At 35.8% G+C, this 288358-nt stretch overlaps 1 protein-coding gene across 1 annotated transcript in view; it reads left to right on the top strand.

Moving 5' to 3' along the window:
• The window catches only part of LOC150108811 (uncharacterized), a 227120-nt gene extending 220426 nt beyond the window's left edge, over positions 1 to 6694 (top strand). The window contains exon 3 of the mRNA XM_090403431.1: positions 5248 to 6694. Coding sequence (XP_090259557.1) covers positions 5248 to 5856 — 609 coding nt within the window. The 3' untranslated portion in view covers positions 5857 to 6694. The remainder of the gene's footprint in view (positions 1 to 5247) is intronic.
• The last annotated feature ends 281664 nt before the right edge of the window (positions 6695 to 288358 follow it).

Here is a 288358-nt window from a genome sequence, read left to right as displayed (position 1 = left end):
ATACTCGTAGCAACTCTTCTAACGCTAGGTAAGAATGACTGGACACTGATACAACGATATATTGAGTTCGAATCCCATCGAGAGAGAGAGAGAGAGAGGGAGAGGGAGAGAGGACTTATAAATTGCATTCTAGTTAATTAATTTTAGGCCTTTTTTTTCCAGCTGATTCCAAGTTAGTGTCAGTAAGTAGATTTTTTCCCACAAGAAAAACTATTCCCAAAATGTTTGTGGTAAAATGCTGTCATTATCCCTTCGAAAAATGAACGCAATTGAAAATTTATTTATTTTATAATCCACACCGTGAATTTATTTTTATAAAACGTTGCTATTTCTGAATAGACTTGAATACTTCCCCTTTAGTTTAATAGCCTTAAGTCGCAATGGCATTCGAACAGTGATATTCCGACGAAAAGACGTGTGATTTACACTACAGAAGCGCGTCATTGTCCTCGTGTTTTTGATGTCTCTATTTTTATTTCACATAAATAAGTATATTGGTTGTGCTGTTATTGGTATTGGTTGTGTCTAAATAGAAGTCATCGTTGAATCTCTTAAGAGGACGTCCTGGTTTTCTTTTTCCTAATGGCTTTACTTTAAGGCTTGTTTTGGTAATCTTTCTGTTTTCATTCTTTCAACTTGTTCCATCCATTTATGTTTATATTTTTTAATTTTTCTATTACTGATTCCTGGTTTAATCCTTTCATTATTTCTTCATTTCTTTGGTGATCAAACAGAGTATACTTTGCAGTTTTTCTCATAAACTTCATTTCTGCTGTTGTTAATCTTTGTTTGTCTTTTTGTTTTATTATCCAGATTTCACTTCCATACAATAAGACTGGTAGGGCTAATGTATTGTATACTTTTATTCTGGTTTGTTTTTGAACTAGGTTGGTTCAAATATAGAGTTAATTACACCTGTTGTTTTTAAATATTTTGAAATTTTTAGGTTTATATATTTTTTCGTTTTCATGTGAAATCATACAACCTAGGTAGTTAAATGAATTCACCTGTTCTAAAATCTTGTTGTCTATTAGTATTTTGGTTCTTACTGGATCTCGTCGTTTAAAGGCCATCATTTTTGATTTTTCTGTTGATAGTTTCATTCCATAATCTTTGGCTATCATATTTAAATTTAAAATATCTTTCTGTTAGTTATCTTCAGAATTTGTAATTATTATTTGGTTATCGGCAAAAAGGAGAGTGTTTATGTTCACAGCAGGAGAAATTTTTTACCTTGATGGAAATTCTTCTTCCATTTTATTATTATTTCATTTAGATAAATATTAAAAAGAATTACTGAAAGGGGACATCCCTGTCGAACTTCTTGGTTTATCTCTCTCGTACATGATATTTCATAATTTAATCTTATTTGTATTTGATTGTTGTCATATATATACTTATCATAGCTTTTAGAATATTATTTGGTATTTGTCTTTCTTTTAATATGTTAAATAAAATGCTTCTTTTAACTTTGTTAAATGGGTTTTCAGCCAATAAATGTAATATGTGTTTCTAAAATTGTATTCTCTTCTTTTCTCTATTATTGATTTTAGGCAAAAAGGCCAGGTCTATACATGATCGTTATTTTCTAAATCCATTCTCTTCTTCTAAAATAAAGTTTTCGAAACATTTTATTAGTTTTCTATTTAAATTTCTGCTATATATTTTGTAGTAGGAATTTAGAATACTTATACCTCTATCATTCTAAGGTCATCTCTACCACCCTTTTTTAAACAGAGAGAGATCACAATTGCTTTTTTCCATTCTATTGGGGGGTTACTTGTTGAATAGATTTTATTTAAAAATAACAGGAGTCTTTCTTTGAACCTTATCCCTGCATATTTACATAATTCGGAACCTAACTTATCTTCTCCAGGTGGTTTTCCATTTCTTGTTTCTTTCAGGCTGATTTCTGATTCTTCTTTATTTATTTCCTTTTCATTTTCATTAAATCTTTGCTAGTTATCTTTTTAAAAAATTTTATCTGTTCACAATTCGGTATAAAAATTTAGGAATTCTTGTAATTTCAATTTGGTGTTTAATTTTACATTTTCTTTGATATCTGTGCTTAAATGTTTCAAAATCTTATATGCATTGGGTCTTATTTTATACAAACCATGTTCTAAATTACAAACAAATTTATTCAAGATTCTCTATGTCTTTTTCTGACTTCTCTTTTAGCTATGGCTTTTAATATTTTGTATTCTTTTTCAACTTCTAAACTTTTACTGCGTAACCAGTACTAGTTGTACTATTGATAAAAAAACAAATAGTCCATTATAATCAATCTATTTACATAAATCTGTATAAATTGATGTAAATCTGTATATTCTTACTTTTGCTCCTTTATTAGAAATTTTTATTTTTCTGTTATCATTTTTCATAGCTGAATTCTTCAGGCTGATTGTTATTTCTTATTTATGTGTTATATTTTCACTGCTGATATACTGCTTCTTCCAATATTTTTACATTTATTTCCAATTTAAATCTTCTTGGTTTGTTTGTAATTACCACTTTTTATGGTAGTGATTCCATTGTATAAGGCTCTGATCAGGCCGTGTCTGGGCTATTGTGCCCAAATCTGGTCACCGGGGTTTAGATACTTTGGACTGGATACAGAGGTGATTGACAAAAATGATTTCAGTAGTGTGGAATGCTAGTCATGAGGAATGATTGAAGTCATATAATCTGCAGAGTTTGGTTGATAGAGGGCGAAGTGGTGTTATTACTGAAGAGTTTAAGCTCTTGAGAGGTATTTACCGTATGGATACGTGAGACATTTTTAGATTGTAAAAAATGAGGAATGCGCTAGAAGTAGTCGTCATCCCTGGAAATTGTACAAGAAACTGGTGAATAAGAGGGTGGAAAGTTTCTTTTTTTTAATTTATTATTATATGGAGAGGTGGTGGGTGAGTGAAATGCACTGCCTATGTATGTATTGAATGCTAAGAGAGTGAATGAGTATAAGCTTCAGTATGATAGATATGTTACAGGCAGGAGAAAATTTCCGTCAGTCTGGGGACATTTCTAATATATGTATACTTATTCACAGTGTATTGCAATATAATGTATGTTGCTTATATATTTCATGTAACTGTTAATGGTATAAATCTCTCTCTCTCTCTCTCTCTCTCTCTCTCTCGATGAGACTTTGAATCCAGGAGAGTCGATGTAATAATAATAATAATAGTTTCCATGTAAATTACTGCTTATCTTTTGGAATATAAATAATTGCATTTGGAGATAATCTTCATTTCCATTTCCTGCAAGTAATATTACATTATCTGCATATTCAACCAAATTTAAAATGTTTTTTTTTTTTTTTATTCCATTTATTGCCTATTTATTACATTTTGTTATGATTTCATCCATAATTATATCAAATGACTTAAAAAGAATGGCCTTGTCTGATTTCTACTGGAATTTTGAGCATTTCATATATATACAGGGTGGTTCAAAATTCCACGTACAAACTTTGAGGGGAGGTAGAGAACATATAAATCAACCATATTCACACAGGAAAGCATGACCGGAAACGCCACCGGAAGGTACTAACAGGGACACAAAGATACAGAAATAACACAATGCAGTAAGTAGTGTAAAATACTTTATTAGCAGTACAATTGCAGTTTGATACATAATATGGTTTCACATCAGTTGCTCAAAGTTACGACCATTAGCAGCGATACATGCCTGACACCGACGACGCATTGATTGCCGTACATTTTTCGAAAATACCTGGAGTTTCCCGGATATTAGCAGCGGCGATGGCGATCCTTGCCACGAGGTCCATGTCAGAGGCAACAAGCGTTTCGTGCACCATGGCTTTAAGGGTCCCCCACAGAAAGAAATCAATGCTCGATAAATCAGGTGAGCGTGGGGGGCATGCGACGGGTCCACCACATCCAATCCATCGAGCCCCAAAGGACCTGTCCAAATACTGATGCACAGAAATGCCAAAATGGGCTGGAGCCCCGTCGTGTTGGTACCACATCTACCGACGCAAAGTCATTGGAACATTGTTCAGTAAATCCGGCAGAACTTCTTCCAGGAAGGTCCGATACTTCTGGGAGTCCAGTCGGGGTGGAAACAGTTATGGGCCGACTAAACAGTCAGCGACGATAACTGCTCATACATTAATGGCGAAGCGTTGTTGTGCAGCATGTGATCGCACAGCGTGTGGGTCCTCATTGGCCTACACATGAGCATTGTGGTGATTGAAGACCCCTTCGCGGATAAATGAAGCTCCATCCGTGAACAACACACAAGTTGGAAAATCCGGGTCTACGGCCCTTTTCTGCAGAAACCACTGCGCGAATTCCACACGTCGGGTATAATCTTCGGCCATTAGTAACTGGGCCCATTGCAAATGAAATGGATGTAAGGACTAAAAGTGCAAAACGCGCACTGGATCGAGATATTCCTATTGCAGAGGCCACAGCACGTGTCCTTGTCTCTGGATTATTGGCCATCGCATGCAACACCTCCTGTTCCGTGGCGGGATTTCGCGTCGGTCGTGGCCGCCCATATCATGCCTGAGACCATAGTCACACAAATTCTGATGCAAATACGCAAACATTTGGTAATTCGGTACCTTTCGTGATATTCGTACAGGGTCCATTTCCGTCAGCTAACCCGTAAACGAGGTGCATGTCTGTCATCTCAGCGTTCCTAAAACGACGCATGTTCTTCGTACGACGTCGAAATCTTGAATGAGAAATCCCCAATTGCTCACCTGGAGCCGGCGAACAGTGCCACGCCACATATCACTTTCTGGTGGCGTTTCCAGTCAGGTTTTCCTATGTGAACATGGTTGATTTTGATGTTCTCTACCTCCCCTCAAAGTTTGTACGTGGAATTTTGAACCACCTATATATATACAACCAAATATAAATATGATATCGCATTGTAGGAAATTTCGTGCAGAAATTTAGATAACAGTTGGTTTATTAGGGTATCAATTATATGCTTTCCAATTTACTAAGAGTTTGTCAATGTTATAACTTCCGAAACGTTTAAAATGTTTATAGATTATCTCAAAATTATTGCATATAATATCTGATTTCACATGCCACATTTGCCTTGTAAGTTATCAATTTTTTAGGATTTTTTTTATTATTAGATTGGTCCCTCAGAATTACAATTTCTTAAGTTCTCATTGTTTTCTTACTAAGCAAACTGATTTAGTACAGTATATATAAAACAGTCATAAAATCAATGAATTAAGGAAGCATTTTTCCCTTTCAGGTGAAAATATGGTTTCAGAACAGAAGAACGAAGTGGAAAAAACAAGATGGCATCACGAATGCAGAAGCTGCAGGACACAAGCATAACAATGAGAAACCTCCCTCCACGGGAAAAAGCAAGAGCAGTAAAAACATCAAAAATAGCAATGCCAATAACAGTAACGGAAGCGCTGGAGTTTCCGTGACATCAAAACCCGTTCAGAATGGCAAAGCGAACATTAGCAATGGCAACGAGGAAGCAACCCAGGGAGACGAGAGTTCGAGCAGTACAGCTTTGCAGGCATCGATGGAGCAGGTAAGCGTCTCTTCTCAACTCTCGCCTGCCGATCTAGGCATGGCTTCTCAGGACAGCCACGGGGCTAATTCCGTGCCTTCGGTAAGATCTTCAACACCATCTTCGGCGGTGCACAGTCCATGCCTTGATTCTCCCAAAGAACCACGACCAGACCTTTCGATCCACTTGGACCTCATCAGTCAACAGGAAAACGGACCGAGTAATCTATCGGCTTTTGACCATCAAGCCTTTAATCCAACGCTGGACAGCAGCAGTCGGTCTCAGCGAGGACTTTCAGAAGGTGAAGAAATGGATAGCACGTCTAGTGATCAGTGATGTGGGAACACTCGTTGTTATTGTTGTTATTGTACAGAGGACTATAGAACTCTTCGTCTTGTTGAATTCGATCGCTGTTTTTTTTTCTTTTTTTTCGTATTTAGTGTGGTGGGTAAATACCTCATTCCGTGCAGGTACAGGGACGCGTAGACTGTTAACAGAGGAAGAAAGTGAATATTTTAAAGTCCTTGGCAGGTAACCAGGATAACCACACAGGGTAATTACAGTTCACCATACTCGGTGAAAAGAGCTTGTTCTGTCTGATGAACTCGTAAAGAAGTATGTGCAGATGTCATCCAGTCTATATATAAGTCACAGCATCATAGAAATCATATATATATATATATATATATATATATATATATATATATATATTTCTATGGATAAATAGCACGTTTTGCACCCAGAAGAAGAACTGATTTGATGGACTCTAAGGAATAGTTTTCGAAACAGGACCTCAGCTACAAGCTAATCAGGACTTGGTGAACATAGTAGCTTTATGGTTCTCACATTCTAGGCCTGTATACATTGTGTTTAGTGTTAGGCCTCGATGTGGAAGTGTATCAACTGGAAGTGTATCTGTTATTAGCCTCTGTAAGATTATTGTAGAGATAACCCTCCCGTAACAATACATAGCCTATATTTCTACCTTTCCGCCTGGCCAGTGTTTGCGATATCTGTGCCACTATGTCTGGGAATAGTCCTGTCAGAGAATTTTGCCTTATGACGACACAGTCTGTGCACTGATCTCTGGGTGATCGCCTCGTTTCTATGTTAAATGTCTCTGGCTTCAAATCACAACCGATACGCATTATAAACAGTAATAAAATTTGCTGTAGAGAAAAATTCGTTTTGTATCTGTTTTTTCCTTCTTACTTCAAAATCATTACTTATTTACACCTTATTTTGAAACTGCATGAAAAAAAATTTATATGGGGAAACATATTTCAGAATTAAATCGTCATTTAACTTCAGCTTTAAAGAATGAGATTAAGCTCACACAAAACATTTCTGTGCAATATCATACATATCAACACCCATGTAGTGCTGGGTTATTGAAATTTCAATTAATATTCTGACGAGATCCGCTTTCCATAGTGCAATTCCAAAAGAGAATTGGAATTCTCTTTACAAGCATCTTCTACAAAGTCTCAGGTTGGAAACATGAAAACCATACACGACATCTACGGTCTGACACAGTGTTTACTTTATCCCACGCTTCTTATGTCCTTATAAACAGGAATACTGGACTAATTGGTTTGAAAAATGATAATATTACACGAAGTTTATTACATACAAGTATACTAATAAAATTTACCAATATATGAAAGATTAAACAGTGACCTTAAGAATTTAATTGTTATGTATTTATTTAGGACATTTTCTCAGTAAATATATAAAATAAATAAAACATAAGCAGACAACTATTACTTGGGGAAGAAATCATTTGTTTCAGACAATAACACAAAGCGAGTAAAATGCCTTTATTATTGATAAGCATTTGATATAGATCTATGATGGTTTTCTTCATACATTGCTGAAACAATAAAATTATTTCGTATAAGGAACAGATCTGTTAATTATTCTAAGGCTGAATATACACTGCATTACATTATTTTTAAAATTTTACTGTATATATACGAGGGTGGTCTGAAAACTTATCGGCTAACAATGAAAAAAACGAATTTATAATTTCAAAATTATTTTTATTTTTCAACATAATCTCCCTTAAGACTAATACATTTATTCCAGAGATGCTCCAGCGCAGTTATCCCGTTCCTGTAGTGGTTCTCAGTAAGATCTGTAAAATACCCCTCTACAGCTGCAATCAGCTCTTGATTCGAAGGAAAAACGCTGACCAGCGAAGAAGAGTTTTAGTTTTGGGAAGAGACAGAAGTCAGAGGAAGCCAAATCTGGGGAATAGAGTGGATGTTCCAACAACTCATACTGCAGATCCCTTAATTTTCCCATTGCCAAAAGAACTTTGTGGGCAGGTGCATTGTCGTTTTCTCACGAATTTTTTCGTCTAGTCTGATTAAAAGATCGGAATATTCCCCTATTGTTGTTTTACCATTTTTAATATAATTAATAAACAAAATGTCTTTAGCATCCCAAAACACCTTTCCTACTGATGAAACCGACTTTATCTTCTTTGGCGTTGAATAACTGGCTTCTGTCCACTGTTTTGACTGTTATTTGGATTCTGGTATGTAATGATGAATCCAAGTCTCATCCATAGTAATAAATCGACGCACAAAATCAGTTTTATTCTTGACCACGCTACCAGCCAGGACGTATATATACGTCCAAGTTGCCATGGATGCAAAGTGCATATTAAAATTGTAATACCATTGATATTACACTGAAATATATGATGGATACGAAGCTTTTGAGGATGCGTATTTGATTCATAATGGCCGGTAAGGTGGTTAAAACGCTCCAAATACTGTTCATAGATTTTTATGCGAGTGCGTTTTTGATCTGCTGTGAGCAAGTGCGGCACCTGTCTTGCGCAAAGCTTTTTCATTTTCAATTCTTAATATAAAATATATCCCACACGTTTTTTTGAAATGCCTATAGTCTCAGCAATTTCATGCATTTTGACTAATCGGTCATCCAATACCATATCGTGCACTTCATCAATGATTTCTAGTGTTGTTACACTTTTTGACTTCCTTCACGTGGATTATATTCAAGGCTGGTACGGCCACGTTTAAACTCGGCAGCCCATTTCTTAATTGTCGAAAACGAAGGAGAAGAGTGCCCATAAACTTCTATGAACTTCGAATGAATTGTTTTGGCGTTAAAACTTCTTTTACAAAGAATTTTATAAATGCACGAACTCATTTTATCCATTTCAAGGGATACAGACAACATTTTTGCTTCAGACAGCTCTATAAAACAAACTACTTGATAGAATGACTTGCAATTTCACACGGATGCTTATGACAGATGTACCAACTTAAAAAAAAATCTTGCCTTGCCGATTGTGTTGCCATCTATGATCGAGACCTAAACCTTTTCAGACCACCCTCGTATATATATATATATTTCATTTAAATTTCATTTAAAACGTGAAATTCAAAATTTTCATTTAGTAATGTTTTAAATGAAATTTAAAACATTAATAAATGAGACTGAATGATATTCAGTCTCATTTATTATGAGCTACGATACCGTACATTTTAAACACCAGCGTTTGGTTTGGGTATCCCTTAATCCAGGAATCTCTACGATCAAAATACATTTCGTTGAATTTTAATCCGACCAACTATTAATTGATCAACAGATTTCAAACTTATGAGATGCATTGCCAGCTGCCGAATTCTGTTCTTTGTTTAAATTCTCAATCCTATATCAATCCAATATATGAAAATAAATTTCATGTTTAATTGAAATGAATATTGGTGTGTAGTCGCTGCAGTCACTATTTAATATTGGGATCACAAACCTAATTAGAAGAATAACTTCCGAATTATTTAATACCGAATAGTTATTGTATAGTTAAACTTTGACACTTTTAATAGAAAACTAATACAATTCAAGATAATGTATTTTTTATTTATATTTTGAATTCCTGTTTCGCTGCTTTCTTCGAGTCCCAATTCTGAAATCGGATAACTCCTGTCATTGTAAAATTTTGAAGTTTCTTTCTATTGATATTTAGATATAAAAAAACAACAACTGATGGACGGATCTTTCGGATTAGAGTGCAGTTAGCGTTATTTTCACTTTATTAAACGGAATCTACACAGAATAGTATGACTTTCCAAAAGATCTATTTGGTGAATTTAATATAGGATGCAACATGAGATACAGGCAAGTACAAAATTCTGAACAAAATTAAATATAAAATTTTGGAATTCATTCAGTGGGGGGCTTCTGTGATTGCTGGTGCTCCTATTAACAGTTCACACGGTATGTCACGAAATAAACGGTATATGTTACGAGTCTGCTTTTACTAGTATGCTATGACCAGTTTCTGCAGGAACAAGAGCGAAATTATCCCATTAATTTAGTAGAATGACTTAAATGAAACGACAATAAAAATACACAAATAATATTAGGGATTAACTCAGTTAAGTAAATAACTAATACAATTTTCTCTCAACCTTCATTTGGTTACTAAACGGAAGGAAGAACAAAAAGGTGGAATAAAGATAGTACAGTGAGAAAAATGACGTTGTGTACACCATTTTCTCATCATGCGAGAAACCTTTGTGAGAAATTTGAACTGAGGATTGATTGTTCAGTGACATTTCGTCAATATGGAAGTTCTCTCCCTCCCTCCAGGGAACTCCAATTTTTCCTGCTGAAAAACCAATTTGAGAATACTCAATTAAATGGAGCAAAAATAAGCTCAGTGTGAAAGGTGGTTTTTCTGCGATGACTTCTAAGACACAATGAAAGTGAAAGCAAAACATTTTATTTTTTCCATTTTTTTTAGTATTATCGACTGCACCAAATTTCAGACAAGAACAAACACCTCAATATCGAAACATGGTTATTTGGATGATGAGGCAATAAATTATCCCCCCCCCACCCCACCCCCTCGTTATTTATGTTGTGCATTGTTTTCTTATGATTTTCTGTTTTTTTTTCTTGATTTATAATGCACTCTTCGTCCTTCTCTCCTTTCTGATCCACCTATTCACTTCTTATTCCTTCATTTTATCTCCAAATATTATTTATACTTCATCATCATCATCTTCTTCTTCCTCTCCATCAGTCACTTCATGGTTGTTGTTTTGAGAGTGATTATCTGTTCTATCTTTCTTTTTATAGGACACATTAAATGTCTTTGAATACTGGAAATGCAGTATTTTATCTTTTAGTGAGATGTATGGTAATGTAGAACATGCACACACATTCTTAAAGTGAATGACATTGAGGCAATGAACTGTTTTAAAAAGTAATTTGACCTCTTACTATGTCATTACCAATTACCATCTGCTCATACTTATTCTTCTCATTGAAGCAGTTAATATCATATTACGAATCTGCATTCAAAAGAGTAGAAGCCCAACGGTGATTACTTTCCATTTTGACTTCATACATCTTCAATGTCTGCGATGGTTGAACAATGTAGCATTATTTACTAGTGGGAGCTATGCTTTATTTTTTTTTTTTGTATTTTCTTATTAATTGAAAGAGTGTGCCAAAGTGAATCATAATGTTATTTTAGGCACAACATTGTATTACTTTGCCTTTGTTAGCCTGTATCATTGCGATGGTATTTGAGTTTTGTAGACAAAAGGTTACATTGTTATTGTAGAAACTTCACTCGACTCTATATTTGGCTATCCACAATATGTGTAGAAGAGGTACTGAAACATTCATTTTGAAGGCATCAGCCTAGTGCATTTCAGCCATATTGCAAATATGGCTGCCGCCATCACGAATTGATCAAAAATCATCAACAGGGTTTTCATATTCAATATGGCAACTCTCCAGTTTTTTCACGTATAACTCTCTACGCTAAGTAAGGGCTCGCATATCAACCGCAATGCTTTGTAAAGAAAAAGATTAAATTTTTGTTACACGATGCCAAGTATCCAAATATATTATATCTCGCATGCGCTGAGCATATTTCTCTTGCCATAACCATACACTTCTAACACGTAAAAGGATGCAAATAATAAAAAATGAAATTTAAATGAAAAATGGAAAAAACAAATGTGTGGATGTGTGGGAGTGCGCGCGCTGTGATTTCACTATGTAAACAACACAGTGTATACATAGAGCAACTCAGACTAATTCAGACTAGCAATGCACAACACCGCTAATTTGAGTCTGCTTGTGATTTGATATTGTTATTAATCAATTTTAATTCCTTTCATATTTTGTTTTGAATTTAGGTTATAAATAAAAAAAGTATGCCTTGCTAAGCATTCTTTGTTTAGTTCTGGAGGATGAAATTCATTATTTCTTACTTGATCCTTTTTTTACCCTCAGAAACGCTAAGAGAGCATTGTTGTGGTGTGTGTGTGTGTGTGTGTGTGTGTGTGTGTGTGTGTGTGTGTGTGTGTGTGTGTGTGTGTGTGTGTGTGTGTGTGTGTGTGTGTGTGTGTGTGTGTGTGTGTGTGTGTGTGTGTGTGTGTGGTATGTTACGTTAGAAGCTTTCAGTTGATTGCTTTATGTTCATTACAAGAATTAGTTTCCGCACTCTATGGAGGAGTTAGTTGTCTTTCCTAAGTATTCTTTTCTTTTTTGTTCTGGCTCAGGCAAGATGTACTTTTCTCCATTTATACTCTATTAGATTTCCATTATTAATGGTTGACGGAACTCAATTTATTGCCTGATGTATTTTAAGTGAAAATTTAAGTCAATTGTTAAGGGAATGCCATGTGTACCTGAAAGCTTTGATAGGTTGTTATGTACATAACGATTCGACAATTTGTTAAAGTGAAGAATCTGACAACAGGCTGTCAGATAACAATCGTGTACGTATCATATTCGCGTGCTTGTCAGATTTATTTTCAGGTACGATCAAATTCGCCCAAGTTGATCTGGTCAACAGAAGTTTTTTTTTTTTTTCCCTTAACCGGAGGAGTAGCTTAACTATTATATCACGATACTCGGAATTTCCTGATTTGGGAAGGAACTCAGCGGGAACGCTGCAAATCCCTCCAGGAAGCCTTCGAAGAGTATTTAGAGAACTTCGGTTGATCTTGTTGTGATTAGCCTCAAAGATTACATCGACGCAACCCTGATATATTCATAGGTAGGATTGTTGGTGACAGTTTTGCATTAATTAAAGGAAAGCTTAAAGTGAAGCGAAGGAAAGTATCGACAGGCTCACTCAGCGACCGATTGAATACTGGCATGAACAAAAAAAAGGTTTGACGTTTGTTCGAATGATGAGAGCAGCTTACTTACTGATGTTTCTTGAAAATTCTTTGGTTTATATGGGATATTCCGAATACTTAAATGTATGCATAATTAATGAAATAATCAACGTTTGCATATTTGGTAAAGCATTACATTTCTTTCAGTCCCCAACCAATCCTTTTGAAAATTTATAATTGATTTAAAGTTCACTTTCTGTCTAATTTGTAATTTGCAGTAAAGCTCACTAAGTACTGCAATTTTTCAGTAAAATACTCATGTTTTAAAACTTTATAAAGAATTCTTTATCTGAATTCTTCCAATCATAATGAAATTAGTTACGGAAACTTAGAAAGCAGTGATATTCTGCGATTAGACTTACCCATCCAGCTTTCTAACTTCTGTTTTTTCGCTGATTTATCCTCAACTGATCATGGTAAATCGAACCTGTAGGTGGTGGTATTATGATATTTAAATATTCTGTTGCTGAAACGGTTTCCTACTTGTGGTATATTTCTTTCACGCTCTACATCATGCAGCATTTAACCTTTAACAAGTGCTGTTTTTATCAATCGAGTCCTCTACTATCAGTTCTTGAAACTGCGCAAAGTTTGAGGGAGTTACTTTTGTTTTTCACCTCTCTCAATCCCATGTTAGATAATCCAAGAACTTTGCTCTGGAGACTACACATGGAACATTTTTAAACTATTTCCGCACTCAAATAAGCAGATGATTGTCGCACACCGGCGATGAATCGTCTACCAGCTTGAAGACAAGACATTCAGAAACATCCACGGTTTGATTCGAATCCACAGTTGAGTAGAATGGTGGAGTGGAGTGAGCGGAACACTTTTATCTTTTCGGTGAACCATGCCTATTTATTTCGAATAATTCGTTATTATTATTATTATTATTATTATTATTATTATTATTATTATTATTATTATTATTATTTTGAAAACAAAACAACCGAACAGCCAAAAATAGCATTACGAACTGAAACTGTGGGCAGCATTGTAAGTTTGTCCACTGTCCACGCATTCAAACTATTTCAAGCCAAATTGAGAAGCTATTTGAAAAGAAAAATTCTAGGTCTACCTAGTGGCATTTAATGATGGATGTATAAAGATTGGTTTTGCTACGAAAAGCGAATAGAAAGAAGAACGAACTACTGTAAGCTATTACAGCCGTCAGTTACAGAACGTCTTAAGGCTAAGTTAATGACAAATGACAAATTCTTTATTTCGGGCTTTAGTGCTTATAAGTTAATCGGACGTCACAATCTGACAGTCACATTATACACCGCATTAATCTGAGTGTTTAAAGAAAAGGCCGAAAGAAAGCAAGAGAGGAGACAAGTGAGAAGACAGTCGCCTATTGAACTGTCACGCGGTCACACCGAGTTAGCATTGCTGAGCAGCGAGTTTACCATTTGTGTCGTAAGACTTGCTGATAAAATGGAATCTTGTTAACATTTAAGACAGATAAACTAAATAATGAGCTTATCTATTTCATTATAACACCATCTTTACAGCTGTTGCGTTGTCTCGAGTTCATAATTAGAAAGAAAAGAAGTAGAACAAAATGGATGAATTCAGCGTGGCTCTCATTCTTGAAACATCAAAATGTGTACATTGGTTTAAAGAAAACTCGATGAAGGCAGATGAGTAGAGAGAGAGAGAGAGAGAGAATTATTAATCTGTCAAATGCTAGACTTTGTTATTAGATTCTTTTATTTTGATTGCAGTAAAATCTGGAAGAACATTGCTCATATGAAGCATTGCTGTGCAAAAGAATTATTTAAGAATCATTTGATGTGTGATCTAGGACCTATTAAGCGAGAATTTTTGTTCACATGCCTGAATAATATAACAGCTGAATAATGCATGCATAACTGTTAACATTGCATAATCTCGTATATTCCGATCGTAAAAAAGTTCACTTTTAAAACGTGCTAAAATATTCTTGAGAATCGTAAGTCAGTGAGCCGCTTGTTATGGTTTAACACAACAACAATTTCAATAGCCAAAAGCTAAAACACTAGCTGGATTGGTGGATGATTATGAGATTCTCCTCACGTTTAATTAACATATGTAATGTAATCAGCAATGATTTCGACGTCGACTATGGATGTTGGTTTGAGATAAGAAATTAGCATCTTGTAATATTTAACTAAATTGATATCTGATTTTCAGAATTTGAAAGAAACATGAATTTGATAGCAGCCCAGCTCTTTCTTTAAAACAGAGAGCAAGTCTGCTAAAATCTACTAAACAAATTTATTAGAATTTATTTATTACTAATAACCTCCGATATTTAAAGAGGCTGATCCTTTCAGGAGAGGATGTTACTGTTCACTACAACAGCATGTCGGAAAAATTGTTTATATTTAACATCGTTTGGAAGTGTATTCAAGAATATCTCGAAAAAGCATCCCTTGCTATTATGTAAAATCGATTAGAAGCTAAAGGCAAATGCTGTTGTGTTAGTATAAAAAGTATATTTTTAAGTAATAAATAAACACACTATCAACATTATATGATATGGCATGTTGGTATAACATGATACATCGTTCATATTAGACCCATGGCTTTTCGAAGTAACTTTATCGGCGTGTAGCTTCCTACTTATTTTTAAAAGAAGCACAGTTATTATTATTACTATTATTACTATCAGTAGTAGTAGTAGTTGTAGTGGTGGTGGTATTGCTGCATCTATTAATCTCACAGGGGGAGCAATTCTAAATCTAAATGAATGAAAAATAACAAACTTATTCTCCATAGTACAACGAGTTTGGTTTAATTGCAGGATACGTTACAAATTCTTAAAATGGCGGCAACTTTTTGTACTGTCTCGACAATGAGACCCTTGAGATCCTGGGTTGAAGCCAAGAGTTTGATAGCAAAGGAGAGCTATTAACGCCTGCCTAAGAACAACTAGGAATTTATGTACCCACTTGTTACATCGATCCCATAACGAGCTGGCTGTCTTCTAGCTGCTACTTACCGAGAATAGCATGGAATCAAGAGGTGGTCCCGATTCATCGGGATGGATTCTATACATTTTTCCCAATAAATATTCATCTGAAGTGAGAGAGTGACGTGAGTGGATACTCCTGCTGTCTTATATTCATATCCATGATATCTTGCATGTGCTTGATGGCAGTTAAATCAAAATATTTCTTAAAGTCATGAGTTCAAACTCAGTGGCATGCTCCTGGAACCATTTTTGAATCCTTTACACTCGAAGAATAATGGTACTACACACTGGATGACCCCATCATCTGCAGAAAGAGAGAGGGCATTTTCAGCATAGACTGTTCGTGACGAAATAGGAATTGCTTGAACGAAAAAACCGACAGTCAAGCGCAACTGCAGCGCATTTCTCTTTCAAAAAGAGTCATAATGTGTGTGAAAAACAGAGATCGCCAACCATCTGAAATGCTGAGGCAAATCATGATGAATCCGAACGTTCTCTCGTTGCTTTCTCCAGTTTAATGAAGATTGAAGAATTTTACTTTGCTGGCAATGAAACCGTCCCCACAGTTAAGAATATTAACGCAAAATTTAAACTGTTTAACGCAGTTTAAATTCGGTGATCTAGTCTGAATTGTTCTATTGATGCAAGGAACATTTTTGACAATAAATACACTGAAAACTCGCGCTACTGCTTTTAAAAATCTCAGAAAAGTTCAGTGCAGCGGAGATATGTATTCTATGAGAATCAATATCCAATATTCAAAAGTAGGCTGAAGAACACCTTCAACCTATTCTGTTTTTAGATTGTTTTAATTAATTCGTGTTTGTTTTTCATTTAATTGTTTCAATTCCAGGATATTTTCTTCCCATAGGCATTGTATTTTTGGGAAAAAAAGAATGAAGTTCATTTACATGAGAGACGTAATATGAATGATTGACAAATAATAGAAGTTTAACAGGGTACACTGAGATTCATATGGAACAACAACAAGAGAAAAAAAACGACTACTCAGCTGTTTCATGGATTGTCGATTTACAGATAGCATTGCAGCTGAATAGTGAACACGGAAAAATCTGTCGGAAGGACACAGGACAGAAAATTGTTTATGAGAGATAGAGAATAGAATTTGTCAGTAAACATGGGTTACTAATCAATATAAATAATTTAGGATTTTTGATTAAGGTTTTGGATGAGAGGGAAAACTTTCAAATATAGAAGATTATTTCATCTTTGAGCTTATATGGGAGAAAATGATACACAAATTCAGCGATCCTGTAGTGGTAGAGTTCTGATAACAGAGGTTCAAATCCTGATTGCTATAGCGTGCAATTCTATTTTAATAACAGAATGCTAACCACGCCACTAACTTTGTTGCTAGTCTTCTTACTCGAGTAGATAACATTCTCACTCTAAACTAAAATGCTGTTCTGCTGTTAAAGATTTTCATCTTCGAACGTGTAACAACGATAAAGCTTATTTTAGCCCTCAAGTAATGTGAACAGCTGTCTGATTTCTAACCGCATTATTAATGTGCCATAGATGTAACTATCTTAATGCGTGTTGAATTATCATAAACATTTAAAGTAAGAAACAATTCGTGGAATAGCATGAAAAGAAAAGCTTCTTAGGCTCTCCTTGGGTTCAAATAAACAAGCGGTATGTTCTTGCCAAAAGTTGTATAATAAAGTTAATCAAAGATAAGATAAATGATGAAGATTTTCTTATGAAAAATACCATTGAATTGAGTGAAGCATTTGAACCAATATAATATCATATGTCCTGTTATATAAAAAGCTGTTCGTCAACATCATTGCGTGCGTGCGTGGGCGCTCGCGCGCATTTCAAGGTATATGAACAGTGAAAGGGGACAATGTAGCTGCACTGGCAAATATAACAGTGAAACCTGCAGTTGGTGAAAGAAACAGCACAATTGTGACGACGGAGAAAGTTGAGGATGAAAACAAAATAACGTGAAAAAGCCAGAGTATTCACAGAACTTTGTGCCTAAATCAATTAAATTCCTTGTTAATGACAAGAATGTGCGACGAGGTGGGGGGGGGTCTTTCGATCCTTTTTATAGTACATATCTGGAAAGAAACAGCAGGGAGTTGTGATGGAATAGATGTGGTAAGTCCAAACAAATCATAAGTGAATAAGTCAGGTATTGGCAACCTCGTCGCTACTGGCTGCATATGGCCAGGGGATAACACAGTTGTGTCTAACGGTGTTTTTGGAAAAAAAAGAAAATTAAATTGAACGTTTACTTCCTTTATTTTGTATAATATGGCCAACGTTGCTTTCATTTAGCACAGTTGTCGCCACTGCGAAAAATAAGTTTCCCACCTTTGAATTAACGCTGATCATCTGAGAGCCTTTCGACTAGTGCACGCTGCTTTCTGTCTACGCTAGTTTTGTAAAAGAGTAAAGTTGGAGGCGATAACTGGATATTCCATTTTTATTTTTTCCTTCTAGGAAGGGATCGATTGAACACGAGCCATATTCCAATTTGGGATCAAATCCAGTGGAAAAGAAGAGTGTTCAAAGTGCACTGCTGCATGTAATGCTGCTCCTTTGTTCATTCCAAAAGGTTCTGTGGTATCGTACATACTTGATGGTTGAAGAATCAGACTGTTCATGCCAGTCGTTTTAAAGCCACAGGAAGGAGTAGCTACCTTTGACCATGAGGCTGTATTTTATTTTTTATTTTTAGTCTTCTTTAAATTCGAATGTCATTTATAACTCTTTTTTTACATACGCTACCAACGTTAGTATAAATTGTTCGTATTGTAAACTCTCCAGGGAGGTTGGGAATTTTGCTTTAAGTCATTTATGACATGCATTTTTTTCATGCCGTCGTGTATTTATTGGAGAGGTGAGCTTGATTCTCGTTATACTTATGCTTATAGTTTGAAATTTTAAAGTTGAATATGGAGAAGGGTTTATGCTGAAATAACTTCGATATCGCGTTAAGAGCAAATTCTGATACCAGAAACTGAGAGTAAGAAGTAAACCAAGGAAAGGATTGATGAAAATTGTTGCGGTAATATTTCTTGCACTGCATAAGTAGCAAACGACAAGATGACGAAAATGACTAAAAGAGGATTCCTTTCAGTTAATATTTCTGAGTTGAATTTCCTTTTGGAGAGTCACATCAAAAGGATAGTTGGAGGGAGTTTTAATTTGGAAGATCGTGCAGGCGTTGGGAAAGGAAGCTGGATTATTGAGAAATATTTTGTCAGATAATTTTGAGTGAAGTTATTGTTGATTGAAAATGTATTGACATCGCTTCTAAACGAACGTTGAAAGCAGATAAACGGTATTAGTATTGGGTAATTACTTTATCAGATGAAAAGTAGAAAATCTTGAGTTTAAAAGGTTAAAAATCTGAATATTTGTATGGAGAATGTCTTGTATGAGAATACGAATGAATGATGTAAGAAGCGGGAGAAGATATCATTTCTATATATCTTCATAACTCTCTATTACTGGTCAATATGGTTAGTGGATAGCGACTCCGCTCTCCAAATCGACAGGATTGGATTCCGTTGTAATTAATGTTTGCGTACGTCTAGTGGTGGACGATTTCCATCGCCTTGTGCAAGATCGACGCCACCCTCCTATTTATTAGAAGCGAAGAAGACTCAGAAAGATGTGAGAAACTGAGAATCCTCTGAAACACAGTTTTAAGATCATAGGACAGAGATTCAGATAAAAAAAATATCAGAATCAACCATAAATTTGATAGGAAGAGGCAAGAGATTGACGCATGAGACAATTTGAAAGGTGGTGCTCACCATTTTTAGAAACAAATATATTTTAATGAAGGGCTGGCATTCGTTTTGGTATACTCGAGTAATAAAATTCTCTTATATGTGACATAAGTGCTCAGGAAAGAAATCTGTGAAGTTTGAAGATGTAGTTCGTAAGTAATGGTGCCACTACTTGTACTTTGTCTTTATCACATATTGTAATTGTCTTCAGGATTATTCAACAACCGATTCTTCCTCCCATGATTAAAGAGAGGGAGGGGGAAAAGTCAAGAATGGTGTTCTTAAGTCAAAGTTACCAAGAAAAAAAAATGAAGTGGCGGAATCACCATCGCGATGAAAACTGCTTGCTGTCTGCACGATTTCTGGGTTTCTTTCAATTGGAAATGTACGGTTTGTAACTGCCAATATTCATTTTCGCCGGCTGCAAAATATAACTGACGGCTAATGATTTTCTAGGGTATTTCCATATTGTTCAATGATAAAAATCATCGATAAGAAAAACAAATTTGCTGAACACTGTTCTTCTAGATGCGAAATTGAGCATCAGATTTTATAGCTAGAGATAGTACGTGCACTAATGTCATAATGTATAGCTGATCGAGGACTAAAATTATGATGTAAATTATTGCGACATGTTTATTTTTTTGATGTTGTTGCTGCTGTTGTTCCTTTATAAACTAGCATGATGTCTTCTCATTTAGATTTTGAATATAGCTCACGAACATTCATTTTCTCATGTGATGGTGAATAGACTGGTGTCATTTAAATCTCTGATGAGATTATTATGGTTTTCCAACTGTTTAAAATGTGTGTGTGTGTGTGTGTGTGTGTGTGTGTGTGTGTGTGTGTGTGTGTGTGTGTGTGTGTGTGTGTGTGTGTGTGTGTGTGTGTGTGTGTGTGTGTGTGTGTGTGTGTGTGTGTGTGTGTGTGTGTGTGTGTGTGTGTGTGTGTGTGTGTGTGTGTGTGTGTGTGTGTGTGTGTGTGTGTGTGTGTGTGTGTGTGTGTGTGTGTGTGTGTGTGTCGAAGCATAACGCTGCGACAAATAATAAATATCTGCGTTTTGAACTAAATTCTGTTTGATATGCAAGAAATCAATCCATCCGTTTGTCTTTGATATCTTGCTGAATTAAAGATAACCTGCACTAGCTTGGTAACCGAAAATTGTGTGAAATGTTAAGACAACAAAGAACAACGATAATAAAATGTTATCCAGATAAATGTGTGCATTTATGTACGTTTATGTGACTCGTCATGATGCCTCTTGGACAGCTGAAGAAAACGAAACACGAAATTAAAAGAAAGAATAATAAATTTCACTAATATCAATATCAATAATATCAATATCACTATCAATAATAAATAATAAATACCACAAAGTGGCTGAGAATTTACTAGGATATGACCTTTGGCATGAGAGTTACTCTGATATCTCTACACTTACAAACATTTAAAAGTTGTGTTTTTGCAAGGGTACTCTACACGATAGTGTTGATTGTTTCTTATTCCGAACTCTATACACTATCGTGTATAGAGTTCGGAATAAGAATGGTAAATAGCGCCTTCTGGACAGATTTAAGTTTTAAAGACCTTGACAGCAGTAGTTTTAGTGTTTGGCTGGGTGATATAATACAATAATGGAATTTTATTTTTTGTTTTGATACTTTTTAAATTGTGTTTATTGCCAATGAAGTCTTATTACTCTCCTCTTCTATGTTTAAGATGTTGATTGAAAGTTTACAATCTATTTATGATTGAAAAAGTTACATTTTAACCAAAGATGAGTTATATCGGAAGGAGGAAAAATAAAGTTTTTCAATCTCGGATACTCCAACTGTTGATTGTCTAAAGACAGACAAAATGGTAGGTTGAGCACAAGGAAATGATATGCATTTGAGCATTTTGCTTTTTAACTTCTTTGCCTTGTAACATCACCTTCCCTTTAGCACCTTCGGTAGGCTCAGAGCTATCTAATGTGGTTTCCCTTCTCTATAGACCAGGCATAGAACGTGGAACGTATTTAAGCCACTCAAAACTCCAATAAGTAGGATGCTCAGGTGTAACGAGATTCATCGACACCTACAAACTAAAACCTCTTTGCCAAATGGGTTTAAAATCCGCAACTTGTTAGTTAGTAAATGGAGACGTTACACACTTCGCGTGTTAGCATTTGTTTGTTGATAGCCTTTTTGCTGTTGAGTAGTATTTTCCTCTGATTTGAACGAAAGTCTTTCCGTCCATGAAAAGTCAAGTAAGACCCATATTTGTCGAAGGCTTTAGCTTTCCCATTACAAAATCTAACCGCTGTGGATTGGAAGCATTAAATAGTAACTGCGGGCCAAAAGATTTTGGGCTTATGACCACAATTCATGGCTCTCGTTCTCACATTTAAAAACATGATGGTTGATTTATATAAGCGAAATGGTTAGCAAAGCACATCGTTTTAAAGCAGTAAAGTCATGCGCACTGATTACTCTTCACAATTCTCTGAATATCTGTAATGAAGTGAATAATTACCACTTTTCTCTATGTATTTCTCTATGCAATCCTCATTGCAGGATTGGTTGAGAGTAGAGAAGATGATCTTAGCTTGATCCATTGATGAATTCAAATACTTACTTATTGAGAAATGATAATTTCAAGAGAGGACTGCGGTATCAAGGCAGAGCGCAGAGAAATGTTACGACTTCTTTCATTTTCTGTTTTATAAATGAATCCGACATTTTATTAATAATTTATTTAAAAAATGTAATGTAATACAAGAAGGCTCATGGATAAGGGATTTTTGTTATCAATTGATAATTACAACTTAATTTATCTGATTTCTTGAGAAAAGGGAGGATAACTCCTACCGCCTCTCTCTCTCTCTCTCTCTTTCAATCCAGCAATTCAAGAGAACTGAAGACAGAATTAAATTCTCTTCAGCTGAATCGCAATATTTCGAGATCAACAGAATGACTCCTTGAACTGAGTTCATTTACAGGATTCAGCTCAAGGAAGCGAGCCTACTCACCGGATCACCAGTATTTATTTCGCAATTTGTTACGATGAAAACAAAATCCAGTATAGCTGAAAATAAAATAAAATGCAGCCTGAATTCATTACTGCATTTTTATATCAAATAAAATATGATAATAATTTTCTCATATTTTATCAATGAGTGCTTGTTATTTAAATGTGTAGCAATTAGCAAGGAGAGTACAAGTTTTGGAGTTTTTGATTTGAGAGTGGAATCATTCATAGCTACTTCCGAAGATAGCACAAACCCTTGAGGGAGCACTTGTTTTCTTGTTAATTCGATAAGACTATAGTTGAAGAAAGAGCCTCGAAGGCTTCATTTATGCTGGGTGAGTTGTTGCAGTAAAGATCTATAATTATTTCAAAGCCAAATATTTGAAACTTAAACGTTTCCAGTTTGACGAAAGAGTTTATAAGAATACAACGTTTGAAACTTTAGTTTTCTTGATAAGGCACTACGTAAAATACACGAACCCAACATTCTACATGTTCGTCTTTTATTAGTGCTCTTAATAAAGAATTCACTTACATGATCAAAAGCACACATAAAATTTGGCTACATCAGTTCCTGATCAGAGTTCTTTTAAGTAGTGCAACACCAAGACAAGGATAATGCAAAAGTTGTTTGTATTCTCATAAGCTCTCTGATTATTTTGGAAACTTTTTAAAATTAAATTTGAAATACTTGGTTTAGAAATACTGATGGATTAATATCCTCATTTATTGACAAAAAGAGATCTTTGTAGGAAATAACAAAGAAAACAGCAAGTAACCAAGGACACTGATGTTGGAAATCTACTGGAAATTTGTCTTCTTTTCTGTATGCATTCATATAATATCAGCCATATTGTAATTGTGCAGAAGACGTTACGATCATACGAAAGGGGGGGGGGGAAGAAATAGAGGTTAAGCATAACATTGTCTTTGGAACGAAAAGTAACTATGATCGCTATATACACAGAAGCAATCGATCGGTGCGAAAATCGGTGCGAAATTTGCAGTCTTGGAAGAAATAAATTAATTTAATTTATAAATTAAATTATTTTACATAACGTATTCAAGACTGTCCGCGCGGTTAGCCTAGTGGCTTTGCGCTTCGCAACCATATGCCTGGGGAAGGAGTGTCCTAGGTTCGATTCCCGTTGGAGACGTGAGGAGCTGAAGGATCTTCCTCAGCCATAGCCAAGTTAGCCGGTCTTGGGCGCGGGCAGTAGGGTTTTTTCCGCCAGTTTATCTGGGGTTTTTCATCCCGCAAGCAGGCAAACCGGCCCTGTGAACACACAGGGATACAGCCAAGAATACCTTGAGGCATAGGAGTGACCATTCTATCCTCGTATTTCGGTTACGAAATCCAAGCATGCTTGGAAGGTTGTGGGTCTTAAAGGCCTGTTAAAACCATTGGGAGAGTTATTCAAGAGTGAAAAAATAGCTATGTTTATTCTTCCATTCGAAGCAGTTGTAGTAGTTAGAACTTGGTTCCACAATACATATATCACTTGAACATATTACTTGATTCAGTTTTATTTCCAGCAGTGCATTATTTATATATATACATTGGCACCGGAGGGTATTTAACAGTCCTTCATTTCTATCAGATACCCTGCGCGGATTCATATTCTACTGTATTTTCTCATCATTCATCATCTCATCATAACTTTAAATAAATAAATAATAATAATAATAAAATAAATTTGCTACGTATCTAATAAATTGCACGTTTTGGAATACCAGATACTTAGTGCCAAATATCGCGTAATAAACTTATGCCACTCATTTTTAAATGAAAGACCGAGAATTTCTCATTTATTGAAACGCTTAATTAGATTCCACGTCTTGCTGGATGCAATGATGCAATGGACACAGAAACTGTTACGAATTAATAAGCATCTATCTCAACTCCAAGTTCTAATTTCAGTTTAAATGCGAGTTGCGATAATTGAGTATGTGTGGGGGTATTTTCACTCAACCTAGTGGTTGTTGGGGTCTCAATGCTACTTGACTAGCAATTATATAGAACCTGATGGTTTCCTGTTGACTTTCATGTCCAATAGTATTTTATGTTTGTAGATATGTGTATTCGTCTGTTTTGAGGAATGAAAAACCCAGCTTCTGAGAGAAAAAACCTCCACCTACGTATGACACGGTTAACTTACTTCCAGATGAAAAGCCTTATAAAGTTTCTTTTCTTCGTAGACCGGTTTCGAATCCATATCCGTTCTGAAGCAACTGAGCTAAGAAAGCGCCAATTGCGTGTCTATTTAAAATTTCTTGTGAGTATAAAGTTAAATAATAACGTGAAGGCTCCTAAAACAGTTCTTACAAAAACGAAATCGTTTTCTATGCAATCTCATTAATACTTGAAAATAACAACCCGTGATTGAAGGTTATGTAAGGCAATCGCTTTGCCGAATTGTGAACATTCGTTTTAGGGAAACTGTCGCTTTTCTTTCGGTAGTAATTCTCAGATTACAACCGTAAAATATGCTTTGATTCATCGCATCGGAACAGTTACAGAAGATTTAAAGTCGTTTATGGATTCAGTTAATTACTGATTATCAAGACATTATTTTTTAAAACTCCGTTTCAACCGAATGCAGCGCATCCTTACTGATTAAAAAATCTCCACAAACCGAAGTAAGATTAAAGTGCATTTCTGATAAAATACCTGTTCGAGCTCTTAAAAGATTAACGCAGATTAAATCATGCATAGTGGATTATGTTGGAACTGTCTCTTGTCTTTTCTTTCTTTCTTTCTTTTTTTTTTTTTTTTTTCATATTCCTTTAAATTCACTTTAGACATTTCAACCAAAACAGTCAGCGAATGCATTTCTGTGTGTTAATCTTGAGAAATGATAATAAATGAGAAAAACGCTCCCTAATTCTATAGTGCATCGTCAGACAACAGTGTCATGTGATCGTTTCCCACCTTTAACAATTTAATAATCAGCACACCACCACATTTTTCACTTCAAGGTGAAAATTATTTATTTTCTTAACTAAAGGTTCAATTTATTTATTTTGTGTTACTTATGTCTTAGGTTACTTATTTTATGTTATGTTATTATTTATTTTTATTTACTTAATCAATGTTGACCGCGCGGTTAGCCTAGTGGTTACGCCATTCGCACCCATATTCCTAGGGAAGGCGTGTCCTGCATTCGATTCTCGTCGGATACGTGAGGAGCTTAAGGATCTGGCGTGGACAGCAGGGTTTTTTCTCATTTTATCCTGGGGTTTTTCCTCCCGCAAAGCAGGCAACCCCTTAATTTTCCCATCATTGCCAAAACACCTTTGTGGGCTGGTGCATTGTACTGATGAAAGATGATTTTTTTCTTCTGCAAAGCGGGTCTTTTCTCACGATTTTTTTCGTCTAGTCTAGTTAAAAGATAGGAAAAATATTCACCGGTTATTGTTTTATCCTTTTTAAGATAATTGATAAACAGAATGCCTTTAGTATCGCAAAACACCGATGCCATGACCTTGTCTTCTTTGGCGCTGAACAAACCGGCTTTTGTCCACTGTTTTGAATGCTGTTTGGATTCTGGTGTGCACTGGTGAATCCAAGTCTCATCCATCGTAATAAATCGACGCACAAAAATCAGTTTTATTCTTGTTAAGACGCTCCAACCACTGTTCAGAGATTTTCACGCGAGTGCGTTTGTGATCTGCTGTGAGCAAGCACGGCACCCATCTTGCGCAAAGCTTTTTCATTTGCAATTCTTCGTGCAAAATATATCCTACAAGTTCTTTTGAAATGCCTACAGTCTCAGCAATTTCACGCACTTTGACTCGCCGGTTATCCAATAGCATATCGTTCACTTGATCAATGATTCCTGGCGTTGTCATTGTTACACTTTTTGGACGTCCTTCACGTGGATCATCTTCACGGCTGGTACGGCCACGTTTATACTCGGTAGTCCATTTCTTAATTGTCGAAAACGAAGGAGAAGAGAGCCCATAAACTTATATGTTCTTCGGATGAATTTCTTTTCGCGTTAAACCGTCTCTTTTACAAAGAATTTTATAACCGCACGTATGTACCTTGAAATGGAAAATTTTATCCATTTCAAGTGAATACAGACAACACTTTTGCTTCAGACAGCTGTATAAACAAAATACTTGATAGAACGACTTGCAATTTCACATAGATGCTTATGACAGATGTGCCAACTTTAAAAAAAAATATCTTCCGATAGCGTTACCATTTTTGGTCGAGGCTGAGAACTTTTCAGACCACACTCATATATATGGGGGGGTTACATACACACACACACACACACACACACAGGAACGCAAGAACGCGCATACATTGAATTTATGAATACTCATAAATTAAAATCAACATTAGCACTTGACAGATTGTCAAATTGCGGGATCTTTATACTGACCATCAAAATATTTTGATGGTCAGTAAAAAGCATTTGAGGTATTTGAAGTGTGTGGGTTTCTCACTTTTCAGTATGACTGATTTTGCAATTACAAATATCGCAAAAATTGCGGTCCTTCCTTCACAATTGCTGGAGTAGATAAGTGAATAGAACTTCGAAATTGGGATGTTAAAATGTGTTTATTTTAGCTAAAACTTCAAAACTTTCTCTTTTTAAAGGGTGAGAGAGAGAAGCAATCACTTGGCCGTTATGTAGAAAATCAGCTAAGGATCGTGAGAGTTGTGTATTGTTAGGAAAAAATCAAATCCCACTTGGAAAGTGAAAACTGCGCGAGCAAGAAAGATCACATTTTCGAAAGCCGATTACCCTTGATCCACGTATAAAACTGGTTTTATACACCCTTAATCTCATTATCAGTACTAGTTTTCCAAAATAAAAAATGCAAAAATAAATACAATACAATGCAATAAATATAAATAAATGAATCAAATTAAAAGAATAATAATATAAAAATAAAAATATTAAAAAATACACAACCCTAGCTCATCCGCAGTAATGAATATGCTATCGATTTAAAATCATCCGTGACGTGGGAGTTATAAAAGAAGTCTAAAGAGGGATTCAAACCAAGCTCCTAATGATTTATGAAAAAAATTATTAATACACAATTTGTACACGCTGTAACTATGGTTTCATGTTGAATATTCTTTTCATGTCGAATCATTTTTTGTTTCAGTATTTTACAAACAAAACGAAAAAAATATTTTGTTTGTTTCGTTTCTTCTTCTGCTACAAATACATCTGTGCCAAATGGACGCTTTTAAATTGTAGATCCTACGTTTTAATTACTAGCTTGCACATGTACACAACAAGATGTGTTAAGAACTTAATAATTAGAACATATCCAAATAATATGTAGTAGTATACAATATACCTTCCCAAGTCGAACACAGCGTTATTTGTAAATGTTCCATGCTTAAATACGCCGACTACTTTTTCAACGATTAGCATTCAAGGTGAAAAAAGAAACTGGACGCAGATGAATGTACGGATTAGTCGAAGAAAAAACTCCGATGAAAGTGATTGACAATGACGACCCGACATCTTGCTGATTGAAGGTGTGAAGGACCAGAAATGTACCGTGTTCGGTCTCTAAAGCAGGGCCCAAGGAATATCAAACCTTTCACGCACTTAAGGTACTTTTAAATTACATTACTGATTAAACTGTTGGGAATTAGAAATACGTCATTAGCACCAGCAGAAAACATGCCATGCTTAGAATGATTGCGCCGTGTTAAAAAACTCGAAGGTGCACATGCTTGTTATTAACTCTTCAATGTCTGCTTCCTATAATTATTTCCTCGGAGATCCCTCCTTCTACCTCGTGTCCATCTGATATATCGCCCCGCGATTTCGTTAATAAGCGCAGGGAGATCCTGTGCTATCGACTTTTGGAATTAGTCTGGCATCCTTGATTGGTGATATCGATCTGGCCGATAATCATATGCAAATTTATCCTCATCTGTCTCCTTGACCCGCCACGTGATGACAGCTGTCATCCTTCACTGGCTTATTCGGCATGTTCGCTGTACGTATAGAGATGTAATCGTTTCCACGTGGGCGAATGATCACGTTCTTAGAGTTGATATCATCTGGTCAATTAGTCACGATCGCCTAGGTGTAATAGAGACTGTACAACAGAGTGTAATTACACACACACACACACACACACACACACACACACACACACACACACACACACACACACACACACACACACACACACACACACACACACACACACACACTCACACACACACACACACAGACACCACCTTTTTGGTTATTTATATAATTATTCAAGTTTAAACCACAACTATATATCTATTAATTGTCTTATATCAGATGAACATCGATATAACTCTATTATGACAGAATACGAGTAGTCAAAACTGCTAGTGAAATTCAGAATTGTTGTGAAATCTCATGTTAAAGTGTTCGTTGTAATTCTGTACTGAATATCAAATAGGAAAATTTGAAGAAAGGAAGTTTTTCCTTCCTTTAAGGCGCGTGCATATATCATTTGGTCAGTTAGTCACGATCACGTGTGTGAGATGTGTAAAACACTCAGATGGCCAGATAACGTTGCCAACACAGCTTACGCACACTCTATAAGTAAGTATATCAGAGAATCAAAGAGGAGACGGTTCCCACTTTTTCTTTCATAGAAAGTATCGAAAGTTTTGAAAATATATCGCTGCATATGAAATTCTCCGAGATGAGATATCTGTATCCGATAAATTCAGTGACTAAGAATCCGAAAGGACTGCAACATTTTTTCTTTTCCCCATTAAATTATGCAGCATATTGTAGGACTACAAAGCAAGTCTTATTTAGGAGACTCATTCCAAGAGACACCAGATTACCCAAATGAAAAGAACTAAAAAAGTTTCGCATTCGTTATGAAATTTGAACCGAGATGTCTCTAGCAAAGTACGGTGAACTTCTTAACTATATGGATGTTTACTAAGATGGATATTTACTAACATAATTCGTTTCTGCACTATATCTTGTATTATAGTTTGATGGAGATTAAAATATTCTAACAATAGATTGAAATTATTTTTACAATTATTGTACTGTCTGATATCGTGCATAATAAAATCTTAGATATGTCCCTAATCTAATAGAGTGTACGTAAGCTGTGTTGGTAACTTTATCTGGACATCTGATTATTTAACACATCTCAAGGCACTGCTTTTCCACCTCAGGAGGAAATTTAGTTTTTGTACAAGATAACAAGATTTCAACACTCCTCCACCAAAATGGACGCCAGTTCTTGTAGTGAACTAGCAGATGTCAATGTCGACCTTGGCATTCTTTCTTGTGCTTCTCAAAAGTGTTCTGTTCGGTTCAAACCAAGACTATGGTAGGCAATATAGTTTTTCTACTCCATTTTTTATCAGACTATTTATATTGTAATACCTTTTCGGTATGACATGTGTGTAATCATACCCAATCAGGTAGTTTCCACAGAACACCCACAATGTAAGAGATAGAAACTTGTTCGGAATATCACTATAGCGTTTTAAAGTGATTTTTATCACATAATAATAATAGTAAAAGGAATGAACATCAAACCTGGGGGATATGCTGTGTCATCTACTGTCGCAACTGCATCGTAGTAGGTAGTACTTGGACTGATGGCGTTCTTCTGACAGTTGCCTTACCTAAATGCGTCTCTCCTGCGATAAAGCGAGGACGTATCTCCTCTTTATCTCAGAACAAACTCATAATGAGTAGAAATATTTCAAAGCAATGAAAATAGTGGAATCTCGAATATAACATTACAAGTGTTCCCAGAGCTTTGATTCAAGTATCTGAAAGAAGCTGAGTAAATCAAAATGTTGTACTCACAAACTGGGGATTGATGAAATGACTTAACGCATGCATCAAGACATTGGTGATTTGAATTGTTTGAGAAACGAGATCATTTCATAACTTTTCATAATCCATGTTCTATTCGATGAACGTGCGATGCATGCGCTATAAATTTCATAATTTATTTTGGTATTTATATCACTAAAGATTTATGGGAAACGTTGTATTTCAGTCAGTTTGTAATTGAGGTCACACTAGATTTAAATGCGATAACATATTTTTTGATGGCGGAAAATCTAATTTACATTCTTCAGTTCTCTTGTTCAAATAAGTATTGCCTAATTTCGTTGTCTAATATGAATTTTCATATTTGTTCATATTTTCTATCTTTCACAGCATTTTATATGTATACAATAAGAGGGTATCTTCACTGTCAGTCTGACGTGCAGTAATAACAAGATTTCAATAAATGCATTTTGTGACGAAGAGTACGTTATTGCTGCTGCGGAAAGCAATTCAAAAAATGATTGCTAAAAATGTAGTAATAGCGCCACTTCCTCCTCCTTTACGATCGCATTGACATTGTGGTCAATACTATGTTCAAATAGCAGAATATGATTGTAGCGTGAATTTGGTCGCTTCAGAAGTTGCAAATCCTACGAGTTGAAGCTATTTTTCTGAACTAAAGTCAAAACATGAAATAGTTTAAAGCGTCAAGATGACCAGCTGTTCATTTCCAAGCTGCAGCCTGGCTCGCATGTATAGCATGCTGAGTCTTTGGTGAGAATTCGCATCTCAGATTCACTCAACAGCTCTCCAACAGAGAACGAAGGACAGGTTAATAATACTCTTGCTGAGGAAACTTCTTAAAATCATTGCCTTTGAATTCAGTAAAGAAAGTTAAATAAAAGATTTAATTCTGATAATAAAATTCTGTTTAATTGTGCAAAACCAATATTCTGTTCATAATTGATAAGTAGCGCCTTGAAATAGCTCTCTAACAACTAAAGCTGGAATATTTGAACATAATAAGCCAACATGGTAAATATAGTGGGATCACTTACTAAAAATATGTATCACTTCTTACAAAATCTGAAGGGAAAAGATTAGCAAGAAGAAACTTTTACACGAAAAAATCAAGAGTTGCTCATCATCTGCATCACACAATGCATTCACCTAAAATTAAGAAAGAATTTTGTTATTTTGCTGTTAAAAATGTAAAAAATATTGCCGTGAATATTCCTAATCCAACCACAGATAATGAACTAATCTTGCAGAGGAGTGAAGAGTGCGGTAAGAACGACAAAGAATCCTGATCTCCTGTTAACTAATAACATTTTACTGGAATATGTTATTTAATTATTACTTATAGTGTAGTTAAACATTTTAAACCCATGATTTAATTATACCCATATGAATTTTCCCTATGCCGTATACAAATATCTTTTTCTCTGTTTGTCTTTAGTAAATAAAAAAGTGGTGATAATGATGCAACATATTTATTAAAGTTTGTTAACAATGATGTTAGAAAGTTTTTCTCTTGTTTTTAATCACTTTGAAATAATCACCAGGTTTGTTTATTCCTTGCTTATTTGCAATTGACTTTCACTTCTAGAACCGTTGCCTCGCTGTATACATCCTGTTTGTAGCCAGAGGAATAATCACCCAATATCGCTTGATCCTCTTTTAGGACCACAGTGCATTATAACTGAACGAGCAATTTTTGTAGACATTTCAGATTGAAGAGTGTAGAACTTCGCTTCATTAAAAAATGAAAAAAAAATTAATAGAAGTTTCCGTGCAATTCGAAACACGGTTATGACATGGAAACCAGAACAAAAATCGGTATCGACAATGTATTGTTCTCCAGGAGCCAGAAATAGCATGTCACAGTTTAATTGCCAGAACTATGAACAAGAAACTGGAAATAGCAATGGACACTTTAAACCGACTCATTATGTGATCCTGGTAGGAGGCCATTCATGATTACATATAACATTGCAATAGTAGAGTGATCGAGTCATAGAGGAATAAATTAGTGGTATTTATAATATCATTGCGTACCATAAACAGATTATTAACTAAGTTGAAGAGAAGTGAGTGATACTTTAACTACAGCGTCCGTAATATATTATAGATTATCCACAATCTTCGAATAACGAGTAATCAACAAAGCGGTCGTTTATGTGGACGAAACTGTATCCCAACATAATCGACACATTTATTTCAAGATGCGTTTCTCCGCCAAATATGTGTTGTTGTTCTCTGAGTGTGTATGGCATTTGCTGTCTTCTTGCACACGAATCTGCAGTGCCTACGAGTCTCGCTTTGAATAAGTGGTCGTTGATTCTAGAGAAATGCACTACTTATGAAAGGAGAGTGTTTTAACTTCCGGAATGTGCGAAACTAGAGTGGACGATCTGTGATGAACTGTCGGACAATCCACTACTGCACAAGTTCCAGTTTTAAAAAACCAGTGTCCAAGGTAGTTTCTGAAACACAAAATGCCGTCCATTTTAAAACCAATATGAATGAAAATAACTTTTCACCTGCCCAGTTTTTTCCCGAATTCAACCACTTCCCTTTGTGAATGATTCTAGTGAATTACATCATTCAACAAGCTGCCAAAATTGTGACATTCATTTTCATCATGTCAAAGAGAAACATGCATAATACCGTCAAGTAATTCCTGACAAAATTATATTTTTAAACTGAACAGGACAATTATATTAAGTTAATACATCTGCTCTCCCTTCCGGATTAAGGAACTGGTCAGCTCTCTGATACATGATTTCAAGTTATATCAATTAGTATTGCTGAGAAATAAAAAAAAAAAAGTTGTATCATAATTTGAAAATATTCATCGCATTAGCATTAAAGAATATCCGTAATCATTCTACATATTTGCTGACTGCAACAGGTAGACAAAAAAAAAATTAAAAGCATCAATTAATTAATACATCCTTCATAGCAAGTGACGTAGAAGAAAGAAGAATGTGCCCAGCGGAATCTTAGAATAAGTTGAATCCAGAAAGTGAACCTTTCTATCCGTGAAAAAAATCTAAGCGATTCACTAAACACTAACATCATCTAAGAAAAACCCCTTTTGCAATCATGCAGGGATGTGATAACTCATTTTATTTGAGTTCGCTTTTGTCGCTCTAACATTTTTTTTTTTTTTTTGTCTACAGATATAATCGCTTTTGGTCTTCTTTTCTTGGTTGTTCCGCCTCATTAGCTTCTTCTATCTGTCCTGATGGTTCTTCTCGGATGTCGTCACAATTTTTTTTTCTAATCTTAATTCTCTTTTATTTTTTTTTTATATTTTTTTTTTCATTTTTTGTCTTTTTTATTTCTGTTTTTATGGAATTTGGGATATTTTGGCTCATCAGCAGCTCCATCTTTATTTGTCATTTTGCCCCCTTTCTATAGAATTGTCGTCTCTCACTTTGTCAATTTTGTGCTCTTCTGAAATGTTTGTTATATTTTTATGTCTGCTTTTTCCCATAACGATGCTGTTTCTGTAGCATTTTATTATTCTTTGAGTCAGTGGCGCACCCAGAGGGGGAGCCGGGACCCTACCCCCAAAGAACAAAGGAAAAACCACTAGAAAAATTTCCAAAAATATTTTCCTAATTAAAATTCTTTTTTTTTATTATTTATGTTGCATCATGTCTTCTATTTCTATACTACTTTATGAATTAGCGATCATTGCAGATGCATAGGTCGCATGGGATGATAGTGTGTATTCTCAAATCGTCTAATCAACTCTTCCCCCCCCAAAAAAAAGATTAAATCCTGAGTTACTGGAATACAATTCTTACTAACACGAACAAATCAGTTTAATAATCTTGATTTCCACACTGGTTCCTTTGGAAAGGGTTCCTATAAAAGCAAGAGCTAACTTCTATAAGCACTGCTTTCTTCCATTAATTTTAATTAATAGAAGAAAGCGGTGCAAAAATGTCCAAAAGAAATTTTATCCGAAATGATAATAAATTTTGAAGATGATTTTTTTCCCTTCGAAGTTTGTACTTCTGTGAAGGGTTCCGAATATTTCATTTCTGTCTCCATAGAATTTTGTCGATAGTAACTACTGAAATGAAATGAAAAAAAAAAGCCAATGTAATCTAGATATGAGCACTAAATAGAGGAGGCAATCACACTGTCAGGAATCAATGTGACAATGTTATCTATGTATCTGTTTAGGGTAATTATTACTGTAAGCATTGAAATAATAAAATCCTAAACTTCATTTTATCGGTGTGAGAAAAGCACTTTATACTGGTGAACTACAATTCAGAAGATGTAATTTTTTTAGAATGCCTTAAAATAAATAAATAATTAGTTGCATAGCATACCAATGGTCAAATATAGAAACACATGACTGACTGTATATGCCAAATATGTCATATGTGGTATGATGTTTAGGCATAGGTAAAAGCACCCTGCTGCATTCGAAATAGGTTTTTTTTGTTAAAAATCCATATTAGTTTAATTTTAAAAATGTTTCATTTACGTAATATTATTAACAACAATTTGAAATATTTAAATAATTTAAATAATAATAATATATAATGGCCCTAACAAAATTCCTTTTTATTCAAGACTATAATAAGAAAATATCTTGCAACCCTGTTTGACCAAATGGAGAGTCTGTGCTCTCCGCTCTGTAGACAGCGGGTTGGTCTGTGTTAGTAGAATTTCTATATGCCAGTCCTTGCTTATCTGAGGACTGAAGTCGCTTGAAAAATGTTGGTCTTTACAGACCAACGTCCTGTTAAGAAGAATTAGATAATCTGGAATTTCCAGATTAACTCTTAGCACAACCACAGTATTGTAGAACAGTATAGGTTGCTAAGCTCTTGTGCGTGGGAATGAACAAAGGAAAATAATGAATGATGCATAATTTGTATTTTTCTAAAAGAGAAAAATGTGTAACGAAAAAAGAGCAATAGAACACTCTTCAAGTTAGAAATCGAAGTGTATTTTCAGTAAAAAGAATTTTTTTAAATGCCTTTTAGTATTTCAGCAAATCCACGGGATGCTGATTTGGCATCTGTATGAATGTTAGATCTTAATGTTATTTCAAGTAAACGCATCAAGTTCCCATAAAATGAGTCGTATTAGAGAAGAAGAGCTCTTGAATAAGGAAATTTATTCGTAAGAAGGAATATACGATGCATATAACGATGAATAAACGTTATTAATTTATTGTTTGCTTAGCTGTTTAATAATACCGAAACAACCTATGGCCCCCCCTGCAGATTATATTAGTTCTCTGCCATGTTCCACTGTTTTTCCAGCCCAAATGGGACTACTAACCTCACGTTTAGCTCAAAAAACTCTTATGAAGGTCCATTACGGTATGAGCAGCGTCTGAACTCAGGTCTTTGCAAATGAAATGCGCGTCGGTTTTTCCGACGCTCCATAGTGGTCCAGTATTCCTAACACTGGGTCAATATATTACCTTCTATGGGACAATAATCTACAGCAGGGATTCTTAATCAGATCTATTCTAACAGACTGAAGGAGAATTTTTATTTTTTATTGGAAAAAAAAAGTGTTTCCCTTATTTCAAAATAAATAAAAAATAAAATAAAATATATTATAATTCGCAGTACATTCTCTGATTTTGCACTACTTTTGCACTACCAAATTTCAAGTTATTTATAAATAAAATTCCATGATTAAAATTTTGATTCTAATTTAATTATAAAACTTTGATAATTAAATGTATAACTTTATGCACTTTATCCTACAAGATTGAGTGAATGAATTTAACCAAAAATATACTCCCAATCATAATGCGCGTGAAAAAAAACAGAAATAATAACAAAATACACTGAAGGTCATTAATCCCAGAAATAAAAAAGAACAAATGTGTGTGTGTAAGACACGGTGCCGCCAATGCTCTTGCTATAAAGCATAAGCATTGGCCGTACCTTAAGTAGCTCAAGATAAGGAACGGAGAAGCGTATATTTCCATTCAGGGGAGTGCACATACCGAACAGGGTAGTTGTTTCCAAACAACATTTTTACTGTAACATTTAGCATTTAACAACATTTAATATTTTTACTTACAGTAAAAATGTTAAATGCAAGTGTTTCAGTCTTTTATTATACTTCCTATTTGAAAAATCTTATTAATTAGGTGAAACTTACTTCCTTTTCTCAGGAAATGAATTTCGTAGCTATTGTACAGAGTGTACATTTCATCTTTCTGGGAATGAAACTCCGATGCGGATTCGAAAGAGTTAAAATTCAAATTATATAACTAAATTTATGCTTAATATTTTGATGATAATAAGCAATATTTAAAATTTTGTTCTAGGATAAAAAATTATAAATTAAATCATGAAAGGAATATTTTATACGCCATCAGAATTGACCGAGTGAATGGGATATATATTTATTTGTATTTATTTAGAGAACTCCTTATCCTTATAAGGACTGGCTTAAAGGGGCGAAGCAAGAACTTTTCATCTTCCCCGTTATCTGTAGAGGACAGTGTAAGGATAAGGTGTTATTGAGCTATAAAGCTCTGATCATGGCAGGAGGGTAACAGCAATAGCCAAGCCTCAGTAAGAACTTCATTGGCTACAGCATTGCCATCCATTACCCTCCAAGATTTAGTCTTTTGGCAAGGCCGTATTCATGGGTGTGCGAACTGTGCGGTGGCACAGGGCCCCGCAAAGCTCAAAAAATTGAAAAAAGAAAATCAATTAATTTTTTAAAATTATTATATAAATTAATATAGTAATTATTATATAAAAATATTATTATAGAGGAAAATATATGTATATAATTTTACAACCAACTATTATCGTTATAGTAAACGAAATAAGATCGTAGCGCTAGAGCGGTAGTATTTGAAACTACTCTAAGATATATAACAATATCGTACAATATATAGTGTTAAATAGGCAAAAGTGCATTTTAAAATAGGTGTTTTTAATAATTTAAGGAGTTTTTTGATTTTAGTTTACGATTTTATGAACAAGTAAGTATATCAACGTACTGTAATGGCAATTTTTTTATGTGACATTACTTGCAAAACATCTTAAAAAATATATTTTTTAAACTGGTTTTAGGTTATTATCCGACATCAGAATTTTTCTTCAGTAGCAGTTTTCAATCTATATTAGATTTATTTATTTTCTAATATTATCTATTTTAGATATATTTTATTTATCAGGTAAGTAATTTTGCTTTAATTTATTAACTTATTTTATAATTAAATCTATCGTATTTAATTCTAGAGTATGACTAGTCGTGAGAGAGATTATTATGGAAGAAAATACCCAAGTGGGCATGAAAAACGAAAGCAAAAACAAGACAAAGAAGCGGCTGAGGAACGTCAAAGAAATTCACTGTTTAAATTTATGAAGTTGAACTCATATATTTGTTCAGATATATCAGTTGATAAAGGGAGTTCTGAAATAACTACAAACAGTTCTTCGGCTTTAACATTAATTAATAATGAGAGTTCTGAAATACTCAAAGGAAGCGAAGAACATGACGCGTTTGGTCAAGCAATGATTATTAAAGATCCTTAAACTGAGACACCAGAGGAAGGTTAACTATTTACTATTGATGATCCAGCAACATGGCACAAAATTTTGAACAACGCAACACTAACACAAATTGTACAACGTGGTCCACCATCTCCTCCGACTGAAAATGATTTTCCAAAAGATGACAACAAGAGGTGTTTTTCCACAGCTCACTATGTTAGAACAATTGCAAACAGAGAGAAGCAAAACAGAAGATGGCTTGTATATTCAAACTCTTACAAATCTATTTTTTGTTTTTGTTGCAAATTATTTTCTTCTGATGATAATTTTTATCTAATAATGGCTTTTCTGACTGGCGATATGTAAGTGAAAGATTAAAGTCGCACGAAGGAAATCCAGTGCACATGAAATGCATGTATTCATGGACACAAATGGAATGTAGTTTAAAAAAGCACAATACAATTGATCAGGCAAATAAAAATGTCATAAAATTTGAAACAGAACGGTTAAAAAATGTTTTAAGACGAATAGTAGCAGAAATTCTTTATTTATCCGAATATAATTTAGTTTTTAGAGGTAATTTTGATACTTTGCACACAGCCCATAATGGTAATTTTTTTGGAATCATAGAATTAATTGCAGAATTTGATCCACTTTTAAAAGATAATTTAATGCAATGTTCGGAAAAAAAATTATAGGTAAGAAACAAAATTCGTATCTATCACCCATTGTGCAAAATGAATTAATTGTTGATATGGGAACCAAAATTCAACAAAATATTGTAAATATGATACGACAGGCAAGTACTATTCAATAATTCTCGATTGTACTCCTCGTGTTAGTCATCAGGAGCAAATTTCAGTAATTTTTAGATTTTTACATATATTTGAAACAGACATTGAAATTTGTGAACACGTTTTGACGTTTTTAACAACTAATGACTACTGGTAAAGGTATATATGAAAATATAAAATCACTTTTGAATAAATTAAATCTTAAATTGTCAGATTGTAGAGGGCAAAGGTATGAATATGAAAGGAGTATATAAGGGAGTCGGTACTTACATTTTAAATGAAAACGAAAAGGGAATTTTATACTCCTTGCGCCTGTCATAATTTAAATTTGATTTTAGGGGATGTCGCAAAATCATCAATTATAGCAATAAATTTTTTAATGTTATATACAAAAAATATATATACATTATTTTCTACCTCAACTTCACGTTGGGACATATTAAAGAAATTTGTTAAACAATTAACTCCAAAACCGTTATGTGGTACAAGATGGGAATGTAGAATAGAATCAGTTAGAGCTGTACCATTTGAAATTCCAGAATTTTTAAACGCACTAAAAGAATTATTTAAAACTGCATTAGATAATATCAAAGTAGAAGTGGTTTCAATATATGAACAAATAGATTCATTTGAGCTTATACTAAGCCTTGTAATTTGGTATGAGCTTTTGTCAAAAGTTAATTTAGTAAGTAAAGTATTACAAAATGCAAAAATTCCCATAGACGTAGCAACTAAGCATATTAAAATGTTAGTGCAGTACTTTGAAGAGCAAAGAATATTAGGATTTCATAGCTGTTTTGAGATTACTAAAGAACTGCCAAATCTATTAGAAATAGAAATTAAATTTAAAGGGAGTCGAGTACGTCGAAGAAAAGTATTTTTTGATTATGAAACTCCTGATGAATCACACATAGGTGATAAAAAGATAATTTTAGGATAAATTTCTTTTTTTGTAATTTTAGATACTGCTCTACAGTCTGTCAAAAAAAGATTTGAATTGTATGAAATTCACCAAAAATTATTTGGATTTCTTTATGATATGAAATTAATAAGAGAAATTACAGAAAATGAATTGAAATTTTGATGCAAACAGCTCTATCAAGAATTAAATACAGATATTGATGAATCTGAATTTTACAATGAATTAATTATTTTTAGAAATAATGTTGCAGAAGATGCACCCATTAATATTTTAAAATTCATAATTGTAAATAATTTGTCGGATATTTATCCAAATATTACGACATTTAAAATATTATTGACCAGTCCAGTTACGGTCGCATCAGCGGAAAGGTCATTTTCCAAATTAAAATTAATAAAAACCTATTTGCGATCTTTTATGTCTCAAGAAAGTTTGTCGTCCCTGGCAATAATATCTATAGAGCATGAACTTGCAAAGAAATTGAATTTGGATAGCGTTATAAATGAATTGATAAGGGCATTAGGTTAAATAAATTTTAATATATTAGATTTCTTTTAAATCTTATAAGTCGTTATACATATATTTCCTTCTTTATAGTAAAAATGGATATTTTTTCATATTTTTATATTATTATTTATATTATTAAATAAATCATTGTTCAGGCGTATTTCTATAATAATGTGTACTTACATAATAAAATAATATATCATGTACATACAAACACGTTTATTTTTTAACTAATTCTTTCCTTTTACTTAAATTGATGCTAAAGAGCATACTTGTTTATTTATATGCATAAATATTTTTCATATTTGATTTAATTCATTAATTAACAAGATATTCTTCCATTTAAAATTTCCATAAATGTTACTAACTTTCATGGACCGAGCTTTTCCATTTCGCACAGGGCCCCGCGAAATGTAGAAACCGCCCTGTCTTTTGGTCACGCACAGTACCGTGCAATCTTTCATAGGGGGGGAAGGATTATCATAAAAATATCATAATTGTAGAACTTAGTGATACTTTTGTTAGTTTAAATATATCCGAATAATAATAATAATAAATTTAATTTAGTTTTTCTTTGGTTTCAGATATTTTGCTATGAAGTTGTTTATATATATATATTTGATTATTTGATACACCTTTAGACTAGCTTCACCGTTTTTTTCTTTAAAAAATGTATCCATTTGCTATTCTCCAATTAATAATAAAAATGTCATTCAACTTATTTATTAATAAACAAATAAAATGAAATATGCACTTCTTCTTTCTGCACTAAACGATGAAGAGAACTCGAATGGACTGCTAATAATGCATTATTAAGCGTATTATCAACGGAGGGAAAGATGAACAGAAGCAAAACATACATAATTGTAGCTACAAGCCATACTCGGAAATAAAAAGAAAAGAGTGGGTGTGATTGTGTGTGCGTGGAAGATGGATAGGGCAAAAGTGCAAACACAATTCTCTTTCTGTTCTCGTCCTTATTCTCCAAGCGGCAAATGAATCATAATCGATATACAAAGATACAGAAGGCCGTACAGCAAGGGAAAGAAAGTCGATGCGAAACGGAAATAGTGTATATCAAAAGCAGTTTTTCCCCTTTCATTTTAAGCGAAAATATCCACTAGAAATACAGTGCATCTGAACTAAGTTCAGATGCACTGAATATTTTATATTTTGTTATTACTTTATTATTATTATTAATATTTTTGTTATTTTCAGAAAAAGCAAATTTTAAGCTACATATACTTTATTGTATAATTTTCACTAATTCGGAAAGTTCACATTACTCGTTTGGTTCTTTATAATTTATGTCAAGCAACGCATGACGCGGGTGCATTAAATCGTCAGTAAATTGCGTGCGTTTTCTGGTTGGTTTGGAATAGAGTGTTAACCAACAAGTGTTTGTTATCCATTGTTCTGATTATATTAGAAATGCTTACTGTTACATTAGTACTAAAGGATAAATTAGTAAACGGTAAAGTAGTAGTAAATTTTAAGCAGAGACGGGATTAACAAATGCTCTCGAATGAGGTTTTATTTTATTTTATTTTATTTTATTTCAGATAAAACGCATGATAAATAATGTGATCGTTGAGCAATAGTTATAATTATCTTTACCATTTTTTAGATGTCAGTTCACATTAACAGATTATTGTTTATGAGCATCGTTAAATTACGTGCTTTCTTTTTTGTGCATCTTATTTCATTCTATTTAAGAACGTTGAAAACTGTTTTCATAAACGCTCCGGATGAATGCCGATTACTGTTTCCCCTCTAAACAAATGCAGTACTTCAACCTTTGAGAGCAAAAAATCTTAAAAGTGTGCACCTGATTGCAAATCTATTGATTACAAATGAATGACACCGGATGTCTTAACGACTGATCTCATAAAGCAGTGGGGAGCCTATCACGGAACAAAAGCACTTTTAATGGACAAATGCTACATTAAACACCAATGCAACACCGAAGGGACAACTGAAGAATAGGGACTATCTGGTGACGAGACACTGGATATATTTCATTGATATTTCCCTCGAGAAAAGTTCCGAAACAGCAGAAAAACTTCTTTTCACTTCTTTCTCTTCCGTGGAGATCGACTAATTCTGACAATGAAGCCGAGACTTCTTTCTCCGGTTTCCGCCTGAGGGTGCTACGGTTCGTCATATGAAGAAAGAAAGAAACAGCGACGGCTTCTTATTTGAATTTCAAATCCGAGTCTTTTCTCACTCCGCTACTTAGTTAACCACCATGGCTTCTCCATCTTTATCACTATCAACTACTCGGGCCTGGTGCCGTGGTTCACGGAAAATCAGTCAAAAGATTTAAGTCCTACCGCCAGTCTCGATGCCTATTGAGACAGCTTCGTGAGGCGTCCATGCATGCTACCACTTCACATACGTGCATCTATCATTCTCACATCGCTGCAAACAGGAAGGAACGGGATGTCAGTGTAGAATGTGGTCTCGTGCGCGTCTTCCATCAGCCGGACTTTACCTTATAAAGCAATGTAAGGCATACGTCATGGCGCCACGACTAGGATTCCTCATTAGGATACAAGCGAGTGAACAGAGGAATTAATATGGCTGCCGAGCAAAAGTTGTGAAGTCGGAGGTTTATTGACTATCGGCAGTAGATATTTCACCGGAGCACGAAAGTAGTAGAGGACAATAAATTACTGTGATTCTCTGTTGGCAGATTTAAGCACCGCGAACACTAAGTGTCATTATGATAAGGAACTGCATAGAGTGTGGAATATCAATGGATTTTATGAGCCTTGAATTTTTCTTATAGTCTTAGTGACAACGTTAATCAAAGGAGGAAATGGTTTCTGTGAATTTCCTTCACGATATATGCACGGGTTGGTGAGTAGGGATTGCTGCTCATGTTCTTTATGACAGCTTCAAGATAAATCTTAGTACTTCTTTGCATCCGACTAAATAAGACCCAGATGCTGTCTTAGCAAAACTAAGTGTACAGTCGATGAGGAATGGCAAGGTAATGCAAAGCTAAAGCCTGCGCATTAGCGGCAGGAGAAGTGATAGCTCAGGACATTCCAATCAGCAACTAAAGAAAAAAGGAGTTTTAGAAATGTTGAAAACAAACTTTCGAAAAGTTTCTTTTCAAAATCTCCCCTCATCGTTTTTTCGTGCAACTTTATTTTCATCTCCCTTATCAAACCTCTACTTAGAATTGACGTATAGCAGAATTAATGAATTTCGAAATTCATTAAATAAGCTGTTCAACTTATTTAATGAACCGGCTTTAAAAAAATCGAATAAGAATTTAGAAAAGAATGGAGTCATTTTTCTTGAATTATTTTATTTTATTTTATTGGGGGGGGGGGGATAATGTATTAGGCAAGCTTTCAAAATTCCAGAAAATGTTGCTCGAATATCATAAAGCAGGAAACATCAAAATACCACAGTACATCCCTGGAATATGTTATTATTATTATTGTTGTTGTTGAGAATTCTTTTGCCCTTGGGTTGGGTTGGTTAGAATGAAGACTATGATGAAAATCTATGATATTGGGTGTTCTTTGGACTGGGATAAAAAAACCTGAACTTTCGGGACTATGCTAACTCGTCGTTACTTAAATAACATTTATAATAAAGAAGGAAAGACATGGATTCGAATTCTGATCTTTACAGCCAAGACTAGCCCTTTAGATTCCTAGATTGGAATCGAACCCAAGTCTTTCCACAGGGCGTCGTCGCTACCATCTGAGCTACAGAGGATCCTTCTTTAGCTTCACTCATCACTCAAATAATATTATTGAAGTATGGCGAAGTGAACAACTATCTAATTGTGAAAATGGGTGCCCATTTCTTAATAGACTTCAGCATCCATTTAGGAAAGTGGAGATTGTTGCACACCGTAATGCAAAAAATCTAAAGGTTCGTTTAACAACTGCGTAAATGTTTTGAATATAAAAGCTCGAAACTGTAGTTTTAAATGCAATTAGGATTGTATTAGGATTGAGGAAAATGAAACTGTTATCATTTAATATGTCAGCTGGATTAATTTTTAAAAAATACAACTTTTGTACATTTCTTGAAATGTAGAAATGAGAAACGGTGTTAGCAGGCTCTAGATAAAATCCACGTATGATGCTGCCAAAGTATCCCAACACATCGTACTGATGTACGACATGTGTATACACTTAATAACATACTAGTGGCGTGCGTGGAAGAGGAATAAAGAAACCTGCTGATGTACTATCTTGAGCAGATGGAGGTTGTAATATATGGGGGAAAAAACAGCAGAAGTTCTGTAATCGGTATGTGCTATAAATTTCAGGTGGTCTACTCTAACCAAATACCTTTTTCCTACTTATACAGCAAAAGGTAATAGAGAGCATCTTACAGTAATTTGTTCGAAAAAAAAATATTTTTTTTATATTTTAACAAAACTTAATGTCACTTCCTCTTAGAAAATAAAAAAAACGAAACTTGGTACAAGGTAGAAAAAAATTACCCACAGTTTAACAGTTCCTAAGCTCTACTGTTTGCAATCTTTGGTTTTCCTTAACTGTTTCCACAGTTTATCAGCGCGAATGGATGCACTCAGTCAAATCATTAAAATCGTTCCTTGAAATGAGTAATGTATGTTTCTTCAAGTGAATATACATTCTTTATCAGGGCCATGTCATGTCACGGCGTGTGGATATTTCCGAAATATACACTGTTTTATAAAATCACAGTTGAAATATTTAGAATTCGAAAAGTAGCACACGAATAAACATGTTAAAGTAAACCCACTGAGACAGAAGTCTTCCGGCACCAGAGAATAGCATGTTTTACTTTCTGTGACTTAAATACTGGCATTTAGCTTTTTAATTAAAAAAAAAAAAAACTTCAGTTGTCTAATAAGAATTTTCAGTCGGTCCATTTTTGCGGATTGCATAAAGTAACTACACGCACGCATACACATACACAAAATATTTTTTTCTTGCATATTTCCTCCATATTTTCTAAGGATCACTCAAAATGGCAAATAGTTGTTGATATACGGAAGCGGACTTATACCAAAACAAGACTGAAGTCATATAAGATAGGAACAACCACGTCCGGGATTCTAGAGATGGTTCTGTGCATTCGCTTATCACATAAAACCCTACCGATGTATAGTGAATGCATAGAAATTAGTGGCGTCATCAGATTTTGTTCAAGGCTAGTGAGTGCTAGACTTGAACCGGGAATATCTTCTACTGCAGTTCTACGAATATAATCGAAAAATTCGAAGAACGCAACTTCCATCTAGAAATTTCCATCTTATTCCAACTTCTTTTCAATTTCCAATTTCCAACTTCCATCTCATTGCACTCAAAATATAGCAGTCAGTTTGTTCGGTATTTCGGGTTAAAAAAAAGGCGCAGAAGCAGAAATTACGAAATAATAATAATAGAAAGAAGAAAATTAATAGTTTTTCTTTTCATGTTTAAATTGATAATGAAAATAAATACAGAAAGAGTGTAAAAAACAAATTGGAAAATAAGAAAAAAATATGCTAATCAAAATATAATCAAATGTATTTGATTACACTGTATCATTTTCTAAGCAGCAGAAATATCTCTTAATGGCGATCCATTTTAACAAAAAAGTAAAACAGTTTGCTTCCATCAAACTAATATCACCATTTGGTTGCGATGGTTCGTTTTAAGATCGACTGAAACCACACGAGAAAGCTAATTTGTTTCGATGCGAATCAAACGGAGTTCACAGATGACAAATTAAAATGTTTTAAATGCATCACAGAAGTAACCTCATCCCAATTAGCAAAATGAACAACGCACAGAGAAAAGAATTCGGGAGATCCATTATCGCAACGCTAACAGAATTACTGCGAATAAAGCAATATTTCTTGCAGGATGCACAATCTCCGAAATACTTTTCACACAGTCATGCCGTGTCAAGTTCGGCTTATTACGGGTTCTGAGCACAGCTTCAAAGTACAATAAAAATTATTGAAATAAGAACGTATTGTATGAAGATTTTGTTAATTTAGTTTTATTTTATATAATAATGTTGCATAATGTTACTGATCTCATTTGGCACATAGTCGACAGCGACAGTTACTACTCGCTATATTTACCAATCTGGTTATGCGTCACATACCACCGGTATTTCTATTCTTGCGCAGGTGTACATTTCAGCAGTAGGCTGTAATAAGACAGTTTGTTCATTCTCAAGATTGAAAAAAAAAAAACTTTCATTGATAAAAGCGGAACATTTCTTTTAATACATAAAAAACTCTTCAGCGAAAAACCTCTTTCATTAATTTTCGTGTTCTCGAGACGCAAGGTCACTTGACATAGAACATTTAAATAGGATCAGAGTCGACTAAAAGCCTTCTCTTCGCCGAATAAATGGGCTTTGTTGTCGTTTTCTTTGTTGCTTCATTTGCTACCATATTAGTTAAGATTCGTCTTTTATCATGGCTTGTGCCGTATTTTCGTGTGCGTTTAGCGACTCCGTCGAGAATACATGTCCGTGTCACAATTGTAACACTTGTTACTTTCGACGCTGTTCTACAACCCATTTGTACTCCATAAAACAGCATATCGGAGCCCACAAGTGAGAAATTACCAGCAAGACTCAAGTAAGTGGAAACCTTTAGGATGCAACCAAGATGCAATCGCGAAATATCAACCCTCGTGCTGCTCCCCGTCTTATTTCTTTTCTTTCTTTTTTCTTTCCTATTGAGTCTATTAAACGCTCTGTTTTTCCGATAACCTTTAGTTCCCTTGCTGGCTACGCTTGAAAACATGCACGGAACAATCCCGGAAGTACTTCTGTTCGTCAGATTGCATGAATATGTTCTCAAACGACTTCAAGTACTTAGCCTCTGTGCTGATAACAGGGCGACGAGCCAGCGCTCCTTACTGGAATCAGCGCTATCGATTCATCAATAGCGACGACTGTTCAGCGACGGATACACACACACCGGGCTATCGATCGGGCACGGAAGAGGAATGTAGCGCACGAGCCTAAATGTAATTGACTGATAATGATCCGCCGTCTTGGGACGAATCTTCGAAAGTTTTATTTGCTTTCGCTACTTGAGGCGGCTTTCTCCAAAAGACGAGAAAGATTTATTAGCGCGTTTTCATTCCGACTGATAGCGCTCAAGTAGAAGAGAGAAAGACAACAAAAATCACCTGGAAGGCTCGAGGAAGATTTCGCCAGGAAGAAGCACGGTATTCAACAAGAAGGGTTTTTGTTTCTTTGTTGCAGTAGAAAACAATGAGACCGGTTCGTTCATAATAATTTCTCCGCCCTTCCTTGAAACTGTTAGCCTTGTTTTTGTTTTATTTTATTTCCCCCCCTTTCGATGAGTAGTTAATAAACGAATAAAGATTACCCGAGTAAATATTTAACACCCCTGCCATATCATAAAGGGCGCGATCGAATTTTTCTTTTCTTTTTTTATCCAAGTATCGTTAATTTCTATTAACTGTTCATTTCGACTTGCTAGAAAGCCTGAATGGAAACGTCTTTTGCAGCAAACAGTTATTCCTTCCGAATATCCAGCAATGCTTAAATGCACTGTGTAAGTAAAGGGGAGGGGAGAGAGTTTCACTTCGATTATGATTGTCTGCTCAGGCTTTTAGCAAAAAATATTTTGCTGCTTTTTTTAAACTAGTTTATATTTTAAAATTTTAAAATGTATTTTATTCCTTAAAATGCATCATTTCAAGGATTAAAGTTTATAAGTCGATGAAATATAAGTTATTAATTGCAGGCACACCACAACTTACGAACTTTCAAGATACGAAATTCGTACTTACTAACACCGCACGATGACAATTCACTTAACGAAAACAAACCTCGTGCTTACGAATGTTTAAAGATACCCTAAGCTCATCGATACATTAATAAGTTCAATATTATATCTTATGAAAAACTAACGTTTGCTTACTAGCAGTTTTCAAGGAACCCATTGTGTTCATAAGCTGGGGTTCTCCTGTATATTAAAAAAAAAAATGTGTTCAAACATTTGTCAAATAGCATACTTTTGATTGAACTACATATGGATCAAACAGCTGTATGAAAAATTCAAAGAAAGAGTCATATCACACTTACCCATTACGACCAAGCCTGATAAAATGACGACGTTATCTTGATAAGGAGTTTATGATAGGAACGCAGTGCAGGAGTTCTCAAACCATATGAACACCGAAAAACTTAATTGTTAGAAACGAGTGTCTCTGTTCTTTTTCAGGACGTCATACATTCTCTGTTTTCGGACGGGTTGAACATTGAGGTAGGCAGAAAACCACACTATAGTATCAGATATTTATATGCGCCATTCCTCTATTATCGATCCAAAACTAGAAATCATATCAACATTGGAAGGTCGAGTCTACATTCTCATTAATTATGATGGTGAAATATCCAAAGAATTGACATTTCTTTTGGCCATTCTAGAAGAATGGCTACGATGACAGACCTCTTATTAAATTTTATTTCCAACTCGCCATGAAATTGATAATAGCGAAGTAAGAAGATGTGTCTCTCTCTTCCACACATCAACTCCATTACAACCCAGTTACCGAAAATTCTTACATTGCAGGAAATCAAACTAGATTCACATCGCAAAACTAACCACGACCTTTGCTTCATCCAGTGAACCCAAAACACAGCTACCTGAGCTACTTCGTCCACATCTTTAGTGTGATTATAATTCCCCAAATTACGCACAAACAGAAAACTTTATAGAACAGCTTACAGAGGAACACGTTCAAGATATCATATACAGGAGAAGAGGGCCTCAGCTCTATCCAGCCACGTGCTGAATTCTTTGCATCCAAACGTAGTAATAGTAAGCTGATGTAGTTGACACGTAGTAATGCAATATGTAACCCTCACTATCTGAATACAAATCAGACTGGTATTCAACTTATTCAGCTATGGCGATAATAACAAGAAACGAGGACACACACACACACACACACACACACACACACACACACACACACACACACACACACACACACACACACACACACACACACACACACAAAGAGAGAGGTACTAAACAAATGCAGAATGTTTTCGAACTATAGTAATATTTTTTAGATTAATGACGGTTATTACTGTATTTCTAATTTGTGCTTTCCCCGAATTTACATATTTACACTGGATGAAGTCTTCGAAATAAAAGAAAAAAAAACTTAAACCTACTTTAAAATAAATAAGACTGTAAATAAATAATAATCTATTATTTATGCTTCTTTCGTCATAAATAGCAATATGAATATTTGAATAAATCGTTTGTATTTAATAAATAAATACAAATACAAACGATTTGAATAAATCGTTTGTATTTGACTATATATATATATATATATATATATATATATATATATATATATAAAGAGAGAGAGAGAGATGAGACCTCATCCTGTTAAAAAAAAATTGAGCGATCAGATTGCAAGATTTCTATACAAAATGTACATATGAAACTGAAAGCAGGATGGTAAGTGCAAAACTTGAAGATCAGTGAAAAAAAAAGTTGTTTTTTTTTCTTCTTCTTCTTGTTAGTGTCGATAGAACCAAAATTAAAATCTTTCACAGTCAAAATTTAAATGTTACGTCAGAATAAATAACGCAGTGGTAGGTCTGTAAACTGCGTGTGTTCTCAGGATAGTTTGTCTGTTTCAATGAAGTTAATAAGAATTCATCTGAAGGAAGAACACTGGCATCGGGTAGTTAGTTTCCATACCGTCCAGCTCGAGAGGACGGTCTTATAGTAGTGAATGTGTGAATCTGTTGTGTTCTTTCCAATCATAAGGCATCGTCGCTTCCGTCTGAGCTGTAGAGGTATTCAACATATATAGAATAAAAATCAATGACAAAACACCAAAGTACGAGAAAGGCAGAAAATGCGAATTGGATTTCTTTAGCAAGCCTCATCGAACACTGCTTGCTGATGTATTGCAAACATAAAACGTACACTCGTCTTCTGATCTTTGCTTGATGATTTTTTCAAGTTAATGGACAGTAGAAACAAATGACATATATAACTAGATAAGCGAATTCGCAAAGTAGAAGACAGAAAAACTTGATATGGAATAAGACAGAAATAAAATCTAATTATTGGGGGCTCTTTTAACTCAAAAGAGAGCAAGCAGGTCGTGAAGCCAAATATAAAGCAGAGTTTTTAATCTGTGAAGAATAGAAATATGACAAATATAACAGACCACAAATAAGTCCATCTGTTGACCCTCTTAATTTTCTTCTTATGCTGAAGAATGAAGATGTCACCAGTGACTGATCCATATCAGAAATGAAAATATTAGAAAAGAGCAGGGTATTTAATATTGAAGAAATGTGTAATCTGATCTAATGTAAGCTGATATTAACGAATAAACAGCATAGGAGGGAAAAGAATACAGAAGGAATACATTGGCTGATGAAATTAGTCCTAAAAGGGTTATAGAAAATTAATAAATTAATAATGAAACTTTAACCTATTAGTTCATTCTGTTATTGTGTACATTTCAAGAGCCAGGAAGCTGTAGTCACGGTAAATTAGATGCATCAAACATCTTTTTGCAATTTCTTAACACAACTAAGCCGCTGTCCAGTCATTAATCAGCTGAGATTAGTTTTATTTCATATATAAATGGTTTCTTTAAACTTTCAACCGACAGATATTAACCTGTACTGATTTCTCTCTTGTCGTCATCGTGTAATTGATTCACGGCATTACAGGACAATAGTTTTAATGGCATTTTTGTTTGAGATGTATTTTAAAATTAGACTGCAATTTAAGAATAACAAAAGAAAACAGAGAGGAACGAGGAGAATTGAGAGAGAGAGAGAGAGAGAGAGAGACCAGTTATTACACTTGTCAGGTGTATAGAAATAGCAAAATAGAATGTTGACTCCTTCTCAGGTACTTGCAATGCACGTTGTCTTTCACGGGCTTGGAAGTAATTAACACTTCTTTTGTGCGCTGCAGCATAAAGATCGCAAGTGAACATTATTAGCTAATCAAAGCAAGCTATAGCCCTTTCACTTCCTCCTCTATATCATTAACTGCAAAAACCACCAAATTTCATAAGTATTTTCCGTACTAAACTTGGATAGGTGTCACCCCTTCTTTAATACAGTTAGCTAGAATACGTCAAAAATTTAATCATTCCTTTATTTCATATTCGTCACAAGACTTCAAAGAAAGTTTTTATGTCTCTCCAAGGAGCTTCTACTTCTGATTTTTAAATAACTAAATAAGGAAAATTATGGTAATTGCGGTTTTAATTAAATTACTTATTTAACTTTGGCTCGAGGTAATGCAGTTCGGGATAGGTTTTAACTATGCAGAAGAAACAGAATGCTTTCCTTTCATAATTATCATAAAATTAATCTTTCCCCAAATGCCGGCAAAGAAAACTACACAAGAATATTTAGAGAAAGTTCTTTATTCTTCACGCCGTGTATGGCACCAGCAAGTCTTTCAGCGAGTTGAAGTTCCAGTTCTTTCATTAAATATATAAAATAAGTTGTTTGTTATTTTGACAATAGTTTAAATCATTCCAGTTCTTCCAGTGGAACGTTCTCTTTCTCAAGTATCCGTTGCCAATGGAGGATGGAGTTGCGTGTGGTTTTGTAAAATTTTGCCTTCGTTTCAAAATTGTGGAAGATATTTTGGAAATAATTTCAAACTGTTTGTCTATGGTTAACTTTAATTTAAAAAATAGCATAGCCATTAAAATGACAGTAATACTAATTATTATTAATTTAAAACATTTTATGGGTTAAATAATGTTTTTGTAACAATATACTACGACAGCTGAAACAAATGTCATTTTACTTTTGAGACAAAAAAAATGTAAACATATAAAAATGTAAAAAAAAAAAAAATCTTTTAAATTTCAACATTAAGTATAAGTAGCGCAGTTCAGCTACGCCTCACCATTGCATAATCCCAAACATTGAACTTTCTATGGGTCTTATAGTGATTGTCTCACCAGGAGATAAAATTCAACTGCAACCTTTCGGTGGTATACATTCATAAACATCTGTGAAGGCGGAATTTCAACCGACCACCACCAACTGTGGGGAAAAAACACCCCTGGCTAGCTGTCCTATGATTTTCAAAATTTTTGATAGAAAATTGAAACATGGGATGAATTATAAAAAAAAGTATCTTTAAATATCCTATTCTAAATGGAATGAACACTTCGTTACTTTAGGTAGAAACAAATATTTATAATAATCTGTATTAGGCTTACTGCTTCGACCTCACACCACCTTTTTAGGGGTCTTCCTCTATTTCTTTTCCTATTTATTTATAATTTAGTATTCCTTTTGGTAATCTTTCTGGTGACATTCATGTTGGATCCTTTTGTTTCTGTAATTTTCTATTGTTTGTGAAATTGGTTGTTGTTGAAGTTCTTTTAAAATATCTTTTCTTATCTAATTTAGTATAGCCTGCAATTCTTAGAAATTTCATTTCTGTTGATGTTATCCTTTGGTAATATATTTTCTTCGTTGTCCATGTTTCGCTTCCATATAATATTACAGGTTTTGCTAAAACATTGAATATTCTTAATCTAGTATTTCTTTCTAGCAAATTTGGCTTGAAAATATTATTAATCATGCATACAGTTTGGTGAATTTGCTAATTTTATGTTTTGAATCAGTTTCTTCAATGTAATTTATATTACAACTGAGATAATTAACATTATTAACTTGTTCAATTGGTTTCTTGTTTAGAACTATTTCGCTTCATATTTATTTTAATAAATAGTTGAAATACAGATGTACGAACATCTGTATTTCAACAGATGACTTTCTCGCCACTAAGTACACGAACAATAATGTTATGGGCAAATCTGGAAGGTCCACGGTCATTTCCTCCCAGAAAAAGTTAGAAAGTCATCGCAGATAAAAAAATAATAAAATACTCGTATAATATTTATATTAATCATCACAACTCTAACAATTTTTGACATACGTATTGTATTCATAATTTTATTTTACAATGTTACTATTCAAAGGATCCAATTATAGAGAAACAAAGAATAAAACAATTTGAAATCGATTTGCCAATAGAAACGAAATTAAATCAAGAACTAGTTTAACAGAAAATGGATACGGTATTCATCCGTGTTGTTTACCTGCAATTCATTGATCAGAGTTGAACGTTCGTTTTTCTATATTTCCGTTGTTTTCGTGAGAATTATCACACCTACTATAAATTTACTTATTTAAAGAACTGACTCAAGTTATGATATATTTTTAGTCTCACGATTGTTTCAAAAAAAAAAAAAAAAACACGTTTATTTAGACTACAGCATTTTTGTCTCACGGAATGCAGATATCACATTTTTGTTTAACCTGTCAGGCATAACATATCGTTTAGGACTAAAATTAAAACCACAAATTTTTCAACGGAGATTCTATGTCGCAAACAGAGATTCCAGTGTGCGACATATATAATTTCGACACGTTCTCCTTTTTTCCTTTGTGTGTGCGTGTGATCCTGCAAATGGTCAGATTGAAGCGCAAATTTCACTGAGTCAACGGAGTCAACTGAGCCAGACGCACTAAATATTCCCATTGAATAGCAAAATTGTTTCCATTAATGGTGGATTTAAATTTTAAAGTTAAAATTCGTTCTAATCTTATTTTTAATGATAATCTCGAAAGGGTATGCGTGCTTGTGGTGAGGTGGAGGATTAAACGTGCTCATTATGTCGTAAATGTGCTTGTAAGATAAATTCTGATGCACTACAGTTAACTATTTAAATGCACAAGATCTTGTCAGGACGTGGCAAGTTGATTTCTTGGCTAGCATGTTTCAGCTGAGAAAAGGAAAGATTTAAAAGCCCGCACATACAAGAAACAACAATATTTATAATATACGTTTCCACGCCCTTTTTTCCCTCATTCCTTTTTTACGGGATCCATTAATGTAATAGGCACAAATGCACTATTTGGCTACGCTATAACTTAGGTGCCAAAAGTCCTCATTATGCAGAGCGTTCTGCAAATAGACCTCAAGCTAGGATAACAGAAGATAAAAAAAAATTACAAAAAGCTTTCACACAAGTGCCGCTGTAGCACTGTTTTTATTTCACCACTAATTAAAATACCATGCATTAGTTCAGCAGTAGAGATTACCTGAATTACTATTTATAATGGGAAATCATGAGTCAAAACTAAAGTTTTTTTGTCGTTATTTTATTTTTTATTTCTTCATTTCTTTTCAACCGTGCTTGCATTAACAGAAAGGTCGCATACCGGGGGATAATTTCCAAGCGGAACATTCCAGCTTACTTTAATAGCCCGTTCTTACTTCACCACAAAAACTCGCAGAAGCGTCATTCAACAAGAAATTGTCACTCGGTATTTACCCACGGCTGGGGAGATTGAGCTGGATTAGATGATATTTGATAAAAAGGGAGAAAATTCGTGTTTTTGTTCATCATTACAAGCTTAAACAAGGACGATAATGAATTACACATTGCACACAGATTAGTCCATCTACCCGCCTGCGTTATTGCCTTCTATTTCTGAAACTAAAACGTGTGTGGCATGATGATGCACGGCGAAAAAAAAAAGGATAATCTTCAGATAAGATAACAGTGGCTTTTCTTGGATATGCCAATCATTTTTTTTAATGCAGAGTTAGTTCTTCTTCGTCATTTTCTAAGTATTAGTTCTGTGAGACTCCGTGATAATGATTCGGGTATTTAAACAGGAAAATATATGGGCCTAATAATCTCTGAATTTTTTTTTAAAGTTGATATTATTGAACATTCAATTTTTCGAATTTATCAAATAAATGATGTTGAACCAGATTTCTACACATGAAAAAAAAAAAGTATCAATCTAAAAATGCATTAAATAATTTGGTTACAAATTAAGAAATATGTCGCCCTAAATAAAAATAGTAGAAATATAATGAAATTAAAAAGCATATAAGTAATTTATTTTTCTGAAGATCAAATGCACCGAGGAAACATTTTCAAGGAAAAAAGTGCAAAAGAATTATAGTCTGCTTCATAGTTCATTGCTGCAATAATTTATTTATTGTAGCAATGAACTTATTCATTGCTCCAATAAATGCAATGAACTTATTGAACTTAATAAAAAAAAAATAATAATTTATTCATTATTATTATTATTACTATCATTATCTTTAAAAAAAAAAAACAGTCCTATCTCAAGTCTGAACACTTAAACCACGTTAAAATCAAAGTGGTCAGAGAACCAAGTGCACTAGTGCCTGAATGTGTTGCTTTTCATACCAGAGGTGTCAGGAATAATAATAATAATAATAATAATAATAATAATAATAATAATAATAATTTTTTTTTTTTTTTTTTTTTTTTTATAAACGACATTTATTTTTACAATGAAAATGATAAGGTTTACTATCACACAGAGTATCTGCACACACATAATGAAAAACATATTATCTTTTCTGTACAGTAGGAAAATTCGATATACAAAATGCAGAGTACATTTTATAAATATGAATATACATTTTTTTAAACTAGCTAAATATGGATTGGCACCAATGTGCACTAATAATAATAATAATAATAATAATAATAATAATAATAATAATAATTTCCTTCTTGTTTCCACGAAGAACTGTGGTGGTGGGGGGTCTTAAACTGAGCGAGAAAAGTCATCCACCACTCAAAGTTTTCACAACAAACATGATAATATGACTCGAACTCACAGCTTGGTAACTGGAAAGAAAACATGCGTCCAATTGGATACTCAGCTAATTCATTCTGCGTATTCACTTGAAATGACTAACGTCGCATTCTATTTGTAATTACATTAAAACAAGTACCTGAAATTCGCTTCACTCGATGCGGGCTTTTGATATACTTCTATATATATATATTTTTTCATTCCCAGCATTAATTTCATAGTAGTGATATATATATATATATTAAATCATTTATTATATTAGGTATTTTTTCAACACAAATAAATAATTATTTATTCTTATTTCAACCGAATAGGTTATCTTCATTACAATTCTAAGCAGAATATCTGAGCAATAAATAAATAAATAATTTGTATGTGAATTCACTGTGACTTCAAACATAGACGTGAGTTTCTTAATTTGCATAACATATAAACAAAACCATAAGTTGTTCATTTAAGTTTACACATTTTTTTTTTTTACTGAGATATTATTTACAATATTGTATTTTCTGAATCTAACATACAGAAATTAAATAAATTGAATAATACACACCTTTCATTCGTTGCTCTAGGGAATGTTTTTTCACTTGATGTTTTCTACATATTGACACTCATCTGGGGAAGTTTATTCATTGTGTGATCATGGGAAATTGTTACTATAGTAAAATTAAGGCTTAATTTTTATTTTTTTTTTAAACCAATACATATATTTTTGAGCATTGATATAAGCACAAAAACTTTGGTTATGTTTCCAATAACAATTATAAATATTACACGGTATTTTTTCACGTTTTGGTCAACCAATATCATTTAAATCAAACACAGGGCTGCCTATTAACTTCATTAATGTTTTTGATTTTTCTCTTCCTTTGGCGAGCAATATTTGATATTTACATGTTGATTCTATTATCTAATCTCTTAGTTTGTCCAGAGATAGTGAACTATTGTCCCATTTCAGCTGATGATTATATTTAATTAACCATGAATTCTGTTTTTAACTTTTTCACGTAATTCTTTTTATTTCCAACTACATGGTGTTGTTGTCAATGCATATCTTACAATAAATCCATCAGAAATACAAATTTCTATAGTAAATTTCCTCAATTTCTTTTGGATGAGCGTTCATCCAAAAAAATTGAGCATCAATAACACCTGTGATATCTGAAACTTCGTATTTTTCCCCCACTGTAGATTTATCATTTTCTTTTTTCTTCATACTTCTTACGTTACTTCTTTTGCCAGCACAAATAAATAGTTATTTATTATTATTATTATTTCACTGAATATTATCTTTGGTAGTATACTTTATGTTAACTTTCTGTTACAAAGTTCCAAACATTTAGAAATTTACACGATAGTGTTATCTTTAATCGTGACTCATATCCGCTCTTTTGATCTTTAAGTGGAGGCCGTTTGTCGTGGTAATGACATTTTTTTTTCCTTTCATGTTCACATTTTCTAAAAAAAATTAACTATTTCGTTTGGTTTTTCTATTCTAATCTGATGGACACATTTAATATAGTAACAAAATTGTCACTATTTAATTCATTTTGTACTTTATCCATTAAAAAACCGACAATTACGTTATTTGCTAGGTTCCTTAAAAGTTCCAAACTTAAAACTTTAGACTATAGTGATATGTTTAGGTGGGCGTAAAACTCTATATCCCACAAAATCTAATATACCACAAAGAAACCTTGAATGTCAGCTATGCGAATGTAGATGACAGTGCATATTAATATAATGCCTGCTTTCTTTGTTTCATCCCGAATATATTCAGAAAACTTCACAAGCGCAATATCAGTGTGGAGGAGGGGAAGGATACATCCATGTTCCTGGAACTATAGAGTCTTCTTATATCATGATATATTGTACTGAAATAGTACGATATATCATGATACTACGGAAGGAATGTGTAATTTAACTTTCATTTTTAGTTTGCTTTTATTTGTGGAATTTCAGGAGATACAACCTTGCAACCTCCTTGTTACTGAAAGAGATGTAGAAAATGTCCCTAATCTCCTTGTTGAATTTGTGTTCAGTTCTTTCTAACCAGAGAAAGTCATTCTTCTAAATGCTCCATCCATCTTGAAGGGATGCATCTGGAATTCAACAGGATATCACAGTTACCTGTTGATCGAGTACAAAATTATTTTTTTTGTACTGAAGAGGGTTTCAGGAAACCATGCCACTAATTATTGTTTTACCTCTTATTCCTGAACCTTTCCGTTACACATAACGGGTAACTCGTGCTGTTTATGATCATTTCATTTCATGGACCGCCCCTCAGTAGGGTACAACTGGACTTACAATGCGATGCATCAGATTGCCTTTTCTAATCGCCAAAATTATCCATGTCCTTCTGCTTACTGTTTTTGTTTCCGACATAATCGGTGCTCAGAGAAGAAGGTCCGCTCTTAAAACCTAAACTAAAAGTGAAGGAAAATTAGTCTAATATAATGTTATGTTCTTAACTGTAATTATTAAGAAATTCGGGCATGGATTTTGTAGTTCTCTCTAATTTTTTTGACTGTTTCGAACTTATCTAACGCTGTTTAGGGAAATGTGTGATTATTTTGTTGCCTATTAATCATCCTTCTATTAATTATCAATTCTTCCAACTACAATAATATATACCACTTCCTCATATCAGTGCCTCCACTTCACCCATCGCATATTCATCCTTATCCCTCTGATCTACAAACCTACACATGCCACCCAGTTTTCAGTGGGATCTCCCAAATAAATCAAAGTGTCCCAAACCAGATTCTAACATACAGTGGAGGCCATGGCATAACATCTTACAAACTTCTGCAAAGCTCTACAAATTTCAACTTAGAGACTCGGATCTGTGTCGCTTCTGCGAAATTTCAGGTACCTTGGAGCACACATCTCTAACCTGTTCTGCAAACAAAGAGATGATCAGCTATGTCCTGAATACTTCTCTATCACATATAACTACACATAGCCAAGAAGACTACTGGGATTTAGTCCATACAGAAGTGAACAGACACGGAACATGTAACTTCCTCTCCGCAGAAGAGGACGTTGCATATTTTGTTGCATCTTCCTCTTTGCCAAGGCCATTATCTACAGCTTCTACTATTAAGCACCCATCAATCATCATTGAATCTCAGCAAACCCTCATGTGGAAACTACATAGGAAATTACAAAGCAGACTCTCAGTGGAACTTAGTTATTAGAAAGTAACAAAAATTGTAAGCAAATTCATTGAGGAGTGGAATCCAACTGGCACTCTGTTCTGGATTGCGACGAGGATACACTTCATCTGAAATTAAGAGTGATAATGAACTGTAATGTTGACTCTTTTAAGAAAACGAGATATACTCTCTACCGCGCATGTATCATTTGCCACCTGTCTATTATATATCTGAAAAGAAAATCATATTTTTCTCTGTAATATATTCTTATAATATGTTAATAGTCTTTTAGTTACCTGTCTTTCCTATATTTTATCAAGTTTTATCAAGTTAGTATATATATATATATATATATATATATATATATATATATATATATATATATATATATATATATATATATATATATACTAAAATTTATAATCTCTCATTAAATCTCCTTTCCTTTTCCTGTTATATTAAATCTTCAGAATAAAATCACCGATTCTCATATACTACTACTATCAGCATACGTTCCCTTTACACACTTACTCAATCTAATACACTCGAATTCTTGACTTCTGTTTAACAGTTTCCCTAAAGCTGGATATCATTCAATTTATTAGTCCATTAAATTTATATCCATCTAATAATACACTTCATCTTCTTATCGAATTAAATATACTTAGATCTGTTGACAATGAAATTGAAACTTCACATTCCCAACCACCAATATAGTAAATAATTATAGCTATCAGTTGTTTATAGAAATGGCGTCGAAGTCTTTTTTTTTTTTTTTTTTCGCAATATTTCGCGGGAGAATTTCCGACTTCCATTTCGCAAAATATACCTGGGTTAATTTAGATATTTATATATATAAACTGTGTGCTATGTAGTTTCAGGATACACCTATTTCACAGGCATTACAAAAATGTGCACTCGTCCAGTTTGTAGTAGAGGAAAAATCAATCCACTTCCATCGCTTTAATCAGTTAACCTACCCTAACTTTGAGAAGGCTTAGTTGAGTAAAGCGCCTGTAATCCTTGGCAGGATTCAGGCTCAGTTCTTTGTTTAATCGTTCTTCCAATATGCAACATATGCATTTGTAAAGCAGAAAAACCCACATTCGAAATCGAGGAGTACACTCGTCATATGACTTTGGTTACCTTTGCCCTAATCGAATTAGCCAAATAAATCCAAGACACAGTCACACAAGTGGGATGATTTATATGTTCTCTGTAACATCTGACATTAGAAAGGACCTATGCCTTATTTAAGTAGCGTATATAGCTAAATATCGTTCAGTTAGAGTGACGAACTACTTCAATAGCTTGAGATTAAAGCATCGTTGTGTGACTAGTGTTATTAAATTAGCACCGTGAGTGGGCTAAGGGTAAGATAATCCGGATACCCTGATCTAGACACTAACCACAGAAATTTTACAAGCTTCACGCCTCCGATAGGCAAAGTTGTGGTCTTATACCAATAGATGGAATTATCTATCACCGAAAGACATACCATTCAACATCTGATGCCGATCAAAGCTAATTTTCAAATTGTATCATTTGTTGATTTTTTGATCTGATCAAGTTTGTATTAAGACTGCGCTTGTTTTAATATTAAATATTTCAGTAAGCCTATCGACAATTAAAACAATGCGTTTCACTCTACTTTCTGCGCTTTGTGCCAAAAGGAATCTGTCACTATTGAACTGCATTATTTTCCCGTGAAAGCAGTAAATGAACAGTTAACGGATAGTTCTAACAACAAATTAAAAAAAAAAAAAAAGTTGGGTGGGGGAGGAAGATTTAAGAATTTGATAGTGCAAAGGAGTTATGTTATTGCACGGTGCCTAATTGGAAATCCCAATGTGTTTTCCTTCAGTCATGAAACAAGTTAAGTAGTAAATGTTGTATTCATTTATCTTCCTTAGCTTTAATCAATCTTATCCTTCTCGTCTGTAGCAGTCACACTTTTAACCGAGGAATCCAATATAGACAGAACGAAGAGTTAATCTGATTATAAAGTAAACTCTGAGCCATAAAGTGTTTTTATATAAAAAAGAAGAGAAACTTTCCATATTGGATTGAATGGCATTGCCTGGCATGTTTTTAAGTTAATCTACCGCTCGAATTGGTTGCAAAGGATCAACCAAATAGTTATTCAAAAAGGTACGTCTGATTAAGGAAAATCCGATTAGCGAAGAAGTATTAAAACGATGCTTCTCTTAAACATGGCGATATTTCAGATTTAATTTGTTATTGTAACATTCCGCCAAGAGTTGCTGCCGACGTTTTTCACGGAATGCAGATAAAGGCGTCCATCTGGTGAGTATTTCGCTGGAAAAGAACTTTCGTAGTGCCAGCAAGCTGCTAAGGGTAACAATGCTCTGCATGTGGTTGGAGGAAACAACACGACATTGGTTTAATGTAAGAATCTGATAGCGCAGTGAGGAAAAAATTCCGTGTCTTGCAGCTAGTTTCCATTCTTCCTCTTCCACTAGCACGAAGGATGGAGAAGAACTTCCATTATCTGTTTCCCCGGCAACGCACCCAGAGAACGTATCACAGTCAAGCTCGAGCAAAGTTCGGCGTCTCTACTTACGTGTGACAGTTATAGGATGGCATGTCACCGGCAGAAATCAGTTTATTGGGCTAGTCGCTGCTCTGCTAGTGTTCTATCGCGGGGACAGAGGGACTACGACAACGTGAACGACCGCGCGCGATATTCCGAAAGAAGAGGCACACATCGGGCAATCACTCTGACTCACCCTGGTATTGACAGCACGGCCTATTTGGTCGAGGCTCGTCGCCACTTCTCTGCGATGCCTCCAATCTAAGGGCGGCACGCCCTTTCCTTGTCTGCGGCAAAAAGCCCCATCCGCCGAGATTCCCATTAATGGACTGGAGTCTGTGCCTGCCGCGAGATGTTCCGCCTTCCAATTTTATATTCGTCGCGCTTTCCGTTATCAAATAATTTGCGCACCCTTCCTACGGCTACTAGCTAGTCCACCCACCGACGTTCACGTCTGACGTGGGGCCTATAACGCTGGGCAACGCATCTCGATGTAATAAAGTCTCCTAGAATGCCCAAATACTTTGATTCATGCCGTTATGACGGGCTCAGAGCGTTCAGGGAATGACACATTTGTCGCGGCACCATGTCACAGACCTGTCAAAATGTTTGCCGTGCTACAATGACCGCCAACAACTATCAGGAGATTTCTCTCTATTTGTCGCTATTTTCACCTGACTCATGCAAGATCCGCAACTGCCACGGGATTGTTTTAAATTGAGGGAGGAACTGTTCGTTTTTAACATGCAGCCTTTTTATTTTCCTCAGTTCCACGTCATGAAAAACACGTCAAGAAAGAATCTCAAGATGCTGTCGTTCACAAAAAATTGATTGATTAATGAAAATGGACACAATTCCCCTTTAAACGTTTAATTCTTAAGAAGAATAAATAATAAATATCTTTTCAAAATTATGGATAACTTTTATTGATTCTTGAAACTTTCTTGCAATAAAATAATTATATAATCTTTGAAATATGGAATTGTTTGAGAGTCAACACACTCAAGCTCTCAAAAGATTAGAAAGCGAATATGAGAATTTCAAATTACATAAAACAGTTTAGGGAGAACTAACTCACAGACTGCGAATTTTATGTTAATCGGTGCTCCTGGAGTGGTTCTGGAGAAGCACGAATTGAAGACTGCACAGACGGCAGTATGAATTTTCATACGGGATCTTATATGATTGTGTATCAAAGTTCTGCTATAAATCTGTGTAAGGGACCGGATGGATAACATAAATCAATCTTCGTCACAGATCGTGTTTATTAAGGGAGAGGAGAGCTGCTGCCTTAGTAAATATCTCTCAAGATATCTCTCTGAAAATTCTGAAGGTAATTTTAACTGTTTCGGGTAAGAAATGAACATTCACGTCTGCTGTTCGATTTGAACATTAAAAAGATATGGGGAGACTGAAATAAGTTATGGTTGTTTGTTGGCTAATTTCGGAAAGAGTGACGAAGATTCTTCCGGTATGGAGTTCCTGGAGGAGGATTTGAACAGATTGGTGTTACGATCAAATCATGACGGATAATTATTTAATGTCAAATGTAAGCATTTTGGAGCGAACAGATTAAGGATTACTGCCTACTTGAAGTATTATATCCCAATTCCAATCCTGCATTTCGGCCATAATCAACTTCTCGAGTACCTTGACTGCCATTTCAGAAACAAGAAACAGAAAAAAAAAATCCTTTTTTTTTTTGTGAATTCATGAATAGCAACAAAGGCTATGAAAATAGTGCATTTGCCGATATTCCGACAGCCCTTCTACCTCGATATAGGACTGAAATAGTCATTGAAATTTTTCTAAAGGTTCTTCGTGTCCGAAACGGAATTCAAATCAAAGTCTTCGACCAAAGGGCATCATCGTATTTGATTGATCTACACAGCTAGGCTCTGTAGATCAATCACTGGTACATGAGCACTAGGAATTCTGAGGCTCAGTGAAAAATTTAAAAATCATAATTAAAAAAATTAAAATTATGATTGGAAAATATAATTTAAAAATTATATTTTCCAAATTTCTAGATATTAGAAAAGCGTATCGCTACTGAATAATTTAAATTCTATTTACAATTTTACCTGTAGTAACTATGGTATCATTAGTAATTTATTGTACATTTATATTTTCAAATAAATCTAAAGCTTGCGTAGACATATTGTTATGTAGGTTGCACATTTGCTCTGATAAAAAAGCTACAATTACTTCTGCTAACATCACTAATAATAATAATTCGAAACATTGAAATATATTTCGAAAACTTAGTTAGCCCAAACGTCGTTTTCTTCCAAACTTCGATAAATTGCATGGAAGTATGCAGCTTTTATTTGGCAGTTAGCGTACTTTATTTGGAACGAATGTTTGTAATAAATGCACGTCGTTCTTAATCCGAATGAGTCATTCTCAGAGACAGAAAAGGAATTCACACAATATGCAGATGAGGTTTTAATTTTCTCTCTTTCTCTAAGGTAGGAATCCTTATTTTTAATGAGTTCTAAGAAAGCAATATTTATTAATAGCGATTCATGGACACACACACACACACACACACACACACACACACACACACACACACACACACACACACACACACACACACACACACACATCTTATTCTTATAGCAGATTTTAAAAAATACTAATATTACCTCTTTCTTTTTCAGATTATTTCCACATCCCACTTTGCCACACTTCTCATAGATGATTTTCCATTGGAGATATGAAATTAAAATTTTTTTTAAAAATCCAGCTCATTTATTATAAATATCATACAGGGAATGATAAAGCAAATAAGCATACATGTTAAATCGGTTGCATCAAAAAAAAACAAAAAAACAACAGCATACTTGCATTGTGTCATGTTATTTATTTAAAAAGGTAGCAAAGTGACTCATACATGAATAGGTTACTTTGTTGTTGTTTTAAGATATTATTAACTTTTTTAAAAACAACTGTTACGAAACGTTGCGCCCGGTTCATATTGATCACGCCAAATAGACTGAGAGAGAGAGAGGAACAATATATTTGAATCATTTGTAGCAATAACCGACGCAAAATACATCTCCTATTTTGTCAACTGTACGTGAAACTTTCAACATAGAATTTAAAAGGGCAGCAATAATATAAATCAGCTTCGACAGATGTGGCCATAAGATGTGGCGCAGAAAACAGAGTCAGTCGGTTAAAGGAATTGAATTACAGCTAAATATATCGTTTTCTTATGTACAAAGAACTATAAAGCTATATCGTAGTTGTTTGCAAGTCTGAGAGAGTTTACCAGTACGACTTACTTTAAAGCATCTCTCCCGATAGGAACGAATTCAGCATCTAAAGATTGCTTACTTGAAGCGATATTGACTGGCAACGGAGTCGAAAAGGAAATTAGACATACCGTCATCGATTTATTGAAGAACTTCCGTAGGAATGACTTTTGGTATTAGAATATAGTTATAAATTACAAACGACGATAAGCAAAGCATTAAAAACATTATCTCAGCAATCTGAAATACGATTAAAGAAGCTATTATTTTAATGGCTAATATAGCCTACTTTCGTTTAGGAGTGCCCCTTTTGTTACAGCGTCATTGGCTCTTTACCCAAATTCTAGGGCATTAATGAAGTGTTATAAAACTAATATATGAAGAATAAAAATAGGAGAAAATTTGGACATTTGGACCTTTTTGGATGATATTTTCTGTCTCCTTATTCCGGCGATGTACCTTCATATGCTGTTAAGCTGTTAAAGAAAGAGGGGGGAGTGGGGATAAAGTAATGTGGGAGAATTATTTGAAAAAACTCTGGTTTTTATATATGTAGAATATTATTTATTATTATTAAGGGTGGGCAAAGAGCGTTAGGGAGGGGCAGATGAAAGAAGGATCTGAAGAGAGAAATTATTATTTTTGGGGGGGGGGGGAAGAGGAGGGATTTAAGGAAAATGTCAGGGGTGTGAGTTACGGGGTGTGAGCCGTTTCGACGACATTCCGTTGTTTTCGGAACTCGTGGGGGAAGTGGATGCTATGTCGGTTAGTTTATTTTTAGAGTAATATGGGAATTTTCCCAGAAATAATACCGATTAAAGAAAGAAGATTTACGAATATTAACGTATCATTAAGAAATATGGTACGTTAATATTCGTAACACACCCACACAACGTTTTTTTTTTTTTTTGTTGTTGTTGTTGTTGTGTCATACATTAAGTTGCTGATGCGCCGCACCATTGTGTGCCTTCCGAAAACTGTGCTTTTGAGACAAAACATAGAACTTTTTCGAGACACTTCATTCCTCCAGTATGCGGGACGGCGGTTAAGAAATTCATCTCTTCCTAAAGACAATCACAAACATCCATGCCTACACGGGATTCGAATGAGTAGCATGTTGGTTGAAGAGCAGGTACGCTAGTCACTCCACCAAGAAGACACGATATTTCTACCTGTTGGAAAGAATCTTCGTTGTTCGGAAAAGAATCGATTTTATAAAAATTGTGCGAAAATGGTATACCATTTGCTGAGTGAAAGATACACCATAAAACATACTACTACTACTAATAATAATAATAATAAAAGTAATAAGTATATGAAATCTCTGGATAAAGCTGGTTCTTAACTTTCTAGTAAGCGAGTCCGTATCTCCCTCACTCCCTTTTTGTGAGCTGGAATCAAAAGCTAGCATTCAAAAGAAATTATTTTCACCCCCCCCCCCAACCTCACAGAAACACTTTTCAGTGTAAGCCACCCCATGTGCGTAGTTATTGTCACGGTGGAAAACAATTTCCTGCTATCCAATATGGCCCTTTCCTGGCGCTATCCATCAAGCTGGCTGCATTATAGTGCTGACCTCGTACCAGTTGAAATCTGCCAACCAGTTAAAGCCAGCTCGAGAGCCACCTCCGACTCATGTTTTCCATCTGTAGACAGACAAAGTGACATCCTGACATCCAGTGTCTGCTGACGAGAGTTGTCCCGTCTCCTGGCAAATTGACATCGCCTCCTTACCAAGTATTCTCCCCCCGTTCAGCTTTCCAATTCTTCCCTACCCCCTCCTCAATATGTCGGTTACATGAAGCTCGGTTTTCCAGCCCCAACTTTGCCGAGAGATCATTAACGGCGGCACGAATGCACGTAGACCTGGGAAGTCGCGTAAATGACCTTTCCGCGGTCGACTAAGGGGCAACAACTGACGCCCTGAATGTGAATGGCCATTTATCATTCCTGACTGCCGCCGTGCTGCTAGCTTCAGTCATGGACTGCAGCTGCCGTGTGCTGACATCGCCTCGCGCTGCGAAGCACTTATGGAATAATAATGCAAACATTCTGGGCTTGTTATTTCCTATTAAGTCGCAAAAACATACGAGAATCCGAAAGACCTTTATGAACGTGCTGTTGAATTGGGCACATGTGTTAGTTGACCCCCGCTCTCCGATGAGGATGTTGCCGCTGCAAAGCAGGCGTAACCTAATTTCTTAATTCGTAAAGTCGTTAGGCGTGCAGCATAACACGGTTGCTGACATGGTTAGGTCTTTGTTATTCGTTGTGTTCGCATTTGCCGTCAGCCTAAACACTGTGAAACTTGTAAAGGAAGGAATTAAATAGGGACTTTTATAGCAAAGTTGGCTAACAAAGCAGTTTAAGAAAGTGTTGCAAACTTTAAGTACCGTTACATAATGCATACCTCTCGGAAAGGATATTTCGGAGAACAGACATTATTGGAAGTGCAGAGAATAATTGCTACGAATGCAAAGATGAGAGACGTTTACATCTGTTGTTGTTGTGGAGAAGCGAGTCTGGCATGTTTTATTAACGTTATGCATAAGAATAACGATTGCTCCTTAGATGCGAGTTTTAATTTAAAGCTCTCGAAGCTAGGGATTTACCTTTAAATGGTATGGGGATAAAAACAAGCGGTCGATACCCAGAAACACCGGAATTCGTTTTTATCACAAACATTTCGTTCTAAGAACTATGAACAGCGCATCGCGGTCCTAAGAACACAATACAGGATTGGCTAAACACTCCTGATTAACACAAAAGAAACGTTCTTCTTTACCGAACTCTGTCGCTCGCGTATATTAAGATTATATTCGTTAAGGATCATCGTTAATTTGTTGTAAATCAAACTCGTAACTCAATTTTTATCAGTTTTACCTTAAAAATTGGCTCGGATTAAAAAAAAAAAAAAAAGCGATATCTGTGTATATCGTTTTACTAATATATAAATGTAAGTTTTGGCTCCCGCAACTGGGTTTTGGTAGTGAAGCTAGTAGTGTTAGGGTTGCAGATGCCCTTTCCACACGGAGTTAGTAGGACAAGCACAATCATCCATGCCCACAGCTGGATTAGAAACCGCAGCTTCTCTTGGCTGGAGAGTGGATACGCTAATCATTCCTCCAACCAGACCGGCTATTAGTACATAAGCGTTTTAGACAGAAATGCGTTACCAAAGAGATTTATGGAAATACCCGTTCACAATAAAAATTATATATATTTTATCCACAAGCATTAATTGGATTTAGAATTACAAAATAAGAAAATCTTTATTTGAAGCTGAAATAATTTGAGAGTTTGCAGTTTAGTGCGATATCAACGACTCTAATAAATAATCTGAAAAGAGATAAAGAAATGAATTCTAATAATTCTTCATGATTTTGTGCGATAATGTCTTACTTTTTTACGGGAGATGAAATTGATAATCATATACATTTCTTTGAATAATTTCTATTCTGACCTTTGTTTCTGTTGCGATTTACTCAGGTTATATGAAAATACTCAAATTCTTTAACCTCCAACCATAAAATAAATAATGATCTGCATTGATCAAATTCACTTGAAAGGCTATTCTACACTACTTCTTCATTCTCCAATTCTCTAAATTATTTGATCACTGCAATTATCAAACACAAATTAAGATCCAAAGATTGTTAATTCATAATTTACAATTCAAAAAAAAAAGCAATTGGCCCTTTCGCCTTTTCTCTCTTCCTCTGAGAATGAATGTTTTATCCTTCGGTTTAACAGCAGTTTCCTTCAGAATGAAGACACCCTGGAAAGCTTCATTCCGAGCAAGAGCACTTCCCCAAACCGTGTTGACTGAATGGCTATCGCTTACTTCCCACTTGCTCGCTCCTGCATTATATGGTCTTCGATATCGTCTAGAAGCTGCGGGAATCTCCATCCACCCGGTTTCTCACGGTGAAATGCTCACGCGTAATATCTCGCACGAGCTACGAACGCCTACTCATCTACCGATAGGTGTTTAATTATTATGTTATTTTTGAAGAAACGGCGTTTATCTGTGCTTATTGTTGTGGAGATGGCGAAGCTGCCACCGGCGTTATCAGTGCAGTGACTACTTCAGGAGCCATTGCCGATATTAACAGTAAGTTTTTCGACTGTAGAAATATGTTAGTAAAGATATTAAACGACGAATAAAAACTGATGGTATGCTCTTATTATACATCAATTGGATTGAGAATTTTGAAATATAATGCCTCAATGTTGAACTGTAAGATTATATTTTGCTGTATACCACAAGCCTTTGTGTTTCCTAACTTCTTCATTCTAGCGAAACTCTTTGTCACGAAAAATGTTTATTCGGCTTTTCGTACCACCTTTCCTCCAACCGTATGTAAAAGTAGTGCTCATTTTGATTAGTCTCAACCTGCATATTACTATGCAACAGTGTCATCGGTTTGAAGTCAGGAAACCCAAGTTATTGCCTGGGGCACCGAACCTCGGCAGAGCCAAGTTTACAGTATCTTGACAGATATCGCAATTTGAAAGTTTCCAGTTGACTTATTGATCACTATTTACCTGGGAAAAAATCATTCAGCGATGAGGAAAACAGTTGAATATTTGGAGGGGGGGGGGGGTAAAAGAAACTTGAGCAACACAGAGGAAACACGAGCTTCTTACCGGCAGTCCACTTGGTTTAATATCTTTTCTGCTATGTTAGTGACGTTTAATCCATTTAATAGCATTTCTATCGAAGCTACGAACTCTCAGAAACGAGTGAAACCAATTAAGAACTCGTCGATTAGAAGGTTTCTGTTGCACCTCTCAGATGCGGTACGTTTTGGGTAAGGTGAAAGACGAATGAGTATCCGTAGCAGGTCGCAAGCATTTTTCAGTCCGTGTTGCAATTTTCGATCCTGTTTCATTTCTTTGATGAAGAAAGAAATCAATTCTACAAAGCAATTGTTTTTACTCTGTTTCAGCAGTAGAACCGTGTAATTGTATAATAAGTAGAATGAATTCAAGCCAAAAAGGGCACATTAAATGACGGTGTGGGTCGTGACCTCTTTGGAGTTAGGAAGTCACAATCAGTTACTTTCGTTAGTTATTAACGTTACGTGGATAGGGTAAAAATATTGAGAACTTTCCCCTTATGTTTCATGGTGAGGTGTGCTTTTACCCATATTGAGCAGCCTCCTTAAACCATAAGACTTTAATAACTTTGTTGTATACTAAAATTAAATATTTTATGAACTTATTAAAATTAATAACAAAATAATTAGTTATTAGTATTAATGATAACATAAAATGTTATACACTAGTACTAATGATAACATAAAATGTTATACACTAATACAGTTATAATATATTAGTATTTAATTAATAATTCAAATAGTAAATAAAATGCTCAGATTCTTATAGTAATTATGAATAATTAATTTAAATAGCTTTAGTTTTTTATGCCTCAATGACCTTAACGTAGATCTTTCAATAACCATCCAATGAATGTGATATATTCATCGATGAAAAGTTACACGATATTGTATACCTAAAAGCCAAATATGATGACGTCATTTGACCACGAACAACCTTCGATTATAAGTAGTGCAAATGAATAGAAACTCTATTTCGACTGCATGCAAGCATTTTTTTTTTTTTTTTTTTTGTAGTTCATTGGCGATATCTTTCATTTTGAGCAACGTTATATTGCTAATATCCAAATTTAAACTGTGACAAAAAACAAAACAAAAATCCATGCTTAGAGTTTTCATGCTCTCATGAAGATATCTTATCTAAAGGCGAGCTGATCGCAAACCAAACATCAGAAATCATTTTTGAATTTTTATGAATGTTTTTTTTGTTATGTAAACACACTCTCGCTGTCGTCACACATGCAAGAAAACCAGAACCTTCTGCTTCCCAACAGTATTTTGCAGACAAGTCCTGTTTAGATTTTTGCATTGGTGTCTTTGACAGTAACAAGTAGCTACGTGATCATATCAAGAAGGGTCATTTTTCCTTCTTGAGAAACTCATAAATGAATAATGTGCATAGCATACAAAATAAAATATAAACATTTCGATATATTTAAAGAAATATAGAAATAGAAAAATTAATATATTTTAATACGTTTACTAAAGCTTTTTTCCTAAATACAGGTTCAAAGAAATTACTTGCTTGCTACTAGAGTAATAATAAATGCGAAAGTCTATTATTCTTCCTAAGCATTATATATCCGCTACAACTACATTATATTTTGCTGTCGTGGATGTAGCTTACTGAAGATTTCTCAGAATGAAGAAAAACTTTAACAAACGGGAGTTCCATTAGCTGCAACAACAAAGGAAAGCATTCTTGACTGCAAGCTATTTCCAGTGCATCTTGCTCAGAGACAATAAGAGCGGCAAGAAAATAAGCTCTCCCGGTGGAATGCTCTCGAACCATTTATACTACAAGGAACCATAACCAGGAAACCCGTTTTCTGGCCACCGAAATGCGCTCAGTGACAGACGAAAGCAGACAAGCAAAGCAAACCTAAGGAGGATCTAGCACGTTCCCTATTGACGACTTAGATATGAAACATGGCTACACCTCGTCTGCAGCAAGGTGGAAGTAAAAGTGCATGAGGGACATGTTTTCAATCATCATCAACAGACACGACAAATGAAGACAAAAGACCGCTAACGTTGAAGTATTGATTTCCGGCGGCCGTTATGTGGCCTCACGTACACAGACTGATCGAAGGGGATTTTCAAGCGAGGTGGTCGGACCCCTTACTGTGATGGAAATTACGTTTCCAAGGTGGCCGCTTCAACAGTCCACTCGAAGTCAGGGGGTGACCGAGGAAGAAAGAAATACAGAGATATAAGTAAGGAAAATACCGTGTAGAAAACTTTCCCATAGTTCTTCAATAGACAACTTCAAGTTCTTCCTGCTCCTAAAGCGCAAATAGTTATGACGCATGCAGTGCCATTTAGTCGCTGAGTTGTCATGTATTGTGCTGCGTGACGCGTAAACTCTTTCCTCTTTCAAAGTTTGAACTATCAAATCTGAAGTATTTTAACTAAGCGGATGTATAATTGATTTAGTACTGTTTATTTATGGTTTCCTTCTATGTATAATTTAATTAGTTTAATTGCCAATCTTTGTACATAATCTGGATACTGTTACTTAGCAGTCTTCGAATCTACTCACTTCTTTCCTTACTACTTGTAAGAAATAACCCAAATTCACAGTGCAGCAATTTAATAAGAGCGCTTAAGTTAAATCTTAGTTTTTTTTATTTTTTTTATTTTATTTTATTGCTTGCTACAAGCAATGTCAAAGTTTACAAAATTCCTTCCTTGCAAATTTAAACAGCTTCTAAGAAGGCTATTTTACTTTAACATAAATCACTTATAAGGATATCCCCCCCTCTCACAATTATGGGGACGTTAATCGGATTAACTTTTTTTTTCGGAGACCTCTCTCTCTCTCTCTCTCTCTCTCTTTCTCCACCAGGAAAGCCAGCAGTAAATAAGCTATACCCTTCCATCCACAGTAAATATATTCCTTGCCACGTGCTTGTTAACTATACTCTTCATTATCCGAAACCAATCCAAAACAACAGTTATCTACCATTCATTATACTTCAGAGTAAGTAGAAGAGTTCCATTTCTGGACGGAAATTAAATTCCAATGTCTTGTTCTTCTGGGAATAGATCCTGGAGTTGTAAATGGTGATGACACTTGAATTCAAAGAAGTTCTTTACCCATAATGGTCTTCGTTTTTATATTCTTCAGATGCCCATGGGCAGCTGACTTATGCTACACTCACTGATGGATTTTATTAACTGAATTTCGCCACACCCTTCAACTGATGTGGTAGACATTCAGGTGGCAAACACAGTTGGCATCCGAGAAGCGAAAGACGACGATCTAGTTCCAAGTTATTCCTCATTTAGATTTTTTTTTCTCATGCATAAATATTTGATGAACGAAGTGGGCAAATACCTTCCTCTGTTACAATTTTACTCGTAATTAGAACTTCGATTGAATTTTGGTTAAATTGAATTTTTTTCGGTCGTTTCGCAAGTCTATTGAGTTTCCGATGCGATTTACTTTATTTTAAAATAAAGAAAACAACAGAACCATAGCCTAACTGTCTAAAGACGATATATATTGCCAAGGATGAAGTGGTACCTCGAAATTCAGTTTCAGTTTTGGGAATAAACGTAATCTATTCTCTATGATTAGTTTTGTTTCTAAATTCTGCTAATATTTTCAACTGCATAGTGCTTGGTTTCTTAACAGTTGCATGTACTCCTAAATGAAGAAATTTTTATTCTTTCTTCCTTTCTATTTTTTATGATAATCTCATTCTCTTTAACCCCCCCCCTTCCTCCTCAGAAAAAGTTTGAATCCCACAACACATGAACCGGAGATCAAAGATGTGCGACCTACGGACACAAACATCCAGTGGGAGAGGGAAAACTCTCAGACTAATCATGGCAAATCAACGACGCGATCCACTCGGCCACCCACGCTGAACTGATAGTTTAATTAATTTTAGTTTTTCTCATTCTTTTATAGAATACCTAATAGTTTAGGCTATAATTAAATGTCTTAAGCTCCATTCAATACATATCAGAGGCAAATTTATACATACCGGCAGCGTTTTAAACGAAGGCATTTATTCTGTAGTTTCGTACTCTGTCTCTCTCTCTTTCCGTTTATTACTAGAAGTTTAATTATATGGTCGTACTGTATATGCAATTAAGCTGCATTAACAGTATATCCTATTATCATGAAGTAAGGCGAACCCGTGAATCTGATATGCCGAGAAAGACATCTTTACTGTTTTGCAATGAAAATCAAATGAGCAAACAACATGAACGTTACGATTAAGCGGAAGAAGCATTGATCTTCTTTTTCAAATCTGATTCTAAAAAGAGCAATAGAAAAATTAGTGTCGAAATCTATTGGGCTCAGCGTTTTTATTTTATTTATGATAAAATCCCTAACTTTTACACAGGTCGGTGCTCTTTTCCCGTTTTTTTTTTTTTTTTCTATTTACTACAATTAATTTTAGGCACTGGTCCATGAGCATGAGCTGTTTCATATTTCATGAAATGGATTCGCTTTCATCAGTTTTATGATCCATTCCATTTCATTTTATTATTATTCATGTAAAATTTGTAATTTTATATGTTGTAAATTTTTAAAATTACAACTTTTGCAGCTGAATCGTGTCCATGTATTTTGACTATTGTAGCGTAAATCTTTAAAATGATTACCATTTATTTCCAGAAATACTGTTTTCCCAAATAAGGTATTTGGACTGGATAGGACATATTGGCTTTCTTCATTAAATACAGTTTAATTTCTCTGGATGAAAATCTTTTACCGATTCATTAGATAATGCATAAAGGTATTTCCACTTGGGAGGCAAAAATTATCTTAACATCGGCATGGAGTTGCGTTAGAATTGCTCTGTGAGGAATTTACAAAGAGGTTATTTCCATGAGGAATTTCCGTGCATCTGTTTCTATTACAGTTGTCATTATTTAATTTCTGTATTGATGATGATGTCAGCCTGTTTTTCTCCCCACTACAGGGTAAAGGCCACTCCCATTGCGGGAGGGTTGAGTGTACTTCTCCCATGGTGACCCAATCCATCTTGGGAGAATGTATATATATATATATACTTGGATGAATGAACGTATGAAGGTGGAAGACAAACATCCACGCTTAGACGAGATTCGAACCCGCAGCCTCTTGGTTGGAGGGTGGATAGGCTAACCGCTCGGCCAACCAGACCGACGTTTCACTATAACAGTTGTCATTCTTGCTGCTCTTCCCGTAGCAAAAGTTAGGAAATAAGTGGAAAAAAGACCTAAAACGATGGCTAAGTTAGGTACTAAACTGTGTAATATTCCTCGTAACGATAGGGACAGAGTTGCATAGTATTATTTTAACTAATCCGTCATCATATTTATAAGATTTGGTGCCACATTATTTCTGCAGCGTCACAATATTTTACAGATTTTTTTTTTTTTAGAGGGAACAATTTATGAGCAAATGTATTCATACTAATTAATATGGTATTCTTTTATTGTGTGCATTTAATCTTAAGATGAATTATATTTGAGGGCAATGCACTACATCGACGTGAAGATATGGGTTATAATTATAACGAGTGCAGTACGCAAGCTCGGCAATCCAACAGTTGAACACCGCGCATAAGCGGCTTCTACTCTAGCAGCCATTTCACAACTAACCATTTCTTGTATGAGCATAAGAATGCGGTCACGTGACTTCCTTTCCTTTCCAGACCTTTTTGTGGGGCACTGCAACAACAGTAGTTTCTAGTTTCTACAATAAGCGAGTGTATTCTTTTTTATTCGGTCCGTTTATCATCTTTTCTAACTTAACATGGCAAAGTCACTCGCTCCCTTCAGTCCTCATCTGTCAAAACCGCTATAATACTCCGCCGCTCTATTTGTCATCTCCCACTCGAGTAGTGACAGATTTTTATTCTTCCAGAAATACGGATTTCCCTTGCTCAAGCTAGCATTCTTAAACTGCTGCACAACACTTTCTTGGTCTGCACATAAGAACAGAAGTGCAGAAGGGACTTCCATGAAGTGTTGTTCCTTAGAATGTGGTTTTTCCCGGGGCCAGCCATCTAAATTTACAGTTCGTCGCAATACCACTGACGAGCATGGCCAACGTTATTCGCATAAATAAACTATTCAAATATTTTATTAGTAAAAATATTAAAATAAATCTCTCCTCAACGATACATTTCTTAAGTCAAAAACGGTTTAACATCCCCAGTGATCTTGGGGAAAAGCACTGCTTAACTTTCCCTCCCACACACCAACTGCTCAAGATATAGCAGCCACCTTATCGTTATAACAGTAAGAAATATAAAAATATTTTAAAATATACAAAAAAATAATATAATATTATATAATTTTTTAAAAATATATTCCGGATTGGCCTGAACACTTCTGCATGGTGCACGATACACAGAACGAAAATCTGTTACGAATACGGCACCATGTTTATATGCCACGGTCATCAACACTGGCACTGTCATGGTCTAGTGCTCACACGCAACTCCTTGCATTTGGCGAACTCGAGAAGGATGATGGGAGGAGATTTGCGGGGGGGGGGGGGCAGCGGCGCTGCGAAATGTATCTCTGAGTCTGTGATGGCACAGGATATCCTTGAATAAAATGCTATTAATACAGTATTTCTATGCTCTTCCTTTATTTTTTTAACCTTTTTTTTTAAAACCAATGAAATGTTGTGTATATATAAATAATGGTTACCAACCGTATCCGAAAGAATAATAAAATAAAATAAAATAAATCATTTAATTAATTATCTCGAGACAACATACTAAATTTATTAAAGGAAAAATTCTCAATCATATGTGCATGGGCGTCCGCAGAGGGATGCAAACGAAGCACTTGTCCCCCTCCTGGGATCTACTTGTGAAAAAAAAAAAAAAAAAATTAAAAAAAAATTTATTGATGTAATTATTTGTCTCTAAGCTTTGCCCCCCCATTGCAAAATTTTACTTTGCCCCCCCCCCCCTGGAAAATTTTCTGCGAACGCCCATGCATATGTTTAACCTCCGTAACAGAAATCCATAAAAATATGGAGACTAAAAGTCACAACAGTATTTTTTTTTTTAAGGAAGCAGAGAAATTGACCTTAAAGGGATAAAATTCATTGACTTTTTGAAATTCCGTTTGATGCTTTTGCGATTGGAAATCAGATTTGGAACATCACACGGTAGTAGTAGTTTTTTTTTTTTTTTTTTTTTAATAGCTTATGTGGCACCATTTCGAAATTATCGCCAATAGTTTATGTTACTGAGGAATATATGAGAGGTCAAAATATTTAAAAGGAGCAAATATGTACAAAACATGTTAGACTTGAGATTAAATCCTGTATTATGCAAAGCACACCCATATATGCTTATTTATTTATTTTTATTTTATTATTTTATTTATTATTTTATTTTATTTTTTATTTTTTATTTTGAAATATCGCATTATTTTGCCTTTCGGTGACTAGAATAAATAATAAAAAAAAAAAAATAAAATAAAATTCCTGAATTCCTCCCGCTGTGAATGCGTGACTTCTTATTTTTAAAAAAGTCTCATTCGGTTTCGTCGGAATTACCTTTACAAATCAATTCGTAGAACAACACACCCATTAACATTATGATGTACACTTTAAACCTTTCAACCTGTAGTTTCCTTTAAGGTTCCCCTGTGGGAGATTAAAAACTCCACACAAGCGTCAGGTCTCTCCCATAAAACGCAAACGCTGATCACTTCATTGTGCCGGCCATCAAGACAGAAGCTCCCAGTAGGAAAGGCTCAGACACTTATCGAAGCAAAGTGTGGGATTCTCTGAGAGGACGACATTTTCGTCGCTGTTGTGCATCCGTCGAGTTTTATTGACTTTCAGCTATCCCGGAATTACTCTTTAGCTGTTAACTAGTTGACATACCGCGGCTTCGTGAGACACCCAGGAGACAAAACCAACACAATGGCTCCATTACGACAAGGGCAGTTGGAAATTTCTTTGCGTTGATATGCCATAAAAGTTAGAAGTCATCCAGTAATTTGCAAACGAAGGGGCTTCAAGACTCTTTGCCGCTCCGTCAACTCGCCGTTTACGACAACTATTTAAAGACTCGGAGTGAAAATTTACCACTCTGCTTTGCTCGCATTTATAAGCTTATGACAGCCATATGGGCAATAGTCTATCCATTTATACCCAAAGTGCCAAGGCTTCCCTAAAATAGCTTGTCTCCAACGCTTAAAATTGTCCCAGCGGCAATAGACGAAGGTTATTATAGCGCTCTCTCTCTCTGTGAGTAAGCGAGAGAGAGAGAGAGAGAGAGAGAGAGAAATAGTCGGTTCCTAAGTAATCTAAAATTGCCTTAAAAAATCTGCGCAGCTGCAGTGTTGCAACACTCACACATACGGACGCGCTCTTGCGCGCGGAAGTGGGGGGGGGGGGGGGGGGAAGACTTCTGAAATGTTTCCAACAAGTTTCCACGTTCATAATTCATGTTTTCCGTTCGGGATACTGTCACTTTTTTTTTTTTAATAAAAATCAAAAACAAATAAATCTCAAATTTTACATAACAGCGTTGAATCATATCATATTTAGAAAGGATAATTGATTTTTTTTACGTGAAGTGATCTCAGAGGGATTAAATTATAATATTCTATTATAAGAGAAAATAAAATAAATCTCATGTAGTACAAAACGTGGATTCCTTTTGTTTATGCATAAAACTGTGATGATGAAAATTTGTATTAAAATGTATTGGAACCGTTTATATTAATGATTCATTTTGGAAGCATGCGAGTGAGAAAAACAGTTTGTTGTAATTTCAATTCATTGATCTTCTGCATTCTAGTAAGATTACATGAATAATATAACAGAAAATAGATATTTTAATAAATAGGATATCTTTAATAGGCATTCGCCTTCTAAGATTACTGACACTTGTTTGTTAGCATACTTATAAAATTAGTAGCATTAAATATGAACGAGAAGCTACACTTTTACCTAAAGCCCAATCACTGGAGTACATCCGATTAATAAATTTCGGGTCTGACTGTGTCCTTGGGAGATTTCTTACCGCATCACTTTAGAATGATTGATGTTTGCTGTCTTGTATTTTGCGTTTATTTGAACCCATCGAAGCAAGTAACAACTTCGGTTTGAAACAAATGATAAAAGTGCGAACGGTTGATTCGGTATTCATCGAGTCCGCGCCTGTTCCTATCATTGCGTCTGTAATACCGCAGTCAGACACTTGCAGTGCAACAGGGGTTTTCTTCAGAATTACTGTTTCTCCGGACCACCGCTATCATCCGGGAGTCTTTGCATATGCCGCCACTGTGATGCGAGAAAGGAATCAACTGTAAAATTACCCGAAGAGCGGCAGTTTATCATGTCTGGCTTCCGTTAACTATGCTTTATCTATAATCCATTTGATTCTAAGCAATCAGCCCACTACGTCACAAGAAGGATTCTTTGTTTCCAGAGACAAATATCAAGACAGATGACACGGCTTATCGTCGAATCATTCTCATCCCACACCTAGCGAAGAATAAGCTTATGGTCTTTAAGTGTTCGTTTGTCTACGTTCGGTTGCCGGAGTTTGTTCTTCCCTTCCGTGTAAGTCACTTGATATCTTTTCTAAGAAGAACTGATGCCTTCCGCAAATAAGCTGCCTCGATACTCACCCACGTTGGAGAGAAAATCGTCTGTCAACGTCTTGAATAAGCTCAAACACAATTAGGTTTTAAGGGAGGGGGAAAGCGCGGCTATTCTCAAGCAATTGATCTTCCCTGTTCGTTGCTTGACATGGATGAGATAATGTACTCTGTATTCGCCTCTTTAAACGCTGACACGTACTTTAAAAGTCTCATCGCCGTAAAAAGTTTGTTTTCTCAGCGGATGACGGGTTTAGCGCGAAAGATATTTTCTCGATGTTTAATGTTAGGCACTATTACTCGGAACGAACGAATGAAGTACCTAACCAATTTATGATTTTCGAAACTTATACTCGGGCGTGTAGTTAAACGGCAATTATTATCGCTGGTGTGTCGCCCCGATCGTAAGAGCCGGGGGATCAAATTCTCATTTTATTCGGAAACTGGAATAAGAATCGAGTTGTCACATTTTGTTGTAATCGTCTTCCAAGCAGCAGCAAAATTCTTAAAAAAAAAAAAAAAAGCCTTGAATCCTCCGAATGGAATTTTAGCATTTACAAATGAATCTCTCGCGATTCATTGATTTGTGCATTTTGTGATTGAAAAGCAGCTCAGCAAGCGTCATCCTGAATGATTATCATCATTGCACAATGAATTAATCAATTATTCTCTTCTCGTTTAATTGCGATAATTTCCTACGAACACAGTTCTCCATGTTTGACTACTCCATTCATTGGTTGGTTATAGTCTGCATTTGTTCTGCACGTTAAAAGATACAGCATATGTCAATCGTTTTGGTCGTTTTGCAATTATGAACTGGGCTATGAATATTTGAAATAGGTAGAAAAGCGTGCGCCACCTATGAGCGGCCGCCAAAAACGTAGAAGTTTAAACAGTTAGTGTAGCTGATGTTTGCGTCACAGCTGTCCCTTGGAGTTCTGCGTTTATCAAATTTCGTTAGGAACTCTCAGATATGCAGGGCTGGCAATAACTTTCGCCCATCGAAGGCTACTTTGTGGATTACCAATGTATTCCGTGCCACTGACAAAGATCATCAGGAGTTAGCAAACATAAGTGGAGATCAGTGTTTATCCCGTCTCACCTCAGGAGGAAGGTCAAGTCTGCATAACACAAGGAACCTGTTATTCCAATGAAGGTCACCGATGTGATTTCGCTACCACTGTGAACACAAAAACAATGTCAGCCAGCGCAGACGAGTTCTCGGTTTCCTGTCCCCATTCCTTTTGCCATTCAGATCCGATGATTTATTTAAGGATTTTCATTAAGCATGAATGCGAGAATTTCGGCACCAAGCAGATTTACAGGACTTGATATAATATTGGGCAGAACTAAATATCAACGCTTTAGGAGATTCCTGATTGTTTTGGGAAGCCACAGATTAAATTTGTTGCCGATACGGTATTCTGCTACAACGCAAGAGTGAGTTTTCAGTAATGGTAGGTCACGACATGTTAGAAACCGACCTGGTTGGCCTAGTGAATGGCGTCTCTTCTTTCCGACTAACAAGCAATAAATTGGCAAGGTTATTTGTGAAATTCAGTGTAAGTGGTAGACGATTTTTTTTATCCAGGTATGAGACCATATCTTTGCTTATTGGAGGAATCAAGTGGCTTGAGAAGAAAATACCATCATTTGATGTCTGATTACTGTAACCATATATCCACCGCTTTTATCCCCACACAATTAAAAATATACGATAGATTTATCGTCTTTTTGGATTCACGTTTGAAAAATGTAAGCCCCGTTTTCCATGTCCTGTTTCTGAAAGAATTCATGATATCGTATTCTGCATCTTTCAGTGTTTGCTTCAGATGAACTAGTCAAAGAGAAAAATCTCACCATAAATGAAAGCGAAAAGAAAAGAAATGGAAAAAGACAAAACCGTCTTGATATTGTATGTTGATATCATAGTTTGGAGTATGTCTTCAAGGAGTCAGTTTTTTTTTCTATGATATTAAAATCGAATCACACAGAAATCAACCATATATATTTTATTTCTTCTTTTTCTTCTTAAGTAGCTTCTCCAGTTTGGAAGTTAGCAATCATGGTACGCCAGAGTGTCCGATTATCTGCCATCCTTTTGATCTTGTAATAGGCTCTTGTTAGCCATGCATTTCTTTACATCGTCAACCGAAGAAGATCTTGGTGTACTAGATCTTTTCCCTCCATTATTTCCAAATATTTTTCCAGAGACCAAGATATTTTGTTTAAAGTTCGATAACTAATGTATGAGAGAGAGAGAGAGAGAGAGAGAGAGTGTGTGTGTGTGTGTGTGTGTGTGTGTGTGTGTGTGTGTGTGTGTGTGTGTGTGTGTGTGTGTGTGTGTGTGTGTGTGTGTGTGTGTGTGTGTGTGTGTGTGTGTGTGTGTGTGTGTGTGTGTGTGTCATACAATTTCTGTTGTATATCATCTTTTAAAAGCTAATTTCTGTTAAATGTACAAAACTAGCCGGTGTCTCAGTCGCTTTCCTAACTTTATAAACAGCTCTAAAGTTTTTGAATTTCGTTCCTAAATTCTTTTTTTTTTTTCTAAGATTAATGTTGCTTCCACATGCCTTAGGATTTTGTTTTCTATTTTTGTCAATTTTACAGATTTTTTTGTATTTTTAATTTATTTTTACATAGTCTAGAAACCCCTGCTTTAGAGACCAAACATGACACTTTTTCGAGTCGGTGCTCATACACCGTGCAATAAAATACATCTCCCCCCTAAATACAATCACAGCCTGTTGGTTGGAGTGCTAGTACGCTAACCGTTCGGCCAACCAGGTCGACAAATCTTTCCTACTATGTACCCATTCCTAGTTGACTTTGTTCATCATGATGGCAAACAACTGCTACCCCACGCATGAAAACTCAGCATTTTAAGGAACAGATTATTCATATCAACAGTTTTGCTGAAGGCACTCCTCTAGACGTCTGTCTTATATGATCGACTTCGTTAATCAATAGCTGTTCTGTCATTGATTCACTGCAGTCTCCTTATTTAAGACACCACCTTTCAGTTTTTGCTGAATGTGTATTTTCTTCCTAAAAATTGCACGATCCAAAAACCTCTGTTAAGTTCATCAGAAACTTATATTTCAAAAAGTTTAGCATGAGTGGCCCAGAAATAATAGACAAGTCAGAGAATTTAAGCAGAAAAATGTTATTAGCAACATATAAATATTCAATGGATCTGCAGAACAATATTTAGATATGCAACAAAGAGACTACTTTTAAAAATAATAATCAAAATAATAAAGCAATTGCCCTGTTACTTTTCGGCTAAATTCTATCTGACTCTACTCTCCTCGTTGGGGTACAAGGCTCATCGTTTAGTAATAAGTAATTAAATAGAGTAGCACTCTATTGATCTATTGTCTACATGATTTTTGTTCTACTTTCCAATGGAATTTATTTTCTATCTATCAAGATCAATTGCCGCATACAAATATGCCGATAGTGAATTAATGTTATTATATACAGTATTTCAAGATGTGACGCGTCTAGAAACAGAAGACTCCACCAAGAAGGATATTGAATTTCTCATGAAATAACAGGTGGTCATTTTTTTTCTTCTTTCTTTTGTGTTCATATTTGAGTTTCAGAATAAAAAAAATGAAGATGCCGGTCTGACTCATTTAGTAATTATTCTCTGCTTTCCGACAGGGATTTCGAAAGCCTTACTCAATGGTTCGAATACCTGAGACGTTTGGGAATGTCTTTAGGTGGTAGATGACGCTCATCTCCTGGAGTGAGGCATTTATTACTCCCGTATTGGACTGGCTTGGAAAGATCACGTTTTAGTTGCTATAACAAGATTCGCAGGTTATCTAATCCAAAGATAATACAGACGTGCAGTGGATTTCCAGCCATTCAAAGTTGAGATAATCATAAAAAAACCCACTAATTTTAAAATATTCAATGGAACTCCTTTGGGGTTCATTTTAAGCAGCACACATGTAAAAAGAAGTAGGAGAATAATGTGTTGTTTTGAAAGAAGAAAGGAATGGAAGTAAAGCGAGACTTAGGTGTATTCTAAGAATAATACATTTAAGTTTTTATAGAAGGAGAAACTGGTAGTTAACTAAAAACTAGACACTGGTATATGCTCTCCATGAAGAACGATTCACTGTTTTTGCTACGTCTTACATTTTCAGGGTAGTATTGAGTCCTTTGTCAGACCCTCCTAAAATTTTACTACTCATTTCAGGAAAAACTCCGCTTTCCTAAAAAGAAAAAAAAATAGTATTCCATACTTCTTTGGTCATCTTCTCATGTTCTATTCCCTGGAACTAGTTAAATGGTCTTTATGTTATTATTATGCACAACAACGTCTCATACAGATGTAAAGATTTTTCTCGTCGAAATTTGGATTTTTCAACTCGCAGAATAGAGACGGCACGCACTTAACAGGCGGAACAACAATGTTCTCCTTCCTTTGATTGTTTTGGTTGTAATTCCAAACAGCAATCCATGCGCAGCAGCACCCAAAGTATTTTACAATTTCATATTTCTTTAACAGCATGCATTTGCACACACGTTTATCATCACAGCATGGATATGCTAACATGAACGAGTAATCATGAACATTCATGAATCTGCAGTAAACAAACGAAGCCCTCAAAATTATATATTTAGGACTTTAAAGGGCTGCTCAAAGGTAGTCGATACGATCTACATGTGATGATAATTTTTACTTTACTTTTGCATAACGAGAGGCTTCGTCATGAAGATAATTACTGTGAAATCTAATGCAAGTTTAAAATGCTCTCTATAATAAGCTGCAGTGTATCGCTCTCACGAGCATATCGTTCCACCACATTCTCAATGGAATTGAGGCTGGGGTGACTGAAAGGGAAGGAATCCGAAAGTCAAATATCGCTATAAATATTTCTGTAACCATTATCACATTATAAGCACTTGTGGGAACATCATCATCCTGTTGAAGGTACCCATCGCATGCAATCTAAATAGATAGATATCAACATAAATGTATGTGTGTGTGTGTGTGTGTGTGTAAACCCGCTCACATGTTGTAGGTGTGATAGATAATCCGGAAAACTTCTGTACAGCCGAAAATGTCGAAATGTTTTCGAACTTTGAATTATGGTGGCATATTAGCCCCCAATTTATTAGAAGTGCCACCTAATAACAATATTTTTAAGTGGGCATCTCTAATAAATTTGTATGAGCCTTCCAAACAATCACAAAACATCGGAGCATCTGCTCGCCGTGTATGTATTGTTCCTAACGGACAAGATGGATTCCTGCGGTTCGTTTAGATTTTTTAGCAGTGGATCCTTCCAAATGATCATTGCACAATATCTCAGAGAAGCTGAAGGGGATTGACTCAGGGAAGATTCAGTAATCTAAATATCGTTTCCATGTTTCTGTAACCGTTACCGGATGATAACTGCAGTAACAACTCTATCTAGTTGAAGGTTATCTAACTTGTGTTCGATATAATATATGCGGTTATACAGTCACCACTGACTAAATTGGACGAAGAAGGACAAGGAAGTCGATTTAAGACATAAAATTTCAATAAAAGTAATTTTGCATTACGAAGTGTCGAACTTAGAAAATTTTAAAAAAATGATGATTACACGCAAATCTTATAGGCACAATATATATATGTATATATATAAAATAACTGCAACAAAAATGATGAAAGTAATGTTGCAAAAAATTTTGTAAAAGTGATTTGTGTAAGCAGATTTAAAAATTTGTTTTTAAGAATTCAAACTTGCACAAGCGTAAGGAGCTTCTAAAAAATAACGAACATTTGCTGTTTAAAGTTTCCTGTTATAATGATGATATATAATTTTATTAGAAAAAATCGCCCATAGGCAAGAGCTTACGGGTGAGTAGGCTTTTCTTAAAATTTTTCTTAAAAAATTCTATAATTTATTTATTGTAATGTAATTTCATCTTGCTTTATATATTTCTAACATAATAAATGTTAAAACGATAAAGTGTGTTGCATATCATGGCTAAATTATAAATGAGAAAATGACACAACTAAAACGCTTATAGGGTGAAATTTGAAATCAAGCTCTGATGATCACCTTTCCTTTGAACTATGAAGGCTTAAAGGCTAACAGTATCGGTGGCTTAAACATAAAATGGTTTAAGTCGCAGAAGCAATGTTACATTCACATGCATACCCCGATATTCCATGTGTTTGTCTCTTATAACCAGAAAAAAAAGTGTTAAATATCTATAAAATATTCAATTGATGTATAGAGCAGGGTGGGCCATTAAATTTGTGTTTAGTTTTCACACAATATTCATGTGTATATTCACTGATCAATTTGCTGTTTCTTCCAGAATCAAGGAAAATGAGTTGCCGAAAAGGAAGAGAAACAGAGAGAGAGAGAAAATAATGTCTAATGGAATTTAGTGTACGATGTTTCTCCGTTACTTTTCCCTCTTTTACTAGAAATAAATGTGTTTTATATTTTCCTTAATTGGAAAGATTAAAATTCCTCTTTCAGTGTATTCTGTTAAAGTTCATGCATTTTATGTTTCTACAACAAATTCACAGAGAAAGAAACAAGCAAAAAAAAAAAAAAAACAGTGGACTTAAAAAAAATGCTACTCTGTATCTCTTGCAACGTTCAGATCCGTTTGATTTCGTGATGCTGCTCAAAGAATGATCTGGCTGGTTGTCCAGTCCTGGTCCGTAGGTGTATGGTGTGCGCGCGCGCGTGTGTACCTGCTCTCCCCATCATTCTGCTTTCATCTCTTTCCCATGCGAACAATGGCCGGACTTCATCTTTGCATTAATAGCATTAACGGAAGTGGAAATTAGATTATTGTAAAATTACTCCTTTATTCCCTCCTGTGTACCGAAGACAAGGAAGTGCGAGAAGACCAATCTCTTTACATCATTGTGGCCTTTTCCAAATGAGCTGCTCTTGCTGCAAGCAGCTACTATCCGCCACTGGCGACACTCGACGACTTTCTGCCGCAGTCCGCTTTCCGTTAAGCCAAAGTGCTGGCTGCTGTCAACGTGTCAGGATAGGCCGCTCACCGTAGACTGACATCTCTCGCGTTCACCGAGGCGAAATGAGTCGCCTTTAGAAGCCCCCGCACATAGAGATAATTACCGTCTAACGGTGAAGTCGGGGACATGAGCGGAATTTGAACGGGGCTGCTATCGACAAGCGGTAGTGTCTGATTTAGCAGCGTGGCTTCACTTCGTCTTACTAATAGCGATCTATGATGCAGGAAGGGGGGCGGGAGGGGAGGGTCATCATGCTCTTCCATATGCCAAGTGCTTTTCTATCACACTGATAAAACTAGTTAATATTGATCTTCGTAGCAGCTCCTTGCAAAATGAGAGTATTTTGGCGTGTCTGTCAGGCTGTGACACAATAAACTAATATGGTGTTTATAGAAGCAAATAAATAGTCTACAATAAAAAGAAAAGACTTTGGCTTGGCAATCGCAATATGCTATTGCTTATTTGCGCTCTTTTATTTCGTGTCATTAACTTTTATTCTCAGATAATAATTCAGGGTCATGACATTTCTTGTAGTTATGTTAGTTCGGATGTTGATCCTACCACCACTTGTATTATGTTTTCTTCATTTCTCGTTTTCATTCATGGAACTGTCTTTCCTGTTACTAAACAGAGGTCAGCGACATTCTTTTTGATTAAAATTAGGAGTCTTACGAGTCGATGTTAAAGTTCTCATATTTGGTTACCTCCTATTGTTCTTTTCCCGCTGCTGATACTTGGAACACGTATTAGAAAGGAGTTTGCATTCTTTTAACAACTCCGGTTTTAGTTTTTGGTAACCTCTAGTGGCAAGACCAAAAACATACATAATATTTTAGCCGGTTGCTTTTCTGTAGATGACTAAATGAACCCTTCTTATTGGTCTTATTGGTACAACATTCAGGAAATGTAGTACCATTAATATTAGCATTACTGTAAGATTGAAAATATAGGAGCATAATCTCCATCCAAGGACGGCATCTTCAACATATTTTTTTAAACTCTGCCAGCCTGTATTGCTAAGTGGAGGATCGCTATCTGATCAACCGGCTGTGGATTCTAATTCCACTGTCGCCTGAATGCATATGGTATGAATCAATGATTTATATGAATCACTGATTCATATCATATGGTATGAATATGGTGTGAATATGCATATGGTATGAATCAATGATAAAGCACATCGGGTAATGAAATCATTACCCGATGTGAGACTGTCATTCTATTTCTGGAGACTTGAAATGGTCTGAATAAGAACAGCGCTGAGTTTTGAAGCTATTTCTTGGATTATTTGACGTTTAATCCACTCACATCACTAATGTACTAAATGTATACAACTTTAGGTGGAACGGTTATAATAATAATAATTAGGATGACATAATAGCACTGATAACAGTAAGAGGATTTTCAGGAGCAGAGTTAGCAGCTTTCCTCTTCAATCGACACTAAAAATATTAGAAAGAGCTGGCGAAAGGGGTGAATCCATCGTCAGTTCGTTTGCAGATGTATCGCTGTTATTTAAAATATTCCGATTCTGTGCAGTATTAGAAACGGGACTGTCTTCGCAATTCGCCTCGAAACAAACAGTAGATCATTCATTATTATGGGATTCTCATGAATGGAAAAGTGACACAAAACGTACCCTCACATTCTGTGTTCATTACAAACACTCTGTTGAGTGAAAACGTTCTCTAGATATGAGGAAGTAGTTTATATGACTAATACTAGAAAACGTTATGTGATGTTTCGTTGCGATCCCTAATTCTTCAGCAAGTAGCCTGTTTATGTAGGTCCGAGTAGAACCAATAAGTAGAATGCAGATTTCGCATTTTACCTATTCTTCTTCGCATTTGTAGTTCAACACAGTTAAAATTGAGGTATTCGAATTGTACAATTCAACTAAATATATAAATATGTATTATTGTTTTTGCGACTTCTTGGAGTAATGGATATTTATTTGTATAGGCATATTCCCATCTAGCGTTTAACGTGCAGTGCCTTATGGCAACACCGTCGAAGCGATGTCAAATTATATTTACATGTAAAATGTTAGTCGGCATTTCCAGCTACCGTTTGAAAAATGAAAGCAGTGATCCCAAAATATTCGCCTCTCGTGTACTCTTTTTTATCTGTATAAATCCGCCGAGAATTGTGATTTTGATTAGTGGACAAGAGAAAACAAATATTCGAGAAGTTGGTTATTGTTAAGAGGCCAACGTACACGCGAAGAACGGCTCTCCCTGGTTCTGCTCGCCATTTGATTAACGACCTGTCACCGCTTCTACATTGCACGTAAAAATAAAAATCGGTGATAAATTTTTAAGACGTTATAAGTGACTCGGCCTGTTCTCTCTTTCTTTCAGCTTGGGAAAACAGATCTTATCAATAAAGTGCCCAAGTCCTACCCATTCGAAGAGTTTCCCTTACTTTCCCCAGCGGAATGCTAGATTTCCGCAAGGCTCCGGTAGCCTGCGGTTATGCGTCTCTTCTCTACTTGAGTGCTGCGTTTCAAGAAGACGGGGGAAGGGGGAGGTTATAGCTTTACGCGTAAAGAAGTTCTTTGCGACCTACAAAAAAGTATATAGTAGTGGGTCTAGCCTGTGGTTGCAGAGATGGTTAGATCATCTGATAGATCGCGCAACAAACAGTGCCCCCTTCCCCCTCACCCCTCAAACAAATCTATTTTTACTATAGCTATGCTAGGCCATAATGGTAGTAGTCATATTTTGAGCAAACACCGTTACTGTGTTGACGGACGACAATGGACGCAGGTTCTTTCGCACTCGCAGTTTGTTTTTGAATGGATTTGTTGTGAAATATGTAAGCTCTACGACCACTCAGCAGCTGTCGCTCTACTCGAGGTTCTCTAGTGATTTATATCGCTTATATTGTTTATGAAACTGAAAGCAAGCGGTCAATAGATCGACTTGCGACCCGAAACGAAAGCATGAGTTAAAAAGAGAGGGAGCGTGTGTCACAGATATAATGGGCTTTTTCTGTACTCGTGGGTTTTTTGAAACGCATTCTACTGCATGTTACTTTAGCGTATTTAGTGTATATCACACACACACGCACACACATATATATTTATTTATCTATTTATTTTTTCCTTCGATGAGATCATCATCTTGAAGAGATGTATCTTTCCTCTTTTGTAAGCTGTGCAACACGTATCGTCTTGTAAAACTTGTTTAAAATATATGCAAGGAAATTACCTGCATTTGTTATTTAAGGATTGAACATCCAGTAAAATACCGATTGCTGACTTGATGGAAGCTGGCTTTAAGTTGCCAATCAACCACTTTCATTGATCTCGCAGTTCTTTGCTAAATTAAATAATTCCTCGAATTTTATTTATATTGATTTATTTCTTCATAAAATTTAGTAAAAGTTCGTATTATTCACAGAAATCATGAAACACACGATTCCATCCGGAATCGAATTTCAATTTGATAAAAACAAACATTAGACTGTACTTCTTTCTCTGTTTTGTAATGCACCCACACACAAACAAAAGCACACTACGCGAAAGTATTGTAGGTTACCATATAAAATGAAATACTGATAATTTGCATTAAAATCTTATTTATTTTAATTGATAGACTTTAACGCAAAGAAGTTGTGAAATCTTCAGTATGATTTGAAAGAGTTCTCAAGAGTCAAAATGTAGGATTAAAATGTCCACACGGTTTCATTATTTTCTGAAAACAAATTATATTTCTACTTAAATAATGTTTACTGTAATGTGAAATTAGTCTCGATTGCAGCATGTGACATTAATCTATTGATTGGATTCATACAACATTTATGACTTATGACTTCAGGACAATATTAATCCGAAAACGTTGACCGGTAGTCCTGAAACAGCTGTTGTCGCAAATTTCGTCTACGCTTCCCGACAGCTCTTTCTCTTGGTTGTAGATGATTTTTATCGTAGGTTTTGTGACCACTTCGCAGCTTATCGGGTACCTGAACTATTCGAAAAAGCACCACATTACCACCACTCTACAGAGTAGATTGTCCGAATGAGTTAACCCCACTTCCACCGCTGTACTGATCAGGATTGGTTTACAAATTTTTGTGGTATGCGATAACAACAAAAGCAAAATAGAATGCAGAAATGTGAATGCTGTTGACTGTTCAACAGAATCCACATCATCTTTCATGAAAAGTTTGATTGGAATAAATTCAGCTTACTCTTGAAAACGGACGGTTTTCAAATGTCCCCTTTCTGAGGAAAGAAATAAATCTTTACCATGAAATTACTGCTCTTACTATTGAATGTCTTTGGTACATTTGAATTTCTTCAATCTTTGAGCTCTAAATTATGAAAGGACTTGGTTCTTCACCTATTCGTTTTTTTTTTTCCTGTATGTTTCCTATCTTCATTGACACCGGAAATCTAATCTACAGTTCTATCGATGACGGGACAACATGTAGCACTTTTATATTTCTTATTTGACAAGTTTTAAAAAATTCCCTCAACTTCTAAACTCTGTGACTTTCACTTTTAAGTGGTGATCTCCAAACTCGTGGACAACCCGAAAACCATTCTAAAGTCAATATTAATAAAATTTAATCCTGGTTTTGCTTCTTGCAAAACAGAAAAAATTTAAATCTTTACTTAAGTTTCTTTTTTCCTTGCCGACATACTCTTTTCTACTCTCAGTCTTTCTTTTTATTTGCATTTGCGTATTTAAATGTGCCCCTGTCTGGAAGAAAAATTAGATCGAATAATTAGGATGCAATCCAGCCCATGTAATTCACTTTCTGCAACTTGTTCATCAGCACTGATTCCACTTCTGATTAATGGATTCTCACCTACTCTTGATACGAAAAGAGTAGGTGACAGAAGCAGGTTACTACGAGTTTTTGTAGTTTCACTGGCGAAAGTATTTTTGGGATGAAGCAGATCCCCGAGTGATTTTTCTGGAAATTATCAGATAGCCATTTCTGAGCAGACATTTCTCTCATAGCTTAGAAAGTTTCAGGACTCTTTCGCGTATACACCAGAAGACGCTTATATTACTATAAGCGTAATCGTTATTCTTGATTCAGCTTAATGCAATCAACTGACATGTTCTACGGATTCATGGAATTTATAAATAATGCAAATGCATTTGAGTACAAAGCGTTTTGTTCTTTTAAATACGAAAAGAAAATTAAGTAAATAAATAAAAGTAACAGCTGATATCTGTAAAAGCAGATATGTCAAAACTGTGGGACTCTTGTCTCACCCAGAAGAGACGTGTGTAGTTTAACATCTTGCTTTACCGAGAAAACGAAGAAAGTTCCATTAATGATAAGTTAAATTTTCTATTTCACAACATACTACGACTTCGAGGTAGAAAATTGCCTAAGAGTTTGAACCATTTTCGGTTATTATTTGTGTTGAAATCGCAGAATGACAACTTCTGATGTATAATACACATCCTCCATGCAGGCGTTTGTTCTAACTGCAAGGATTACCATACGTCCTCGATTGTAAGTCACTTGCAGCACTGGAACATACTTAAAAGAAAGAACGAATCACATAGCATGTGCACTTTTATCCTACCTTCCTCTCTCTCTCTCTCTCTCTCTCTCTCTCTCACACACACACACACACACACACACACACACACACACACACATTCGTGGAAGTTACGATAATAAGATTAAATCATGAAATCTTTTCGTTCAGTTTTAAGGATTTGTTCATTGCTTCTTTTCTTTCTATCCCAAGAGAAGGGATATTATTTTCACGCCATTTCCGCGATAGTTGCCCTTAACGACAACCTCAGTCGCAGTTGAAGAAGACCATTCACAAGACAATTATAAATCTCATCCTTAACTCCCCTTTAATTGTTATTAATCTGCTGGAAATTAGCGCCTCCACAGATAATGTAATTCATAAGTTTTAAAGAACTGGATTTCCCACGGGCACCATCTGCAACTAGTTTTCTTCGCTATTTCTTTTAACTTAAGACCTTTCTAATTATCTTAAGCTGCGCTTGTTCCGCTTGTGTGATATTAGTAAATTTGTTCCGAAAGAAAAAAAAAAAATCACCATTTTCAATAACTGTGCATAGTGCAGCTTAAAGGTTCGTTTCATTGGATACTTGATTGCGGTTCGTGTAAATAACGTGTTAATTGGCAAAGATGACTGAGTTCAGCGGCATGGTTGAAAACAGAAAATCGTGATGAATGGGTAAATAAAACAGTCACACGTTGGTTACGCTTGGATTATAGCCAATTAATTCGTACTTTAGCCATTGCTACAGGGTCAACAAAATTTACTGATCCCAATTACTTTGAAAGTCACATGAGATTTAAGAATGCTGTGAAGTTCACTTGAACATTAGTTACGGAATAAACCCACAGAAGAGACTGCAGATCATAATGCTTGTTATATATGGGTAGAGACGTTTTTCCAGACACATTCTGAGATGGGTTCGGTTAAGTGCAATTACGGCCAAAGGAACCAAGACTATAAGGTCGGTGTAATATCACTGTCGATTGCGTGCTAACCATTCGTTTTGTTTGTTTTGCGTGAGGAAAATCCTAGTTTCGGAGGGGGGAGATAGCAGATTTTCCAGGGAAAAAAAACGTACACGAGATCAGCTAACTATCCTTCAGTTGAAACGCCTCATGTAAAGGTTCCCTCGCTTTCCTTAACGGGATTCAAACGCAGCTCTTTCATTCGAAGGGTAAATGTAAGATAATGTTAACCATATGGAACGAAGCAAACGCCTGAAGAATAGACAGAGCGAGTCTAGAATTAAGAGCCTTTCGGAAGATTTGTTTTACAAATATTCAATAGTTTTTGACAATTTTGAAAATTATATGGGATTATGATACACTTCGAAATGTCAAATAAGCCAGCATGACTTATTAGATTAAAAATGGAAAAGTCAGACGCACAGGTTAAAGCACAAAATGATTTATCAGATCCCTTTCCATTAACACAAGGATTAAAAAAGGAAGTAGCCTTGGTCCAATATTTTTAACTTGTTAACTATTTTAACTTTTTAGTTCTGGGATAGATTATCCGATCGTTGCCAGAAGATTCTGAACGCACTCGAATAAGCAAATCAATGCAGATTATATGCAGTTGACAATGACATTAACATCGTCGAGAACCAAAAACAGTTGAAATATATTTGGAATTAGATAAATTACCACACGTCATAGGACTAAAAATTAACCAACAATTAAGGATTATTAATCCAGACAGAATCATTAATCTGATGCGAGTGAAAATCGAGAACCTTGAAATAGAAGAAATGGAACAATTCAAATATTTGGGAGTAGTGATCACAAGCCAACCAAATGAGATGATAAAAAGTGCAGAATATAATAAACAATGATACTTAAGACTTTGTTTTCTCTTTCGTGTGCGTGTTTAGGTCAAAATATATTCAGTCAAAAATAGGCATTCGTTAGTTAGTATTGAAAGACTAAACCAATTGTTGCTTACGAATGTGAAACCTGTGCACTTGCGGAGATGGCAGAGAATTTAATTTCTTTTAAAAGGCAAATTCTTAGAGAAACAATTGTCCCAGTGAATGATACATCAGATCCTCTGGAGAATCCGATGTAACCACAGATTACACCAACATCATATAACGAATCGACAATAACTAGTTTAATGGAGACAGTTGCAGGGGCAGGGCATGTTTTTCGAATGAAAAATGACTTATTGGTAAGAAGGACTACGAACAGTAAACTTTTGGTAAAAGGCTAAAAGGAATCCCAAGGATGGATGAATAGAGATACTATTGGTGAAGATGACATCATATCCCAATATCCAAACTGGAGAAGTGAGGTTTTGGATAGGCAGGGTTAGAGGCAAATCCTGGGGGACGAGTCGATTTTTGCTGTAGAAGCCATAGTATAAGAAACAGAAGGAGAAAAACTTAGTATATTTATTGGGTCCTTTAGTGTCGTTCTTATTTCGTGTGTACTATCTTTTAATTTGTGATAGAAAGAGAATTAGCTGCCCTCAGACAAACCTGATTTTTTGAATGTATGAATATGAATTTTGAACCATCCACAACTAAAATTGCTGTCGGATAAAAAAAAAAACTTTAAAAAAGTTGATAAGGTTATAAATTAAAGATACGAAGAAATTATGTAGTTGGTTTAATCCTTTACCCAAGTGTAAGCAAATAAAGTTTACGCCTGACATATAATCAGGACAGGGCAACTCGTATTATAGAAGCTAATGACTTCACATCACTTGCCTGTCCTGATTATATGTCAGGCGTAAACTTTTTTTGCTTACACTTGGATAAAGGATTAAACCAAGTATATAATTTCTTGGTATGTTTAATTTATAGTATAACCAAGTGTGAAAAAAACTTCCAACAACTATTTATCTCTAATCCAGAGTATTTTAATAATAAGGTGTGGCACCTTTTTCGGAACTCGTATATGAAAATATGACTTCTGCATTACTTCAACCTTAATATCACCTCTGGGTCTGGCTCCCACTGACGAGACCTCAATAAACGTTGAAACCGGTTGATGGTTTGATTTCGGGGGGGGGGGAGCAGAGTTTTGGGTTCCCTAAGGTTTTTGTCTTAGGGAGCTTTTGAGCATCCAGGGATTTGGATCAGTTGGGGTGGCCTGTATTAAGGCTTCCTTGGCTGATGCTTTCCTGGAATATCAGTGGTTCTGCTTGGTGGTAAGACAGCCTGTCACTGAGCAGAGCCACCGCTGAGTTAAATGATCACTCAGGTCGTTGATTGTTGGGTGATCTGAGTGAGCGCACGAGTTTTTGGAGAAGTAACCCCGCACTTAAACAGGGAAACCGGTTGGTGGCTTCATTCTGGGGAGCAGAGTTTTTTGCTCTCTTAAGGTTTTTGCCTTGGCGAGCTTTTGAGCATACAGGGATTTGAATCTGTTGGGGTGGCTGGTATTACGGCTCTCTTGGCCTTATGCTTTTCCCTGGAATATCAGTGGTTCTGCTTGGTGGTAGGGGAGCCTCTCACTGAACAGAGCCACCGCTGAGTTAAATGATCACTCAGGTCGCTCATTGTTGGGTGATATGAGGGATCGCACGAGTTTTTGGAGAGGTAACCCCAATCAAAAGGCTGTTATAATAATATAATATAATAATATAAAACAGAATAATACAGTCATCGAGGACTGACTTTTGATAATTGAAAAAAAGGCTGTCATAAATATTGGATTCAAACAGATCTTTCCTGACAAGCAGTGTTCATTCTACTCGACAAACTTATCGTCAGTGATGCACAAAATCAAGCTTTATGGAAGACGTTATATCGTGTTGATTATTGGTTGGAACTACGGCCTAAGCAATCGAGTCCATGAAGCCGATGTGTTATGCTATGTCTCCGGTCGGATTTCTTGTTTTTAGTCATGAAAAACCCGACTTCTGGAGGTGTGTGTGTGGGGGGGGAACCTTCTATCTTCATAATAAACTAGTGAAATTACCTTTGAATGAAGAGATATCTGATAACAATGCATCCTAAGTGGTTTTGGAAACTTGCATTTCCACACGAAGTGTGCAACAGTCGGATACTATACGGAATCGTCAGTAATTAAGCTAGCTGGTTTAACGCGGTATTTAGAAGTTGGTTCTTAATTGATTTCTAAGTAATTATAATTAGATACCAATGATCGGCATACTGTTTAGGAATATGCCAGCTATTAGACGATGCCAGAATACAAGGAGTCTATAAAATTAAATAGAATTTTTTATCCCTAAGAGGTCCAGGTTTAGGGGTTCGTAATTTTAAACCGTCGATCAGCAAGTGGTCGGATTATAAACGCATCGCCATGTATCAAACAGACTGGGAATCTGCTAATGTCTTGTAGGTTGATTAAGCGATTGCAGCAACGAGTTGAAACACTTTTCTCAAAATGCAGAGGCGCCTATTATATCCATTCGTCCTTTCGCATGTACTCACCTCTGACTGGAAGGCGACTGATACTGAAATTCGATACTTGGACTCCGTGCAAAAATGTGTTGAGGAAACTCATTGCCTGTTGATGTAGCTATCCCTTAAGGGCGAAGAGTTTCTCTATAGATCATGTGTGTTCACATATGATCTATAGAGAAAACATAGACCATTTATTTGCCTGTTTTGGGAGGATTAAAAACTCGACTTTGTGGAAAAAACACCCAAGCACCTCCATATTCCAAAGCCCTAATAAAGTTCCTCCCGTCACAGAGACTGGATTCGTATCTATGTCTTTCCAACCAAAGGACTTCGAGACCGACTGAATTACGGCGGCTTGCAACGAAATTATCAAGGAAATAATCCCGCATAACCTGTTTGAATTAAATTATAATTAGGATATACTCTAAAATGTCTTCATTCACTCAGTTTTACTTACAATGTCACCATTTATATTATTACCAAAAAGAAAGCGATTCGAAATGATTATACCATTTCCCTCTGACTCTCAACTTCAGAGGATAAGTCAAAAACGGATCCAAGTTCGATCATTGTGATAGGGAATTGTAAAGTTGTTATATATTCAATTTTTTCATTAATTGTTTCCGATCATATCCTTATCTATATTTGTGACATGGTGAAGGTACGAATCGAAGATGTCAGGAAATTTTAAATCGGACAGGAAGAAATGAAAGGAAGTTTTAACTCACATTGGCAGTTTTAAGAACAGCTGAAAAATGTCGTCTGAACAAGATATTCTATGCTGACATGCTAGAATTCTTCTGATGCCTAAGTATTAAAAAAGCTATTAAGTAAAGTTATACAGTATAAATAAATACTTAAAAGAAGCTACAGTAGCGAACAAATTAATCCGAACACTTACATTTTAAAGAAAACAATTAATTTAGGAAGAAAACAAGTACAAATATTAAACTCTAACTTTACCTAATAATTTGTATATGCTCCTCTGTTCCTTATAAGTTCGTTAATTACGCATGGACTCTACCAACGTAGAACACATTTTTCTTATTTCTGCATCTCGAAACCATACTTTTATAAAGTATCGTATTGCGTTATCTTTTATACCACAATTTAATTTTCCAAGTCTCTTTTTCACAAATTTTCTATTGGTCATAATGTCAGGAGAGTTTCCCAGCCACTGTAGGAATTGGACGTTGTGAGATTCTGTTGGAAGATGAGGTCTTTGTCTTTCTGTATCTGTTGGACCACTTGTTTCTCCAATATTTTTATGTATTAGTCATTTTTCATCATAACGTCAACAGGAATAAGTGATCCTGGACTGTCATGTGTAAAACAGCACCAGAACATCGTTTTAGCTGGGTGTTTACGAGCTTGTTGAAGTCTTCTCAGCATCTGATTTGCGAACATAGGGCACTAGCTCTCCTTGGACAAAGAAATGTCTCTCATCTGAGAATATGACCTTCTACCACTTCTTAACAGTTCAAAAAACCTTTCCTATTGGGGCCTCTTTTCTACTTAGCTTTCGTCAACAGTTTTTTTTTTTTTTTTTTGCTGCGAAGTCCTTTTTAGCCCACATTTTCCTTTTCTGTCAGGAGAAATTGTACCTGTCTCCATAAACTTCTTTAAAATCACATTAGCAGTACTACCCAAACCAACACCACACTCATTGGCAATTTGCTTTCAGTCCTGGATGTGTGCTGATAAAGAGTACATATTTTTGAACCCTTTCTTGGAAATGTATCCATCTTATAACTACACAAAATGAATAAAACACTACGAGTGTCAACTTGTTTACACTATTAGAAACGCACAAAACTACTAATAAACATCGTAGAGACAGTTAAAACACGCAGCACTCAACCAAAATAGTGAACAAACAAAAACCAAACCAACACCAAAAACATGTCGAAAATTCAGCTTGTTCTGATTAATTTGTTCGCTACTGTATTATTATTATTATTATTATTATTATTATTATTATTATTATTATTATTATTATTAAATATTTTATATATCTTGATGTACTTTAGTATACTTTCTTTTCCATTCTTCTCTTGTACATTCAGTAAACATTCGAAAATTGAATATATATTTATAGAAATTAAAGAATTGACTTTATAGTGGTTTTCAAAAGTTCAGTAGATAGCCGGTTTCATACAGAAATAGGAGAGTGTTTATCTTCTCCATCTTGTTCTTCAAAGAATCTCATAAGTTTTTCCACTTTACAACATGCAGAATTGCCATGATACACATCCAATTAACCTGTAAATTAAGAGAATAATGGCTAGCTTTCCCTCAGATTTCGCTTTGAAGTTTCGGCCGATCTGTTGCTAGCTTGCAGGTAACTGTGATGATGATTATAATGATGATGACGATCATGATGATTCGATCAAGATTTTTCTTGAATAATAAGATTAAATTGATTAATTATGGCATTCGGAATAAAGATGAATACAAAATGTTTAAAAAATGGGAAAGTGTAAATCGTATATCTACTATCAAATATGTATATAGAAAAAGAAAGAAAGGGGGAAGTAGGAGATACGAAAAGAAGCCTTATTTATATATGCAATAAAAATGAGGCAAAAGACACGCGAATGTAACCGATGAATGGTCAATGAATAATCACTAAACAGTCCATAACGCATGCATGATGTTTTAAGGAACGATAGCATATTTAATTAGATAGCAGGCTTGGCTTATCTGGGAACCTTCTGAAGCGTCGTGTTTAAAGAAAGACAGAGAGGAGGAACAGAGATGTTTTACCGGTGAAACTAAGGAGCACTAAGAAAAAGAAGAACTTATTGAATACGGCCTTTAACCATTTCTGCACAGTTAAAGCCTTTAATTCTGTCTCTGAGTTTCGAAACGATGAGAAAATGCTTTGTCCGCCTTTGACTGACGGTGAGTAATGACGACTATTCAGTAAACTCGCGCTCCGGTGAGTCACCAGTTTAAACGAGCGTTGATCTCAAGCGATTCCTGGATTTTGGTTGCAGTGTACTTCGGCATAGGTCATTACTTTGATTAACTTACTCCATTTTTCTCCTCTTTTCCGTCTCCTTAGAGAACAGCACGTAAAACCGTTTTTTTTTTTCACTTTTCTTTTACTTGCTTTCTTTCCGCAGTACGTTTTATTTCCGGGGGGTTCAGGAAATTCACGAGTGGATACGCCTGTAGCCCAAGAAAAATAAATGCCCCACCTGAAACTGTCCGCAAAATGCAAATTTTTCCCAGAAATTTATAAACAGCTTAAATGTTACTTTAAATTAAGGAAATGTCTTCGTTGTCAGCAACTACATTTGGTCTACAAGGACTACCGGCCATTTTTTTATTTTTTATTTAATTCTTTTAAAACACGACATCGGTTTTCTTGCATTTAGAAACCTCCTCTTTCTTATGAGAAAAGTTACATAAATAAATATTTTATTTTAAAAAAAGCCAACATTTAAAAGGGTATTAGCGTATAAACTATAATAATCTTGTGATAATATTTTAATATTTCTCATACGAGCAACTAAATTACTGCTGCGAGTTAAATGTTCCTCATACAGCTAGATACTAATTAGTACACAATTTTCTTCTATCTAGAGATTTCATCAGATAAAAATATCAGTGTGTTCAATTGCGAAGCATGCATAATGGATTTTTCTGAGTTACTAACACGTGGTGCACGATTTCTTCATTCATCAGATCCTGGAGAGGTAGTAGTCAGAGGTACGCCAGTATAAATAGGGCAGCAATTGTACAGGATATGCCTATTTATGCTTACATTTGTTATTTATTTTTATGGAGAAATTTTTGATTGATCACACATGCGATAACATTATTCAAGTTTTTTTTTTGTGTGTGTGTGTGTGTGTGTGTGTGTGTGTGTGTGTGTGTGTGTGTGTGTGTGTGTGTGTGTGTGTGTGTGTGTGTGTGTGTATGTGTGTGTGTGTGTGTGTGTGACCTCATAGTCATATTTTCCAAAGTTTGTGTCTTACCAAGTATGATGTTCGGATTAATGTTCTAGCTTTGATGTAACATCTGTAGTAAGAAATCTTGTAACAAGCAATTCTTGCGGCTGCTTGTTACACTGTTTCTCTCTTTTTTCCTCACTCCTGTATATCCTGTGTTAATTTATAAGTTTCACTATGGTTCGACTTTAACCTATATTATGTCAGCTATATTGAAGTGTAATTAGGTAACTTACAGTTCGTGACAAACAGCCTGAATCCAATGAAAACCTGAAGCAAGTAGAAAAGTTTAAAATGCGTCTCCATTGATTCATTTTACTGAATTCTGTTCCATCTCTCTCTCTCTCTCTCTCTCTCTCTCTCTCTCTCTCTCTCTCTCTCTCTTTCTGTGTGCGTGAGTGCGTGTACGTCACCATTTCTTAGGAGCTTCACCTCTGTACTCTTATAAAACTATATGGAAATAAGTTTGTTTCCATTAATCTAATTGAGCGAACTTTCCCAAATGATAATTTGAGGTTCTCCAAACAGTTTTCATGTTCAGTAACGAAAATTGTGACTCTCTAACCATTACGTAGTATGCAACTGTTTAATTAGTCGGCTAAGCATGCTGCATGAGCTGCTCCAAGTTCACCAATCTCAATGTCCACTACTTTACTATAACCGAGGCTGCTCCCATATTGTCCGTTGTTTAAGCATATTACGTCAAAGAAATATATTTATTGCATGCTGCAATAGCATCCTATACGGGTGGCAGGCATAAGGTAGCAGCGGGCCTGTAACTAGGCAGCGATGGTCACATGCGGGTGCCTGTCATTAACAGAGTGGTGAGTGCGCCACTAACAATACACAGTGTAGTCTGATTACAAACTAATTTATCCGCGTCACTATAACAGAAGCGAAATGCTCAAGTAGGTGGCACGAGTCAGATGAGTTACTGTTACCGTATACTGGATTTAACTTATTTCATGTTATTTTGCTAAAAACATTTCAGTGAACATATTAAAAAAAAAAAAAAAGGAACACTTGTATATTGAATTTAAACTCGATTCAAAATTAATATTTCAAATTAATTATGCATACTTTAATTAATTTGGCATTATAGGAAATATATTATAATAATATACACGAAGCTATTTCTTTTCTTTACTTTTCTCATAATGTCTTAATTAAGAAATTGAAAGCATCCTAAAACAGATAATTTAATTAGGTCATTAATAAAAAAAAATGTGTGATATTCCGTAAACTGTCCCGGAGGATTTAAAATGAGGTAAAGAAGGCAACCATAACCAAAGCACCGCACGATTTTGCTTTCGAAGGAGAGTATGACTGCATTGAAATCGCGTTTATTTTTTAATCTGTGATTATTAATCTGGCATTTAAATTTTATTGAGTTGAATTTTATTATCTTCTCAGGATGATGCTGAAGCATTAATAGGAATAAAGGTGTGAAGAACTACATGAAACATTCTACTTCGCTATTGAGGGAGGACATCGACGATAACTTTAATTTAAAATTTAATCTTAATTTAGACGGGTGGTCACGTAAAAAAATTTAAAATACTGAATTTCGACAACTCAGTGTATCTATCCAAGTGAATGTATTAACACAGTAACCAGCTGTAAGACTTTGTGTAGTTATTCAACAACTCAACATTACAGTAATGAATACCTTCAAAAAAATTAAAGGTTAATAACATTTGTCATTAAGATTTTATGCTATCGGTAATTTTACCTGTTTATTTTTAAGTATTAAAGCAGTCACATAAATTATTGTTGGCTTAAAGTTTCGTTATGAAACGAGTGCGATGCTTACAATGTTCAGATAAATTTTGTAAATAAATAAACAAATAGTTAAAAGATATAACGTATGAAGTGTATATACAGAATGTATAAAAATATAAAATGTATATACCTTTATACAAAATGTATAAGGTATACAAGATTTTTCAAACCGACACACGTCACATTTTAGTATGTTAGTTAAATATTCCCCGAGAATAAATACACTCAAGTCCTATGCGGGGTGCAGATTTTTGACGGTTGTTTGCATAGTAAAATAGTCTTTTCCCCGCTCTCTCTCTTTTCCTGTCACTCATTTCTCCATTCATTTCGAAATGACAGCTTCAGATAATACAGATTTCGGTTATTATGATGACTAATTCGATCACTAAAAGCTTGAAATTCAATTATTCGAATTTTTCTTAAACAGGCTTTTGTGTGAAACTGAAGTGAATCGCCTATCATATTGTGCATAGTTTTATTTGCAATCACAAAGTTTTATTATCCTTTCAGTATGTTATGAACAGAAGCAGAATATTTTTGCGTGCATCGTCTAATCGCATATCACTTTTGTTGGTTTCATTTTGTGAGTATTGAGCTCCATGAGCTATTTTATAATAAACTATCTCCGAATTAGTTGTTTTAAATGAGTTATAAATACACTGGATTGTTTTTCATGTATATAATATTATTATTTTAAGATTATCAGCTGCAATCTACTAACACAATAGTCACGTTGAAACTACGGTTATTCCGCGAACTCTCACATTCATGTTATCGTCCGGTTGTATTTGCTTATGCATACGGTTGAGCAAATCTTATTTCTTTTGTCTACAACTGAATATGCTTAGCTCGTTTCTTGGAATATACAAATATAAACATATAGGAAACATTTCTTTTCGAATGGTACTTTCGGAGGAGCAAAGCTAAACATTAGGGAGATTATGTACTGTATTATGCACTCTACTTGTTTTTCCTTAAATCTAATATCATATTTAACGATTGCTGCTCAGAAGGTTTATTCAAGGTTATAAAGAGGTGTAGGAAGATGAACTATTTGCTGTAGACCGGCCGGATTTCACCGAAGTTCATATGTTGATTCTAAAGCCGGTTCTGTCAACGTTTTACAGTTCCCTGATTTTACCCTATTAAGCAATGCAATCAAGGCAGCACCTTTTAGGCTTAAACATGCCAAGAGCTGATAGTGTCATGTTGTCGACGCGTGGAATATTCGAATACAACCGAAAAATCACATTCTTCTTGCTACAAAAAGAAGGTGGTGATGAGCTATCTTTAGTAAAGGATTCGAAAAATCTCACAGATGACAGCACGCTGATTGGGAGATTATCCTGTATATACGAAAATTTAATACCCAAACTGTGTCACTGGTCATAACTTCACTTTTTCTTCAAGGAAGTTAATACCAATCTGGATTGTGAGCTTTTATTTATGAAGAGTATTATTATCACATTCCCCGGTTTTGCTTCATCAGGTATGAAAAGAAAACCAGAGCTAGTATTACAATGATATAAATCCAAAGTCTCTCTCTTTAATTCTTTCGCACAACTAGACGTGGGAGTAAGTTTCATACTAGTCTAAAACAGAATAACAACATAATTTCATTAGAATAATTTTCAAATATGAATATTTTAAAGGTCGTAAATATGCGTATGATAAGCAATAAATATTTTACAGGAAAAAATAAGAAAAATCTATACTCAAATAAATGCTCATATTGAAGCACAACAAAACAAAATGCCTCTAAATTTATGGGTATTTTAATGCTAATGTTAAGCATGGCGTTATAGTGAGAAAAATACGTTGGTCCAGTAGTTGCCGATGCGATCTGTGAGCAGTAAAGAACGAATAACTGAAATTAGCATTCGTGTATTATGATTTTCCCAAAATAGTGACGACAGAAATTTAGTGAATTACGTCTTGGTTAGCTAGCGATGAACCAGGCAATTCATTGAGACAATAAGAAAAACCGATTGGTTTTGACACAGAATTGCATCTACTTTCTTTAAGACATAGTTTTAAATCAGAAGAAGGAATAACTAAAAATGTTCATCAATAACAAAATATTAAAAAAAAATTCAAATTGTCTGATTCCATCAGAAACTATTGAGATATCAGTAAAAATATTTTAAAGCGATACTTTCGTTTTTAGTAAAACTTCTTGTTAATTAACTTGACATTTTGTGAAAACGTTATATTATGGCCTCTTTATAAATTTTAATGCGCTTTGTTTCTAGGAAAAAAGTTCTTCGCCTCCTAATCGAAAGGACTCGGATATTTCTCACGATTGGGTTAAGGTCAGCTGGTAGTACGATGGAAGCAACTAAGATGATATGGCACTATGAATGTAAAGATGTTCTTTGACTTTTGACTACTAAGTAAAAATCCCACTGACTCTACATAACACATTCATTTGGAAACTCATTCTAAAGGATTTTTGTGTCCTAAACGAAGTTCATATCAAAGCATACCGCCTGTTATACGTAGCACAATCGTCCTGCCGATTGTGCTACGTATTCCTCCATATAGTTGGAAAATCCCGGTTAGCAATATTCAAGGTTGCGCGAAAAATCATCCTTCAATACTGCGTTAGCGTCTTTCACACTGTCTTGGTAAGATACCTCCAACTGGTCCTTCTGAAAGCAGTATAAACTTTTGAATGCACAGCCGATAGTCGTAATGCATGCTGTTGTGGTCGTAGTTGTTTGGTCACATGATTTTAAAGAACTATAAGAAATTCCCTGAAAAATAGCGCGAGGCGTTGATTATTTTGCACTTCATTGTGCATCTGATAAATTACAGCCTCTCGCAATACCGGTAGAAGTTTTTACTATTATTTTTGAAATGAGATTAGCAGCGTTCAAGCTCTGTTACACTCGTAATGCTTTAAAAATAAAGAAGTGTCTACGACAAAAGAGCCATTATTGTTAAAACAAACAAAATTTCAAATGAAAATCTCGACGCCGTCTGATAAATCTAATTGGAAGATAAGTCAAATAACTTTTTACTCGGAAGAAAATTAATTCGTCGCATAATTTTTGCAATGATATCAGTTAAATAATAAATGAAGTTTTTATAGTAATGCGCATAAAGAAATCAAAATTAATTCCATCTTCGAAGCAAAAGTCTCAAGTATAAGCCAACAAAAAAAAGAAAACATTTAAATTAAATTAGCGATACTTATAAATGTCCGAAAGAAGAAAAATAAAATATTTGTAATCTAAAAGATCTTAAAGCCAGTTAATTACTTTAGTTGCCGATATATGAAAAATAAATTATAATAATTATTCGTTAGTTTGATTAACCCACTAACAAGAATGCAAGAAAGGCAAATTACCAGCTTGAATGTAATTTAATATTAAACCAAATAGCGAAACAAGAAAGTGAGCTGCCTGAGTAAAGTGTTTATCGAGAAATGAATATCATAAAGAAAGGAAAAATACTTTTTTGACGTTTCTATACGAGTATAATAATGATATTTTGATACGTACCACGCACAGCTTTAAAGATGTGCCCTGGAAAGAAGGAAGATTTCACGTCAGCTAGCGAACAGTCTTGCTACCATCCCCTACCAAAATGCGTTTGGTGCATGATTCAGACAGACACTACGAAAGCCCGTAGCCAGGATTGCAGAGGGGAGAGGGGTGAAATCCCCCGTGTTTGTGGTTTAATGAAGAATCTCTCAATGTGTGTTGCAGGTCCTTTCACAGTTTCATGTGACTTTATGGAAAAACCATGAAAATTCAAGCTAAAGGAAACATATAAAGAAAATTAGGAATTATACAGATCCATGGCACAAATATAATTAGTTCCACCATCACAGATGCCCATTTTCAATTCGATTAGAAGTTGCATATACGTCTTAAAACTACTCAACTTTCAGCTTTAATTCTCATCTCACTTTCTCCATTTACATACTTTGATTCTTTTCCTATCAAAAAGATTATGTTTGTGCACATTTTCATTCTGATATTATATTCCTCATTCTATACATTTCGTTTACTTTATTGCTCTTCTAATGCCACCAACCATTCTAAACGTCTTGATTTTCTTTATTTAAATTTTGATTTCTTCCAGTCCAACATTCTCAATAGCAGAGATTATTGTTCTTTCCTTAGGCTTCAAATTTTCAGTTGAGTTTTTGCGTCCAATTGATCCGAACAAGCGGATGAATAGGTATGAAGCATTTGCTATCACCAATGAATTCAAACAACTTCTTCGCATGCCTACCAGAATGTCAGATAATTCTAATCTCTTTTTCACCATAATTTATCTGTTTACCGTTTATGATACTTCTGAGAATATGCCGATGTTGTCCGTCCTGTACCAATCAGATCATAACCCAGCATCGATTGCATTTTCTCATGCAACAAAATCTCACACTGGCAGTCACTCTCATGCGCAAGTTGTCAGGCATTATACGAGTGCTAAGTGAGATGATAGCGATGTGCATGATTGATTTCCTTGGTTGAATTATTGTTTTCAGTTTTCTAACATAACCATTTTCACTGAGACAATTCTTATTTTAGTTTGGAGACGTCCACTTCTCTCTCCGCTTTAAATTTTTGTCTCTTACATATCTTCTCGGAGAAATGTGCTGAGGGAATATAAAAGCATATCACATATAGCATTCCGAGGAATGCAATATGTGATATGCTCGTGTGAATAAATGTGAATCCTCGGATCTTCCTTTTCTCTTTTAAGGAAATTCCCCATTATTATAATCAAATTATCATAATCGAAAACAGGTTTGTTTTCAAAAGTATACAAAAGCGGAAAAGTCTATCATGTACAATAGCAGTCATGATCCAGTCTGAAAAGTTGTTGGTCATAAACATTTGTCTTTTTTTTTTATGTGACGTTCACCCACGAAAGGTTGTAACCGTATGGCAAATTGTGTGGGGGCCAAAGATGTGTTCTATTTTTATTATTTTTTAATAATTTTTTTTGCATTGTTCATATACTGATTTTTACCTGGTCCCGAAATCCCGTTCTACAGACATTCAGGGCGGCGAACTATTCGCTGTCCGAAATGTTTCGTAAGTATTGTTTAAAATGAATAAACATTATTATTTATAATTCCCCATAAATGTAACACACAGATTATTATATATAAATGGATTAGGCTATTATTTACTAGCATGTTATTAGCATTAATATACTATTTTAATAATTATTTGATGTAATATATGTTATACCTTTCTACACTATCACAGATCGCAACAAATGCGCAACCACCTCTGCCAAGTTGACTAGAAACATTTTTTATGAGATGAATGCATCTGTCTTTATAAGCTTCGTGTGGATGAATCTATGGAGTATATCAAGTAGTTTTTTCTTTCTTTGCATTAAAAGTGAAGCAAGGTCGTGCACACCTTTGAATGACATAAGTGAAGAAGGCAATAAACACAACGAACATAATCGATATAAAGGCAACAATTTTATTCTTTTAAACTGCTGTTGCGAGATCACAACGAATCACTAAACTCCCGCGCTTCATTAACCTTCGATCTACCAAGCGTTTGCCCGAAAGATTTATTTTTCGTAAAACGCAATTTAAACGATATTGTAAACCGTCTATTTCGGCACTTTTCGGAATATTCGATTTTTTAGTTGTATTTCGATTCTAATTGTTCAAAGTACGAAATTGTTTGTAAAATTAGATTGCTTTGGCATTTGAAGGTACCGACTGCTGATCGTCTTGGAGCATCAACAGTTAATGGCTGCTTTGTAATCTGATGCATTTCAGCTTATTCTTCAAATATATATATTAACTACTAAATTCTTGAAATGCTTCGAACTGAGGGAAAGCAGTTTATCATTTAGATAAGTGTGACTGAAGCAGTACTATCGATAAAAGCAATACCCTTTATAAAGGCTTCCTTTTGTGCGTAGTACAATTGTACTGATCCCATCAAATGGTACGTTGATGAAGTTCACTTATTTTTATGAGCAGACTATGTTTTCCTTATCCTAACATCTCGCTCCCTCTTTTCCCCATTAATATACCTCGTGCAGCTGTTTACCTAAGAGGGAACGTAAAAACCAATAGAGATAAAGTTTGGAAGTTTTCGCCTTTTTCGCTCCTAATTTAATGATTTAGACTCGCGGTTTCCTATCATATTTTATCTTCTTACACATTTTCAAAGTTTTAATTTTCTCCCGGCTGATGATTAATCCGTATCTGCGTGTACCATCACACACTTTTAATACCTGAGTTCCTCTCTACACGTCTTCAACAACAAAGCGACACCATTAGTCAAGCGAGCGATGGAAGAACTTAGTGATAAATAATGAAGATAAATTAGCCAAGAGTAACCCGAATTCTTCTAGTGCACTTCTAAATTCGATCCAAGTTTTCATCTTCACATCCTTAAGGAGGAGATTTTCGTTAAGCATCGAGTAGCACTTCTTATCAAATAATGGCGTTTTGTTTATGGTTAAAGGATATGCAATAATTAAAAAAAACGACCTATTTAATAGTCCATTTGATGTAACTATTAATAACTGTAAGGGCCAGATAATTACAGAATGGTCATATCATCATTTTCTCGTGGGGTACAGAAACTGTGCAACAACCGAGGAAAATAAATCGAGAAAACAGAGCTGTTCTACTTCTACTATCTGACATCATAATTCTTCGCGCTTCATTCCCTTAATGCAAATTTCAAAATAAAGGTGAGACCAAACTTCCGTCCCGCCTTTATTTTGGTTCAGGAACTATTTGCTTCTTATTTATCTCTTTTTCCCAACAATTGAAGAAACCACCAATAGTATATTGTAATTGGCTTTTATCAAAATCCACAGCTTCCTGCAAAGAAATTATTTGGAAATTCTAGGAATAATTTCCTTTTGAGAAGTATCATCATGCCAGATGAAATTCAGGTTCCTTCTCCTTTGATAAAGCTACTGGCCATAACTGTTGTCCATCCCGTGTCATTGGCATCGAGGTGTTTTATTCCTGTTTATTATAACTTTCCTCATCGAACTCATGAACAGTTGATGAAATCCTCTTCAATCTTGAATATAAAACGACATTCCATGCTTCCGTTTTACTTATGAATTCTCGGAAACATTGATTCAAATTATTCAGAAGCATCATGATCATATTCCGAATCACTTTTTTCCATATATACTGAAGATTTGCACCACGAGGGTGATTCTTGCTTTGTGAACTTGTATGACTGAGATGACTCTTGTTTTGTGTTAATTTTTTATATTATTCTGTTGATATTAATTCTTCAAACTGTCCATGCTTGGTCTGTCTTGTGTGTGAACATAGAAGTAAACTAGTATCGTTTAATAATTCATTGTTACCATAATGTTTTTCCTTTGTTCTCATTTTGATCTCTAAAAAATATGATCTAAATCCACGCAATTAATGAAAGTATAATATATGCACCTCGAGGCCTTAATCGCATCGTCTGTCATTCAAAACAACTAAATCCATTTCTCCGTGTGACCCTCTATAATCACGAGGAAGTTCATTAGCAGTGAATTTTTTAATATCTATAAAACACTGAAACCAGTGATTGATCTCACTTTTCTGTCATGCAGGAATTTCAAGTCAAACACGACACGACTGATGGTTCGAACTCTCACTATTCCCCAAAAATTCTCCATTCCGCGTTTCTGTTCCATTTTTAGTAAACTCAGTCACTGATAGGATTTCGTAAAATTGTATATATTAAATAAACTTCAGGATTTTACTTGCGAGACACATATGGCAACACTTCTGCAAATGTTTCCAATAATATACCGTGAGAGAGAGAGAGAGAGAGAGACTGGTTGCATGACGACTCGAAAGAACTACTTTGATGCGGGAACCAAGAAAAATCAGATAAGTGTCATCATTAGACACAAAATGGCCATTGCTCGCACAAAGAGTGAACATCTTTCGTGTTTGGGATCTACCTGAAAAGTGCAATAGCTATAAAACTACAATTAAAAGATATAAAATAATTATAAAACTGCATACCGACCTCTCCTCCTGTTTGGCCTAGTGGTTCGCTTTTCCGCTCTCCAACCGATTGTCCAATTGACTAATTGTCTTCAGATCTGAGATGAAATTCGTCGTCCGTGCAAGACCACCACTCCATTCATTTGGATGCCTGAAGTGGCTTATAAAATTTCAATGTTTGTTTTGGTGTTTAGAGAGAGATAGGAATAAAATCAACAAAAATACAAAAGATGAATATAAAATTAATAAAAAAAATTAAAATAAATACCTTTACCTTATTCATGATTCTAATGTACATAAGATCTTTCATGAGTCAAAAATAGAGAAAGAATTGTAACTACGTAGAGTTTTTTTATATACTTTAACAACTTATGACAATGACCATATGTTTGAAGAGTTTGATCTAGTGCACAGTTTTAGGAATGAACTTTCTTCACCCATTACTAGTATTTTGAATTTTATAGTTACTTGTAGATGATAATAAGACAATGAAAACAGTCGTATGATGCATTTTACTCATTTCATGAACGTTAAGAGTGAAAATGTACATTTTTACTCTTAATCTTCACGAAAAGAGAAAAATTTCACTAAATGACTAACAATCTGCGTATTAGTCATCTCAGCCAGATCTTGTACAGTGACTCCATTTCGACAGTAACTACGCTTGATCAATTCACCGGCATAGAAAAATTGGTTAAGAATAAAGAACCTATAATTTCAGTTCATAAAAATTGGCATGCTGGCGAGAATATTCATAAAATAAGAATAAGTTGAATTTACGATTATATAAATGATTAAGCTTTAATATTTCATAAACGCCAGCAAGTTTATTTTTACATTGAGCTATTTTTATCACATATTTTTTTTAAAAACATATTTAAATATTTAAACATGATATTTTATCACATATAAAAATTTAAATAGTGATCCCATTCGTTGTAACGTTGTCCTTTAGTATTATGGGTTGGTAAAGGACCAGATAATTCGAACCTATAATTGGGGGGAGGGTTACTGCGCAATGAAAATCGTCTACCAACTAAAGGTATTCACAAACATCTTGGAATACATCGGGATTCGAACCGACAATTTGTAGGCTTTGAAGATGAGAAATCATGCACTTATCCAACCAGGCCGACATTCACATTCCCAATCGACAGTTGTACAGCTACTGTGCTATTTAAAACTTCACAGTAAATTTTTCTCGCGTATGCCATTTAATAAAAATGTAATTTGTTAAGGCTACCTTGAAACAAAAGAAGAATTGAACACGGATACGTGTTCGGTCGCAAGAAAGATGAAACTGCGAATACAGTAGCATTACGAGAAATGGGAAGCAAATCTGATGCAGCGTTGAATTGCAGACCTACTTCGTGGGACAAGGAATGTTATAAATCAAATGATTGGAGTCAAGCACTGACCTTCTGCACTTCATAGCAGTCACGTGTCTCATTGCAGTAGAAGCAATTTGAAATAATGCTGACATATATCGTATTATATATTCCTGTACTCCTATTTCAACAACATTGCACTCTAGACTTTGTGTTCTGCTACTTGGGAGTGCCAGAAAGAGAGAGAGAGAGAGAGAGAGAGGTCCATGATCCAGGGTAACTCGGATTGTTTTAATAGTTATTTAAACTGTCTCCCTCCCGCCATTTTTGGAGGAATAACCAGGAAACAGGGACCGCGTAATGGTTATCAAGGCGATACCTGACCTTAATGCATTACTCCTAATTACCATTCTCAAGTAGTTCATCTGCGCCGCGTTATACAGGAGACGAACTACTGCATGACGCTGCCCTGTAACCATCACGCGTTACCCTTTAGTGCGTGATAGCTTTGTGTTCCTGTTGTTCACAACAGCACCGATGCCACACACTAAGAAATCGTAACTAATCCCGTCCTTCGATATTCCGAAGAAAATATCGCATGAAAATAAAAATAAGTAAATCAGTAAAATAACACAGAACCTGATTTAGATAAAAATTTGCGAGAGAAGCACTAAAGTTGAATGCCCACTTGTCATGCTGCGGTTGTAGTGGTAACGTGTAACAAATTATTAAACTTCACACTCATCAGTAAAGTTTGTCGAGTAGCATGCATTATTCCTTCACTACTGGAACATGGGAACTTTCTTTTCTAAAAAAAAAAAAATCACTTTAACTTTTCGAAATCAAGAAATCAGTACAAAAATAATGTAGAAAAAAAATCGAAAATTAGTTGTATTTTAATTTAGGAATTGGTCCAACAACTTGGCTTTTCTCAATCAGAATTAATGCTCCAATAAAGCAGTATTCCTGTCCATATATTTTGTGCCATGTCTCTCGGCAGTGTTCTTCGACCATTGTGTCTGTTTAGAATTGTGGGAGGAAAAATCTTTTACTCCTCCCTATACGAGACTGGCTAACTCAGATTTAGGTGAAATGCCCTTACAAAGAGTTTTCCGTTCTTATCTGTCTAACTAAAAGAAACGGCTGTTCTTGCGACTTCGTTAAAGAAGCACTGTTATATACATTTAGACAATAAGGTGAATTAGGCGAGCGACCAACTAAGAATTCGTGCCTAAGAAGTGAATTGGATTTTTTGTGAGAGATGGAAAATAAATTTGTACGATGAGGCTTGAAAAGCACTACAACACAAACATGCGTCCTACATCGAAGGTGTTAGCAACTTTTCTTTACGTCAGTGAGTCAACTTTGCAACCTGCTTTGGCGCGTTGAACGACTAGATGTCGTTCAACGTTTTGCATTGAACGAGCTGTTAGATAAGAGTTTTTTGTTTTTTGTTTAAATTAGCAGCTACATTTAGAAATTTATAATGCATGCATATTTATTAGTACTGTTGACTTCTTATTTAATTTTAAAATCGAAACTAATTACTATTTTGCAGTTTTATTTTGTTATTAAAATTCAGCGGCTTCTGAACAAATTTAGGAAACATTGATATCACATATTAAAACCATTCCGCATACTCTTAACTTAATGAAGGTTTTCTTACCTTGAATATCCGTGACTAAATTGATTATTTTAAACTTGACACTAAAATAACTAACAAAGCATTTTGTTATCCACCGGAAGAATATATACTCTGAAAATTCATCACAGACACACAGTTGTCTGTCTTTTATTCCAAATGCTATGATCGATTTGGAAAGACCTTTCAGAGTGTTGCTGTTTTGTTTTTCAAACACTTCCCGTTAAAAAGAACAAAAACAAGCAGCTAACCGTTCCACTCATTTCGATGGGAAAAAATACTTTTATTATAAAGCATTAAAATTTAAAAAAAAAGTGGCAACCACAGATTTTATGGTTTATTATTAAAAGATTTTGAACGAATCACATTTAGATAGAAAAACACTTTAGAAAAGATAAAATGTACTCACTGTGAGCACGGGAACAATTGTTTATATTATCCAGAAGTCCGTGTTTTTTTCTTAATTTTTTTTTATGACTGGATTTTAAATTCCGATCTTTAAATCTTTAACCACTATAGGTGTATGTTCATCAACTGGTCTTGATTCCTTTGATGTTGATTCATAATTTAAAACTGTATTTGTAAGATGAAGTTAAAGCATACTTGTTATATCACAGAACAGAAATCGCAATAGAAGATTTAAAAAGAGAGCGAGAGAGAGAGAGAGAGAGAGAGAGAGATCATACTCTAATTTGAAATTATGATGGTCTAAACGACGATCAAAGAATTAAATGAAGAATGCCAGTAAAAATAGTTTGTATAATCACGTATGGATCTAGTTAAATTATTAACTAGATGCTCACTTTAACATAACTTTCAAAGCTTGCTTACACATGTAACAAAAATTATATAGAATTTATTCAAAACCTCCAATAGGTGTATTTCATCCAACCTTACGTGGATATCCTCTGGGAGGAACTACATTCGAGAGATGAATCGCAGTAATGAGTCAGGTGTATTACCTCGTGTCTCGGTTGCTGCTGAAGTCTATGCTTTATTATTCTACTGTTAGAGTTCAAAGGAACAATTGTAGTAAGTTGCTTAGACAAAAAGTATGTTAAATAATTATTAATTTAAAAATTTATGAACAATTAATAGTAACCACTGCTAATTATATATTTTGGTTACTTTTTTAAAGCAACTTCAACCTTTAATAAGATATTACATAGTTACACACCGAGCGATCAAAATTATCTGTTTCTTGCTGCAGCGCCTTGATTTCTGCACGAATGTTTTCCTTCAGCTGTTGGGTTGCCTGGGGCTTGTCCACATACTCCTTTTTCTTCAGGTAACGACTTCTTCCATAGGAAGAAGTAGGGAATCCCCAACCAATTAATTGCGCATCTTCGCGAAATTACTTGCTCCCAAAAATGTGCCTTGGGAGTTCATTGTGGCTGCCGCAGTATAAGCCGTGAAATTTTCAGCTAAAATATTCCAGTGAATCAGAATTCAAGACACGGGATTGAGCTCGACGATAGTTCGAATATGAGACTCCTGCCTGGACACTCGCATCTCATATCCACTGAATGACAATATTATGAGAAATCACCATCAGAAATGCATATAACTTAAAAAAAGCAAGCAAATAAGGATGTTTTGATGCAAATAGCAATCTAAGAAGATACCTTCATAAGGATAATATTAGTAAGTACACTTTCACTTTAACCAAAAAAGCATACGAACTAAAATAGTAACAACGACAGTTATTGTGTGTGGTCTTAATCTACAAACCGTAGATTCCATACGACTGAGAACGCACATATGGAGTGATAAATTCTGCTGCAGTCTGTGTTTCATCAAAAGTGAAGATTCAGATGTTGTGACAGCCTGTGAGAATGAGTTAGAGTGGGAGAATTTTCAAACCAGTATGGAACTAGTTTGTTACTTTTACTGATACTCTCTCTCTCTCTCTCTCTCTCTCTCTCTGTCTCTCTCTCTCTCTCTCTCTCTCTCTCTCTCCAAGATCTCTATATGAAACTGTGTACTCCATGCACTTATGAAATTCTACGGCGAAACACCATACTGTTTATAATAAGACAGTGACTCCTGTCACACTTCAAAGTCTGCTATGAGTTGGTTAGTTGGCGGATAAAAATCTTTTTTTCTGGTGGACCCGCTAGTCAGTGTAGTGATCTAACTTGACTTAACGCCTGTCACCTTAAGTGGAACGACGTGTGAGGTGCAGTCCTTGGCGGTCAACAATATCCACTTTCAAGCCAGTTCGGTAGGGGGGAGGGGAGATGGAGATTTAATTGTCATAACGTGTAACCAAATAGTTTGACGTACCTTGAAGTTAATAGATGGCTTTATTTATTTGAAATTAAGCCTGCTAGTATGTACTCTTTTTGTCGATTTGCCTGTTTTTAAGATGTTTTTAAATTTCATTTTTTTATAAAAGTTCTCCTTGACTATCTGTACCACATGAGACCGACTAAACCACCTTCACCGGAAAAGGAAAGTACGTAATGTAGAATGATTTCCGCATACTCTGAATGCTTCGATGCAGGCCAAATGTAGGTCCACACTTTATTAATATTGTAATATTTTGATCTTAGTCTGAATTTCTTGGTGTTGCACTACTTTTAACAATAGCGTATATTTAGCATGTATAAAACATTGTGCAAGTAGTCGTCGTTAAGGCTAAATACCAAATTAGCAAGAGCACATATTGATTAAAAAAAATATATATATATATATATATATATTTCTTTTTCTTAATATATATATATACATACGTATTTCTTATACATATATACAATATTTCTTACTCTGTGTGTATATATATATATATATATATATATATATATACAGAGTAAGAAAGCATGAAGAAAACAAAATCAGTAGAGAATTAGAAACAAGTACAACGGAGGGAATATCTAAAAAAATAAAACATTAGTGGACAAAGAATGACAATTAGAAACAAATCCGTATTAAACTAAACTGCTCTTATTTAGGTTTTGTTAAATTTATAATTTTACATTTTGAAAATAAAAATATGCTTATGTAAGGAAATTTTAAGGAAACCATTTGGAGAAATATGGGAATGCCGAACTAATAGTTTAAGCCTATTATTAAGATCTATTAGGCATTTTGAAATGAAATTTGTAAATAAAGAATATTTTTGAACATCTTAGCTTTGTCGATTTATAAAAAGTATCTCAAAAATTAAGAAAAAAAAGAAATACACTACGGGAAGGAAGTTTTATTTAAGCATACTACCAAGGCTTCTTCCCATTAACTCATTATAAATATGTGATTAGTACAGACTGCAAATCCGAATTTGTTAATGTGGTTTGAATTCATACCATTTATTACGCATACCTTTGCTGTACTCATTTCAAAAATGATATTCGCTCTTTGGATTACGAAAGACAAAAAAGCCAATATCATTATTTTTTTTAACTGCACAACATTAATGCAGCAAGATATACCCCCTTTAGACGTTGACTATGTGGATTGCCAATCTTCAGTTTTAGTGAAATTTAAACCTGCAAAATTTCGAATTCCATATTGGCATTGCGTCTATGAATGTCTTTAGTTAACAGATAAATTTGATCACCCGGTGTGTAACTACGCCGTACTTTCTTATTAAACAATCAGCAGAACTAACACAGCATTTGGAGTGGTCGAACACACACACACACACACACACACACACACACACACACACACACACACACACACACACACACACACACACACACACACACACACACACACACACACACACACACACACACACACACACACACACACACACACACACACACACACAAAAAAAGCTATGGTTTCTAACAGAAAAGGATACATAATTTTCAATGTTCTGTTCAGTTATATACTCACCTCGTCTATCACACTTGTTAAATATAGAATGATCTTTTCTATTTCAAACTTGCTAGACATTTAATAAATGGCTCTAAAATTTTACACTGCAATAATAATAATAATAATAATTTTTTTTTTCTCAGAAAAATTACATACATTATATGAACACAATTGTGCATAACAGATACTTGCACGTACATATTTTTGTTTTAAAAAAATAATAATAATCATAATAATAATTGTTTACAATATTATTATAATACTAACAACGATAGTTATTGCAGATGTTTTTTTGCATTTTTTACACTCTCTATATACAATAAGCATGAATCACAAGAGAAATGGAATTCAAGCTGGAGGCATAGAAAATAAGAATGGAGAAATCATAACTGAAGAAGATAAAATTCTAATGAGATGGAAGGAATACATTGAAGATCTATATGACAAGGAAAATAGACCAAATGACTTGCCATTAGAAGATATAAAGAAGGTAAATGAAGATTATCTAGGCCCAGAGATTTTGAAGACAGAAGTAGAAATGGCCATTAAAGAACTAAAACGTGGAAAGGCAGAAGGAATAGATAAAATACCTGCAGAATTCCTGAAATAACTTCAGAAGAAAGGAACTGAAGAAATAACCAAAATAATAAATTTAATTTATAAAAAAGGAGAACTACGAAAAGATTTTATGACCTTAATATTTACACCTATACCAAAGAAAAGTAATGCAGAGAACTACGAAAAGATTTTATACCCTTAATATTTACACCTATACCAAAGAAAAGTAATGCAGTGAACTGCGAGGATTTTAGAACAATAAGCCTCAGTTCCCATACATCAAAAATATTTATGAGAATCTTAACACGAAGAATTGCATCTAAACTGCAAGAATTTCTTGGAGAATATCAGTTTGGTTTCAGTAAGGGTAGGGGAACAAGAGATGCGATTGGACTGTTACGAATAGTGAGTAAAAGAAGTCTAGAAGTGAATAAAGAAGTTAACATCTGTTATAGATTTAAAAAGCTTTTGACTATGTAAAATGGAATAAGATGTGCAAGTAATGGAAAAGATTGGTATAGATTGGAAATACAGAAGGCTAATTATCTCACTATATATGGGACAAACGTCCATGGTGAGAGACATATGTGGTACAACAGAACCAGATATCATTGGACGAGGAGTAAGACAAGGCTGTTCTCTGTCACCAATTATGTTCAACATGTATTCCGAAGCAATGCTAAAAGAAGCACTGAAGAATTCGGAAGAAGGAATAAAAATTGGAGGTAGACAGATATTTGCAATAAGATACGCAGATGACAAGGCATTACTATCAAACACTGAAACAGGGCTACAACATCTGTTGAACAGATTACTGGAATCCTGTATCAATTATGGAATGAAAATTAACATCAGAAAAACAAAGGTGATGAAAATAGCAAGGAAAGAGGCAAATATGGGTATCAGAATAAATGAGGAAAATTTGAATCAAGCAAAGACATTTAAATATCAAGGAATTATTATTAGCAGTGATGGAAGATATAAAAGTGACATAAAGCAAGAATAGCAATGGGAAGAGTTGCCTTTAATAGAAAATGGAATTTATTCAGAAGTAAAATGGATAGAAACCTAAAGAAAAGACTAATAAAATGCTATGTGTGGAGTGTTGCCCTCTATGCATCTGAAACTTGGACATTGAAGAAAGAAGAAATTAAGATTTTGGAAAGCTTTGAGATGTGGCAGTTTGTCCCATATATAGTGAGATAATTAGCCTGTCTTTCCAATCTATACCAATCTTTTCCATTACTTCCACCATCTTATTCCATTTTACATAGTCAAAAGCTTTCTCAAAATCTATATAACAGATGTAAACTTCTTTATTCACTTCTTTATTCATATCAGTATCACCATTTATTATTATACAGAGAATTGACACATGCATTACAATAATTTGTAGTCTATGATTATGAGGATTAGTTGAATGAGGCGTGCTAATCCCCCACCCCTACTTCGAAGCTAGGGTTAGGTAATCCACTCTCTTCATAGCTTTTATGAAGAGAGTGGATTAGCCTTCACTATTTATGTTGTTTGGTACTGTATATTGATAGAATGTAGGCGTTGGATGCTAGTGATTTGTCATGTGTACATAAGTGTTAATTCTATATTAACTGTGTTGGTATAATTTACAGAGTTCTTGTTTTAATGTTCTGTAGTTGTCTATGTTTTCAAATGTCTTGGTAGGTTGTTGAAGTTGTTGAATAGCGTGGGTATCAGATGCGATCTCACAAAAGAACCGTACGAGTTGTTGAAGGATCTAGAGATGTAAAGAGTTGTTGTGGGTCGTGTTATGCGATGTGTGTCTGTGTTCTTACTACAGGCGATGTTGAAGTAATTTCTTAGTAACATTATGTAGTGTTTCAGATTTTTAATGCTCAGGATTCTGTGTCGCTATAAGCGTTTCGGATATTCGCTGTTGTGTAGATGACACGATTTTACTGTGCAATCTTTTTAATTTTGTTAGGTGGTTGTTTGATGTGTTTGCGTAGACCGTACCTGAGTAGAGATTCACAGGTGCCGAGATATAGGAGTTTTTTTTTTTTTTAATGATAGATGGAATCATGTGTTTTACTTGGAAGAGTTTTGCTGTGATGTTGCGGAGTTTAGTGTGTAGGTAAACCATATATTTTGTCCATTTAAGGAGGCAATCTATGTAAAGACCAAGGTATTTTGCATCTGTTACGGGTTTAATTTCGGGACATTGGCAGCAATTTTTGTTGTTCATGCAGTGGTATGTGTGACAGTGTAGCGATAGTGTAGCGATAGTGGTGCGGAGCGCGAGATTCTCGGATTATGTATTATTAACATCTGTGTCTTTGTGCCGTTGATTACAAGTGAGTTTCGGTAGAAGTATGTTGTGATTTCATTTAGGTCTTGTTGTGTTTTGGCGAGGGTCGTGTTGATGTCTGTGTGAATTGCTAGTAGCGCGGTGTCATTTGTATACTGAAATATTTGACTTCGTGTGGCCAGGTTATGAAAATCGTTAATTAATTATCACCTACTCTATTCAACATATACATGTTGAATAGAGTAGGTGATAATATGATGCCTTCTGGGACACCGTGTTTTAATTGTATACTCCGGCTCTAACATGAGCCTATTTTTGTTACTTGTGTTCTGTTTGTGAAGTAGTTCCTGAACCAGGTATGCAGCGTTCCTGTTATCCCGATTGAGTATAGTTTACTCAGTAGTATGTCATGTTCAAGTGTACCAAAAGCTTTGGTTAAGTCAAGCAGTATAAGGACAGCGTACTTGTTTTTATCGAGAGCTTTGTTTATGGTGTCGGCGATATCTTCTAATAAAGCATTGGTGCTTTTTGTTTTCTGAAAGCCGTATTGGTTTTGTGAGATAATGTTGTACTTCTGTAAATAGTTCTGTAGTCTGGTGTGTGTTATTTTTTCTGGAATTTTTGAAATGACAGGTAGGTTAGCTATTGGTCTGTAGTTCTATGTATCATTTCTTTTATCATGTTTGTAAATTGGCGTAACTATCACAGTTTTTAGTTGTTGTGGAATAATGCGAGTGTCGAATATTATGTTCACGAGTCTCAAAAGTATTGGATTTATTTGTTCAAAGTGTGTTAAAAGGTCTATGAGCCTTATTTTGTCTGTTCCTTGAGTCGTCTTTGGTTTTAGTTGCAAGAATGTTTCCTTCGGTTCCTGTTTTGTTACAGGTGAAAAATACACAATTTGTCCCTTTGTGCTGGTAAGTTTTTGTTTATTGTTGGCAGATTATCTTTATTGAGTGATATTGTGTGTGAATGCGTGGTTGAATAAGTCTGTGCTAGTTCCTCTTGCTTGATATCCTGACCAAGCTTTTGCAATAAATCTTGTGCTGAAGTTTTCTTTTTTCGAGTCAGTAATTCATTCAGTATAGCCCATGTTTTTCATATTGTGATTATATTGTGTAGATTTTTGGCAGAGTAGTAATGTCTTTTTGCCTTACAAATTTTTGTTGTTAGTTGATTTTTTGTGTTCTTATATAATCTTTGTAGTTGAATGTTACTGGATGACTTTTTAGTCTTTTCCATAGATTTTCCTGTATCGTAATACTATTTAGTATATCACCATTTATCCTTGGATTATTGTCTGTTTGTCGGGGTGCATTCCTAGCTCGCCTCCACGTGGTGCACCCTGGGTAATGCTAAATGAGCTACAGCAACTACTGGCAGCCAGACCTATCTTAACGATCTCCTGGCTATAGACAAATGAAATTAAAAGCTACGCAATCACCAAACGGTCCTTTTAAGGACCACAAGAAAAGAAGAGAAGACAAGAAAAGAAAATTAGGTGCTAATTTCCGGATTTGCCAACTCAACATTGAAGGACTCAGCTTGGCAAAAAGTCAGTATCTCTCAAAAAGCCTTCGAGAAAATGATATAGACATAACTGTCATTCAAGAGACGCACACATCTAATGAACAACAATTGAAATCTAGAGGAAAAATTGCAGGGTACGATATACTAGGAGGTACACATCGGCAAGCTCATGGCTGTGCAACTTGTGTACGCAATAATATAGAGAATGTCCACTTAATATCAGCAAATATTAATCAGAATATACACAGTATCATAGCCAAAATTGAAGATCTCACAGTGATTAACATCTATAAGCCTCCCCTGGTAGAATGACCACCTGAAGTAATTCCCATATTTCCATATCCTACTATTTACATAGGAGATTTTAACAGCCATCACACTATGCGAATTACAATAATAATGATGAAAATGGTGAAGCATTAGCAAACTGGGCTGAGCAAAACAATATTAGCTTAATATTTGATGCAAAGGACAAAGGAACCTTTAAGGCTGCATCATGGAAGAGGGAATACAACCCAGACCTCCTCCTCCTCTGCTTTGTTACCCAAAATTTGCAAAATCAACCGATAAACACAACAAGACAAGTCCTTGAAGATTTTCCACACACCCAAGATCGCTCAGTATTGGTACAAGTAGGAATACAAGTATCAATATACGGTCTATTCCACGACCAACATGGAATTTTAGAAAAGCGAACTGGCAGGATTTTTTACAAGAACTGGATAAAATAGTCAGATGGATACTTCCTGTGAGTGAAAATTACAACAGATTTATTGGAGCAGTCATATCAACAGCGAAGAAGTATATCCCAAGGGGTTTCCGAAAGGAATACATACCTGACTGGAATAAAGACTGCGAAGAGCTATACCAAGTCTACTTAGAATCTGGTGACTGTGACTTAGCTGACGAATTACTCCACAAGCTTGATAATGAGCGCAGAGAAAAATGGATAAAAACTACAGAAGACTTCGACTTTAAAAAATCAAGTAGAAAAGCAAGGAGCCTATTAAAGAAGTTAGGTGGAAGTAACCCAATCATTCGTAAAGATCTTTTGGTGACTCCAGATCAAATTGCCTGTCGAATAACCTCGCTGTCTAGAGCCCCTCGAGATCATCAACACACACGGGAAATTAAACGAACACTCAAAAACTTACGACAAAGTGCAGATGGCAGTTCCCAATTTTCAAGAGAATTTACCACAGACAAAATAACTGAGGCCTTGAAGGAGGTAAAAACTGGCAAAGCACCAGGCTTTGATGGTGTTCACCCTGAATTCTTGGTAAACTGTGGAAAAAATGCTCGTCAATGGCTATCAAGATTCTTTTCTCACATTTTAAGGACCGGAAACCTTCCAACAGCCTTTAAGAGAACTAAATAATAGCCTTATTAAAACCCAACAAGCCTAAAAATCAAGTAGAGAGCTATCCCAATTGCGCTCCTCAGTTACTGTTATAAGCTCCTCGAGAGACTCTTCCTTAACAGAATTGGGCAAAAAATATCTGAAGTTATCCCTGTTGAGCAAGCAGGCTTTAGGACTCAACGTAGTTGTACCGACCAAGTACTAAGCCTTACTACCCATATCGAAGCAGGCTTCCAGAGATGATTGAAAACCTCTGTTGTGTTTGTTGACCTTACTGCTGCATACGACACAGTATGGAAAGAGGGGATGCTATACAAGCTGATACAAGTCATACCATGCCAATCCATCACAAGACTTATTGGTAACATGCTTTCTGACAGGTTCTTCCATGTGGTACTGGGAAACAAAATGAGCAAACTGAGAAAGCTGAACAATGGGCTCCCCCAGGGCTCAGTATTAGCACCAATTTTATTCAACTTATATACATCTACCGACAACTAGGTCAAACAAATTTGCTTATGCTGATGACATAGCCCTCGCCATCCAACACAAGAGCATTGAAGTAACAGAAGATACTCTCACAAATGACCTTAGAACCATTGGGGAATACTTTCATAAATGGAGACTAACACCAAACCTCAATAAGACCGAGGTTAGCTCTTTTCACCTAAACACCAAATTGGCAAAAAGGAAACTTCAGGTCAGCTTTAACAACACAATGCTGCAGCACCAAGATTTCCCTAAATATCTGGGTGTTACCCTGGACAGAACACTATCTTTCAAAAGACATCTGGAGAATCTCTCTTTAACACGTTCATTGCCAACCACGCGATATCGCGCGACGCGAGTCCTCACCAAACGGCCGATCACGTGTTATCGCGTGGCCATCGCTAACTAAATAAAATAATAAAAAAAATTTGGCCACCACACGAAATTCCAATTTTCAGCTTGGCAATGAAAGTGTTAAAGATCAGAACCCGTAATACAAAAACTGCGTGGTTCTACATGGGTTATTCTGCTATTACACTGCGATACTCCACGTTGGCCTTAGTCTACTCTGCGACAGAATATTGTTCACCAGTGCAGTCCTCATATCAAGAAAATCGACACACTTGTGCGACTTCTGACAAATAAATGCAGCGATGAGGACAATAACAGGTTGTGTCAAATCCACACCCCATCTACTGGCTTCCAAATTTGAGCAATATTGCACCACCGAACTTATGCAGACAAAATGCTCTAGTAAAAGAATACAAAAAAATAAACAGCAATCCCCTGTTGCCGATACATGAAGACCTCCCATATATAAACATGAATCGCCTTAAATCCCGACGGTCTCCACTAATACTGGCTGAAGAACTAGTCAATGGCAATTTCAAAGTTAATTTAAAATGGCTAGAAACTTGGAAAGAAAAATCGCCACCAGACTTAAACAAGTATATCCTTCCCAACCAAAATCCGAAAGGGATTGAGCTTCTATGGAAAAGCCTAAATAGGATACGCACAGGACATGGTATCTGTGCAGACAGCTTATACAAGTGGGGAAGATCACCTACACCCCAATGTGACTGTGGGGCCATAAATCAAACCACCCGGCACATTGTGGAGAACTGCAGCATAAGAACCCACCCTGGTGACCTGAGAGACTTTTTTGAGACAGATCCTTCAGCTCTTGATTGGCTATCTGAACTAGACTTAAAATTTTAGACTTTTATTTATTTATTTTTTACCTGATATTTGTATATATGCATTACTTGTTGAATTTTTATTGTCTGCACAAAATATGTATTTATATATTCTGATGTCATGTGTGTTTATTATGCCATACGCTAAATAAATAAATAAATGTCTGTTTGTCGCCTCATTTCTGTAGGCTTTGTTGCTTTTTTTTATATTTCTGTGAACATTAGTTGGAAGTTCTCATATAAAGTTACAGGATCATTTATTTTAAGTAGGCAATTCTAGTCTGTATTTTTACAAGGTTGTCCACAATGCTCTTTAATATGATCGAGTTTTGTCTACTTTTATGCTGGTGGGAGGGGGAGGTAACGTAATGAAACGAAGTTGAGACAAAATAGTGATCGGCAATTTTGACGTTAATTACTGATGATGTATATGTATGGATGGGAGCCCGTATGTTGATATGGTTAATGCATGATTGTGTTAGTGAAATGTTGAGTATTTCTTCTCTTGTTGGAGAGTGTATAGTAGGGTTTATGTTGTACTGACTTTGTATATCAAGGTATGTGTTAGTGATTGAAGAAGATGGGTCAAAAGTATTTATATTAATGTCTCCTATTAGGATCAGCATATGTGTTGCACGTGGTTCAATGCCGCTTTGACATGATTCTAATTCGCCGCTTAGCATGATTCTAATTCATGCAGAAAGCTGAGTGGATTATTATCTGGGCGACTGTATATTATGTTTATTTGTGTATTTGATGCTATGTTTGTCGCAATTTGTGATTTCCAAATTTAGTGTTTCCGCATGTTCGAAATGAGTTTGTTTTTCGGTCACACTGTATTTTTCTTTGATAAATGCCACGATGCCACCTCTTCTTTTGTTTATTCTACATAAGTTCCAGGTTTGGTAATTATTAATGTTGTATGCGTAAATTTCTGTGTCACTTATTGAAACTTCTGTCAGTATTAACGCATCTATGTTTATCGAGGTGTAGTTGAACAGTGTTATCAATGTAAGCCAGTGTTTCTTTATATTTCTTATGTTTGTGTATATGATAGTGAAGTCGGTATTGACTGTAAACTTCAATGAGTCAAAGACCTTGAAGTTTACATTGTCTGACTTGATATGTTCGCCTAGATTTGAAATCTCCATTATATACTTTTAAAGGTGATTTTAAATCTTGTTCTTAAGAATGTGGAGAGATAATGTTTTATAATGGTAGGCTGTGTAGGTAGGATTCTCTTGCAATTGTATAAACTCGAGATTTTGAGAGACTCCATTCTTACAGCAAGCAAGAAAACAAGGCCGAACAACAACGATCCTAACTGATAAGAAACTCCCAACACCAATCTATATAACGGAACACTGGACTCCATACTTCAAAAATCTTCTATACCAAGCAAGGAAGACAAAAACAGAGAAAAACTACAAGTTCCTGTGGACAAAGAATTCCTAGATATTTATGAGAAAGAATGAAAACACTCGAGTACACATAATTACAAGTGAATCCGACTTACACAGCCTACCACTATAAAACACTAACTTTTCACATCCTTAAGAATAAGATTAGAACTCATTTAAAAACTATATAACGGAGATCTCAAACATAGGCGAACATATCCAGTCAGACAACATAATCTTCATGGTCTTTGACTCTTTGAAGAAATGGTCAGACAACATTTCCACCAACACCAACTTCACTATCATACACACAAACATAAGAAGTATAAAAAAACACTGGCTTACATTGATAACACAGCTCAATTAAACATAGATGCGCTAATACTGACCGAAGTTGCAATAAACGACACAGAAATTTACGCATACAACATAAATAATTATCAATCCTATAACTTATGTAGACCAAACAAGAGGACGTGGCATTGTGGCATTTTTATCAAAGAAAAATACAATGTGACAGAAAAACAAACTCACTTCTAACATGATGAAACATTAATTTTGGAAATCACAAATAGCCACAATAGTATCAAATACACAATAAACACAATATACAGACCCCCAGATGATAATCCACTCAATTTTCTTCACGAGGTAGAAACATGGCTAAGCGGCATCGAACCGCATACAACACACAGGCTCATCCTAATAGGAGATATTAACCACGCTTCTTCAACCACTAACACATATCTTGATATACTAAGTCAGTACAACATAAACCCTACCATTAACTCCCCAACAAGAGAAGAAATACTCAATAACTCACTAACACAATCATGCATTGATCATATCAACATACGGACTCCCACTCATATATATACATCATCACCAATTAACGTAAAAATTGCCGATCACTACTTTGTCTCAACTTCGTTTTATTACGTTTCCTACCCCCCCCCTCCTACCACCACAAAAGTCGACAAAACTCGATCATACTGAAGAGCATTTTCGATAACCAAGTAAAAAATACAGACTGGAATTCCCTACTTAAAATAAACGATCTGTAACATTATACGAGAATTTCCAACTAAAGTTCACAGAAATATAAAAAAAGCAACAAAACCTACACAAACGAGGCGACAAACAGACAACAATCCATGGATAAATGACGACATACTAAATACTATTACTGTAAAAGAAAATCTATGGAAAAAACTTAAAAAGTCACCCAGTAACACACATTTACAAAACTTATACAAAAACACAAGAAATAAACAAACAACAAACATTCGTAGGGCAAAAAGACGCTACTACTTCCAAAAATTCATGGAATATAACGACAACATTAAGCAAACATGGGCTACACTCAACGAATTAGTAACCCGAAAAAAGAAAACTTCAGCACAAGATTTTATTGCAAAAAGCTTCGGTCAGGACACAAACCAAGAGGAACTAGCACACTCATTCAACCATGCTTTCACAAACATCACACAACTCAAAAAAGACAAACTACCAACGATCAACAAAAAACTACCGACAGAAAGTCAACAACAGACGATGTATTTTCCACCCATAACAAAACAGGAACTGAAAGAAGCAATCCTATAGCTAAACCCAAAGACCACTCCAGGAATAGACAAAATAAGACTCACAGACCTTATAACACACTTAGAACAAATAAATCCAATACTTTTGAAACTCGTGAACATAATATTCGACACAGGCCTTATTCCACAACAACTAAAAACTGCAGTAATTACGCCAATATACAAACACGGCAAAAGAAACGATACTCAGAACTACAGACCAATAGCTACACTACCAGTCATCTCAAAAATTCTAGAAAATATAACACACACCAGACTACAGAACTATTTACAGAAGTACAACATCATCTCACAAAACCAATACGGCTTTCAGAAAACAAAAAGCACCATTACTTTATTAGAAGACATCGCCGACACAATAAACAAACCTCTCGACATAAACAAGTACGCCGTCCTTATACTGCTGGACCTAACCAAAGCATTTGACACACTTGAACATGACATACTACTCACCAAACTATACTCAATAGGTATAAGAGGAACACTGCATACCTGGTTCAAGAACTACCTCTCAAACAGAACACAAGTAACATAAATAGGCACATGTCACAGTCGGAGTATGCAAGTAAAACACGGTGTACCTTAAGGTGCCATATTATCACCCACTCTATTCAACATATACATCAACGATGTTCATTACATATCCATAAGAAGTCAAATATTTCAATACGCAGATGACACAGCACTACTAGCAATCCACGCAGACATTAACACAGCTCTCTGCAAATCACAACAAGATCTAAACGAAATCATAACATACTTCCACCAAAACGCAATTCTAGTCAACGGCACCAAAACACAGATGTTGATAATACACAACCCAAGAGTCATACGCCCCGCATCACTGTCGATACATTGTCACACATACCGCTACATTAACAACAAAAATACTTGCCAATGTTCCGAAATCACACCTGTAACACACGCAAAATACCTCGGTCTCTATATAGATTCCTACCTTAAATGGACAAAACATATAGAATACCTACACATCAAACTCCGGATCGTCGCAGCAAAACTCTTCCAAGTTAAAGACATTATTCCACAAAACATAAAAAGACTCCTATATCATCACGGTATCTGCTAATCTCTACTCAGATACGGAATAACAGTCTATGCAAATACATCGAACAGCCACCTAACAAAATTAGAAACACTACACAGAAAAATCGTGTCAACAGTGACCTGGACACCTTACACGCAACAACCAATATCCGACAAGCACATGGCGATACACAGAATTCTGAGCATTAAAAACCTGAAACACTACATGACATTAACAAGGAATTACTTCAACATCACCTATCGAAACAACAGAGACACATATCGTATAACACGACCTACAACAACTCTCTACAACCCCACACCCTTCAACAACTCATACGGTTCTTTTGTGAGATCACATCAGATACCCTCGCAACTCAACAACCTACCAAGAAAGTTAAAACACGTAGATAACTACAGAACATTAAAAAACAAACTCTGAAAAATATATCGACAAAGTTAAGAAACCATTAACATTAATATACACATCACAAATCATTAGCATCTAATGCCTACATTCCATACATAAACAGTAGCAACAACACAAATAGTGAAGGCTAAATCTCACTCTCTTCATAAAAGCTAACCCAAGCTTCGAAGTAGGTGGGATTAACTTGCCTCACTCATCTACAAGTAATCCTTATAAGCAAATGCAGAAATTTGTATGTATAATCACTCTTTCTCAAACTTTAAAAATAAAAATTAAAATTAAAAAATTATACAAAAAAATCTGTATAATCTTCATTGTTAATATTAGAAGAACACGTGTTGTAAATACATAATATAAAGGCGAAAAAGTATTATTAAAAATTTTAATTGAAATCCAATGTAGGAATTGCAGCACTTAGTACTGAACTCTGTAAAATTATAAGGTGCAATGTCACACAAGATGTTTATTGTATGTATAAATCTTTTAGCAATCAGTAAAATATTTTTAGCAAAAATAAATAAATAAATAATAATAATAACTATATATTTATTTATTTTGTTAAAATATATTCTAATATGCGGAGGAAAAAATAATCTAAAAACACACTTTAAAATAAATAGAAAAATAAAATAAAAATTCATGTATACTTACCACATATTTTTGTTTAGTGCACTTGACTAATTACTAAAATGTAAAAGTAAATAAATAATAATAAAATATCAAAGGGTATTTGTTATTTTATGACAATTTATATGATCCTTTCCTAATATAGTAAAAAGGGTACAAATGAGATTATTTTACTGCATTGGAGTAAATCGTGACAACTCACAGTGCAGAAATTAAATTTCTTTAAACTGCAAGATAAACCTTTTCGTTTAGAGCTACTAAATCAGCGAAGATAATTCGCCTTAATATCCAAGAAGCTTCCCTTGTAGGAGGTGTGGATAACCAATTAGAATAATTGTTATCGAATGTCTCTATTATTTTCTTTTGGTAAGCAGTTGAGTATTAATTGTGTCTTCCTGTTTCCCTACTCAAAGAGCTTGCATGATCTACAGAATTGTTTTACAACACAAAGCATTATTATTTAGAACCAATAATCAACATTAAATTATGTGTGGAATTGGATAAATCTGAAAGGCAGTTTATATATTAAACAACAAACCTGTGATTTAAACATTATCGCAAGGTTTTAAGAGTTTTTTAAATACGCACTGAGGACAAAGTTGAGTATCCTTTCCTTAGTGTTACACGGTGATCAGCATTCAATTTACACAAATTATGGATCCTACAACTGGATCCATAAATAATTATTTTAATTTCTCGACTGTCGTCCTTTGGAACAAGCAAAGAGACCTCGTGAACACACTCGTATCTACAGATATAAATAATTACTGTTGGGAAAGAAAAGCAACGGAAACCACTTTGTTTTTAATTATTATTTCCTAACATTAGGTTGAAGCATAAGGTTGAAGCGAGAAGAAGAAGGTTTGCTATATCATTTCCACCTATGAATGTGATAAAGCTATCACACAGTTAGCACCGTGGATATGAGCCACTACCCTGCAGTAAGCAAGCTGGTGGTCAGTTTTGTATTATTAAAACGATCTAGTGGCTCACTCAGGATTTAATCTATCTTGTTGGGAAGGGTGAGCATTCAAGATTTAATCTTGAGGGACGAGTTGAGTAGACGATTTGAGAATAGACACTACTCATTGCATACGACCCATGACCGAGCAACTGCAGTGATCGCTAATAAATGAAACCCGTGATCTCCTCGGGCCTTGCTCTGGCAAACGAAGTAGCGCTCGATCCAGGCGCTACTTCGTTATGAATTTTATTAATTAGGAAAAGATTTTTGGAAAACTTTTCTGGTGTTTTTTTCCTTTCTCTTTTTTTTTTGGGAGGCTCCCGGGTGCGCCAATGAAACGATTAATTCCAAATGAAAACTTGATATTAATTTGAACCAATGTAGTGTTAATAAAAAATCTGAACGTGTGAAAGATCCGAACAGAAATTTATTATCCACTAATTCTCCAAAATTTTCAAAATGACTTTTGGATCTTTTAAAAACCGTAACATTTTTATCTTTAAGAGGACCGAAATTGAAATTAAGAGTCACAGCATTGAAAGAATAGAGAAGCAGATTTTGAAGCTAGTTAGAAAGGATAAGTAACTTGAACTATGGCAACATGCCTGAAGAAAACAAAATTCTTAGAAAATGCATAGGAAGGAAGATTATATAATCACATTTAAACTGAACAGAATTATCTATTTATTGATCAAAATTATTTCTGACTCTGAAGAAAAAATAGAAAAAGAGTTTGTGGATAGTGATCCAGTCTATTTCACCTAAATCTCTGGGGGGGGATAGCATTTAAGTTAAAAATAACAATGATAACAATAATATGCATTTCTGACTATGCAGAATATAATACGGCTATATAATATGTAAAATACAACACATCAGTCTTTACATTTCTCAATTATTAGTAATTGGGGTTCGTTTTTCTCGGGATACTCCGGTTTTCCCCTTAAAGTCATTAACTTTAGCTAGAATACTTTCATAGTAATGAGAGTTAATGCAGCCGCCTCCCTTGATAAACTTAGATCTCCTGGTGAAAGGCAGAAATTGATTTTTAATAATAATAATAATAATAATAATTTTTTATTGATTTCAAAAAATATTTACATATACACATTATGCGGTGTATATAAAGCCAGTATTGTCTCTTTCTTCTCAAAAGATCAGTTTTATCACTTTGTAATGTAATGACATTAATCTATTTAGTTTGTAGTGTGTACAGAAAGCATACGTTGTTATAGCTTGTCTTAGTATATTTTGGCATAGTGCTTTGTATATTAGTATTTTTAGGGGTGTTGGAACTATGTCTTTTAACCTGTAGAGTTTACCAGTTATTATTTGGAGTTTGTTTTGTAGATGGTTTAGTTGGCTATTCCAGTTCATATCTGCATCGAGGTAGATTCCAAGGTATCGTATTGTTTCAGCCTGAGTGATTGTAGTGGTTTTGCTGTTCTGTGTGTTTTGTATGTTGGAGAGTGGATGTTGGATGGTTATATATTTGTTATCAACTGGTCGAGTCAATGGATTTCTGAATATCGTTAATTTTGTGTTATCTGAGTTTAGGAATATGGAGTTATTGGGGAGCCAGTCAATGAGTAGATTTATGTCATGCTGCATATTTGTTTGGGCTATGCTTGCATTATTATGGCTGGATATTATATCTGTATCGTCTGCGTACATATTGTCTGTGTCAAAGATCTTGCCTTTGAGAAGTTAGATGGTCAATATCTTGCATATAAATGTTGAATAAAGTTGAGGAGTATAATACAGCTTCCACAGGTAACTGGGTTTGACTCTACTGCGGTTTGACCCGTGTGATATGTTTCTATTTTGAAGGTAGTCTGTAAACCACCTGTGCAGAGGCCCATCTATTCAAACATGCCTCAGCTTTTCTAATAAGGTTTGATGCGTGAGTGTGTCAAATGACTTAGTGAAATCGATAAAGACTACGATGACAATTTTGTTTTTATCTAAGGTGGTATTAATTACGTCCGTAAAATCTTCCGGGATGCTTTTTTTTATTGATCTCAAAAATATTTACAAATATACATTAATCGTCTTAAGTTACATTCCGACATGTTATTTTCCAAAGTAGTGCAACTGAGTTCTCCAGATTATGGTTCCTTTTCCACATTAGATTTCTATAAAGAAAATTCAATATTTTTTATTAGTAAAATCATGATTATATATTATGCGTTTGCAAAACATTGTTATGGTTTTATTAACAACGAAATTCATACAAATTTTCATTTTTTGTATAATATGTTAATAATAGTTACTGAAGTTGGTAATTTATAGTCGCGGCTGAATAAGATTACATTTTTAAAGTATTTATACATTACAATAAATTATATATATTTACAATTTTTGCTTTAATGTCATTAACCGCTGTAAGTAAAGCACTTAAGAGTAATAAATGGATTTTTTTTCTTTGTGTTGATCTCGGTTGAGATGTAATGTCTCAGTTTGTATCCTCGAAGCGTTTTAGTAAGCTCTTCTGAGGATGATACCGGTTAGTTATTGTTTATTCGTTTGACTGCTGTGTTGGAAATAATAATAATAATAATAATTACTGAAATAAAGAGCCAAAAGGCTTCACTTCGGCGATGTTAAAATTATTTAAATTAAGGGGATATTTAATCCCACATTATTTCAAAGCCGAATAAGAAAACTCTAAGATAGAAATCAAAGAATTTCATGCCAAATATACCAACTATAAAAGTTCGGCGAGTCCAAGCGTGAGCAAACACCTGGGTAGTACAATACCTGGCAACTCGCTGTAAAGGTGGATAAAGCTAGGATCGCTATTCTTAGTATTTGCCCTAATGTAATGTTCGGCTTTGAAATATGTGGGATTAAATATCCCCTTAATTTAAATAATTTTAACATCGCCGAAGTGAAGCCTTTTGGCTCTTTATTTCATTAATTTATCTGGGCACCTTTTTGACAAATCGTACTGTAAAGTATAAAAGCTATTATCACTATAATCTTGGTATTATTTGGTCTACCTACACACTGATGAGACCCCAATGAGGGTTGAAACCGGTGCGGGGTTGGCCTTGAGAGGCTCCGTTTGGGGTAGGTTTTTGCCTGTCTCTGAGTGGTGCCACCGCTGAGATTATGGCTCTGCTTGGTGGGGGTGAGCCTGCCATTGGGTAGAGTAAAAGTTCTTCTAGGTGACGAGATGAGCCTGTCACTGACTGGAACAACTCTGAGATGGGCGATCTTTCGGGATCGCCTAATTTTTAGAGCCCGCTTCACCTATAAAAAAGGTTGAAACCGGTCTGGGTAGTGACCTATCTCCCTTAATGTAAAACAACATACATCTCCTAGGCCCTAGGGCATGAGTTTTACGTTAGGACAAATTCTACGAATAGCGATCCTAGCTTTATCCACCTTTACAACGAGTTGCTCGGTATTGTATCACCCAGGTGTTTGCTCACGTTTAGACTCGCCGAACTTTTATAGTTTGCTATATTCGGCATGAAACTCTTTGATTTCTATCTTAGAGTTTTCTTATTCGGCTTTGAAATAAAGTGGGATTAATATCCCCTTAAGTTAAATAATAATAATAATAATAATAATAATAATAATAATAATAATAATAATAATAATAATAATAATAGAAATTGACTAATAGCAATTTTATTAAAAGGCTCATAATTGAAGTTTTTGAATCAAAGATTCCGTCAATATGGAAAGTCTTTTGAGACGAACAAAAATGCTTTAAAAAAATAAAGTTATTTTGAAAGAAGAGTGATCACATTTCGAAGGGTATGTGTTTATTACGAGCTATATCACATCAAGTCATTTGATTTTGTTATAGCTCATATATATTACCACGTTAAGGATTTTATTTTATCTAGACTATTCTACCACTAAATTGCCTCGTTGAGTAGACGCTGCTCAATCATAGCCATTGTGCTTCATTTCACCATTGGCGACCATTCGGGAATAACAATATCCGATGCATATACAAAGTAGGATCTCTCTCTCTCTCTCTCTCTCGCGTGTGTGTGTGTGTGTGTGTGTGTGTGTGTGTGTGTGTGTGTGTGTGTGTGTGTGTGTGTGTGTGTGTGTGTGTGTGTGTGTGTGTGTGTGTGTGTGTGTGTGTGTGTGTGTGTGTGTGTGTGTGTGTGTGTGTGGTAGAATGAGAACGGGAGGGGAGCTGACCTATACTTACGCAATGGTTCGCGAACCCAGCCACATTTGAAAGCCACCAGAATGCGCTAGACAAGTTGGGAAGGCTACAAATTTACAGCAGCATTCCGTTTCCGTATGTATTACATAATCTCCATAGCACACATGTTTGCATGTCGATCTCTAATTATTGCATCCAGCGAACAGTTGCTAAATGAAGGCCACGTACATTAGCCCTCTAACAATCCACGCGATAAAGCTGAGTGGGAATCCCGAAGTGGCTCCAAAGCCTCTACGTGCCCTACAAACGGATCACATTCGATGGGCAAAGCGTGAGATCTATTAAGTCCCCCATTAGTCCTAACCACCTGGTGAGCGAGGATCACATTAACTCTCCGAACGTTCAATCCATAGTTCTCTCTCGTTTATAGAGTACGTGGCATGCTACAAACGCGCACGGACTGCTGGCAAGGTCGTTACGGGAGCGCTGTATGGACAGTTTTCGCTATGCCGGGCAAAAGTGCAGAAGGGATGAGGGAAGAGAATGACCTGCAGTCACGCACAAAGAGGTCTTCCTGAAAGACACTGCCATTCTGGATGTTTTCCCCGTCCTCTCCCCTCCTCTTTCTCCCCCCCCCCACACACACACCATATCTACACGCAGATGATGCTGTTAATGGCTAAGTCTTAAGACGTGACATATATCCTTATGTCTTGTGCTCCCATCTTTCCCCAGTGCAGCTTCTATCACTTACTGCGCATTACCCAAAGGCTGTTTACGAGATTGATATTGTAGATCATACCATTTAATACCCTCCGAAGCGAGTACCCAGGAAGTGATCGGGTATTCTTTTTTTCCGGTTGAAACTAATCAGATTTATAGCCGAAGTTGTTTCAAGTAATTTAAATATTAAATCTAATGCTTATAGCAGTTTATTCTTAAGGAACAAATCAATACATCAACTGCACTGAATGTGAATAAGATGCTACATTTTTTAACACGAATTCATATTCCATTTCACAACTGCTTGAACACTTTTCATTTTCTTCACAATTTTGCAAATAATAGAGAAGAGCTTTTTCTAGTAACTTGGTATTGGATTGATTCCACTTATTTTATGATTTATTTATATTTGCTATTTGCAATAGTGCAGACATTTTTCGTATTAAATACCGCATCAATTCAAATATTTTTGGAGAGCAACAGACAGACAGACAGAGAGAGAGAGAGAGAGAGAGAGAGAGAGAGTTCATGTTTTATTTCCATAAGCGAAAGCAAAAATCTTATTCGCCATACAAAGTCAATTATGCTTATCTTGGAATTCATACTTTGAATTTAGTTCAATATTCTTCACTTTTATTCTGTTTATGCAGCGTTTATAAGCTTATTTAATGATTTAACAAACAATTCGCAATCAAATCTTGCCTTAAAATTTGATTGTTACTATTGAAATTTTTAAATAGGATTTTTCAATGCTGTGATTGAGCTTTAATGGTTCGTTGAATTAACAATCATGTGAGACTAGTTGGTATAATATAAAATACCAATTTTCCTTAATTTTTTGTTAGTTAAATTCAGCGAAGGCTCATGCAAAACATAAAGAGATGTGCGCAGGATGAAAATCTTTTAGACAGAACCAGAGAGTCCTAATTAATGTTTTAACCACTTTCAAGAATGCTCACTTTTTCCATCTCCAAAAAGATTCCGTTACTCCCATCCCCACATTTTACTTGTTTCAGCATAACAGGCCTCATATATGTTCATGTATCTTTATGAAACAAATAAGAATAACATTCAGTTCTGAAATCTTCTGTCATAAGTATGCTATACCTTTTTTCTCCCATTGAAACTCCTTGTTTTCCCTTTCTCAGTTCAATCAAGAAATTACTCTTTCAAAATATATTATTATTACGTGACACCTCCAGGGAGCCCAAGGACTCATCGTGGGAGGGCACACCACTCTACTTCGCTGAATACATCTCATCCTCTCCACTACTACTTAATTCTCCAACTACGACATTACTACCATAAACACCATCTACGCCCATCATCACCAACAACAGTCTTTTTTGTCTGTAAATTGCGTGTGTTCTGGTGGCCGATTTGTCTGTACGCAGGATGAAAAACCCGAGTTTCCGGGAGAAAAACCCTACTATCACCGTATGAGATCAGCTAACTCACCTTCAACTGAAAAAGCATATAAGGGTTCCCCTCGTCACGACGAGGATCGAACCCAAAACAGTAGCGGAACATTGCGCCCTTCGATTGGAAAAGACGCAATGTTCCGCTATTGTTTTAATTGCGCTACGGCGGCATTAAATTACATTCGTATCACATGTATATTTTCAAACGCAAGATGTGGACTTATCATGGCTTCTGATCTCATTGCGCAAGTCTCAAACTCAAGTGAATTTAATGGATGCTTATATATTTCTATATTTCTGGAAGAATATCTTTATTTCTCTTCTGCATTCTCACAAAGAATAATGTTCTATCGAAGAACGTTATTTAAGCTTAATAATCAGATCTTCAGAACAGATCACAGATTTATACATGAAGTATCTATTCTATAAACTCTGAATAATCTGAAATATCAGTACCTCTTATCCTTGTAGAAATAACTGACTTTGCTGATATGGTAAAACGATTTGGGTGATACAAAATGAGTTTATTTTTGAAATACCTAGCGGTTACAACCATGAAAAACAAGAAACAGAAACTAACCAAGTTTTAAATCTCCAACCTAAATATAATAAGCATCGCGACCACAGGTGGCACTGCACTCGTAGAAATCAACATGGCGCTTCAAGTTCAAATGGCAAGACGCTTTTGGTCGTCTCGTGATGCAAAGTCGATTATAGCAATTCACCGACTCGTCAGCAAGCCATACAAGATGAAAACGTTTAATCCTGACTCAGAGGCTGATGTAACAGTGCACTTATCGAAGAAGGCATCTGTTAGGAAAACGGTATTCACCAGATGCGTGTTAGCAGGAATGTTGATCACAATCACGAATCTTTATTCAGAGTCAACGCATATTCGCTACACATGCCAATCGAGAACTGGTATTCCACCGCCTAGAAAGTTTTGAGGATAATTGAACACCGAAATTAAGCAGTCTTCAGCTGTTACAGCAACCGTCATCTCCCGACAAAATGAAGCGGATAACTTTCTGAGATGAGGCAATGGAGGTTATACGTGACCCCGCGAAAGTGTTTTCATTTAAGCCAAAGATAAAATTGAACAACACTTCCTTCTTTTCAGAGCCTTCTCTCTCTCTTGCTATCATACTTGGACATGCTAGAACAATGGTCCCTGTTAGCAGATCATTTCTCGAGGTGAATCTATTTCCACGTAGCTGTGCAGTAAGGAGTTGTTGGGGTTTTGTTTTTACATATTTTAAAATAAATCGATTTATCGCCAAATTCTTTATAATAATTCCTTATATTTTATTTAACTTTCAACATTAAAACACCCTTTTAATTGAGTGATGACATCATCATTACTATTTATTATATAAATGATTTATTACCGTTTGCCATAATACTATCAGATGTGATTCAGGAGCTCACTAATACTCAGGTGCTGCTAAATGAAGACTCCGTATTATTTTTATATTTTAATGAAAGAAACTCAGCGCTGTATACTAAATTGAAGTAATTAATAACATCCCGTACGTTACGTACCTCTGGATAAAGTTTTATAGTTCTTTCTCTGAATTAAAAGATATCTCTGACAATGGAACTGTGTGAAGAGAAGATGTCACAGTGCAACAGCGCGCTTTCATTTACGATCCAAGTGTACATATGCTGGACATTGAATTAGAAACTTTTATTTAATACGTCTTGGACCTCCTTTAGCGACTGCAAGTACCGGTCCTCTTGAATTCCATATGCAAGGTTTGGTGAGGTATGGGTCGGGAACAGTCTTCATTAAGAAATCAAGTCTTCTCAGACGACGGCGTTCTCGTTCCTGATAGACTGCGTTAAAACCACAGTTCCACCGCTTAGAAAAGCAATGTGAGTTATTTTTCTGCTGACTAAACATTCAGGATATCTCACTTTTGAAAAAGCCAGTCAGTTCTGCTGTTTTAAAAATAGTGGTTCCAGTCAGACGGGCACCCCACAATAAGCTCTTTTATCGAACTCCAAAAGATCCTTTCTTTTTGCCATTGTGATCAACACTTTGACTATTACTGGTCAACAGCTTTCTTAAACAGTTACCTAGAACACGTGGTGATGCACGTGACCAAAGATTTTGCATATACGTGACATTTACGTATATGCAATAAAGGTTTCTAATTCAGTGACCGGTATGTGTAGGAACCATTACCCAAACTGACATTTATAAAAACCGAAAGGCCTTTACGGATGTGTCCACACATCGGCATTGTTCGATGACGAGTCACAAATGCAAACGTTCGTTTCATAACGTCTGTGTCATGAATGCTAGTGAATTCAGGATCAACTGGCACGCCGTTAACTCTGAACTGAATGTTAGAACATTGCCATAAAAATAAAAAAATATTAAGTGCCTTGAATTTACTAACTTTGGCTATATACACACCATATATTCGGCTTTATTTGACCTCCACCTTTCCGAGAAACTACAGGAACTTTTAAGAGGAGGTCACATCATGTGAGTTGAAGTGATGAATTCAAGGCAGCGGTGTTGACGCGGTTCACTCAACAAGAAGTCCAGTGCTGTTGAGACGGCTCAAAGAGGGGAGTGGGAGAATTTTCAGATATATGCGGATCGCATGGCTAAGTTGAGCAATAATTGTGAATAAATTTCAGAATAAAATTAAAATATTCGTTTTCCTTTCAATGACGTCTACCCCATTACGTAAAAAAAAGGACTATTTCTTTTCACTACGCATATCCAATATCTGTTTCAAACTGAAAGTAATCGCATTCCTATTTTTTTTTAGCAAAATGAAACATACACTGCTTGGAAAGGAGTCAGCGGCGGACAACATAGTGTGATGAACAAACAGCCAATGCGCTCAACTTAATAAGATATAGGATTCTCCTTTCGCTGAGGTAACTGCAGCAATCGTGCAGCGCACCTCAGAGATCAGTGGGAATTTAGGACCATAATTCCTATACGAGGAAGAACCCATTCTTCCTGTATACTTCCTCGTAGGCATGTAATGAAGTCGTGGACTGTTGTGGGGGGCTGACGTCCTTTGACCTCACCCGACGCTCCAGTTTACCCACAGATGTTTAATACGGTTAAGCTCAGAGCTCTGTGAAGGCTATCAAGTGTGGTGATGATCATGACCACAAACTACTCGGTTACAGCAGCAGCCTTATTACACGGTGCATTGCCTTTTCTGAAAGATACAATGGTCGATTTCGTAGCCATGCCACAAAGTACGAAGCATTGCATTGTCCTGAATTTTCTAATACCTCTTTGAGTTCAATGTTCAAAGTTCAAACCCATAAACAGAGGTTAGAGGCCAGGAAATAATAGGACCATGCCATTATACCACCACCTCTGATTTTCGTAGTTGGGGTTACGTACTCTGGTAAGAGACATTCAACGGATCCGTCACACCTATACCCGCCCACCTGCTAGGTAGATGATACAGTGTGATTCGTGATAACAGTTTTTGAAACTTCTACGTCCCACTGTGCACGCTCATTGCACCACTGAAGACGACACTGCATGTGGGGTTGCATATTGCGGTCCAAACATGGAAGCCAATGTTGTGATCCTCGGTTCTGAATGTTTTTGTGCAATTCGATTCCAGGAATTGAGCATCCATGAAGCCGTCTGCCGACTTCTTGAATGCTCAGCGTACGGTGCTACATCTTCGTAGCGAGATTATTGTGAATTGCATCATTTTATATGTATATTGGACTTTGAAATTAAATAAATTACACCCTCCTAAAATTAAATGAAACAAGAAAAACTTAATTTTTATAAGTTTAAAAATAAATAAAATTTAGCTCAAAATATGAGATCTGTCTTGGTTTTGTTTTTTAATGGGGTTCGTACCCACGAAGAGTTAAAAACCTTCAGCATATTTATTAATATGAGATAAAGTATATTCTCCAGGACTAAATATGAAACTTTTTAAGATATTTCTGGCCTTCCATAAGCAAGTTGTTAGTCTCTTTTCCGGTGATGAAATTCATCTACTACTTAAGAACATTCACAAAAGGACTCTTAAAAATAAAAACAGTTTTTCATTTGGTGAAGTCCAAAAATTCCTCATCGCGTTGCTGTTCATTTTGGCTGCATTCTTATCACTTCGATGCTATTTGTTTTTTCTTTTTCAATGTGCTATTCTATTCTCTTCAATTGCAATGCCATTTGGGAGTGGTCAGGATGATATATTAACAATTAGAAAAAATGACATGCGAAATCCTAATCCTGTGCTAATGAGTCAAATCACGAGCATTTAATTATCATAACTCACCTAGTTGAGATGAAAGCAAAAATCATATCAAATCAAAACTTAATCACAAAATAAATAAAAATAAAGAAATAAACTTCATATAGTATTAGTTTTGGTTTTTAGATATTCTTCATGTTAAAACTAAAAACTCTTTTTCGTTTAGGGAAGTCTGATAATCCCTCATTTTTTTTGTTCCCACTTTAAAATATATCATATATGCTTAATTTTATATATAATTTTTATGTTACTAACGAAAGGTTTCAAGCCTATTTTACATTAACACAATCAGCGGCGGGCAAAGGTGTTTTTTGTTTATTATTTTTTATTATTATTTTTTACACACTCGAAACCCTGATCTGGAGACCAAACGTGGAACGTTTTCAAGCCACTTCATGTCTCGTAAAAACGTGGAGCGGTGATCTCCTACCGTGCGATGAAATCAATCTCCCACCTAAATGCAAACATCCATTCCCACGAAGGGACTCCAATCTGTTACCTGTTGGTTAGTGAACGGATTCTTTATACAATTTTTTGAATTGAACTGTAACTTCTAAAAATATGTTTGTTTTTTTTTTTTTCATTTTTAGCAGCTTAAAATATCATGAAATTCAACTCAGCATGAATACGTTATGCATATAATGGACTTTGGAGCTTCGTGTGTCACCAGATGTCTTTATCAACCTGAGACCTTGACAATTTTCTTTGCTTACTTTCCTCAGACCACATCCCTGCAAGTGTATCTCGTTAACCTCAATAAAGATGCCCGCGTAAACGTAATTGTAAATGTTCTTCAATTCATGGTTTAAAAGAAGAGAAAGAAAGAAACACAATCTTATATGTTTAATCCTCAACCTAGAATATCATAACTGGTTAAAATGACCATCATTTTCCCCAACACAGAAAAAAAATGTCATCAGCTTAGATAAACGTTCACTCTCGATTTTAATACAGGACAAAAAATCCGTGCAAATTGCAATAAATCCACTATGGTAATAACGAATGAGAGAAAAAAAGTGTATTTTTGTTGGCGATTTTGAAATATGCGCTTAAAAATATCTAAAATCTAATCGAGACGAAATGAAGATAATGCATTCCTCGCACAACCTCAAATCATCGCAGCTACAGCGAGTAACTGCTCCTTACATTTCTCAGGAGAACTTCTTTAGAGTACAGCTAAAGTAGCATGAGCGTAAATCCTTCTCTAAGACAAGAACAAGTAATCGTGCATCCAGAACAAGCCACACACAAAATCTCTCGATATCAAGAAAGAGAAATTTGTATTCGACTGCGATGCCTTTTCTTGAGCCGTCGATGCTGCTGAAAGCTCTTTTATAGTTTTAGATTCCAGCGACACTTCTCGAGCTGCTCGCTTGCCACTTCACGCCAAAGAGAGCTAGATGGAGGAGCAAATGCCTTTTGCCAAATCCTCATCATTGGCTGTCTCTGCAATAGAAGACTTTCAAGAAAGCGGAGCTAGCATACTAGGCGAAGTTGACGGCAGCGGGGTCTCTCAGATCGATTCACACCATGCCACCGCTATTACATTATTTCAATAACTTGTTTGCAGTTAAGTAAAAAAAAAAAATAAATAAATGAAATAAAACACGGGAAGAGCGTTGGTAGTAGAAGATAACGACCTGTAAAGACAAAACAAAAAAGTCCTCTGATGCCTTTAACATTTTCAAAGTAAATGGTGCAGTACTCGATATGCACACACAAACACACATACATAGAAAGCAGTGCTTTTAAGTATCAAATGTCTTCGTAAATTTTCCGAATGATTTCTATTTGAGCATAATACGCCACATCACTTAAAACCAGAGCGTTCTTCAAGGCACGCACCTTTTCTCTTATGTTCAGAATTACGTTCCAAGATATACATCGATATTAATGTGAACCAGATTGTCTTTCAGCTTTCATTTGTATGCGTTCATGATACTTGAGAATACTTCTGCTTCTTGCGTGTTGAATTTAGCTTTCATAAAGAATGAAAACGTTAATAAAGAGAAGTTAAAATTTAATCAAGCTAGTGTTATATAAACTAAGAGTCTTCATATTAATAACACACGCACTGACGACTGACTTTCTCTCCGTAAACCGGAGACGCGAGGTCTTCCGAAAAAGATTTGCACACCAAGAATCGAATTATCGCTAATGCTTTGCCAAGATTTCGCCTTCCTCCATCATTGTGAAAATCTTATATGCTTACTCTTATCTCATCTGGCTGTAAATTTAAAGGAGACATTTGTAATCGTTTTCTTCATCGGTAAGACTGAGAGAAAGATCAAGATTGTAACTGTATCTACGGTAGCGTTAACGGTGGCTGTGCATCAAGTAAGTTATATAGGTATCTGAATCCAAAATCTCTCTTTCTTTCTTTCTTGGAAAGTGGAGAATTTCGTTTAAACAAACCGATCAGGAAAGAATAGTCATGAAACTATACAAAAATGTCTGTTGCTGAATTAATAGATATTTATATAGAGTGACGTCGTGCTTTTAAGAAATGGGTCCTATAGTACACAAAGGGAGTGTTGTTGTTGCAGTTCGTTATTCCATTAACGCGTTGTCCATCTTGAGCTTCTATTATGGATTGTAATAAATTGCTGTTTTATGGCATGCAGATATAACGAAAACGCAACCTTTCCTATCCCGTAATTCTTGCAGTACCGAAGATTGCCATCAATTTTTTACGATTGATGTTTCGATGAAAACAAAAGTAATGTGAGAAAAAGCGGTAAGAATTCGGTAACAACGCCAAGTTTTATACTCTCACCAGCTCTACTGCCAGATAACAGTGTTATCGAAAGGCAAAACAGGTGCAGCACCTTCCCAGAAATGATGAAGGTTGAATAATGCTTAGTATCATATATTACAAAACAAACGCGTGATATGTAAGAAGTGCACGATGAACTAGAATCGGAAACTCAATATCCATCTTCCTCCCCATTTTCGAGCATTAAATCCACGCCACATGGCGAAAAGCTATTGAGTTCAAAAGAAAACAAGCGACTGTTTAAAAAGATAAGGCGAGAATAGAGCTTGCCCGTCTTGCTCGCGATAGGTCTATAAATATCACTCCGCCACCCTCGCAAAGGAAGTGCAGGTGCAGACGACGAATATAATGAAAGCGTTCTTCAGTTCGCTGTTGGCGCTGCGGAGATAATTTGGAGTAACGACTCCGTTTCGGGTCTACAGGATGAAGTGTTCTCCTGAAAATAAGGACTTGCTTTATGACTTACACCATCATTTTTCACACACGGTAGCAATTTGCTAATGTCTCTATTAAGTCTTATTCTAAGTAGTGCTCAGGTCTGCAGATAAGGAAGTTATTTAATGGTCCAGAGAAGCTGAGGTAATCGCTGTGCAGTGTGACAAATGAGCGAAGTTACTAACATTTCGGACTCCCCTTATCCCCACCCATTCAGTGACTTTCTTCGAAATTCACACAAATTGTACTCTGCCGTCTGTGACTATTAGAATGTTCACGATTCTAATGTTGCATATTAAGATAAAGAGTAGAATATTTTTTCCTCCTTACTGTTAAGCACGCGGAAGACTCTTTTATGCTCGTATATGCACTAACTATTGTGCAGTATTAGCACATAGTCTCTGTCATTATTACTAAGAGTGCATAACGACATCAATCGACCTCAATGAGTCGAAGCGACACGCGACAGATCTTGAAGACAATCACTTTGCAGAGCAAATTCCGATCCAAATCATGAATTCGAATCCCGAGTATTTCTTACCGATATCAACAAATAATAATAATAATAATAATAAACAGTTCCCAAGAGTTTTTAAATACGATGTTCAAGCTGACCCTCTTCTTTATCCATTGTCATCTCCCAGCCTGGTGTCGCTAAAGTTTCTTGAAGAAATGTGAATAGTTATTTAATTATGAAAAGGAATCAGAAGTCGAAAGAGAGAGAGAGAGAGAGAGAGAGAGAGATTGTATTACTGATGACAAAAGTATAAAACAACAATTTACCAAGGTGGAGAAATAGTTCGATGAATGATAGTGAATTAACAGATCCAATATTGAAGTTCCTCAGATTGAAAGCAATTTTCTGGCTTACTCATCATGTATTATCTTCCAGAAGGAGGCTCTGTCCACTTGACCAACTAGCCAAATACGCATATTGTACAGCAACTAGCTTTATTTGAATATTAAAGATCACATGATGTTCAATGAGTGCACTTAAGCAACGGCTTACGGCAATAAACACTTTAAATGATAAATTTCCTGCAAAATGCACTGTTGTTGTTGTTGTTATCAGTCTTTGAGACTCCCCCCCTTATGAAAGAAAAGACATATCAACTGAAAACATTCGCAGAATATTTTTGTTTCAATAAACAAATAACTTTCCCTCTGAATATGTAAATAATGAAGTGAATATGATTTTAATTTTTCTATATATAGCGAAAAAGAAAGTTTACTTTGTTGCTAAGATGGTCACAAACAGAAGTTGTCAGTGTATATATTTCATCATCAACAGGCAAGCCGGACAGCATACTTGTTCGATGTTGCCTTTTATTTAATCCCCCCCCATTGCTTTTGAATCTAACTCACCATACTAGAACGAAATGCAGAACTCTTGACAATTCATGAGGCGCATCAAACCGCTGCGCTACTGCACTTTGTTGCCAAGATAGAAAATTTTGAGATCTAAAGATGCCAAGACTCACAGCAAAATTCCCCTTCTAACTGTAGACATCACCCGATCCTAATTGCACAAATACAGTCTGAAAAATAAGGTTTCAGGCAACGGCGATACCATTTATAGGGAATTTCTGCAAGGTTCTGACATCTCTCTTCTCAAGAATATCGAAAAAATTAAAACCGAGGGCGAAAAGAACAATTAACTATCAGTACTAATTAGATACAAACCTGAATAAAATCTTAAGTTATTTATCTTATTTTATTTTTGTGACTATAGTTCTCTGCTGATGTTCTTGACTTAAAAAAAACGTGTTATCAAAATTAGAGCGCTTTTTTCATTTTATAATTAAATCTCGAAACATCATCTCACAGTCCATTCATTCTTGAGGGATTTTTTTATTTATTCCTGCCTTCCAACATATGGTATTTCTTTTCGTTGTTTAATCAAGTTAATATTCCTCAATATTATTCACACTTATGCTAATATTGTTCGCATTATTAATTCTGAATGTTATTCAGAGTTATTCCCCTATTGTGACAATATCCAAAATTATTAATAGTGTATAAGTTTTCTACTTTCATGGTCGGGATTGTTATAAAAATGACTAATATCTACACACACGCGCGCGCGCACGCGCACGCACAAATTTCTCTGCTTTATTGTGTCAGTAGGAGTTATTCTACGATGAGCAGTACTTGATATCTTTCTTCTTTGGATTTATTCTTCGCTCGGAAAAAAAACAACTAAAAAAACATACTTTCTTCTTGAGAGCTGCAGTAGCTCTGTCAGTATTTGTAATTCTCCTTTTTTGGAAACATCTGCGTCGAATACAGCCGATACCCGAAGAACTATCGCTAATGAGGTCTCGTGTGGAGGCCGTAGGAATTTTTCTTCATGAAACACGGATGTTTCATCACATGAAATAGGCAAACCGTTCCAAAATAACACATGCATGCAATTAACAGTCATCACACATTGGTCTTAGAAACTTCCTTTGTTCATTTAAAAAACAAATCCTTGCTTCTTGATATCTTGTATCAAGAAGCACGGATTCTTGCTTCTTCATACAAATACCAAAAAGCACGAATACCTTGTAAGAGAAAACGTAGAATGCGCTTCGTATAGGCTACCAAGTGCATGGAAGTGTGCGGAGGTGCCTGATGAACGTCTCTTACCGAACGTCTCTTAAATAGTTGGTGTTACGTGCGTAACACCAACTATGAAATTCGGAGGTGGCGGCGTGATGGTCTTGTTTGTTCCTTGTTTGGCTTCGAGAGGTATCTGAACATTCTGGACAATGCATTGCTTCGTACTTAGTGGCGTTTCTAATGGTCTACAAATATTTGTAGACCATTATCTCTGAAAGAGATAATGGTCTACAAATTGACCATTATCTCTTTCAGCAAGAGACAATGCACTGCGTCATAAAGATGCTGCTTCACTGCGTAGAGCGTCGGGTGAGATCAAGGGACGGCTCCACAACAGTCCAGGACCTCATTACATGCCTACACGAAAACTGTCCAAAATTCCCATTGATTGCTGTTGTTCGCTTGGGAAGAGTACGCCCTGTGGGGATGCTGCAATCATTGCAGTGGCGAAAGTAAGTCCTACAGTTTAATAAGGTGGATGCCACGGTTGTTTGTTTCTCACACTATGGTGTCCGTTGTCTTCAAGCAGTGTATTTCAAGCTTCAAGATCATTTACAATAAATTCACTAAATGTTGATCTCGCACCATCCTACAATAGGACTATAATAATCTAGTCAAAGTCAATGCTTCCGAAACACAATTTTGTCTCTTTTATCGAAAAAATAAGAAAGAAACAGAGTCCTCTCCTTACTTTTCATAATGCTCCACTCTAATCAACTCAAATAAACTGAATACTATATCTCTCTTCTCGGCCTGACTTTTACTCCTAGCTTTTCCTGGCATAATTTAGTTACTTCTAATAAGATTGTTGATTCCAGAAAAGTGACATCGTTTTTCGCTTAGAAGTTACTTTTCATCTGTCCGGCCGGGCTCTCCAAATTGCAAATTCTCCTAACCTTGAAATACTGCTCTCACATACAGGGTGTACCTAAGAGGGTGTATTCACACAGAGGTGTACATAAGATCTCTTTCTCACAGACTCACTTCATCTACTGTCTCAGAGATAAGAAGTTCCCGTATTATGTCGTGTCTCTAGTACATATATTTTCATGGGAGTTGTTCAGCAGAGCTGACATCCATAATGACCACAATGGTCACCATTTCTTTTGAACCTACAGAAACATGAAAAACGGCTATCTAAATATCCTTTTATAATTGAAATCCTAACTTAGCAAACATGCTATACTCTTATTCGTCTTTCATTCCTTGCATTTCGATTCTGTGGAGGAGTCATCATCATGAAGTTTTCCAGAAACACGCAACTTCTGGTTCCCCAAAACAGAATACCAACAAGAATTTTTCTCTCTTGATCCATTCTTACATATACGCATTTCACTCATTTGCTATAGGCTTTAGTCTCTGGTATTTGGTATTCTTGTATGTGTGTGTGTATATATATGTTCTCTGAAATCCGTGGTGTAATTTGAAACCTTTTACTTTCTGAAGTATTTTTATAAATAAACAATGCTTCAAATTATCGGATGCATTTATACAGATAACTGCTTCTTTCAGTGAAATTATTCTCTTCTTAATTAGTTCGTTTATGCAAAAAGGACAAATTCAGAACTGTTTTTCTGGAAATTATCCTGAAACTAACTTTGCAAAGCAACTGCTATGCGCTGAAACCATTTAGTCGATTAATTTTGAAATACGATGCTTTTGGGTAAGAAGACTTTGTGCATCTCGCAAAGTTTTCACTTGGTAATAATATTCACAAGATCTAATGGAATTCGCCATTCACAAAAACACAAGCTTATTCCTGATTTAAAACTAATATTTCCGCTACTAAAAGAAAGGGGAAAAAAAAGAACATTAGTTGACTTTATCCACCAGTTTCCCTGCTAGCGAATTATAGACTTCTTTTCAAAGATTTTCAAACACTTCTTTTCAAATATTTTTTATTTTTATTTTTTCATAAGTGGGTTTCACCATTAAAACACCATTTCTGCACTCGTTACTATATCATTTGTAATGAAAATCGTAATGAATGTAAGTTAAGCTCTAAATTATGACATTTAACCGAAGAGAAATTAAACAAGTTTTATACAGCGTTGACAAAGATTTTTTTATTCTCCAATAATCTCGCCTTTTCTATCACCGTAAAGCGAACAAACAAACAAACCGGCCTACATCACACACATACATATATACATACATCAACCTTCATAATCAAACAGCATACATTCAGACTATGGCCCTAGCTTCCATCACATAATACAAGGATAATTATATCAACTTGATACTCTAAGATCTTTTCCATGTATCATATAGTTGATCAACAAGATAAAGTCGTCCATAATAGCGGTGTATGTGAGAGTAAGCGATAGAGACAGTGGTGGCATCTAAACTTAAGAGATATGTCATATGACTGTAAGAATGAATGAAAGTGACAAACTTCTGCGCTCTTGTAGTCTAAATGATAACGAATGGTAATAAACGAAATAATTTCTAAAAACGAATATCATTATTCAATTAATTATTTTAAACAAATTTGCTAACTTTTAATGTTTCAAGGTTAAGAAATTTGATTTTTCATGACAGTCATCATCATCTTTATCGTCGTCGGATCTTACAGGTCTTTAACCCACTACCAGCAAGTTTCCTCAGATTACGTAACTTCGAAATTTTATTTATTTATTTTTTTTTAGGAAAAGGTGGTTGGTTAATCTTTTGCCTATTGAATACATTTCGTCTTAAACTGAGTATTCTTCTGCCAGCTTGCATGTTTTTCGGAATTTAAAATCCGAGTTTCCAGTAGAAAAACCCTTTCAGTCGCGTACGAGACTGGCTAACTCAGCTTCAGTCGAAAAGCCCTTAGAAAAGTTCGTACCTTAGATGGGATTCGAATAGGTTAGATATAGCGCGTGCTACCAACCAGAAATCGTACCGTTTACAATAAATTGTCACTTTCTAAATACTTGTTCAGAAAGTCACTGAATCGGTTGAAAATATCAAACTCTAGAATAACTCTGGGAGGTTCTTCTTATGACTGACTACTCTTCTCCCGAATGTTATATCATTTAAGGCTAATTTTCAACAATGAGATCCTTCTTGGATTTGAAGTTTAAAAACTTGTTACTCATTTTCTCTCTAGGGTTATTCATTTATCAATGTGCATTCTGAGAGGTACACTGAATGAAATCTAACCATCATTTCACCTAGTAAAATTGCATTCTTACTATCTAATGAAAGAGTTCCATTTCCAGTTCTATTTCTCTTACTACACTTTGGAGATCTGAATTGGATTGCACTGTTACTCTCATGGTCAACTCATGAGAGAAGGAGGAGGAGGATTTTATCTCTCAGAAACTCGAGTTTTAACCCAACCAGCTAAGCTAACCGGAAGAAAAAAGAACCATATAAACATCTGGAACAGAACAGACAGTTCAGGAAATGTATCTTGATGCGAGCAGTTAAAGCAGTCAACTTCAAATGAGGTTTTGAAAACAGTATAGGGATTCTATTTGTTCTAGATATCGGATATGACAAATACTAATAGCATTGCTATAATCTGTATTTTGAGATGAACCTGAGGGGATGGGAGGAACAAATATATTTTTAATCGTTCTGGCTGTTAATCATAGGACAGAAAGATACAACATATAAAGAAGGGTTTAGATGTGAGATGACCATTGTTGCAGCAGAAATTGGAAGCTCTTCTGACAAGGGTTTTTACAAGGTTTATTGTAACAACTCTTTTCAACAAATTCGGTGTTGACAAGGTCCATTTTCTTACAGCCTGCCATATTATGGATAAATGTTATTTCCTGTTCTTCAAGCGGGTGTTGGCGGATAGATCTGCCAACCCCCGCTTGGAGAACAGGAAATTCTTTCTCTACCAAAACACAACTATGGTTAGTCGGGTTTAGCTTACCACCGAATGGATGCTTTTCACAGAATCAAATGAGGAGGGGGGGGTACTACTATGCTTCACCGCAGCATATGCAAACTTAAAAGATTTTTTTAAGAATCAGCAATAGACTTTAAAAAAATAATTAAAACAAATAACGTTGAGTTAAACTTCCCAATATTTTTTTGGAAACATTACTTCTTAGAGGCTCACAATCAGCAGCACCCATAGAGGGCACCTGTTGTAGTACTTTAAGCTTGTAGTCTAATACCTTGAACTTATATAATATTTTTTATTACATCAAATGCTGTAACTGCAACACTTAAATGTAATAAATGGATTTTTTCTTTGTGTTGATCTCGGTTGTGATGTAATGTCTCAGCTTGCATCTTCGAAGCTTTTTAGCAAACTTATCTGAGGATGACACCTGTTGGTTATTGTTTAGATTGCTGTGTTGGAAGTAGGTTGATGTTTGATAGGTCTGATATTCACTACAGCCGTAGCATGATAAATTCATGCACGCACGCACACACACTCACGATAATTTGGAATGTCATGGCCCGTCACTGAAACTGGAAAGCCTAAACTAATATATGGTGTTTCATTAAGTTTTTAAGGTGTGTAGGGTACATATTTTCATGGTATGTCCTTTATTCTCTTTTCAGGCTATTGTAGTTTGTAAGGTTTCTGTATTCAAAAGGTAGTTTAATTAGCATGTCTGAGATATAGAAGCTTCGAGTGGCCTTTCCGTAGTGATCATTATATTAATATGTGATATAATTAGTTGCCTGAGGTCTTGTTATACGGTATATGTATATCTGGCTGTCCTGTAGTTGGCATCAAAATAATATTTTAGCATAGCCACATAGTGACATAAGTGTTTTACTGTTAGTATTTTGTGTTCTGACAGCGCGATGTATATAAAGCCGATATTGTCTCTTTGTTCCCAAAAGATAGTTTATCATATTGTGTGATATTAATCTATTTAGTGTGCACAGAACGCATAAGTTGTTAAGTGTATTGATACATATATACTATTTACAATATATGCATATGCCTCGTACATATATGAATATAGATTACATGCCTAATAAGGTCATGTGATGTATAGAACGGAGATTATATAATATGAAAATGAGTTAGGTGTTAATATTCACAATAAAAAGATGATGAGGCGGAGCAATTCATTGACTTCGAAGCTTGAGTTAGCGTTTCTGAAGCTACTGTGATTAACGAGCATTTTCTTTTTTTTTTTTTTTTTTTTCCCGTTAACGTTGGTTGCTATGTTACTATGTTCTATGGCAACTCTTGCAGTTCTAAGTGTGCCGATACAATTTCCATAGTTTGATTTTTAATATTCTATAACTGTTCAGATGTTTTACATCATATAGCAAGTTGTTGAGTTGCTTCCTTCTGCAGCTACATGCAAATTGTTATAACGCCTGGTTATAAAAGAGGAACTTCCAATGGTCACGATCCTCTGCCACCAAGCTCAGGTGTTCTGGTGGGATTCCCAAACGTGTCCACCCAAGGTTTTGTATATAATCTATCCAGCGAGTCCTTGGCCTTCCACGTGGCCTCCCACCCTCTGGCTTGGCAAAGAGGGCCTACTGACGGAGCCTCTCTTGTGGCATTCTGACCAGGTGCCCGTACCAACGTAACTGTGATCTCTCAACAGGGAGAAGCAGCGGTTGAGTATTGAGGGTTTCCCGAATTGCAGAGCTTCTGACTCTGTCGAGTCTTGTCAGCCCCGCAGCCGATCGAAGGAACCTCATTTCAGCCGCTTGGATTCGTGTCCGCATTCTTTCGGTCATTACCCAACTCTCATGACAATAGATGAGGATGGGGACATAGACTGTATTGAAGACAGCCAGATTTGCCTTCTGGCTTAACTACCGCTTCAATACTACGGAACGGCCAAGCTCCCGCAATATTGAGATTGCTAAGCCAATTCGAGTATCTAGCTCTACGTCCCATTTTCCATCATTCGTGAATATGGACCCAAGGTATTTAAACTTCTCTACCTGCCTCATTGGGACTCCACTTACATGTAGAGTGCACTGGGATGGTTGCCTTGAGACCACAAATGTTTCAGTTTTGCCCACACTGATCTTCATTCCGGCGTCTGCACAAACAGCTACAAACTTATCCAGTGACCGCTGGAGGTCATCTGTGGAAGAGCTAAGCAGAACTAGGTCATCTGCAAAAAAGTAGACGTCCAATGCTACATCTTCCAATTCTGACACACTCACTGCCTCGGCTATGCCTATCAATCCAGTCCATAAATATTAGGAAAAGGAGGGGTAACAGAACACACCCTTGGCGGAGGCCAACGGAGACTTTGAAAGGTTCAGACTTTGTGCTGTTTACCCTGACACAAAACTCTGGGCATTCATACAGAGACTTGATGGCAGCTAATAGTTGGCCATACTCCTGTACTACTTGCCAAAGCTTATCCCGAGGAACCCGGTCATATGCCTTCTCCAAGTCCACAAAACATGTGTAGACATTCTTGGCATATTCCCAAGATTTCTCAAAGACTTGCCTTAAGGTGAAGATTTGAAGTAGCTGAAATAGTTTCTTAATAATAGCAATAATAATATTTTTTTTATTGTTCTTTCAAATATTTACATATGTACAATGATCATCTATTTAGTATATTATTTTACAAGGTTCAGCACTTTGTGCTACATATAATGAGATTTAAATAGTAATGATGATAACAGTTTTTTATATATATATATATAACAATCATTATAATAATTTACAATTATATTGTTCAGAGTTACTTAAGTTGTATAATTTTACATGTTCTAATTTACTATTTTTTTTTTCAAGTTTGAAAAGGTGTGATTATACAACAGTATTTACACATATGCAATCTAAATATTATATTTCCTTATTCTCACAAACATACAGTGTAAACTCATGATTTAGATTTTTTAAAAGATTTTTTTTTTACATTGCATACATTTGTTACAGTTATTATATACATTACATACATTTGTTTACATATGATACATTACTTACATTTGTTTACATGTGATATTTACATTACGTACATTGGTTTACATATAATACATATATTACATACATTGGTTTTCATGTGATACGTACATTACATGCATTTGGTTACATATGATACATCTTGGATGAGAACTAATTTCTTTGCTTTCATTCTCGAAGCTTATATGTAAGCTTATCTGAGGATGACACCAGTTGGTTATTATTATTATTTTTTTTTTTTTTTTGCTGTGCTACGAAATCTATGATTGAGAAATTCGCGCGCGCGCACTCACGCACGCACACACGCAATAACTTGGAATGTATTGATTCATCGCTGAACTGGAAGCCTGAACGAGTATACTGTATTGTGTTTCATTATGTTTGTATGGTATTTTGGGTGCGTGTTTCTTTTTCATTATATGTCCTTAGAGCTCTTTTCAGGCTATTGTAGTTTGTAAGGTTTCTGTATTCAAAAGGTAATTTGTTTATCATGTCTGGGATGTAGAAGTTTCGCGTGGCCTTTCCGTAGTGATTATTGTATTTATATGTGATATAATTAGTAGTCTGGGGTCTTGTTATACGGTATGTATTTCTAACTGTCCTGTAGTTGGCATCGAAATAATGTTTTAGCAAGGCTGCATAGTGACATAAATGTTTTGCAGTCAGTATTTTGTGTTCTGACATTGCAATGTTTATAAGGTCGTGATTTTCTCTTTGTTCCCAAAAGATCAGTTTTGTCATTTTGTACTGTAGCGATATTAATCTATTTGTAGGGCGCACAGAAAGCATACGTTATTATAGCGTATCTTAGTATATTTTGGCATAGTGCTTTGTATATTAGTGTTTTTAGGCGTATGGGAACTATGTCTTTTAACCTGTAGAGCTTGCCATTTATTGTTCGGAGTTTGTTGTGTAGATGGTTTATGTGGCTATTCCAGTTCATATCTGCATCGAAGTAAATTCCAAGGTATCGTATTGTTTCAACCTGAGTGATTGTAGTGGTTTTGCTGTTCTGTGTGTTTTTATGTTGGAAAGTGGATGTAGGATGGTTATATATTTGTTATCAACTGGTCGAGTCAGTGGATTTCTGAATATCATTAATTTTGTCTTTTCTGGGTTTAGGTGTATGAAGTTTTTCGTGAGCCAGTCTATGATCAGATGTATATCATGTTGCATATTTGTGTGGGCTATGCTTGCGTTATAATGGATGAATATTATTGCTGTATCGTCTGCCTATTGGAATATCTTACCTTTGAGTGGTAACTGATTAATATCGTGCGTGTAAGTGTTGAATAGAGTTGGGGAGAGTACAGCTCCCTGTGGCACTCCAGAGGTTACTGGTCGCTCTCTGCTTCGGTTTGACCCGATACGTGTGATATGCTTTCTATTTTGGAGGTAGTTTGGAAACCACCTGTGAAGAGGCCCGTCTATTCCAACATGCCTCAGCTTTTCTAACAAGGTTTGATGTGTAAGTGTATCTAATGCTTTAGTTAGATCTATAAAGACTACCATGGCAATTTTCTTTTTGTCTAAGGCGGTATTAATTACGTCTGCAAAGTCTTCCAAGAGAGATGTTGTTCCCTTATTTTTCTGAAAACCATATTGTGTTTTGGGGATAATATGAAAGATCTCAGTGTATGCTGTGAGTTTCTTCAGTATGATCCGCTCCATAATTTGATTGATAATGTTGCTATGGGTCTGTAATTGCTGATTAAATTTTTTTTCCTTGTTTTGTATATGGGTGTGATTATGGCGGTCTTTAGCATACTTGGTATCTGTCCTGTTTTAAATATTTTTATTTATTAGTTTTAGTAGGATAGGACTTAAACTAGTTACATGTTGCTTTATATCTTTAGCTCTGATACCATCTATTCCTGGGCCTTTGTTTGGTTTGATTTGATGTATTGCTGAGAGAAGTTCTGCTTCTTTTATGGTTGGGAACCATAATGTCTTTTTTGATTGTGGTCCAAGTGGAGAGTCTCGTTTTGTGATTGGGGGAATATTTCTGTGCAGCTCTTGGATGGAGTCTGAAAAGGATTGGTTAAAGTCATTTGCTAGTTGTTGGATAGGTTTTGCGTCTTTCATGAAGCTGTGTTTTATGGTTTCGGAGGCAGTGGTGTTGGGAAAAAAATCTAGCATCTCATTGATAAGATGCCAGGTTTGTTTCATGTTGTTTTGTGCGGAGGTTAGTTTGTCTCTGTAGTAGCTTCTTTTTGCATTTCTGATTTGTGTTGTAAGGCGATTCCTTGTTATCTTATATTCAGTTTTTAAAGCTGTGTTATTTGGATATCGCTTTAATTCTTTCCATAAAGCGTCCTTTCTGTGTATTTCTAGGATTACGTTTTGTGTTATCCTTTCTGTGTATTTCTAGGATTACGTTTTGTGTTATCCAAGGAATTTTGTGTTATTTTTGAACGAATTCGGACTTTCTTTGTAGCTTTCTTATATATTTCCTCCAGTGTGAGTTTAATGTTGTTGTATAAGATATCTGCTGAATCTGATGCCAGGTGTTCCCAATCTGTTTTTCTTATTTCGTGGTTGATTATTTCTTCGTCTATTATTGTTTTCTGTCGCTTTACTTTTGTGGGACATTGCATGGATATTGTCTTGGTGTGCAGGTTTAGAACGGTGAAGTAATGGTCTGCTACTTTGCACTTTATGACTGATGCAGTGTAACTGGTTGGTGGTGCTCGGACGTTTATATGATCTAGACAGGAGGCAGTGATAGTATTTCCGAATATTTTTTCTCTAGTACATGATGTTATTGTTGGTATTAGATTATACATGGATAGTGTGTCTAGGTATTGTACAGTGTTGTTCTGGTTTTCGTTTGCAATATTTATGTTTATGTCGCCAATTATCATTAGGTGTTCGGTTGAGCATATTTCTTGGCTTGAAAGCCAGCAATTGAGTTAGTGCAAGAATTTAATCATGTTTAGGTTTGGTGGCCTGTAAATAGCATTTAGTAATATGTGATGCTGTGTATTCGTGGTATTAATGATTTCGAGGTAGAGGGTTTCAGCATGCTCAAACTGATAGGCCGTTTCTTTTGCTATTAATTTTTGTTTGATAAATATTAATATTCCACCCCCTCTTTTTATTTGGCGGCATGATGTATGTTGTTGGAAGCCTGGAATTTGGAAAGCAGTCGCTTCGTCATTAGTTATGGATACTTCTGTAAGAATCAACATATCAATAATATCAGTGTAATTCCTCAGATAAGCCGGTAATAATAACCAATGTTTTCGGATGCTTCTGATATTAAAATGCAAGATTGAGAGACCTCCCGCTTGTACTATGTTTTGTTTCCATGCATCAGGCTATTCCAAAGTACAATTACTGATGTATTCTGGTGTAATTACATCTATCTGATGGTTCACATTCATTTTTGTTGTGTTGAGATCTTTTTATTGAACTAAGTTGGAGTCTTTTGTTTCACTCTGGCAACCTGTCTATATCCTCCGAGCTTTTTATTTGTATAGACTTTGAATATAGTACTTTTTTTCTGTTTTTTCTTTTCTTGTTTGGTACAAAAGATTCTGACTGAAAGGTGTTAAATACTCAGATAGAAAAATAATAATAATAATAAAACAATAATCATTTTTATTTTCGTGATTATATTATTAATGCATTACTGAGAGAAATACCAGTAAATATCAACTTCAATAAAAAGATAAAATTCAACTCAGATTAAATATTATTTTTATCACAAAACCGAATTGCATAAAACCTTGAGGTAAGGTAAAATTCACATACAAAATGCCTTTAATGAAATATCTAATGAATTCTGTTTCAAAAAATTGCTGCTAAAAAATTTATATGATTTAACAGTTGGTTAATATTGTTCCTATTTTATATATAGTTGCTACTTATTCAAGATATTATTGAAATTCCAGTGCGTCTTATGATCCATGTATTGGGCGCTGGTCGTTATTTCATAAGCGGGTCGAAACATGATTTACGTCATCAGATTAATCTGTTGCCGTATTTGGCTACAAACATTTATTCACATGAATAATCGATTCAAGCAGGCTCCTTCATAATTCAAGCATTGTACATTCTTGTATCATAACTATATTCAACCTCTTTCTTTATGTACAAAGAGAAATGTGATTTTCTCCCGAAAAATTTGGTTCTTCCCTCTGCCGTGAAATGAGTAAATTGATTCATGATTGCACGTAAGGCTAACCATCCTCTCTTCTTACACCCTCTGTGTTTAGTACGAGTAGAATAATACACATATAAATAAATACACACTCATTATATATATATATATATATATATATATATATATATATATATATATAGAGAGAGAGAGAGAGAGAGAGAGAGAGAGAGAGAGAGAGAGAACAATCTCTCTCTCTCTCTCTCTCTCTCTCTCTCTCTTGCCATATTAGAGATCCTATCACAAATTAAATAAATGAAGAAACAAAAAAAAATAAATAAAAAGAGATTTAAATAGCATGATTTCTTTCTGATATTTTTAATGAACAATCTGCATCTAGACATATCTCAAAAGCTTGGTGATTTCAAGTATCATGCGAATTCCAATGAAGAGGAAATCTTCCCAGCGAACTGATACGATAATGAATAACGATCTATCTCATCTGTAGTTGTAATGCAATCGACACTTTCTCAACACTAAAAGACAAAGGTCATTTGAAGATAATTAGCACTTGCATAAAAACCAGCTTTGCTCTGCTACAAGAGATCTCACCGAGAACTTATCCCGAGGATATAAGCCAACCCGAATCTTTTTCCACCTTCCAAATTAACCTAAAGTGTTCTAGCGTTACTCTCAGCCTCATTACTTCCTCGTTAAACTTAATTGAAGTATTAAATCATTATTATAGGCCATTTGCTTCATTTATAGACTATTAATGTTTTTTTCTCTATTTTGCCGAGGTACTAAAGTGATTAACACCTTAGCTATCTCGCCAACCGTTTCGGATCATTCCCATGACCTCGCGGAATGCGTGCTTCACGATAGAGGATGAGAAAACAAATGCACACAGCCATTGATTTTAGATTCTTACACAAAAAACGCAAATAGACAAAAAAGTGCCGGAAGTCAGAGGTGCCAGATGGTGTTAACCGTAATTATATTGTGACAAGACTCTGTAAAGAAATCATTAAAAAATAAAATAAAATGACCGACTTTAAGAAAAATTTATGCACAGCACATCGTTTTAAATTACTCTTTGTAAACAAGAAAAATCTGAATAAAAAACTTTTTCCTTTACTGTTCACAGCCATGAGATATTCTCGCGTTCACAGGGGAAGACATGCATAATTTACAGACGAGCCCTTGTGAAAGGGATAGGATGAGGGTTTTGGTTCAGTTACGATGTGTGATAATTGGGAAAAATATCATTTGGTTTGAATTGAATTACCGCTAAAGTGATGAAGGCTATGAGGCGTCTATACCACGTCACGTGTTCTTCTGGTCCAGTTAGCCAGTTTTGCGTAATTAAAAAATTACCAGGATTTTTTAATTACGCAAGGGAGGGAGGGGTGTAAAATAGGCTATGTGATAGAAAACATGCACTTCTAGAGTTATTTCTTGTATTTGTTTTTCTAATATAATTCATAAACACATCGATCTGCAAGTGAGTGAGGGATAATCGGTATAACGCATGAGTGAATAATAAGCTTCTTTCCACTGAAAAAAAATATTCAGTGGAAAGAACATTCCGTTACTTCACTGACCAGAGTTTAATTTCATAGTTTAACTCTTCCTAATTTAATTGGTCGTAATTTTATTCGAGGTTTTAAATTCCAGGTTGAATATTAGATTACTCATTAGGAGGCAGATTTTCTTCACCTCTGAAGTGCTAATTCTGACACCATACACAAAATTGAACATACATTTAATCAATAAATAACTCACGTTTTTATAACAAACGACAAATATATAAATTACTAAATGCAACTGTGATTCATTGAAATTAAGTAACGATAAAAATGATCGGATATATTTCACTTTAGTATTGTCTAATAAAATGTTTTGCTAATAAGCAAATAATTGTGAAGCAGCAAAAAGCAGACAAAGAACTTATTGAGGTAATTATTTTTGCTTGCGAGAAAAATAAAGATGTAGAATGGCAACAACACTAATATTCTTGTATCTAGGAAATACGTGTTAACTCTGATACTGCATGATAGGACATTTATTGCATGATAATTTAAAAGTCCACATTGAATTATATTGAGAATATGAGCAGGAAAAGAGCTTAGCACTAAATATTCAGTAGACGAATAACATAAAACAGAGAATCATTATAAGAATTTACAAGTCTTTTCACGTTTAAAATATTGAATAAAATAATGTAATATTTATTTTATGTTATAAAAACAAGACATTAAAAAAATATCATTCCTATGTTGGGAAGCTAATGGATCATATGAAAAATAAGAAATATTTTTGAAGAGTGTTACATGCGCGAGACTTCATTTGGACAAAAAAGGTTAGAATAAGAAGAATTCGAAATGACGTCATTCGCAGAGGAATGAGCACTTAAAATATATTTATTCAATGCCCCATAAAAAGAGTTTCAACTTATTTCACAATAAAATGAATACAGTGTATAATCTAATTCCGTAATTTGAATGTTCATTTGTTTTTTTTTGTTTTTTTGCGCTGAAAGTTCTCAGAGGAGCTTTTTACTAAACTTAGCATTCTAACTCGATATATTTTTTTTATATTTTATATCTAGAACTGTTTATTTGCAAGTAAGAGCATAACGAGCATATTGAACGAGCATATTAAATTTAACTGTAAGTATATTAAAATAATTAATAGATGTATTTTTGTCTGATTTCTTTCCGTGAAAACAACCATCAATGTTTTTTTATTTTTTTTTGTTTTGTTTTTAATTGAAATGTGTTAGAATTTCAGTAATTCTTATTTGTATAAAGCTGCTGGTTAGAAGATGCTCTAGTTTCTTTAACAGCATCAAAAGATGAAAAATTCTATTTGAAGAGAACTTATTTTTTCCAAAAAAGTTATGTTCCAAGAAATATTCTTTCCTTTGTGATTACTTGAAGTATTTCATATTTCAATAAATATATTTATCGTGCTAACAGTGTTAAGGAAAGGGATGCCACGTTCTCTTTCTCTCTCACTCTCGGCAGTTTTCATTCTGTTTTTGTTGTGATGGTACGATTTATTTCTAGACAGACAACCACAAGTCTATTCAGCAGCCGAATGCCATATTACTAGTATATGCTATTCTGACGCATATCATCGCCAAGCATTAGAATCCATTGTCCATATGAAGTATTCCTGTCGTTCTCTCCAAAATAGCACGATGTTATGCAGAAGTGGTTAGGACACTGATTTATCTCAACTCTGTATAACTATTGCTATGCGATTAGCAAACAACCTAATGAAAATTTGCTGGTCACCAAGTTTAGCCTTTCATGTATAAAAGTACACATAACTTCACATATAACTTTATGATGAAACTAATTTTAGTTAAATTCCATAAATTGAATCAAGTACATCGAGTTTAAACTAATTTCCAAATTTGGGGTTGCAGCCCCATAGCGCATTAGTAGACTGGGAGAGCTATGGGTTAGATAATTCAGAGACATAATGCTTTTTCAAGTCACTTCAGAATTCCTATAAGCAGGGCAGTGGTCTCACACCGGTGATAGAATTTTTCTTCCATCCAAAGACACATTCCCACACACTTCCGTGCCACAAAAGAGCGGAGTTTCTATCCAGTCGGCTAGCCAGAAAACTGATTCCCCAGATTTGAAAAATTATGGAAATTATATATAAAAAATACAAATGAAGTTCCACTACTAATAAAGTGATAGGAAATTTTGAATTACTGTCGGAACAATTTCTTTACAGTGAAATTTGTCTCATGTGACAATTACTCAACAACTTGTACTTCATTAGTGCCTCCCAAGTTATATATCGAGATTTACTTAAGTTTTGGAAGAATTATAAGTGGTTCTTTCTAGAGCAGTGTTTCGAGAATTTTTCTAGTAGGGACATACTTGGACAATGCAAATATCTCAGCTGCCCACTAAATCCTATACTCTACGCTTTGCGAAAATATTATATTTTACTATTATAGGTGAATCTTCATATGTCAGTACAAAATACAAAATTGTGAAGTAGTTTGCATAACACAACCTTAATATTTTCTATGGAAAAACTAACTAGGAAGACAATTAGAATACGATTTCTCGGTGCATTTGGATAATCTTGTGTTTAGATGTACAATATGTTGCAAAATATGTTACATATTACTATTTTAAAATTAAACAAATTATGTAAAATGACTTTTTTTCTCGCCTACTCTAGTTGTGTCTTTAATGACAGCCCTGATTTCAGTCCTTCTCAGAAGGTGAAGGCAATTGTTCGCTGATTAATGGTGTATATGAAGTATATCCTAGTTGACGATGTAATTTCCTTAAATTATTTAGTAAAAAATGCATAACCAACGTCTAAGCCTTTCCAAGAGAATTACGATAATCCACGGAGATGATATCGCACGTAAAGCACGCCATTACGGTAAAATGAAGTTAAAGCTAACAAGACAACTGAATTGTCTCGCCTTCCTAAAACGCTGCCGGGATAACCAGGTAATTCCGAACTGTGTCAAATTCAAGCACCGTTTCTCTTCGCATTTATAACCATGCCATCCAACCCTTGCTCAGGGAACAAATCGCCACGACTCACCGTTTCCTGAATGATGCTAACTTAGCTATCCAGGCACTCGAAGATGACCTTTCAAGCACCTTAAGCCACGAAATTTGGTCTATTTTATACGACATCTCGTGCACTGCAGCGGAGAAAGAATTTTAAAAAATACGAGATCGACACATCAAAAAATTTGAAAATTTAAAAAAGAACTCGATCTCGAAACCACAACTTCCTACGGAAACGGTAGTCAACCTTTCGTCATTTAGTGTGAAACCTGAAGCACTCGACGCCCTCGCACGTGGTCACAACTTCGCCATTGCGCCCAATAGAATACCTGCTGGAGATATTATGATACGAATTGAACGCGGGATACGACACCTTCCAAACCACGTCGCCAACGATACTAGACTGGATGTGGCTTGTGTTCTGACCAAAGCTAAACCACCAAAAGCCGACATGCCCAGTTAGGAAATTAAATCTCTACTAGAATTAAAGAAAAACAAATAAATAATAATCACCAAAGCTGATAAAGGGAACGCCACAGTATTGCTTAACCAAAAGGATTACACAGGTAAGCTGATAGCTCTATTGTTAGATCGGGCTACTTACCTCCCTATCGAGTACAATCCAACCAACTCACAAATTAGAAAACTCCACAGGCTCCTTAAGAAGGTCACTTCTTGGCCTGTGGAAATCACTAACAAATTAAAACCATTTACCCCCCCCCCCCCGTATTTATGGACTCCCAAAAAGACATAAGGAAAATGTGCCATTACGTCCCATAGTGGATGGCATTGATTCCCCCACATACAAACTAGCTAAACATTTGGCAAAAGCTCTCTCACACTATACTGGCAACACACCTTCACACATAAAAAACTCAGCCCACTTCAAAGCCAGCATAGAAAACCTTACACTCAAATACACTGACATAATGGTCAGTTTTGATGTCTCCTCCTTATTCACAAATGTCCCTCAAAGAATCCTTAGAGCTAATCCAAGCTAAATTTCTTCCCGATATCACAGCCCTATTTCAGTTCACAATGAACTCAGGCTATGTTGTTTGGCAAGGAAAATTCTACAAACAAATAGAGGGGACAGCCATGGGTTCTCCACTCTCCCCATCCTTGTGGAGAGAGTGGAGAACTTTCATATGGAGACTTTTGGAGCCTTAAACTCTGCCCCACAAAAACCAACCATTTGGCTTCGCTATGTTGATGATGTGTTCGCTATTTGGCCACATGGCTCCGATGCGCTCCTCTCCTTCCTAACACACTTAAACAACCAACACCCTAGAATCAAATTCACCATGGAAGAAGAAAAAACAACTGCCTTCCTTTCTTAGACACACTAGTCACCCGCCAGCCTGATGGAACCTTGGTTTTCTCAGTCTATGGAAAATCCACCCATACAGGCAGATACATTCACCAACAATCCCACCACCCCTCCTCGCAACAATATGGAGTCATTAAGACACTACACAACAGGGCTAAACTTACCTATTCAAATGACAATGCCCTAACCACAGAACTAAACCACATTCTCAACACTTTCTCAACCAATAGTTACCCCCCCCAAAAAAAAAAAATTCAAAAAATATTGAAGCCAGAAACCACAACCTCCCTCCCCCCTCACAAGGATTACTCTAAATCCATCACCATACCCTATATCCGAGGCACCTCGGAAAAAATTACAAAAATCCTACAAAAACATGATTTAACTTCTTGTTACAGACCATATAAAAAATTGGCATCCTTGTCCGCTCTACTAAAGAACAACTTCCCCTCCCCCTAGACCTACCTGGTGTATACCAGGTCCCGTGAAGCTGTAAGCTGCCCTACTTTGGCCAGCACAGCAAATATCAGAATTTCCGAACACAAGGATTATATCCGGTTTCACCAATACAGCCACTCTGGTCTTGCTGACCATGCGCTGGATACCTGCCATAGAATACGGTGGAAGAAAGCCACGATAATACTCCGTAATAAATACAAATATGAAAGGCTTTTCATGGAATCAGCCTCAGCCCTAAGAAACAATCTAAACCTCAACAAATTTGGCTGCATGAGACTGCCTCAAATTTGGGAAACCTGCATCAGAAGACCTTCAGCCCAATCGCCCAATACTAACATTGCCCGCTAGGGGACACAATCAGGACTTTAGAAGAAATAATAGCTTCCTGCTTCTTCCTCACTTACTGTTTGCTGTGCCTGCATGCACATGTCTTGTTCTTAAGTTTCTTGAAAATGGCAACGTGACGTTGCCGAAATATTGAAGTATATTAAAATTTATTTTAATGTATATCCTAGTTGACGTTGAAATTTCCTTAAATCATTTAGTAAAAAATGCACAACCAACGTCTAATCCTTTCCACGAGAAAAATATCAGTGTTCTTGTAGTAGGGTGTTCACAGGTGTCTGATTGATATTGGAATTTTGGAAATGCCTTATAGTTTCATGGCATAATCTGGTTGTATGCCTTTCGAATTATTTTAGTATATTTTAATATTTTTATTTTAATATTTTTACATATGCTGTATAAATATATAACAGATTATAAAATATGATCGTTGAGCTACATATGTGGGCATTTTTTTCTGTGGATATGAAAGGTCATTGATAGTCTTATCAGGCAATTTATGATGCCCTTCATAATAATTCAACGTGAGTAATTATATAAAATTCTTATTCCACTCACAGTTTATCTAGGTTTACAACCGCTAATCGATAAGATTCCATACAAGTTGCATGCATCAATATTTTGCTTGAAATGGAAGAGTGGTGAAAATATCCTAAACTCCGTTCTTTAAATAAAATGTTTCGAACAAAAACCCATTTAATCTCTAGGAATGCTCTTTGTTATCAAGTTGTTAGACAGAATCAAACCTCAAGGATATCTATTTAGTTATTCGTTGCTTCTCTCAGAACTGCTAAGAATCGTAATTATATATTCGGTGTTTCTTCTTTTAAAGAAGAAATACCAAAGATTCCATAAAAATGACATGGATCAATTTTTCGCTTGAAATGAAAGAGTGGTGACGAAGTGCTGCTCGATTAAGCAAAATCCACTTCAGTACATTCATTAAACGTTTTATTATTCTTTTCTTTATTGTTCTTTTATTATATATATTTTTTTGGCACTTGTCAGGAGTGGAGTTTAGATATTTTATTGCTCAGCTTTCACCAATCCACCATTATTGATTAGCAAATTCTCTAAATGAATCTCATAGTGGTGATCACCTATCCGCAGCAGAGAAAAATTAACGATAATCATATACAGTAATTTTTCTTTATTTATTTATTTATTTTTAATCAATAAATAATGTATACAGACAGTACAATAAAAAATTAAATTAATTTAGAAAAATAAATATTACATCAGGATATTGTTTAACAATATCTTGATGGAATTTCTCACAAGAAAAAGAAAAGCTAATAATTCTATGAACGGTCTTTACTTATAATTCATTTAGTTTATTATTTCCATGGCGTTTATTCTTCATTGAAAATAAAATTTAAAAAAAAAAACTGAAATGCATAAATGAAAGCTATTGAGAATTAATAACAAACATAGACGACATCGTCTTTAATTGTGAATCCGTTAGCAGAAAATGGTATCAATGCATAATTGTAAGTACTTTTTATTTATTTAAATAGTTCGTCTCCTCTCTGATGAACTGCAGGTGGTGTGAAATGCGCATAATTGCGAAGATTGCTACTTGATACCAATCGACGCATATTATACACAAACCTATTTCCATATCCAACAATACATCGAAATTCAATTTTGTATAAACAAAACTTCACAATCGTTATTTCCGGCGAAAGTGTTGTATCGAATCGAATATCCACGAATTGTTCTTATGCTTAACAATAAATCCATTACGTATTAACAACGAACCAATTTACTTTCTAAAAGAAATTATTATCTAAATTTTATGCTTCCCCGATGTTTTCCCCGAAAATAAATCACCGTGAATTTCGGTGTTCCTTCTTTTGTATTTGTTAGGGAAAGAACAAGTTATCTCGTTTCGCGATATTAATAGTGTAAATACGCCACCTGTTCAGGTTCAAACAGAAATCATTTCTACTTTATGCGCCTGCGCTAATGAGAACGAGTGAGGCGAGAAAGAGGTAGTTGCACAGGGTTTATCCTACCCCTCAAGTGCAACACGAACAATGCCCCGCATTGGGGCTATTGATCGGTGCCGAGAAATGCTGTACGAACGTCTCTCCATTGTGGCTATCAAGGAAGCTGTAGACAGGGATAAATGTGCCGAGGCGGCTATTCTTGCTCTATCACGAAGCCCACTGTTCACACGAAAATGGTGGAACAACGCGAAATCAGTAAGTGGATGCCCCAGGTAATCTTCGGCTCTATTAATAAAATAGTTAGACAAAGTGAAATAAATAAGAACACATTTCTGGCGGTTTGACAGAGAGAGAGAGAGAGAGACTTATCCGTCTATTTTACTAATATCCAATACTTCTATTTTTCTTTTCTTGGATATCAGTAAAACAGACAGTTTTTCCAATGAAGAAGTTTATTTGTTGATTTCAAGCCTTTATTAATGCTAACGTAAAACCAAATGGTAAATAAGTTACTTTGGGGTAAAAGTAAAATTAACTCTTTATTTAGACATTGTGAATTCGGAATAAAATGTGTTTGAAAAAAACAAATAAAGAATGCGAACTGGGCCAACCATCGTATTTTAAAGTTCATTCATACCATGATAACTATCGGCTATAAATTGCGTTAGAAATTGCATATAATACATTGCACATTTTAACACATACATTATGCTGTATTATAATTCATAATAATGATCACAGTTTACATTGAAATAATCCTTTAAAAATGCATCGTTACTGGTTTTTGGCTACGTTTAAATAGGTAATAAGTAATCACCCGTCTTGACTGCCATAGTTCTCCACTTCTTCCTATCTTTAGAAATGTCCTTTCCATGATGTCAGTCATCATCTGCCACCTCTTCTTTGTAACTTTCCTGCGATGATCACATTAATCGATCCTTCTTCTCTTGTCGAGTCCTAAGATTTTCCTTTTCCTCTTCCCGTTCCTATTCTGTAAAATTCTTCTTTGGTTAGCTTTTTCAAGAATTTGTTTAACTTTTCTGTGCATCCAGTCTGTATCTTTCTTCTTAGAAACCATCTCCAAAGCTTCCATTCTTATTTCCATTTATCCCCCCCCTCCCTGATGTTTCTGAAGCGAATATTAATGTAGAGCAAGTCATCACTCGCATTCTTATATCTATAAGTGACATTTCTGTTAGGAAAAGTCAATATACATAGAAGATTAGAGATAATTCGATGTGGAACAGTTTCTTCTGCTTATATATATATATATATATATATATATATATATATATATATATATATATATAATCTGACAATTAAGATAATTGTCAGATTCACCTGAATTCACTTACCGTAATTATACTCGCATAAATCATTAATAAAGCTATCCCATTAACACGTTCACCGAATAACCCTCACTCCTACAACCCATGGACCAAGATGTCTTTAAGATATTGTTTTGCTCAGGCTAGTGCCGCTGGTTAAGGTGAGAACACCCCGTCCCCAGATGCTTTTGCAGTATGGAATGAGATAACAACAGAGTGTTTGAATGGTGTTTGGAAGAAACTGAGGGAAATATATGTTCAACTTTATAGGATTTGACAAAACCTTACAAGAAATTGTTGACAAGGCAGTGCTACTAGCTGAAGAGTTGGACGTTGACAATTAATTCAGATGTAGAGCATTTCTTGGAAGATGTGAAAAAAGAGCTCTCAAGCAAAATCTTGAGAGATAGAAGCACGGAAAGTTGCAGAAGAAGAAGACAGAAAAAATGCCGAAGAACAGGAAGAGGAAGCAGAGTCCACAAAAAACGTTTCCAGTGAAAAAACTGACAGAGACATTGCCGGTTATTGTTTATTATTAGTAGCAACAGTAGTAGTAAATATGATCAATCATATTAGACAATTGATTATTAGGCGAATTTTGAGCCAATTTATTTTCTCTTATTATGTCACCTACAATCAATTCGCTTCTTTCCAGAAGCAAAAGGGAATGTAGAAAACATAGAACAGAATATAGCATATAAAATAGAACTAATGACAAGAGCAGAGATAATCGTCTTAAAGAAATATATTTTTGAGCTTAAAATTAAATTAATTTCTGTATGGTAGAGTGTAAACAAGATCATTAAGATGCTTTTTTCTGAGAAACAAAATATATTTCAGGCAAAAATATTTTATCTAAAAATATTTTTCCTCTGATTAAAAGATTAATGTGTTGCACCGTTTTAAAACTAATATAGAAAGCTTTAAAACGGAGCAACATATTATTCGTAACATAACGAAGATTATTGTGGGTTTCTAATTACAAATAATGAGCTATAAATTAATAACATTCGTCACGTAAATAAAACCTAGACACACGAAAAAACAGATGTACAGCCAAGTAATCAAATCCTGTTAATCCACGAGGATTGCAGACCATATGAGAAAATCGCGCAAGTATTGCTTCTATTATTCAAGTTAGTGGTGGATCTCCACATCTGTTGCATACAAACACATGATCTCAGAATCAGTGAAGTTCTAAAAAAACAAGGTGCCACTCTCCAACATTCCAAAAAAGTTCATCATCCACCTGAATCTTACAGAATACATGGGCGACATTCTAAAGAACCTTTGAATTATCCTTTATCCTCTGTTCTACAATAGAAGAAACTCCCTCTACAAGAATCGCGTTTGCAAACAAATTTTGGGAAGGGCAGTCCACATTCTGTCCGAATGAACTCTGTCCACTTTTGTACCAAAGTGCCACTTTCTGATTATAGCCATTCTCAGATTATTAAGCACTGCGTGTAAATGCAAGGAATATGGACCGTTCTTGGGAAGAAGGTGTAGTTAGAAATCATATTTTCATAAGTCCGCGTATTCCGTGCTGCAGTTCACTTTCTCATTGTGCTTCCACCTCAATTCGGCTCCGAAAATAAATCGCTATCTTCTGTAGTGTGATTAAGGTATCTGAGTAAATTAGCCTAGAAGATGGATTGCATCCAAGAAGCCCCATTTGCACCAATCTGTCATAATAAAGGCCGCCGACGTCCACGCTACCGACCCTTGGCCAGAAAAGGCGAGCATGCACTACACGACGTCAACTTGTGTACGACCTGTTTCTTTTATGTTTTCTTTTCTTTTTTTTTTCGGTTGCCCATTTATCTGCCTAAGCAAGAGGCAACCCATACGATCACTCCCTAGTTGAGCTATTCCACACCTCTGCTTGCAATGAAACTTTCATAACCTCCAAAGCCTCTTTTTTATAGACTTTCGAAACCGAGAAAAACAATAAAAACTCGACTCGACGCTTCGTCCACATGATGGATGAGAAGTGGGAGAGTTGTCGACAACAGGAGACTTTTCCCTCCCTTCCTTGCTGTACAGCTGCGAATATGATGCGCGCATTTCCTTCCCCCCCACACGTTCATACACACACACTATAGAGTACACGAGTGCACACGCACACACACATTCACAAGTATCGTTTAATTCTGTGCTATCTCAGTGTCCCCAGTTTAGGAGAGAGAGAGAGAGAGAGTGATTCTTTCGTTACGCAGGTTAAAAAGTGCATCTCTTCTTCCAGCATGCTTTTCTGGAGTCATCGGATCAGCTTTTTTTCTTTCTTTTTTTTTAATTCAAAACTAGAACTCAGGAAAAAAAAATGTAACATATGAAACAGTAAATATCCTTTTAATTCATGTTGAATGGCTTCAAAATTTGAGAAAACTTCGCAGTGTTTCTATCTTCTTCCAAGATATTCATATCTTTCTTAATTTTCATGGTACGTTTAAATTAGGGTGAGTATTAACAGTCACCATAAAATATCCATAATTCTATTGTGGTCATTTTCTTTTTCGTTGCGCAGCAACTTTGTTATGGCAGTGGATTATCACATACTATAGAAATTAAGTTCAGATGTATATTATAACATTCACCACCATTAAATGTATTACATTTGGGATTTCCTTCAGAAGCTAGCCAAATCTCTTGAAAGTTGCTAACTTGAAAAATGCTTTAGCGTAAATAGGGAATTCAAATATTTTCATGTGCTCTATAAATCTTTCGCATCGGACGGACTGGTTAACAAAACAAAAAAGTAAAACAGTACTTGCGATCAACGAATTAATAAAATAAAATTTTCCGGATAAGACGCAAACAGCTGATACAAGCAAAAGTCCCCGCCCTGTCTTCTTCTAAGCAGGTTAGAAATAAGTTTTAAATCATATGAGAATAAATGGACAAATCCCCTACTAACCAGTATAAAGAAAATTTGTCTTGATTCCCTTATTTATTTCAACTATTTGTTATTAAGGGTTCTTCAGAAATTTTACTAATTTGAATACAGCAATCTTCCAGATGAGGCATTTCATTCGCGTGAAGAAGCTTCTCCAAGAAGCAGTGACGAAGTTGATGATAGTTTTCTATTTCATTTCATTAAGTTGTTCTCTATAGCGATATGTATCGAAATATTCGGACGGTACGTACAATAGTGCATTCTTATCTTCATCCTTGAAATAGGTGTGATATGCAAATTTTGAAAACTACATTTGTTCTTAAGAAGAAATAATTTTTTCTGCTTAGTAAATGATTCCTTTTACTCTCATCTTTCGTGATAGTGCATTCAGTGCTTGCTTGGTTTTTTCAAGTTATGCATACCTGGCGAAGATCATGCTACGTTGCTGATTAACAAATGATCAGGAGTGCGCTAAGATGCAATCTCATTGAAATTTTTTTCCCGGTTTTCATCACGAGACTTGTGAGGGCGAGAAGCAAGTCTTCTGACCACCACCTCCGTTAACTTCTGGATCCAAGCAAACATCGAAAATCGATATGACATGAAAAATGGCAGCAGCACACAAGATTACAGATGTTTCAAAGTGTTTACACTTCCGTAGACAAGTAAAGTGGTCAACGGCATTGGAGTGTGTGTGGGTGGGGGGTGGGGGGAAGACAAACCATTCCGCTAAAAATTCCCTCCTCCAAGTGCGACTTTGATATCATTGCTCTACTGGTAAACAATTTTCTCAAGTGCAAGAAAAAAAAAAGGAGAAAAAAGTATTATTGAATAATAAAATTTAAAATGGTCTTCAGCCAAAGAAAATATGTTGGGCAAAACATAGCAGTGGGGAAAATGATTTGTTGAAAAACCGAATGCTAGATTAGTGGAATTTACAATTTTCAATTACATTTACTAATCTATACAGAAAGTTTGGCTTAAAAACTGAGGTAGAAAAGATAAATATGTTATGGACGAACAATAAGGAAAGTTAGCCCCCAAATTATATATAAGGATTTGAAAGGGCCGTAAACACTCGTCTGGGTTTTGATCTAGCAGATCAGCCAAATCATATCCATTTCCTCACTATATGTATTTATGGAGTATAGAAGAAGATTCCCTGCTACGTATAATTCAGAGAATTTTGCCTTATTTACTTTCTTGGTAAATAAAGAAGCCAAAATTAATTTATTAATTTTGGTTTCTTTAAGATCACGTCAAAGCAACTGAGGACAGGAAGCTAGCATAACATGCCAGGTAATCGCTTGTGTCCTCTGGCCGATTTGTTCCTCTTATCAGCTTAACCTTTAGAAAATGGAAATACACACTTTATTGAGAAGTTATTTCTGGGCCGACAAGCGTATAGGTAGGTTTCATTAGGTAGACAATGACTAACGAAAGCAGAGAAGCTGCTTTAGTATCTGTCTTTCTTTTATTGCAAATGTAAATGTGTGCTCAGACAATGAAACGCATCACTTTAGTTTACAAATGTGCCTAACAATCTTCAATCCATACTGTTGGAACCACCGTGATGTAGATTGCAAATTGCAATGATACGCGTAAAATGCGTTTAACAATCGCTGGTTTGATAGTCGAGAATTCATTGCACATGTCGATGCGGTTTGGTAAAGAGGAATGATTGAACGATATGAAAAAAAAGAACAAGCAAATTTTGCAGTGCATGTCCGACAGCGCACAAAACTATAAAACCACCGTCAGTATCTGTTGAGTGAACTGTCAGCTCTCTGGATGCTGGCCGTTACAAAGGAAAATTTATTGGGCTTTCGATGAATATCGCCGTGCCTAATCGGGGCGATTTAATTTAATCGATGAGTGGAGAAAGAGAGGACGCTGTCACTGCACATTGCGTGGCAGAGATGAAACAACAGAAGTGTGATTTATCACAGGTGGCTTAGGAAATGATTCCGTTCACATTGAATTCACAACGTTATGCCCGCTTTCAATTTAGATCACAGCCGATAAGGGCGATCATTATTCATTTTCCCAAATAACTTGGCATAATGAGATATTATTAACGAAGACATTGCAGGGGGATATTGCGACTATATTTCCTATTTCTATTACATGGCCATTCACTTATCTTCGCTTTATTATCTTCCAAGTCATGCTACTGCCGCCGCCGTACAGATTTCTCTGATGACACAAGGAGCAGAAATAGTTGGCCGCAAAGAGAATGAAATATCACGCGAATTTTTATTTTTCTTCGTGATTCGCAACACTTGATGGCGAACGTGAGATTGAAGATCGCGTGGCTGGTTCAGCGAAAGGGATCACGCACAATCGGGCTATCTGTAACGTCCGACTGTTCAAATTACGAGCATGTCACGAGTGGTCACATGTTCTCATTTAAGATAACGGGGAAATTAGTTTTCTCCATTTTTCCAGTCTAACATTTCAAAATAAATAAAGCGAAACAATTAATATTAAACTATTTAAAATCATACGTTGGAAATACATTTATTTACATTCTTTTATATGACTGTTACACAGAGAAATATCCAACTAATTTGCTTTTGTCGCATAACCACCCAAAATAAACACAATTAAATTAACAGTGTCAAACTTTTTTTTTTTTTTGCACGAAACGGATATGTATTTCATGATATAGGCAGTCTGTTCAAGAGAGAAAAGAATTTGTCCCACTTTCTATTTAATAAGCTGAACAGATTTTAAGTGATGTCTCACTTGCATTTTACCTTTGCACCTTCGGTTATGTCTACTCGAACTGAAATTCTATTACTATATTCAGCTTTAGTTTAAAATATATGTTTAATCTATGTTAAATAAACTGACTTAATGTTTACTAGATAAAATTTCACAAACTAAAATAGCATTTTGAAACGAATAAGCGTGTGATTGAAGTACAACTCTCAAAGGAACGAAAATTCTGCCTAAAACATGACATACCTGAAATATTGATATCGAAGACCTTGTTTTCAACACACTGTACATATGTATAGTATTTGGGACAATAAAGTGAATAATACACAATGGGATGCATGACGTAGAATGTTGCAATTGCATACAAAACCGAGATAGAGAAATATCACATAATCACAATCAAAGAAGAATGACATTTAGCATCGACCGAAATTCTCATAGGATCATCTGTGTATGTCTTTAGGATTGATTTTCTTAGCTGCGAAATTGGCATATTTTTTCCCCAGCAAATGGATGCTTATAATCCTTCAGAAATCGACCCCTAATACGTTATTCATCTTCTATGAACACTGCTGCCTCACCTGTCTGGGAGTGATATATTTAAAAAAAAATAAAGATATATCCGGTTATATGAAGAAGAATCTAGTCCCAAATAACTTAATAGTGATTCCGATCAAACGTCACGTATAGTATTTCCAAAAAGACCTTATGAACTGCATGTCTTGTTTTTACCTTTCATCACTGTATTTCCACTTGCCTTATGTGAAGTTCACTTCATTTATGCAGTTTCATATCAGATTTTGCCGTTTAATATCAATAGTTTGTTCTACGACTCAATATTTATAAGTTGATTGTGATTTAGAGATTATATTCACTCACTAGCTGCCCGTCACCTGTCGGCTATATGAAAATTCTGTGAATAATTGAACGAGAGAATAATGAACGGATTAACAGATCCTGAAGGATCATTTATTTCGGATTTAGGTGGCCTACCTAAGAGTCGTGTGAAAGCCGTTCGAAGAAAGGGAGGATTTTTCTGCTGAATGCAGTTCAAGTCACTCACCCAGTCGCTTAGTGGAAGGCGTGAAGAAGTAAATTATTTCTCTTTTCATTTCAAATAGGAGAGGAGATATCTAAAACAATATCTCCTCTCCAAATAGGAGAGGAGATATTGTTTTAGACTTAGCTTTTTTGCTTCTCTAAATTGGCAGGGAGGCGGTCTCTAATGCTCACCATTGGACTGCGAGTGCATTTCAAAAGGCATTCCTCACACGTGTTCCTAATCTTGATTAGCATTTATTTGTGTGTTCGCGTTTTCTGCATTAATTTTGCGGCAGTGTGTAATTAAGAGTGTGTCTATTCCAAAAAAAAAAAAAAAAAACACTTGCACTCAAGATTGACGAAGACGAACTACAATATGCATACTGAAATTAAAAAAAAAAAAATCCTCGCTCTCTCTCTCTGTCTATTTTGGAATAAGAACTGAACTCCAAATTCTTCTCCCTGCAGAACTCGCTCTACTGAAGATTGCCAAGAGGTTACGAAATCTTCATGTATGTAGGAGTTTAAAAAGGATATTTAAACAACAATATGCAATATTTATAAATGTATTTATATATTTATACTGACAAACGCCTTTTCTTCATGTGCGTTCAAATCTAATTTCATTCTACAAGCTCGAAACAGCCTGTTCTATAAACGAAATAACATGAACGACTCAGAGTACGAAATTCTTCGCCTGTATTCTCAAAAACGTCGTCGTCTATTTAATGCGTACCAACTGTTACAAACAAACCTGAAAATAAAATCTCGTCATCGGTTTAATATAGCAAACATATATTAACCATAATATAATACAAAAGTTTCGTCTTTGTCCAGTGAACGATCCTAATCGTAACTGGTCTGAGTCAGTGAATTCATTATTAAAAAACATCCCATATCGTTTCTTAGCCGAATAAGAAACTCAAGAGTTTTATGCCGAATATATGTCGCCGAATTGAAGCCTTTGGCTCTTCATATATCTAATAATTTATTAGGACACCTCTCGGCAATACTCATAGAAGGATTGTATGTTCTGTTCGCTACAAACTTGATATTATCAGTGAGTAGGTAGACCTATGAACTAGGTCTACCTACTCACTGATGAGACTTCAATAAAGGCTGAAACCGGTCTGGGTAGTGACCTTCTCTCATAATGTAGAACAGAAATACAGCTCCTAGGAGCTAAGTTCGCATTATGGGTAAATATCAAGTATAATGATCGGAGCTTGCTCCACCTTAGACATGAGTTGCCTCAGCTTGCACTACCTTAAGGGTCAGTTGCTACAGTATCCAGGTATTTGCTTACGCTTGGAATCGCCGAACTTTATATAGTTTCTATATTCGGCATGAAACTCTGAGTTTCTTATTCGGCTAAGAAACGATATGGGATGTAATATCCCTTAACTTAAACAAGTGATATGTCGCCGAATTGAAGCCTTTGGCTCTTCATATATCTAATAATTAAAAAAACATTTTGGTTTCGTCGCGAAATCGATTAAAAATGGCTCTCAAGATTTCGCCTGAAATCTTGAGAGCCCATTTTTAATTGATGTTGTGCTGATATTGGCCACATCAAGTGCTATTTATATGTTTACGTAATGATCATAAAAATATCAAAATATATGTGACTACCGAAAATGTTTAGATAGCCGTACTGAACACGTGATGATCAGCCTTTTAAAATATGACGTGTTTTGTAAATAATTTTACAGCTGAATTAAATACACGAGTCAACGCCTCTCTCTCTCTCGATGCGTATAATGATTCATATGGTCATGTAATATTCCGAATTATCATTGCGTATATACTTTTTCGTAAAGTTGCATTATTAATATGAAATTAATGATGATGCAATGCGAATTTTATGTGAGTTAAAATGTTATTGAGTATCAATCTTTAACCCCCTGTATCACATTTACAGTTCACTTCAAAGATCCATTTTAAGTGCATCACTGTAGCATGAAAACCTTACGTGAACCACTCCATAAGCAGTAAATTTAACTACTGAAAATTACATTAAAAACGGAGATATCCAATGCTGAGAATACCCAATAAAATAGGATATTGGAATGTTAGAGAACAGAAAAAATATTAAACGCAAATATTAAATATGTATCAATAAAAGTCTTATATACTTTGCAATTTCTGCTGTTTATAAGTATTAAACAGTAAATAACTTAAAACATTCGTGAATATTGAACATCTATTGATACATTTTAGGTCAGCAGTGCAATTCATTTTTCGCTTTCTTTATTCGAAAATAAAAAGGAAATATTGTATTCCACAAATAGCAAAATATTTTGTATCTATATTCTATAAATTTCAATTTTATGGTTGTAATTAAATCATTTTGGGTTGCTAAGTGGAGCAAAACCCCGGAATCTAAATTAAAAAGGTCTCTGTTTTACACATAAATAAATAAATAAATAAATATATATATATATATATATATATATATATATATATATATATATATATATATATATATATATATACACACACACACACACACACACACAGAGAGAGAGAGAGAGAGAGAGAGTAGCTTGCATTTCCATGTTTGTTTCATGAATGAGATTAAATTCCCTTTATGGTAGGAAATCTCGACTAAGGATTCGAAGAAAAAGAGAGGGAGAGAGAGAATGAGAGAGAGAGAGAGAGAGAGATGAAGCACTTAATTCTAAGCTTCGATCTACAAAATGAACGAGCTTCCAGAAAAGCCGTTTCTCTCTCTTCTTTCCTTCTCATCTCTACGTCGCTTAAGTACCAATGCATTATAACAAGCTGCACCGTTCAAGGTTAACTTCTATAAGTGTATTGAAAAGTGTCTCCCTCCGTTCGCGGCTGTCTGAACCTATAAAGCAATTCCTACGCGCTTCTCAATCGCCTGTCTGATTAAGTGCAGCTCCATCCCTGAGCGACTGACGTCGACTCGTTGGAGTTAATGCCGGCCACTTTGCTTTAAACTGTTGGCTCCTCGTTCGTCGAACGTCAACGCGGTGTGAGGGAAAGCCGTGCCTCATTTTATTTCCCCCCTGGCTCTAGTTGAGATCGAAGTTCCAAGGCAGCAGGGACGAAAACTAACCATCAATGAGAAGCGCTTTCCTGTAATTGCGGCAACGCTCTCCCTTTCTTCGACGTAAGCGCCGGAGACAGCGGAGCGCTGCCGTGATCTGCTCGTGCCAATTAAGCACGCTTCTCTTTGTTGAGCATCAGGCACCGCTCTAGAGAGGGTCTCAATGACCCGACAGGCTTTCATTTCGTTATCTTCGCGTTTTACAAGCCATGGTCTATCGATCTGAAGGTGAAACTTCGTCGGTAACAACATGACGCCGTTACAATCTCGACTCCCTCAACCAGATTTTTTAAAGAAAAAAAATAGTATTATAGGTGGAGCTCCACGCATTTTGTTCGATAACTGAAGTTCTTCTGCCTTTCTTTTTCAAAGCACAGTAACGAATAATATTTCGCTTCTCTCAAACAACGAAGAGCAAAGGCCAAGCCTTGCGGTATTTGCCATCATTCTCGTGAATTTCCAATTAACAAAGAAATAAATAAACATCCTTCTTAAAAATAAACGCAAAAGCAAGTCTGGAGTCTATACGTTCGGAAAGATAAATGGTGATTAAAAGTTTTAGTTTTGAATTGGATTTCCTCCTTGTTCTTTTTTCTGCTGTGTTAGTTAGCATGATCTTTAAACTAATTGATGATTAAAAATCATAATTGCGTTCATATTCCATCTGCACAATGCTGTTTCTCTTCGGATTTCACCCAGCACCCCTGTTACATAAAATGATAGCTCCATTACCAGCTTGTTTCTGCCCTTTTACAATAAAGGAACAGCCTAATAGCAGATATTTCGCATCAATTAGTGTTTCTTTCCTCTTCACTGACCTACTCCGATTATCTCAAGCATTCTCGTGCACAGAGGCTGGTCAGCAGACTGGCTCAGATTCGTGACTAAATTTAATTCGAGTCAATGATATTATCGGATTAACACTTGTTTTATCCATGGGGTGGGGGAATAACATATATATACACACACGCATATATATATCTATATAGGATTAGGAATCAATCGACCGTGAGATGCGGTGAGTGATTCATTCAATCCAAATACCCTTGGAGGGTAATAGATAGCAATGCTGTAGCTAATAAACTCCTGCCATGATCAGAGCTTTAATAGCTCAATAACAACTTATCCCTACACGGTCCTCTACAGATAACGGGGAAGATGAAAAGCATTCTTGCTTCGCCCCTTTAAGCCAGTCCTTATAAGGACTATAAGGATATATATACACACACACACACACACACACACTTATATATATACATACACAGAAATTATATATATATATATATATATATATATATATATATATATATATACATACACACACATTAGTCGTTATTACTCGGTATTAGTCATTAAAGATTTTTCATATACATACACATATAAACACACACACACACACACACACACACACACACACACACCCATATATTTACATACACACTGGAAGTGGGTTCCTTTCACCAGTAATTTTCATTATAACTCATGCCAGAGGAATTTGAGAATCTTTTAAGGACTTGTGCTCGGTGATTCAGGAAGCCTATCCATAATGGTGTGGTTGTCAGGTTCCTGTAATTCTATTACAGAACCATGCATATTCTGTGACATGCACGTCTGTCGAAAGCGTGTTATTTGATGTGCCTTTCTCTTGAACTATAAACCCAGGTAGGCCTCATCATTTCTGCACTTTCGCTAATGATGGATCTTTGCTGTGCCAGGAAACCATACTGTTGATCTGTATTTCCCGAAGTGTGGTACGCGAGCACCTCAGGGTTTCGAGGAATTTTGTTTTTAATTTTGATTACTCTTTTTTTTTTACTTTTATATATTTTTGTCGCCGTTTGTAGTAGATAATTGCAGGTATATTCTATATTCTATTTTCAAAAAAACTTTGTTAATTTCAGAAAAATAGAAAGGAAGTTTTAAACTAAATTACCTCTTGGCATCTGTTGAGTGACCTCAGATAGGGCCGCGACTGGTGGACTGCACAAATGTTCCAACCGCATGATTTAAACTGTTTGCATTAAAAGTTTAAATTCAAATAATTCGAACTTCGCTCAGAACTCTCCGCTGAATTTTGGAAGTATGCGTATTTTAAATTGTAACGGTTCTCAGCGATTGTTTCACAACTTGTATGTGTATCTGTACATGTTTAATCGTGTTTGTGATTGCGTCACAACTTGGTACGGATTTACAGGATATACGCGTGGAGGTTTACTTTTTTTTTTTTTTAATTAATATTGTTGTCGGTTATTAAAAAAAATTTTAAATTCACTCTAATAAGAATTAATATTAAACATTTAATTAATATTAACATCTCCCTTTTGTATTTCGTAAACCCTTTACTGTGGATCACTGATTAAAAACAGGATTTTTGAAACTCACAACAGGAAATAGTGAAGGAAATAATAAAGACTCTGGTAGCTGTAAGAAATAACACGTTCCTGCATCGGAATCAAATATTTGTAATGAAAGTAATGAGTCTGAGCTATTAGATTATTATAACGCACGTTAAAAGAATCCCTTTATAGTTATTCTTGTTTGAATGAATAAGTTCTCCCAAATCGCCTTTTGCCTAAGAAGGGATACGCCAGCGTTACTAAAATGTAGCTATAAAGAGGACATTATGGTTCCTGTACTTAGCGTCTGGCAATAATAATGCCTCGCATTATTAAACTTTCCGCATGAAAAATAAATAAAACAAATAAAATATTCTACTTGTAATATTATCCATTATTATTTAAAATGATACATAGGAAGGATATCTGGCACCCTTTCTGTATATCGTTACTCTACTTAGAGTAACGACAGTTCTCTCCTGAATAAAATTAACAATAAGTATTCTACTACTACTCCCACAATTATTATTATCATACATGGATAACAGAAAACACATCACATGTATAGGATCAGCGCACAGCGAAGAGCTACCGGTAACCTGTGGAGTACCACACGGTGCTGTTCTTTCTTCCATTCTATTTAACATCAACACACACGACATTAGTCAACTACCCATACAAAATAAAAAAAAAAAAAAACATCTTCCAAAACGCAGACGACATGGTTATAGCGCCTATAGCCGAAGCTTCTACATACCTGACATGATCAGCAAACTACCTTTCGAAGAAGTGAACCCCAGGTACCTATAGTACAGAGAGCTAAAACCAGCGCTATATAGATGTTATAACGAGAAGGAAAATTAGAGGGAAATAACTAAAAAAAAAATATACTGCAAGAAATTCCTCTCAAACACCAATACAAGGACACAAAGAAGCCCTATCCAATTCCCCATTTCAAAAAGGTTACACCGTGCCTTTGCAGTGGTTGTCCGTAGGCGCTTGTACTCGTTTCTACAAGGTAACCGTAAATGATGAACTTATATATATATGTGTGTGTGTGTGTGTTTCCCAGCACATGGATATAAACAATTAAATCATCTACACCTGGCCAGCAATGGGTATTCAAACAAAGCCATGAAACCACTATTATCTTCCTTATCTCTTATTTTCCTTAGATCAGCTCAGCACAAGCTTCGAGGAAGACAGCAGAAACCTCACCCAAACAAACACATTTATCAAAAACTAAAATGCTGAGTAAATTCTGTACTGAATGTTTAATAATGTAATAATAATGTTTTAATAGTATACAATGCTTGGAAAACACTCAACGAACAGCTATGACCGTAAGTGGAGGTTTCTGTGGTTTAAAACGACTTACGAAACTTGTTGGGTCTTTTATTAATTCATTGTGTTTTATATAGCTTATTAAAAAAATGTGGTCCAATTACCGGAATATGCTATGTAAACAGCCATGGCGCCTACCTTAATGATATGTAGGCCCTCCTTTCACTGTGATGACTGCAGCAGTCCTACAGGACATACTTTAAACAACCGTATGATAGGGATCAAGGGGAATTTTGTACAATTCTTCCTGTAGGCATGTAATGAGGTCCTGGGCTGTTGTGAGCAGAAATCCCTTAATCGCAACCAACTATCCAGTTCATTCCACAATGTCCAGTAGGATTGGATATCAGTGGATCAGGACTCTTTACAGGCCAGGAAAGTGTGGTGACGTTCATTTCCACAACCCACGCATTTGCAGCGGCAGTCTTAGACAAGGCGTATTGTCTTGCTGAAACGAGAAAATGGTCAGTTCCATAGAAACACCACAATGGAAGCATTACATTGTACAGAATGTTCAGATACCTCTCGGAGTTCAATGTTTGTGGCACCACATCGACGAACAGTGGATTTTACATATTTTTCTTCGTACTACGGTCACTTGTATTGAGTGTGGTGGGTTGTCCACTGAGGTAGCGCTTGCAGTTGACCCCTTTCTCTTCCATCTGCGTATGCAATCGCTGACCTTGAATAGTGTCATTTGTCGAACAGATAGGCCTGCAACATGGCATCCTATCACAACGCCTTTCTCAAACTCCAACAGTTCCCTTATCGCTGCCATTTCACCCGAACACACTTGCACTGACTTGGGATCATCATATTCCTTCAGTTTATACCAGCTACAAACACGTGACTTTTTACATGGCACTTTGCGCCTGGCCCAAGGGAGTGTCCGTTGACGTCTTTCAAAACAGTGGCTGTGTAACTATGCTGTATAATAACGAATTTGATATAGAATTATTATTATTATATTATATTTTGTAAACTACCTGTAGTAAATACATAATATATAAGCAATATCTAATCATTTTAGCATATAAGTTGTAAACAGTAGAATCTAACCTTAAGATTCATGGTTTATATAGGCAAGTTTAGATGCATGGAGAAACATAACTTATGCATTATGTTCTTTCGCAGTAACCATTGTTTCTGGTTTCTCTGAATTATTTTTGATCACCACAAAGGGGTGTCCCTTTGTAGTGGGAGTAATGGGTGACACCTCGTTACTCCCACCCCTGATCTTCTCCCATCATATCCTTCTCCTTCCCCCAAAAAATTCTGTCTTTCACCTCCATCCCAAAGAATTCTCTTCCCACCTTTCAAAAAACCCGGGTTTAATATTCACAGACCTCTTGCCTCACCGATAATTCTCCCACATCTCTCTCTCTCTCTGTGTCCCCACATTTCCAACCCCCCCTTCCTTTCAGCCATACTTTAACAGCAGATAAATGCATATCGCCATACGCCGCTGAATAAGAAGACAGCCATACATATGATGGTTGATTATGAATATGATGTGATAAGATCAGGGGTGGGAGTAACGAGGTGTGACCCAGCAACATCCTACAAAGGTATGTCCGAATTATTATTCCTATATATTCTTCATATATCTGTCTTTAAAGCATCAGTTGTGTAAATTGAGTAAAGCCAATATTATAAAAAGGGGCACTCCTAAACAAAAATAGGCTAAATAGCCAGAAAAATAATATTTACTTAAAGGAGTAATAAATTTTTTTCCAGAAACTATACCTTTAAATTTAAATACCTAGAAATAACTGTGACTGGTGAAAATATAACGCAGATGAAGTAAAAGAACAATCACTAAGACTAATAAAGTATCCGGATGTGTAAATTCATCAATATGAGAAATTAAAGATCTAACAATCTCACAATATAGTTAAAAAAAGGAGATATGCATCCACATCCTGAATCCTTTAATGAAACTTGAGATGGGGGGGGGGTCTATGGTACCGTGATTGGACTAAAGGTTTTTTTTTTTATATTTTTTTATCTATTTTATTTTTTATAATTATTTTTATTTATTTTTGCATAGCCTAGAAACCGTGCTCTAGAGAAGACCAAACACAGAACTTTTTCAAATCACTTCAGGCCTCCAATAAGCGCGGCGTGGTGTCTTGCCGAGCGATCAAATTCATCTCCCACCTAATGGCAATCACATATATCCATGATTGCGGTGGGATTTGATCCCTCAGCCTGTCAGATGGAGAGGGGTACGCTAATCACTCGGCTCTCCAGGCAGATATTTTGAATAATATGACTCACCTAAGCCATAAGAAAAAATTTTGTGAATCGCAAAAGTTAACCATGAATTATATGACTTGTATTGATACTTACGACTGGTAAACATGTACAATCATGTGAAAAAAAAACGGATTTTTGTAGCAATTCGCTTTTAATCTTTAGTATTCCGTAATTTTTGTTAGTCTTTCACTATCTCTGTTGGCGTATATTCATTCTCCCAGTATAGGGTGGATCACCATGGGAGAAGTAGTCCAACCCTCCCGCAATGGGAGAAGCCTTCATTCAGCAGTGGGGAAGTTACAGGCTGAATATCATTCCCTTAAGTATTCTATTATGACGCTCCACTTGGAACCCCTTAACGTTTTATTGAGACTTCTTGCGAAGGAGAAATACTGCTAAAACAACCATATAAAGCGACAAAATGTTACACGTGACCTAATGAAAAGATTTGTTTAAAAAATAATAAGTGCCACCTAAAGACTTTTTCCAAATTAGCGTGACAATGCACAAAACTGTGTCAGGATGATATAGAAGGTAAAAGTGATGTCTCATTACGGGAGGAGGATGTGATGGGATTGGTATTCCGCTATCACAACGACCGCTATAATAATTCTTGAGCTTGTTAGCAGAGCACATTCCTGCAAGACATACAATCGGTACACGATGGAAAAAACTTATTGCTACTTTAAATTTAGCAAATAATATTTGTTTTATTACTTAGAAGATAAATTAATATAATTTATCTTCATATTAACATAATAAATATTTGTTTTATTACTCAGAAGATAAAGTAAGATAGTGCTTTTGTTTCTATATTGATATTTTAAAAAAAGTTTTGGGCTCATGTATTGTTACGAGAAAACTAGTATATTCTACTGTATAATGTTGGACTAATAAGAAGAGTAGAATGAGGAGGAAGTGGGAGTAAAATAAGAAACGTTTATCAGGTCTTTTCAACCAAAAGTAATTTAGCTGGATAAACGCGGGGTTCTGCCTGGAGGATTTCATATCGCCTCCTTTCATATCACCTAATATAGAAATCATACGGATAACATTTTAAATGCATAGTACTTTCACCTCTAGTTATTTTTGTCATAACCAACCAATCATTTCCCTCCCAAACGGTTATAAATAGGTTTCGAAAGAAAGCACGTGTAATGATTGGTTCGAGAGCACAATTTTATTTCTAGACATTTTTTTCAAGTCAAAAGGTCTGCTTTATCGAATTCTAACAATATAACTATGTTATAGTTCTAATATAATGTATATATTTAGTATATTATTTATATTAATATATATAATATTCATTTATATGAATATAATATATTAATATGTATTGAAGATAATATTTATTTAGGATTATAAGTATTTATTGGATAATTCAATAAATTTATTATTTATTGAATTATCCTTGGATAATTCATTAAATCACCTTACTAACCAACGCATTACACCGAATCCCAATAAGGTTTTTAGTTCTTAACTATGTTTGCTCTGTGGGAGACACGAAAAGAATGGAGCTGCAGATTTAAGTTTAAGTAGTGAAATACGTCATTTAAAACTGAACGAATAGTAACCGTTGAGAAACATTTATTCGCAACTTATTTCATTTCCAAGACGAAATGTAAAATACACACTTATAAAAAGCGACTTTGTTTATCTGAACTATTCTTTTTCTTCGCTATTATTAGAGTATAGATGAGTGTGCATCTTTCATACTCCTCTGGGATGTTAAGAAAATATTTCCACTATCTATTGATTATTATAGATATCGTTTCACACAGGATTCACATTGTTTTTCTGGAAGAGACAATAAAGGTTCAGATCCTTTAATTTTTTTTTTCGTGCGAATTCTAACTCCGAAGGGCTGTGAAATTGCACCGCTGACATATCGCTCATTTGCTAGAACAAAGCTGAAACTCAAAAACGATTTTTTTAAAAAAATTACCTGCAGAAATTGAAAGAGAACCCTGCATCATGAACGACGTGAGTTTCTCAGAAACTGTGACAGTCCCCATAGTAAATAGTAATTTTTTAAACGCGTGTTGAGAAATTATTGATTAAAACTTTCCAATTCGTTTCCTGAAAATTTTCAGGTTTTTTTTTTTCCCGTTATGTCGTGCTTCTCGCAAATGAGCCAGAAGATGAAATGACTAAAGAAATAACAAAATTAGTCATTCCTACTATTCTAGCACGTCCTATTAGTACGAATCACTAATTTCGTTATATATTTTGCAGTTATGTCTTGAAAAGATTCCGAGATTTGAATTTGGCTTCGTTTCAGCTCTCAGATTATCCAAGTGTAGAAATTCGGAGATTGCTAAAATATAACTTTGTGCTTGTTAATAGCCGACAACGAGGAGGATAAACAAGAGTTAATCGAAAAATATACTTAGCAACGCTTTATTATTATTATATCATGCTTTAATGTTGTGAGAATTTCAAAATTGCAAATGAGAGATAAACCTTCGTGCAATTATTGTAATATACCCTGGTAAGTATATTACAGTACACTGTACTTGCTATTATGGTATTCCAAGTACATGTCTCCACTATGTTTCCATGAAAGACAATAAAGGGTTGTGCGATTTTTTCGGTCCCTTATATGCCATCAGCTTACCTTCATAGCCAGTTGTTCCTCTTTTTGCACAGAGAAACTAAAACATCGACTAACCAGTGGGAAAGATGCGGAAATATCTTGTCGGCTGAGAAAACTTGAAGCACTTCATACAACGATGCTGCGGTGGACACCGCTATTCAAAGCAACGGAGATCTGCCTGAAATGGCCCGTGTGATTTCAAGCACTGCATTTCAATAGAATCGGCTGCTCAAGAAACCTTGTGATCAGCTGATCACCGACTCATTTATGTTTGCTTAAAACTAAAAATAATTGAAAAAATAAAATTTAAAACTTGAAATTAAAAATACTAAAATTATTATTACTATTTCTATATTTTTCGTAATAGGTGACTAAGCCTCGCTTATCCCTAATAATTAAGAGAAAGATTAATTGGAAGTCACTAAACTTAGATTGCCATCGTATATTTTGAATTAGATGGATTGTCAAGGTTAGGAATTTAGAATTTCTATTAATCAGACAAATGGTGATTTTGCTTTCTCAAAATTTCGCTGATACCCAAGAGACCTTTGACCTGATACCTTTGCAGAACTGTTAAAATAAAAAGAATGCGATTAATCAGATATATACAATCAACATTGCAATGTAATATACTTCGATTGGAATCAAATATGTTAAAATGTTCACTGCAAAATCGAAACAAAAACAGTTCGGTGGTTGATTGCTAATAAAATAAGTTTTTCCATGCAGGATAAGCCACTGTGGTAATTTTTCAATGTTTTCTTACAGATTTTGAGATTTCAAAATTAAAAAAAATGCATTAGTATATTAATGTGGAGAAAATAATTTTACACAATAAAAGTAGTATTTATTTAGCTCACTTTCGTATTTTCAGTTGCTCAAGGAACAAATCGACGAACAGTCCGACAGAGGGAGCCAGCAGCTAACGTTTCAAGTGACTGCTGCCACTCTAGCCTAACGATGCTTGAACAGACCAACGTCTAGATATTGCAACGTTACCCTCTAGAATATCTTTCCTAGATCAAAAGTGTGTGCTGCACGATTTATAACAGAAATAGACGCTACAGATAAAACTACTTACATCAAAACAGCAGACAGCTGTCGCATTTGAACTTGCGATTATAAGTGTATGTTATGGAAAAACGTTTATATTCGATTTATCACATGAAACGAATATGCAGGGAGAGAAAAATCTTATATTCGTGGTGACGAAATTAGCGTTAATTCGTGTTATACTTCGTATCTGGATAACAATTACTTTAAACTGCAATCAATTGGCGGGGGGGAGCGGGGGGTTGTACGTGTGAGAATGAGTGCTTAACTGATTACTCTGAATAAATCATTACTCCACGCTGCGTTTGTCATTTCTGATCTCTCGCCGCAAATAATATCAGCTACTGAATTCCACTTCATGATCGGCTGTCTAGTTACGCATTCGTCGATCAACAATGTCCATAAGCCTGTTCGGTTGACAGTGCAGGACATCTTGACGGCGCCAACACCGAAACGAATACCTCTGAATCATAGGAGGCCGCAGAGTCATTTATATCGGGATAATGTGTTCCCTTGATGGCTGACTGAAGACAAGTTGTTTATTCATTAAAGCAATAGTTCCGTGCCAGCAGTACATCTGCAGAGAGCTAATAGTCGTGCTGCAATCAATGACTCGCGCACACACAAGTCGTTAGCAGAGACTTGCAACTGCTAGCTCATCTGTTCCCAATTAAACCCCCCCTTGACCTCAATTTAACTCGCTTATAAGCATTTTCCTAACAGAGCGGCTGACGAGAGACCTCAAGGCAGCAATCGTGCATGAGAACACGTTCTTCTACAGCGGGCGGAAGAAATTAAAGAAAGCCAGTAGGATTTAAAAAGAGAATAAGATTTTTTTACGGATGCTGGAAGCTTTCCTATTCCTCTAAAGAAAGTCATTCATTGTCAAAAAAAAAAAAAAAAAAGTCAATAAAGTTTCTCGTTCGAAAATTCAGTGGTGACCTCTCTGCCGTTTTTACCCGTTTAACTAAGTTAATTATTTTTGTCATTCTTGATGATTTGAATACCGGTTTTTTTTTTTTTTTTTTTTTTTTTTTTTGCAGCGTCCTAAATTATTCTGAGTTGATGCGCCAATTTCGACTATCACTTTATCGTTTACTGTGAACTGCTTTCCATTTTTCCTTATTTTATCCTGCTCTGAATAAAATAACTACGACAGTCTCTATTACATTTCCTTGCTGGCTTGTAAACAAAAACATGATTTTTTTTTTCTTCTTTAAACAATCATCTCGCAATCATTTTGTTATTCTGAGAGGCGTGTACAGTTCAACCGTTTGTGGTGAAATTTATCTACTTTACTAAGATTTTGAACAATGGATTGCATCATCAGGACTTTTAAAAACTGGTTAAGTTTAACGCTTTATGGATGTGCACCTAAAACAATAATTGCAGGTTGTTTTCAATGACCAGATTGCGTTTAAATATACACAAATTGTCTGCTTCATTTCTTTAGGAGCATTGGCTCGGTAGAGTCAATTCAGAATGCATTATATCTGCAAATTATTATTATTATACCATTATCCTTATCTCTTGCGCTAAATAAAACATTTCATCAATATATTATAGTGGTCAGACTAAACCTCACTAAATTAAATCATTTTTATAAACCTCTGATTGTAGCTGAAACTAAGCAAATAAACAAAATGTTTTTAATATATTTCTTATGTATCTACCATCAGGAAAGGTTGTAAACCTTATTGTACATCAGTAGTTTTTTTTTTTTTTTTTTTGGGGGGGGGGGGAGTACAGGTTAGTGTAGAAACCTTGTTCCGGAGGCCAAGTGTAGAACTTTTTCAGGCCTCACTTAAAAGGGGCGGAGGTCACACATTGGGATAAGAAATTCTTCTCCCATATAAATCCATGCAAACAGCGGTATCCGAACCTCCTTTAGGTTATTTCCTTCTCCGAATGCCAGCATTTGAGAAAGCTCTAATCTATCAACGAACCCTGAGGGTAGGGAGAAGGATTAGTTGTTTTTGGCCAAACTGCAAGTGCTTTGGCAGTTTTTTCGAGAATTTACGACTTTCGCGACCGGCTACCACACGTTTTCGTTTGAACGTCCACACGGAGGATTCGCTCATCATCGACAGTGTGTATGGGGATTGAAGAAGATTCTTGAAGAAAATGGCAGTCGACAAGCTTTCGCATTTTCGAAATTTTATGGGATATCATGCTAACAGTTTAGGAGGATCGTTTGAAACAAATATTCCTCTTCCTACAACAATAGGAGGAACACAAACCGTTTTGCATTTTAATCAAAGCGTGCAATTTAATTTTAAAAAAATCCATACTATTAGAACTGCCTCTTTCTTTCCGCCTTAATAGCTGAAAATGACGTAAAAACTGAAAGCATCGAGAAACAAAGAAGCAATAACAGAGCAGTTTATAAGGTCCAAAAGCTTATCGGGTTCGACTGTCATTGAAGCAAATTGCAGTTCTCGCAAAAGTGTTATGACATCAACAGATAAACAGGATTACATGCATACCAATGTTTGATGTGTCAGAGTATACATTAAAACAGAAACAGAGCAAAACGAGAACCTTTTCAACAATCGCAAACATGCCTTCTTGGAGCAAAGTTTAGAAACGACAATCCCAAAATTATTTATTACAAATGCTCGAAGCTCACAGTAGTCAGCTACTGGGAAATCTATAAAAATATTCTCTTCGTCCTCTTCAAATATGATATATCTCATAGTTTAACAATGTAAATACCATTGTATTCTGTTGTACGGGTGAAGCATTCATTTTTACCACTGAAAAGAATCTCCCCCCCCCCCCCCACTTTATTCTGGAGAGCGATAAGCGATGTCCTTCCATCGACAGAAACATCCAACAATCTGAATGGCGACAAATCTCATATTTTCGACTTCGGATGAATCTAAAACAGAGGTGGTTATATATCGCTTTCCGCTTTGTGTTTCAATTTCTTTAATTACTCAAGTTTTTCATCAGGAAAAACAGGCAAACCAGGCCCGACGAATATAAGCAATTCTCGGTCGTAGCATACAATGAAGACAGGATTAACCGCCTTGTCATAAGGGTGTCAAGGGTCAAGTTCAAAAGAAGTTAATTTGCTGTGATAAGCCATTTGAGATTAACACAAAGTTAAAGTGAAATGAGATAAGTATTACTAGGATTAATACTTCAGCATAGAGCAAGATTTTGCAGTTTGTTTAAACAAAAGTTCTGCTATTTATAGGGCTTTAAATTCTTAATGTTTTAACCAACTTTGTAATATTTTGACGATAATCACACCTACAAAATGTTGATAACTTTTAGCACATCACCATCGCCGGCGTACTTAGAAAACCGTGCTCAGCTCTAGACAGCATTTTTGGTCATTTCCGAGGACGGGAGGAGGGGAGGTTCTCACAATGAGAGATAACAATCATCTTTCACTAAAAAAAGTTCGCCAGCATTTACGTCAGGTGAGATTCGAACATGTTGGCAGCCGAGTGGAAGTGCTACTTACCAGATCACTGATACCTGCCAAATGACGAGTAGCTTTTTTTTTTTATAATAATAAGGATCTATAATAATAATAATAATAGCGCCTCCGTAGCGCAATTGGAAGAACGACGGTACATTGCGCCCTTCGATTGGAATAGGCCTAAGTTCGATTCTCGTCGCGACGGGAGGAATCTTTATCTGGACGATTTCAATCGAAGGTGAGTTAGCCGATCTCATACGGAGGTAGCAGGGTTTTTTCTCCCGGAAACTCGGGTTTTTCATCCCGCATACAGACAAATCGGCCCTTCAGAACACACGCAATTTACAGACAAAAAATACTAGTTGTGGTGGGCGGTAGATGGCGTTGATGGAGATGATTCGTAGTAGAGGTTCGGTGTAGTGGTTGAGACAGTTGTAGGTATCCTCCCGCGATGAGTCGTCGGACTCCTTGGAGGTATCAGGAATAATAATAATAATAATCTAAAACCACATCTATGCAAGCTATTATTAAAAAAATAAATAAATAAAGTATATAAAAATACGTAAGTTGAATTAAAAATAAATAAATATATTTTAATCAAACAATTTCATTAAAAGCCATTTCTTTCATTACTGAACACTGCAGTGCAGCACTGTACAAATATTTCTTTTAAAATATCACAAACTTTAGTACGATTGTTGCTGAACTTGCATATCTTGTACCAGAACACCAACCTCCATACCGTGATATCGTTCCCATCATATTTTCTTTGTGGTATCAAAATAGCGTGATTACGTCTCATTCTCGGTACCTTTCTAAGCTTACTTCCTTGGCTGCAGTCATCTTCAATCATTGGCAAGCAAGCAGCAATATGAGTATGTCGTTTTGCAATTAGTTAAAAGCTTCACTGAGATTGTAGTCAGCTTCACATGGTCACCACCTGTGGCAAACATTGCCGTTCTTATAGAGATGATCTTCCCAATATCGCAGTCTTGTACATCAGTGCTTCCCAAACTGTGGGCCGCGGCCCCCTTGGGAGCCGTAGGTTTTGTTGAGGGGGGCCGTGAAATAATGAAAACAAATTGAAAATGTTTTAAGACTAAGTCGATTTTTTTATCTTAAAAGAAACGTATTTAATATTTATTATTTATTATTTCTTTTTTGTTATTTTTTATATTCTAATGGAAAAAATCACACATTGGTGCGGGTTCACAAATTTTGCTTCCTGCGTATGTCGGCGCTTAATGAATATTAGTAAATATATGCTTATTCATATAAGTTTCATTTCAAAGCAGAAATCTAAGAATTGTAGTTAAAATATTTCAATTGATATTCGTGTAGCAGTATTGAAACACATCCATCATATTAAATTGTTATTAAACTTCTTTTATGTTTTTAATTCTTACTTTGTTTATTACTAATCGTTTTTCTTTTCATGTGCTTGTACTGCAAATGTACAATAACAATATATCTATCTATATAAAAATATGAGATAATGTGCCATGTCAAATGCGTATGTAAGATGGTAAAAATGTAATATTTGCATTTGATTTTTGCAATATTCGCTGTGTATGTTTTGTATTGAATGTAAATACAATAAATATTATAATAATATATCTCTCTATTGCGATTTTTTTTCGAGGGGGCCATGAAATATTTTAATTTTTCCAAAAGGACCTTTACATCCAGAAGTTTGGGAAGCACTGTTGTACATTATCCGTTATCATGTTTCTGCTTTTGGAGATTCCTTTCGTTCCGAAAATTGCTCAGAGGTTGAATATTTTATACCACCTGAAAACAGTTAATTCCTCTTTGCATTAATAATTTTCTCGTCCACTTCGAGTGGTTTTGTAAATTATAGCAGAAAAATCTCTTCTGGTAAGACATTGCTATTTATTTTTCCTCTAACTCAGTGTTTCTTTTCAAGACTGACAGATTATCATATACGTTCGAGGGTGTAGTGACGTGTTAACCAAAATGACCATATGTCAATAAAAGAGTCAAATAGTAAGTGAATAAATATTCCAATGCTAAGATGGCCAATGAAGTTTTAACTGAAAGTTTCGCGTGCAGTATAATACAGTGAAAGCGGCTTTATTTTATGGTTTGTTTCGAAAATGTGCAAACCACTTATTAGATTCCTTTTGCTTATCTCTCACGAGTACTCGTATTACTATTCAGCTGCGCTAAGAAATTCAATGAAAGTTAGTATTTAGAAAATGTACTAAAATATGAAAAAGAGTGAACTCGAAACCAAAAAAAGGTGGCTGAGGCTATTAGCCTGTATTTATGTTTGTTACTTTAGTGTGTTCTTCTGCTCAGCGTGTCTGTTTTGCAGAATGAAAGGGTTATAAATGATAATAAATAAATAATGAAGAGCAATTTTTTCCAGTTGTTGTTTTTGTGACGAGATGAACGGCACACGTTTTTTTTTTTTTTTTTTTTTTTTTTAAAGTAAGAAGTAAACTTTTCAGAAAGTTAGACAAAAATCGAAATTAAACCAGCAAACCCTAAACAGAATGTTGCCATATCTTTCTGAATTACAAATATTCTTCGTATATGAGAATATAAGAATACCGATTTGAAATATTTACCATTCCTGCAATACAGTAGAGATCGAATGAGTGGTATACCTTATACAGTACACAACTTTTTCAATTAGATAAATAAACACTTCAATTTAATAGCCACTATACGAGAATGTATTGCAAAAGTCGAATTTTTAATTATTGCTGTTTTGAGGGCATTACACTGCAGCTTTCATCAAGGTTTTCATCAGAAGAAATGGAAAATTACACTTCGCTGGACTCTTATAATACATGATTTAATAAGTTACTTAAATTTTAAGGAGAGTAATGTTTTACTGAAGAACAGTCAAACACAAACAGGTATGAACGAAAACGTTGTGATGTGTTGAAAATATCTACATTTAAGTTCTAAATTACGCTGCTTATATTTATGAGTTAACAAGAAATAAAGTGAACTTCTTGGACCCAAAGAGGCAACATTTTTTCACTGACGTTTAAACTAAATGAAAAAGGAATATTCGGCGTTTTAAATTTCAATAAACTAACATAAAATTTCATATAAAGAACAAAATTTATTATGAATGAAATATTAACCTGAATTTTCCCTAAATTTCTTTCTTATTCTTAAAAAAAAAAATAATAATAATGTGTACATCTTCTTTCCGACGCACAAATCATCAGCTAAACTATATTAATTACTATCTTGAAGAAGATAGTAATCTTATTCCTGCTATAAATTTTCATGAATGTCGAATGAGCCATCTTCTCTAAAAGTTGCTTAATTTATTATGCTCACCTTCAAAATGGATTCCTTTTAGTCAAAATGAAAGGTGTAGTGGGGAGTAAAAGACATTTTAACAAACGACCAATGAAGACATGACGATCCTATTCAATTAAAAAATAAATAAACGGACGACTTTTTTTTCCCCTCCTTCTCATCCCTCTCCGAAAACGTACATAATCAGATCGGTGTCTCTACTGCATATCAACATCTCAGCGCATCTGTATGAAGCCGTGGGTGGAACGCATGGCTGTGACATTCAGCCGAATCACTTGAAAGGCACTGAAGCACAGCTGTTGATGGCAGCATTTTGCTTTTCCCGTATTACCCCAAGACAGGTTGGAAGGGAACTGCCCCTCTAACAGACAATATTAACGTAAAATATGGCTATCTGTTGAGAGCCACCTCGTGCCATTCAGCTGGAACTCTACGTCTTTAAAGGATTTCACTTTTTAATGTCCGTGAACTTGATATGAAATTAAAATTAGGGCGATGCGATTTTGTCACCGAGAAAATGGTCTTCTGCATGGCGCTGTTAAATATGATTAAGATCTCGATACGTCGTGTGAACAGTTTGAATATTTTCTTGACTTTATGCGCGACAACCTCTGCCAGTGAAGTGAATAATGTAATGACGCCTGTTTAAGCGAGGCATTCGTTCAAATTAAACGAGTACGAATTAGAACGACTTTAAAATTAAGTCAAATATCGGGCGCCGTGATTTCTAATAAAAGAAATAAAAAACGTACAGTTAGCGGAAAATAAGAGAAATGTGATAATAACGATAATGATTGCTTCAGTTAATTATTATAATGAAATATAAAATTTATCATAACGTCATTTCATGAACATGGAATTTATTCAATGACTTTTTTCGCGTTGTGGTTTACCATTCATTGCACACCAAACAAGCCAGCACTGCATCGAAGCTAATCAATGCCACGAAAGCGCCACTCTTGATTTAAAGGAACAGAGATCATCTCCTTTTAACATATCTAGCTTATGATGGGTTGCTGTCACGATTCACTAGATTATGGTCTCATTTTATAATCTTACTCCCTAGTTATTCATTAAGAGCGGCGAGATTTACTCACTTACACTAATGTTATTATATTCATTATTTGGATAACGCTGTTACCCAGATACATGTAAACTAGTGTTTAAGAGACGGTCTGATTACCTTCTCGTAATAATGTGAAAGATTTCTGAATTTTTCGAGACACCAGCTGAATTACAATTCGGTACAGCTTGAATCATGTGGAGTTGGATGTAACAACGCAGCCTTAAAGAATTACTTGGCAGATAAATGTTATCCAAGTGTTAAGGGAATGTATTCAAGGAGAGGATTTCTAACACGAGTAAGAATTGAGTCAAGACCCTGAATCATCATGCTCGGTGTACAGATGTTAAAAATGTATTTTAAGTGAGAATATTGCACTTAAAAATACATTTGAATTACATCCAATGAGTTGAATTAAATGAAGGCAAAGTTTTAGGTTTTATTTAACAAACAATGGATAAAAACCCAATAAGTGCCTAAATCAAGGGTGCCAAAACACAATATTGTCTGGTTATTATTATTAACTGGATAGATTAACAAATGAAACGAGTTTGGACTTTTAAAATGAAATTATAAAAGCAAATAAAGTAATTTTGAAATAGGAACAAAGATAAAATCATGCACGCGGTGTCATTTGCAAACGCCAGGCAGTAACAGCAAAAATGGCGAATAAGTTACTATCAGTTGGTGTTAATGCATTCTAACATTACAAAAATATTGCACACTGAGAGTCGAACCCCAAACTCTCCAAAACAATAACTGGACAAGGAGACTGATAAGAAGGCTGCATACAAAATTATTGAACAAGTCCTTAATTCAAACATAATCTGAAATTTGCCTACCTTGGTGGCCGAGTGGATATCGTTTCGGCAATGAGACTGCGCATTCGAAACCCTTGACATTCGAAGTTCTTGACCTAACTGAAATATAATTTTATCTCCTTTTTAAGAAAGGATGCCAACTACAGAATATATTTTGTGCTAAACATTTCAGTGACCTCATTTTTTATCCTTCCTTTCATGCTCCAACTCTTCTCTGTTACAAATTCCCTTTGTGTTTTTTCCTGGCTAATGGCATTATTCGTTTTCCCTATTTCGAAGCTGGACCTCCTCCTCATTACTTAGAATTTTTCGCCTTTACTTCATAAGTCGGATCCGACCATGTTGGGATCCAACTGCACCTTACTGTGGCATTTTAGAGATGATCCTTATCTGTGTAACAGTAGTGTGAATGGATAAATGTTTTGCCTTCAAACCGACAAGTTCCATAATTCTGCCGCTATCTTTTTAGAAACGGCTTAAAACGATATCTTTTACCAAACAGTTTAAATGAAGATCCCTAAATTATACCCGAAGCACATGAAGTTGAAATTAAAGCAATCCGAATAATAAACTTTTCAATCTCAATTACTCAACCCCTCTTCAGACATTTAAATGGCTAATTGGAACATTATGATTAAAGCGATTTTAATTTGTGTCCATATGAATTAGCTCTAAGACACTGTTTAATTTGTAGTTTTCTGTCACGCAAAGAGAGAAGGCCTTTTATTGATCGGGTTTCGTTGTATATAATGAGGCACTGGCATGCTATTGAAGTTCCAAGTTCATTTAAACGCCAACAACATATCGATGCCAATTCTTGGTGCCGAGGGCATTCTGTGGTTCGCGCGGATTACTTAAAATAATACATTTAGATTTCCTATCGGTTTGCAAAAATATATAAACCACTCCACTATATATATATATATATATATATAAAAGAAAACAAAAAGAAAAAAAAGAACTTTTATTTTTTAAATTTCTTTCTGAATATAAAAATATATGTCAAAAATAATATGATATCCTTTAGCAACAAATCGTTTCCGACTTTTATTTACTTATAAGCGAATAGCACTAGAGTCACAATGTTGTCATGAATGATCGTTTGGTTGTTAATTACGGCCGAAGCAACCAAAGCCGCTGTCAGCGTATTTTGTGCGATAGTTGCTGCGCTTTTCTGGTCTGCTTTGCTGGATAAAAAACCGATTTTTCGAGAAGGGAAACTCCGCTGACTCGGGAATGGATATCTCACCTTTCACTATAATCGAATAATAATAATAATAGTAATCAATAATAATAATAATAAAACTGTTCGCATCCTGGACGAGATTCGAATCCGGTCTTTCAATCAAAGGACGTCGTTAATACCGAGTGAACTTCGAAGGATCTCCTCCTCCTCATGCCAAGAACTGTCCAAGCCATGGTCGATCAATGCTCTTCAGATGGCTTGGTGAGACGGTTTGTCTTCCCACAAAATAACATCCGTTTCTTTCTAAACACGCCGACCTGGCCTGATACATAGTCCCTTGTCTGATGAGTAGATTTGAGTGTGTGTGTGGGGGGTGGGGGGTGGGGGGGGGGGTTGTTATCTTGTTTATCGAAAATCAGAATTATGATAGCCAGTTATGCGAATCTAGTCCAAATACATGCCGTTATGTCTCAGTACGTCAAAGGAAGAAAGAAATAGAGCATGTATTGAAGACAGCTTGCATATACGACATGTGACATTTAAAATAAGCTGCTTTAAGTGGTCCAAGTACTCCAGACCATGTTTCCCAGTGTACTTTACGCGTATCACTGATGATACGCAAAGCTTTTGCCACAGTTACGCCTTTGGTCCCATAGAACTGCACAGCACGAGACCACATGCAGAAATGGGCATGAACTGGTATGAGGCGCAGTCCAATAATGGTGGCCTGCGCCTCACGCAGCTCGTGGCCTCCGTCAATTTCCTAGTCTGCCGTTTGTGTCCCGTTTCAAACACATTAATATAGCAAGATTTATTATAATTCATATGCTACGATTGTGTGAAGCGAGTGATGAGAATTGTTAATTTATTAACCAGTTAGTTTATAATTTATATTTAATTTGTGTATATATTTACATAAATCACGATAATTCGTGAACGAAATTAACAAATTCAAGGAAATAAACAATTTTTCAGTGTTACTCATTGCATCTACCGAATGAATCTTGAAATTTTTAAGAAAGGTTTGAAAATTATAAAAAAAAAAAAAAGTTTTGTCAACCGCTTCTTTAGATCGCATACAAATCGTGAAATTCGACTGCGAATTTCAATTTTCAATTGCTTTGCAATGCTGGTTTATTATCATTTCGGAATTACCACAAACGACTTTTCTTTCATCCAAAATCATTGTAAGATGCGAATTTAAATGTTGTAGAGGAGCATTGCGCTACGGTAAAAAATGCTCGTTTAGAAAGAAGTAACCATGAAGGGAGAGGTAAAAAAATTACGTCAGTTTAAAAATATTATTACTATTACTTGACAATAACTTGGCAAATAATAGTAATAATAATTATTACTATTATTATTATTATCATCAAACCATGGAATGAAAAGACTCATCGCAGGAGGTCCCACTAAACCCTTTTCTTTTGCCACATTTATGTAAAAAAACAACACAAATTCAAAAGCGTTTTTCTAGAATTTTAAAATTTAACGTAAAATCGTTAATTAAACGGACAATAAAATTTTAGATGCGACAGAAGATTCTACAACAATCAAATCACGTTTTTATAACTTTCTCTAATTAAATCAAAAGAAAAAGAAAGAAAGACAATAAAAGCAAGTCTGTACCGCAATGGAAAAGCAACCCTTTAAGCTGAAACCTCAAAAAAAAAAAAAAAATCCTAATTGCCCATTTGTTATTACTTCGGTCACAGAGAGACAAACAATCACTCTGACTTAGACTACTTTTTAAATTATTTATGAGAGAGATCCTGAAGCTTATAAAAGACATTTTTAAAAGAAAAATGGAAAATTTAAATTTAAAATATTTTAGAGCGAGAATATTCATTTAGTAGTCTCATCTTATTATCACAGAGGTTGTTCACAAATGTCGTCATCCGATTTCTTAATCTGATTACATCATTTCCTGCTTTCTTACCGTAGGCGGGGATATTTTCCGACCCAACTGAGCCAAGAATGGAAATAAAGAAAGTGTAATTTACGTTCAACCAACTTTAATGGTTACCAGATAGCACCACCCGATTTGTCATATTGCAGTCAGACTTCGTCAACACATTATTGAAATGAAATGTAAATAAGCCCGAAGTGACAGTGGGGCTGCCAACGCTGATATAGGGTCCAAATGGCAGTAAATAAATTACGACTGATTTCACGTGGGTTATTGCCTCCAGTGAAACACGCCATGTTTGGATATTGCTTGCAATTAGATTATAACTCTGCCATTCCTTTCCGACCAGATGACTGTTCGACGAGTAGATAGTAACAAAGTGAAAAATTATTACTCTTTTAATTGTGTTAAACCTCGTGTTAGAATTCTCTTTTATTATTCAAGAAGTGATTTATTATTTTTTTTCTTTCCTTTTTCTTCGCGAGTGAAGAAAGGACCTAATCAATTCTTTCCACGTCTGTTTTTTTTTCCTTTTTTTTTTTTCGTTGGTTGACTATTTTAATTGCCACCTAAAATATGATGATGTCAGAAGCAAAACTGCAAAGGCCTCGTAGTTGGATGTAGTTTCGTTGTTGACTTCACTCCATTTTGTTGAAAAGGATTAGTGATACTTTTAGAATATCTAAGTATTTTAACTAATACTCATTTTCGAATATTTGAAACATTTTATACATATCCCCGCTTTATTCATATTAACGCACAGTTTAATCAAACTACTGCTGTAGGCCAAAATTAGTGCACTCTCCAAATAAGGTGTGCGTGTTTGTGTATTTAAAAGTTCGAAACGTTTCAAGAAGTCTTAAATCAATTTTGACGTGTCTATTATTTGTTATTGGCAGCAGCGACAATAGAAAATGAGAAAATGAATTTCTGTAACAGATTCTGCATCTGAATGAGAAGGAATGCACACAAAAATATTGTAATGTCGTTTAGTCAGAAATAAAAAATAAAATAGATAAATCAAGAATATTCCGCCCTTTAAAAATAAAGGATGTTGAGTGTTTCTCTATGAAACAAGTCTGGAAGTGATCTGAGACAGTCAATGAAAAAAAAAAATTCATTTCATAGTATTATTCTGACGGTTGGTTGGTTGGTTGGTTTATAGTTTATTTGGCACAAAAGCTACAAAGCTCATACTAAAGGTTACAACAATAGCATTTACAGAAAATTGTAAACAACATGTCTATACAAGAATATAGTTTCACAAAGCAGCATCTCTAGGTAAAGAGAACTGCTGCAGAGGACACAGTAACACACAAGGTCAGAGGTTATTGCAGTAGTGCAAAAATAGTTAACAATATAAGTTAATACATAATATATGAAACACTAAGCCAAGGAATGCAGTATCTACATACGTGTAAAATTATAATAGATGCCTTTATAGCAGTACAAAAATAGGCAAAAAGGGATTATTATACAATATGCATGGATGAAAATTAAATTTAGCAATGCAGTAGAAACAGTACTTAGCAATACATATAAACAAAATTACTGGAAAGTAAACAAATAGGTAAGATGTCCTACAGCACTACATGATTATTTGAAAAATAAAGTAGTAAATAAGATGCATACACAAAATGTATGTTAAGTGATGCAGTATCTACATATAAACAAAATTACTGCAGAGGTTTCAGCAGTAAATAAATAGATAACTATAGGTTAACATATGTATATACAAAACAAGTCAAGAAAAGCAGTGTCTAGTAAGATTACAACAAACATTATTATACTGATACGTAAAGAGTCAGAAAGGAATTATTATACAGCATTGATGCATAAAATTTAAGTTTAACATTATGGTATTTACATATTAACAAAATTACAGCAGGGTGATACAAATATACAAGATCAAGGCCCATGGTAATACATAATTGGCCAGATATAACCTAATGAATAGTATATGTATAAAAGCTAAGTTAAGCAATACAGTATTTACATATAAACAAATTTACAGGAAAATGTTCTTGTACAAATTAAAAAAAAAAAACCACCTAACGCCTTTTTATTCCCGTATACGGAGAGTAGGCGAGGCCATTTAGCTCTATCTAACTTTTGGAGACTGAGTGGGCAGTTCAATCTCCACTGGTACCAATCAGAGATAGATGGACCCTACCACAATATATTTAATGTCTGAAATAATGTGGGTTCTACGGTCGATTTTCTTGAGTTTACAGGACGAAAAACCCGAGTTTCCGGGAGGAAAACCTGCTTGCCCGTGCCAGAGATCGACTAACTCGGGAACCGGTCGAAAAAAGGCTTAGAAAAATTTCCTCTAGTCGCCGACTAGACTCGAAACCAAGTCTTCCTTCGTGCGGCCAAGCGCCGTGGTTGGCAAACGCCACATCCACTGAGCTACACAGGCTCTGTACAAATTAATTCTTTCTAAAAAATTAAAAACATCATGCAATCTGCCTGAGTCTGCTAGCATTTCCCTGAGTGTATATGGCTTGGTTAGATAGGTGAAATTTTCATTCCTCTCTCGTGTAAATTTTTGACAATCTACCAGAATATGATGAATAGTCAGATGGGTGTTGCATTTTTCACATGTGGGAGGGTCATCAGCTCTCAGTAAATGGGAATGCGTCAGGTGACTGTGACCTATGCGGAGCCTCGCAATGACAACTTCCTCCCTTCTCTTTGTACGTTGACTAGAATGCCAGTGTTTAATTTCAGGTTAAATGTTATATAATTTGTTTGTTGATGTTTCTTGCCATGTTAACTTCCACTGAGCAATTAGCTTTGATCTTATAAGTTATCCGTAGTCTGTATATGGAACTCTCAAACAGTACGTGGAGAAGGTATGAGCTGATTTAGCAGCTGTAACTGCAGTCTCATTTCCTTTGATTCCGATGTAGCTGGGAATCCAGCACAACTGAACATCGAAATTAAGGATTTTCATTTTGTGAAACAAGTGTAGCACCTCATAAAGTACTGGAAGTGGATTATAGATAGGAGAGGAGATAGCCTGTAAAGAGCTCAATGAGTCTGTATAAATTATACACTTTTGGTAGCAGTTTTCTTTTATATGCACAAGTGGAAGCTGAATGGCATGTAACTCTGCTGTATAACTACTGCAGTCTGGTGGGATCTGATTTGAGATAATAATGTCAGGAAACACAGCAGCAGCCAACAGATGTGTTAGTTCTTGAACTATCAGTATAGATGGGTAAGAAATCAGCGTGTGCTGCTCTGTGTGCATTAACCAGTGTTTCCCAAACTTCTGGATGTCAGGGCCCCCTTTGCAAAAATTAAAATATTTCACAGCCCCCTCGAAAAGAAATCGTAATAGAGAGATATATTATTATAATATTTATTGTATTTATATCCAATACAAAACATACACAGCGAATATTGCAAAAATCAAATGCATATATTACATTTTTTGCCTCTTACCGTTTGGTTCTGAAGACGATGCGGGCTGTTCTGGTGAAATATGAAATACTGTCCTTTTTTCAGTTAAGGGGATAAAAATCCCTTATTGTTTTTCAGCCAGTAAGCGAAACTAAGATCGAAAACTACGATCTGAACGTTTCATGCCCACGAACTGTCAGCGTATCGAAGCGTAAGTGACCACTTGGTAGTGCCCAACCACGGCAACTCGTTGCAAAGGTGGAGCAAGCTACCTCACTGTTCTTGATATTTTCTCATAATGTAAAAACACACAGCTCTTAGGAGATGTAGTACTGTTTTACATTATGAGGAGAGGTCACTACCCAGACCGGTTTCAACATTTTTTGAGGTCTCATCAGTGAGTCTCCTAAGAGCTGTGTGTTTTCACATTATGAGAAAATATCAAGAACAGTGAGGTATCTTGCTCCACCTTTGCAACGAGTTGCCGTGGTTGGGCACTACCAAGTGGTCACTTACGCTTGGATACGCTGACAGTTCTTCGGCATGAAACGTTCAGATCGTAGTTTTCGATCTTAGTTTCGCTTACTGGTTGAAAAACAATAAGGGATTTTTATCCCATTCACTGATCAACCTCGCCAGAAAAAAATAGCCGTTTGGCTTTTCATCTTAGTTATACTGTCCTTTTTTTTTTTTTTTTGAGTCTGTTTTTGCTTCTTCTGATTGTTCGCGGGAATTATTTTAAATTTTTTATCAGCCACTTATCCATCTCAGGGTTAAATTTTTTAACGTAGAAGAGATCAAATAATATCACCACTTACCGATACTGGCACACCACAGACTGATAACATGAAATTAGTGAATATTACCTGAATAAGGGAATCCCAGGACCAGGAACATTTTTCTCTTTTGTGACTTTTCTCCCTTTAAGGTAATTAAGCCTAACGCGAAACAGATAGCAAAGGCAGGGTTATTAAAACGCGCATATGATTGGTGCGGTATTAACAAAAGATCGCGCAACCGAAAGATAAAAGCATAGCTGACAATTCAGTTGAAATGCTAACTCTCTTCAACCGAATTCCATATGTGAATCTGCCATAAATTCATTATATATATATTACTTAGTTTTAACACTTTTACGAATTTTAACACGTTCGGTTGAATTTTATTGCTGCCTTGGGAAATCGAACTCACACACATCTAATTAATAACAATAGTTTTTAGTTAGATACTGTGTTTGCCTATGCAATATATGGTTTTGTTTCAGTCTATACAGCATAGTTTCTGTATGAGGGGACATGTGATTCATTAATTAGTGTGTTTTTTTTATCCCAATTGTCTCTAATTGCACTATTTGTTGAGAAATATATTACACAGACTCCTCATACCTTATTCACTGGCATAATAAAAGTACTTGTTTTTTTGCCTCTGCAGTATAGTGGCTGTTAGGAAGGGCATGTTGTTTACCACTGCAAGCGAGTTACTATCTCCCCACATGAACTTGTTTAAGTTTTTTTTCATATGTGAAGTATATGCGAAACTTTTATTGGTAACAGAAAACTATCTCGGATGACAGTGATAATATAAAACGAGTTTTGATATGTATATAAAGTCAATATCAACAGTCCCTGATTACGAACGCTCTGATTATGAAAGGGACAGGAAGATTTGGAGCTTCCCTGGAGAGCATTCGAAGTAAATACAATTAACCACTGCTTTGAAATGAAACATATGAATAAGCAATATTTACTAATATTCATTAAGCTCCGAAATATATGCAGGAAGCAAAGTTTGTGAACCAACACCAATGTGTGAATTTTTCCATTAAAATATAAAAAATAACAAAAAAGAAATAATAAATAATAAAAGTTGAATACGTTTCTTTTAAAATAAAAAAAATTCTACTTAGTCTTAAAATATTTTAAATTTGTTTTCATTATTTCACGGTCCCCTTCAACAAAACCTAGGGCCCCCAAGGGGGCTGTGGCCCACAGTTTGGGAAGCGCTGCATTAAACAATTGCAGGTAACTGGGTGATTGAGTATAAGATTTCTGTAGCTGAAAAAGTGAGAGGTTGCAGGATGGTGTGCAAAGCTGCCATGGAGGAATGCTGTTATGTTTAGTGTAGCTAATGTTGTCAACATTTATACTAACAGCTTGTACAGTTTCTTTAATATGCATACCAAAAGGATGTATAGCAGCTTGATGTGTGTGATATTCAGCTTCCCAATGCAGAGAGAAGATACTATTCCATGTAGGGTGATCTCAGAGATATTTTATATTTAGGGCGTAATTAAGAGACAACTGTTTCCGTCGAAGTGATAGAGCCAGTTCATTTGCTTCAACATAGAGACTTTGAGTGGGTGAGGCGCGAAAGGCACCAGTAGCTATCCGTATACCCTGATGATGGATGGAATCCAACCATCGTAGGTTACTCTGTTTTGCCGAACCATAGACTTGGGACCCATAATCCAGCTTTGATCGTATAAGTGCACGATAAAGTTGGAGCAATGATGCTCGATCAGCACCCCACTCAGTAGAGGATAGAGTGCGAAGGAGGTTCAAAATTCTTTTGCACTTTTCTCTTAGTTGACGAATGTGTGCTATTATTTGTCAATGATGAGTCCCAAGAACTTGGTTTCTGTAGTTACTGGAATAACAGTATGTCTCATTCTTAGTTCAGGATCTGGGTGATGAGTGTGTTTTCGAAAGAAGTGTACACAGGCGCTTTTTTCTGTTGAAAACCTAAACCCATTATTAAGAGCCCACAGAGAGACATGATCAATTGCTTGCTGAAGTTGTCTTTCAATTACCCTCATGTTACGTGAGTGACAGTAAATTGTGAAGTCATCAACATATAGAGCATTGTCTACAGTGGGAGGAAGCTGTTCAATGATTGAGTTAATTTTAATAGCAAAAAGAGTTACACTTAAGACAGAGCTTTGGGGAATTTTATGATATGGTCGAGATAGCGTACTTTCCACTTTGACTTGGAAAGTTCGCCTGGACAGAAAGTTTTTAATAAATATAGGGAGGTGTCCTTTGAGACCCAGGTTATAGTGGTCTTTTAATATGCCATATCTCCAGGCTGTGTCATAAGCTTTGCCCATGTCAAGAAAAACTGAGACAAGATGTTCTCGCTTCAGAAATGCATCTCTTATATAAGTTTCTAACCGAACTAAAGTTGATCGATGTCTACGGAAACCACATTGTGTATTGGAGAGAAGACTGTTGCTTTCTAAATACCAGAGAAGTCTGGCATTAACTATTTTCTCTAGTATCTTACAAAGGCAGCTGGCAGAGTAATGGGTCGATAATTATTTGCTTGTGTTGGATGTTTTCCTAATTTTGGCATAGCAGTGACAATTGACTTATGCCAAGAATTTGGAAACTCTTCCTCTGCAAGTATTCTATTGTATAATAAGAGACGAAGATCCATAGAAGATGATGGTAGATGTTTTATCATTTCATAATGGATGTCATCATGTCCTACTGCACTAGGATGAGATTGTGAGAGAGCTCTTTTTAGTTCCTCCTTGACAAATGGCTGATTATATGGCTGAAGAATGTTGGTAGAAAAATTAAACCTTTGTTTCTCTTGCTGCTCTTTCAGTATTAAAAATTCCGGAGAATATGAAGCTTTTGCTGAGATTTTAGCAAACGTTTCTCCCAAAGTATCTGCAATAGCTTTGGGATCAGCAAGAACACTTCCATTATTGTCTAAGTTGGACAAACAATGTGTACTATATCTACCTTTCATTTTCTGGATTTTATCTCATACAATTTTTGGACTGGTCATTTGATTAATTGATGTAGTAAAATGGATCCATGATTGTTTTTGACTCTGACGTCTTACATAACGTTCTTTGGCTCGAGCACGCTTGAAAGATAAGGTTATTAAATGTGATGTGGTGGGGTATCTACGAAATATACTCCATGCTCTGTGTTGATCTTTTTTGGCTGCCTGACATTTCATTTTGGGTTCCACCAAGGCTTTGGATAGAATCGAGATGATGTTTTTGGGATGGAGGCTGTTGCTCTGGACAATGCATTCTGTTATATATTTTACAGCTTCATTGATAGGTGTTTGACTGATGGCATCAGCATTAAATTTTGCAAGATGAGAGAAAGTGTTCAAGTCAGCCCGGTCCATTTTCCATATAGGTATCCGTGTGGGTGAACATGGTTCCTGTGAAGACATTGTACAAAGAACAGGAAAGTGATCACTTCCATATATGTTCTCTTCAATCCCACACGAGCAGTGGAAGATTGGAAGGGGAACAGATTGTAAGATCAATTGCAGAATATGAACAGGTAGGCATATGGAAGAAAGTATTGAGTTTATTATTTAGAAGGGAAAGGTTATTATTATCAAGAATTTTTTCAATGATTCGACCTCGTCTATTAGTGTTGGCACTACCCCATAGAGTATTGTGACCGTTAAAGTCACCCATCAAAAGTATGGGTTCAGGCAGCTGCGAGATAAGGTTATCAAGATCAATTTCATTTAACTCAGCATTTGGTGGTAAATAAATTGAACATATACTGTAATAAGAAATCCCACAGAGAAGCGAATCGCTACTGCTTCCAGAGAAGTATTAAGTTGGACCTGATGGAAAGGAATATGACTGCCCACTTGGATAGCTACTCCTCCATGAGCAGGACCATCTCCAGTTCTATCCTACGTACAACAGTGTGAAATTCCTAAAGATACGGTCCTCATTGGGCCTTAAGTAAGTTTCCTGTAGACAGAAACAGAAAAGTTTGTGTTTCTGCAACAACATCTTGATATCGTCAATATTCTGGCGGATCCCACGACAGTTCCATTGTAAAAGGTTTCCCATTGTCTTGATTTCATTGACTTGTCTGGTTTTCGAGAGGTTGAGGGCTTCGGCTTACCTTTGTCATATTTATATTTATCCACTGTTTTAGGGAAGTATGGACGGCCAGTGTCCATCTCTTCCTCTGATAGAGGGTTAAAAACATCAAATGTGTTAAGGTCAGTTGGTATGCTTAGTTTTCTTTCAGTGGGTATCGAGGTATCCATTTTTTCTGTGCAAGTGTCTGGTGGTTTATCTTTGAGTGAAGTCTCCACCATAATTTTTTTGACAGATGAGTTTTCATCGAATGGGACCATTTTTGAAGTTGTCTCAGGAGTAAGGCCATAGACCTTGTGATTAATGCGCTCAACAGAGAAGCACTTGCGATCGTAAAGTTCGGGTATGGTGAAATTATCAAATGGTGGAATAGACATACATGTTTGAGTTGCTGTTGGCTCTTTTTTAATTGTTACTTTTTCAGCATAAGAGGATCGTAGGACAGGTGTAATGGTGGCCAGCTTTCTTTTTGCATCGTGATATGTTATGTTTTGTTCTGTGTTAATTTTTTATATCTCTTTTTCATCTTTCCATTTCTGACATGCACGAGAGTGTGCTGGACGATCTCCCTGACACTTGACACCTTTAGTTTTTTTTCACAGCAAGATTTATTATCATGTTAATAAATCTTAGCTGAGATACACTGCTTTTACAGATGTCGGAGGCCTAGGTGTATCAAAAGTAAGGATGATGTTCTTGATTCAGACCAGGCGGCGATCTCTGCGTATCAGGATGCGCCTCACACCCGTCACTCCTTGATCATTAAGCTCTGAACATATCTCCTCATCAAGAACATCAAGGAGATCCCATTCTGATATCACTCCTCTACTGGAATTGAGTGTTCTGTGAGGTGTTACTGCAATTTGTATTCCACCCATTGTCGTTGCTCTCAGTAGTTTCTCAGAATGTTGTTTGCACATTGTTTAGACGAGGATATCACCAGAACGCAATTTCTTGACAGTTTTGGGAGGTCTTGCCAGTCCTTCTAAACCTTTTTGAATAAAGAAGGGTGACATTTTCCCAATTGGTTTTTCGCCTGTTGCATAAATGATTAAAGAGGTTGGTACATTTATGTTGGTATCCGACATTTTTGTTTCTTACTTCTGTTTTCATATGCTGTGTCTATATTATCAGTACTTGGTTGGGACTTCGTTAGGGTCCCTGAAACATTTGAGGCTGAAGAATTCATATTTAATGAATTTTTAATTTAGCGCCAAAGTTCCCCACCCACCACGGAGCCACACATGGATTGTGTAGTTCCGTGATGGGTGTGGTTCCGTTCCATTCCTGAGCGCATGCAAAGATTGCGCTAAGGAGTGGAACGCCAGGGCTACCCCGGACGCTATACCGGAACTGCAGCAGATCTAGGATCCCGACCCCGGACCATGGGATGAGAGACTTACTGCAACACCGTTGACCCTTGCAGGCAAGCTCACTAGCTGATTGATCCTGGCTGGGCCATCCAGGACCACCCGTCTTACCGAAGCAGGGGCCAAAGTAGTGCAAGACTACCAGGATCCCCCCTTTCCGGATGTCCACGGGTCGAACCGCACGGCAAACACGATGGCAGGGCGTTGGATCCCAATGATGGTGGTCTGGAAAAAGGATAGTGAAAAAGACTCAGGAGAAGTAGAGCAAAAAATACGGGAAGAAAAGCAAAGAAAAAGAGGAAAGATGAAAAGGGCCAGTACCATCACTGGGAGGTCCCCTCCACCACGAACAGGTTCCCCACATGGGGGGGGGATTCTGACAGTGATGTGTTATTCATTATCAAGCATTTGGATCAAGGACCACTGTGAGCTTATGCGTGCTACACAGACTTGTTACTGATTACCATTGTGACATATTTTTATATCACTTCCAATCCATTTGATGTAATTTTGCCACAAGAATGAAAGTGATATTTGGGATCGTCCCTTAAACTGCCACATTAGTGGTTATTCCACACTACAGAAATGCTTCAGCAGTTGTAACAATGGTAGCAATGGAAGTTGTATCCATCAACACTTAACAAAACTGTTACGTTTGTAAAGGCAGAAGAATCTAATTGATGCTTGCATATTGCGAAACATACATAAAAACGAGGATATCGAGGGAGAATTTTCTACATCTTCGCTATTATGCGTCTCCTAATCCTAATATTTTTTTTTTCAAATATTCAGCAGACCTGATGGAGTTTCTTGTTTATTAAGTTGGCCACTACTGATCCAACTGATTTCTTTTTTCATCAAGCCATAAATGATATTAAACTCTTAATCGCTTCCATTTGATTGCCCCAGAAATTCGGGTTTTTCATTCTTGGAAAGAGCAACCAGAGAAGAATTCTGTGGAATTCTGGTATACGAAAAATGGTTGCGGGTTCGAATCTCACGTACGAGAACGTTTGTCAAACCTCACACTGAAGAGTACATAAATATCCGTCCTTCGGTTTCCAAGAATGGCCCTCCATTCGACACTGTTCAGTAAACATTAAACACCTTAACGCAACAACTCTATTAACATATCGTCGATGCCATTGCTGTCCAGTTTCATAAAAGAATCTAATTCAAATTTCCCAACTTTAACGCATTTTGCCACCGCCTTTGCCTTCCGACTGCAATAAAATCGCTTCGACAATTCCTGATGAAATCAGATTTCTGCTTCATATAACTTCGTGATTTGAACTTGGAAATATATTTTAAATTAAACAAATCTTCTGTTATTGATATTTTTAAGAGCGTATCGGTAAAGATTTCTTTTGTGATTTGCTAAAATACTTCAAGAGAAATAATGCAGAATCCAGCAGGAATAGGAAGAAATTTAGTAGAGACTCAAAAATGCGAAGATTGGAGATGGCTGCTTTGTCGATTAAGGAATGAAGTGGAAGGAAAGGGAGCCTTGATGCTGTATTATATACATACCCCAACAATCGTCGAGCCTCTAGCGAAATTAAACTGGTTATTATTTTATTTAAATAAACCGTAAGTAGCTTAATTCCGAAGGAGCATTTTGAAATATTGCCAAATGCACTCCATTGCAGTTTCACATTATTTTAGTGAAAAACGAAGTATAAAATGAGCTTGGGAAATCAGAGTGCTTAGCATCTGCACTTCCTTCTAGTAGCAGTCGTTACTTAAAACCCGAAATGAAATTTAATTATGTGTTGTACTCCATACGAGTGTATAAGCCTATTACTCTAATTAGCAGATGGTATTTCGTAAATGCGGAGGATTTTCGCTGTTTATGAAGAGTTAAATGTGTCTTTCTTTCCAGATGCCGCAGTTACAAACGACTTAGAAGCCGACAGATCCCTTAATAAACTATGGTACTGAGTCACCGGCGAAGTGAACCGTTCGCACGAGGCAGTTTATTGGAATTAAAGACGAGAGCTATAAGGAGGCAATTAAAAATTGGCAAATTGGCCACTGCAATCGTTACATGCAATCCATCACCTCTATCTGCTTATCTCGTGCCACGAACTACACGCAAAATCCCTCATTACCGTTTTAAAACGTTGTTTCTCGTCATGAATTTCTATGGGTGGGATGGGGGGGGGGGGTTCTAAAGATGTATTTTTAAACATGTTCATTATTAACGACGATTTATTCGGCTAGTAAACGTTCGTGTATTATTCTAATTGAATAAGCAGCAACTGCTCGCAGGAGTATCCTCTTTCTTTAAAAGCGAGTAACAAATTACGAATAATTTTAAAGATTGTGTAAAGGCTAATAAAAGACACTGTTCTCAGTAACCTTTTATATACCATTCTTAATTATGTTTGATAAATTATATTTTAACAACTGGATCTAATTTTAGAGACAATAATTTCTTACACGCATTTTCTGCATATAAATGTAATATAAGAAAAAAATTAAAATTTTGCAAATGTCCGGATGGCCATCCTAACATTCTATGTACTCTACGGTTGCAAAAATAAATATAAAATTCATCCGTAATCATCAGAGAAAGGTGCGTTTATCCATTTTACAGAAGTGATCTCGTAAAATCCTTATTCTTAATTGTCTCAAAATTTGGAGAATCCTATCCTTCCATCTCTCTCTCTCTCTCTCTGAATATCTTCTCATTCGTTATTTTTCTCACTGAATCTCAATGCATATAATTTTTTTTTCGTATATATATCTGATTGTTTCTAAGAACGCATCAGAAAGAGCAGACACATCGCTTCGAAAGGATTACTCGCACATATCTACCATCCATACTTGGATCATTCAATACACTTGGATTATTATTCAAAGTATATTGTTTATTTATTATTAAAATATGTATTTTAATAATAGCCACAAATGCAATGAAACATTTACAGATAACTTGCGTTTTATTTTCATTTTATAACGGAGGGTTGTGTGCATATTTACATACGAGAACTCATTAAAATCCTTTAACATTAAATCCCGTCTTTCAAACTTGTATTTCTGAAATTTAACTCGTGGTGGATGCATAAAAACATAAGTACCGAAAGAAAATCGGTACTTATGTAATCGATGCTTATTATCGTTTAAGTAGGGCGAGACCAAGGCAACTGTCACACTAAAAGTTGTATCCTTGAAAAAGCTCTCGGTCACTTTCGAAACTTTTTTTACTTTCAAAAGTAAATATTATTTTGTCAGTCTGGTATAAAACAATCAATTTATTATCCTTTCTTTTAATGGCCTTTTTAATGTCAAACGGATCTTTTAAAGTTCTTTTCCTCTGTAGTCGAATCTTTCCACCAAGCTGATACCGTAATGCTTGCACTCTATAAAAAGTAAACATTTCTTAATTGATTCTCTTGTTTAAGCTGTTCTTATCGAGAAATTTGATATTGTGCAGGCTAATAGTCGTTATTTTTTTATCTGCTTGTAAGTGCACGTGAAATATTACAAAGAATTTCTTAATTGTCATGAACTGGAGCAATCTACTCTGAGAGCGCAGGCGACTAGACAATCATAAATCCAAGGCAATCTTTGTTCGAAAGCCTACAAGAAATTCAGTAACATAAAGAAACTATTCATTTGCGAAAATGAATAATCAGAATGAAACAAAAACTAAAGAAGAAAACCTCATCTCGCGAAGGCAATTTCAGCCATCTGAAAGCGTTCTATTCATTCATTCACTCAAAGATCTAAGATCTTCAAAAGGCCACCATCGTTAGGTGTCTACTTATCCTCTACGATTTTGCTCTTGTCTCAATCAACCAACAGCTACCATACTTGAAACGGAGATCGAAGAATGTGAGGAACATTTCATTCTAACGTATGATTTGGTTCATGGTGATTGGCTTTGGTATCCTCCTTCGAAATAACGATTTTACATTGGAGCAAGCATGGCGGCACACGCATATAGCAATATCTAGATTTTAAATACAGTTACCCTCAACAGCCAAACATGTCAAAGTGCCGTGCACAGTTAAATACTCGTCGTCGTCCGGTAGCATCCTCTAGCAAGAGGTTGCAGCAGATGAGCAGCCATTTCTCTTTGTCTATCGCCTCCGTCATTCTTAAACCAGTCCATTCCACGATGTCATTGAACCACCCTCTACTTGATTTTCCACATCTTCTCTTCCCCTCAACTTTAAATTAAATACTACAGTAAAAACACTGGCGATGACAGGGAATATTAAGCTTTACCCACGCATCTTTAAAAAAAAAAAAAAAGGAAAAAAGAAGAAGAAAACAACCTACCGTAGAACTGAAGCTATTTCAGACATGATATGCATCTGCTACCATGTGTATTCACGAAAGGGCGGCAATTATTAAATACTCTCTCTCTCTCTCTCTCTCTCTCTCTCTCTCACACACACACACACACACACACACACACACACACACACACACACACGCGCACGCACACACCGGAAAGTCTTGATTATTGACTTTAAGAACATGTGAAAATTTGCCGCAACCTTTCTTAAAAATGATAGTTAGGATTAAAAAAAGTTTTCCGCCTAGTCCCTTTGGGAACACTAGCCTTTACATGATTTCTCTCTCTCTCTCTCTCTCTCTCTTTTTTTTAAATTTCATGTAGTGATGACACAGCGGACAGAAAATATGAAGTCTGTGAATAGCAATCAGTCTTCGTGATTGGAAAGCCAAATAGTTCTAAATAAAATGAATTATATAGCAATACATACATACATTTAAATGTATATGCAGGCTTGGGACGCCTACATGTATACCAAATCATTCAACATTAGATAGCAGCGAATACTTTTAACGAGATCCATTTATACACTGCTCAAGATTTTCGATTTCATGTATTGACGATTTTCGATTTCAGTATTGACGAAAAACAAGTAATCCATGAATCATGAGCCAGACAGAGACCAAACATGGAACTTCATCCATTCATTTCTGGTCTCCAGTAAGAGGGGTGGTCTCTGACCGCGCGATGAAATTCATTTCACCCAAACAAGCATCCATTCGGTCTTGCGATCAATTGGTTGAAAAGTGGAAAAGTTATCCACACTTTCGCCAACCAGGCCTGCTATGGCAGTTAAAGTTGAATCAGTCGCCCCAGTGTTTCCAAGCAGATCCTCGTCCTTTATTAGTACATATACACTAGTACTAATCCTGCCAAGCTGCGATTTTAACTTCGATTATCTCGGACGATAAATGATGCATTCAGAATAGTGTGGTCGCTGGATGAATCGTTATATCTAAGTTGCTTAATTTCGATGCCAAACCATTGTTTCGTGCAATAAAAAAAGTTACCACTACTCTTTACGAAAACTGTACGTTATGTTTAAAAAATCGAAAATAAAAATACACCAGGTATAAAACGAGGATAATGTGATTGAACTGCATGTAAATTAATGTTAGATGATTAAATTATTAGTCTGCAGACGAGGCCGGAATGGTTGACCAAGTGGTAGCGTATCCATTTGCCAACGAACAGGCTGTGCGTTTGAATTCCATGATGGGCCCCTCTGGATGTTTTATGAAGGCTTCGAATAGGAGGTGAATTTCGTTCTCCATTTAGGAGAGAGAGAGGCCTCCGGTTATTGGAGGCCTTAAATTACTTGAAAAGATTTCATGTGTGGTCTCTAGAGATGTACCGAGGTAGTGTAGATGGGTTTCCAACATATAATCCATAGTCTATCCCACGGATGTACTGTAGGTTAGAAGCCTTCGAAGGTCTGCTTCACATATGTAAATAAAATTACCGATAACTGTTCTCAGTTTCATGAAACTCTTTTAATGAAATGCCTCGAATAATACGGCAACAGTTTCCACATATCCTTTGTTCTTCCAAGCTACTTATCGGTGCTACTACTGCAGAGGAATAAAATTTGAGTTCAGTTCTAGTTGCTTACCATCCGATTATTATATATATATTTTTTTTTCACACCGGATTTCAGAGTAACTTTATTTCGGTGCCAGAAATTGAGCACACCATAAACCAAGATTGCATTAATTGTCTTCCGTGTATTCTTAAACCTCTAATCTAATCTAATATATATATATATATATATATATATATATATATATATATATATATATATATATATATATATATATATATATATATATATATATATATATATATATATATATATACCAAGCTATTTTAAATATAAACCTGGTTTTAATCCATTTCCCAAGTAAGCAAACAGACAAGAAAGTCAAGTTTGCGCCTGCAAGTAGTGCTCCGCAGTCTTGGTGATCCGCAAAGTAGTGCAAGTCTTAGGCAACCGTGGTAAACGTGGAATAAGCTCTGATCACTATTCTTAGTATTTACTCTTGATATAAAGCACATCTCCTTGAGGAGATGTATGATGCTATGCATTAAAGGCAAGGGGCCACTACCCACACCGGTTTCGACCTTTATTGCGCTACGTGCGGGTCACCCAGACTTGCATTACTTGCAGGCGCAAACTTGACTTTCTTGTCTGTTTGCTTACTTCGGAAATGGATTAAAACCAGGTTTATATTTAAAATAGCTTGGTATCTTTAACGTATATTATACCCAAGGTAAAAAACTTTGTACACACACACACACACACACATATATATATATATAAACTTTATACATCTTTCTGTATGTATATGTATGTATATATATATATATATACATACATAAAAACTTTATACATCTTTCTCTCATCCAGAGATTTTTATTAAGAAGATCAAGCACTTTTTGTCTACTTGTATATGAGATATAGATGACTTCTGCATTATTTCATCCTTGGTATCTCTCCCGGGTGTGGTTCCCACTGATGAGACCTCAATAAAGGTCGAAACTGGTCTGGGTAGTGGCCCTTCCCATTATGCAAAGCATACTCCCTTATATATATATATATATATATATATATATATATATATATATATATATATATATATATATATATATATATATATATATATATATATATATATATATCTCCTCTCCTCTCCTGGACATTATGTATATATTATATATGAAGTTTAGTAGACGGCGTATTTGATAAATTGAGATTATTCCTCAGAATAGTTCTATAAACGTTAAGTAGCCAATTGATTGTAAAAAAAAAAAAAATACGAGTATAATTTGAAGCGTAACGAGATATTAACCCTTTTTTTATTGGTCGATTAAAACCAATGTTTCTTTCTTTCAAACAAAGCACAGTCATAAAGAAATCGTTATCAGAAATGAATAAACCGTCTTTGTTTCTGGTGTGCCATAATTTCTGGGAAGTGCGTTGTCTAACAAGGCGAATCAGAAAACAGTTAGCGAACGAGGCTATCCACTGTGCTTTATTAATACCCCCGTGCAACACTGGGCCAGTATCTTGCTATTTGCTTAGCCTTCGTGAGAACGACGCCGGTGATCCTTCTACAATGATTCACTGGCCAGCCGCAACGATTTATTAACGATCTGATACACTGCAGAGATTAGCCATATGTTTCCTGTCGGCGCGAGCTTAAACAGCCCAAACTACTTGAGGCCAGCTGCCCTCTACTAAACCTCTTCATTCGCGCCATCTTGTTAAATCTTCGATCGCTTCAAGTTGGGAGCGAGTTAATTATTGGTTACCGGCAGAGTTAGAGGTTAGGAAACAAGGCTTCAAACGGAGGTGTGGTCTGAATTCAAGGATATTCCGCTTAATCAATCAACGAACGTCGCAGTCTATGAGAAGTACTTATTGATAAGAAGAAGAACGTCCTCCGCCTCCAGACCAATTGTCATCCCTTGCCTTTCCTTTCCTTCCCCCCCTCCCTTAGCTTTCTGTAGTGCTTTAACGAAGGGCGCGTTCTTCATTAGCAGTTGTCTGTAGTTCATCTAATGGTGTGAGGTCACCACCAATAGTAGTTCTGCCTTGGGCAACTGCTACTGAGAGAGAGATAGATGGAGTCATATCGGGTTTCGTAGTGAAAAAAAAATATATTCGAAGACGGACGACACTCGATCTTCCAGTTCGAAATCAACAATTTTGAAGTCTAATGTAATCACATTACCGAACTTCACTTCTTTGTTTAGTGCACCTCTCGTCAGAAGAGTGCACTAAGAATACCCAATGTGAAATTATGCCACCTGGTCCTGTCGTCTCCTCATATGTAACCGTAAGGATATTCGTATATAACTGATCCCACAGTTATATAAGTAGACAATTCTGTTTTCTCTAAGCATGTTGCAGCGTGAATGTAAGGAAAAATATTACTTTACAAAGGTATTGGCACTCTTATTGACTCTTACACAAATAATCTAGAAGAAAATTGTTACGTGTTAGTTATGTGTAGTTTCTCTGCAATGAACAAACTGAAGTGCTCACTACCCTTACGCTGGGAAATGTGCAAGATGATGAGGAAGAAGTTGTAGACGACGTCATGAGCTTACTTGCTATCTGGACCAGATATGGAGAATGTTGTGCTTCTTTATTCTCAATAAGAATCGTCGCGTTGTGAGAAGGACCAGTTTTGCAAAACCGTGATCGTGTTTGTTTTCTGCAGTCGAGGTGCTGTGTGATCACGTGATGCAGTAATTACCAAACATGATCGACCTATTCCTATAACCGAAGTGATTCAAACTTTTCTGTCCGTGGAATGTTCTGTTGTTGGGCGAGGTAATCGCGATTTAAGACATTCACAATGTTATCAGTATGACATTGCCGGTTTCGTCTCTAGTTTCCTTATTAAGCATGTTACTGTAATTTAGATGGCATTTAAAAAAAAAATCCCTAATGAGATATGGTAGGAGAGACACACACACACACTGAAATTGCGCAGGAATAATTTTCTATAGCTTTTCGACTAAACTGTGTTAGCTGGTCTTACACGGGTTGGACAGAGCTAACCTTCTTTTAGGCGCTAGGGTTGGGGAGGGAAGAAAAAACTTCTCTAATTAGTGCAACAACATAACTTTAAAAGGAAGATGATAATCCATTTTAGGATTGAGAGTTATATACGAAAATTGTCCTGTCGCATCACCATTTCCTCATATGAACCTTCAAGGGGTACGTGTATGATATTATGACATTCCTTCAGTACATCCCCTAGTCACTTTTACATTATTACTTATTTATCATCAACATTTTTGTTCCATATTAATTCATTATTTGTGTGCTTATTATTATTATTTATTTTACTGATACGACACCCCTCTGCTTCAAACTTTCCTCTCCTCGTTCTCGCATACCAAGCAAAATGGAACCACAGCGGGAAAGTTTTTTCTAACACTAATAATTTGGCTCAGTCGGCCATGGGAATCGCTCTAAAGAAAGAAATGGAAAACTGTGTGTGTGTTTCTGCGAATAAAGTCATAAGACTCATATATCGGGACTTAAGTTAACTTCATTAAAATGAGCTATACATCACGCTGAAATTCCAGCAATAATTTTTTAAATCAAAATTAACAAATTTGGAAATTTATATTTATCTTTCCAAAATTCTACGTACTAAATAAGTTTCGTTTTACTGTGTGGAATTTAAAATCAGACCTTTTTCGTTCGCCTTAATTACATGCGTAAAATGCAATCTGCTTCTTTTAAAGGGCCCGAATAACCTTTCGGTGTCATTAAGAAATATACTGATCTTAGTAATTTGCGCAGTTTGTCTGGACAACAAATGTGCTCGTTATTCTGCTTATGTCTTAATGCTGTTTGCAACTAATTGGTCTGGCAAAAATAAACGAAATTGCTTCTGCCGAAATACGAATAGCCTTTATATCTGGATTAAAATTCTAAATGCTATCCTTAGAGAGAGAGAGATGGGGGTAAGGGAGGGATAGAAAGGAAAGTAATGTGAATATATCAGCTTCTCAGGCGAGTTATCTCCCTTTCCGATGAGAATGAGTTATTTTTCTATTTCTAATCTCCAATGAATATTTTTTATTCGAATCTCATAATTCATAGATTGACGATTATGTTATTTAGAATATATAAATCTCTGTATCGCCAAGAAGAAAACGAACAACAAAAAACTACTATGAACAGCAGTAACTTTTAACCCATCAAAAGTAATAAGATGCAGTTTCCTCTACAGTTCAACATTGAAATGGTTGGTTTCATAAGGCCACTTTTAACGTCACATCTAACAATTTATAATATAATGCAACGATCGTCAGCATTACAAAATATTGTCATAAATAGCAAGTACCAATAAGTTGCTTGTGCTGCCATCTATACCGTAATGGAGAAATTAATCAAAAAACGTTCATTCTTTGAAAATAATGGTTGCATTGAGTGATTTGAAATTACGAAATTTAATTTATCTCTCAAAACATAAAAAAAAATGCTATAAAAATGGTGCAAAAAAGCACATTACTATAGAAAATGTGTAAAAAAGGAATCGTTACTACTTTATGAAAACAACCCAATTCCCTCTGTGTGCTATAAGTTTTCAAAGGCCAATATTCTTCTTCATAGTTTTAAAGTGTAATAAAAGGAAGCATGAAGTCATTTCAATTTTTTATGCATTTGATAAAATAAAAGTAAAGTAAAAAAGTTTGAGAAATGTTTGACATAATTTAATAAAATTAATTTTGTTTTCATTGCGTTTTCTCAATACCTATAAAAATTAATATTTGATGCCACAGTAATGTTATTAATGTTAACAATACGGTACATATGTTTATTCCTAATAACGTATAGCGTGCTCTTAACTGTAAAAATTAATTATGTATTTCAACATAACAACAGCATATAACATGTGCTGTTGCTATCCAGATTATATTCAACGAACAAGATAAAAAAAAGTCTATAGCGAGAACATTTCACATATAATTTAGTTTTGTTTTCTTTTTACTTGAATTTTTGAAATTCTTTCACTGCTTTACAGAAAAAGATCGTAACCTTCCGAGTAGTCTGATTTGGCCACTATTGCACTCTTCATTTTCAGTTCATTTTTCTGCGATTGTATTCAGTTCTGAAATAAAGTAAATGTCCCTTCAGACATCTGTTCGATGTCTTGTAATATATTCGTAAAACTCGGTTAAGCGAAGGAACTATTAATTAATGTTACCAAGTAGTTTAGTTTCAGCTGAAAAAGTGCGTTATATCCACCTAGAAAATCCGTTTCACAATAATAACAAGAAATATTATTATTCTCCGGGAGTAATTTAATACTTAGATATTCGGGGAAAGAAAAAAAAAAGGGGGGGGGAAGAGAAGTGTGCATCTCGCTCTCTCTACGGAAGCACATTCACTAGACACCAAATGACTCTCGGTTTTGGTTTTTTCTTAGTGAAACGTAAAACACACACACTTTTTTTTCTTAAATGCAAGCTTAAAACGCGCACTTTTCTCTCTCTCTTTTCGTCTAGACGACAGTTATTAATTCAGTGTTTCAACAGACTCCCCTTCAATGGCTCGGTATCTGTCAACGTCTTGCGGCAGCCTCTCAACAACGTCAAGAGATCAGGAACAACTAAAGATGATAGTGCCTTTTTCTCCAGCCTCGATATTACATAGATCTTTACCAACTTCTTGGGGCAATGGAGGAGCTTTTGTCATTTATGGCTAGCGATCAACTCTCCGAATGGCTCACCCACGGGCATAGACAGCAAACGCATCCACGTCGTAATAGTCGTATTGGAATGTCCGCCCGCTGCTGGTGGCGTCACGCCACGCTGCAGTTGATAGGCAATTACATCATGGAAACTGGCTGGGGACGCTCTGCGCGAATCGCTGTAATGGATTGAAGGAAAGATCTTTATTTCCGTACCGCTACATCATTGCCCGATGATGTTTCTCGGAACCTTTTCCGCTTCTAACGGTGACTCCGGTTACGACAGACTAGCTGCAGCAATAACGGAGTAACAAGCGTCCGCTGCTCGAGTCGAGGCGGTTTTTCTTCAATGACTTCTCTATGAGATGCGAATCACAGATGCCAGTTTAGTTTGATGTTGCTGATAGCCGGGCTCTTTTATGAAACATTAGACAAAAACAAGCGGGTGCGTTCGATAGTAAAATATGGCACTGCAGGGAGTGTACAATATGGAATAACACAGCCAGCCGAGTGCTGTAGTTTATTTACTCGCTGTCTTATAAAGACGAAGGAAAAGAAGAGTCAGAAAATAAAGACGAGGAGGAGATGAAGCAAACCACTTGGCCTGTACTCGTGTCTAACTAGGCATCCGACAGCCTCACATAAAAATAAACTTTCCCCATCGTGCGCATCCACACAAAAAAAAAAAAAAAAACGCTTTCGTCGCACGGCTGTAAAATGCAAAACTCCACACTACGGATTTTTATTTATTTCAGAAATATTTAATTTTACTTCTGCGTAATATTTTATTTACTGTTTTGTCATTCGTTTCTCGTCCTGTTGTCATATCACCAGTTTCTTCATAAAGATTTCTTAAGAAATGCAGATGAAAAAACACGTCTCGTCGATTAAATCGCAATGGGCTCCTTACACATCGATGAAATCGGATTAGAACGGAGGCAAAGAAACTTACTTACTTACGTGCAGAATCTTAATGAGTCCAGGGGAAATATAATGAGTAGCCCTTCCCGCCGAATTATTAGCAATTCAGATAAACACTGCATTACTTTGTCACGTTTTTTTTTTTTTTTTTCGTTTTAAAGTGACTTGAATTTCCTTTTCGTAATAAAAGGGGCCGACCGATGAAAACCAACTGACTTCATTTTTCCTAATATGTAATAATGTCTAATGTTGCGTGTCGGAAGAATTTCGGTTGTTATTTATAAGAATGCAAATAATCCTGGTTATTATGTCTCGTGGCTGCAATATAAATTGGGTAAGCAGAATGAAAACAACAATAAAAATAAAAGTGTCGGAGATTAAAGTAAAATGAAATTTTTATTTTCATTAAATGAAGTTTTATTATTTCTTGTTGTTATTTTTAACTAATGAAGAATAAGCGAAGAAACGCAACATTTGATTTAAACAAACTGCCCAGACAGAGTTTGGACAGACTGGTTCGAATCCCATAGGAAGCGAGGCGCGCTTTTAAGAGAGTTTCAACAAAATGTGCGTTGTCCATTTTGCACAAGGGTGACAGAGAATTTGCTCCTCGCGAATCCATAAAAAACTAACATTGAGAAACATCGGACAGGGGAGTGCGTGGATTATCACGTGGATTATCAATACCCAAATTAGGTTCGCGAAAAGTAAAATCACGTGAGTTTAACCGGACGGTAGGTCTGTTGCGTATAAAAGAAGGAAAAATAGAAGGGGTGGGATGAAGTATTTCTCAACAAAATGTGAGCCAATTTGTTTAGTGGCAGGGAAAGAATAGCTCCAATGCAAATCCAAGCATGTCGTAAGAGGCGACTAAATGGACGCTGAGTTTCGAGAGTTTGAGTTTCGCTCTCTTAAGGTTTATGCCTTGAGGGAGAAATTTGAGTCTCCGGGGTCGGGTGTTCTCCGGCATGGCCCGGTGAGGGGCTTTGTCGGTGGATGCCTTTCCCTGGAATATGAGCGGTTCTGCTCGGTGGTGGGGGAGCCCGTCACAGAGTGGAACCAACGTTGAGTTGGACGGTCTTTCGGACACTATGGAGTGGTCTAGGAATCGTCCTAATTTTTAGAGTTGGCTTTACTTAAATAGCGCCAATTTGTTTTAAGAAATCAACGATTCTGAAACTGATCCTCATCAGAGATGCATAAAGTTACTTTGCTGAGAAACAACAGAGTTCGAAGGCTGAAATTTTTCAGGTAGTTCAGAACAACGACTCCGATCTCATATCGACAGTGAACTTGTTACGCAACTCTACAAGCGACTGCAATCATTTCTAGGGTTGCCTTGGGGGGGGGGGGTCGAACTGATGAGAACATTGCGCTCAGATCCAGTGCAGAGTTTAGCAAGTTTTGGCAAACCAAACTTTTAGGATTATTCAATCGCAAATTTAAATTAAAAGATATTATTTTAGAAAAATATATTTCTTCATCACGAAATGAATCCCAAATTTGGACGCATTGCAAATTCGTGCCGTATATATTTAAAAGTGTATTTTAAAAAGTGAAATAAAAGTATATTTTTAAAATGTAAAATAATTTAAAAGTAAATTGTTTCTTTAAACTGCTTTAAAGGAACATTTTAACAAAATTAAACGAAGCAAATCACTAATAAAAATGCTTCTCCTGCTCAATAAGATAATTTGCGGATTTCTTCAGAAAATAACGTCGCTTTTTATCCCCGTCCGTTTCCTTTGGTCTATTTCCTTGGTAACACGTAAGAAACATTTGTTTCTTACATGTTACCAAGTTTAGGTGGGTTCTATAGCAGATGAAGTATGAAACTAAGGCTTGTTAAAATAAGTTTTCAACGTTTTTTATTATTTTAAAATCTCCGTTAGACGTGAATGGTTTGTAACCTAATTTATAGTCTAACAGAATGTGCTGTAGCTGACTTTCCAAAACCTCTTTAACAGAATCGGGCTTTTAGATTACACTTTCACAAAATTTCTGTGTACAAAAAAAAAAAAAAAAAAAAAGTGTGCTCATTTAATATTTTTCACGCAATAATATTTTGAACAAAGTTGAAATATGAGTTTGCCACCAAACAGCGCTCTGCTGAAGCAACTTCTGCCAACACTGTCAAGAATGATTTCAACAAATTTCGTTAAACCAATCAAACTCCCAATATTTTTTCTTAATGGATTTATAGCAGCTTTGCTAACGATTCTTTTGCATATTAATTCACGCTTATGGCATTTCACGGTTTAATTCTAAATCGTGAAGTACCATTAAACCAGTCACGATTTAATTCTAAAGCCCCTTTTAAGAAAATTTAAAATTTTTAGAAATTTAAGAAGGAAAATTTTAAGAAATATTATAAAGTGGCCATAATTGATCAACTTGACTGATATCGATTGCAGCAACAATTAGACAACAAAACCCAATATTAAAGCATTGCTCATGTTGGTTCTTTATTAATTCTTCACAGATTTTTTATTATTTTTCATATTTTCGGCACATTTTGCTAGAAAGAGATCGAAAACACTCCTGTAAATATTCTAAGGATCAAATGATTCTAATATTTTTGAAAATATTTTTAAAAGAAATTTCCAAACTTCCACTCACTGTTCACATTTGCTTTTCTATTGTTTTCAGCGTGAATCAGTTGGCTCAACAGACGATTAAATCGTTAATAAAATACTTACGGAAGATATATGATCTAATCTTTCATGAACAGATAAAGTTTTGCGCCATTTTTCTCCATTATTGTTCACTTTATTTTTAAAGATGGAGGTATGCACACAACACAACAAGCAGGTTATTTTGTTATAAATTAACCAGTCACGGTTTACTAGTCCACCATTTATTTTTCTGTCGATAAAAGGCAATATCGTATACCATCCTTGTAATCAATTTATTTCCTCTTTTATCGTGACTTTTGGATAACCCGAACAAACTATCGGGCAAACGGTGATGTTTCAGAAATATTTTGCCATGCAGTGAGTCAGAAAATGCAGACACTTCTAAAGTATTTTCCTATTTCTGAAGATAAAACTGAGAAGCCAATTCTTTCTTGCTGATTCTTCTTGATAACAAACGACTAAGGAGCAACGATTATAACTTACCGCATATTTCCAGTTCCTCTCTGCTTCCCTTAACGCTTCCGTCTCGCTTTTCTTTTTCAGCAGTTTAACTCAGTTTTAATGTCCTTAAGAAGAAAATTTGAATTAAATTGCACCGAATTTATTAATGTTACGACTACTACAATGCAATGCTATAGCACAATACAAGATGAGATAAATACAGATATGAATTACAACAATACGTAATATAGTATGCCTTATATATATATATATATATATATATATATATATATATATATATATATATATATATATATATATATATATATATATATATATATATATATATATATATATATATATATATATATATATACACACACACACACAAATTGATTATTTATCGGGTAATTTTTATAGATATTAGCCGTTGTATGTCGAAAGGATTCATAGAATAACTCTCTGCTACCTTTAGGAGCTACTAAATTGGATTACTAACAAGTAATCCAAGTTATAATCCAAGTTATGTACAGTGATATACATAATTTGTCGTTGGTAAAAAGATATTCTATTTTAATATAAAAAAAGAAATTCATTATTGCTAATTTCATCATTATTATTTTTTCATTGGTATCAAGAGACGCAATTACACTAGAAGCCCACGATCCACGAATGCGGCATCACCGGTATTGAAATGAGGATCACCTTCGTCGAAAAATATGATGTTGCAAAATTTATTTGGCCTGATTCAAAGCTGAAAACTAATCCAGTTGTGTTCTATCCCGGTTTCACTTATATATATATATATATATATATATATATATATATATATATATATATATATATATATATATATATATATATATATATATATATTCTCGAACCAAATATTTACAAACATCCATTTCTTCTGCCGGCAGAGCGCACAGTGAGAATGGGTGTTTGTGATTTGTTCTTTATTTTATGTCCCGGTGTAAGACCACCTGCCCGCTTATCGAATGCCTGAACTTTAAGACTTTTTAACTGTATGTCGTTCTCCTAGGTTATATCAAGGTATTATAGTCCCTCCCCTCCAAAAAGAAATACAGTCAACAGATAGAACACATGCAATTCAAAGAGATAGGACTGTATATGATATCTGCATTATATACACATATATGTGATTCATTCCAAAGGAATTGAATTAACCAAATGATTAACAAAATCAGTTTGTCATTTTATATACCAGATAACATGCGTTACGCACAAGTCTAAAAAACACCAGCAGGCTATGGGTGCGTTTATTCTTAGAAGTGTAACATTTGAGAGAGAGAGAAAATCACAACAAAACCCATTTTGGTTGGATCCTAATGGATTTCTTCTGCAGTAGTTTTAGCCCAATTTCGAAATATCAGAAAACCAGCAAAAGTCTGCGTCCAGTATGATCTTACTATGTGCATTCTCTAGTATCTCATTTTAGCGAAGAAGAAATGAAAGAAGACGTCCTGCCATCTTTCTCAAGAAAATAATTTTCTTGAGAAAGATGGCAGGACGTCTTCTTACAAACCATTAGGATAAAGGAAACCGGGACGTCCTCTTAAGAGCTTCAACAGTGAATTCTAATATAGGAACAATCCACTCCAGGCCTAAATCCTTGATAGGTACAATGATGATGATGATGATGCAGGGTTAAAAGTTTTCCTTACCTCCAAATTAACACTGCGATTCAGCTTCTAAACATTTCGCATCGCCCTTCTCCATAAAGTAACGTTGGCCAAGATCTGGTTATGGAGATGGAGTGTTCTAGTCCACAGTAAAATTTATTAAATGATTTTTGCCATGTATATTCTCGAGTTTAAAAAAAAATCTATTTTTTTTTAAAGGTTAACATGATTTCTGTCCATTATTTGTCCAATGGAATGTTTTAAACGATTATGAAATTACGCATTAAAAAGTCCTCTAGTTTTTCGCATTTAGATCAAACAGATGAACGAATGTTTCAGTATGTGTTGTGAAATGATAAACAAAGATGGTGTTTCTGAGAGCGTATTCAGTGCGAAATTATTTAAGTTCGCAGGTATATCCTTACGGTGATGAACATGGTTTTTTGAAAGTGTAATTCTTTGCAACCGGAATGGAATTATTTCCTTGAGGAAGCAGGATGAAAAAAAAACTGAAGGACACTGGCGGACACACACAGTAAAAATGATTCTGCAAACAGGCGTTTTGTGTCTCTCAGATAATTTGAAAAAAAAAAAAAAACTAATGTAGAGAGTCGCTAACAACTTGTTAGTCCAGCAGTTGAAAGCATATCCCATCCGTAAAGATTGTTGCCAAGGCAAATGACGTAATTTTAGAAATTTTCAGAGAATTGCATTCCAGATAGTTTCATGCTGCGCTTTCTGTAACGAATTCACTTCATGCGGATGAAGATCAAGTTTCTTGCAAATAAAACAAATAAATAACAATACATCTACTTACTTTATTGAGAGGAATGTAGCATAGTTAACTGTGCATAGATGGAACTTCAGTGGATGCATCATATTAATCATCCTACGCTTTCCATATTTTATTCCACATCTGAAGCAAAATATTCAAATAATAAGAAGCTGGAATAGCACCCTTTTAAGCAGTCATGTTGGACCTTTTAAAGAAATTAAGGCTGCTGAAACACAAAGCATTAGCACGGTAACTAAGCCCATCCGGAGGTCACATCATCGCAATTCATTCAACAACGTCAACATTCCCAAACTTGGAGTTTGATGATAAAATCACATTCGGCCCTTTTCCCTTTATATAAAGGATCACGTTCAGAGACAATCTCTGAACTTTGTCTGGGTTCGAATCCTGCCGTCTACATTTTTGTTTATAATTTCTTTCAGTTGTTAGATGAATTTTTATCGCTCGGTGTGAGACTGGCGCCCTATTTTTTGTAGGACTTATAATTCCTTGAAAAAGTTCCATGTTTGGTCTCTCGAACAGGGTTAACGAACTAGGTTAAACATCAATAAAAGTAAAACTTAATTGAGAATAGCAAAAAAAAAAAAATCCTTCCCCAGCCATGGGCTGATGTACGATCGGTTTAAAACCTTGCGTCTGTGGGAGATACATAACGATTATTTAAATTAATATTCATAATATACTTATTTCATAGACTTAGATTTTTCGGTTTTCATTCGAACTCAGTCTGATCTAGAAATAAGCGTCCCTCCCACTCAACTGAAGAGTTGTGGTAATTCCTTGTTTCGGCAGGATTATTTTCAATTACAAATGTAATTTCGGTGTGCCTTGACCGCTCGAGGCACTTGATCACTTGATCACCCGATTCAGAATGATGTGGTCTTTCAGACCACATCATTCTGAATCGGTCCATTTACCATACTTCTGTATATGGACTCGGTCTAATCCAATAATTGAGTTGATGGCAAATGAACTGAACTGACTGAAGCATGGCAAATGAACTGACTGTTGCTATATTTTGCCTCAGCGTAAACTATTCACAGTTCCACCGTTGAACTGTGACCTTTTATTTGCTCTTTTTATTTCCAGTGCTGTCGGTTGTTCCTCGGTTCACTGTCTCTTGCTTTTGTTTGTAGCGTCCAGGATTAGAATTCGTTTAGGTTGCTTGCTAATAAACATGATCCTTGCCAGTGCTTGAAGCTATGAGTCCAGTTTGATGTGGTATTACGCTTTTGTTTGACATAATGTGTCCTTTATCTTGGACTGCACGATTCTTGTAACCCTTTCTTCCCTTCTCCATATCACTGAACAGTAATTTCAAATCGTTTCTATTTTGACATCACCTGCAAAATGGATACTCCGCCCTACTTGAAAACCTTTTCGTGTTTTCAAGCGAAAATCCATCGCGTGGAAAAGAAATATTTCTAGTTTTCGCGTACCCGAAACAAGTTAAAACTAACAACACTTGAAGCATTGCACCGAAAGAGCTACGCAGCAGAAGTATTAGTAACAGGCAGCTTGACTGGTGATTTACAAAAGGTATAATTGAAATCACATTAATAGAAAATGCCGCAACCGACTTAGAGACCTTATTCTAGTAATACACTGTCATATAAAAATAATACGTCTAATTATACACAAAGTACAGTAAAATTTTATAAATAATAAAATGATCGTATTTCGCATGGGTAAACTGGCAACATCAACTGATGTTGCCAGTTTATCTAGTATTTTAGTATTTGTTCTTTATGTGAATAAAGATGGATTGAAGAAGAAATATTCTGACGTCCATTGCAGGAACGCATAACTGTGTAAGACATCTTCAATACATATTTTCAAGAAACCGAAATAGTGTCGCTGATTGAATTTTTTTCGACTGACGGAGCCGCATAATGAGAAAGTATAATGATGGGCTTGGTCAAATGATTGCGTGTTTCGCAATCGCGCAGCACAGACCACTATGCAGTAAGACAGTGTAACTACAAACTCGAGAATATTGCATGTTCTCTGGAAAGAAATTGGTGATCTACACACAAAAAAAAAAAAAAAAAGACATCCATTTTATCTCGACACAGATATGCTGAACCATGTCTTGCACAGAAGTCTACTTTATTCATCAGATATTTTCCCAAAGATCGATTAATAAAATTTCTCTGCAGGATCAAGGCAGGCAAAGCAATTTCAATGTGCAAACCTGAGCTGATTACAAAATGTTTTGTTTGGGAACAGTATTTGAATTTTAAAAAAAATAGTATAGAATTTGATTTTCAAGCGAAAACCCAAGTTCAATTTCATCAGTTAAGTGAAATCAGCAATAATATATACCAATGTTTAAGAATACTTTTCTACTATGTTGGGCAACGTTCATTCGATTCGCAATCCATTGGATGAAAATTTCTCATTTTACATATTCAGCAAGAATGAAATGCAAATGATTGACCGTTCTGTGAAATGCAAATCGATTTTCGAAGTGGGCTACTGATGATAATTTGACTAAGTATCTATCTTTTACTAGTAGAAAAAAAGAGTGCCAAGTCACTGCATTTTTGTTACCCTTCCCACAAGATATTTGTTAGAAAGTGAATATTCTTCTTTTGCGTATACTGAAAATGAAATATAGAAATATAAGAAATGGTGGAGAGACAAAGTTGCTTGCGTCCATACCGATCCTTAAGCTATACGTGTCCATTGGGTAGTGTTAAATGAGCAACAGCGATAGGCAGTCAGTCCATCCTAAGATCTCCTGGCCAATTTCATGATGTGTACTGAATATAGTGACTTGCAGAAACCAGAATTTAGAAACATTGGCTCTACACTATGTAGTTGTCAATTAAATATTGAATCTATTAGCAAAGCCAAATGTGATTATTTATCGAAATTATTGTTAACCAACAATGTTGGTGTGATTGCTGTCCAGGAAACACGTGCTGCTGCTGCTTCTGAACAGCTCCTTAAAACAGGTCGCATTCCAGGTTACACTGCTATTGGTGCAATTTATCATGAAGTATATGGAATAGCAACGTACGTGCGAAATTGTCTTAAAGAAGTTTTTCTTCTATCTCAAAATCTTGAAGAAAACATACATACAGTAGTGATAAAAGTTCAATATATTACAATTACGAATATTTATAAGCCACCTGGATCACCTTGGCCGGAAAAAAATATTCCTATTGCTGAACATCCCACAATATATATTGGGGACTTTAATAGTCACCATGAACAGTGGAATTATGTTCGAAACAACGTGTTGATTGGATCGAGCTAAATAATCTTCACTTAGTCTTCGATGCCAAAGACAAAGACACTTTTAGATCTGCGGCCTGGAAAAGAGACTATAACTCTGATTTATGTCTTGTGAGCAAAAATAATTCAGGTCACCCTATACAAAATTTGAGAAGGACCTTAACTGACTTTCCCCATAGTCAACACAGACCGGTATTAATTGGCATTGGTATTAATTTCCACTTGTAAGATCAAAGCCTATCCCACGCTCGAATTTTAAAAAGTCTGAATGGAATAAATACGCAAATGAACTTGACAAATATATTCACTGGATATCTTCAATAAGTAGTAAGGTTCATCGATAAATCTCGCCATCCATCACTGCGATCAGCAGAGAACTAGTGCTAAATAATTTTAATCCTTTATCAAAGTGGGAGGAAACATGGAAGGAAAATACGAAAGAATATTTGCATAACATCTTTAAAGGGGTTCAAATCCTTACAGGATGGGACCTACCTCGCAAAACCTGAACAATACTAAATGGGATTCGGACAAAGTATGGCTTATGTGGAGATACTATCTATAAATCATCATCATCATCATCATCATATATGATAGTACTATATGAAAAATATTACATCATTACTAACTTCCTATCTACAATTTTTCTCCAAATTAGTCTGTTACTTGTCAAGACTCCAACATTATCAGATCTTATATTTCTATCGTCTAAGGCACTTTGTACCCTATCAATCCACTTATATCTTGGTCTTCCTCTGGATCGTTTTGCTGCTAACCTGGCAGAGAATACTTGTTTTGCTAATCTTTCCTCTCCCGTTCTATTTAAGTGACCATACCACCTGAGATTAATTCTGCTAACGCATTCCTGGATGTTGACAATGTCAAGTTCTTTCCTAATATCCTCATTTTTAATATGATATTGCTATTGATGCCATATGTTCACGCCTATAATCTTTCTCAATACTCCCATATCTGCGGTCTCTAGTTTTTGGTCAAGTGTTTTACTTCTGACCCAGCTCTCATATCCATAAGTTAAAACTGGTTTGAACACTATCTTGTATACAGCTAATTTAGTGTTCCGACTAATTTCTCTCTTATTCCATATGAATCTATTCAATTGACTTCCCACCATACCAGCTTTGCTGATTCTGTTGTCTATTTCTATATTTAATTTACCATCATCACTAAAAATCGTGCCTAAGTAGCTGAAATGTTTTACTTGTTCCACAGGTTCTCCATTCACAACACAGTTGACATTTTCAATGATTCTGGCTATTTTCATTGCCTTTGTTTTTTTATTGCTGACCTTCATACCATATCTATTACAACAGCTATTCAATTTAGTCAGAGAATCTTGCCGACTTGTAGCGGATTTATTTAGAAGTATAACATCATCCGCATAAAGCAAAGAGCTGACATTAGCAACTCCAATTTTGATATCGTGTTTAATACCACTTTCCTTCATAATGTGATCCATATAGATAATAAATAACAGAGGGGATAATGTACATCCTTGTCTCACACCAGATTTAACATTAAACCATCTTCCTGTACTTCCTTCAATTCTAACTGCTGACTTACAACTCAAATAAAGACTACGTATTGCTTGATACAATGCCCCATTGACACCATATAACTGTAGCTTATTAAATAGCTTCTCTCTTGGCACCTTGTCATATGCCTTTTCCAAATCGACAAAACTTAAATATAGATCTTTGTTATATTCCCATGCTTTCTCGACTATTTGTCATAAAGTGAAGATCTGATCCTGACAGCCTCTATTTGGCCTGAATCCAGCTTGTTCTTCACCAAGTTTTTCTTCCACAATTCTTCTCAACCGTTTCTCAAGTATACTTGCATAGATCTTGCCAGGAACATTCAGTAGGGAAATACCTCTGTAATTCTCACATTCAATTTTAATTTCCCTTTTTATATATGGGTACTATGAGAGCTCTACTCCAATCATCGGGAATTCGTCCCTCTGTCCAGGCTTTTTGAACTATGCAGTGCAGCCACTGTAAGACTCTTATACCACCATACGTCAGCCTTTCTGGTCGAATATCATCTACTCCTGCTGCCTTTCCACATTTCAAGCCTTTCATGGCTTTTTCTACTTCAAGTATGGATATGCATTCCTGACTGCATGCCTGGTCAGGGTTTTTTACCACTGTGCTGTCATCACTGCTTGTTTCATTTAGCAGTTTTTCAAAGTAATTACTCCATACTTCAAGGATATCTTTTTCTCCCGTTTTCATGTCACCTTTATCATCTCTAACTCCTTTTACAGCAATCTTTCCTCCATTCCTAAGCTTCTTCAACAACCTTCAGAATACTTGATATTTATTTTCTATATTCTTGCCAAAGTCCTCCCATGACTTTTGTTTAGCTAGTTTTACACAGTGTTTAGCATTCTTGCATTTGTCTCTGTATTCTCTAAGAGCACAAGCTGACTTATTTGCCAGGAACTTTTGATATGCTTTCTTCTTTTCCTTCACTGCCTTTTAACTTCCTGTGTCCACCATGGGGTTCTAATTTTTATATCCTTGCAGACAACTTCACCACATGCTTCTCTAGCTGAATCAGTCAATGCTTTCTTCAGTTTGCCACTGAATCTCCAAGGTTTGATTCCTGTTCTCAAACTCTTTCATTTTTTTACCAATAATCGTTCTGTATTTTAGCCTACAGTTCACATCTGAGAGATGCTCAACTTTTATTCGCTTTGAAACGTTCTTACATGTTATTCTTTTCAATATGAAATTCAATTTTATCCTGCTCAAGACTAAATAGTGATCACCTCCAATTTCAAATCCTCTGTACACTCTGGTGTCCTGCACCAGGGAGAAAACATCACTATCAACAATAACATAGTCAATGAGAATTTTCGTATTCCTTGCCTCTTCTCTCCATGTGAATTTGTGCACATTTTTATGTTGGAACATGGTGTTAGTAATAACCAGTCCATGTATTGAGCAGAAATCCAACAGATATTTGCCATTATCATTAGCTTTGCTCTTTTCTCCAAATTTCCCCGAAATATTTTTGTATTTCTCACAATAATTTCCTATTCTGCTATTTAGATCCCCAACAAGGACCAACTTTTCCTTTTTCATTGTGTCAGTTGTTTTTTCTAAAGCATCAAAAACTTCCTCCACTTCTACCTTAGTAGAACTTTCTGTGGGACCATAGGCACAAATAAGTCTCATTGTGCAGTTCCCCATTCTCATATTTGCCCACATTACTCTACTTGAGACTGACTGCCATTCAAGAAGATTAGCCCCGTATTTTGTGTTGAATACTATGGCTACTCCTTCTTTTCCTTGATTGTCATTGCCTGAATATAACATTTTGTATTTATTGCTCAGAAAGATCTCACCAGTTTTGGTCTTTTTTGTTTATGTCGATCTGGCATGTCGATCTGGTACTTATCTAATTCCTCAGCTAGCTCGATTTCTTTGCCATTCAGACTTCCTACTTGATAGTACCGATCTTTAACTCTGGTGATGTTGAGTTGGGTTTTTTTTTTTCAGATTTGTTCCAGTAGCTGACTTTTCGCTGTTCGCCCTGGTTCCCTGGCGAAAACAACGGGGGCCTTGTTTAACCGGGCGACGCCCCAGCCGACATGAAATTTTGTCATGTCGTACCATCATTTTTTATTTTGGTTTAACCAATAATAATACAATTTGGTCGGCTAAATCCTAAATTGTCAGCCCATCCTCGTTCGTTCAGTATCCATGTAGATACCCAACAGGGTGCACCACAAGAAGGTGAGGATTGGACATTAGGTCAGAAGCCCTGGTCGGTTCTCCGCATTCCTTTAAAGGCTATGTGGAGGTCTCCTCTCAGTTATACAGCTTTGACCCTTAAGCACCCTACTATCTATAAATGGAACAGACAATTATCTGCAGAATGTGACTGTGGTACTCCACAACAGACTATACAACGTATTGTAAAAGAATGCACCTTTCGTGCTTATCAGAATGACTGGAATGACTTTTTACAAGCGGCTCCTGAAGCTGTGACCAGGATTGCGAACTTAGATCTGAATTTATAATGAGATATGTGTTTATTTCTTGTGTTTTTTTTTTATTATTATGACACATTAAAACTTAACTTTTATTTATTTTATTGTTATTTTAATTTTCCAACTCCTTGGATTAGATCTATGTTTCAAAGTTTTTAACTTAAAATATTTTAAATTCTTCAATCCTGTTAATATATAAAGACATCATGATTCTCTTTTTTTAACATCATGTTTTTGCCATGAGCTATGTGTGGTGATCAAAAAGTTGAGACGTCATATTCCAGAACTTTAAAGAGATATGCATATGGAAATGGATATGACTGCAGATCAGAATTAAGAGATCCTCTTGGGGAAGAGGGTTTGAACCACCAAGGTGACAGTACCTTGAGAGATAACACAGTTTTCAAGTACTTCGAGTTGACTTCATCATTCGCCTAAAAATTTCGAAGAAAAAGAGTTGTTTTGATGGTATTAGTGAGAAAGAATGGAATAAAAGTTTGTGAAACAGAAGGAACTTTGAGATACCATCAGTTCGTATGGGACATCGTTTCGCTCCTCGAATAACACGAGTCTAAGAGTGGTAGGGCTTTATGGGAAGGGAGGTATAAATACCTACACAACAATAAAAACATGAAGTGCATAGATCATTTTATTTTCAAAATTAATGTTTTTTTTTAAATCTTTATTTATAACACACCTAAAAAAACAAAGAATTACCGCTTGGGATTTTAATAATTTATAGCCAGATATAGGGTGATTGTGAAGTCGCGCAACCTAGAAATAACACATATCTGTTTCGAGGTTAATTACAAGTAAATGAAAATGAAACAGCTATAATTGTAGGTTATAATCGGACCTTTATAACAAAAAATGAATAGGAAGCGCATTATTACATTTTGAAAGTGACCACCTCCTGCCTGAATGAAAACGCGCTCTTTTTACCAGGTCTGATGCCACCTTGTGCAGCACCTGCACACTGATCTTTTCAATCGCTGTTGAAATGTTCATTTTTAGTTCATCCAGTGTGTGAAGATTATTCCGATAAACAATACCCTTGAGATACCCCAATGGAAATAATCTGGTGGTGATAAATCTGGTGATGTTGGAGGCCACAATTCTTTCGAGATGAGACTGTCACCGAAAATCTTACAAAAAATGTACGGAACTATTCGATGTCTGGCACGTGGCACTGTCTTGCTGGAACCAACAGAGGCGTTTGGAGTGCCACTCACTGTGTGATGAGGTCTTGGTAGACGGAACTATTCACCGTCGTTTCAAAGAAAATGGGTCCCGCTATACGCCGGAGTGATATCGCACACCAAACTCCAATTTTTGTTAATGCAAAACGTTTTCATGAAACGACGGTGAATTGGTGGATTTCAGGCCTCGTCACTGAAGAAAAGAAAACTGCATCAAGCATCTCCATCCCACGTTCTTCGAAGAATGAGCGTAACCATCTGCGGAAGATTATTCATTAGCCTTTATCTCGTTCCTTCAGTACGTGGACTGATTGCACACGATACGGATGAAGGTGTAACCATATCGCAGCTTTCTGAGCACTACAGTATGACACTGATGATTGCATGGCAAATTTCCTGAGTTTTTTTGTTGGGGACTGCTGCAGTGCTCACTTTCCCTCATCCATTTTATCGTCAGTCAAAATGGAGTGTCTTCCAGAGCGATCCCTATCTGCATCAGATCCAGTTTCCGGAAAACACTGCACTAATTTCGTTATCGTCGACTTTTGAGGGACTGCTGTACTTTATATTTCTCACGAAATTCCTCACCAATACATGTGTAAGAACGATTAGCGAAATAACTTTCCAAAATGAAAACTCGTTGCTGCTGTTAATCGACATTTCGCTTTCACAATGAACAAAGCTACACTGAGAGCAGCCTGTACACGGCACAGTAAACTCGGCGTCCCCAATAGTTTGAAATAGTATGATAATGACATTTAGTGGCGTAAGGAATCATTATAACGATTTGGGAACAATTGGTACAAATTCAAAGTTTCGGTTGCGCGGCTTTACGATCACGCTGCACATCAATTTCATTTTTGGACATTTGATGCCGCCTCCGTTTACAGCTTGTAACTGAAAACCGAGTGTGAAGCATTTGGCATTGTAAGAAAAGCGAGTTCGTAGCGTGTTGAAGGAAAACTAATATCTTTATTTATTTATTTTTTTATTTCATTTTTATTTTTTGGCATCTTATGATATTTTGATGTGAAAATCTAAAATAAAATAAATTCATCGTTTATTATTTAATTCAAAAAGTACATAATATCTTATATTTTAATATATGATACTTTAAAAAATCGGTGAATAAGAAGAAATGGAGCTTTGCGTTTGCTTTATACAAATGCACTATGATTATAGAAAGCAAAAACTGTAGTCTCCTCTTTAGATGTCTTTAGATGTAGGATAGTCTCTGGGCTGACAGAGGATCCTTTGTTACTGAAATGAAATGAAATAAATAAAGGCTTTTGTCCCCTGGTCTAGAGTTCTGGGCTCAAAATTCTATATTTACACTAGGAACATACTCTTTTGCTGCTTGGCTCGACCTGAGAGAAAAGGACAATTGTCACGATACCAGGGTATGTATAGGTTCAATAAATCATCTCTGTACCATAAAGTATGCATAATACAACCCAGCATTTGTGCTCATAACTGATAAATACAGTTGATAGCTTCTTAACAACTATGATTCCTGGGGGAAAACAAACAAATCATCTACGAGATCCGATCACCTCTTCGTGTTAACGTGTTAAATCCAGAAATGCCTCTGTAAAATCAAGCAGCATCACTAAGTAAGCATTTCCTTTATCTTTATCTAATCCACTGTTACTTTATTAGAAAGTCAGTAAATTACTAATGCAAGAACCACCCTCACAAAAAACATGCTTATTCTTATAAAGTATCATCTTTCTGTTCAGCCAATCCAGAATGCTGACTTTTACTAATTTCTCCAATATATACAGTACATGTAATGTACATGCATCTATATATGTATATTTAATATTTATTAGTAATTAAATAACAATTTATTTATTTTTATGATTACTAAATATCGATGTATAAATATATATTTATGTAATATACGAGAAATGTATATAACGTACTATCATCAGTGAACCTCGGTAGCTCAGTCAGTTTTGATACACCTTTAGTTAGGAAAGACGTGGGTTCGAATCTCCTCTAGGACGCGAAAAAACCTTTATCAGGGATTTTCAACTGAAGGTGAGTTAGCTGGTCTCAATCTCTCAGAGGTAGAGGTTTTTGTCTCTCGGAAACTCGAGTTTTTCGTCCCTCAACAACAGGCAAACCGGCAATTGAAACGCATATATAATATACACTGGTCTCATAGCCCTTCAGTGGCTTCTACCATACATCTAAATAAACTAAACAAAACTCCAGTCGGTCCTCATTAATCTACATTCCATAATCCCAATATAATCTTTGTAATTCTTCTTTGCATCTTCTTTTCCACAGCTTCTTTCTGGATTCACTAATTCAGATGCAGCCTTACCAGGGCTTTGTAATGGCAAAATGACCTCCTTATGCTTACATGTCAATTTCAGCATCGCGATTATCATCCGAATTTTATTCGCAAATTGATCTCTGTGACCTTTGAACTTCAATTTCTTATCCAACGTAATACCAAGATCCCTAGTCTCAACAGCTTCTGGTAGAATAACCTCGACAATATAATATGCCGTTGGAAATCTCATTATGCCAAAGTGCATAATTTTAAACTTGCTAACAGTGAACTGCTAGTCTTTATCATTTGTCCAAACTTTCAGCCTATTCAAATCATTCTATAAGTGCGGGTATCTTGCTGTCCCTGATGGCGTGCGTATCTTTACATCATGAGTAAAGAGTTTAATATCTCCGGTCAGATCCTTTTCAATATCACTAATGTATAGATTAAAGAATAAGGATCCAAGATCTTTTGTCATTTCAAGGACCAAGCCATTTCGACTGAATTTCCTTTAGCATACGTGCTGATGTTCTATCTGTCACTATACAAAATACTGATTCAAATATTTCAACAGCTCTTCATTCCCAGTCTCTTCATTGAATGAAGAAGCATCACTGCGAACATGTTAATTACATCTGGGTAATGTATGTTATAAAGTGAGCGTTCATAAAAATCATAACCTCATGAGTTTCTGACACTGGAGTTCCATCTTCATCCAGTCAAGTTATTCTTCAACATTCATCTTTCTATTGCTTGCTACATAACGATAATCTTCTTTTTGGATTGCTTTTAGCCTGCACAGCCAGTTTCATTTCATACTTAATTTAGCTTTCCATACAATACGCGTAACTTTTCTGGTATGCGCTTTATACATTTTATAACTGCTCTCACTCTTATTCTCATATCATCTTATTCTTATGGATCTTTTACTTAAAAAATGTTGCACATCCCTGTCACTCCCAACCTATATAATGCAAATAGTATGTGTGAATAATAACCTTTCATTCGGTGATTAAAAAAAACTATTATTACTGTTATTTATGAAAAAAATGATTAGAATCGAATCAGACCAGGTTCTCAGTTTGTTAAAAAAATATTAAAAAAATCCATAATGTATCGTTTTCGCAGTGCACTCAGTAAGAATATGATTAATCTGTTTCGAAACACTTTAGTGTTTCCAAATGTTTTAGAAGTGTTTTCGAAACACTATAGTGGAAAAGTAATATGCATATATTAACGTGTCTACTGGAAAAATCGATTTACGAAACCATGCAGTGATCTTTACATAATAGTTAGTCGCATAGCTCAATCAGAATAACTGATCATTACTGAACTCTTCACTTTTTACAGCTGCAGTGGGATTCATGCCAAAACGCAAGAGACAGGATTCTACACACTAAGCATGACTTGACTATAAAACAAAATAAAACAAAAGTAGATAACTTCATTAAAAGCAGAGTGGGAAACTCAGATGATTGGATTAATTGAATGTGTGTGTGTGTGTGTGTGTGTGTGTGTGTGTGTGTGTGTGTGTGTGTGTGTGTGTGTGTGTGTGTGTGTGTGTGTGTGTGTGTGTGTGTGTGTGTGTGTGTGTGTGTGTGTGTGTGTGTGTGTGTGTGTGTGTGTGTGTGTGTGTGTGTGTGTGTGTGTGTGTGTGTGTGTGTGTGTGTGTGTGTGTGTGTGTGTGTGTGTGTGTGTGTGTGTGTGTGTGACGATAGGCGGACTTTCTGCAATAATTAAGAAAAAATCGAGTGTCTTCACATTTATCACCAGAAAGGAAAACAGTTAAGTAATTCTAAGTTAAAGTTAAATTCAAAATGTGTATTTATTTTTATTTTTATTTTAGCAACATAAACTCGACTTAAGATCTAAAAAGAAAATTGAATAAATCACGTCTTATCGTAAACTCAAAATATGCTTGCTTTCTAATCAACTGATAACATTAAACTAAATTTGTGTAATCCTAGAAATGGACACCGATCCCTTTTAATTGCATCATCGCTTCTAATTAAAGCCGGATGAAGAAATCTCTGCAGCTTAGAAACCAACATCTTCTGAGGTTGGAATATTTCTTATTCCTTCTGCGAAGAGGGTGAAATCCACTGTTCCATCTTTCTTTAATGAAATGCATTTCGCGCTCTCACTAAAATGTGCAATTTCTCATGCCTGAAAACTACTCTTCTATAACAAAATTCTTGGTAACTGAAGACTTCATATTTATAGAGCAGTAGATAGAAAAGTTCAGATTATATAAAAGAATCCTCAATTTCGAATATTCCTGCGTTTGAAAAAAGCCACACAAATCATTTCTTCTTCCTACTTTATGTTCATGAGAAAAAACAAAATAAACTAGTAATTAGAAAAAAAAACTTTAAGTTTATTCTTTTAGTCAAATAAATATACTGTAGAAATCCTCATGCATGAGCAATATCTTTCCATTCACTCGCAATGCGAGACCACAAGGCATCACAATCAGCAAGACCATATGCTTTCCATTAGTATGCATATTCGAATTAAAAGAGACTCTGTTAACTAAATTAAACAACCAGTCCAGGAGTGCTGAAAAATCAGGCTAAGAGAACTTTTAACACACCTTGAACACATTCCTTCGAAACTGGTCAATGCAATATTCGATACAAGCATTATCTCCTATAAAGTAAACGCATCAGTAATTATAACTAAAAAAACCAACAAGATAAAAGAATTGATATCCACTACAGACAAGACATACCGCCAGTTTACATTTTGTCCCTCAAAATTTCTATTGGAAAAAGTAGTACACGCTAGATTAGAAAGCTATTAACAGAAAAACAGCATAATCTCCCCAAGGCAATATGCTTTTCAAATGCAAACAAAATAAAAAGTACGGTCACATTACTAAGAGGACATTACGGACATCTACTGAAAAATTGATACTTTTCTAGTGTGCAGGAAATGCGAACTAGGTGTACTAGAAGGCATGTGGCTTCCATTCCTACGTGAAACACGCTATCTTCTTTATTGGAGGACTGAAGTGGCTGATTCTATTTTTGGTCTTCAGAGCAGGAGTTCCGGCTTCGGCTTCACATTGTTTTTAATATGCAGTGTGACTGATATCCATCAGGGCATACCAAATATATTGTAGATCCTCGGCCTTCCCCCCATCTTTGGGTACAGCAGTTAAGCAACTTCAAGGTTGGCTGCCAGATGGTGAACATATTCAAAGATAATAGTAACACATTCAGGTTGCTTCCCGATCACCTGGAGTGCAATTCCGATGCCATCTATGGTCCCAAATTGTGCATAAAGAGAGGCACGATCGACCAAGATCCTGTGGATCGTTCCTAGAGAAGAGGCCGTATAGTGGTATGCAGTAAGATAATGTTACGACCACATTATGCCATGGTGAGTGAATTCTGTGTGGGCAACATGTCTAAGAGTCTATCTCCTTCCATTGCATGTTTAATAAATAAATAAAAACTCAAAAATCTTATGAAAATTTTCCTCCTCATTCACGATACCCTTTGTAACATAAACACCAAATTAAATGGTATGGATCTATAGATATTTAAACATAATGTTTTGTTTTCGAACGAATCCAAAATTACTGCCACTAAAACCGCTACTCAAACTATATTCAGCATTACGCCTTCTGCCGAAAAAAAATGTTTTACTTGTAATTTTTTACACTTCGAAACTCCATCCTGGAGGATGACCAATCTTGAATCTCCTAGTTTTCACCTTCTGTATCTTAAGAATTCTTTGCCTCATTATTTATTATTCATCTGTTGTCTCTACCACTCCACTAATTCTACAACGCATACTGACCTCTTTGAATTCTTATCCTTGAAACCTGCTTTTCTGTAATCCAACTAACTTAATAGTTAAAGGCATTCCTTGGTAAATTAAAATGGATTTTATTTTTTAACTCACACTGATTAAGCTGGAAGACATGGCAAATTATTTGCTATGCAAGTTTCATTTCTACAGAAATGCTTTCGTCTCAATCATTCACAAACTAGTAACTTTTAGCACTGCATTACTCCATATTTCCCAGATTACTCTTTCTGTTCGCCAGATCCAGATATTTGTTATATCTTATAGAAATTATCCATGTTGGAATGTGGGTTTTCATTCCACACTCTGCTTCAAAATTCTGCTCAGTATCAATGGTAGTTTTCCCAAGAAATGTGATAATGTACTTCAAGGGGGGATAAACATATTTTAAGTTACTTGAGACAAAATCCCCAGTTTTATATATAGCTTACAATGAAGCCAGCAACGCCAAATTTATAAAGATAATGAATTCGAGAGGACAAAATATAGAAAACTTGATGCAAATGTTAATGGCAGTCGTGCCTTCTGGTCGATTGGTTTTGCATTTTCAATCTGAATTCATGGAGAATACAGATAAGAAGAAACGACACTCACAGAGCGCATTTCTTTCTATCCTGGTACATTTAGCAGCAGATGGTCATCCACCTCTAGTTAGATGATGAAGGAGAATGACCTCTAAATTTACCTGGAACACTGCACCACATGTCTCCTGTAGCATTCAGTCAGAAAGTCATTAGAATAAATCTTGAGCAACCTGGATACCGAAAAGAATGGTCCGATGGTTTCCGTCAACTGCGTTCAAGAGATGTGATGTTGAGTTGACGACTTCCTTATCATCTACACTATTTACAATCAGTTAGCATCCACCCCACAGTGGAATAAAATCCACAGCCCAGCCGATTCTAAAAAAGGAGACAAGTGCCAATCTTCAAATTATTGCTCTCACATCAATACAGAATAGGGTTCGCTTCCCAGTTCTCTTCAACATCTATATGCACGATATTACACTCGAAGGACAAGCCATTCTTAAACTCCTATGACACAGCTATGGTATCTAACAATGTAAGCATTGCTAAAGCAAAATTCAGCATAGTATATGTTAATCTGTGCCACAAACTAATTCACAAAATTTCCATTCACTTAACTCGGATTATTGTATTCAGAGAGCCACTCATTCAATAAGTTGAAATAAGTATGTAACAAACCAACATCCTCCTATAATTCAATAGTGTGTGTGTGTGTGTGTGTGTGTGTGTGTGTGTGTGTGTGTGTGTGTGTGTGTGTGTGTGTGTGTGTGTGTGTGTGTGTGTGTGTGTGTGTGTGTGTGTGTGTGTGTGTGTGTGTGTGTGTGTGTGTGTGTGTGTGTGTGTGTGTGTGTGTGTGTGTGTGTGTGTGTGTGTGTGTGTGTGTGTGTGTGTGTGTGTGTGTGTGTGTGTGTGTGTGTGTGTGTGTGTGTGTGTGTGTGTGTGTGTGTGTGTGTGTGTGTGTGTGTGTGTGTAGAGCACAAACACATAATGCTGAATTATGAACACGTTCATTCAAATTGGAATATACTGTGTAGTTACACTCTGGCCTAGTGGACCCGAACTAGGGTGGTGAAGTTTAATAACTAATCACGAAATTCCAAAGGGTTCATTTGGGCTTGAGGATCAGGTACCTCCATCTCGGATCCTGTGCATGTCTGATTAATTTCTCACAGTACACAGGGATTAAGATGTAAACACAGCAGCTTCCAACAGGTAAAACCACATTTTTCCGACGAAAATCTGAAACAATTTATAAAGCATATTCTCGTGGTAAGTGAAAAATACGAATGGGCATGTTCAAGCTAAACGACATTACCACACTTCAAGTACCAATACAACCTGGGGTTAGCAGGAATGATATATGGAACAATATTACATGAGGTTGTCTCATGATCTGAAACGTTTGGTTCCAGAGCAGGAGAAACACAAGCATCCTCTGTCATCAGCGTCGGCGTCGAAGGCGGCTACGGTGTTGTGAAAAGTCCACCAGTAGGTCACTACTGGTAGCATGAGTTGTTTCCCACTGCACCAAGCAGCAGTAGTAGTAGTAGTAGTAGTAACTAGGACGGTTACACGTATGGTACAAAGAACACGATTCGATGGAGTCTTCGTGCATGTATGTTTTCAGAATACCATACACTTTACTGTCCAACGTGTGAATTATATAGTCCACTGGAATTTAGCTGCAGACCAGATGCATTCCGCCATGCTATGCTTAATCCTTTCCAGATCTTCAGTATGATGCTACGCTATGTGAACTGACTCACGTTGAAAGAGACCACGCAGCCAGAATGGCTAACAAATTCATGGGATCTCAACTCAATCAACGCATATAGAGTGTTACAAAATGAATTGTGAGATAGATGCAGAACTCCCCTGTTCATAAACTTATACTGCTAGTCTGATTCATAAGGAGGTGGAAGGGTTTCTTCCTCCCATAAACTCTGAAATTTCAGGTCCACAAAACAGCCGAGCAAAATTATCCATGTAGTTTAGAAACTCAATAAACTGGCTCATGATCTCGGTTGCTTCTTTGGAAATTCCAAATAAACAAAATTCCTTATTATCAGACAGTGTCTGGATTAAGTCTATGAAGCGTGAATGTAGGGATATTGCTGAGACATTTGCCAGAAATGTGGGTAGTAGGAATGAGCATGTCTAAAAACGTTCTTTCTCTCCAATTAACTCTTCTTAGAAACATGAAAAGAAAAGCAATTATAATACCAGTGCAGTTAAAGCTCCTTAATAAAAAAAAAATGTCACTCAAAAAATTGATTTCCTCATTGTGTTTTTGACTGAACCTCAAACTGCAACTCCAACAATCACTGCACTTTTCAAATGTTGAAACTACACTCTGTATGATTCTTTACTATAATAGATATTGCACTTGTGTACGTGTACGGTCTGTTATTTCGTGAGAGAGAATGCCAAAGCTAGAATCTTTCGTTTGATATTCAATGATATTCCGTCTATTATTCTCTAAGATTTATTTGTTGTAAAGTCACTTATGAATTCTGAAAATCACTCTGACCTTTATGATTTCTTAACTCTGAATCCTCATTTCTTCATTCTATCTTTTTTTTTTATTTTGCGATTATTACCTTTTGTTGGCTAAGGGTTTTTCCTATTTTTTAAATTGCTTTTTAGAACTGTTTTGCATGTGGAACTTTTCAACCCATTTCAGGCTTTAAGAAAAGCAGAGGTGTGGTCTCACACCGGACGATGAAATCATCTCCCACCTAAAGACAATCGAAAATATCCAAGATAGGGTTCACACCCTCGACCTGTTGGTGGAGAGAGTATTAGGAGACCATTAGGTCAACTGGTCCGGCCTTTATGTGAAGTCATCTTTTTTGGTGATTTTAATGTCTCTAACTTCTATTGTTATTTTTCCTAGTCAACTCTACCAATATTATTGGTAAATTGTTAAGCGAAACTGGGAAAACATCATGTCTTCATCTGTTTTATTCAAAATGTAGCGTAGAGGTCTCATTTCCTCATTTCCTCATTCACACAAGGTCGGACATTACCTTGTGCGAATTTCTTCTTATGAAATGCCATTCTTTCAGACACTGAGAACATTGCATCTTTTGATGCTACCACAGCGCCAGTTCGGACGATCCCCAAGACTTCTAATCCGCTTTTAATGACAAGATTACTGGTTCTACTCTTTTGACTTGAACTTCCTCTATAGAGAAATTATGCGTGTTAAAAGGAAGGCTTTCATTTCATAACGACCAATCTTTGGTTTTCCATCAGGTGTGCATTGACAGTCTGGGAAAAGTACTCAAAAAATTGCAAGGGGTCTGATAAAAAATCAATTTTTTATCAGACCCCTTGCATCTGCCTTTTCTGCTACTTTTTCTGCCTTTTCTGCTACATCTGCCTTTTCTGCTATGCTAAAGCACCCCAAAACTGCAAAACAACTTAACTATCAAAATGTTCAAATTCTACTTCTAAACAGATAAATGCTAAATGCTCCTCTACAAATTGTAATAGTGTCCTCTACGCCCTTGTAATAGCAATAAGTGTAGCATCGGTACTACTATACACAGAAGTTGCGCTCATCCTTATGGCACGACTGTAGAAATTCCTAAGATCAACCCAACTCCACCATCTATACAGACAATTAATTCAAAGCGCCATGGTTGGAGAACTCTACTAGAACAGTGCGTTACATTTATCCTATGAGCTCTTACTAGAAAGGCATAATAAGGATCTTGAGCAACCTAAATACCAAAGAATCTTCTAATCTCAAAGGTAACCTTCAGTTGTACTGCTTACGAATTCCGGAATACTCCATGGATTTGTACCTTTGCCACGATAGTATACTCTGTTCGTTTTTTTTTCTTTCGATAAGCCCAATGCCAATATATTCCAATCTAGAAAATCTTCCATAATGGGTATAAGTACCGATTTCCTTTTTTTCTTTCAGAGGGATACGGATAATTCTCTCACCTTCAATGCCGCCAAACACACGACACGACAATGCTTTATTTCATATAAGAACGGCCACACTTCACCTGCCTTCACCATAGATAATTTTACGATACCAAGATCTTCTCACAGGATTACATTATCTTCCCATTTGACTGATTACACCTCTTTCCTTTCCAGGCCCTAAGGATATACCCGAAAAACTGTGCCCAAAAATGAAGTGTGCTTTTCCGTTTCTAGACATTACCAACAGTACAATTCTTAACTCTGTAGTAAATCCACTACATCCCATCAACTGCAAGAGAATAATGTTCTTAGGTAGGGGTGGTCCTCTCCAAAAATAGTTGATGTTTTCCAGGAGGGGGACAATTTCGGTTAATTGCTGTTCTTCTCTTACAGACTCCCTCCACCCATCTCATAGACTAACTGTTTCCACTTTGTGCTCTTCTATGTACTTTTGTGGGCAGTATATTCTGTTGAACCGGCAGACTCTGTTTCTCTACTTTGCTTCAAACCCATTAATACACGCGCAGCTGCTCGTCAACAACCATCGATAAATTTAAAGAACTGCGCATCCCAGGTCCACGAGTCTTTGGATTGTCCCAGAATGCACAAACGAAGGTCTTCTTTCATATACCATTTTAGCTGTGCATTTTGGAACAGTTTTCACACACACACACACACACACACACACATACACACACAACATTTTTTTTCCCTTACATTTTCTTGCCCACTTTCCATTAACAGCATTAACGTGTCAGCCAGCCAACTTTTCAGGTATGAGTTAAGGGGGAAAATTTTTTTCAAGTTCTGCTCTGAAACTAATATCCATCCGATATGATCTATATATCCTTATATGCCCCAGCTAGTATCTACCCCCATCCAGTACACAGAAAACTGTATCAGTACCTTCAAAAAAAAAAAAAAAAAAGAAAAAAAAAAGTAGTCTCTATCAATCTACTAAATCAAATCTTCGCACCTCAATTTTCTCTGAAATAATGGATAAGGTCATTAACAGTGAATCTCACCAGGATTTATTTCACAGCAGCAGATCGCACAGACATCACAACATCGCAATTTCGGGACAAGTTCACGTGTAGATTTGAAAAGTCTGTATTCTTTTTTTTTTCTTGACATTTCGAAAATGTTTAATTGGATCTCATATAGAAGGCTCTTCAACAAATTGCCATCCGATTGCTTGCCTTCGATGCTTTCTAACTGGATATCTATCTAGTTTTCTAGACAGATATCCAGTTAGATATGAGTGTAATTATGAAAGGCTTCTCTTTACACATTTCTTTACTAATGTAAAAATATTCCAGAGATCTGTTGTAGGCCTGTTGTCAATCTTCCACAAATAAATGACCCTCTTTCACTAACCTCAAATTCTATGCTCAGTTATGCCGATATTCGTACATTCTTCTGTTGCTCAAAAATCGTGCACATGGTTCTTCATCCCAAGCTTCAAGGTTGCCTGAACCAACAACACCTTTTAACTTCGATCGCCATACGATTCTCCACTGGGATGCGGACAGTCTAGTTTCTTCAATTCTACAAACTCACAGTATTATTTTACACACACACACACACACACACACACACACACACACACACACACACACACACACACACACACACACACACACACACACACACACACACACACACCTTTGTTAGTCGAAAAAAGAAAAAAAATCCTAATTCTGTTGCTCAGTTTCTCAATGTTGTCCTGAAATACCGAAGCCTTTTTAAAGAGTGCATCGTGGTTATCGTAATTCTTAATAGTGATCGTGCGAGGTTAATAAATTTATTCCTGGCATGATCTTTATAAAATCTAATTTAAATTAATTTAATGTAAATTAAAGTAAATAATTTAATTCAAGTTAATTATTTAAATGAGTTGTTTAGCAGATTTGTCCAATTATTGACTTTCAAGGATATGCGCTACTACGATACTACAGCTAACACGTCATCACTTAAAATTAAACTTTTCGCTCAGAATTTAAAAATGAACTTGCTATTTCTGAATCCAATGTGTTATCGTTTTTTCTTTTAATTGAATGGGGTAAGCGAACTAACATCCATGCATTTAATACCGGATTTTACTGCTATTAGTAAACATGGCTGCTATTTCGATGTGGTCATTTAAGTGGGAGAAAGACGAACGGTAATGCTAATTAAGTCTTTATGTACGAATTTAAAATTGAATTTATATACATCATTAATACTTTTAGAAGTTCGGCTTAGTATACTAACTCTCAGGCAGTCGGTGAAAACGGTGTGAATTTTTTATGCGCAACATGACTCCTTTTACCCTCATATTGTGTACAGGCGTCAAGGGATGTTCAATCATTTATCATCTGCATTTTGGGATGGAGAGTGTGTTTCAGCAGAGCCTTCATTTTTTTATGGGCATCTGCACATTTAATGAGTTACAACCATCTCGGCGTAAAGGATTTTGAAACGGGCATTTCTTTCCTTGCATCACTTCCTCTTCTGTTTCCTCTCTATTCCCTGTTGTACACTTGTAAATAGTAGCTCTTTCTATAGAGTACAAAGTGATTTGTTTTTCTTCTATCCTTTCCCCCTACATCTTCTGTTGCGATGACATGAAAAACAAGCAACTGTTCCATTTCAATTGGCGTACCTTCTCCCCCGCGCACTGATGAATGCTTAAGGCAGCCTGGTTTCACAAATTGCTGTCGACCGTACATCCAGACCTCCTACTACAAGCCCAACAATCCCTCCTCCATTTCGGCTTTTATGACAAGGCTTCCTTTCCCACTTCCCTGCAATGAGGCCATTAAAGAAACATTTGCTGCAGACGGCTGTAGACAGGCCGCCTTACTTTCACTCTACGATCGACTGGAGACCGTTAACCACTGTTCGCTCCGAGTAGAATAACATCCCCTAGCGAGGCAGCGGAACAACATCGCAGCCCAGCACGGCCCTACACCCAATGTTAAGGCATAGAGAGAAAGGTAGGCGATCAGAAACCTTCTTTTTCTCAGTACTCGGCTATTTTCTCCCTGCCAGACGCACCGTTCATACAGCGAAAACCCACGCGCGGTCGGATAATGGGTTCCTATCCTCATAATAGGCTATTTAGAAAAGCCAATAGCAGGTTACTGTACCCTTGCTTTAATCGATCCAGGCCACTTGCTTGGTGCCATAGTAACAATGACGACAGCTGCTAGGTCTCCGAAGCACGTTTATTCTGCAACACCCTTCTTCAAATATTCGTGACAGACGATCGAACTCGCGAGGACATTTCTCTGTTGTCGACTAGAAAGGACCTTACATTAAACTGGGCTGATTATTACATTACCACCTAGCGCGCGCTAGTCGAAGACCCATCTCGATATATTACCTCTTGGTAAACGCGCGAACATCGTCACTTCAATATACTTATCGCTCGACAAGCTACGCCATCTGCCGCCAACAAGTAACAGCTATACATTACACACAAAAACATTTTCTCACTGCTGCATGACGAATAGAATAATCGGCATCGATCGTGTACGAGCAAAGCCCCGCTATCTTTCATTTACATTAGAAGGAAAGTTTATGCCCGAGTACGTACAAGGCATCTCAGTCTCATTTACGGATCTACATGATTTTCGAAGTTATCACTTCTATAGGAGGCACACAATATTCGCTTTCGTGTAACTCCGCTGGACTCGTCTCATAAGCCGTTGTTCGCGCGATGTTCTCCCCGAGTGTTTAAAATCTCAACATTTCGATGAAAGCAATAACGATTAGCAACTGCCTTAAATAACTGTTTAGGAAACTTTGTTGTCTCTTTAAATAAAAGTGACTGCTGATTGAACAATAGCTACGTTCACGATTTTCACAGCAATTGATTTTGTATTTACTCCCCGTGAAGTCTCAAACAGTCGTAACGTGAACATGTCGGGGAAATGCAACGACAATGAATACTAGGACTAGACTTGAATGTTTTAAAAGAGATCGAAATATTACGTATTTAAATTTTGCATTTCACGATTATATACATCTGTCATTGAGAGAATCTTAAGATAAATACACGAGTATATAATCACAAATCTACACGAAAGCTATGAATTAAGAGAAAGATTTAAATGTACACAAACGAATGTTATTAATGAGGAGTAAATGAAAATATAATTAATATTACTTTTATAAATTTTAAGTTTTCAAAGAAAGTTTTAGTTGGCAAGAGTTTAGAATGAGCCACAAGAGGAGGAGGGAGAAAGAGGGATGGAAGCCTTGTGCCCGAGGAAGGGGAAATTGTGGCGACAGAAATCGGGAACAAATATACATAAAGTGATTGTCAACCTGATGAATTGAGATTACTTAATTCTGAAAACAAATTTATTTCGGAAGCACATCATTATGGAGCATTCGCGGTGTTGATACCAAGATTCGCAACCGTATTTATTTTTATTTTTTATTATTTTTTAGGAAAACCTTCTAAAAATGAATATAGAAGTGTAAAGTTTATTGATATCGTTAATATAGTTAAATGGAAAGTTGGAATTGAATCTTAAATGCTTCCATTCCAACTTTCCATTAACACTGCTAGATTAACAGTGTAGCGGTGTGAACCTGGTTTCGATCAATGAGACAATCTCTCTATTTCTTTCAATTAGTTTTGCCATAGATGAAATGATTCGCGTAGTTCTAATTTAAATATTGTTTTACAGAAGAGTCTTATACTAAACAAAGAAAATATTAGAGGATATCAAATATATCACCGTCTTTAGGTTTTTATATATCGGATTATATTCAAGAATCTTAAAAAGAATGAATTCATTAAGGAAGGATAGAACTCTTCTTATTCTTGCAAAAAATGGGAAAAAAATGAATATACCAACAGGTAAGGTATAATTTATGAGCTTGTTAGTTTGGACTATACGTGGTTAAATTGGCTATATATATTTTTTATTTTTTTTAGCTTGCCGTTTACGAAAAAGAAACTAAATCATTTGTTCATAAATTCATGAAAATATTTCATTTACATCCTTAACGTCTAACATAATTTGGTTCGTGCTTCCCTTCCCTTGGGTAAAGATACCCTTTTTTAATAGAAAGAACCACATTAGCCAATTTTCAGCCCTTCCATATTAAATCATTTTTATACGATTGCCCATTCACGATATTATAAACTTACAACTTTCCAGGGGAAATAAGATTTAAAAAAGATTGCAATGCCAATGAGAGTTCCACTTTCTTATTTTCTTGCTTCTTTTTAGATCGTCCGATACAATCCATCTGTATCCAGTAATTCTTTTTAAATTATATCAAAATGTTCTTCTCGATTTCGGACAAAGAACAACATAAATAGTAAACGTTCCAATTAAAATCAGTAGAAATAAAATTGTTCCTAAGAAATAAAAAAAAACGCCCCTTTCAGTTTGTGTTCATATTGATGGTCTTGGTAAGGAACTCGATATTCAAGTTTTCAAATTTGAAGAGGATTGCTTATTATGAGAAATGAGAGTCTGTCGGGTAGAAGATTGTCCATTAATACGAAATAGCATTTTGTTTTTGTAAGATAAACCGTTAAATGAAAACTAAACGCTGTGCACGAATTTTCTTTATCTCGAGTACATTTCTTTTTTAGTCGAAGATTTTCAAAAATACATTTTTGGTTGATAATATGGAATAGCGTGGGCAATTTTGAATTCTTTGTCTATCCATCCAAAACAATGAACTATATATGTTCTTATGAAGTAAAAGTAACAATAAAGTAATCCTAGAAACAATCACTAAAGCTTACTTGCAAAACATGCAAGTAATATGGAATGCGTGGAAACTTGTGGCTAATATGAAATTCCAATTACCCGACATCTCCATTTTGAAATTAGAAGTTCCTCTATTGTTGCATCTGTGGATATGAATGCATTTGTTTATTTGTAATATTTTATCCCTTTTATTTGGCTCCCATCCACGAGAGGTTTATGTGTAAACGTATTGCACATTCGCACCGTCGGTGGGCTAATTATTTTTTTCTATTTTTATTAATTTTATGTAGTGTGTGTGTGTGGGGGGGGTAAACGATAGATAATCTGGAAATTCTGACAAGACACTGAATCCAATTCAGTTCATGCCAACAATAAGCAGAGTGGTGGCAGTCTCACACTGGAAAATATGGTATAAAGTCTACCACACAAAGACATTCTGAAATGGATTTTGTTTATAGCCACTTTGGTTACAATAACCACTTGGACAACCAAACAATACTTTGTAATACCCAAAGTTTATTATATTTCATCTCTCAGAAAATTCGTTTTAATTACATTTCTACTAACGAGTAGGACTACCTGAATGATAGCAATTACCCTTTTGGGGCATGCTTTCAACTAATTTCTGATACGTCACAACATGAATAATCTTCCATTCCTCAAGTCTGGAGCGAATTCGGCATTCTAATTCACCAAAGACGTGCCATAGGGTTGAAGTGAGGACACTGAGCCGGCCAGTCCAACATTTCAACGTTGTTTTGTGGAAACCAGGCTCGGAGACTCAATGCAGTATAACATGGAGGAGATTATAGTGCTGAAACATACAAGGTGACTGACGAAGTACTTTCACAGCCTCAGAAGCATAAAGGTGTCCAGGATGTCTATGTAATCATCTAGAGTCATGGTTTGGTCACGTCCAACAATGGGCCAAGCCTCCATCCAACTGAAACACCACCATACCATTACTAAGCCTCCCCCAAACATGATCCAGTAAAACCAGGACCGTTCTCCCGGTAAACTCCAAATCCAAACAGGACCATCAGAGTGAAACATTTGGAAGCTTCGCTCCACAGAACCCTTTTCCAATCATCTATGGTCCAAGAACGGTGAAGGACAGCAGGCTAAACGTCGTTCGGCATTCAAGGTGGGAGTGATGTGTAGCTTGTACACAGCAGTTCCTGTGGTCACCTAAGGCGTGAAACTCTCTGTGGATAGTTCTAGTGCTGGCAGATATTCAAGCAACATTTTGCAGGTTGACTGCCATGTCCGCTGCTCATTACGACACTCTCGAACATTCTGAGATAGAGTTCGTCGATCTCGGTCAGTGAGGGTTGCTGAACTCCCAGGGCGTTTTGGGCGGTTTGTGGTCGCACCGTCAACTTTGAATCTACAATTATCATAAGCAGCGGTAGATTTCGGTATACTGAGATGGACAGCAAGGTCACGGGTAGAAAGACCACTGATGTGACATCCAATTACCATTCTAAGTTGGAAGTCTGTCAATTCAGCTGAGCGTGGCATCTTGACATCGAATTCAGTGCAAAACATGCAGCACATTCCATCCTTTATTAACAGAATTACGCAGACACTCCATGAATATTTGTGTGTGTGGTAGGATCTGAAATTTACATGGCATGCAAGCTGTCCAAAGGTGTTCGAAGTCCCTGACCAGAAGCAGTTTTTCTAAACCTCTTTTCAAGAATTTCCCAAGTCAGTCAAATAGAGTTTTTAGGACAAGTTGATTTTTTTCTCAAGGAAACTCGTGGTTTTAGTCCCGCAACACAAAAAAACAGACTTAGAACTCATATTATTTCAAACAATAATATATAATATTAAGGTTATGGGCTACGAGATGGCAGTATCAAGCTTAATTAATTAATTAATTAAAATACTAATGAAAAAGAAAGAAATTCATTGTGAATAACTGTCCGAATTTTGAACTTTGAGTATGCAGTAAACAATTTTCAGCTAACGTGTGGTTTTCGAACTCCTTCCTGCGGAACGTTTGTTTGAATATCCGTACAATATTAGCAACTTTTAATATTTTCAGCACTTCGCTTTAAATTGCTAAATAATTTATTATACCTTTTTATAACATTAATTTATATCATCGATACAACTAATTATCTGAATAAGAATATTCTTTATTTGAAATATGATATAAATTAATACATTTAAGGATGATTATGTCATGAGGATCATGAAGAAAATCAACGCTTAAAAATTAAAACACAGAGCATTTCAATTATTATAATAACTGTAAAGCTAATCTAGTTTCTCATAAAAAATAAACCTCTCACGTACTTTTCATTACCCAAACGGAATAGATTGCACGCTTTTAGTTTAAGTAGAAATCGGTAGGCAGTCTTCCTCATCCTCTAACCTAAGCCAAGTTGAAGGTCCGCTATGAAAGTCTGATTAGTTTTATTTGTATGCGTGCGTGAGCGCGAGTTGTATACTGTTGACTTTCTGTAGTTTTCCGTGGTTTTCTTCAGGAGGGAATTACATGCTTGAAACAACGTTCGACTTATTTGTGGATTGTATGAGTGAAACAGGCTAAAAAGAAAAAAAAACTCCACTACTCGTTGATTAAAATCAAGTTCGTAAGTATTTCTTTTACATAGCAATAGTGATAGAAGTTTTGAAGAGCTACACAAGCAAGACCGATTATTAGTGTGATTAATAATATCTTATAAAACGTGCGTTTACTGCATCATCATTTTATAATGATCAAGAATATTGAGCATGATATTTAAGTAGTGGTTTTGAAGAAGTACCTAAATTATTAAAATACTTCACTTTATTGAGGAAAAAAGCTTTCGTTTTCATGAAAAGCATCATACTACAGAAACTAACACTTATCTCTTTTCAGATAACACAAAATTTCGAAGAAAAAAAATAATTCTTTCAAAAAAATAATGTAACGAGTGCATAATATAACGAAGTAACGGAATGCTCTTAAAATTTACACCCAACTCGAATACATTGCATAATTTATAGATGAGCTGAAAGTATCATTTTATTAGATACATATTTAACTTATAATGATAATTAGAAATGTTATCGTTAATCTGTTTATGTGTTTTATGTGTGAACATCTCATGAAAACGCATAAAGATAAATAACTCCCACAATTATAATAATAACCGAGGGAATGTATTTTAAGAATGATATAAGGTCGCACAAAGCTCGCGCGTGTGTGTGTGTGTGTGTGTGTGTGTGTGTGTGTGTGTGTGTGTGTGTGTGTGTGTGTGTGTGTGTGTGTGTGTGTGTGTGTGTGTGTGTGTGTGTGTGTGTGTGTGTGTGTGTGTGTGTGTGTGTGTGTGTGTGTGTGTGTGTGTGTGTGTGTGCTCGTATGCTCTACCACGAATCAACTATGGAATTTGGTAAAGCCAGTTCAGGACTATAGTAAGCAAGGCGATGAAATTCAACTACACTGAGGCCTTGGTAAAACTGGGACTTTTTTGGGGGATTGCATGCACAATAAGGATGGTAATATGTATGTAATGCATGCTAAGATATTACCACCCAAGAAAGGTTTTGCAAATATATATATACACTTGTGTTCAAAACCTGAAGAGGAACACTATTTCTGAAGATTACAATTCAGACAAATCAACTTGTTGCAATTGGTGTAACTGATGATTTGGAGTAGAAAGCGGATGCACATTCAAATTTTCGAATAACGCAAAAAGGAGTCACTTGGTAGCACTCAACAGGATAAAGGAAAAGACTGCACTAACCGAATTGTTATTTGAAGGAAGCTCTTTTTGTGACGAAATAAAGGTGCAAACTTGGATATCTCGTAATGTCTCAAAGGCATCATCTAGATGATATCAGGAGGAGAAGAATTATTGGAAAGCATGAAGAAGGCAGTAGAATTACTGACATTGGCAGAGAGTTTCGAATCTCAGATAACCTTGTATCCAGGTTCTATCAAGCGTTACCAACCAATGGAATATGTTCCAGACGTTTACTAAGGGTATCCCTTTCTCTACCATGAGAGCATGAAGATAAATAAAATTTTGGTTATCACAACGAAACATAATCGATGCACCAAGGGAGGTCAGCTTGTAAGTCTGCTCCATTCAAGCACAGGTACGCGGATATCTCGACAAATTGTAGCAAGACGTCTGCGACAAGTAGATCTATACGCCCGAAGGACTGTACTCTGCGTCCCTTTAAGCACAACTCACCACAGAGCATATTTTCAGTGCTTTTGTATCCATAAAAACTGGACAAGACACCAGTGGGCTAATGTACTCTTTACAGATGAGAGTCGTTTCAGTCTTACCTCGGATCCCAGACGACTGTTTATCTGGTGTAAACGTGGTACTGCTTGCCATCACGAGAATGGTATCTAAAGGAATATATACGTCGGTGTTGTGGTCGTGGCATGGGTAGGTGTTATCTTTAATGGATGCATCGAGCTACTGGTGAACAATATTGCAATTCATCAACGTCATGTTTGACTATTCCATTGTTCTGTAAGCAAAAAATCCATTTTTATGGATGACAATGCCACACCACATCGTTCACGAGCATTGTAGATACTTCTGGAGACCGAGGATATTAATGGAATCGAGTAGTCAGAACGCTCAGATATAGAATACATTTGGGACGCAAAAGGGAGATGCACTGATACTCGAAATTCCCCTCCAGAAAACAAACAAGGTCTTATTCTTGCTCTGAAGAAGGAGTGGGCCAGTTTGCCTGAAGAACTGCTGAATCACTTGTTGCTAAGCATGCTACCACGTTGTGAGAACTGCATCACAATTCGAAGTGGATAATTCCATACTGAAATGTCTCTCCACATAGTTTTTTGTAAGCACTGCATATTAATTCTTTAACTACGTCCTTAGGAAATTTGTAACTTTCGTCAAAAACGTGTAGCAATTTAATTTTTATGAAATTTATAACATTTTTGTGTGATACAATTTATTTGTATGTTGGCAATAAATTTATGTCCACATATGACTAGTCATGAAACGTATTTCAAAACCAGTGTATCATCACATTTATAACTAACGCATCCATTTCTTCTGGACAATTCGAAAAGTTACATGTTGGTGCATGAAGTTACGAGTTGATATATTTATTATTTAGAATTAAAAAGTATCTGGAGCTAGACTACTCCTTGTTTTAATTCTTAAGTTATTTGAAAAGGATCGGATCTGTTAACTCATTTTGTATTTTAACCTGTGCTTCTGAATTTTCCATTGTTAATCCTGTGACTATATCATCAGTAAATCTTAAAATATCGACTTTTGTATCTTGAATCGAAATTCCTCTTATACTCTCGTTATCACATCCATTGTTCTTTCCAAATCATAATGATGCTCCTCATCAGGTATCATTCTTTTATGCCTGTCGTTTTCCGTACAATCTCCCTATTTTCCCACAATTTCTCACAACAGCCTCTGCATTTTCGTGGATATTCCACAGCGGACATATATATTTCTTGTCCACTCCGTAAGATTCAAGTAGAGCACACGTAGCTTTGGGATTTCTGCTGCTGAATGTTTTTGAATGTCAACAAAGTAGTCAAAACTCATATTATTTTTACGTTGAGCTTATTTACACAATTAATATTAAAGTATTAATAGTAATATTAATATTAAACTACTTTTCCACAAGTCTCATTATGGAGACTTTTGAAGAGAAAGCCTTAAACTCAGCCCCACAAAAACCTACCATATGGCTTCGCTACGTTGATGATGTGTTTGCTATTTGGCCACATGGCCCGGATTCACTCCTCTCCTTCCTAACACACTTAAACAACCAACACCCTAGAATCAGGTTCACCCTGGAAAAAGAGGAAAACAATAACCTCCCCTTCCTAGACACACTAGTCACCCGCCAACCTGATGGAACCTTGGTTTTCTCAGTTTATAGAAAACCCACCCATTCAGGCAGATACATTCACCAACAATCCCATCACCCCCCCCTCACAACAATATGGAGTTATTAAGACATTATTCAACAGGGCAAAAATAATCTGTTCAAATGATCAAGCCCTAACCACTGAACTAAATCACATCCATGACACTTTCTCAGCCAATGGCTACCCCCCAAAAAAATCCAGAAAATACTTAACCCAGTTATCCACAACCCACCACCCCCCTCCCCTTCACAAAAAAGATTACTCTAAATCCATCACCATTCCCTACATCCGAGGCACCTCGGAAAAAATCAACAAAATCTTAAGAAAACACGACTTAACCACTTGTTATAGACCACATAGAAAATTGGCATCCCTTATCCGCTCCACTAAAGACCAACCACTTCCCCTAGACCTACCTGGTGTATACCAGGTCCCTTGCAGCTGTAAATTGTCTTACTTTGGCCAAACAGGCAGGACAGCAAATATCAGAATCTCAGAACACAAGGATTACATCCGATTTCACCAGTACAGCCACTCTGGGCTTGCAGACCACGCTCTGGATACTCGCCACAGAATAAGATGGAAGAAAGCCACAGTCATACACCGCAGCAAGTTCAAGTATGAAAGACTATTCATGGAATCAGCCTCAGCCCTTAGGAACATGCCAAACCTCAACAAATTTGAATGCATGAGACTGCCCCAAATTTGGGAAACAATTATCAGAACTTCAGCCCAAAGGCCAAGAACCACCAATATAGCCCGCCAGGGGGCACCATCAGGACTTTAGGAAAACGTTAGCTTCCTAGCTTCAGTTCTCATTTGCTGTTATGTAGTACTTGTGTGCACGTATCTTTGTATTAAGTTCCCAAGAAGATGGCAACGTGACGTTTGCCGAAATATCGGAAAGTATATATTAAAGTTTATTTAATTTATATTTCTAGTATACGCTGTCAATTCCTTAAATATTAGTTATCATTATCTCATTATAGAAATTGTGCTGTAATTTTTTTTTTGCAGTCAATTTTGCGTTTCTCTTTTTTTTGTGAAACGAAGTAAAATGGACTTCCTTACTAGAAAATGGGAAAAAACGTTTCTACATCCACATCCACTTCACCAACATTCGTGACCTAAACAGCAATATAAACGCTGTTCACCACTATCTACAGTCATCTAAAACCTGAACTAAAACCTTGCAGAACTGGCAACCTCAACAGCCACTGTACACCTCAACTGCCCAAACATTACATAACTCTTTCCATCCCAATGATGGAACATGCGCATTCGTCAAAATACATACCATACATGAGCCTGCAAATCCTTGAATCCTCACTGTTTGATCTGCTTTGGCTCAAACTTTCTCTACCAAATCAACCTTTTCATATGCTCCTTCTATAGCTCTCCTAACTCCGTCGATCACTCTGACCTCCTCAGCTTCTCTCTCTAAAGTTCGACTTTCTGCAGTCTAAGTCCCAAAATAGGGAGGTTATCCTTCTTGGGGACTTCAATGTCCGCAACTCATATTGACTTCCCTTCTCCAGTTTCACCGATCAAGCGGGCAGGGATGCTGAGGTGTTCGCCATCAGCAATAACCTATCTCAGATCACCAATCTTCCCACCAGAATACCAGACATCCTTTTCCAACACACTTGACCTCTTCCTAACAAGCCCCCTTTCAGGTATACTGTGGTTGTCCGTTCTCCTCTTGGAAACTGGGACCATAACCTCATACAAGTCTCTTTTTCCACAGAACAATATATACCCACCAGTTCACAGTCTCGTGTCCTTTGGCACGAAGACTGGGAGTACCTCCGTGACTTCTATTCCTCCTTCACAGTATTCGACTACTGCGTCAGATCTTCTGATCCAAACACCTGCTCAGACCGAACAGAAATCATCCTCATGGGAATGAAGACTTTCATCCCCTATTCCAGACCAAATTCTCGGCCACCATCCAAGCCTTGGTTCTAAAAAAAAGTGTCCCAATGCTGTAAAAGAAAAAACCTCTGCTTACCAGAAAATTGGCTCAAGACTGAAACTCAAACTGCCCTCTGTGTCTATACTGCAGCTCACAACAGTTTCAAAAGGATCATCATCAACTCCAAGTCAGACTTTAAAAGAGCTAAATGCTGAAACTCGCCTCCTCCTCAAATGGCAGTCGCTCCTTTTGGTCCCTTACCAAGGCAATTGGGCGCAACTTCTGACCACCCAGGTTTCCACCACTTTGGTGAGTTGATTACATGCAGGTGCTGTAATCAACTCACCAAAAGACAATGCCAACTTACTTGCATCATTCTTCATTTCCAATCCCTGCATTGATGACTTGAACAAAGTTCCCTCCACTCCACAAAGAACCTTCCCTTAAAGTCTCCCATAGTCTTCCGACAAAAAAAATCCGAAGAATCCCTAATAACCTGTACAAGGCATCTAGTGAATGGTATCATACCTACTGTGTTAAACTTTTGCCAGAAACTGACCCCTATCCTGTATCGCCTCTTTAATTTATATTGACTGGCATCTACCCGAAAACAAAATCCAGCTTACCCCAAAGAAAGGTGATTAAAATCAACCAACGAACTACGCCCAATTGCTCTCAAAGTTGTCCTCTCTAAAATTATAAAGAAGGTTCATCAATAACCAACTCTTGAACCACCTAGAGACATACCAACTAATCAGTGATCAGCAGTATGGATTCTGCTACTCACGATCTATAACTGATATTTTTGCATTCACCACCCACCTATGGACTGAGGCCATGGAGAAATTTGGAGAAACTCATGTGGATGCCCTTGACATTTCAAAGGCATTTGCATGCGTTCGGCACAGGGTCCAAACTGCCATCTTATAGTCTGCCTTCCTAACTCTGCAACTTGATCACTAACTTTCTCACTGGTCGCTCACTACGTGTCATGGGGAAAGGCCTACTCCCCTCGGATTCCCCACCAATATCGGAGTACCACAGGGTTCTGTTTCCTTTCACTCATTCTTTTCCTGTTGTATATAAATACCCTGCTCTCTCAGACTTCCAATCCTATCCATAGCTCTGCTGACGACAGTACACTGAACAACAGTACACATTCCTCCTTTTCATTTGACAAACCTGTTAGCGCTTAAGCATTAGATTTGCAAGATCTACCATGAACAGTAACCTGAACTCAGATCTCCTAGTTATATCACATCGGGGAAAGGACAAACTTGTAAACTTCAATGCCACCAAAACTCGGTTCTGTCTAATCTCGTGCAAGAAAGAGATCGCTCCCTCCGCCTTACCTTCAATAACAGTGATGTATTCCAGCACAATCATCTTCTTGGATTGACTTGCACCTCTGATCTTTCCTATCACAACCATATTTCAGCTATAGCTTCTTCAGCCGCCAAAAAAACTTGTTGTACTTTTTCACACGAGGCACTACTTCACACCTTCCCAGCTGCTAACCCTATGCAAAGTCCAAATCCGCCCAGCCATGGAACGTTGCTCCCATATTTGGTGAAGTGCACAAAAATCCTCTCTAATATTGCTCGATTCTATCCACAAGAGGGCAATCCGGTTAATTAATGATCCTCTCTCTCTCTCTCTCTCTCTCTCTCTCTCTCTCTCTCTCTCTCTCTCTCTCTCTCACACACACACACACAAAACAACTTCAATCCGTCTCTCCCAGACATTCAGTTTCTTCCTTGTGTCTCTTCTACAGATACTTTTGTGGACAGTGCTCTGCTGAATTGCCCATTATTATTCCTCCACTCTCCTCCAAAATCATTAAAACATGAGCCCCTGGTAACCAACACACATTTACAGTCCATCTTAAAACTCACCGAACTAACTTCACTACCTCCTCTTTTATTCCATCTATATCTGTCCTTTTGAACAGTCTCCCCTCTCTGCCTTCCCCAAAGATTATAACCCTCAGCTGTTCAAGAAAAATGTAAACAGACTCCTCCTTTCTTCGATTCCTCTTGCCCACACACGGTATTAGTGTGCTATAGGTCTTATGGCCTTTAAGGTCTGGTTCAGATGTATATATATATATATATATATAAATAATGAGTGGATCTTGTCTATTCCTTTAGAACTGTCCTTCATATCAAACAATATTACACGACTAGAGTAGTTCGTCTATCATCGTCATCATAATTTCCCCATGCTTCAGCATTCCCTCAGTGGCATCATCATTCTCCAGGAAAATGTTGATTTTCAGGGAAATAATCAAACTAAAATTTTAAATTATCGTGAAAGGATTTCGAAAGCTATGACTTACCTTCTCTAGATCAAATTCCCGTCTTAAGCTATCTGCATAAATGAACCGTGATGTTTTATTTTTGATCTTTTAAAAATATCTCTGGAATTTGAAATTTTCAAAATCATTAAAAGATGATCGCAAAAAACGAGGAATAAAGAAAAACATCGTAATAACCACAATAGTCCTGTCTTGAACTCCATTCAGGTCACGTAATGGAAGTCTTACTATGTGATGTGCTGATATTATCAAAGGGGAACTCCTCCTATGCTCTATTAAAATGATCTGCTCCCCAAGTACTCGATGCCTGTTAATAATAATAATAATATTATTAACCAAGACGTGGAGGTTGTCAGATAAAGCTTGTTCTTCACCTTGGTCTTATCAGTCAACATGACACGATTTAGCAAATGTGTCAAATAGTGTTTCTCTCTCTCTCTCTCTCTCTCTCTCTCTCTCTTTCTCTCTCTCTCACTCACTTTTCGTGACATCGCTGCCAATACTAAACAGGGGTGGTTCATCATTTTATCACGCAATACTAACCTTAGGGAGTTTATAACCGCGAATAATAATGCAGAAGACATAAAATGCACTATATACGGTGATTTACACAAGAAAAATATGCGTTTGCTATCTTTTGATTCTAGGTAAATTATTACTAAGTCGCTAAAGTAAAATTATTTACTTTAGTTATTTCATAGACTTCACTAAAGCATATAATTAGGTGTGTTTTTTTTCAAAATATGTTTCTGTGTATGTCGTATTTTATGCATAATCGTCGTAGTGAGATGCAATACCTACATGAAAGTTAAACTTAGGCTAAAGCAACTGAAAAAAAAACAACTGTAATAAAGTAGTTAATCAGCAGACCCCCCCCACACACACACACACGTTAGAGATATATTTTAAATCAGTTTAAGAAAATATAGTACGAATATTATTTTGTATTTATCACAGAAACGTCCATTTTCACATATTCCTAAAAATTAAAATTTAATTTGCTCAGGAAATTTACGAACGCGGTAGGAGAAAGAGAACCGATCTCCAGAACTTTAATAGGAACGATTTCATTCAAAGAAAACAACTCAATGGGTGTGTACGAACACCAAACAGTTGTAATCTGTTTAAGAGAGTGATCGTTATCGTTATTTATCAAGTTCATCTGCCTCAAATGGTTTCAGTCCACCATAAACGACAGCATTGAGGTCATTTATCCGCAACAAGATTATTTAGCTTTCGAGGAGTTCTTTCCAGGTGTTTGTTATTGGCAATTTCTATCCGTATTGTCCTTTTTAGTCTTCCTTGAGATATATTTACTTCTAATCTGCTAGTTATCTCTTTACTTCTATATTCTTCTGCTCTGCAATTTTTTTCGAATCTGAAGAATCCTTTGGATCGACATTTTGTGCGTTTGTTAATTTCCGGGTTCACAACTTTTTTTGATTTTACTATTATTATTATTATTATTATTATTATTATTATTATTATTATTATTAGAATATGAGAGGATAGTTTAATTCTTTTGTGATCTTAACATGAACTTTTACTTCCGCCCATTCTGCAATGTTTATATTTCTCAAATACTTTCGGAAGTTGTTACTCTTTTTTTTTTTTTTTTTACAATTCTATGATTCTAAGTTTCTTTGAAGAGAAAGGCACTTTCCGAAATATTTCAGTTTCGTCATAGTCCTCGTAGAGTGTTTCATAGTTTCTTCATAATTTGATTTGTCTGTGATAAACTAACCCAGTATTTATATTGTTCTACTTCCAAGTTCCCTTTAGTTTTTCTGGATAGCTGAAGGTTGTAGTGGAGGAACATATCGTGAGGAAGTCTGTTCTAGAGAACAGAGACAACTCAAAAAAAAACCAAGAGGATAAACAGAATCGGCGGGTCAGGTTGGACGGAGCAGTTCAGACATGATGAAAAATGACGAATGGATGAATGATGGGTGTCAGTTCGGCGGAACAGCCTAATTGTATTACCTGTACAATACACAACAAGCTGAAACGAACTATCTATCAGAAGAGAGTCAGCGAAAGCGGGATCACTGATCAGCAGAAAAATACTCTACTCTTCATGCAACCAACAGTTTTTAGGAAGGTCCTTGGTGAACCGTTCAAAGCGTCCAGAATAGTATTGTAAGGTTGAACGGAATTCAGTTCGTATACACTTAGTAGCGGGTTGGGAAATTTTCTTCTTAAGCGGAAAAACGAGAGTAATCTGATATACTGAGCCAGAAAATACTATAGGTAAATGTTACACCAGTAGAGATACAGCTGATCATGTTTGATCTTCCCTGTCTGATTCTGTCTCATCGAGTATTGCTAACACACGTAGTCGTGTTGTGATTTGTGTATCAGCAAGAAGGAACGTGAAGTGAGATTCGTTTTGCGTGAAAAAAAGGCAGGACAGTTGTTGGTAGCTTTGAAGGCGAGCAAAATAACCTTATCCATCGAAGCAGGCATGATGCTCTGTTTAGGGCACTTACAGAAGTTTTTCTTGAAGCTTGAGATGTTTGGAAACTGCAAAGAAGTTTGTCAAATGAGAAGTGATCTTCAGTTAGTGAGAGAAAGTCACGTTAGTATAAGAGAATGAGGATGGGTGCGAGAACTGGTCCTTCGGACAATCTTGCATCGGTAGAGAAGTCCGATGTGTTTCAAAATAAATGGCTTTGAAATCGTCGTTACCAATTCAACTACGGAGGCTACAAAGAATTACAAACACCCAATGATAATTAATCAGAAAGCGCTGTGGCATCAGTTTTGAAAATATATTTTATTTTGCTGTGGATTAAATAGATGACAGCATCAGACTTATACAAATATCGAAAAACAAAAACTGAGAAAGATAAATATTAACCACTTAACCAATTAAATACAATTTAATTACGAACAATTTAACCAGTTAAATTGTTCGTAATTAAATAAAATAATTCTAGAAATTGAATTTTCGGAAATTGACGTATTTCTCTTTGGAAATGGATTTTGTAACCCAATACATTTACAACGAAAATGTGCATATAAATAACAAAGTTGAATTTAAAGTAGTTGCTTTTCACAACAACAAAAAAAGTCACACACATAAAGAAATTAGAAAACGTGAAACCATTAGAAAGCCTTACTGCTTTAGAGTGTGCTATCAAGGATTTGAATATTCATTTTCTAAATCCCTTTTATGAAAAAGAAATGCTGATTTTTCCCCCTCGATTCCCATATGGCATCACTTTTTATCGCGGCATGCTCGTATTATACATACAGTTCTAATTTCCGGTATCAATAAATTGCAGCGTACGAAAATAAATTAATGACATCCATACGCACACACACACACGCAAATTAATTATTTGATCTTGTGTTTCTTCGCTGGTGGTGCACCACTAGACACCGAAATTGTAGGGAAATCGGGAACGTGCTTACGGATATAATTACTTCCCGTGGCCCCAGGATACGTGACAAGAAATCGACACGAACATCTAGCAGGAGACAGGTGTACTTTGGGAGGATTTCGCCCTAAATTGCGTACCTCGTGGAAACTTTAGTCAACTGTATCACGCTCTTCTATTTTGAGGTGATAAATAAAGTCATCACCAGATATAATTGCATGGTTTGAGCGAATAGCCCGGGGTTTGTGACGTGAGGGTCATTTATTATAACAGAGAAAGAGATAGGGAAGAAAGTTTTCGACGTGTAAGGCGTGAGAACGACCAACAAGAAGAAACCTTGTATGGAAGGAAAGGTGAAGGCGTGGATTTCAGAGAGCGAGATAGAGGAAACATCAGATGAACACCGAGGGAGGGAGGAGGGATGTTTCTGAAAAGGTCTTTCATGTAAGAAACAAAGTGGGCTTGGAATTCTTTAAGACTGTAGAGATATCAGCTCGTCGACATGTTTTGCGGATAAATTTGAGTAAATCTGAGTTTTATTTCAAAATGAAGCAAAAAGTTTGAGTGAGATGAGAAAAAAGGGAAAAAAAAGAAAACCGCTTTATATACTCGAGACGATCCATAAGTTGAAAAAGAGGCGAGCTTGAATGCTGTATAATAAAATCAATTTCCTTTTAACCCATTCTATTTGTCTTTAAACTACATCTAAAAGTGTTGCAGTGAAGTGGAAAAAAAATCTTCAGACCCTAAAATTCTAAAAGAGAAACTTCTATTAAATCTCGGTTTCATTTTCTATGGTGATGACATGCTTTAATGCGAACAGAGCGCCGATTAAAATTATATATCAATTATATGCCGTTTTAATATCGTGGTGAAGAATTTAAGGAAGGGATGCCCGCGTCCTCCAAAAAATAAAACCGTGAAAATCATTCAGAATTAATTAGTTAAACAGGAATAAAACTAAAACTTTTTAATTGATAAAAGATATAAATAATAAGATGCCGTTGCTGTAAAAATGAAGTAAAATAAATTATATTAATAAAATTAGAGTTGTTAAAAGATTAATATCTTTGTTGCAATGGCTTCTATATAAAATCTCAAATGCTTTTTATCTCCTCCCCCACCCCAAAAAAGGGAAAGAACTGAAGGCCGCATGCGTACCGTATTGTCGATGCTTAGATAGAGTTAAAGAAAAATTAAAATAGAATAAAAATTAAAAATTGTAGCGCCTTTGACTATATATGATGTTAAAAGCAAGAGGAGGAGGAAAGGTCAGTTGAATCCATTAGAATTCAAAGAAAATAATCAAAAATTTCAAAAAATCTGTGTTATTTTTTTTTTAATAATAAATGACATTCAAAGAAAAATCCTTAGAATTAATGAAAATTACACTTAAATTTAACTGTCATTTTCTTTGAATTTAAGGGTTGCAAGTGGATCTGCCGTTTATTTGACGTCATAAACTATAGCACGTGCCATAACATTTATTAACAAATGTGTTTAAACAAAACCGAAAACTCTGCTGCCAATAAATAATTCGCTCACAACATAAGTGATCCGTCTTTTAATTAGCATTACTCTTATATTAATGTTAAAAAAATTGACATGTATCTGTCATATCGCATTAATCTTAATACCTTAATGTAAGAATCTAAATTTGGAAGACTCGTGGACGGAACAGACAGAACAGTCTAAATCTGAATCACACTCCCGGGGGGGGGGAGCTAGACGCATCTTGTGAGACGATTTTGGTAATCTGCAGTTTATGATGAGCTTTTTTACTTTCAACGGAATGTTGTCCTATAACTACCTTTCAGGGGATGATTTCTTTTATAAATTTCTTTCATGCCTAAAGTTATCATGTAGTGTTGATCATAAAATAAAAATTGTTTACTTGTTTACTGAATACTTCGTTTTAATGATGCCTAACGAATTGAATATTTTCATCTCTGCAGGCGCAGTTGTCAAAGTAATCGCTCTCCTACTAACAAACTGCCCGTTATAATCCCCTCCCCCCATGGACATTGTCTTTTGGTGAGAAACGAGAGAGAGCGAACAGAGAGACCTTTGCCCGCACTGTGTTTAGGAATAAAAAAAAAAGAGAGAGAAGGGAGCAGAGCAGACTGGACGATCTATTAATTAGTATTTGTGAAATTATTGAAAGGAACTCAGTCTCGCGAAAAGTTGTACATTTACCATCCATACTGAAAACTCCTCAAAATTTAAACAAATCCTGTGAATACGTTTGTATTAGTTCACTTTCCTCCAAGTTTCTCTAATACTCTGAAAAGTCCAAAAAACAAACAATTACGAATGTGAGAGCTACTGCTGCGCTCTTCATTGCAAATATTTGTACTATTTATTCACTTGCGGCAATATTTTCCAGTTATTTCAGTAGATTTATAAGATTTCGAAAGATGAGCACACTTCAAAAAATCACCGCACGACAACTTTCGACAATTACTTCAATTACAATCCCCGAGGAAACCGTAACTAGTGTTATACATTGGGAGACTAAATAAAAAGAAGAAGGGAAATTATTTCTCTCGCAATATCCTCCTTTTTCGCATGCAAAAGTTGCCTACGCAATAAGGTGATACAGCGAGAGTTAAGTCGCTTGTTAGCGGAGAGTGTTTTGAAAGGGAGGGAAGTTGTCTTCCAATTAAAACTTCGTTAATACCGGGCGTAATGTGTCTGAAACAGTCATTACTAGCGCGTTCGATAGCGCCGCTGAAGACAGATTGTTTCCACCGAGAGCTGAGACAACCCTCTAATTTACTGGATACTATTGCACCTTCTGAGCAGCTACAAGAAGATGATTTAAGAGGCACCTTGTCGCCGACGTTATACATCACAGGAATATTTTATTCTGTCCGTTATGTCTGAAGGAAGAAAGCTGAAGATGTACCGGATATGAGAGGGTAATGAAGATCGGGAAGCCTTACGGTTTTAAATATCGTTACCCTCCGACAGACAGCGGAGACTTGTGTTAGAGAACAGTACTCCAGACCCATTTAAATAAAATATTTCTTCCCCAAAAACAATCCTGCAGGGATATTTATTAAAAATAATTATATTACGTGGAAGAATGAGATTAATTTGGAAACAGGAATTTTGCAGTGCAATATTTATTAAAAGTCGTTGTTAAGAGCTTCAAAGTGTAGGCAGGATTTGCACGAGTTTCTGAATGATTATTTTAAAATGTTATTTAAATTATTATATAGAGTTCTGAAAGTATTTCAAACGCTATTTAAACGTAATCTTGATCATCAGTGTGTGTGAATGAGATTCACAAGTTTCATTTGGTCGACATGAAATCCATCTTTTATCGAGAGTTAGCGTAGAACACTTCAAAACAGAATCAAAAATATGCGCGGTTTATTGCTTAATTGAGTTCCCTGTGAGAGTACAGAGAAGACGATAGGAACACCAGGAGCGCAACACTCTCCACTTTTCTTTTCTTTTTTCTTTTTTTTTTTTTGCTACTTTAGAACCTGCTGTAGGTGTCACCATTACTGATATACAATAACCTAAATATTATCATCTGAAGTAGGAAATTTGTTTCGTTTTCTTGTTCCTTGTGCCTACTAAAACTAAAGGTACGTAGAACAATTAAATATTTTTTTCCAGAGGGAGAGAGAGAGAGAGAGAGAGAGAGAGAGAGAGAGAGAGAGAGAGTTATTCGAATATTTCTTCGTTTTTTTCAGCATTTAGAAAAGTGATTCCGTTTAACGGAATAACCCTAATTGAAATTCTTCCTATCACCGTAGAGTAGCAGTCAGTCAGTCGCATGGGTTCGCCAGCGGGTATTAATCCGTTTTACAGGAGACATAAACCTAACCACCTCAGTTTATGCAACGACTTAGCTATCCAATTGATATGCTAGTTTGCTTTCAGTTGAGCTCTTATAAATGTTCTTTAAGCCCTAGACGGAATTCACACTGAATGTTTCCAATCTCGGTTGTCCTGACTCGGTCTCTCTTTCTAATGCTATACAGCTTCGCAAATATTCCGAGAAGGAGAAGAAGAGAGCCGCTGTTCAAGTTTTGCAGGAGTCAGCTCTTTATGGTGAATTCGAACGTTCAGAAAAGAGAGGGAAAATTCAGGAATATAAAACCTCACTAGAGTGGGAATGTTCCCCCCACCAGAATTTTCCACTACGAAGCGTTACGCTTTTCTTGTGATGCCATGTTTTTTTTTTTTTTTTGCTTTGCTGGACATGTTGATTAGTTTAATCCTTTCTCAATGTGAATGATCTACGCCTCAAACACTTTCCAATCAGACAGCCAATCTCCAATCCAACCCAGAAATCTACCATCCAATCCCATCTGTTCCAGTTTAACTACTAAACTAGTAGTTATCGAAAGCCTTTGCCAAAATCTAAATATACACAGTATATGCATCACCCTTGTTCAATGTATCCGTCACCTTGTTGTAATAAGTAAGCAAATTTCTAAAATACGATCTTCCCTTAGCAAACCCATGCTGTCCATTAAAGAGAATTCTGCTGCTATCAACCCAGTTCTGAATCCTTGTCCTGACTAGCTTCTCCAACACCTTAACCACAACTCTAGACAAGCTGACTGGCAAATAATTCGAAGCCTTAGTCTTATCAGCCCTTCATGAAGCAGAACAATTTTGCCATCTTTCCGCTCATTTAGAAATTGGGCTAATCTATGACTCATATTAAAAATGTAAATTAAAGCTGTTGTTAACTCCCTGGAACATTCCATCAACATAAGCGGTGATATATCATCAAGTCCCATGACTTTGTTGACATCAAGTTTATTCAATTCCTCATATGCCTCCTGTTCACTCACCATCATTGGTTCCTTCACCATTACCACTGCTCTCAGGTGCTGCATTATGTTACAATCACAAGGATGGAATACTATAATGAACTGCTCATTAAATGCCTCTACTATATCCTCCTCAGTGTTTGTCATTCTCCCCTTATCACTGATCATTTTCATCCTCCCATAATCATTTTTCTTTCTTACTGGTCACATATCGAAAAAACTCCTAGGATTTCTTTTATCCTTATTCCCTAACTGCTGCTCATAATACACTTTTGTTACCCTTACCAAAAACGAGTCACCTTCCTTGCGCTTTGTACTCCTCATGTAACCAATTATCGCCTCTCATCTTCTTTACCTCTTCAGTCATCAATTTTACACCTACCTTATTTAATCTTCTGACCTTTGGAATACCCTCTGTCATTGCCTCTACCAGATACTTCCTGAGTATAGACCAAGCAACATCAATAAATCCAAGCCCCCTCGATCCACGTGTGGCCTCTGTCTCTCAAAAATTCAAGAAGTTCATTCTCTTTGGTTCTCGATGCTGTCGCTTCATTCTAGTCTATATTACCATAATCAATTCCTCATTCCATGATATCGCTGCAAGCAGCCTCCTGAGTTTGTCATTATCACATGCCTTATACACCTTATACAAGCCTTATATGCAGTTCCACATATAACAACTCTTTCTCAGAAAAGTCCTGATATGGCTGGACATCACCCAAGTGATCACTTCATGGTCACTTTCACCAACTAGTGGATGATGTGACACTTCATTTATAACAATCTCTTCAAATGAGATATCTTCAAATATCTTCCATAAATCCAAGCCTCGTCGATCCACATGTGACCTCTGTCTCTTAAAAATTCAAGACGTTCATTCTCTTTGGTTCCAATGCTGTCTCTTCATTCCAGTCTATACTGTACTACCATAAGTGAAATCTCCCAGAATGATCACCCTTTTCTTATTAGTCAGATCAATCTGCCTAAACATTTCCTTCTTACTGCCTTCAACATTACCAGATCTATAGCAACACCCTACTAAACATTTCACTCTGTCCACCTCTACTTCACACCACACTGCTTCAAAACCAGTCAGTATTTGCTCCTTGCCTCTCCATCGTAGATGGGCACAACTCCTCTGTCATCATCATCAATAGCGCTCCTCCTCCCTTTTTTCTGTGTTGTCTATCTTCACAAAAGATCACATATCCTTCGATGCCTATTCCTGTCAAAATGTCGTCCTCGTCCAATTATATCTCACTTTTACCAAACTTTTTGGGCGAACGAATTCTCTCAATGCTACAATTTCATTCCCCCTTGTTTCAAATACTTCTAACATTTGTAAATGTACACACCAGCTCTTTCTGTTTCTATAACAAGTCCCGCTGACCCCACTTAATGTTAATGTTAATGTAAACTTAATAGTTACATTAACATTAACATTATCTAGAACTTGAATGAAGAATTCAGAGACATTTTATTATCATATGTATTCATGAAAGGTGTAGGTAAAATACTTGTTAAGTATACATGACAAGCGAAAATGATTGTTATGTATACTTTCAGATGATACTTTAAAATTAACATAAACGCGAGTACCTCATTAAATTCACTGTGTGTTGAATAATTGAAGATATGGATTTAACATATGTTGCTTTTCTGCGACAATAATTGTAACTATGACCAGAAATCATGCTGAGAATGTTATTTTTTCTTAAACAACTTGCAAGATTATAACATTAGATTTAGAAATAACACTAGATTATACACTGCCCACGAAAAGTATCCAAATACCTCTTGTCTGGCAGGCCACATGGATGCAATCAATAACATGATGGGCCACCCCTTCCAGCAGTAGCCGCTGCAGCATGTCGTGAAAGTAATCTACAAGTTGCTGACACTGTTCTGGTGGGATACTTTTGCCATTCGGCTTTCAAACACTCCAACAGTCGATGGTGGTTGGTGACAGGTGGCTTGCACAGTCGTATGCAGCGCTCCAGAATATCCCATATTACTTCAATCAGTTCAAATATCGACTCTGGGCCTACCAAGTTAATGACCACATGACAACATGTTAATGACAACCTCTGTGAACCACCTTTGTGTTGTGAAGCATGGCATTTGCGCATTGTCCTGTGGAAGAAACAATCGGTTGCATTCCCATAGAACTCCGCCATCACTCCAGGAAGATGATGTTGGCCACCATCTCCTAGTACCTAGAGCCATTAAGTCTCGTGCCTACGCCACATATGGGTCCCCAGAACAGAGGCCCGTATATTATATCTAGGGATAACTGAGTACTTTTGGCAGGCAATGTATACATTTTCTCCTTGCATAAAGTCTGTAATCAGTAGTGTATTGTAGCGATATCTCTTTTCAAGTTAGAAGTTTAGTTACCGAAATGTATGGCCAAAGACAGTCGAGCCATACATTTCGGTTATGCCTCTCATAGAGGTTTATTGACCCATCCTAAAGTAGTTTGAAGGATCTTTCTTTGCAAATGTGGTTTCAATATTTTTGTTTCTGTAATGTGGTGAAAATCTTGAACTTCTTAATAAAATTAAATATAAAAAACGACCATCCTCATCATCATCATCACCGTCTAATGCGAGTTCAGAATACCATGAAATCTGTCTGCACCCCAGTTATTTAAATTTCTGGCAGAGTTCAGACCACGTATATCCTTGAAGTTTCTTGTACATTTCCTCCTTGGTTCTCTCCGGCGGTATTACCCCCCCCCCCTCACTTTTGGAGAATTCGAGGAAATCTTGCAGTAGGCATTGTGTGCATTATCATTCAGAATCCATATCGTTTCCTTTCAAGTTTCTGCATTTGGAATGATGTTTTCCATTTTTTGTTGACTAGGATATAATAAATACGTTTTATTCTTGCGCATAAAGAAGTCAAGAACTCTACCGCCTTTCTCGTTTCTTTAATGAATCCCAAATTATTCCATTACTTCCTTCCTGTATTCAGAATACTTGCCTATTTTTGCATTAAAGTCTTCCATTTTGTTAATATGCATTTTCTGTTGTTGTTGTTAACAATTTCTATTTATAGACGAGAAAGTCGTCATATATTCATTATCTCATTGAGAGTAACCTGGTGCATAAACCTCCGTCATCTTAATATGCGTGTGCGTGTTTTCTTTTGCTTTTAATTGATGATACTGGGATAATTTTTGTTATTGAATTTAAAACATGATTTTGTTTACTACAATTACTGTTTATTATAGTAAACAAAATTGCCATCTTTTTGAGTAAAATATTCTTGCACTTTGGATGTTAACACATACATCCTTATCTGTTCAGTGGATCTATTATACTCCCTCACTTTTTTAATTCTTCTTCTTCTTCTGACAATTTAAGTAATTTTTTCTTTAAATAATGCTTTGACATTAACCGTTTATATATTTGTAATGTTCTTTGCTGACCACTTCGCACGCTTCGCATTTCCCTTAATTAGTCACTGCGGAGACATGTCAGCTTCCCAAAGGTGATAATATTTATCTCATCTTGTGACTGCTTCATTTTGTTCATAATAGTTATAGGAAAAATAGACAAAGCCAGCTAGAGGCTTCACTCTGCGCAAAGACTGTTAAGGACAGGACTATAATCTGGGAAGAGAAAGCAGACTCCTACTGCAAGAAAAGGAGGAAGAAAGAGGGAGGATCACTCCTAGCCTTCCAGCACTCTATTAAGTACTCAAGGACTAGGGGTGATCTCCCCTTCTTTTTTATCTCCTTCTCACTCATGTCTATTAGCATTGGTGGCAGAAGGAGAGAAGCACGAGAGGGAGTTGAGATTGAAAGAAGAGCAGGGACTGGTCTATACGCAATATATCAGACGTATATCTCGCAAAGTAAGATCAACTGTATGATTAGGTTTCTTCGGTTCTCCATTTCCGTACTCACTGGAGTGATCCCATGAGGAATAAATACGGCTGGTAAATTTAAAATTTTTGAAATTGGTCTGTAGCACCCATTAGACTTAAACGTTCTTGGATAGAAAATGATTACATTAACACCCCGTTTTCATCGTGAATGAGATGTAAACTTCTTTATTCCGAAGTCAAAAATGTCCTTCTTAAAAGTTCAGTGAATCCAAACAAAGTTCTCTTACCATAGTGATGTATACCAATGGAGTTAATATAGAAGTGCGTTATTGCTATTAAACAAGAAAGGTTATTTTTAAAGTACCCTTGAAATTCAAACTTTTATTGAGTGGAAGATGATATCCCACTCAATAAAAGTATTTCTGTGCTACCCTGCGTACGAAAAGCTGCCGATGAATGGCTCGTAAGGACAATATACATGACTAGAAATAAACACACATCGTAGGATAAAAATTTTCTTGGAAAGAATAAGGATCCAAATTTCAGTATTATACAGAGGGAACTATTGGTGAATCGCATAAGAAAAATATCACAAAGGGATCATTTAAATTAAGACAAAATGATTTTCTTATTCAAAAAGAAGAACATGCATTCTTTATAACTCCTATTTTTCTTATGTTGTTTATTCAGCCAATACTTTAAAATAAATAAAATTAACAAAAAAAAAGAGAGAAAAAGGAAGAAAGAAATAATGGAGTTTTTTTTTTTCAGTTAATAAATGCCCTTTTGTGCCACCATAAAAATAAATAAGAAGAGAAATTGATACCATTTTTGAAATCATTATTACAAACATAGTCGTAGCAAGTATCAAGAATGCAGTTTGCATTCTTGATACTTGCGTGCCACCAGTTCTATGTGGTTGAGGACCTTCATCACCAGATGAATAAACTTTTGCTTATTAGTTCCTGATGTGGTTGATGCCATGTTTGGTCTCCAGAACTGAACTCTGGATTCTATGGCCCCGTCTCCAACATGCAATATGGGTGCTATCTTTCGAGGGATTGTACAGCTACTGAGAAGAGACGTTGCTAGACACGCTGTACAAATTCAAATTCAGAGGATGAACATTAGTGAAACGGCTTCACAGGCAGGCGGGTCGGGATAGTGCGTCGAAACGCTTCCAGATCAGCTGGTTCATAATACTAATACCAGATCGTGCCTGTAGGGAGCGTGACAACCGATAGGGGACTGTCAATGCTACGTTCATAGCTTTACGACCGGAAGCACTTTGTGTGAGAGCAACTTGTCCAAATGACTATATCCGCTCATCGCATTTCACTGGTATATTTAATTAAGCAATTAAAATGTATAAAGTTAGCGGATTCTTCAATTCGATCCACAAAGACTATGAAAGCAAACAGAATAAATTATGAAAAATAAATGAATATATATATATGAGCTTAATTTTTTTTGTGGGGCGGAGATTCTGTTTTCATGTGGTTTGCAGCTCTACTTTTTTTTTCCTATTTATATATTTTTTTCTTCTCGGGAGCGTAATATTTATTGATTACGTTTTTCTCTAATATTAAATGTCAGGGTGTAGCTTTTCAAATGTGAAAATATGGAGATTTGCATTGAGACATTTGCGTATTACACTGACTTTATATTAAACTTAAGAAAGAAGATTTCCAGTGAAAGACTTTTTTCTTTTTGCAAAGTAAAAAAATAAAAAAAGCTTCCTTTTTCAGGTGCTTATTCTGTGAAATGTAATATTGTGTTACGTTAATTTTATAATAACGGGTCATTAAAAATCATTATACTTTATTGTTGAATTCTTAATTTGGATATTTCCGGAATTGTATTCATTTTGATCCTTACATCGATCTGCTCCAAAGACCACCAAATAAAATAAAATCACCAGATGGAAAATGTTAGCTGTTGACCATCACCCAACCTGATATTGCTGATTACGACTTCCCTTTCCTATTTGAGAACAAATACGTTCATCATAATTCCCGAAGTCAAACCATTTTTTTTTTGTTTGATAACATGTTTAAAGATAATCGTTTTTATTATTATCTTTAAACATCTGCTATATGGGACTTATATTCTCACTTATTTCAAATGTTTTTAACCGTCAAAAAATGTCTTATAATTTTCCCTCTCAGACACGAAATTATGAAGGATTATTCACTCCGTACATCGAAGTTGAGTCTGTTTACCAGCTCATATCTTAGGAAGAAAATAAAATCACCGTTTCATGTGAAACGCGCCTTTATAGTTATGATAGATAGACAAGCAATTTTTTGTTGTTGTTGTTGTTGTTGCTGTTGTCATTTGCTAGTTCGTTAATATAGAAGTCATTCACACTTTTTTCACTATCACTATTCCATGATTGTGACCACATTAATAAATGCAGTTATTTAATTCTATCAAACTTGGGTTACATATCTTTGATAATTTTGCGATTTATTTTTTAATTATCGCTTGGTTTGAGGAAGTAAGCAAAACGTGAATGTAATTAATCTCTTAGAAGGATATTTGCTTTAGACAGCAGTGCACTGTCTTTCACGGAATTTTAAAATGCCATCCAGCGGAATCCAGAAACTGAAAACCCTGTTTCATTTGTCAGCAGTGGGGATGTTTTATTAGTCATGGATGGCTCATTATTTATGATTTGCCCATTAGTCATGCTTTGTGAGTTAAGAATTACTCGATGAAGTGACACTGAAATACGTCGTTCTTAAAGCATTAAAAAGGTTTAAGTATCAAAACTGTTACTTAAACTGAAATACGTTGTCCTTCTGCAACGTAGTTTCAGTATTGTAATTAGCGGCCTTCATTTTAAAAATGAGAATTTGAAGAACAAAAAATTCGATTTCTCAAATAAACCGTACACACCAAACATCATGCAATACATTTCACATTGATTATTGTGTTCGACGAAAAATATTGATTCTGAAGAATATGCTCACCAAACAATAATACAACCACGGAGAGGTATAGTCTGCTGTAACGCTACTACAGAGAGAAAGAGAGAGAATTGTTTCTAGCTCTCTTGACGTCCCCTGTGCTGTTCGCTGCATAGCATAACTGTGGATGGTTCGATCAGAAGTCTCACATTTGTTGCTTTCGATTGCAATTCGTTTCGGCTTGTCATTGATTCTGTTTCTGCTGTACTTGTGTGGAAGGAAATTTTTTTTTTCGGTTACAATTTCACGTGAGATCTTCGTGCATTTGCCAAATTAAAACTGTGACCATTCCAGTTTGTCATCCCGAAGAAGAAGCTGATATTTGAATACTTATGAACCTTTCTGCATATCTTACTTTTTCAAACTATAAAACGTGTATTTCCCATTTATCCTACCAAAATCAATCAGCAGGAAACAATATAAATTACAAACAGGATATTGGTTTACAGCGTTGTTTATGCACTCGGATTTTGGAATAGTTCATTTGGAAGAAACAAAAGTCCAGGTTAGGCAAAAAAAAAAAAGTTTGAAAACTGGTTCTCTTAAGAAACAACATGCTCTCGATAATATAAACACACGTGAGATCAAAGGCCACCTAACCTCCAGTGTTGTGTTTCCGTTTGTATCAGTATTTCGAATGCGTTTGTAAAGTTTGTAAATGTGCAATGGTACAGTCTGTCATTCATATACAAAAGTGACGTAATTGTGCAGTCTCCTCATTTTTTGTTTATTTCTTTGTTTGCGTATTTTTTTTTTCATAAAGGATTTTTTATGAGATTCAAATGTGGTAAACGGCTGTTTCTTATTCTCATGCTGACAAAGTAAGTAGCTGGAAATGTTCTTCTAATTAGCTATCTAGGATATCCATACATTGCATATCGGTTTTCCTGCACGAGTGGATTTTTCTAAAGAGCCTGAGCGGCGAACAGCTAATATGAGGCAGGAAAAAACCTCGAAGAAATTAGCAGCTACTTTTTGTCCCACCTGTGATATCGACTGCAAAACGCAATTCGCACAAGTACAGGCTTTTAATTTAATTCTAAAAGTTAATTTCCAGGGTGATTATTCCGATTTGAGCGTTCCACTAACGCTTATTTACTTAACAATTCCAGAAGAAGGTATGGAAAACACTCGGAGACCGCTAATTAGTCCTTGATTTTGTTTCTGCGAGTAGTCACGTCTGCCCAAGAGACGTGATGAGCTCGTTTATAAGCAAAAAGAAAGAAAAAACACACGAGAGAATAAAAACAAGAAAAGAAAGAATGGGCGACTTTTACCGTTCGCCTAATGTCATTACGAAGCCTCTCACTTCATTGGTCTCTCGCTGTTACCCGAAGATTACTGGAAACCTTCATTGTTTAAAGAAAGGCATTAGCGGATTTTTTTTTCTTTAATTCAAAAAATTGTGACATTTAACTTCGGTCGTACGTGACCTATTATGATGCCGCACGTGCTGCTTAGCATTGTTCGTCTCGTACTACACTAGCGAGGAAGCATTTCTGTGTTAAAATCGTTTCGCCGTTTTTGCTGCTTCGTTTTCTAATGAAGGCGATAACGGATTTTAAAACGCAGCTTAGTTTGGAAATCGGAGGCATCAGGTTTAATTCAATTTTTGTTCGGTGTACCTTCTTGTAAGTTTGCATTTTTAGCAATGTTCTGGAGATGCTGGCTTGTCCTGGCGGCAAACTGCTGAACCTTTAATGCATGGCGCGAGGAGACGTCGAGCACATGGGCAATGGCAGAAGATACTGGGTAAACATCTCCTACCTTTTTATGCGAAACGAAGTTAAAATGTTGCACTTAAAGAAAGATAATGTTTGATTGTGATAAACAGGCACCAGAATAATAAAACTTTACACTGGTTCTTGTAAATTATAATGAAGCATCGGTGGGATGGGGGGAGGTTGCTATCGTCTTGCAAAAGATCTGTTTTCAAAGGTGAGCGAGTGATTATTCTCTATTTATAAAGCCATCTAGATGAATGGCTTTACACGCAAAGAATCTTTACAATAGTTTTATCTATGATGACTGTTTGTCCAGTTTCGCGTGGGGAAAATGCTAACTTCATGAACTAAATTATTTTATAGTAATTTTAAAGAAGCCAAGCGATTCAAGGAAGATAAGCTACAGACATTAGTAAGAATGCTTTTTTTGTCAGCTGCAGGTATCAGCTTCAGGAAAACAATTTGGGGCTGGGGTCCTCCAAAGAACAGAGGTACATGGAATTAAAGTGAAAGACAAATCGGTTAGGTTGGTTTAAAGATGAGCAGTAAATGGGTGTTGACCAGCAGTTATTGCAGGATTTTTACCTCGTGTATTCATTGGCAACCACACGCCCATGGAAGGATAATGGCTACATGGGCGTGTGGTTGCCAATGAATACAAATACAAGAGAGGTGTCATCGATTAACACGATTGCCATCTTCTTCTGGGTAGCATCAAGAATTTTTAGAGAGGTTTGAGGCGCATCTCCCCAAATATGAGAACAGTATTCCATGAACGTGCTGGTCTGAATCTTATAGAGCTTTATGAATTGTTTAAGATTTTGCCGTCTTTTAAGTATTGCATTACCAATTTGATAAATCTTCTCCACAAGCTCCCGAACATTACAGAAAGTTATAAAACAAACAAATGCAACCATTGTTTACTATTTAGAGTAAACATATATATTTATAATCCTTTAGTAGTGTTTCTTACCCAAATGTTGTTCCATACTTTTTGGGAGTGGAGGGTGGAAGTTCATGCTGTTTATTTTATTTCTTTATTTCCATCACGAGAAAATGAATTTGAAACTTTTTACAGTCATTTGAAGTTCACCTTTGAAGAGTCTGGATATAAATCCATCAACACGCTGAGAAACTTTATTCTGGACTGTTTTTTAGTTGTAAGTAAATATGTGAATTGGCATATTTCCTGTTCGCAACTGGCGTTTATATTCTTGTCGTCAATTTTCTGCACAGATCTCCAGTACATTCTTCACAAAATTAGAAGCTTAACCCTTGAGTTAGGCGATATTACATAATTTTGATCGGGACATATATAACATCTTCATATAAGTCGAAGATTGGCTTCGAAAGGTGCTTACAGAAAATACATAATGTACTCTGTAAGCGTTAACATAATAATCACGTGCACGTGGATGTACTTGTATGCATATTTGTGCTCATCTTTCACTGACAAAAAATTTTATTATTAAATATATTTCATAGATATCGATTCCTTATTTTAAATAACAAACCAGAGGAGTTTAAAAACAAACTGCACAAAGTACGCCAACTATTTCACCCAAAGTCTGCTACAATCTAATGTGTGTGTGTGTGTGTGTGTGTGTGTGTGTGTGTGTGTGTGTGTGTGTGTGTGTGTGTGTGTGTGTGTGTGTGTGTGTGTGTGTGTGTGTGTGTGTGTGTGTGTGTGTGTGTGTGTGTGTGTGTGTGTGTGTGTGTGTGTGTGTGTGTGTGTGTTTCAGCTTGCGCGCGCAATCTAGAACTCCAGAGAGAGATCATTGAATTTCTTTTGTGTCCCTTCTGTGTTTTCGTAATTTACTTTTTCAATATTCATGGAGTTGGACTGGTGACGGATAAGATCAATCAATAGTAATTACAAAACAGAAATGGAAAATAAGAGTCTGACTTCAAGTAAGTCTGGAAATATGTAATAGATCATTTCTTAGAAGAGCCGTCTTTCATCAAACGGCATGCAGAAACACTCACTCAACCAACATTGTAAACCAGCAGATAAAATTATTAAGAGAAGGAAAATAAAAATTAAAAAAGAATATTGAAACCGAATATCTGAACATTTGAGAGCACCGAACGCAGTCTGATGTCTTAATAAATTATAGAAAGTAGTCGGAATGAGGACGGAAATAATTACCAAACAACCGAGGAACAAAACCCCGAATAAGTACCAAAATTAAACAACCTCCTCTGTGTAAGAAATCGCGAATGCAAAGATAAATAAACCATAGAAACAACCTTATCTTAAAGTTGGATTTCATTTATCCACTCGGATTTGGAATATTTAATGTAATGAAACCAATATGAAAACAGATAAACAGGAGGAGAAGTAAATATGAAGAGGCTCGCTGCTCAAACAAAGTCCGCTCTTTTGATAGAAAACTGCAGCAGAAATACAAACAGAGCAGTTGCAGACAATAACATTTTTTAAAAATTATAATTGAACCACAATAATAGACGTGCCTTGAATTAACTTGAAGAAATGTCGGGGGAAAATTCAAAACTAATATAAGATAAAAATAGAAGATGAACACGGATAATCAATAACACGCCATGTTTGCTTATTGTGGTAATAAACGGCATATTGATAGTATTTACTTTTATTGTTTTATATTTCGCCAGATTTATTTTATCACGATTGGAATAAGCGCAATCCCTACTATTTACTATAATAACAAAATTATATGATTCATTTACGTCAGATCACTGTGGTGGCTGGAACTATTAATAAAAAGCAATTTATACGAATATAAAGCATTGCAAAGAGAGAAAAAAATACCAATTGTTAGAAATGTTTCTTTGCCATAGCAACTATTCGTGACAGTAGTATACTTGCGACAGAGAACATTGCATTGCTTCGAATGCACGTGGAGCAACTGCAATCAATTCGCAGTACGCAAGACACATTGACTATTTTTGCCAGCCATTCTTAGCTCTTCGAGTCGCAAAGCTTTAAATTGAAAACTTAACAAGTTGTATTATATTATGTTATATTGCAAGATAATATATTATGTCAAAAATTTGTCAATTCAGTATTTTGGAGATGCTTGTATTATTCGTGAGTAAATTCTTCACTTCAAATATGGCATCATCTGTTGGGGTTGAGATTACTACACCAAACTGCTTTCTTTGATTCGAATACAAAAATAGAATAATTAATCAGAACAATAGAAATTGCTAATTTCTTCTCATATTCAACTAGTGACCTGTTTGCCATTCTGAACATTTTGCTATTACAGAAACCACATCTATATAATTGTATATTATATGTAAGAAATAACAGAAATAAATTTTTCGGTATATAATGTAGACCGTAGTTTACGTCAGTGGTTCTTAACCTAAGTCACGGAACACTTTTGATTATAAGAAAAATTTGGGGAACACCAAAATCATTAGGGTCATAAAAGTAACAATAAAAATATGCATGGACTTGCTTTTTAAAAAATGGAACTTATTTTAAAGCGATACTTGAGCTTGTCGGCTTTTGCAGGTTTCAGCAATATCAGGTCTAATATGTGATACAGCTACCCTCATCTCCTTCTCTATATTAGCAAGTCTTTCACGGGTTTTAGTTTTTATATTGGTTAATATTGAGAAACCGAGCTCACAAAAATATGATGTTGAAAACTGTAACAAAATTTTCAGTGCCCTTGTGCAGAGAGCTGGGTGTTCGACGTGGACAAAATTCCAAGAGTTATTTCAGAGAATTTCATTTTTAGAGTACGATCCGTTGACAAGGTAACTAATTCTTCTTCTTCTTGTAATGAAAATTCACAACTCGATGTATTAACTGTTCCAAATGGATTCGATATGCCAAATCGATGTATTAACTGTTGTCAGTTCCTAAGGCAAACAGAACTTGTTGTCAGTTCCCTAACGCAAACAAAGAAATATTTCATAAATCCTTTGAATAGCTAGAAAAAAGCATCTACAATAAACTGCCTAATTAAATAAAGTCTGTCACATCCGGATACGCTTTTAGAAAAAAAATTGAGAGACTGCGTCATGGGACCAAATAATATTGACTTTTATATTAAACTCATATTATAAAAAATTACTCTAAATGTAATGCATCCTGTCTCAATTATTTTCTGCATGTAATTGTGTGCCCTCATAGATACAGTCGTTTAACTTTTTAGTGACCGATACGCATGCAGTCGACTACCCTTGGTTTACACACACTGTTCAGTTCTTGATAAGCCATTTCCATTTTCTGTTCTTTATTATTATTTTATTCTTTTGTTTAACTATCGCTTTCTATATTGCCACGTGGAAAATAATTGCAAAACATTTTTATAACATGTGTATTGTTACTTTTTACTATCTATTTTAATGCTTGTATTGTTATAAATACTTCGTTGCATCTGTTGTATTATTTTTTCATCTGTAATACTTATTCAGTGTTAAGAATTTTCAATATAGTAAGCTAGTTATGGCTAAAGTGTAATGAAATTATGACATTCGAAAGCATGACATAAAACAATAACCATTCACATATATATAACCGACTCAATGGTTTTAACAAGGTAAGAGACAAAATTAGCACAGAAAATCGTTTGTTCTCTTCAGAAAGATAGATTATATCACGAATAGGCCCATGTTAGATAATTGCAGAATTCATTTTCCATGCTTAACAGCTGCTCACTGTTTGCTCAAAATAATATGCAAAAGAAACTTCGCAGGTATGCACTGTCAACCAATCATAGAAAGTCTATAAATAATTATTGGAATAAAAGTTTCAAAAAAAATATTTACGATCAATTTTCGTTTCAATAAATTATTAAATGCCTGTGGTGTTAATAAGACTACAGACGTCTCAAGTAAATTAGACTAGTCAGATCAGCTAAGTGTTTAGTTTTCGTCACTTTTTGTAGCGATCTTCTCAAAGGGTTTCGTCAAAAACTTTAAAGAAAAGTAAACAAGATCATTCCCGTAACTCTGATGTTCATTTCCTGAAATACAATGTACTAATTAAAGGAGCCATTTTTGAAAAAAAAAAAAAAGATTCTGAAAAAATTCACAGTTTTTAAAATTTTATTTTGAAGAAGGCACTTCGAAATATTCTAATAAGGTTGCTGTATGACATATTGTATTGCATTGAGAATAAGATAGCTTAGGTCCACTTCAATGTGTGTGTGTGTGTGTGTGTGTGTGTGTGTGTGTGTGTGTGTGTGTGTGTGTGTGTGTGTGTGTGTGTGTGTGTGTGTGTGTGTGTGTGTGTGTGTGTGTGTGTGTTTTCACACGGAATGTCCGTTTTTGAGCGATAAGAAACTTGAGTTTTGGGGAAAAAAAAAAGCTGTAAGCCTCTATGAGACTGCGAAGGTAGCTTCAAATGAAAAGTCCTTGCGATTGTTTCCCTCATCGAAAAATGAATTCAAATCCACATCTTGCAAACGAAAAGTCGCTTATCGTTTCTCCGACTAGGAGCTTAAATCTCTGGCTGCCACGTATTAATTAATGCTGTTTGGTTGAAAGACCTTTGTCCGAAAGTAGTGTAGAACACGAGGACCCTTTTCAAGGAGTTTTTCAACTCAAAAGTAATTAAATGGCCTTATAGAGGGGTGTAGGATAGAGTTACTTTACTTCTTCAGGAAAACGGTGTTTTCATCCCACAAATAAATAAATAAATAAATAAAAATAAAAAGGCAAACCGGTTAGAACAGGCAACGTTCAAACATAACCCACCCTCATAGTTCAGAAGCTTTGACCGTAATTCCAAAAACAACCCAAAACAAGAAAACTCTTCGTACTGAACTCAGTGTGGCGCTTTACATTAAAGCAATGGCAGAGTAATGGAAGCCGGTATGTGTTTGGGGGAGGGGAGGTAGGGGCGATTTGAGAAAGCGATTAATGAAAGCATAAATACCCATGTGGTTGACTATGATGATTTTATACACATATATTAATGCAACCTGATTACAAGGCAGTAAATATTTGATGATTTTAACAAATTTTGCTAACACGCTACTCATGTGGTCCTTTGAAGCTCCTGCATGTATTCCATTCATGAAAGCGTTTACTTGTTACTTTATGCATAGAAAATTTCTCTCTCGCTCTCGATGGGCTGGCTGGCAGCGGCAGATGTAAAACATGTCTGTAGATTGTGGATGTGTGTTCGCGTGGTTAGCCTAGTGGCTATGCGCTTCGCAACCATAAGGAGTGTCCTTGGTTCGCTTCTCGTCGACGACGTGAGGAGCTTAAGGATCTTCCTCAGTCATAGCCATGTTAACCGGCCTTGGGCGTGGACAGCAGGATTTTCCCCCCAGTTTATCTAGGGTTTTTCATCCCGCAAGCAGGCAAAACCAACCCCGTGAACACACACGGATTATAGTCAGGAATATCGCCGTTAGGGGATGCAGCAGAGGAGTGGCGATCCGTCTGCATTAATACGCCAGTATATAACCCCTCATTAGGAGGGGACTCTACCCGTCCTAGGACAGGTGAGATAGGATAGGACAGATTGTGTGTGTGTGTGTGTGTGTGTGTGTGTGTGTGTGTGTGTGTGTGTGTGTGTGTGTGTGTGTGTGTGTGTGTGTGTGTGTGTGTGTGTGTGTCCGAAAGGCCGAAAACATCACTGTTTATGGTAGGGAAAAGCCCTTCCTTTGTATGAGATTATCTAACTCACTTTGCAATGGAAAACGTCATAACAGCGGTTCCTGTCGTGCTGAGATTGAACTGCGACATTATTAGTAACAGCTGATCTATGGAGCCTGCTGATGGTGAGAGGAAATCAGATATACAAAATGATAAAATTAGTTTAAAAGAAAGAGAATTAATTTAAAAAATGAGTATGCGACCGAAGCAAATTAGAAGTAAAAGTGAATAAACGAACAAATAAAATGTAAGAAAATGCACGAAATAATAATAATAATTTAGCTTTCAGAAGCAATAGCAATTCTAGAATTCTTTTTCCGTCAGCTGAAAATATGCAGTTCAACTTGCCAAGAAACTACATTCTTGTTTAATCCTTTATCCACAATATTTCCAGGCATAAACTTTCTTTACTTCCACTTGGATCCAGGATTAACCACGGATATAATTTCTTGGCAAGTTTCATTTAATTTGTAACCAAGTGAAAAAAAATTTCTGTAGCTGAAAACATTCCCGTTCATCGCAACCCCAGTAACCTCAACCGCATTTCTTAGTAAACTATGGAGACCGAAGCGCACTTTCTTAAGGCGAATTGGTATTTACAAGGAGAATGTTAGAATTGTCATCAAAACCAGAGACATCCCTCAAGCACCACAAAAGTTGTTTACGGCAGTAGGCAATGTAAGGACTTAACTAATAGTGCCGTACGTCTCTCTAAGTTAGGCAGAAACCAGCAGTGGCGGTATTGCTGTCAGTCCCTGAGGAAACGGAGAGTGGCTGCAGGCCAACGTCTAAACTAAGAACAATAGGTCGTGCGTGTCTACCGTTGTCGTTTCCCTGCGTTCTCAGTGTAGGGAATCAAGCGTGGGATTTAGCGGGACTTAGAGAGAGAGCACTTCACAAGTCTTCTAATCTTACACGTTCGTCGAACGGCTGACGGTGTGAGCGTTAGGTGATTGAGAAAGTGACCATTAAGTGTAGTCCGTTGTCCTGTCTCTTTTCCTTTAGGCTTTTAAGTCACATTTAACTCGGCACTCTCTCTTCGCTCAACAGCGGCGACCTTTCGTCACTTTGATTCCTGATAAATTCCCCAGTTGTTCAGCTAGCTGGACACACAATTAGTAGCAATTCAATGGACTTCCTGCGTTTACAAGCCACGGTGGTTTAGCCTCTGGAGGTCTGTGAAAAGAAAAACCAAAAGAAGTTTCTTAACTTTTTTAAAGACTTTATCTTAGAGGAGATTGAAGTTGAGAGAAACTTAGCTACTTTTAACACACGAGAAAAGATAAGTAGGTTCTACTGGGAAAATGTGATAGTTCTTATAATGAGGCGCACGAGATAGGGACTATATCTCTCAATTAGCACAATCGGATATGAAGATTTTTTTTTTTACCACGGCTGGATCTGCTTTCCTGAATAGCAAGGCATGACTAGAGAGGACGAAAGAAGAAATTAAAGACAAAAAAAAAAAAAAAAAAACGAATTTGTTTTCGACTGTTTCAACCACTGCAAATCGTGATAGAAAAATTAATACGAAACTTTGCGCTCAAAACTTATGAATGTAAACATCGTCGGTTTCCCTAGTAGCAATCATCAAAGTCAAACGAGGTTTTTAATATTGATAAAACATAGTTTAAATGAAACATATAAAATATTAAAAATCTTGACGCAAACTGAACTTGTTTCGAGGAAACGCTGAATTAGAACGCAATAAAACTTCCAATAATGCAAATAGTTTGAAAACTCAATAAAAGAATGCTGCATAGTTAAGAACTGCAAATTACGACGTACAATTTCAGAGACCGGACAATGAAATCATTATTGCCGATTCGTAAGCATGAATAGGATTAGCTATGATGCCAAGCATATTCATTATTTCGCATTATATGTCTATGGAACAAATGGACAAAATGTTGGTGAGGACAGCCATGCAATAATTTGAAGAAAAACTTTTATCTCCTCTCCTTTTTTATTGGAATGTACTGAAAATAGGCTTTGTGTGTGTGTGTGTGTGTGTGTGTGTGTGTGTGTGTGTGTGTGTGTGTGTGTGTGTGTGTGTGTGTGTGTGTGTGTGTGTGTGTGCGTGCGTGCGTGCGTGCGTGCGTGTGTGTGTGTGTGTGTGTGTGTGTGTGTGTGTGTGTGTGTGTGTGTGTGTGTGTGTGAGTGAGAGAGAGAGAGAGAGAGAGTATCTCCAATGAGTATGAAAGTTTGTAGAGACTCATACCATGTAATAAGGTTGGTTCCACATCGCACATTTTGAATGCAATTGGCAGAAGGAATTGGCATTCAGATTGGAAGGCTTGTTTTTGGTATTTTGCCTATTTAATTTTCTTCAAGGTCCTTCTCGAGAAAGATCAAAGAGTACTGTATTGGCATTGGTCATAGTTTCAGGGGGTCATGCATTAGGGAGCTGGAGGAGAAAAATGACGAGGATGTCGATTTCGGGATGATAATATTTTTCTGTCTGGACGATAGAACGGGAAAGCCATGGAAACAAATCGTCAAAGGAACATCCAAGTTGCAATGCATTGATTTCTCCTGATCGTGATCCAAAAGAAATGGGTCGTATGCGTCCTTTACGCTGATCCTGCAGTACTTCAATAGCGTCGATGAGTGTATAATGTCATGCAGAACTTCTATACCTCATTTTTTAAATTAAGGGGATATTAAATCCCACATTGTTTTAAAACCGAATAAGAAACTCAAAGATTGGAATCAGAGAGTTTCTTGCAGAATATAGTATAGTAAACTATAAAGTATCGGCGACCACTAGCGTGAGCTAATGCAAGTGACCCTAGTACGTAGTACAATACCGGAGAACTCGCAGCAAAGACGTTAAAATTCTGATCGCTATTCTTAGGTATTTTCCATAATGTAAAAACACATTTCCTAGGAGTTCTTATACCTCGTTTTTCCTGAGAAAGTTCGGATGCGCTGCATCTTGTGTTAATTGCAAAGGTCCTGGAAGCTCAGTAGTAGTCTTAATGACTACTGAAGTAAGGTGCGACCTTTCTCAGCTGAATGTTTAATGATATATTTAGCATTCTGTTTACAAAATGGGACAGCCCTATTTTTGAACATATCTGAACAGCCCTATTTTATCAATCCCTGTCATACAGGGATTGATAAAAAAAATCCATATTTCAATAAGCTCGATTCCAGCGGTAGTAGTTTACAATAAATTCTTCGCTGAAATAATTGGATATCTTCTCCTAGATCCACATCCACCGCATCAACTATCAGGAGCGTTCTATTTTCACTTTCTGTTGGAACCATTACCACGACTACTAGATTTCGTTCCATTTGCAAGGTGGTAGCCACACGTGTGTGTGTGTGTGTGTGTGTGTGTGTGTGTGTGTGTGTGTGTGTGTGTGTGTGTGTGTGTGTGTGTGTGTGTGTGTGTGTGTGTGTGTGTGTGTGTGTGTGTGTGTGTGTGTGTGTGTGTGTGTGTGTGTGTGTGTGTGTGTGTGTGTGTGTGTGTGTGTGTGTGTGTGTGTGTGTGTGTGTGTGTGTGCTGAATAGTGACGTTCCCACCAGTTCCATTAGCGATGTCGAGAGGTATTTTGAAAAGTTAGTACGTAGGTCAATGGATTAAATAAAAGAACCAGTTACGTGACCTCTGCGATTCTCCCTCCTGCTAACTTCTTCTTGTGCAACCATTTGATGAGCAGCGTCCTTAGTCCAACCATACGCCATGCAGAAGGAGCTGTGAAATTAATGCTGCTGGGATGACGAGCTTGCCTAACATCTTTCAGTGGACAGGGAATTCTTGCTGCACTACGAACCCCATCAATACTTCGGCTCTAATAGCAGGCAGTAGCTTGACCACCAATTGCAAATTCAGATGCCGTTCTATTAACAACTTGTGAACTTTGGATGTCCAACTAACTACGTTATTGGTCTCCTTTCTTTTCCCCATGCTCTCCGTTACCATAGGTGGAAAACGAAGTTATTGCGACCGTATACACGAGAGTTTGTTTATCTGATCCTTACTTCTAAAGGCTAGATAATCCAGAAATCGTATTCTAGAATTCAAACGCGGAACTTTCTCGATCATCTTCAGATAGAGCGATGGTCTCTCACTAGGAGGTAAAATTCATCGGCACTTAAAGGTATTCATATTCACAAGAATCTACTCATATTGGGTTCGAACCTACAGCTTGTTATTTCGATCGCAAACACACTATCCACAAGGACAAATCGGATTAAATTAAAACTATCTTAAACAGTTTGGTAATTAATTTATTACAGTGCTCAATAGGATAAATAAATCGTCTAACAACTTTCTAATTTACCAGAGAGAGAGAGAGAGAGTGGATCATAATCTCTTTTAAATCTTAACTAAGTATTAGAAAACTGTTGATAGTCCGCCTTCACCTTTGTCCCTCACTAGTTGTTGAATTCATGGCTTATGAAGACGCTGGAGCAAGAGTACGTAAATAACTGCAGCCATATTCTGATCCAAAACTAGCTAGCATTATTGTTTGA

Source organism: Typopeltis vanoorti, chromosome 2, assembly GCF_054136105.1.
Source record: "Typopeltis vanoorti isolate ZY-2024b chromosome 2, IOZ_Tvanoo_1.0, whole genome shotgun sequence".
Lineage (NCBI taxonomy): Eukaryota > Metazoa > Arthropoda > Arachnida > Uropygi > Thelyphonidae > Typopeltis > Typopeltis vanoorti.
Note: the sequence above shows the minus strand (reverse complement) of the source record. Positions and strands in the feature narration are given on the sequence as shown.